Here is a 288,358-nt window from a genome sequence, read left to right on the forward strand (position 1 = left end):
GGAAAAGATATCCCCATGTGTTTTTTGTAAATACATGACTATTTAAAATGTATAGCTTCAATTTTTCCTGCATTGCCTAAAATGGAAAAAAACTATTTTTGCAGATTTCCATCAAAAGGTGTGTGCACTGTTTTTTTTTTTACAATATTTAAACTACAAACAGTATAAAAGTCCACAGATTAAAAGTCATATGTCAGTGTTGAAATCTTTTTATTCAGCCAATATTTGCCATTGGACTTGTTTGCCCCCAGATAGGGAGGGTAATAGTGGGAGGTATTGGTTCTTTCCATGTCTGTCATTACTATAAAAATGGATCAATTTCCCAGACTCATTGAAGGTGACGTGTCCCAACATGCAGCTTCTCCTGGTGTCCATCTGCCTGGCCATCTGCAGCTCAACACTTGTATCAGCCACAGATCCGTAAGACAATTACTATGGCAATTAATCTTTGCTATTTTAAAGCAAAACTTTAGGGATCTATTTTTAAAGCAGTAAATGTGATATGCACCAATCTGTAAGTGTAGGTAAATCCGGTGCACGTGTTTTCAGTTACAAAGATTACCCTGTAGTAAATTTAAATGGCACATGTGCTGCTTCATAAATATGCCCTATAGTCTTTATTAACTGTTTATGTAGTGTGTGTGTGTGTGTGTATATATATATATATATATATATATATATATATATATATATATATATATATATATATATATATATATATATATATATATATATATATATATAGTTCCAAGGGTAGCCACGGCTGTTAATAAAGCACATACAAATAATGTATATATTCTGTATGCGTGTCTATGTGTGTGTATATATATAATATATATATATATATATATATATATATATATATATATATATATATATATATATATATATATATATACAGACACACATACAGAATATATACAGTATTTTTATGTGCTTTATTAACAGGAAAAGGCCTTTGGTAATGCAATGAAATACTGCAATAGACCATAAACAGACAAGTCCAAAAAAGCACAGTGTGAGAAACAGGCATAGATTAATGGCAACTGTAGGGCCTATCTGGAATGCAGAAGTCCTATCTAATAGTATTGAAGGCCCTACCTAAACATATGGCCAGTGTAGTTACAAGTCTACCAGGGTTGGAGCCTTTGGGTTTCACATCAGAGTGTTCAACCCCCAACTAGGAGTATTTGTAATTAGCCCGTGGTTCGAGTCAAACGTAAGTTTGACGCGAACATCGGGTGTTCGCTCGTTCGCCGAATTCCGAACATTGTGGGGCATTCGCGGAAAACTTGAGCACCGCGGAACTACCCCTTAATGCACTGCGTGATCACAGTGCATTGATGTCACTAGATTGGCCAAAGCATGCACCTGACCTGCATGCTTTAGCCAATCACAGCTTAGTAGCATGCAGGCAGTGTATTTGAGATATATATATATATATATATATATATATATATATATTTATATAGCGTAGTACTACTACTCTGCATTTGGTGTAGATTAGATATTCAGTGTAGAATCTATATTCAGGCAATGTAGTATAAAATAATATAGTTTATTGAAGTGTTTAAGGGGAACCCTGCGCCAATTTTTATTTTTAAAATGGCGTGGGGGTCCGCCCAAAATCCATACCATGCCCTTCAGGTCTGGTATGGATTTTAAGGGGAACCCCGTGCCAAAATGTTTAAAAAAATGGCGTGGGGTTCCCCCCAAAATCCACACCAGGCCCTTCATCTGATAATGATGTGAATATACAGTATAAAATTTCCTGTAATATATTGCTCAGCAGTTTTCTTCTGTATTGATAAGGCAAACGTAGATATAAAGCACTTTTATCTAAATTCAGTTTGATGCTTAGGCTGACGAATAACCGACTGCTTTTACTTGTCCCCATTACATAATAATATGTAAAAATAAAAACTGACATTATAAACTTGGATAAATATTGGTAGTTTAAATAGCCCACCAGCTAGTTATGATTCTTGAGGCATAGAGCACTTTGCCTATTTAGTAGAGCTACATGATTCTGGCTAAAATGAGACTTACAATTTTTTTGCTTAAAGGATAGATCACGATTCTCTCACGATTTTCGCGGCATAACATCATCTTTCACCTTAAAACAAAAAAAATTGCGCTAACTTTACTGTTTCTTTGTTTTTTATTTATTGAAGTGCAGCAATTGCCATTTTATTCCCTAGGGTCTCTGCTAAAAAAAAAAATATATATATATTATAATATATATATATATATATATATATATATATATATATATATATATATATATATATATATATATAAATACTCTTATGTTTGGGGGTTCCAAGTAATTTTTTTTAGCAAAAAATATTGATTTTAACTTAAGAGAGAAGTGTCAGAAAAAGATTTAGACTTTAAGGCCCCTTTCACACTGGGGCGGTGGGGGCGTCGGCAGTACAACAGCGCTATTTTTAGCGCTGCTGTACCGTCGTTCTTGCAGCGGTATTCGGCCGCTAGCGGTTCGGTTTTAACCCCCGCTGGCGGCCGAAAAAGGGTTAAATCCGCTCGTACAGCGCGGCTATAGCCGCGGTATTACCGCGGTATAGCCGCGCTGTCCCATTGATTTCAATGGGCAGGAGCGGTTTAGGAGCGGTGAATACACCGCTCCTTCCCCGCTCCAAAGAAGCGGCTCGCAGGACTTTTTTTACCGTCCTGCGAGCGCACCGCTTCAGTGTGAAAGCCCTCGGGCTTTCACACTGAACAAACAGCGGAGGCTGTTTAGGGGCGGTTTTCAGGCGGTATTTTTAGCCCAATACCGCCTGAAAACCGCTCCAGTGTGAAAGGGGCCTAAGTGGTTAAACTTCCTGCATTTACAGGTTGTTTAAAGCTTGGCAGATTGCCCAGGTTATTTGTTTACACAGAGAAGTTTATCCCTTTGATCTAAGAAAGAAGTTAGATACAATGTTTCAAGTTCTAAACTTGGCAGACTGCCTGGATGTTTTCTTTTGACAGCTGAGTGAGCAGATAATCTCTCCACTTGTTTATATGAAAGAATCCTCAAACTCAGCAGGAGAGATCGTCAGGGGAGGTGAATCGAGATCACGATTTTTTAACGATTAATTGTGCAGCTCTACTATTTAGTTCCCAAAATATGGACTTGGATAGATTGAGCATTGAAAGAAAAAAAAAAGTACAAAGCAGCTTTCCTGTAAAATTTACAATAATTCTGTGATTGGCCTTTCTGTCTACCTACAGCCACTATGTGATCTTTATACCTCAAACGTTAGAGGAGGGATCTCAGGAGAAAGCTTGCGTCACCATTCAAGGTCTAGAAAATGGGCTTCATCTTAAATTAGAATTGCGGGAAGGTGATCACATCCATGAAATAGCCGAGCAAGATATAAAAACAGCTGAGTTTAGCCACTGCTACTCTTTCCTGGTAAGTAGAAATATGATAGTAATGGACATTAACTACTCTAATAAACTCTAAAGCACATTGTTTAGTGTGTGTGTACCTGGTAAAGTTTCTAAATCACAATAGTTTATCGCCCATCTAAATAAACAACTTTTTTGAACTTTGGTTAGTTATGGATGGAATATGCATAGTTACATTTATCCAAGCTGGACCAATGCAACTATGTAAAAGTATACCATGCCTGGAATTCTGCTTTAAGGGCAAAATGATTTTGTGACCGCCACCAGTTTGCATCCGATTCCATGACCAGACTGCATTTCTGTCTTTGCTTTGCTATTCAAATATCACTCATGATATATTGTATATATTGCATGGAAACTGGTGGCGGGCACAAAATCATTTTGCCCTTAAAGTGGAAGTCCAGTCAAAAATGAAATTTTTTCTTTTAATTATATGTAAAATACCTTTATCTTTGACATTATTCATTTTCTGTATAGCTGAGAAAGTCTAATCAAAGCCAGACAATCAGCTTCTTCCTGTTCTTCAGGGACAACGTTATTTCTGAATTCTGCCTCTCACTTCCTGAAAATGTTGTGCTTCACTTCTACACAGGCATGCCTACTGTTCATTCTACCGCCCCCACTTGCCAGAGCCCCGCCCACATCTCTCCTATCCTTTTTAGACAGACATGCCTAGACCTGCCCAGCCCCGCCCTGCCCCCATGCCTTCTCTCCTTCTCAGATCTCCTCCTGTCTTCATAGCCTTGTTTTGGATAGCAGTTTCTCCTGAGAGAGAGAGAGGGGGGAAGGGCAGGCTGTGAAAGTATGTTATGTTTGTTAGAAACTGTAATATAGATTACAATCCAACATGCTACAGATTTTCTACAGTGTACAACCACGTGGTTGTTTCTGCATGGAACTGTGTACATGGTGTGGCACACGCCCAGCTGAGGGAGTTACACGTGAGTAATGAGTTTAAGGCTCCGTTTCCACTAGTGAGACTTGTCATGCGACTTTGGACACATAAAGTCACATGACAAGTCACACTCCATTGATTTCAAAGGCAAACGTTCCCATCTATGCAACTTTGAAAAGGTGCCTGCACTACCTAAGGCTAGAGTGTGACTTTGGAGTGTGACTTTGATGCAACTTTGAGTGCAGCTTTGATCCAACTTTACACTCTCTGGATCAAAAGTCGCATCAAAGCATTGCAGATACCTTTTCAAAGTTGCTGATTTTCAAAGTTGCGTAGATGGGAACGGGTGCCATTGAAATGAATGGGCTGTGACTTGTCATGTGACTTTATGTGTCCAAAGTTGCATGACAATTCATACTAGTGGAAATGGAGCCTTAGTCTACATTTCCACTATTGCAACCCCAAAGTTGCACAATCTAGTGCAACTTTGATGCGACTTTTAGTGCAGCTTTGATACAATTTTACGCTCTCTGGATCAAAGTTTTATCAAAGCATTGCGGGTACCTTTTGAAAAATAAATGTGAATACTCCGCGCCACAAAAAAAAAAAAAAAAAAATAGAATATAATATGTAATTATTAAAATAAGCTGCTCCCCTAATTTGATAAATGGCGATCAAAGAACAATTAAGTGGTGTGTAGAGGGCGCTAAATGGTGTCTGATGTTAACATAAACACATGGTGTCAACTATCATACAATAATCGTGCATATAAAACCAATCAAGTGTGAAAAACTCAACAATGAAAAATTAGAAGTTTCTCATATACATCTCCAGTCCATCCATCTGAGCAGGCTAGTACTATCCTGCATAAGTGTCCTTGACTTTCTTTGTAACAAAAGAAGTCAATTACATCTGGTAAGCAGATCTAATATCCAGCACATGTTGGGTGTCGCATTTATCATCTTTGGTGAGGGATCCTCACTATTTCTCTAGAAGATTTTCTACACAGAAGATTTTTTCTGTTCACGATAGAACTGTGTTTTTTTTTTTTTCCTTGGGACTTTACATATCAATGTTTACCACGAGTCACTTTGATCGAATTTATAATTTTTCATTGTTGAGTTTTTCACAATTGATTGGTTTTATATGCATGATTATTGTATGATAGTTGACACCATGTGTTTATGTTAACATTAGTCACCATTTAGCTACACACCACTTAAAGGTACCTTTTCAAAGTCGCATAGATGGGAACTGTACCATTAAAATCGATGGGCTGTGACTTGTCATGTGGCTTTGGACACAAAGGATGCAAGACAAGTCACGTTTCCACTATTGCGACCACAAAGTTGCACAATTTAGAGTGCAACTTTGATGTGACTTTTAGTGCAGCTTTGATCCAACTTAACGCTCTCTGGATCAAAGTCACATCAAAGCATTGCAGGTACCTTTTCAAAGCCGCTGCTTTTCAAAGTCGCATAGATGGGAACAGGTGCCATTGAAATCAATGGGCTGTGACTTGTCATGCGACTTTATGTGTCCAAAGTCGCATGACAAGTTGCACTAGTGGAAACAGAGCCTTAGTGTGGTTGCCTGTACTATAGTGATCATTGTAGACTGTGAGCTGAGACCCCAGAACATTTCCAGCTACACTGACAGTTCCCCACCCCTTCTGTGTCCAGCTCCCTTCTTGTGTGCACAGCTATACTGTATATGTGCACTGCACCCCCCCCCCCCGTGTCCTGTGTGGATGGGGCATTTTATTTCTTCATTTTCTCATGAATTAGGATGTACAGTGCATCCCTATTTATGAGAGAACACTGGGCGAGAACCCATGGTCAGCTCCTCCCATCCTGTAAACGCCCACTGGCTACACAGGAACAATGTCCCTCCCAGGAAGTGATATCACTAGCTTTTAGTAACCACACCCCCTGGCTGATTATAGTCTCAGAAGGAAGTAGAATTTAAGTCATGTGACGGCACTAGATTCTGCAAAATAATGGTAGAAAAACTGGAATTTTTTCATTTTGAGACATAAGGCTGAACTTAACTCGCATTAATGATTGCAGTGGAGAATTTAAGTGTTAGGGTGGACTTCCACTTTAAAGCAGAATTCCAAGCAAAGTATACTTTTACATAGTTACATTGGTCCAGCTGGGATAAATTTAACTATGCATATTCCATGTCTGGCCAAGGCCCCTGGAAACTAAAAAATCAAGGACATAGACAGCACTACTTCAGTGATCTCCACTTGCTTCTGGGTCCAGTGCTGAGTGGCCAGCCTGATACACTAAGAATACAGGAGGTCGGCTACTTGGCACAGGCACCATTCAGAGAAAGCTGTGCACTTTCTGAATAAAAGCAAAGCATGCTTTGATTGGACAAGAAGGAGATTGTGACATCACCCCACCTTTCCACCTTGTCCACCAGCTGGACCATTGTAACTATGTAAAAATATACCATGCTTTGAATTCTTCTTTAGAGCATATATAAAATCAGATTTTTTTTAAATGATTATTTTAGTTTAATTTAGAGTAGGAAATAGTGAAGAACCTGATCTGTTTTATTTATTTTGGGGTTGAAATCCATCCTCTCCCAGAGGCACAGCAGAAAGTAAGAGGAGATCTCTTCAAAGTGAGTAGATGTCACCAGACCTGTTTGATCTTTAAAACTTGACAGAGGTTCTAACTCTTAAATCTAAAACTGGAGAACATATTTCTAGTTTATTATAATAATACGGAAACCATTTAGAGATACTTTAACCGTTTGCCAACCACATCACTTAGAAGTATGTTGGCAAAGTGGCTGATACGTGATCCAGGAATTCCAGGCATCCACAAACGTACCTGCTGCGCCCCCCCCCGGCTGAGCCATGATTAGTCACAGCACAAGCCGATCAGTGGGTGCCAGCCAATGATTGACCACCGGCACCCGCTGATCGTCTCCGTCATTCAGGGAAGGGAGCTCTGTGATGTAAACAACACAGAGCTCCAAATAGTGACAGGGCGATCTTGCTGTTTTTTTATTCCCTGCAAAGCAGGGAAAAAAACAGTAAGATCACTTAGTAAAAGCACCACATAACACACACATTACACATTGTTAGGCACATATTTAACCCCTTGATCACCCCTAGATGTTAACCTATTCCCAGCCAGTGTGATTAGTACAGTGATAGTGTATCGTATTATCACTAATCACTGTATTAGTGTCACTTTTGATGTCAGTTAGTGTCAGCTTGCCCACCATATTATCGTAGTCCCACTATAGGTCACTGATCACTGCCATTACTAGTATAAAAAAAGAAATAAACTTTAATAAAATTAACTTTAACGCAAACCAAATATTATACACTTATTGTGATTCATTTTTATTTTTTTTTACCAAAGTCATGTAGCAGAATACATTTTAGCCTAAATTCATGAAGAAATTAGATTTTTAAAACATTTTTATTAGATACAGTGGGGACGGAAAGTATTCAGACCCCCTTACATTTTTCACTCTTTGTTATATTGCAGCCATTTGCTAAAATAATTTCAGTTCATTTTTTTCCCTCATTAATGTACACACAGCACCCCATATTGATATTGACAGAAAAACACAGAAATCACATGGTCCTAAGTATTCAGACCCTTTGCTCAGTATTTTTAAGAAGCACCCTTTTGATCTAATACAGCCATGAGTCTTTTTGGGAAAGATGCAATAAGTTTTTCACACCTGGATTTGGGGATCCTCTGCCATTCCTCCTTGCAGATCCTCTCCAGTTCTGTCAGGTTGGATGGTAAACGTTGGTGGACAGCCATTTTTAGGTCTCTCCAGAGATGCTCAATTGGGTTTAAGTCAAGGCTCTGGCTGGGCCATTCAAGAACAGTCACGGAGTTGTTGTGAAGCCACTCCTTCGTTATTTTAGCTGTGTGCTTAGGGTCATTGTCTTGTTGGAAGGTAAACCTTCGGCCCAGTCTGAGGTTCTGAGCACTCTGGAGAAGGTTTTTGTCCAGGATATCCCTGTATTTGGCCGCATTCATCTTTCCCTCGATTGCAACCAGTCGTCCTGTCCCTGCAGCTGAAAAACACCCCCACAGCATGATGCTGCCACCGCCATGCTTCACTGTTGGGACTGTATTGGACAGGTGATGAGCAGTGCCTGGTTTTTCTTTTTTTTAATAAATCTGCAAAAATGTCAACAATTCTGTGTTTTTCTGTCAATATGGGGTGCTGTGTGTATATTAATGAGGAAAAAAAATGAACTTAAATGATTTTAGCAAATGGCTGCAATATAACAAAGAGTGAAAAATGTAAGGGGGTCTGAATACTTTCCATCCCCACTGTATGTTTTATATCTGAAAATAAAAATATTGGGTTTTTCCAAAAGTTTTTTGTCTTTTCTCATTAATATCACACAAAATAGAAAACCCAATGGTGATCACATACCACCAAAAGAAAGCTCTATTTGTGTGAAAAAAAATTATATAAATATAATTTGCGCACAGTGGGGCATGACCACGCAATTACCAGTTAAATTAGCACAGTGTTGAAAAGCAAAAAAATGCTCTGGTCATGAAGGGGGTAAAATCTTCTGGAGGACAAGAGGTTAAAGGAAAACCTAAAACGTACTAAACACACAAAAACTGAAATTGACCTGTAATATGTAATGTATCTCTTTGATGTTCTCAAGAGCACCGAGAGCTATATTTGCATATGTTCAAAGGGGATTTTAAATGATGTGTTTTTGATAGGCCTCCAGGAGTTGGTCACAGGTGCTTCTTGTCGTGGCCTTCCTTTTGGGTTCAATCTGTTAGGCAACTTGAATAGCTGGTCCTGATGTTGTCACTCCTGCACAGGCGCACAAGAGTCGCGTCATCACATCAGACAGCAGTGCCACAAATGTACGTGGAGCTAGCAGGGATGAAGCATTTATGACAGAAGAGCCCAAAAGAGTATTTTTATGTGACAGGTTTATGTTTACCAGCATCTGTGCTAGGATTCTCTACAGCATCATTTGCTGTGACTTCAGTGTTTGAGTGTAGGAATGCAAAATTAGATATTCAGAGAAAATTTTAACTCACAAGTACAGTATGCTAGAACTCTAGGGGTCTGGTAAGACTGAAGCTTGGCAGGCTCATAGAGCAGAGACCTGGGTTAGGTGGTATCCATTAATGGTAAACAGAAGGTGCTAATGAAGAATCATCAGCCACTGTACTAGACATTTTTCTTCTAAAAGGTGTGCTATAAATCATGGCAGATACATTTAGAATAGGGACAGTAAGGAGTACAAGAAGGGCAAGGGGAGAAACAGCACACAACAAATAGTGTAGTTTGACTCGGTGAACTTTAATAAAAGCAATGTAAGCTACTCACAATGAAAGCATATGAAGCCCATATGGATTAAGGCTGCATCACACGGGAGTGCCAGAACACAGGATGGATAATAGCCAAGGCACAGCGCCCAGGTCACTGTGAAGCCAGCCAGTGGAATAGGAGAGCACATAGGCTACCCAACCAATAGTCCCATTCCTCGGATCCGGCGTGTTTCAAGAATTCCTGATCTTCCTCAGCTTAGCCTCAATCCTTATGGGCTTCATATGCTTCGGATCCGGCGTGTTTCAAGAATTCCTGATCTTCCTCAGCTTAGCCTCAATCCTTATGGGCTTCATATGCTTCCATGCTTACCCTTGGGATTAGCTTACATTGCTTTTAATAAAGTTCACTGAGTCAACTACATTATTTGTTGTGTGCTGTTTCTCCTCCTTGCCCTTCTTGTATTTTGACAGGTGGAGTTACTCCCCATATTTAATAGCAGCACACAGCGTTAGTGCTCGTTTAATTCGTTACAAGGCTACCTGATTTATAAAATTCCTTGATTTAGATTTTGTATGTTCCATAATGTTTTTACCTCATTTCAATGTAATGATTATTAGATTTTTTTTAACTTTTTGCGTTGACCATTTATTGTGAGTTAAGTGCCATGTTCCAAGCGTCAATATTGGCATGAGGCTTTTTTCTATTGACAGTAAGCAATACAGCATGTAACTACCATTTATGTCCTCAATAACCATAAACAGTGGCTTGGAGACCTACATTACAAAGTCTCATGCTGAAAATAACAACAAAATCTGTTCTGTTTTTTTGGAATAGGTCCCTTCAGTGGAGCACAGTAACAAAGACTGGTCATTCCATGTCTCTGGGCAAGGAGAGGACCTGAAAATCGATGAGACCAGGAAGGTTAATATAGCCAAGAGACATTATTCCTGTGTCATGCAGACAGACAAATCTACATACAAGCCCAATGATATAGGTAAGAGTGATATTAATGCAAATTATTTCTGTCCCATGCAGTCCTGTCTTTGAAAGGGCCTCCTATAAATACAGCTCAAGCGGTTATCCTAGGCAGACATTTTTTCTGTGTGGCCAGCCATTGCTTCTTTTACTGCTGTGTATGACACTTGGAATAATTTGGATCAAGTTCATTATATTTTAAGTTTATTATTGTTTAAGCTATTGTTTTTATATTTTTTTTACTATTTATATATATAAAACAATATTTTTACAAATAAACATTTAATGCAGCGTGCACTTACGAGACTGGTGGTGAAAAAATATTTCCTAATGAAAGAAGCCAGCAGAAGCTGTTTGCCTTGAGACTCTTTTTACTAAAGCTCCATATAGACATTCTGAACAAAAAAGGAGGAGGAAAGGAGAGAAGTGACTTCTCTCACTTTTAGTTGTTGTGCACAAATGTAGAGAGCTAATTACAATGTTTGTAAAGCTTAACAGGGCTGTAAAGTCTCAAGATTTTTCACCTTAAGGCATGCAATGCCTTAAGGTGAAAAACCTTTTTTTTGCTGCAGCTATCCCCAGAGCCCCCCTTTTACTTACCTGAGTCTGATCTGTTGCAGCTATGGCGCACGAGCCCTGCAGCTTCAGCCGCTGTCTCTCTCATCATTGGACGGGTTGATAGCAGCAGGAGCCATATTGGCTCCTGCTGCTGTCAATCAAAACCAGTGACACAGAAGCGGGGGGGGGGACCGAGTCCTGCTGTCTGTGCCAATAGATGCAGCAGTGGGATTTGGGACTGTGGGGGCACTCGATGGAGGGGAGGGGCCTGGAGCGCCAGCGGGGCACCCCAGAAGAGGAGGATTGGGGCTGCTCTGTGCAAAACCCTTGCGCAGAGCAGGCAAGTATAACATGTTTGTTATTTTTATGCAAAAAAACGGGAACCTTTACAGCCCCTTTAACCTTTTTTTTAAGTATGAAACTTCCTGTCCTGGAGGTGCAAAAAGAAGAAATTTCTCCAAAGTGAATAAAACATTTATCCTAGAGTTTTCACAGGAACATTTGTCTCTTTAAGAGGGCTTTGCTTCACCGCTTATTCTGGTACAACTCAATCTTTTTTTGATTTCTCCTAACTTTAGGCAGTTATCCACAGTTTTACTGTGACCACCCAGCTAAATTCAAGTATTGCTGCTGAATGGACTGTATACATGTTGACATATTGGACTCGGCTTGCAGAGTTTGACAGGTGGCACCACCTGTCAAACATACCCATTAAAGGATTAACCAGAACACACTGTAACCGCGATCCAAACTTTTTGGCTTGTGGTTGTCATGCAGTATTTTAATAAAATCCCCCTTGGAAAAAAAAAAAACACATTCAGGAGGTGGCACATGTTGCTCAAACGCCTTCTGAAAAGTGGTTTACCATAAGTCATTTTCTAGAGAGTGGTAGCTACTGCTTTCTGTCTGAAAATGCCCTTACTGTCTTAGTAGCAATGGTCACCAATAAAAACTTGAGAAAGGGTCTACCCCATGCCCACTCAAAAGTAAAATGCCTTTACTTACATCTTTTAACAGACCAGTTAAGTATAGATAGGTAAAAGGGAAAATTAGTGTACAGCTCTGCCTGTTGATTGGAAATCATAAATCTGAAATTTTCATCTGCAATTTTTCATATAAATGGCATGAAAAATATTTTAAAATAGATATTTAGCCCTCAAGAAAACAAATGCCAAAACAGTGTACGTTCACTTTAAGCCCACTAATCGCTCACTCTGCCTGAGTGCGGACGTTTCCATTTTGGATCTGATGCTAAACAAAAGATGTGCAGGCATAGACAGAAGCTTGCTATTATTTTCAGTTGCTTTGTATGGTTAGAAAACACATTCATTTACAAAATTCAAGAAATTCAAAGTGTTAGGTTTCAGTAATTATAATGATAATTTATTTCATTATTTCAGTGAGGTTGCGACTGGTGTCACTTGACCACGATTTCCACATTTCAAATGAAAATGTAAGTCATTATTTTACAGAGAGTAGAAACTGATAAAATTATGTAGAAACATTATATTTCTGTTGATTATGAATATACAAGTAGAGAAGGCAAAAAAGGTGTTTCCAATCAGGTAGGCAGTTGCTCTGTATACCTGTGGGTAAATCTAATAGGGATTGTACAATCAGCCAATAAAATGTGTGGCCAGCTTTAAATGAAATATAGTTAACATGCTCAAACCAAGATACCACCAACTTTATAAATGTGAGGACCAAGACTATGAAGAGCAATCCATAATTAGAGTCCTCTTTGGGCACTGGACAAATGTGTTATACTTTAAAAGGAAACAGTATATTGTTAGGTAGTAGTTGGCCTGGGCTTATATATAGTATAAAGTCCATTATTCAGAAGGCAGAAGATGGATGCATGACAGTCCATTGTCATTTCAAATTACAGATAGTTCAAGCAAGAGTCATGATGTCACTTTGATGTTCTTAGCAAACTTGACAGCCATTTTAAAGGGTTAGTTCACCTTTACTAAAAAAACTGTCTATGTAGATAAGGGGCATCTGTAGATAAAAGCAAACTGTGCAGCTTTGGATAAAGGTGAATAATGCACTTACTATAGGTATATACAAAGCAAGCTCTCATACCTGTATACCTCCTGTGGACCACAGCAATTTTTACATTTCTATCATGGGCCTGTTTATTTGGCCTTATTACTTCAAGTGGAACTTTTTTGCATCACCCCCCCACTGCCACATTTGGCACTTTTTGTGGGGGAACGGGTACCTGGTTTTGACAGGTACCCACTCCCAATTCTGGCCAGATGCAATGCGGTGATCTGAGACGGAAGCTCGCCCCCCATCCCCTGCAGCCTTCTGGGACACATTACAGGTCCCAGAAGACTACGGGAACCATTCACAAAGTGCAAAGGGGAGAATAGCTCAAGGGGAGAAGTGAACAACTTTTCTTACTTCATCCTCCACTCCCCAGGCAGTGATACTCCCCCATGATCCAGTGGAGGACTGTTCTTCAGCATCCTCATGTCCATTGCAGGGCTAGGAACCCTGCTCTGGTCTTGATGATGTCAGGTTGATGGGTGGGTAGAGTGCAGACACTGTGGGAGCTGTTCTAGCTTGTTCTCTTAGACCTAAATGAACAATTAGGGCTTGTAGTGCAAGGGATGATTAAAAATGTTCCTAGGTTGGGCTTCAAGTAAGGACAAAGTTGTTCCCAAATAAACAAGCACATAGATTTTTTTTAGTGGCTGGGGTTGGACTTTAAGATAATAAGGGTCCACAAACTATATATTTTTTAATACAAACAAAGCTTTTGATTATATTAAGTGAAACTGATTTTTCATTTTTTTTTTGTCTATGCAATCCATAGACAAAAAAAAAAATGAAAACTAAAAAAAGCACCTTTTCTGCTTTGATAAGCATCAGTTTAAATAATAATTATTGTTACTAAATAAAAAGTGTTTAAAAAAAATATATATATATTTAATGCTCAGATGGCATGATTAAGATAGGATTTATTTGTTTTGGTTTTATTTGTAATTTTGGTTTGTATCATTCCCTGGGATCACATACATGGAGTTTGAGTAACAGGATTTTCATGGCATTTTATATCACAGGAGATCTATTGACAATTGTCATTTTTAATTGTGCTCTGAGAAGGAAGGGGTTTTTCATTGTAGGTAGCACAACCCATCAGATTAGATGGTTATATGGAGCGATGTAGCTGATGCCTTTTTTTCTTTTTTTTATAGTTTAGAGTATATTTAATTTTTTTTTTTCACTTTTGCATTTTAGTATGAAAAAATCTTGCTGCTGGTAAGTACTTTTAAAAATATGTTACAGAATTATTATTTGTATCTTGCAGCTAATGTTTTTCTTGTTAGTGTAGTCAAATAGGGTACAGCCCTATTCTCTAATAAACTATATTAAAATACAGAAATGGTGTTAATATGTCATTTACATTAGCAGGTGACACTGTAATGCCTCTTCCAAGTGGACCTGCCTGTTCATTGCTGATCCCCGCTGAGCAGGCGGAGGACAGCTCAATGCCGCTCCGCTATACAGAGTGGACATGGACACAGCTTGCTGTTCTCTATGGTTCGGTCTGATGGAGACTGCCTGTCCGTTTCCATCTGATTGTCATCCAATCCGCCAGACAGATGGGGAATAGATCTGTATTTAGTGGATCGGATGCCGGCGGGTAACAGTAGACACATGTCTGCTGACATCGGCTGCCCCAACAATGGGTGGTCCGATCAGGTCCACCTGAAAATTGGACAGACGGGCCTAATCGGTCCTCTGGTGTAAAAGGAGTCTAAAACATGCTAGTTAGCAATGGTACTTTAAAGAATCAGGTACAAGAAAGTTTATGACCTGTTATAAATGTACAGTTTAAAAAAAAAAAAATTTACTTCCTTTTTAGCTTTATTTAGTTTGTTGAGGATGACACTTGGCGCTAGAGTCTTGCATTTTAGCCCAGAGTGACATTGACTCTGGAAAGGGCTCCCCTGGACCTCCTTATGCTTACTTTACCTGTGCTCCCTCACAGCCTTTTTGCATCTCTTCAGATGTTGAATGTAGCCAGCACATCTAGGCATAAGGGAGCATGTGACAGTGCCCAGTCCTAGTAACCAATCTTTAGGCTGAGCACGGTCAAATGCCTGGGGGAGGGACATCCTTTCTCCCCCAGGTCACCAACACAGCTGACTTCAATGCCATCTTTGAAGATGCAGAGATGGTGAGGGAGTGTAGGAAAGGTGAGTAAAAGTTGATTAGGGAACTCCTGTTGCTGGGACACAGAATATAGGCCTGGAGCTAGATTGGCAGCATAGGCGGAAGGCCTGATATGACTGGGTTGGCAGGACAGGCTAGAGTAATGTAGGATTTAAAAATTAGCTTTTGTTTAAAAGTTAACGTGTTCCATCTGATTGCAGTATACAAGAGTGGGGCAGGGTGAAGCTTTGGTGGAGTGGTTAGGTGGTGCCTGTTCCTCAGAGTCAGTCGGAGCTGGTACAGTGTAGAACAAGCTTCTTCTGCCCTCCCTCCCATAAAAAGTTTTTGCTCTTGGTTCTCAGTTTTTCCTTTCAGCTATTTGCCTTTACTTTTATTCTTGTCGCTCAGGAAGTTAACTAAAGGGGGGATTGCTTTGTGGCGCTACTATGTGATTTTGGGGGATTGTCTGTTTTACCTGGGATGTGTCGTAGCAGTTGTCAGGGGTCTCAGGGTCTTGGAAAGCAGTGACGGTTTAAAAGTTTGGAGAATGAGGGGTTGGGCCCATCTCAGGTATGGGTCTACCTAACCTAGTAAATTTAAGGCAGTAATGGATTAAGAGTCATTTGGCTGTATCAAGGGTATCTTAATAGTAAATTGTCCTTGAGTCTGTGTATTTGCGGCTGGGGCCCTTGAAGTCTATTTCGGTGGTAGATACAGCCAGTCGGTCGAATACAAATTGCCTTCTAAGACCCTAGACTTTAATGAGGTTAGTCACTGTACTCATGTTGTGGTCATTGATAGTCAGGTTTTTAAAAAAGAAAAGATGTATTTTTGATAATAAAGTTGTATTTTATTGTTTAATAAATGGCTGCTATGGCCTTTTCAACTCCAAAAGAAAGACTGTAATCATCTGTTGATTGTGGGATCACAAGTAGATGGTTGGGCTTTTAAAAGGTTAAGGCCATAATATCTGCAATCCCTCAGTCATGTCGCTTTGTCATGCATGAGCAACGTGGCAATGTCCACAGAAGAAACAGATTTGGGGGTACTCAAATGATTACAAAATGAGCAAACAGTGTGGCCAGGCAGTGGGAGAAGCAGAATTCTAGGATGCATCGCTAGAGGGATCACTAGCAGGAGGTCCTGATTCTCCTATATGGATCTTTAGTGAAACCTCATTTAGAATACTGTGTCCAGTTCTGGAGACCTCAAATACAAAAAGATATTGATAAGATAAAAGGTCCAGAGACAGGTAACAAAAATGGTAAAAAGTCTGGGGGATAAAACATATCGGGAGCGACTTCAGAAACTTAAGCCGGGTACACACTGACAGTTTTTTTTTCGTGCAACCCAAAAAAACCTGACAGCTCCGATCAGAGCCTCTGTACTAACCATGCAAGGTTTGTTCAGCGATATCCCCTTCTGTGCTATTGTGTTCTGACAGTGGGACAGCCCCCTGCCAGAACACTCTGATCAGCTCTCTCTGCCATTGGCTGAGAGCGCTTATCAGGAGTCGTCATCTGCTGGTTTTCCAACAGCGGGCTACTGTCGGACAGACCGACATAAGCACGGGATGAATGTCGTCCTTTTTTTTGAACCGGCCGTTGTCTCCCGACATTTGGCCCGTTTGTACGGGGCTTTAATATTTACAGTCTGGAGGACAGAAGGGAAAGGGGAGACATGACTGAAACTTTTAAATACATCAAGGGGGTTAATAAGATTCAGGAGTGCAGTTTTTTCATTATGAAATCAAAATCAAGAACACAGGAACATGACCTCAAACTAACTGGAGGAAAGTTTAAAACTAATCTTACAAATTATTTTTCTACTGAAAGGGTAGTTGATGCTTGAAATAAACTTCCAGCAGCGGTAGAGACAAACAGATCTATACTCAGACAACAACGTTAACAGAAAAAAATGCAAAACATGTATAAAAAAAAAAAATAAATAAAAAATGGGCAGACTCGATGGCCTACTCTGTCAATTTTCTGCCGTCACTTTTCTATGTCTCTTGGATACTTTTTGATATTCTAAAATCTTCACTGTCTTTCAAAGTGAAACTGCCAGCAAGATGTGAATGAAGAATTCCCAGAATGGAAAGCTCAGTCTTTTCTGTTGCAGGGAATTTTTTTTTTTTAATTCTGAATTCTTTAACAAAGTCCCATTAACAGCATCAAACATGGAGTGGTGTAGTTATTTACATTCTTTACTACTGAGATTCATTATGAGACACTGGGGTTGGTTTACTAAAACTGTAGAGTGCAAAATTTGGTGCGGCTCTGCATGGAAACCAATCAGCTTCCAGTTTTGTTTTTTTTTTGTCAAAGTTTAATTGAACAAGCTAAAGTTAGAAGCTAACTGCCTACCACGCACAGCTGCACCAGATTTTGCTCTCTTTAGTTTTAGTTAATCAACCCCAGTGTTCTGAACATTCAGGAGACTGACTGTGTATTCAACATGGAGTCAAGAAGATTGAAGCTCAATACATGTGATGACCTCTCACACTGGGCCCAAAATCATCCTCAGACAGAGAAGATTAGGGTAAATCAGAACAGGCATTTTTGGGATTCTAAGAGTGGGAACACAGAGGAACCATGCATTTTGATTCAATTAATGAACAGAGCAAAATACATGAAATGGAAAACAAATAGATTTCAAAAGGATGTGCTTCTACAATGCACTGTGTTGAAGTACCTTATGAAAAAGTCCTGTATGCAGATCTGTATTCAGCCGTGTCATGTAACAGCATGTCATCATAGTCGTCATATTATGCAGAGTCTGACAAGTAGCTCTGTGTGGGACAGCTATGGTTAACCTAACCTTGCAGACAATGTAAGGTATATCAAGAATCCTTATACATTATCCAATGGCAGTGTGGTAGATTTCAAGGGAAGCTTGGGGGGGCATGCACCAGCTGCCCAGAAATAAAGTGAGACTTTGCTGTAAAGAAAATTGTGAGCAGGAAGGCTTTTCATTGCAGAAGAGATATACTACAGGGGTGGTTTTTATAAAGCTAAATAAGATGTTTATTCTGCATAAGAATTTTTTCTTAGCTTAGTGAACGAGGTGAAGCTCTGTTAACTTCCATCATCCAATCATGTGCAAAATAATTATTTCTTTATTTTCCTTGCATATGGTTGGGGTTATTTATTTTTTTTAAGTGAATTTTTTCGCCAATTTTTGCGAAGAGAAAATTCCCTTGCAAAGTAAACAGCCAATTTGCCTTTAGTAAATAAACCCCTACGTCTCTTTTCCAATAAAACCACTTTCCTTTAATTTTGGGTATAGATTTGTGTTATACCTAATCAGTTCTCATGCACATGTGTGGTTTTACATCATCCTGGAATGGCCAAACCTGAAAGAAGACCAGGAAAACGCGTCGGCGCCAGAGAGAGCTTGCAGATGTTGCGTCACTGGAGGGGAAGAGAGTATTGTGGACTGCAATTCCACTCCAAAAAAGCATAGACAAACCAGACCCTCTACCATGACCCTGTCTATAAGGATCAAAATACTATGCTGCTAAACGTCTTTCAGTGAACTCCTCTAAAGTGTCTGTTTCACTGTCAAGTGATTTAAATCAGTAAGCTAAAGATAATCTTAGGACTGGAGTACTCTGTTCTTTACATAATGGTTCATGACGGTGAGCCTGCTAAATAAGAAGGCATATACGAATCCTTCATTGTGAACCATCTGCGTATTGTGGTGCACTAAAAAAAAAAAAAAAAAAAAAAAAAGGTACAGGTACCTTTTTAGGTCTATTGAGGTGTGTTGCAGTCAAAATCAATTGCAACACATTTTACCATGCATATAATAATGCATTGTAAATATGGGAACCTAGCCTAAAGGACTTTCCTTGTCCAATACATTTTATTGTTCTACAAATGCCAGTTTGAAACATATCTACAAAGGATTAGGTTTGGGATCCTAATCTTTGTGTGTTATTAGTTTTATTAGTTTAAGCAGACTGTGATTGTCTATTGTTGTGACTTAGATGAAGATCAGATCACATTTTATGACCAATTTGTGCAAAAATCCATATCATTCCAAAAGGGTTCACATACTTTTTATTGCAACTGTATATTGGTAAGATTATTACTATCAAGCTAATTTCTAATATATGCTTACCCTAAAAAAAACACTGAAGAGAATGTTCATTCCTGCTAAGCCATTTTTACAGTTTAAGAATTTGTCTTTTTTTCAGGATCCCAATGGACACTACATTGGACAATGGTTGAATGTGACTACTGATCACGGGTTCGCTGATTTGACTTACCATTTGGCAAAAGAATTAAATCTTGGAGACTACACATTTTCAGTACCTAATAAATGCAAACAAACCTTTACTGTGGCTGAATATGGTGAGTTATGGTAATCTGTGATATACATATAAATAACAAATAAATACAGTGCTACAAACTATCCAAACTAAGTAGTTCCACAAAATAACTTTGTTATATCTAACGTGCAAAATAAATCATATTGTTCATCAAAGCTGAATTTCAGCCTTACCACTAGTCTTGTTTAGTTGTAAAGGCTACTCTCCTGTACTGAAGTTACTTACTCTGATTTCACTGCACACTGTGAGCTTCTGTGTGATGATGGGGGCGCTCTTGGACCCCTGAAATGGCTAGTTTTTGGATTGTCTCCCTTATTTTTACTGGAATAATGTTTTATCTGGACCTCTTGGCAGTGGTGTGGCGCTTCATTTTACATTTTTTTTACATTACACTACAAGCCAAGGAGCCCATGGAGATCCTTTAAAGTATACAAGCTGCCTGCTTGGGAACCAGATCATTTACATCAACATCAATAATTTAAGATGCCAATAACATTGAGATAACCCTATGGGTCCAGCACTATTTTTTCCACTTTCCTTAATTGAAGGATTGATGGCCACTGTCCACTGACTTTGGTAAGTTAGAACTTGTGGGCCCAGGCTCATGGATAACTAAAATAAAAAGGGTGGCAATAAAAGTATAAATAAAGTAATGTGATTTAATCATAATGCGCATGATGAGAGAGCCAGGATTTCATCAACATTATGTATTTGTTCTTACATCAGGGGGCCTGAGGTAACTTGTTCAAAATGCAATTTTCAATCTGAAGTTTGTATGTACAGTCAAAACTTTTTTCCCTAGATTTGGATAGAGTAAACCCGATCAGGTTTTTATTGCCATCCGGGGATCCATTGGAAAGATTTTCCTTCACTTTCTGTCCTGTTCCAGGAAGGAAGCGAGGGGAACTTTCCAACAGCAACATAGTCCGAAATAAAAATGTAGTGCTAGAACCCTTGACAAATGTTAATTTCCTTCTGTGTTCTTGTTGCAGATTTTTTTTCTCACTTCCAGTACCATGAAGCTTGTCAGCAGAACAGGAAATGAGGGCAATGAATAGGGTCCCAGGCACCAGTAAAAACCTTAGAGGAGTTATAATCCTTTCCCTCTCTATCTTGAAGCTAAAAAATAGTTTTTGCCCTGATATAAACTTTAATAAAAGCGAATTAGGGTTAACTGAGAGTTAATGAGTTTTTTTGTTTTTTTTTTACAATTTATACATAACATTAATTTATAAATGAAGATTGCAATTACAAATAAATGAAGAACATGACTGGGCTGTCATACACTGGCTGCTGCTATAGAATACTGGTAAGGGGTCATTTTGGACCACTTACTTGACCACCTCCATGCAAGCAAGATTAAAATAAAAATAAAAAAAACAGACTTGCCACAATGATTGATGAAAAAGAAAATCATATAATGGCAATGGAGCTGTGGGAATCTTCCATAATTCCACTTTCCAGTTACAAACTCTTTGGCAGGTAAAACAGTTCCAATGGATTTACAAACCTATTTAGCAGTTTCATCAAGGCTAAGGAATTAACCCCCAATTAGCTTCACATCAGTTTTTTCATTAAAAATGAGACCTGTTGTAGGATGAGTGTCACATACTTGGTAGTGAGCCTGGCCTGAAGAGGAAGTCCTCTCGTACAGCTTCTGCTGGGGGGTCACTCACTGGTAGTAAGACAGCAGCTACAGGAGCACAGTGGGCTATGACTACCTGAGATCAGCCTAATAGTCTGTGTGGGTAACAGTAGTCAGCAGGCGGATGTGGCAGCAGAACAGGCTGGTGGCCGATGATCTGGCATGGAGCTTTGGCTGGCGGTAGACTGTGGATGTGCAGCAGGGAGCTGGAGCCACATGTGAACTTGCTGGAGCTGTAGCAGGCTGGATGAGCAGGATGCAGGGTCAGACAAGCTGGGTTGGTAACTGTTGGTCATATTAACTGCATGCCGACCAGCCACCGCAGTTGTAACCGCGCGCCCCCTGCTCGCCCACGGAGCCGATGCGAGTGCCCGGTGGTCGCGATCACTGCCAGGCTCCCATGATCGCTCGGGGCACACCAAGAATCGGGATCTGTTTCCGGTTCTCTGAGGGGAGAACAGAAAGATCTGTCATCTCCCCTGTACTGTCCACTCCTCCTTCAGTTAGAACACAAATTAGAATACATTTAACCCCTTCACTGCCCCTTTTGGTTAACCCCTTCACTGCCAGTGACATTTTCAGAGTAATCAATGCAATTTTATAGCACTGATCACTGTAAAAATGCAAATGGTCCCTAAAATGTGTCAAAATTGTCCGACGTGTCTGCCATAATGTGGCAGTCCCGATAAAAATCGCAGATGGCCACCATTATTAGTAAAAAAAAAAATTAATAATAACAATGCTATAAATCTATCCCCTGTTTTGTAGACACTATAACTTTTGCGCAAACCAATGAATATACGCTTATTGTGATTTTTTTTTTTACCAAAAATATGTAGAAGAATACATATCGGCCTAAACTGAGGAAAAAAAAATGTTTTTTTATATATTTTTTGGGGATATTTATTACAGCAAAAAGTAAAAAATATTGCTTTTTTTCAAAATTGTCGCTCTTTTTTTGTTTATAGCGCAAAAAATAAAAACCGCAGAGGCGATCAAATACCACCAAAAGATAGCTCTATTTGTGGGGAAAAAAGGACGTTATATTTTGTTTTGGAGCCACAACCGCACAATTGTCAGTTAAAGCGATGCAGTGCCGAATCGCAAAAAACGCTCTGGTCTTTGGCCAGCCAAATGGTCCGGGGCATAAGTGGTTAAGCATAAACGGCTGTCAGCGGGAAAGTCGGGTCACAAGCCAGTGTCAACAGTGGTGAAGATCAGGCAAGAACAGGATGCAGAAGCAGAATCCAGGGGCAAGCCGAAGGCAGGGCAGATAGCAGACATGCGTGGTCAGAAGCAAGCTAGGTCAGGAATCAGGATCAGAGGTCAAACAGGTAGCAGGAACAAAGCACACAGAAGCTGTAAGACCAAACAGCGACGTGCCAAAGCTGCAGCCTTGTTTAAATAGTGACAGGTGCACAGTCCTGGTTGAGCACGTTCGCACACCTATGCCCGTGTCTGTGCCCATCTGCTTGGCCCATTGCCGGCCTAAGCATGCGCATATGCATATGTATGCGCCTGGAAATTTAATTTGTGCTATGGGCAAGCCTTCCCTGACAATGAGGAAAATTGTTGGGTGAAGAAGATAGAGATGGAAAATTAAATACATGCCCCCTCTTCCATATCCTACATCTTACATTTCCTAATATTTCTTCAGTGGCAAGGGTGATCACCCATTACAGTTACAGTAAGTTTCCCTCTGAATTGTGTCTGGTGCCAGTTTTGTAAAACACTGCATTAACTTAGGAGCTAACATTTTTTTATTCATGCAGGTCATGCTTTAGCTAGTAGTAAGTCACACTGAACTAGGCTTGTTCTACAAGGAACTTGTTCTGAAGTTGTTTTAGCTCTTGTCCAAGCAGATTCCTTAGGACAACTTTGAATGCTGAATGTAAATGTGACTAACACTAGCTATAACAGCATAGTTCCTCTTTGTGTAAAGTTGTTATTAAATAAAACATTCTTTTCCTACGTGTACTTTATATTGTGTTATTTTTTCAGTTCTAAAGAGGTTTGAGGTACACAACAACTTGCCAACCACTGTGGCTTCTACAGCAAAATCCTTTAATCTGGAAGTTTGCAGCAGGTAAGATCAATGGCAGCACAGGTTTTGATCCCCGAATCCCAAGGCCCTTGCTGCATGCTGCACTTACAGTCCTATTTCTGGCAGCTAGCAATCCAGACCTGCAACCAATAAAGTACAGCCGTGACAAAAGTTTTGAGAATTACACAAATATTAATTTTCACAAAGTCTGCTTCTTCAGTGTTTTTAGATCTTTTTGTCAGATGTTACTATGGTTTACTGAAAAATAATTACAGGCATTTCATAAGTGTCAAAGGCTTTCATTGACAATTAATTTAAGTTTATGCAAAGAGTCAATATTTGCAGTGTTGACCTCTGCAATGCTTTATTCATGTCTTTGTTCTTAGGCAAAATTGTGAGTGAGGCCATTCCCTTTGCTGAGAAGCATCCCCACACATAAATAGTCTCAGGATGCTTTACTGTTGACATAACACAGGTCTGATGGTAGCGCTCACCTTTTCTTCTCCGGACAAGGTTTTTTGCAGATGCCCCAAACAATCGTAAAGATAATTCATCAGAGAAAATTACTTTACCCCAGTCATCAGCAGTCCAATCCCTTTACCTTTTACAGAATATCAGTTTGTCACTGATGTTTTTATTGGAGATAAGTGGCTTCTTTGCTGCCCTTCTTGACACCAGGCCATCCTCCAAAGATCTTCTGCTCACTGTGCGTGCCGATGTACTCACACCTGCCTACTGCCATTCCTGAGCAAGCTCTGCACTGGTGGTGCCCCAATACCACAGCTGAATCAACTGTAGGAGACGGTCTTGGCGCTTGCTGGACTTTCTTGGGCACCCTGAAGACTTCTTTACAAATGCAGTGGAAACGTTTTTTTATGGGATTAAGTTCATTTTCATGGCAAAGAGGGACTTTGCTATTATTATTAATATTATTATTTATTATACAAGATTTGTATAGTGCCAACAGTTTGCGCAGCGATTTACAACATGAGGGCAAACAGTACAGTTACAATACAATTCAATACAGGAGGAATTAATTAATTGCAATTCGTCTGATCACTCTTCATAACATTCTGGAGTATATGCAAATTGCCATCATAAAAACTGAGGCAGAAGACCTTGTGAAAATACATTTTTGGGTCATTCTCGAAACTTTTGACCACAGCTGTAGGTTGCATGCACTCACAAAATGGTGATGGAAATTGTGATTGCAGAAAGAAAGTGAGATTTCTATTCAGCCTTCCTTTGCTGATCTAGACCAAGTAAAATAGGCAGGACTTAAAAATATTTTTAAAAAGTATTTCTGATTCAGCATGCAAACCAAAGGCTGACAGGCTCACATGCCTGAAGAATCAACATAGAGAAATTGCGTTTCCTAAAGGATAACTGCACTTTAAGTGTACCTTGGCTTTTCTACATCTACCCCTCACCCCAAATCTTAATAGGCTTTTTTCTCTCCAAGTCAATTTTTTTTTTTTTTTATATATTACAAAGTAGAGTGAGTAAGGAAAAGTACCACATTATGGCCACTAGATAGAGCTGATGATACATTTTTGTTGTCTATGATCATCAGCTCCATCTATTGGCCATAATGCAGCATTCTCCTGATTCATTGTATTCTGTGTACATGGATAGCCTTCCAACATTCATTTTTGCTCCATTCTCACAGAACAAATGAAAATTCAATTTCACAGGATGAATAGCTCTGCTTTTTAATACACCCTATTGGAAGATAAATCTCTCAAATTGGGCACCAAATGTAAAAAAAAAAAAAAAAAAAAAACTTGACCAACTGGACAAAATTACAGCCATTCTGATTTGTCAGAACAGCGGTACTAAAGATGAATGTCCCACTAAGGTACCTGTATGTTTTTTAGACTCTTCCATTACTTTTGCCCAAGGTTTTTCCCCTCACTACAAAGGACTTTCCAGGTGTTTTTCTGCAATAATGGCACTCCCTGAATTAGCCTTACACACCTATCTGTACCCAAATATAAGGGGAGGTTTTGGCCTCTCAGACTTGAAAAAAATACTTCAGGGCATATCACCTCATGAGCAATAATACAATGCAACTTTCACTGTGCAGAGGATTGGGTGGACCTGGAACATGCAACAACTGCTAGATTCCAAACTGTGGCTGGCCTATAAACATATCGACAGGATAAACCTTACCCATTGACACATAGATGGTACGCTAACAAGGTTTTATGCAGCTTGTACATCCTGTGCATTCCTGTGTCATCCTCACCAGGCCTCGTCTCTCCCATGAAACTGGATTTCAAACCAGGGATGTCATGGTTTCAAACCAGGGATGTCATTGAATTTCCTCAAAAAAGCAATGGCCCTACCATCAACCCTGAGCTCACTTTTCAGATAAGATTAATTTTGTGACAGAATGACATTGGCCAGGGACACCTTTGTGGGTGACTGTGCTTCACATTACTACCTCTGTGTTGGGCAACTCTAAATTTCACACCAGTCCAATACCGCCTACATTACTCCTCCACAGCCCAGAAACATTACAGGTAATCTCTGACTAAGTGTATGATAAATGCTTCCAGGCAGCCCATTCCCATTTACTGGCAGTCACACTGACCCCCAACCCTGAAAAAATGGTTCATCGGATAAAACAAAACTTCAGACGTGGAATTTCTCATCCATATCTCATGACCACTTTGAGAAATGTACTCAAACATGAGCATGCTGGATGTACTAGAAGACTACTGACGCTTACAGATAATGTCTTCTGGTATATGATTTAGTAACAGGGTAGATGCACAAGATGATCAGACTGGATTAGGAATACTTGAGACCCCCATTCTTGACCACAATAGTATCTTTACTCCGGAAATTGAAGCCACTTCCAGATTGCCTCTCCTCTCTCTAATTCCATGAGTACAGTGGAGCACTTGTCCAGCTCCCTTCTTCTCCTATAGTATCTCCAAGTATGCCTCCCCCTAAAATCACCCCACCATTTTTTCTTTTCCTGGGCCTTTTCTGAACTTAATCCTACAGTATATATACTGTATCCCCATGTTTGATCCTTCTACACTCTAGGTACTTTGCCTATACCACTTCATGTCACCACTCCATAAATGTTCCTTTCCATTTATTTCTTATCCTACCCTGCCACTTTAGATTTCCCTCAAACTGAAACACATTTCTTTAAACTCCCCCATTACTGCTTCCAGGTACATGCCAGCACCCTACAATGAGGGTCACCCAAACCCCATACTTCAGCTGATATTCGTTGTAAAAAGATTTACTAGGTGACAATTGCCACTAATTTCCTAACTAACCCTTTCACTGCCAGATCAATTTTTGGCATTTTTTGCACATGTGTTTAAAAAAATTATTTTAGGCCTGAAGATTACATAAAATCCCCAAACATTATATCTTTTCGGATAGCAGACATCCTAGACAATAAAATAGTGGTAGTTTCAGATTTTTAGCGTTACAGTTTAGGAGACACTGGCTTCAGTTATTTCTTCATTAGTTCCATGGAACATGTAGAGTCAGGGAATTCTGACACTTTTCTAACAATCACTAATAAAATCAGATACAGCAAGGCAACTAGCATATCAGAAGGAGGTCAGAAATCTCAGTCACCATTTTTCTTTCGTGCTTTTAATTTCTGCATTAGTTAGACATAGCAGATTTATTTATGTAAAAAGTACATAAACACAGCCTATTTCTCATGTTTAATTTCCAGTTACACCTACGGAAAGCCGGTACAAGGTAACCTAGACATTGAAATCTGTCCAGAAATTCGTCCTGTGTGTCTTTCATATTACGGATGTTGCGGTCTATATGATCATGATGAGCACGATTCAGAAAAATGTATAAAAATAACACATGCTAAGGTAAATGGCTTCTCTTCTACAATTAGAAAAAGATACTCCTAAAATGAAAACTCCATGTTTTGGGAGGAGTGAAGCAAGATGTGGTTCTCAGTCAAATTCTTTATTTCTTTCTGTGACCCCTGCTGGGATATCTCCCTTCACCTTTGGCATACAGTAGCTATGAAAATCCAAGGTTGGCTTTTTAGTTGAATTACCCCAGTTACCAGCCTTACATAATTGTACAGGGGGGTCTTCAAAAAGTTTCTGCATTTTTATATTTTTTATGGAAACGGTGAGGGTGGGAGGAGTAGTAATTGATCGTGTCTGAGAGTGTCATGTGACTAGTCTGTCGGGCAAGCCGGCTGACCTTGTATAAGAGTTGTCAAGCCGTGGTGAAGATGCCTGCAAAACTTATTAAAAAAGTGCGACAACTTTTTGAAGAATCCTCCTATATATTACTGTGGAACATCCCCTTGGGAGTCCACAAAAGCAACCATGCTGAATTACCAGCACTAATACCTATGGGTTGTTCATATGTATATAAAGAGATCTTGGGTACGTGACAATTGAGGCTTGACTGAAATGTTAAGCTTGGCCTATGATATCTAAAAGGATTTAGACACTTTTTTTATATTTGTAATTGTGAATGGATACAGTATGAAGTTTATATCTATATGATAAAGTCTGTAAGCTTATTTCCTCTTCCTTTCCCTTTCATTTCTCCTGCATTCCTCTCTGAAATGTTGCACCTTATCTTTTTCAAATGCATTTTTCTATAGTTAAATTGGCCCATTACTTTATACACTATTGACACTTTCAGCATATCCTTTCCTTTAGACTGACAGTAAGGGGTGTCTATCCAGGGAGATCGACCTTCATGCTTTCAACTTCTCAGGTGAAGATCAAAACAAGCAAATACAGATTGTATCTAAACTGACAGAAGATGGTACAGGTAAGAATTTAGAAAATAACTATTAGCTTAAAAATGTACTAGCAGAGAATGTGACAGTAAATCTGTGTCTTCCAGGCCACACGGAGGAAGCAACAGCTGAGCTCCAACTCCGTAGCTATCAGAAAATTAAATTTGAGAATACTGGAATTGTTTACCAAAGAGGAGTTCCATTCAGTGGCAAGGTATATAGAGAAAATTAAAATCAGGGAAGAAATACAGAGGTGTTATCTTGTAAAATCTTTATACCACATGTGTAACTACTGTTGATTAGGAAAATATGCAAATCATTATTATGTGATTGTGTGCGTTACTGCAAGTTTAACGCCATATAGTTTTGCGTGCGTTACTGCCAGTTTAACGCCATATAGTTCTGTGTGCGTTATTGCCAGTTTAAACTGGCAGTAACGCACACAGAACTATATGGTGTTAAACTGGCAGTAACGCACTCAGATCTATATGGCGTAAACTGGCAGTAACGCACGCAAAACTATATGGCGTTAAACTGGCAGTAAGGCACACAGAATAAATTGGCATAATACTGGCAGTAACGCACAAAACAATATGGTGTTAACCACTTCAATAGCAGGCATATTCTGGCACTTCTCTCCTTCATGTAAAAATCATCATTTCTTTGCTAGAAAATTACTCAGAACCCCCAAACATTATACATGTTTTTTTTAGCAGACAACCTAGGGAATAAAATGGCGGTCATTGCAACGTTTTATCTCACATGGTATTTGCTCTGTATACTATATACAGAGCAAATACAGAGAGTACTATATAGTTCTGTGTGCATTACTGCCAGTTTAATGCCATATAGTTCTGTGCATCACTGTACGTTTGGCGCATTATATTGCAGTATAATATAGTGTATCCGTGGAGTGTGTCTGTGTAGTGTGAGTACTCAAATTAAAGTGCACCAAACACCTCTTTACATTGATTAAAGTGCATCTACGTACAGATTTCAACTTCTTCTTTACATTTGGTTATAAGCACTGCCCCATCCCTCCAATAATGTCTGGAAGGACAACAAGGAGAGGCAGACGTTCCCTTGGCACTCTAAGGGGGCCAGCAACAAATGTGTCCACAGGCAAAGTTGGACGTGGTGGTCAGTCCTCAGGCAGGGCATCATTTCCTCTGTTTAGTGAGTTTGCCCGTGCTATCCAACGTGCTTTCAGAACTGGCATACAGTGCTGCAGGAGGTTTTGTTAATGTCACTGATTAAGTCTTTTTGGGATGTGAAATCTCTGCAGGACTTCGAGGCTGTCTAGCTTTGAGGGTGTTCAATCATTTCATCTGGAAGAATGTTTTTGGTATACGTTTCATGGGCGCAATTAACACCCAAAGACCAATTTTTCAGCACCTGTTTGACAGGTGCACATCATTGCAATTTTTTACATCAAGGCCAATTCTTGCTTTCATCAAGAGTACCTCTATAGGGTTACGGTGGGAAGGCGCCACCGACAACCAAAGACCAATTTTTGTGCACCCGTTACTTCTATTCAAAGTCAAAGTGACACCAGAATGTATCCAAAAAATCTCTAATCTTGTTCCCAGTGCACTACATTGTGGCCTCATCACACACACTGGCTCCCCAGCTGTTGCTGAGCAAAATAAAGGCAGCTTGCAGGGGAAATTTCATTTTTTTTGGCTTTATAAATGCAATTATTGCTACAGCAGATTCTAGACATGGTACAGATCTGCCACTTTACAGGTAGACTAAGGGGACCCCCCCCCAGGCACTATATTGGAGGGAATTTTTCATTTTTATGCTTTCACTTTAAAAATCTAAAAATCACTGCTCATTTAAAAATGATGTTTTTCACAAATAGTTTTTTTTTATTGATACATATCCCCTAGGGCAGGACCTGGACCCCTATAACCATTGTATGCCCAATTACTTGCATATAAGCCTTCAAAATGGGCACTTTTGATTTTTGATGTTCAGGTCCAATTGATTTTAATGGGGTTCGTTATTCGGGTCCGAACTTTTGCGATGTTCGAAAGTTCTGGTGCGAAACGAACAGGGGTCTGTTAGGCCCATCCCTAGTGAAGGAGCCTCCCCAGAGGGAGATCTTTCATAAGGCTCTACAATCATTTGTAAAGCAAGCCAAGAAGACACAGAAATAGAATCCAGTGCAGTATTGTATCATTTTACTGCATGATTGGCTGAAACTAGACTGCCCGGCAGCAAGGTACATGAAGGATGTCATAGCTAGAACTAGACTATAGCTGCAAAAGACAGGGGTGCACAATAAAACATACCATTATTATTATTCAAAAAACTATTTGACAATCCAATATAGCCTCTGCAGTGCCTTACTTTTCATTGAAAGAATATCTTCTGATTGCAGCACTCTCCCTCTCTCTACTACAATAACAAACCAAGCCCAAATATACTATAAGGCTGCCAACACACTAAGCCAGAGAGGTACATGTGTGCACTAGAAAAGACAGAGACCAAAGCCTGTGAGCCAGAGAAGCAAGGGGCTGCTAGCTGTATAGACAAAGTTTGTCTGTGAGAGGACAGTGTGTAGGAAACAGACAAGAGCCTGAAGAGTAAGGGGAGAACCACAGAGCTATGGAGGCTCAATGTAATTTTGTTTGGATGGAAGAGCAAAGCTTAATACCCCTGTGAGGGAAACTCATGTTCTGTTTTTGAACTTTCTTTTAAATAAAAGTGGGCCAACAAGCACTGAAATGACAAATTCTGGCATGGACTGTACTCACTGGGGAGTGCTACACTTTAATTAGATAACCTCGAACTTCAAAGTGGTCAAACCTAAACACTTTCATTTTTTTGCAATCAGGCAGACCCACTACATAGTTGATGGTAAATCTAATGCCGCGTACACACGGTCGGACTTTTCGTCTCCAAAAGTCCGACGGACTAAAGCCGGCTGACAATCCGATCGTGTGTGGGCTTCCCCGGACTTTCAGCGGACTTTTCCAGCCGCAAATCTGACGGACTTTAGATTTGAAACATGCTTCAAATCTTTACGTCGTAACTCTGCCGGACCCAGAAATCCGCTCGTCTGTATGCTAGGGGCAGCTATTGGCTACTGGCTATCAAACTTCCTTATTTTAGTCCGGTGTACGTCATCACATACAAATCCGTCTGACTTTTGTGTAATCGTATGTAGGCAAGTTCGTTTGTTAGAAAGTCTGCCGCAAGTCCGCCAAAAGTCCGCCAAATGTCCGTCGAAAGTCTGTCGGACGGGCTGTCGGACTTTTGTAGCCGAAAATCCGACCGTGTGTACGCGGCATAAAGGAAATTAAAGAAGAACATTGTATAATGTATGGTCAGCTTTAGCTTTTCTTGACAGTAGTTTTGTAGGCGCATACAGAATTACATTGCTCATCATGCTAGCCATTGCACTGTTTGCATACCCTGTGGCCTCCTCATATGTTCGTGCTTAACAGAACCATGGTTATCCTGGACAATTGGTGGAATGTACATATGTCAGACCAAAAACTGTTGTTTTAGACAGAGAAAGGATTAGAATCCTTGTCATGTTTTCACTGCTATCCAGACCCCGGTTACAGAAATCATTTCTCATTTTACTAATTTTCTGTCACTCCAACAATCATTTTATTAGAGGAAGTGAGAAACATTCTGCAACAATGATACAGACAGAAAAAAAGTTTAAAAGGGGTTTCTGCCTTCCTCTACTCTATAATATTTCTGTCTGTATTGCTGTTGGAAAAATCCCTTCATTTCCTGTCTATTAAAATGTCAGTAGGACAGGAAGTGAGGGAAAACCTCTGTAACAGTGTCTCAGATAGCTGTAAAAACATGAGAGGTTTTAACCCTTCCCTACTCAATTTAAAACTGAGAAAAGGTTTGGCTCCAGATGAAGTCTGGAGCAAAGAAACGGTTACAAAATATTGTATGAGTAAGTCTGGATGTTTATGTCAACTTTCTGATCAAAAATGTCCTTCTCTCTTCCACAGATTAAAGTGACTGATCACGATAATAAACCCTTGGCTAATGTGGCTGTGGCAATAATATCGCATGAAGATTTTAAAAAGCTTGCAACACTAGAGACCGACAAAGATGGACTGGCTCATTTTGCACTTAACACTGATTCATGGGGTGAAAGCTTTGGATTAACTGTAAGTTACTACTACAGTCATGCACATTTTTACAGTTTACAGTATATTGTATTCCTAAGCAGATCTATAGGCTGCATTCACGGAGTGATTTTTAGGCATTTTACTTGAAGTGTATACAAAAATCTTAGAAGCGTAATACCAGCATGTATTCAAGCATTTTTGTTTAGCCTATGGAACTAGAGATAAAAGACCAGTTCTTACAACCAAAAAAAACCCTGCAATATGCCTGTGAACACAGTTAATTTCATAACTTATAGGTGTTTCTATTAAAATCTATCGGGCCAAAAACAAATCTGGGCCAAATCTGCCTCAAAATAGTTCATGTAGCTCTTGGAGTGTTAGGTGTTGAGCTAGAGGCATCTCAGTCTTCATATGTAAACAGCCATCTTTGAAATATATGGGATTTAGGATGTTTGAGCTACAAAATGTCCAGATGTGAATGGGTACCTAGTCGAGCTAACTTCCAAAGTTTCTGCATGGAGCAGGAGCCAGATGCTGGCTCTGGGACACAGGCTGGATCCATGGGATGTTGGGATTGTGTTTAACCTCTAAAGTACCAGCCTGTAATACCCCTTCATGACCAGGCTAGTTTCAATTTCCAGTGCTGTGATACTTTGACTGACAATTACTTGGTCATGCAACATGGTACCCAATGTTTTAATCTTTTTTTGAGACAGATGGAGCTTTATTTTGGTGATATTTAGTAATTACTTTGAAATTTTTCACTTTATAAAGGAAAAAAGACCAAACATTTTGAAAAAAAAAGTTTCCTTTACTTTCTGTTAAAATAAAAATGCTAGGACAGTACGAACACTCCAAAATGTATGATTTCTATAACTGATCCAGTTGTAGTAAGATAGCTTAACTTATAGTCTAGTGGCTTGGCAGGCAGTGCCTCGATCCAAATGACAGTGACAATGACAATGTAGAAAGCTTTTTTTTTTTATATATATATTCAATTTTCATATAAAGGTACAAGATTTGTTGAAGCAGGAGTAGTCTGCCAGCAAAGGCAACAAAGTAAAAGACATAATACTGCATAGCAAACAGGTTAAAACTGCGTGGTTTGGAGCCTACAAACATTAACAAGATAACTAAAAACAAAGCATCTGGTCCAGCAAAAGTAACTTACTGGTGGTTCTGCCAAAGTGGTGGCCAAAAGAGTGGAATCAATCCCTAGGGGAGGGGATATGAGGGGTTAAGGTGTTGGAGGTGTCCTGGATCCTAAGTTTACCCAGCGTATTAGCAAGGTCTGCACGCAGGTACCAGTCCGTATAGTGGAAGGGAGTCATGTGAAAAGAGAATTCTTCTGGAGAGAAAGAGTGTCCCATGAAGCAACACCATCTTGCTATAAAGCGTTTCAGTGATGTAGAATGTTGGGCGATAGTGTCTAATTTATCAATGTGAAATAGGGTTAAGGGTGCTTGTTTTACCGATACAATTTGAGTCGGGGAAGGGTGGATACAAGCTTGCATTATTGCCCCGTGAGCTGTCAGAAGGCAGATATGGACCCATTGAGGAGGAGAGTCACAGGTAGGCGTTGACAAGGAAGCCTGTGAGGTATCGCAGCTGAAAAGGCATAACACAGGGTCCTTAGGTAGAAGTAATTGCTAAGACTTATCAATGTATTTCAACACCTGGTCCCAAAATGTGGAGATTGCTTGACAGGTCCATAATCTGTGGAAAAGGGATGGTCAGGGAGTAGTGCACCAAGGGCATGTGGAGAGAGAGGAGTCAATTTTGCTGTTTTGAAACGGGAGTTAAACCCGATGGGCGATTTTGAACTGGGTTTCTCGCCACGTTTTGCAGATCACCAGAGAGCGGATTTTTTGATACCCCGCAAGGATCTTTTCTGGTGCATCTTGGTTGCCAAGGATAGAGATCCAGGGTTTGAAGGGAACAATGTGGTATTTTGAAGCCTGATGGGTGAGGAGGTTGGAGTATATCTCTGATATGGAGTACTCTTCCCGATCTATTAGGGCATCAATAAAAGAGCATTGACAAGGGTTTTGGCGTGGGCTGAAGCAGAGTACTGTTTAGTCTGTTCCAAAAAGGGTCTAAAAGTACCTTGGGCAGGATGGATGACTTTAGAGAAGGTTGTTAGGCCGGAGGATGACCATTGAGCAAAGGCCTTGTGAGTAGAAAGCTTTTTAATCCAAAACTTGTGCAGATCATAACAGATGAATATTTTTTTTTTTAACATAAAGTTTTTTTATTTAATAAAAACAAATACAAAAAACATACAGTTGATACATTGTGCAGTGGTTACAGTACAAGGTGTACAGATGTTTAACAGTAGATGTTACATAGCGAGTCCTAAATCACATATATAAGCACCAGAAGTAGGTCAATAGGAACAATGATGGGGGGGGGGGGGGGTATATATGAGTTGAGAGTAATGTGGTTACATCCCTTCTAGGACCTCCTCATCTTTTCCTTAATAGTAGACTAGTGACTTCAGCTTCGTGTACAGTATAGCTATATACTATATAGGGATAGGGGGGCTCCCTTAATTCACAGATGACCCATCGTGGAGATCAGCAAAGTAGAAATAGCTTGCATAGATCAGAGTCAACATGCCCACTGCGCATGAGGAGGAGTGTCGCATCTGCGGTTCAACTCTCTATTCTAAGTCTAGGTGTTCCGCACATATCCAAGGATCCCAGATTTTCCCAAATTTTTTTGGGCAGTTACGGCCTAGATACGTTAAATTATATATATCGGTAGTGCCTTATTAATGAGATTTTTCCAAAGACCTATCGATGGGGGGTCAGATCCCTTCCAGTGTAACAAGATCGCCTTTCTGGCGTAGAAAGCTGCGTAAAATATAAAGAGTTTTTTAGCTCGGGAAGCATCTAATGTGTCAACTATTCCAAGCAGTAAGGGTATTGGGTCGCAGGGAACTATTAATTTGCCAATTCGATTTATCGTATTAACCACCCCTCTCCAGAACCTCTGTATATAGCGGCAAGACCAAACCACATGGAAGAAGGAACCCTCCTCTGCTGCGCTTTTGGTACAAACCGGGTTGTTAGTGGGGTATATTTTGGCTAGACGCTGAGGAGAGAAGTAGGCTCTGTGCAAAAATTTTAGCTGGATGAATCTGTCTCTGGCAGAGACCATCAGGGGCAAATATTGCTGGATACCCTCTTCCCAATCGTCATCGGCCAGCGAAGGTATATCCTTCTGCCAGACCAAATACAACTGTGATACTTTAGAGGTGTCCAGGCTCGCCAGGGCCGTGTATAGATTTGATAGGACCTTTCCCTCACCCTCCTCGCCCAGCAGTCGCTCAAGCCCAGTAGTTATGAGTTTCGGGGGTGTGAGAAATTGGGAGTGGTAGGCGTGCCTGAGCTGTAGGTATCTGAAGAACATGTTGTTGGGTAGTCCTTTTTGTTGTTTTAGGATGTCAAAGGGAAGCAGGCCATCTCGTGATACTATGTCCGCCACGGTGGTTATTCCGTAACGGGCCCATAGCACTGGGTCCGGGATGGTCTGGAAGTGCGGTAACCGCGGATTCCCCCACAAAGGTGTGTGGGGGGACCAACTGTCCGCTCCTCTAATCTTGCCCCTAACAGTCTCCCAAACCTTCAGAGTGGTTTTCATTGAGGTAGTAACACCAGGGCTAGATCTGGGCCCTCTGTGTATCAGGTTTCTCAGTTCTGAGTATGAGCCCAGCAAAGCCGCCTCCAAAGTGGAAGCAGGATTTGCTGGTTCCTCAGACAGCCACCAACGGAGGATAACCAACACCGCCGCCCAATAATACTTTTGGAAACACGGTAGAGCAAGTCCCCCTAGTGACAGAGGGAGTTGTAGAGTAGATTTAGAGATTCTAGGTATGTTACCGTTCCATATAAACGCAGTGATCACGGTGTCAATTTTTTTAAAGAAGGTATTCGGTATGTGTACAGGTGTCTGTCTAAAGATATAAAGAAATTTAGGCAGTATGGACATTTTTATCAATTTCACCCTGCCTACTGGGGTCAGAGGCAGTGTTTTCCAAATGGTGCATTTTTGGGTCAGAGTAGACATTATAGGAGATAGGTTAAGGGGAATAAACTGTGCGAAGTCTCTGTGTATTTCTACTCCCAGATACCTAAATTGAGAGACTTTTTTGAGGGGAGTGTTTGCAGGTATCGAGGCTTCCCCCGGATGTAATGCAAAAATTACAGATTTGGTCCAGTCAACACAGACGCCAGAGAACCCACCAAAAGTATTAATAAGTGACAAGGCAGCACCTAGGGAATCACTGGTATTCCTAAGGTACAACAGGGTGTCATCCGCATATAGGGATATCTTTTCGTGTACCGTGCCAATCACAATACCGGTAACTAAAGGGGAGGATCGAAGGAGGATTGCCATTGGTTCTATGGCCAGGGCAAACAGGGCAGGGGAAAGTGGGCAGCCCTGCCTGGTACCCCTATGCAGATAGAAGGGTGGCGAGATTGTCGTTCCCGTACGAACCCTAGCCCGTGGAGAGGTATAAAGGGTTTGCACCCAGGATATGAATTTAGGACCAAGGCTGAATCGACGCAGGACCTCCCATAGATAACACCACTCTACTGAGTCGAATGCTTTCTCAGCATCCAGGGAGGCCACTGCGTCGGATTCTGTCAAATATTCCCTGGCACCCATAACCGTGTATAATCTACGAAGGTTAATGTCTGTCCCCTTACCCGGCATGAAGCCAGTTTGATCTTCAAGAACCAAATTATGTATAACTCCATTGAGTCTTTTGGCTAGGATCTTGGCAAGTATCTTGGCTTCTGCGTTAAGTAGAGATATGGGGCGGTAGGAGGTACAAAGCTCAGGATCTTTACCCGGCTTAGGTATGACCACTATTATTGCCTCTGTCATGGATGGCGGAAGTGTAGAGTCTTTCAGGGTCCCCACAATCATCTCGTGCACTTTGGGTATCATTTGCTCCCCGTGTTGTTTATAAAATTCAGGAGGGAGGCCAATCCGAGCCCGGAGTCTTCCCTACCTGAAGTTCGCCTATGGCCTGTTTCACCTCCTCCAAGGAAATGGGTGCGTCTAAACAGTTTTGGGTCTCTTCGGTAAGTGTAGGAAAGGCGAGTCGACTAAGGAAGGAGTCCAGCTCCCCCGCAGAGTAGGCCACCCTAGAAGAATATAGGGATTTATAGTATGTGGCAAAACAAGCGTTGATAGTAACTGGATCGGTCACCAAATTCCCATCATCAGTTCTAATACGGGCTATGGTAGACGCAGGCTGTTGTTCCCTCGCCAACCAAGCCAGCAGGTGTCCTGTTTTTTCACCCTGTTAAAATATACGTTGTGTCTGTGTCAATTGTTGTTTTTTAGCTCCCGCTACTCGGAGGAGCATCACCTCATGATGCGCAGCTTGCATATCAGACAGGGTAATTGGGTTTTGAGTCTGAACGTATCGGGACTCAAGGTCTTGTGCCCTATTCTCAGCCTCCTCAATAGAGACCCTGGCGTCACGTCTGGCAAGGGAAATCGCAGTCTGATAGCCTCCCCGAGTATATGCCTTAAAGGCGTCCCACCTAATAGGCAACACCGAGGAGTTAGCATTAGAGGTCCAGAAATCTGCTATAGATGTGTCTTTACTTGTCGCAATACTTTCCTCTGAGATCCAATAGCGGGACAGCCTCCATAGTCTCTCCGAGGGAGGGGTCTGTGTTTGCAGAGTAAGAAGCATAGGGGAGTGGTCTGATATGCCCCTAGGTAGCATTTTCACCTCTATTACGCGAGAGAGCAGCCCCCCAGTGATGTAAATCAAGTCTATCCTGGATAATGTACGATATGAGCCAGACTGGCAAGTGAATGCTCTATCGCGTGGATATTTCCACCTCCATACATCCATTAATATATATAAGGTAGCCCACTTACTGAGGGGAGAGTCAGAACCCATCCCTGGATTCAATCTATCCACGGACGGGTTCGGAGCCATATTGAAGTCCCCAACTATAATAAGGTTGTCCGTGGAATATGAAGCAAGTATAGGAGTCAGGAATTTAAGGAGAGACACAGTAGCCGGAGGGGGCACGTACAAACCCACAATTAGCATCTCAACAGTATCTATCACAGCATGTAATAGAACAAATCTGCCCTCCGGATCAGTCCTGACGGCAAGCAAGGTAAAGGACAGGGATTTGTGTATTAACACGCTAACTCCCCTGGCATAACCTGAGTATAACGAGTGATAGGAGTGCCCTATCCATGGTTTTTTAAGACCAAGAACTTTTCTGCCCACCAGGTGGGTCTCCTGAAGTATACATATGTGCGGGCTATATTTTTTTAAATACGTCATGACCAGGGTTCTCTTTATTTTGTCATTTAATCCCCTAACGTTCCACGATATAAGTCTCAGAGGCGCCATAACCTTAGAAATAGCAATGCTTTAGGATGGGAATATCGACAGGACTGATCCGGAGTAAGGCATACACCCTTCAGTATACAGGAATTCATCTGTAACATCTTGATCAGCAGGCCCCAGGTTAAGCCAGGGGCCAAAAAAGATGACCCAAGTAGACCACTGCTTAAATTCGTATCAACCTGAATAAAACCAGAGCAAAAAGGAAAACAAAGGAAAAAAACAACAAAAAAAGGGAGCAACCGCAACCCAAGAGCCCAACCCCCCCTCCCCGCACGTCCGTTAGGGAACTCGGAGTGCTTGTATCCCAAACTAATCCATTATATTGTAGGAAAGTCTCCTGTGAGAGCAATGGAGAGGCAGGTGGCCTTCCCTTACACAAGCGTAACTACTTCCCACAAGATTGGAGATCTCCGCTCACACGCCTACAGCATAGCAGCATATAAACGAAAAAATTAACTAGAAAATAAAGGAAAACAAACTCTTGCAAAATATTATAGCAACATTTGAACTTGTCTAATGCATAATTTGCAAGGCAAAGTTGGGCTTGAAAATAAAAAAACACCTAGTATGAACTAGGGGCACATACTTTATTATTTAACCAGTTTAACATCCGCAGATATAAGGAGAACAGTTTATCCCCCTAGTAGTGTCACTGGCATGCAAATCCCTCAAAGGAAAGAAACTTTTGCAAATTAATATAGCAGCATTTAAACTTGTCTAATGCATAATTTGCAAGGCAAAGTTGGGCTTGAAAATAAAAAAAACACCTAGTATAAACAGGGGGCACATACTTCATTATTTAACCAGTTTAACCTTCGCAGATATAAGGGAGAATAGTTCATCCCTTTAGCAGTGTCACGGGCATGCAATTCCCTCAAAGAAAACACACTCTTGCAGAGTAATATAACAGCATTTAAACTTGTCTAATGCAAATTTGCAAGGCAAAGTTAGGCTTAAAAATAAAAAAACACCTAGTATGAACTAGGGGCACATACTTCATTATTTAACCAGTTTAACATCTACAGATATAAGGAGAACAGTTTATCCCCCTAGTAGTGTCACTGGCATGCAAATCCCTCAAAGGAAAGAACTTTTTGCAAATTAATATAGCAGCATTTAAACTTGTCGAATGTATAGTTTGCAAGGCAAAGTTGGACTTGAAAATAAAAAAACACCTAGTATGAACTAGGGGCACACACTTCATTACTGAGCCAGTTCAACCTTCACAGATATAGGGAGAACAGTTTATCCCTCTAGCAGTGGCACGGGCATGCAAGTCCCTTAGAGCTGCTTTGTAGTGATCCAGCAGATTCTGGTCCTGTTCATGGATTTCCCCTCCCCCCCACATATTGGAAAGATCAACCGTATGAGAAGAGCAGTATTTCCTCATAGCACTACCGAATGTATGAGTTGACCACATAGCAGCCTTGCAGTAGTGTAATATGTAGGAGGTTAACTACATCAGAGCAACAAAATATTGTCCTGTCCCAGCCGTTCAGGTAGAGATTGGAAAAGAAAATTGTATAGCAAAAGAAGAGAGCATGGAAACAAGCATCTAGTGTGATCCAAAGTCGCTCACTTCGGTACTAGCCAGCGTAGCTGTTCCAGATAGGAAAAGGGCACAGTATTTCCTCACAGCACTACCCCAGGGGAGAATTTTCCACATAGCTGCCTCAGATAGGGTATTAGGGAGGGGGTTAACTACATCATCCCAGCGAGATATCTTCCTGCGTGTGAATGTCTCCGCCTGAATATAATAGCAGGGAGTATGATGTAAGTTACAGACACAATCCTCCAGCGTGTAGGTAGATTCGGGTGGTTGCCATCTGACTCGTCCTGAGGGGGAAGGTCAGTCAGCAGGCAGAAGAGAAACCCCCCCCCTGTCAGCAGGCAAAGACTATGATCAAAGTATTCCTTTTCCCTCCCATGCGAGAAAGCAAGGGGAGATGGAGGGTAGCTGGGGAGGGAGGACAGGAAAAGCCAGTCTGTACCGGATCAATGGTGAAGCTTATACGTTACCGGGCACGGGGAAGGCCATCCAGCCACTGAGAGGCATCCTCTGGGGAGGTGAAGTAGCGGGTAGATTCGCCGTCAATAACCCAAAGGCGGGCCGGAAAAAGCATGCTATACTTGAGCCCTTTTATGCAAAGCTGTGCTTTAACATGGTCAAAAGTCCTTCTGAGTCGTTGCGTATCAATAGAATAGTCCGGGAATAGCATTAGCTTCGTGTTATCAAAGCGCGATTCAGGAACTTTGCGGGCTTCACGTAGTGCCAGGTCCCGGTCCCGGAAATTCAAGAGTCTAAATATGAATGTACGCGGAGGGGATCCCGGGAGGCCTCGCACAGGAATCATTCGATGAGCTCTCTCACGAAGTGCGGGGAGAACTGGGCCTGCGGAAGCAGGGTGCGGAGTAGATGCTCAGTGAAGGCCGCGGGGTCCTGGCCCTCAGCTCCTTCTGGTAGCCCCACGAACCGCAAGTTATTCCATCGGCTCCTATTCTCGCCATCTTCCGCCCTAGACTCCAAGGCCTTCACCTTGACCTGCAGGGTGTGAATGGAGGCCCTCTGATCCCTAATGGAATCCTCCGTCTCACCAACCCTACACTCAGCTTCTCCCATTTGTCCTCTCATCTTATCCATGTCTCTCCGTAGCAGCCCAAACTCTGTCTGGAGGGTGTCGATTTTTGCTGTTAGGGTCGTCTGGCATCCAGTGATCGCCTGCATTAAGGCCTGAAAGCGGTCTTCCTCTGCCGTCGCTGGATCCGCCATGTTGGTTTGAGATGCCACGTGTGCGCAGTCTATGGCGGGCCGTTGTTGCTGCTGCTGGGATGGTTTAGGGGCTTGCTTAGCCTTCCTACCCGGACCCGATTTGCTTCTTCTTATGCCCTAGCAACCTCCGGTGTCTGTTAGTCAAATGAAGGATTAATTTTCAGATATTTTAGGCAGGTGGGAGCGGAGCTCCTCTCACACACGTCCTTTCAGGCCGCCAGCTCAGCCCAGCCCTAACAGATGAATATTTAATTGAGAAGAATATCAGCATTTCTGTCAAGAGCTGGTATGTAGTCAGCTATGCCCCTCAAGTGAAAGTGGCGGTGAGAGGCAGCTGCAGGAGTAGGGATCACCTCTCTGTTGGGTGGAATCTGGTTGCATTCAATGGGAATGAGCAATGGTATTTCTACACTGACATTCAAGGGAGCTACTACTAGACCAATGGCTCTCATGCCTGAAATTTCTGTAATGCCAGCAGAGGTATCCAGGGTGTATGGTAAGACATTTTCTTTTATGTTGGTGAAAAAGCTTTGATTATGCAAGAGATTATACTCTTGCAAGAGACCTGTTTATTATGATCATCTGGAATGGCATATAGTCTTATAGCTTTCTCTGGTTGACCCTTGCTAGGAACTAACCATATTTTGTCACAGGATTTGTCCTTCTCCACAGACATCTGTACAAGTAGAGAAAACTGGATTATGAGGAACTGTTTGGTGTGTGCTTTGCCCACCATGCTTTGCCTCAGGAGGATGTAGACAGTGGGACTGTCTAGAAATAAGTGAAGCACTTGCACATGATCATCACTGTTGCATTCTATGCCCTTACAGTTTTTGGTATGGTCTTCTGTGGAAGCCCAGCATTTGAAGAAAATCCCAATTTTTTAAAAAAGCTCTTTGTATACTTACAAGGGTTTCTTTGTGAAGCTGATATACGTCAGGTGTTATGTATGGGACTTGATTTTGGGATTTGGGTTCTTGATTTTATAGTTCTGATCAATTCTGATCAATTTTCAGGAACAGTAGGTGTGGGTAGAGTATCTACCCACACCTCTGGGTTTTTTATTTTTTGCATTATAAATGAAAAAAGTGAAAAGTTTGAAAAAAAATGCATTTTTCTTAGTTTCTATGAAAAAATTTTGCAGATTAGTAATTTTTCTTCATAAATTTTGGCCACAATTTATACTGATACATATCTTTGGTAAAAATAACCCAAATTGGTGGATATTATGTGGTCTGTGTGAAAGTTATAGAGTCTACAAGCTATGGTACAAATCATTAAAAATTGATCACATCTGATGTATCTCATTTCTTGAGACCCTAACAAGCCAGGAAAGTACAAATGCCCCCCAAATGACCCCTTGTTGGAAGTTGAAGTTGGCATTTTTTCCCACAATTCTTTGCAAAATTAAGATTTTTTTTTTCTTTTTTAACACAATCACGCCAAACGCGTAGTAAATGGCCGATGTGATTGGCCATTTACCGCGATCTGTGATTGGCTGTGTCCAAGGGACATGGCCAGCACAGATTTTCCCCGATGCTCGCTCGCGAGGGCGCGCGGGGAGTGAGGAAAGGGGAGGACGTCTATTGATGGCCTCCCAGAAATGTAGGTCCACGCTGTAGCCATCATTCGGCTATAGCGTGGACGGGAACTGGTTAAAGTGTCGCCAATGGAGATTTGTAGGTACCGTAGTTTGGCATTCCACGAGTGTACGCATTTTTAAAGTGTGACATGTTAGGTATCTATTTACTTGGTGTAACATCATATTTTATATTTTAGCAAAATTGGGTATTATATTGAGTTTTTGTGCATTAAAATTCATTAAAGCATATTTTTTTTTAAATTTGCATTTAAAAAAAAAGCTCAGCAAGTATCGGGTGACATATAAAAATATGCAACACCCACAATTTTATTCTCTAGAGCAGGGATATGCAATTAGCGGACCTCCAGCTGTTGCAAAACTACAGGTCCCATCATGCTTCTGCCTCTGGGTGTCATGCTTGTGGCTGTCAGAGTCTTGCTATGCCTCATGGGACTTGTAGTTCTGCAACAGCTGGAGGTCCACTAATTGCATATCCCTGCTCTAGAGCCTCTGCTTAAAAAAATATATAATATTTGTGGATTCTAAGTAGTTTTCTTACAAAAAAAAATGTTTTTTTACATGTAGGAGAAGGATGTCAAAATTGCCCCCGGAATAGAAGTAGGGTAGCTGGTTTACATGTTTCAATAGCTCTTCATTTGTATATCGTTTGCTTTTAAATTAGTGAAGATGTTATTGCTGGGCCTCTGTGCTTCTCTGTACAATGCAGGCAGATCATGGCTGCTGAGAGACGTCAGCAGGGTGCATACATACCTTCCTGAAAACAAGCAGTAGGCTGGCTCTTGAGTTATGTAAATATCAAAATGTCTTGATGGGAGAATGTCATTCTGGAGGAATTGGATTCGCTCATCCCTACTAAAAATCACAGGTGTCTGCCCCGTGTCCAAGTATGCAGATTATTAACATTATTATTGCCGGGAGAGAGGGAGAGAGTACAGTCCTTTACTGTCCTCCTAGTTCTTTCCTCCTTGGCCTCATGTCACCCATTCAGTTAAGCCACCTCTGATCGAAAAAGGGACAAATGACTGACCATACATGATGTGTAAATCATATTGATTGTCTTCCGTCATTGGGAAAATGCCAGAAAGTTCCCAGGTCTGATAAACATTTCAAATACTTTACCCTGGTTACTGATTCAAAGCCTAAATCCATGTATTTCCTATCATAGGCAATATTTCTAACGAAAGAAGATGTTGATGCAGACCTGGATATCGGATACCTAATGTTTTCAGATGCTACGATATGGGTTCATTCCCACTACTCAGAAAGTCAAAGCTTCCTGAATTTGGAAACTAGAGGAAGAGACCAACTGCCATGTGACTCTGATCTGTCAGTGAATGTGGATTATCACATCAATAAGGATCAGCTGGATAGTAAAACAGACCACATCTCATTCTTCTACTTTGTAAGTTGCATTTTTCTTGTAGCATTTCGTATGTAAAGACATTATTTTATACAGCTGATAAAAGTATATCCATGTACAGAGACTGGTGAACCTTCTGTGCATGTCGGTTTTCATATAAACAGCCATACTGAAATGTATTTATTATTCATTTCAGGTACTTATATAGCACTGTCAATTTACACAGCACTCTACATATACATTATACATTCACATCAGTCCCTACCCTCAAGGAACTTACAACCTAAGGTCCCTAATACACGTTCATACATATACTAGGGACAGGATCTGATTAACCTACCAGCATGTCTTTAAAGTGTGGGAGGAAACTGGAGTACCTGGAGGAAACCCACGCAGGCACAGGGAGAACATGCAAACTTCAGGCAGATGGTGTCATGGTCAGGATTTGAACCAGTGACCCTTTTTGCTGCTAGGTGAAGGTGCTATCCACTACACCACTGTGCTGCCCAAATATGGCGAGACCATTTTTTGTGAATTTCCTTTATTTTTTATTTTTCCCTTACAACTTTTGGTTTGTAAACCAAACTATACATTTTCTGAAAGCAAAGTACTGGTAGAATGCAAAGAAGGGGCGACTGGTTTTGTTCGGTTCCACGATAGTTGTGGAAATGTTTCTCAAAGTGATATTTTCGCTAAAAAACACATAGAATCAAACACAGCAAAACGTACAAAATTCTGGCGAAATCCACCGGCAAGAAAAATTTTGCCCAGGGTCCAATCAATATTAAAGACGGCCCTGGTTACGTGCATATAGGGATTTATGAGAAGCACAATTTGCATCCAGAAAGTGAAATTACATGTGTACAGCTGCAGTATCTCTTAGCCTGTCATTGACTTGCACATGCTGGTGTTGCCTGTGGCTGTACACAAACACTTGTGACTCGTCTGATCAGAAATGTGCTCTGTATGTAATTAAGGTCTTGGGGCTCCATCACATGGGTGCTGTAGCCTGTACATCATAATGGGTGGGTTTTTTATGCAGCTGGAGCTGCACACAGACAGCCGATATTATTCTTTTGGAATAAAAAAACAGAAAGAAAAAATATGAATATTTTTCCTAAAATAACCAAAATAAAATCCAATATTACGTAAACAAAAGTCCACAGTGTAAGTCTATAAGTGCCGATTCACACAGGAGAGGCTTGCCCGACTCTCGTCCAACTCTGAAGCCGCCCCGTACAGCGCAACTTCAGCATGGCCTACAAAGCAACTTCTGTATGGAAGTCAATGCAAGCCGCTCCGCAGTCACCCCAAAGTAGTACAGAAACCGTTTTCTAAGTCGGAGCGACTTGAATCGCTCCTATTAGAAAGGTTCCATTGCAATGCATGGAGCGCGACTTGTCAGACGGCTAACCGGAACCAGAGAGGGGAGAAGAACCGACAGAGGCAGAAGACAACAGCAGAGGAGGCAGGGCTGCCTTAATAAATTACTTTAACATCCTGTGTGCTGTGTTTTATTTTTGACACTTTTTTTTAGGTGAATGGGTAGGGGTACAATGTACCACATACTCATTCACATGGTTGGGGGGGCCTGGATCTGGGGGCCCCCTTGTTAAAAGGGGCTTCCAGATTCCGATAAACCCCCTGCCCACAGACCCTGACAACCAACTGCCAGGGTTGTCGGGAAGAGGCCCTTGTCCTCATCAACATGGGGAGGGCATGTGGCCTGGTATGGTTCAGGAGGGAGGGGGCCCTAGGCCTGGTTCACACTGGTACGACAAACGCTCCGACATTAGGAACTCATGTCGCATGTGAAAATCAATGTTTCCCTATGAGAGCCGTCTTAACTGGTCCGACTCAAGTCGGTCTGACTTTGAAAATGCTCCCTGCACTACTTTGGTTTGACTTTGGTCCTACTTCAGCCCATTGAATATCACTGAAGTCGGATCAAAGTAGGACCCTTGTCCTAACCATCCGACTTGTGACATCCGACATGGTGATTACAGCAGCAGTAAAAAGAATTTATGTCACTCTGGGATTGTTTTGATTGGTCAAAGGACAAGTCATACTATCACAAAGTTGGATGGAAGTAGGACCGATGTAGGGCAGATATAGCAGGGCAAAGTAGGATGAAAGTCGTACACCAGTCGTATCGTACCAGTGTGAAGGGGCATGTGATGGGCACATTTTATGTTAAGGGGCACGCTGATGGGCACACCAAAATGTGCCCATCAGCATGCCCCTTAACGTAAAATGTACCCATCAGAGTGCCCCCTAACATAAAATAAGGGTCATGCTGATGGGCACATTTTATTTTAAGGGGGCACACTGATGGGCACATATTATGTTAGTGGGGGTATGCTGATGGGCAAATATTATGTTAAGGGGACACTCTGATGGGGACACCTGAAGTGATGGGGACTCCTGATGTAAGGGGGCATTCTGATGGGAATACCTAATGTAAAGGGACACTCTGATGGGGACACCTGATGTAAGGGGGCACTCTGATGGGGACACCTGATGTAAGGTGGCACTGTGATTGGAACACCTAATGTAAACGGGCACTCTGATGGGGACCCCGATGTAATGTGGCATTCTCATGGAGACCCCTGATGTAAAGGGGCACACTGATGGGCACACCTAATGTAAAGGAACACTCAGATGGGGACACCTGATGTAAAGGGGCACTCTGATGATGGCACCTACTGTAAGGGGACACTCTGATGGGGACAAATAATTTAAGGGAGCCATCTGATGAAGAAACCTGATGGGAATACCTGATATAAGGGGGTACCCTGACGGTGGCAACTGATTTATAGGGGTAGTCTGATAGGGACTACCTGTCCCCATCAGACTGACTATTTAATTGTGTGACGTCACACTGCCATGGTCGTGGACCGCGGCAGCATTTTACATGTGAGTCACCGTTTTTTATACTTCTGTTTATGAGCGGTTTATGTATTATACAGCATTTGCTTTGTTTGTTGTGAATCTTGACAAACAAAATATTCTGTGTCTCTGTATGCCTTACATCCATGGCATGGAAAGGGTTAAAGGCTATGTTCACGTTTGGCACACCTTTTCGGACAAGAGTCCCTCATGGGTAAAACAAACTGATGCATGTTTAAAAATATTGATTACTGAAGTTGCCACATCTGTAGGCCATTTTCTGTCACCCTAAGCCCAGGTTCACACTGACAGCGGGAATGAAATTGTGCGAGTTCAGCTGAACTCGCACAATTTCATTCCCGCGTGTCAGCCCCAACTTCAGGGGTGATTTCAGAGACATCTGTGCAATTGCCACCGATTTGGCATGCAATTTGACATGCCAAATCACATGCCAATTCGCTCCAATGTGAACCAGGGCTGAAGGAAAGCTAAAATATTCTCATCTTTGTGTACATTCCCATCGTGGAAAGTTTCTGGGATGCTGTAGACGCTGGACACTCACCTCCACTATTACAGGAGTGAGCATCTCCCTGTTTTAAAGCCAAACGCAAAATGTACAGCCTATTTGTCTTAGGTACATCAACCCATAGGTCTGATTGCTATATTGAAACATGCTTGTGTAATGACTAGACAGGACAAACAGATCTCGCTTCAAACAATTAGCTAAACAACCTGTCCATCTTCCATCCCAATACAGTTTCAGGCAGCCAGTTACAGAATTTACAGAAAACAAAATATATTTATTGATGGATCCCCAACTTCCATGTTTTCTGTCCTGGTCTGCAGACTTGAGCATAGTCTCCATAATATCAGATCAGCTGCTTGTCTGGCATTCTGGCATTCAGCTTTAAATAGATCCAAGAAGAAAAGTCAGATCTCCTTGTTAAATGCTTACCAGCATTAGCTACAGCATGGACATTGTGTCTTCATTAGGCTGAGCATATAAAATGTTACTTCACTTTTTTCAAATTTTACAAAAAAAATCAGGACAGTAATCCAGTAATCTATTGATAATACTGATATTAATATTATTTTCTATCCTGTTTTATAGACAGCCAACGAAGATGGAATTTATTCTCATGAAGAACATAAAGTGGATATCACAGAGCAATCAAGCGGTTCAAGTAGGTATAGCAGCTAAGATATAACATAAACAGGATTGAATTTAGTCCTTTATATTATAAATGGCCCTTAGCATGGAATAAATGGACAGAGAAACTTTGGTTTAATTTAAGAGCAAAACATTATTTTAGACTAAGGCAGCCCTTAAATTTGGCCACTTGTTGCAAAATCACGTACCTGTACGTGATTTTGCTCAAGTGGCTGTACCAGGGTGATGCGTGCATCACCCCGGTATCTGTTTTTAGAGCCGACGGTCGGCTAATCAGCCGCACAGCTGTTATGACAAGCAGCGGGAGGGGACGCCCCCCTCCTGCCGCCTTCTGTTGCTCGCCCGGGCTTTCCCATTCCACAGGGAGACCCGAGCCACCGGGTGAGACCTGAGGCGCGTCTGTCGGCTGGCCGGAAACCCGAACAAAGCCATGACTGTCTTTAATCAGTTCCGGACCGCCACCGCAGTTGTACTGCGGCAGGTTGGCTCGGCTGGGCAAAGCAACGTTACCCTATGTCGACCGCGACGATCGGATTTGCTTCTGAACCATTCAGTCTCCAGGCCAATGATTTCTGGCCTGGACCTGGTGATCGGTTCTGGTGAATGAAGTCCTTCCCCTGCCTGTGCTTACACTTACACAGGCAGGGGAAGTGATGTACCATAGTTTGTAGACGCTATAACTTTTGCGCAAACCAATAAATATACGCTTATTGACATTTTTTTTTACCAAAGACATGTGGCTGAATACATTTTGGCCTAAATGTATGACTAAAATTTACTTTATTGGATTTATTTTATAACAATAATTACAAAATATCATTTTTTTTTTTAAAAACGGTCTTTTTTTCATTTATATTGCAAAAAATACAAATCGCAGAGGCAATCAAATACCGTCAAAAGAAAGCTCTATTTGTGGGAAAATAAGGACGCAAATTTAATTTGGGTACAGCATTGCATGACCGCGCAATTACCAGTTAAAGCAGCGCAGTGCCAAATTGTAAAAAGTGTTCTAGTCATTGAGGCACCAATTCTTCCGGGGCTCAAGTGGTTAAAGAAGAAGTATCATTATTTGTTTTATTATTCTGTCCCCTATGGGACAATGTACATGTAGTATTTTGTCTCCTGTTATGAGATGTAAGTAGATGTTAATCATTTTCCCTAATTAACAATATGTATTTTTTCTCTCTAGCTCTCCAAGGATCTTTCTCTATAAAGGTTCATCTAGATGCCAAGTTATCCCCACATTTTACTTTGTCTGTCTATACTCTTCTGCCAAAAGGCGAAACCCTCAGTGGCATCACCTTTTTTGAAGTCTCGGCATGCTTTGGAAACAAGGTGAGTAAAATTGTGTCATATTTAATGCAATAAAATGCAATTACTGTAAATAACCTGTGTCAGATACACAGGGCTGGTGCAAGGATTTTTGACACCCTAGGCGAAACCTCATTTTGCCCCCCCCCCTTAGCCCCATCACCTTTGCCCTGGCCATGTATACCCCACCTTTTTAATAAAGCGCCCATCAAATGCAGCCCACCAGCGTCCATCAATGAATGTTTGCTTGCTTCCATTCATTCGGGAGTCGATATTAGGGATGAGCCAGACACCCCCTGTTCGGTTCGCACCAGAACATGCGAACAGGCAAAAAATTTGTTTGAACACACGAACACCGTTAAAGTCTATGGGACTCGAACATGAATAATCAAAAGTGCTAATTTTAAAGGCTTATATGCAAGTTATTGTCATAAAAAGTGTTTGGGGACCCAGGTCCTGCCCCAGGGGACATGGATCAATGCAAAAAAAAGTTTTAAAAATGGCCGTTTTTTCGGGAGCGGTGATTTTAATAATGCTTAAAGTGAAACAATAAAAGTGTAATATTCCTTTAAATTTTTTACCTGGGGGGTGTCTATAGTATGCCTGTAAAGTGGCGCATGTTTCCCGTGTTTAGAACAGTCTGACAGCAAAATGGCATTTCAAAGGAAAAAAAGTCATTTAAAACTACTTGCGGCTATTAACCACTTCAGGCCCGGAAGGATTTACCCCCTTCCTGACCAGAGCACTTTTTACAATTTGGCACTGCGTCGCTTTAACTGCTAATTGCGCGGTCATGCAATGCTTTACCCAAACGAAATTTGCGTGCTTTTCTTCCCACAAATAGATCTTTCTTTTGATGGTATTTGATCACCTCAGGGTTTTTTATTTTTTGCGCTATAAATGAAAAAAGACTGAAAAGTTTTTAAAAAATTGCATTTTTCTTAGTTTCTGTGATAAAATTTTGCAAATTGTTAATTTTTCTTCTTAAATTTTGGCCACTATTTATACTGATACATATCTTTCATAAAAATAACCCAAATTGGTGGATATTATGTGGTCTGTGTGAAAGTTATAGAGTCTACAAGCTATGGTACAAATCATTAAAAATCACCTCTGTGGTTTTTATTTTTTGCGCTATAAACGGAAAAAGACCGAACATTTTGAAAAAAAAATGATTTTTTCAACTTTTTGTTATAAAAAAAATCCAATAAACTCAATTTTAGTCATACATTTAGGCCAAAATGTATTCGGCCACATGTCCTTGCTAAAAAAAATGTAAATACGCGTATATTTATTGGTTTGCGCAAAAGTTATAGCGTTTACAAACTAGGGTACGTTTTCTGGAATTTACACAGCTTTTAGTTTATGACTGCCTATCTCATTTCTTGAGGTGCTAAAATGGCAGGGCAGTACAAAACCCCCCCAAATGACCCCATTTTGGAAAGTAGACACCCCAAGGAAATTGCTGAGAGGCATGTTAAGCGCATTAAATATTACATTTTTTGTCCCAAGTGATTGAATAATGATAAAAAAATAAACAAATTTTTACAAAAAGTTGTCACTAAATGATATATTGCTCACACATGCCATGGTTATATGTGGAATTGCACCCCAAAAGACATTTAGCTGCTTCTCCTGAGTATGGGGATACCACATGTGTGGGACTTTTTGGGAGTCTAGCCACATACGGGGCCCCGAAAACCAAGCACCGCCTTCAGGATTTCGAAGGGTGTAAATTTTTGATTTCACTCCTCACTACCTATCACAGTTTTGAAGGCCATACAATGCCAAGATGGCACAACCCCCCCCCCCCCAAATGACCCCATTTTGGAAAGTAGACACCCCAAGCTATTTGCTGAGAGGCATGTTGAGTCCATGGAATATTTTATATTTTGACATAAGTTGCGGGAAAATTAAAAACTTTTTTTTTTTCTTTTATTGCACAAAATTGTCACTAAATGATATATTGCTCAAACATGCCATGAGCATATGTGGAATTACACCCCAAAATACATTCTGCTGCTTCTCCTGAGTATGGGGATACCACATGTGTGGGACTTTTTGGGGGCCTAGCTGCATACGGAGCCCCGAAAACCAATCCCTGCCTTCAGGATTTTTAAGGGCGTAAATTTTTGAATTCACTCCTCACTACCTATCAGTTTCGTAGGCCATAAAATACCAAGATAGCACAAAACCCCCCCAAATGACCCCATTTTGGAACTTAGACACCGCAAGCTATTTGCTGAGAGGCATGGTGAGTATTTTGCAGCTCTCATTTGTTTTCGAAAGTGAAGAAAGACCAGAAAAATTTTTTTTTTTTTTTTTTCTTTTTTCAATTTTCAAAACTTTATGACAAAAAGTGAGGTCTGCAAAATACTCGCCATACCTCTCAGCAAATAGCTTGGGGTGTCTACTTTCCAAAATGGGGTCATTGGGGGGAGGGGTTGTGCCATTTGGGCATTCCATGACCTCCGAAACTGTGATAGGAAGTGAAGAGTGAAATAAAAAATTTACACCCTTAGAAAGCCTGAAGGCGGTGCTTGGTTTTTGGGGTCCCATACGCAGCTAGGCTCCCAAAAAGTCTCACACATGTGGTATCCCCGAACTCAGGAGAAGCAACAGAATGTATTTTGGGGTGTAATTTCACATATTCCCATGGCATGTTTGAGCAATATATCATTTAGTGACAACTTTGTGCAAAAAAAAAAAAAAAAATTCTCTTTTTCCCGCAACTTGTGTCACATAATAAATATTCCATGGACTCGACATGCCTCTCAGCAAATAGCTTGGGGTGTCTACTTTCCAAAATAGGGTCATTTGGGGGGGGTTGAACTGCCCTGGCATTTTATGCACAACATTTAGAAGCTTATGTCACACATCACCCACTCTTCTAACCACTTGAAGACAAAGCCCTTTCTGACACTTTTTGTTTACATGAAAAAATATTTTTTTTTTGCAAGAAAATTACATTGAACCCTCAAACATTATATATTTTTTTTTAAGCAAAGGCCCTACGGATTAAAATGGTGGGTGTTTAATTTTTTTTTTCACACAGTATTTGCGCAGCGATTTTTCAAACGCATTTTTTTGGGAAAAAACACACTTTTTAAAATTTGAATGCACTAAAACACACTATATTTCCCAAATGTTTGATGAAATAAAAAAGATGATCTTAGGCCGAGTACATGGATACCAAACACGACATGCTTTAAAATTGCGCACAAACGTGCAGTGGCGACAAACTAAATAAATTTTTAAAAGCCTTTAAAAGCCTTTACAGGTTACCACTTTAGATTTACAGAGGAGGTCTACTGCTAAAATTACTGCCCTTGATCTGACCTTCGCAGTGATACCTCACATGCATGGTGCAATTGCTGTTTACATTTGACGCCAGACCGACGCTTGCGTTCGCCTTTGCGTGAGAGCAGGGGGGACAGGGGTGCTTTTTTTTTTTTTTCCTTCTTTCTTATTTTTTTTGCTTTTTTATCTTATTTTTAAACTGTTCCTTTCATTTTTTTTTTTTTTTAAGCATTTTTATTGTTATCTCAGTTATCTCTATGTAAATATCCCCTATGGTAGCAATAGGTAGTGACAGGTACTCTTTTTTGAAAAAATTGGGGTTTATTAGACCCTAGATCTCTCCTCTGCCCTCAAAGCATCTGACCATACCAAGTTCGGTGTGATAAAATGCTTTCCCAATTTCCCAATGGCGCTGTTTACATCAGGCGAAATCTAAGTCATAAAATGCTCGTAGCTTCAGGTTTCTTAGGCCATAGAGATGATTGGAGCCATTCTGGTCTCTGATCAGCTCTATGGTCAGCTGGCCGAATCAACGGCTGCATTCTTAGGTTCCCTGTTGGGAACATGGAAGATGGGGGGGGGGGGCATTCCCTCCTACTGCTTGTAAAAGCAATATAGAGGCTAATTAGCTGCTAGGATTGCTTTTACATGAAAGCCGACCGCTGGCTGAAAAGAATGATACCAAGATGATACCTAAACCTGCAGGCATCATTCTGGTATAACCACTTAAAGTCCAGCAACATACCAGTACCTTACTGGTCCTTGTTGGACATATATTGTAAACTTTTTTTTCATTCAGCCTGTGGGCTGAAAGAAAAAAAGATATTGATCGGTGGGTATGCCCACCATTAGAATACCTCCCTTCATCCACCCACTTCTAATGATGGGCATATATGCACCGTTTATATATGCCGAAGCATGGGGGCATCCTCCCGCAAAAGGTAGGAGCAAATTGCTCCTCCGCCCACTGCTGCCCCCACGCTTCAGCATATATGCTGAAGTATGTAACTGTGGTGGTGAAATCACCTCCGACAGCGCTGGAGTCACGGCTTTATGTATCGTGGGAGCAAACGCTGTTGCTGTCAAGATATATAAATCTGCGCTGCAACTGAATGGCGTACCTGCTAAGCAAATGATGGTTAACAATAAAACAAAATAACATTACAGTATAACAGTAATGCCCCGTACACACGGTCGGATTTTCCGATGGAAAATGTGTGATAGGACCTTGTTGTCGGAAATTCCGACCGTGTGTAGGCTCCATCACACATTTTCCATCGGATTTTCCGACACACAAAGTTTGAGAGCAGGATATAAAATTTTCCGACAACAAAATCCGTTGTCGGAAATTCCGATCGTGTGTACACAAATCCGATGGACAAAGTGCCACGCATGCTCAGAATAAATAAAGAGATGAAAGCTATTGGCCACTGCCCCGTTTATAGTCCCGATGTACGTGTTTTACATCACCGCGTTTAGAACGATCGGATTTTCCGACAACTTTGTGTGACCGTGTGTATGCAAGACAAGTTTGAGCCAACATCCGTCGGAAAAAATCCTAGGATTTTGTTGTCGGAATGTCCGAACAAAGTCCGACCGTGTGTACGGGGCATATGACTTACCATACCTGCAAAGCAAATACAAAAAAAACATAGTAAAAAATAAAACATTTAACGCAACCTGTGCCTAAAATATATATATGCCGAAGCATGAGGGCATCCTCCCGCAAAAGGCAGGAGCAAATCGCTCCTCCACCCACTGCTGCCCCCACGCTTCGGCATATATGCTGAAGTATGCAACTGTGGTGGTGAAATCACATCCGACAGCGCTGGAGTCACGGCTTTATGTATCGTGGGAGCAAACGCTGTTGCTGTCAAGTTAAATAAATGCACGCTGCAGCTGAATGGCGTACCTGAAAACAAAAAAATGGTTAAAACACAGTAAACTATAAAAAAATTACATACCTGAAAAGCAAACATGATAAAACATAACAACAATAAAACATTGCAGAATAGAATACAGTAAAAAAGAGCAGAACAATAGAGAGAGAATAGAGAGAGAGAGAACAATAAAACGACAACTATTTTTGTTTTTTTTATTTTATATTTTTTTTGTGTATTTTTTTTTTTTTTTTACTTTTTTTTTATAACTGTAACTTTTAAAACTGTAACGGTTCCAGGTTTGGGTCTCTCAAAATGCGATGGCATCTTGGGAGACCCTGTGAAAGTGTGCCCTAGTCTGTGCAATGCTGTACCCTACGCTAAAACTCAGCTAGTGTATGGTAGCGCTCAAAACATTCACCAATGCAAAGACCAGGATTGCCAGGACAGGAGGGACAATAATACCGGGTGTTACGCCTAAATCCGTGCTTTCTGCAGACACAACATTTTCTTTGGGGGGCCCGTTGGGTAGGGGTACTCAGGAGGACATAAGAAAAAATGCCTCCCATGCAGCCGGCTTACTGCATCTGGTTGGGGAAGGTGAGGTGGAGCACCATCTGGATACAGAAGGGCTCTGACGATCCCTTCCTGGAATTTAAGGAAGAATCCAGTCTGTCCTGAAGCTCTATATAGCAAAACCAATTTAAATAAGTATACAGACACTTTTTTGTACCAGCGTCTGGCCTTACGGGCAACTAGATACGGCGCCAACAATTGGTCGTTGAGGTCCACCCCTTCCATATTTTGGTTATATTCTTGGACACAGAGGGGTTTCTCCACAACACCAGTCACCTAAGTAATTTGGACCGTCGTGTCTGCATGAAGGGAGGTAAGAACGAAAACATTCTTATTGTCCCTCCACTTCATAGCGAGCAAATTATTACACTGCAAGCAGGCTCTCTCCCCCAGCCTAAGACGGGAATCTACAAGCCGCTGGGGAAAGCCCCGTGGATTAGGTCACACGGTGCCACATGCTCCAATTTGATGATCAAAAAGGTGAGTAAAAAGTGGCACGCTCGTGTAATAATTGTCCACATATAAATGGTACCCCTTTCCGAATAAGGGTGACACCAAGTCCCACAATATCTTGCCAGCGCTTCCTGTGTAGTCAGGGCAGTTTATCGGCTCTACGTGACTATCTTTACCCTCGTAAACCATAAAACTACATGTATAGCCTGTGGCCCTGTCACAGAGCTTATACATCTTGACCCCGTATCTGGCACGCTTGCTGGGAAGGTACTGTTTGAATGACAAGCGGCCAGAAAATGTAATCAGGGACTCATCAACGCAGACAACTTGATGGGGAGTAAACAAGTCTGCAAAACGTTGGTTGAAGTGGTTTACGAGGGGCCGAATTTTGTAGAGCCGATCGTATTCGGGGTCTCCACGAGGACGACAGAGTTCATTGTCATTGAAGTGCATGAACCGCAAAATCTGCTCGTATCGTGCCCTGGTCATGGAGGCAGAGAACAAGGGCATATGGTGAATTGGGTCAGTGGACCAATATGTCCGCAACTCACTCTTTTTAGTTATGCCCATGTTGAGGGAAAGGCCCAGAAAGCTCTTAAATTCGGAGACCGTAATTGGTCTCCAATCTCTGGCAAGGGAGGACTGGGGAATAGTGGCGATGTGTTGACCAGCGTATAAATTGCTTTGGTCCACAATAGAGCTATAGAGATCTTCAGTGAAAAACGGTGAATAAAAATCCAGTGGCGTAAAATCATCTGTTTCCACCTGAATTCCGGGTTGGCCAGTGAATGGGAGAAGTACGGGTGCTGCAGAAGTGGTGGGTTCCCAATTCAGATTGGCGAATGCAGCAGGAAGGGCACTATGGGCACGACGGGCCTGTGTTCGTCTTCTTGGTGGCAGCGGGACACTACTAGTGCTTGCCACCTCACCAGCTTAAACTGCACTTATGGGACTCGCCACGTCACCACGTGATACTGCAGTGCTGGATGTACGACCAGGGTGTACTAGGCCGCTGGTGCTTGCCAGTTCACCAGAAGGAATAGCGGCGCTAGTACTGCTCTGCTCCATACGAGGGACCTGTGGTTCTTGCACTTCAAGGACAGAAGAAGAAGTTCGGGGTCTGGTACGCCTGACCTTGGCAGGGACCACAACTCCGTCGTCAGAGCTATCTGTCATGGAGCCGCTGTCCTCCACAGGATCGTATTCTGAGCCTGAATCTGACAGATGAGTGACTTCCTCTTCACTATCTGTCATGCTCAGAAACTTGTAGGCCTCTTCACTAGTGTACCTTCGATTTGCCATTTTGGGCTCTAAATTTAGGGGTACACTAGTGAGACTCACAGGCAAAAAAGCTCCTGATTGTCAGCGACTGTATCAAAATGCTACCAAAAAACTGTTAGCGATCGCAGGGATCAGGCCTGACTCTGCGAACGCTGCAGTTATGGGTGCTTAGTGTTTTGTAAGTGTCAGTGATCGATCGATACTGCACTTGGGTGGGCTGGGCCGAGGGGCAAAACGCAGGTACTAGCAGGTATCTGGGCTGATCCCGCTACCACTGCGTTTTTGGGGACCCTAAACTGCTGGGGATGCTAGTATAGATCTGATCGGATCAGATATTGATCCGTTCAGATACTATAGCACTAAGGGAGGTGTATGCTGCGTGCGTGTGTTTTAGCGGTACTGGAGCTAACCTGACACTGCCTGGGGCGACGCAGACCTTATCTGACCCTAAAAACGTAACTTATATCACCGCCGGGCGATCAGGGGTTTAAACCTTTATAAGGTAATAAACGGCGGGTGCCCTAAAACTATCATAAACTATAAAAAACAAACTAACTAACCAGCGTCACCCGTAACAATTATATGGTGATTACTGGTGAAAGGGTTAACTAGGGGGCAATCAGGGGGTTAAAACCTTTATTAGGTAGTATATGGGGGTCCCTGTCACTATAAAACACTGATGGCGAACCTATATACTTACCTCCCTAACTAGCGTCACCTGTGTCACTAATACAGCGATCAAAAAAACGATTGCTTAGTGACACTGGCGACAGGGGGTGATCACGGGTTTAAAACTTTATTAAGGGGGGGTTAGGGAGTACCCTAGACCTAAAGGGGGGTACCCCAGACCTAAAGGGGGCTAACCCTAACTGCCCTACCACTTATAACTGTCACAAAGTGACACCAATGCAATAATCAGAAAAAAAAAACTGCTTTTGGTGTCAGTGTGACAGGTGGTACAGGGGGATGATCAGGGGATGACTGGGGGGTGATGGGGGGGTAAAAAGTGTGCCTGCGTGTTCTACTGGAAGTGTAGTGTGTGCAAACTTACTTGGATGTCTTCTCTCCTCGGCGCCGGAACGAAAAGACCGTCTCGAGGAGAGATGACATCACTTCCTCCGCTTCTGTTTACATTACAGAAGCCGAGGAAGCCTGTCATTCACCAGGAGCGATCGCGAGGGGGGAGCCACAAATGAGTGGCCTCACCCTCACCTTTGATCACCCCTGACCTGAATCCGACCACCGCAGGCACCGGGGGGGGGGGGTCCGATCGGACCCCCTGCCCGCGGGAAGGCAAGGACGTACCTGTAAGTCCTTTTGCCTGCCCGTGCCATTCTGCCGTACATCGTCGTGCGGCGGTCGGCAAGTGGTTAATGAATTGTCGGTCCGACAATACACATAAAAGGGGAACCCCAAACCAAAATTTTTTTAAAAATGGCATGGGGATCCCCCTAAATTCCATACCAGGCCCTTCAGGTCTGGTATGGATATTAAGGGGAACCCCACACCAAAATTAAAAAAAAAAGTGTGTGGGGGGTCCCCCTCAAAATCCATACCAGACCCTTCAGGTCCATATTTTTTTTATTTATTTTTTTATGAAATTCAAGAGATTTAGATTACATTTTGGCAAAATACATTGGAGTCAACAGGAAAGGTGAAATGAAAGTGTTTTTTTTAATGGGTTTTATAAGGGTACAGTGGGTGTTGAATAGTTTCTGAGGGTTACAGAGGCATCTTTCAGCTATTCTAGATCTATTCTTGTAACAAACAAATTGCCCCATTATTAGTCCCTATTATTTTTCTTTTTACAAAAAAGAAAATACACAGAATACATAGGGTTTAATTTATAAATGTTTTCACACATTTTTCTGATTCAGTTGTAAAAATATATGAATCCTGGGTTAAAGTTTTGTGCATCTTGTGTGCATTTTTAATACTTAATATAATCATACTTATGAATTGACCCCTAGATAAAATAAATAAATTGCCTTAAATATCCCCCCTCCCCTCCGAATATATATATAAAGTGAGAGTTTCTCTAAAGATAGAATCAGTAAATTTGTGACAAAACCAATTTCTCCAAAATAAAAATCTGCTCATCCCAATGGCGACAGTCACCCTTTGTATATTATTAGCATAAAAAATCATAAGATGCAACCCTAGTGTAAAGCCTGTTTTGCCCATATATGCCTGTAAATTAATGTATAATGTTTTTGCAATTAATGAAAGATTGTTTAGTGTTTTTTTCACTTCAAATTTTACATCTTAGTCCATGTCAAAGATGTTGGAAGAACAACAATATGTAATAGTACTGTGAACTATATATAGTGTATGCATTATACCCATCTACCCAGTAGGTGGCACTGTAATGTGTATCTATGGTAATGTACTTAGAGGAAGTGTTATCTCTCTAAGAGCCCTTTCACACTGGTTGTCAGCTGCATTAGTGGTAAAGCGCCGCTAGTTTTAGCGGCGCTTTACCCTCATTTTATGGGGGCTTTTCGGACGCTAGCAGGGCGCTTCGGCAGCGCTGCCCATTCATTTCAATGGGCAGGGGCGGTGGAGGTGAGCATAGTTGCCAACATTGCAAAAAAAAAATGTGGGACACTTTTTTGGCTGTAGGCGGAGCCGTACAATAATTAGGGGGAGGGGCATTCGTTTGTAGGCGTGGTTTCGCAAAAATAATACAAGTGTGGCGTGGCAAAAAATGGGCGTGGTTTACGTGAAATAGTGGGCATGGCTTAAATGGGCGTGGCTCAAGAGGGCTTGGTTAGAGTCTGAGAGAAAGGGGGAGAGGGGGAAAGGGGGAGAGGGGGAAAGGGGGAGGGGGGAATGACGGGACAGCAGCCCCAGATCCTACACAATAAAAATATGTGTATTCTAGAAAGTTTAACAATCAGCAGATAAAGATACTTCAAATATCTGGTGTTAGCACTTCAACCATCCCGGCACCATGGTTGTTATGGTGTCAGGATGATTGAATCGCATTATTTCTATTATTACATTGTAATATAAAATTAAATCATTCAACTCACCATAATGCCGAATCAGTGGGATCCCTGAGCGTGTCACTAGCCACGTCCCCTGCCACCAGCAGAGTCTGTCCTTGCATCAGGTGCCCCGGCAGAGTCCCTCCTTGCATCAGGTGCCCCCAGCAGAGTCTGTCCTCGTATCAGGTGCCCCGGCAGAGTCCCTCCTTGCATCAGGTGCCCCCAGCAGAGTCTGTCCTCGCATCAGGTGCCCCCAGCAGAGTCAGTATAGACCCCCTCAGTGCAGACCCCTTCAGTGCAGACCCCCTCCATCAGTGCAGACCCCCTCCATCAGTGCAGACCCTCCCTCCATCAGTGCAGACCCTCCCTCCATCAGTGCAGCCCCCCCTCAATTAGTGCAGCCCCCCTCAGTGCAGCCCCCCCTCCATTAGTGCAGCCCCCCTCAGTGCAGCCCCCCCTCTATTAGTGCAGACCCCCCTCTATTAGTGCAGACCCTCCTCCCATCCAGGAGCGGCCGGTGTTCTGCCGAGAAAGTTCCCCTCGGCAAGTAAGGACCCCCTGTACTGCGCAGCGCTTGCGCAGTACGAGCCGGCGGAAACAGCCGAGCTGGGGAACTTTTCGGCAAGACACCGGTGCCGTGTGTTCAGTGGAGAGGGGAGGGGCCGATCCGTGCAGCTAAAGAAGCCGATTCATTGGCTGCACAGATCGAGCCCCCTTCCTCTCTCCACTGAACACTTGGGGGAAGATCGAGCGGCGGGGCTGGCGGCCATTTTACTGGAGCCAGCTGCTCCACAAATTTAAAAAAACAACATTCCCGATTTTCCTGAAATCCCGATTTGGGACAGCCTCCAATCGGGACGAGGGTCCTAAAATCGGGATTGTCCTGGGAAAATCGGGACTGTTGGCAACTATGGGTGCGGTGTATACACCGCTCCTCCACCACCCCAAAGATGCTGCTTGCACTCGGGCTCTCACACTGGGGCTGCAGGGGAGGTGTATTTCAGGCGCTTTAGGGGTGCTTTTTTTGAGCCCAAAAGAGCCTGAAAAATGCCCCAGTGTGAAAGGGGTCTTAGTGTATGTAGTTGTATGCTCTTTGTTCCTGTTTCTGTCTACATGATGTAAAGCCATGATAAAGATATCCTCCACAAAAGTAAAGGTGTTCTGCTGTATACAAGAAGCTTCCAGCCCATGATTTCAATACTCTGCACAAAAAAAGGAGGTTTTAAGCTGGTGACGTACTACTTATCACCAGTGGAGGGGAAATCAGAAAATGTAGACTTCTGTTCTGCAACTTTTTTATGAAATTTTTTTATACAGGTTCAGCTCAAATTCTCTGAGGAACAAGTCCATCCTGGAGGGAAGGTGAATCTGGACGTGTCGGCAGAGGCTGGGTCACTATGCAGTGTGCGCTCTGTGGATAAAGGATACCTACTTCAATATCCACATGATGATGTCTCATTTGCAGCTCAAGTTGTAAGTGTAAATATATGTTTGGCCTGTATGGACAACTGTCACTTTAAGTCTGATGAATAAATGACATTTTATGTGAGTCCCACAGTTGTACCTGATACTACATAAGTGGCTACCGATCAATTCAATGCTACATTGAGCTCAGAGAGGGCCTCCAGAAATATCACAGGATATCTTGTGGATTTGGAGTGCAAAAAGGTCTTAGTGACAATCTGGGGAATTCATTAAGGATGTCTATAACACTCTTTAGAATTCCATTGTGCCTAATGCTGCATGAAAAATGTCAGTGGAGGTGACCGATTCATGTACCTGTTGAAACAGCTGCATTCATTTGGGGCAAGCACCACATGCATAGGCGCACTGAGACCAGCTTGTACACAAGGAATCTCCATCCTCTGTGCAACTGAGCTCCATTTCTGTTCTGCAGCTGTCACACAAATAGGAGTTTTGTAGCGGAGTGGGCAGAGCCTTATGGGGTTTCAGAGACACTAGTTCCCTATCAGGTCCACTCTCCTTGTGATTAAGAGCAGGTAGTGGGTGGATTTCTAAGCCAGTAGACAGCCTGCAGATTACATTCAGCTCGTTGGGTATCCTCAGTTCTGTGGCTGGCACTGATTTGTTATTGCGAACTGTTAGCTGTTGATTTAAAGTCACCAAAAATGTGACCTTCTAACCACAATCATGCAGTACTTTTATCTGGGTGGGTAACGAGCAAAGTGTGTTTTGTTGGGATGGATGTAGTTGATAATGCTTATGCTTTTCAACACTAACCTACAGCTGCTACTCTATTATCAAGAAAGCCATCATCCAGTTTGGCATGTACCTATCAATGTCTTCTTGAGTATCCTCTGATAGCTTCTTGTTGGCCCCCAAAACTATCCATCACTATTTAGGGTGAAAGTTTTTCAGGTGGGAGCTACTGTAAGATCATCAGTTGCCAGGGACTATTTCAAAGAAAAAAAAAAATCAGGCCTATGAATAAACACATCTAGTTATTCATACACCCATTAGCAGTATTTCCTGGATCCTATCAGAAGTTTCCTTTCTGAGTTTACTTTCTAACTGGAACTGCAAGTACTTATATATTGTAATCTGCTTTATGTTACTTCAGCAAAACAGTCTATCAAGGCCCTATGGATATTATAGGGATGGTTTTGAACAGGAAGATCACCAATGCCCTGAAAATCAGACAGTCGCCCGTAGATGGGAGCCTGTGTTTGATACTTCATTCCTGTTTCAGGTATGTCTATTTAAACACATGCATTTTTTTTTCATTTGAATTATAAAGGTTCATCTGTAATTTATGCTGTGTACAGTATATGTTAATTTTATGTATATAAATTCCACGTGTAGTGCTCACCCCTGGAGGGCCGCTGAGAATATACCCGGGTCTCCCTTGCTTCCAGTCAAAAGCACAGTTCCATGCACTCTGACAATTCAGGCTCAGTTTAAAATCTATTGCTGAATAACTAGTACAGGAAAGGGGTTTGGGGTCACAGGATGCTCCAAAATGTTAATAACAATCAATGAGAGAACAGATTTTTTTAGTAGAAAATCATTACAGGAGCAGCACACACTACTGTACCAAACCAGGTCATACTCACAATGTCTCAAGAGTTGTCTGTCACACAGAAACCACAGTTAGATCTTCAGTGGGGAATTTGAAGATCCTTCTCCAGACTAGGACTTCAGGACAGTGCCCTTGCAAAACGTCTAATAGCAATCTCCTCTAGGCCCAGTTCCCACTGAGGCCCAGATGGTTCTCTTGCCTCAGTAACTCCCTCCTAAGCAGCATCCCCAAGAGAACTGGAACCCTCCCTAGAGAGGAGAGAACACACTACTCAGGCCTCCTAAAGATTTTTGTCACATCCCCAGCCACCTTTTGAATCACTCCCTCTGGGGCATGATAAATATCCATACCAGGTATCGGGATATACCAGGTACCAGGTATCTGGATATATGCCACGGGAGACTCAATCTGCCAAATGAGCTGTCAGATGTCCAGGATGCTGTGGCCAATCAAGGCCGATGAAGAAGGTGTGATTTGGCCTTTGATTGGAATTCACAGCATCTTCTCCAGCGGTTCTAGTGGGGACTGAACTTTGGACAGGGGGCTCCACACTGAGCTTGTTTTATCATCGATGTCTGTGGGTGAAATACTGTTTCATTTTAGCCCTTTTATTGAATAAATATTGCTAAACTATTGGCGGCCTGGCCCCACTCTCTCCCCCTCCCTCTCCTCTCTTGCAGAACAGGAAACCACATGTGATTCGGACAGGAGTCACACTGCATTGCTGTTCAAATCACATAATTCCTTCCAGTGCATTCATTTTGTATAGACTCAAATCGCACCATAAAGGTATCAGTTTTGGGTATCAGAGCATTTGAACGAGTACAAGTACTCGTGCAAATGTTTAGTATCAGTATCTGTGCAACCCTACTGTCTGTGCCTTCATTAGGGAGATTCCCCCTCTCTATTTGTCCAGTTTACCTTTATCACCAACAGTGCAAGTAAAAGAAGATCCCAAATTTAGAGTTGTCACCAGAACAGGAATATAGAGGAGATCTTCCAGTAGGAACACTGTGGGAACTTGGTGAAACTAGAGATTTCCTCACTTTGGTGGGATTTCCTATCACTTCCCGTTTTGGAAATGGAACAGAGTGAAGGCAAATTTCATCAATGGGACGCAGATGTTAAAAAAAAACTGACAGGGGTTATAACCTTCTCTTAATCAAAAAAACCTGACTCAATTCAAAATGCAAAGCATGGCATTTAGTTCTACTTTAATGAACTTCAGGCAAAAAAAAAATACTGACAATGTGCTGGGTAACAGCTAGTTCAGTTCCATGAGATGTATACCATCTCAAGGATCACTGCCATTTCTGCATCATTTAGTTTCACCCATAGAAGAATATATAGCTATCATAATACTTTGCAGCAACAGGAGAGGTCCCATACACAGAAGCTGCAGTGTCCACCCCTCCTCTCCCCTTGTCCATTCACAGAATTCTTTGTATTTTGTGGACAGTTCATAAAATACAAAGCATTCTGTGAATTAGAGGCCGGCCGATATATCGGCCGATATTTGGCTTTTTTTACTTAATTGGCATCAGCCGATTGTGCTGATAAAAAAAGCCGATTATAACTTCAGCGGGACTTGCAAATGACTTCTGTAATAGAAGTCAATGCAAGTTGTCTGAAGTTTTCTTCTCTCCTCCTCTGGGCAGCCTGCCAAGTCTGATAAGAAGATACATTGTATCTCTTTCAGGTTCTTTTATCAATAGACTGAACTCCGTGGAGAAGTTCTCAGTTTAACCATTTAAAGACTAAATCTTTTCTGACACTTATTGCTTACAAGTAAAAATACTGTATTTTCTGCTAGAAAATCACTTAGAACCCCCAAACATTATATATATTTTTTCTAGCAGAGACCCTAGGGAATAAAATAGCGGTTGTTGTAATATTTTATGTCACACGGTATTTGCGCAGCGGTCTTTCAAACGCAATTTTTTTTTTAAAAATACACTAATGAAATTAAAAAAAAAAAAAAAAAAAGCAGTAAAGTTAGCCCATTTTTTTCGTCCAAAAGTTTTGATTACCTGTTTTTGTGTATTTAATATTTAAGATAGTTATTTTTTTTATAATCTAAATTATACATACAAGTGAACTGATTGGAGGTTTGTTTTGTTTAATAAATGTTTAAATATAAAAAATTTTCTGCATCACTTATTACTTATGGCCTCTTTCACACGGGGCAGATCAGTCATGATCCGCCCCGTGAACATCCGCTTGCTCAGCGGGGATCGCTCCGCCGATCCCCGCTGAGCAGGAAGATGGCAGGTGCATCGCTGCACGCTGTGCAGCGACGGACCTGTCAGAGCGCCGCTCTCCCCTATGGGGGGATCGGATGATGACGGTCCGTAGTGTCCGTCGTCATCCGATCCGAAAACGGAGGGAAAAGTAGGTTTTTCCTCCGTTACACTTTTCGGATCGGAGCGGGGTCGGATGTCAGCGGACATGTCACCGCTGACATCCGACGCTCCATAGGGATGAATGTATGTCCGTTTTTCATCCGAAAACGGAAGGATGAAAAACGGACATACGGATCCCCCGTGTGAAAGAGGCCTAAGGCTGCTTTCACACTGGAGCGGGCAGGCGTTGACGGTAAAACGCTGTTAGTTTTAGTGACGCTTTACCGTCTTTTTAGCGGCGCTATTCGGCAGCTAGCGGGGCGCTTATAACCCAGCTAGCGGCCAAAGAAGGGGTTAAATGCGCCCCTGAAGCGCTGCTGCCGAAACGCTTTGCAGGCGCTTCGGCAGCGGTGCGCATTCATTTCAATGGGCAGGAGTGGTGGAGGAGCGGTATACACCGCTCCGAAGATGCCGCTTGCAGGACTTTTTTTTAACATCCTGCCAGCGCATCGCCTCAGTGTGAAAGCACTCGAGCTTTCACATAGACTGCAGGGGAGCCGTTTTACAGGCGCTATTTTTAGCCCAAAAGCGCCTGAAAAACGCCCCAGTGTGAAAGGGGTCTAACTGTTAGATTTTATGCGATGAAGGGAAAAAAAAAAAAAAGAAATCGGCCTAATATATCGGCCCAAAAAAATCGGCATCATATATCGGCCATCGGCCACTGCGATTTCTAAATATCGGCTTTGGCATCGGCCAGAGAAAAACCCATATCGGTGGACCTCTACTGTGAATAGGCAAGGGGAGAGGGGCACGGACAAATGACAGTGTTGCTTCTGTCTATGAGAGGCACTGTCTAGCTTCTGTCTATGAGAGTATATTAATAGCTATTCTATCTGACATCAGTGAATCCTTAAATACACAATGACACTGATGCTGGAGGTGAAATACACCTCGTGGGATTTAACCAGTTGTTATCCAGCACATTTTAAGAAAAAAGAGTTCTGCTTTAGGGCCGTCTCAGTTTCACTTTCCTGCAAAAACAGTTATGCCTACAATACTGAATTTCTTCAGAATGTGCTAGTTCTCTGGTTCTCCCTGATGCCAATTATGCAGTTTATGGTTCCCGGTCTCCTAATCTGCAAACTTGCTCCGCATCGGTCGCTCACCAAGTAGTAAAGCTGAGGAACTAGCAACCTATAGATAAAGTTACCAATCGACTGTGCACTTTGCAAAGTGCAGTTGCACTCTGCAAGAGCAGTTGCTCCAGAGCTTAGTAAATGAGCAGAAGCTCTGCTGACTTCCATCATCCAATCATGTGCAAGCAAAAATGCTGTTTTAATTTTCCTTGCACGTGATTGGGTATTCTTTGCAAAGTTAAGGTTTACCTCATTTACTAAGCTCTGGAGCAACTGCACTTTGCAAAGTGCACAGTCAATTTGTCTTTATTAAATCAACCTCTATGTATTCCACCCCTTTTAACCCAGTTATTAAAGCGGAGTTCCACACAAAAATTGAACTTCCGCTTTTCGGAACCCTCCCCCCCTCTGGTGTCACATTTGGCACCTTTCAGGGGGGAGGGGGGTGCAGATACCTGTCTAAGACAGGTATCTGCACCCACTTCCGGCATAGACTCCCATGGGAGTCTATGCCTCTTCCCGTCCCGACCGCACTGTCTGCTGGGAACACACAGCTCCCAGGAGAGAGCGGGGACCACTAGGGACGCGCAGCGCGACTCGCGCATGCGCAGTAGGGAACCGGGAAGTGAAGCCGCAACGCTTCACTTCCTGATTCCCTCACCTAGGATGGCGGCGGCAGCTGCCGAGAACCGAGGGGGTTCTCGGCGTCCCCTGCCGACATCGCTGGACCCTGGGACAGGTAAGTGGCCATGTATTAAAAGTCAGCAGCTGCAGTATTTGTAGCTGCTGGCTTTTAATATTCTTTTTTTTTGGCGGTGTGGGTGGACCCCCCGCTTTAAAACTTTATTTGACCAGGTTCTTTATAAATGTATAATGCAGTGGGAAATGAATCTCTGTTGTAATGTATCTTAACAGTGCTATTCTCTATGAAGATCCCAGAATGTAGATTCAGAATACGTTTGCTGAAGCCCTTGCAATAAGTGTATAGGAGATGTTTTTTAAAATAAAACAAGAGGTTCACCTGAACAGAACCTATTATTTATGAGGAAGTAAACTCTAATTGTTTTTTTTTTTTTTTCTTCCCTGAAAAGTAAAGGCATACGCGATGCAAACTAGCACATTATGTGACAGTTACCTGCAAACGAAGCCTGCATCATCCCCGCTGGAGGCCACATCCATCTTCGCATGTCTTCCTTCCGGGACCGCGGACTCCGGCTGTGTGACTGGCCGGAGCCGCGGAGTCTCCGGTCACGGCACACACTTCTGAAGAAACAGCACGGGCGGCCGTTCCTTTAGAGCGCATGCGCAATATACAGTAAATGTCTCCTAAATGGCGTATGTTAAGGAGATGTTTACAGTACCTATAGGTAAGCCTTATTCTCGGCTTACCTATAGGTACAAAGTATACAGGAAGGTTTACTTCCTCTTTAAATGACAAACTGGAACAATCTATGTGTAATTCTTTTGTTTTTCATAGTTATTCATGAAACTTAATAACTACCTTTGACTACCTAGGTAAGCCAACTGAGGTTAATCACCAACACTCATGTCAAGAAGCCAGTGGAATGTGTTGATAATGATTTGGTCGCTCCTCGTTATACATCCAAGAAAAAACATGACCAGAAAGGTACTTTAGGTCCTCTACTTCATGTTAACTTAAAATGTAAGCTACAGCATAAATAATGTACATTATTCAGGTAATTCCTACCAGGGTTTTTTTTCTTAGAGAATAGGTGCAGAAACTCACCCTCCCCAGCCAACTCTCTTCCCCCAACCCCGCCGTTCCATGGGAAGAGAAGTAAAGCGGTGCCAAGTCTGCATATTGCTCAAGGCCCAAAAAGGCACAGAGTACCGCACTTAGGAGTGCAGAACACAGAGCTCAGGAAAGTGTGGTGAGGTGTGTGTGTCACACACGATACAGAGAAAAAAATCAGCACCAGGGACAGTACTTGCATATCTCCCCCAATGTAACCATCCATTGCTCACCTCTCTGCCCCCCATTCACATTTCACCTCTGCAACCCTTGTCCACAGCTCACCTATGCTCCCTATTCACAGTTCATCTCTTTTCTATTCCCCATCCACAGCTACTCACCCCCCCCCCCCAACCCCCCACCACCATCCGCAGCTTACTACTTCTCTCCACCGTCTGCAGCACACCACTACTTTCCACTGTCTGCAGCATGACACTTCTTTCCCCCCTCCGCAGCACACCACTTCTTTCCCCCCTCCACAGCACACCACTTCTTTCCCCCCTCCACAGCACACCACTTCTTTCCACCGTCTGCAGCACACCACTTCTTTCCACCGTCTGCAGCACACCACTTTTTTCCACCGTCTGCAGCACACCACTTCTTTCCACCCTCCGCAGCTAACTACTTCTTTCCCCACCCGCAGCATACCACTTCCTTCCACCGTCTGCAGCTTACCACTTCTTTCCTCCCTCCGCAGCACACACCTTTTTCGCCTGTCCGCAGCACACCACTTCTTTCCCCCGTCTGCAGCATACCACTTCTTTCGCCTATCCGAAGCACACCACTTCTTCCCCCCCCCCGCGCAGCACACACCTTGTTCGCCCGTCCTCAACACTGCACTTCTTTCCTCCCTCCGCAACACACCACTTCTTTCATCCCTCCGCAGCACACCACTTCTTTCATCCCTCCGCAGCACACCACTTCTTTCATCCCTCCGCAGCACACCACTTCTTTCCCCCCTCCGCGGCTTACCAATTCTTTCCTTCATCCGCAGCATACCACTTTTTTCCCTCATCCACAGCTTACTACTTCTTTCCCCCGTCCGCAGCACACAACTTTTTTAGCCTGTTCGCAGCACACCACTTCTTTCCCCCCTCCGCAGCACACCTCTTTTTCTCCCCATCTGCAACACACCTCTGTATCTCTGCCCAGAGCTCAATTCTACACCTTTGTCCACGGTTCATCTTAGTACCCCCACAACTCAACTTTGGTACCCCCTGTCAACAACTCAACTCTGCATTCCCCCACCTGCCCCCCCCACCCCATCTACAGCTTTTACCCCAAGTCCACAAGTACAGCTTGTCTCTACCCCCCTTCCACATTTCACTTCTGCACCCCAATTCACAGCTCTCATCTCTTCAACTCTCCAACTTTCACCTCTTCACCCCCTGCTACCTCTAAACAACCTGCCAACTCTTGGTGTGATTGGTGCTGCTGTACCACATGTCCCCCACCTTTCCCACTACTCAGCTCTCACTTTGCACAATCCCTTCCCCTTTCCCGCTCTCACCTCTTCTTACAAATTCACCCCCACTGCGGTTCACAGCTGTCACCCCTCACCGATGCCTCTGTGTACAACCACTCACCCCTTCCCTTCTCCCTCTCCCTCCATAGCTTTTCGCTTTTATTGCTCCGCTGTCTAAAAAGGCATCATTTTTTAAAAAGTCTCCTAAGAGCTGAAAACTAGATAAAAAAAAAAGCTAATACACAGTTGAAATACTTTTACGGGAGTTGTTTTCCAACTAAAGAAAAACAACTATCCATCCAGTCCTGAGAATTAGAAAGCACTGCCACCAAAGGCATAATTAGAACCTTCAGGGACCCGGTGCAAGGAACCATTAAGGGCCCTCCTGACTTTTGGTCCCGAGACCTTTTTCAATGATCCTGGGGTCCTTTTCTCCCATCACGGGGCCCTTGATTATGGTCCTGCAGCAGGACCCCTTCCTGACGTCTTGGGTAGGGTTGCACCTTTTCTTCAAGCCAAATCCGAAGACTTTAACAGAACACAGCAAATTCTTTTTTGTAGTATACACTACACATATATTTTGTGATTAAATAACAATTCTAATTGTATATATTTAATCACAAGAGTCCCCCTTACATCAGAGTCCATAGAGTTCCGCTTTACATCTGAATGCGCAGAGTTTCACATTTACATCTGAACTTGCAGAGTTTTATTAAATAAAAAAAATAAAAAACACTGTTGATCATGCCAGGAATCTATTAAGAAGAAATAGGAAAGACCATCCACTTATGGGGAAGGGGAGATGATAGTAGTCCTAACACTTATTTTGTCTGCTCCTCTATAGATATACAGTAGTATGACTAGTGAACCATGTCACCCTAAGACAAAAAGTGTGTTACTATCAGGACTAGGGTTGCCAGTTGCCACCTTTTCTTCAAGCAAAACCTGAACACTTTAGTGGCCTGGAACATCTTTCTGTGCCCCAAAGAGAGTAGTAATGCGGTGCGCATAGCGTGCCGGAGCAAACAGTGGGTGTGGCCAAATTGCTCTTGATGACATCATCGCCCTTCCCACAGTGATGCCAAACCTGCCCCAAGACAGCCACCTGCAGGTCCCAGAAGGCAACAGATTTGTGTGTGACTATCTTGGTTACTTGGGGAGCCACAGCTCGATCTTAATAATGTGTCCGGGTTTCAGTCTACCTGAAACCCGGACACATGGTTCAAAACCTGGACTGTCCGGATGAATCCTGGACAGGTGGAATGTCTAATCAGGACCCCAAGTGAAAATTGAAGTGGAACTGCAGAACTTAACCACTGAATGAATGACCCCCCCCCCCCCCCCCAAATTCCTCTTCTACATATCCTATTTACAAAATATGTTGCATGCGCCCATGCACTGACAGCCTTTTCCAGGTCTTTGGAATCTGGATCTGCTCACACTTGGGACATTTCTAATGCATGCACACAAATACTTTGACTTCATACAAGAGAGCATTATAGCATAGCACTGGTGGCATTTGCATGTGTGGGCAGAAATCTCCTACATGTGTGCATATTCACTGCAAAGTTGTAGCTTGACTTACTGGGGTTGATTTACTAAAGGCAAATCGACTGTGCACTTTGCAAAGTGCAGTTGCACTCTGCAAGAGCAGTTGCTCAAGAGCTTAGTAAATGAGCAAAAGCTTTGATGACTTCCCCTATCCAATCATGTGCAAGCAAGAATGCTGTTTTTTTTTTCCTCGCAAAGTGAAGCGCTACCTCATTTACTAAGCTCTGGAGCAACTGCACTTTGCAAAGTGCACAGTCTTTTTTCCTTCAGTAAATAAACCTCACTGTTTCCTGAGATGTAGCAATCCCAGGAGGCCAGAAACCAGGAAGTGCTACCTTGGTGTGCAAAAGTGAACAGAAAGGTAAACCTTACAAAAAAAATGTACTATTTGTGTAAGAGGCAAGGTGAGGGACAAAATAAGAAAATGTTACTGTAGTGTGTTGAAGCTGGACTAAACCTTCCTATCCTTTACAACCATGGAAGCTGCCATCTTAGTCTATGTTTGATCTGCAGTCGCCATGGTCAGCTTTATATATGTAGCTTTAGCAGCAGCTCCTTTCCCTCCTGCACGGTTATCTCTATCATAGAGCGCTGGGAGGAAGTGATGTTACTTTACAGCAGCGGTCTCCGACCTTTTTGCCATGGGGACTAGTTTTGTGGAAAAAAATTTGGGGGGAATGTAGTCTCGGGTACACTGGGAATTCAGTGGCGGGTGATTTGTAGGGTGAATGGCTGGCGTTGGCACTTGAATCATCCTGACACCATGCTTGTTATAGTGTCAGGATGATCAAATCACATTATTTCTATTACTACATTGTAATATATAATCAAATAGTTCAACTGACCATATTGCAGAATCAGTGGGAACTCTGAGCTTGTCACTTGCCACCAGATGCAGTGTGCCACTGTCACCTGCCACCAGGTGCAGCTTGTCACCTGCCACTGTCACCTGCCACCAGATGCAATGTGCCACTTGCCACCCGCAGCCTGCCCAGATGCAGTGTCACTTGCCACCCATAGCCTGCTCAGATGCAGTGCCCCTTGCCACCCGCAGCCTGCCACCAGATGCAGTGTGCCAATTGCCACCCATAGCCTGCAACCAGATGCAGTGTGCCACTTGCCACCCATGTGCCACTTGCTACCCATAGCCTGCCACCAGATGCAGTGTGCCACTTGCCACCCATAGCCTGCAACCAGATGCAGTGTGCCACTTGCCACCCATAGTCTGCCATCAGGTGCAGTGTTGCCACCCACAGCCTGCCACCAGATGCAGTGTACCACTTGACACTCTTAGCCTGCCTCCCGATGCAGTGTCACTTGCCACCTGCAGCCTGCCCAGATGCGGTATCACTTGCCACCCATAGCCTGCCCAGATGTAGTGGGAAGGCTGTCCACAAGGTTTAAGAGTGTGTCTATAGGAATGTTTGACCATTCTTTCAGAAGCGCATTTGTGAGGTCAGGCACTGATGTGGATGAGAAGGACTGGCTCGCAGTCTCTGCTCTAATTCATCCCAAAGATGTTTTATCGGGTTGAGGTCAGAACTCTGCAGGCTAGTCAAGTTCCTCTACCCCAAACTCGCTCATCCATGTCTTCATGGACCTTGCTTTGTGCACTTGTCCAAATCATTTGGTGGAGAGGGGATTATGGTGTGGGGTTGTTTTTCAGGGGTTGGGCTTGGCCCCTTAGTTCCAGTGAAGGGAACTCTTAAGGCATCAGCATACCAAGACATTTTGGACAATTTCATGCTCCCGACTTTGTGGGAACAGTTTGGGGATGGTCCCTTCCCGTTCCAACATGACTGTGTACCAGTGCAAAAGCAAGGTCCATAAAGACATGGGTGAGAGAGTTTGGGGTGGAGGAACTTGACTGGCCTGCACAGAGTCCTGATCTCAATCCGATAGAACACCTTTGGGATGAATTAGAGCGGAGACTGCGAGCCAGACCTTTTCGTTCAACATCAGTGCCTGACCTCACAAATGCGTTTCTGGAAGAATGGTCAAACATTCCCATAGACACACCCCTAAACCTTGTGGACAGCCTTCCCAGAAGGGTTGAAGCTGTTATAGCTGCAAAGAGTGGGATAGCTCAATATTGAAACCTACGGACGAAGACGGGGATGCCATTAAAGTTCATGTGCGTGTAAAGGCAGGTGTCCCAATACTTTTGACAATATAGTGTATGTGTTACATGAGCGGCAAGAGGTTTTAGCTGTTTTAACAGTGAATTGTAATGAGGTGTATATTGAGAAAAGTACGAGATGTTTTACTATGATGCCGCGTACACACGGTCGGACTTTCCGGCAGGAAAAGTCCGATGGAATCTTTTCATCGGACGTTCCGATCGTGTGTGGGCCTCATCGGACTTTTTTTTTCGAAAATTCTGATGGACCTAGAAATAGAACATGTTTTAAATCTTTCCGACGGAATCAGTTCCTATCGGGAAAACCGCTCATCTGTATGCTGTTCCGACGGACCAAAAACGACGCATGCCCTGAAGCAAGTACGAGACGGTAGCTATTGGCTACTCGCTATTGAATTTCCTTTTTCTAGTCCCGTCATACGTCGTATGTCACTGCGTTCTAGACGGTCGGACTTTGGTGTGATCGTGTGTAGGCAAGACAGTTTCAGCGGAACTCCTTCGGAAAAACCTTCAGAGTTTATTCCGACGGAAAAAACGGTCGCGTGTACGCGGCATGAGATAAAATACAGATTCTTGATAAAATAAAGCTTTGAATAGATAAATTCCCATTTCAGTCAACAAATTTAGATTCCATACCCAAGTTATATTTACATTTGTGAATATTTTAGAGAAAAATTCTGAGATAACATAGCATATGGAGGTAAAAGTACCCCAGTATTAAAGTGAATTGATCCTATAGTATAGAAAATGCATAAATCATTCCATTATCTTTGGCTTTATATGATGAGAAAGGCACAAGGCTGAGTAGTAGCACTGAAGAGAAGTAAAGAGCATTCAAGGTGGGAACTGATCATGTGATCCTTTTGTTATGGCCCCACCCTCTTTAGTTACATCCCCAGCAAGAAAATAACTTTATCAGTTTTATTGGTGTAGCGGTGTGTTGCCACTAGTTACTAACATCCACGCATATTCACCCTGCTGCCAGACATCCATACAACACACTTGTAGACAATGAAAAGTCTTTTGCTTTGTTTTGTTGTTTTATTTGGGGGATTGAACTTGGTTAGGGGAAAGGGGTATGGGATGCCCATAGAACAAATTGGTATTAGCAATTATATATTGGTTATGCTTTACATTTCCTGGAATAGAACAAAAAAACAGCAAAAAACCAACGTTACTCCAGTCCATACTCCTCCTCTGCACTCTCCCTGCAGACTTCTACCTCCAGGACACTTCTCCTCCTGCAAAACACTTTCCTGTCACAGCATTAGACACCCTGTCCCGCCATCTTGGGCTGACTAGGCCTCCCTCTGAATAAGTCCTAGGATTAGGCCCTGAACCTTTAGTTGAAAAGATATTTGATGAAGGACTACTGATCCCAGTAGACCTGACTTGCAAATCCTGTGCCCTCCGGCTGCAACAATTTGACACAAAACCCCACAGTCTCTCCTCTGGCTCTACACCCAGCTCCCTGGGCATGCCTCTTCCAGATCTCCACTGTGCCTCACTTACCAACTCCTGCCTTGAGTCCCTCCTGCAGGATTTTCCCAGACCATGTGGATCGACTGCTTCTCCCTCTCCTGTTCCAGGACACCTCCCCATGACTGTGTAAGGAGAGCTCCCTCCCAGCTCCCAAGCTCTTCCACCTCCTGAGTCGAACCCCCCCCCCCCCGGATGGGGGGTGCTCCTCCTGCATGCAGCCTAGCACTCCATCCTTCAGTTCACCCGGCCAACAACTCCTCCCCCAGCAGGCTTACCGTGAGTATATGTAGGAGGCCTGCCCCCTGCCAATCCTGGTTGGGGATCGGTCAGGGCTGCACACATGTACTCCATTGCCCCTCTTCCAGAACATTCTCACAGAAAGCAGTAGAGGCACCCAAAAGCTGAAGTACATGTCAGTCACACCCACTGCTACACTAACCACTCCCTGCCCCCAGATTAAAAACAAACAGGCCTAGCTCACAGCACAGGCCTGCTTAAGTTTACCTGTACTGACAGAACCTACAACACCACACCTCTAGCACCTACCTATGGTAGAGGGTGCTACATTGGTCATTTCTATTTAGAGTGGGTAAAGCACAAGCTATTACAAAATATCTGGTGGTGACATCTCTCTTACTATCCCCTACTTAAAGTGCTGGGAAAAGAATCGCAACCTCAAAGTTAACTGGTGCAGTGGTCATCTGTACTCCCCCAATCAGTACTCACCACAAATCCCTCGCATTGATCTTATACCCCGATAACAAACCACACTTACAGTTTGTGAATGATATATATTTTATGTAAATGTATATATTGGCCACAGCTTTAACGTGGTTGTTAACCCACAGGGTTAAATTGACACTGACAAATTGACATTATCCTCTCGGTTGATTCATGTAATGTCCCCCTGTGACTGTGCTTTATATAAAAAAAGCAGCTATATACCTGTTTACAGAGTGCAGATTGCTTACGTGACCCGCCGGCTCTCTCCTCTTTTGGCCTGACAACTGCAACAGGTGGGGGCCGAGGATCCCCCGCTGACATCAGTCAGGAGGAGAGGAGGAGAGAGGCGGCCCCGTCCGCTGCAGCTTTCATGTGAGAGAGGAGAGAGATGGCAGGTCACGTGAGCGCCGATCACCACTCTGTAAACAGGTATATAGCTTCCCTTTTATATAAAGCACAGTCACAGGGGGACATTACATGAACCAACTGAGAGGATAATGTCAATTTAACCCTAATTTGAGCAGCAGGAGGGGAGGGGGCAGGCACAGACATGGAGCAGACAGGCAGGGAAGGGAGGGGGAGAGGACAGAGGAGAGACAGGAGACACAGTGGATGATAGAGGCATGCAAACTGACCACGGTGTCAGTTCTCAGCAGCCATGATATACCTTGGTCAGTTTACAAAGGGGAGGGCATAACTAGGCAGGATCAGCCAGGTATTTCAGGTGATACTGGGGGCAAAATTACACAGAACATGCACTGTGCTGTATAAAATGCTTTAAAGCAGTGGTCATCAACCCTGTCCTCAGGGCCCACTAACAGGCCAGGTTTTATGTATTACCTTGGGGAGATGCAGACTAGAATACTGCAATCACTGAGCAGCAAATGATATCACCTGTGATGTAATTTAGTTATCTTGCAAACCTGGCCTGTTAGTGGGACAGGGTTGATGACCACTGCTTTAAAGGAACAGAATCTTTTTTTTTTTTTTTTTTAGGTTAACAAACACTTAAAAGATAACACACCATAACAAATATATAAAACACCCCAAATCAACTTATTTATGCCTGAAGCCAATACTGCCCCAAACTGCTTTTTCCAGTTCGGGAGCTTTACCATTCCAAAAACCAGCAATAATTGTTAAAACATAACTGAAAACATTTTTCATTCCCCTTGGTGGTAGTGGGACTGATAAGCTGACCTGTTTTTGCAATTCTAGACCTCATTAACCACTTGCTTACTGGGCACCTAAACCCCCCTCCTGCCCAGACCAATTTTCAGCTTTTAGCGCTGTAACTCTTTGAACGACAATTGCGCGGTCATACAACACTGTACCCAAATGAAATTTTTATCATTTTTTTTCCCACAATTAGAGCTTTCTTTTGGTAGAATTTGATCACCTCTGGGTTTCTCATTTTTTGTTAAAAAAAAAAAAAGATTAAAAAAAAAAAAAATACCTAACTGTTTTATATTTTGTTAATAAATTTTGCAAACAGGTATTTTTTCTCCTTCATTGATGTACGCTGATGAGGCTGCACTGATGGGCACTGATAGGCTGCACTGGTGGGAACTGATAGGTGGCACTGGTGGGCACTGATGGGTGGCATTGGTGGGCACTGATGGGTGGCATTGATAGTTGGCACTGAAGGGTGTTGATAGGTGGCACTGAAGAGCACTAATAGGTGGCACTGATGGGCACTGATGGGTGGCAGTGATAGGCACTGATCGGCACCACTGCTAGGTGGCACTGATGAGGCACTGATTGGCACCACTGATGGGCATTGATAGGTGGCACTTGTGGGCACTGATAGGTGGCACTGATGTACTGTGGGCACTGATTTGTGGCACTGATTGCTGGCATTGGCAGGTGGTACTGGTGGGCACAGAGGCTCTTCCTCTTCGGGACCAATGTCCCTTTAAACAGAAGTCGGCGATCTGCTTTTTTTCTTCTCACGATTACTGATCCTCTGTTTACATCACGTGATCAGCTGTCATTGGCTGACAGCTAATCACGTGGTAAGGGGCCGTGATCACAGCGTGCGCCCCCTTCAGGGGGCGTGGCCAGCTTTGAAAGGGGAGGAGGTCAGTAGACGTACTCCCGGAGTACGCGCTGTAGCCGTCATTCAGCTATAGCGCGGATCTGAACAAGTTAATAATCTCCAAGCTGCACCATTCCACCAGCCTTTTTTGCTGCCCTCTCAGTCGGCCAAGGGACACTGCTTGCTGTGACAGTAATACCTACTACAGAAAAAAATACAATCTAGTGCAAATATAGGAAAAACCAAGAGCATACAAACACATTTGAAAATCAGAAGATAAATAGAAAGGCAAAATTGTTTGTTTATTTGTTTTTGTTTGTTTTTTTGTTTTTTTGAATGAAAACAACTCAGAATCAATTAGAAAACATGTACACCCACACATGCATATACATGAGTGAATGACAAAGCAAACAGAACAGGTGAAGAAAAAAAAAGGGGGGGGGGGCTGTAGTTGGGTATCTTTTTCTCACTGTTCCAAATGTGGACTGAAGCAATATCTGTTGCTTTTGGTGGGATTACAGCTGTGACCAGCCCCGTTCCTCTCTCTCCATAGGACACATTGGGCCATCTGTTCCCTACCCAGTCATGTCACAATGTGCTTAAAGGCACAGCATGATCCTGCACTTGTGAATGTCCCATAGGCTTACAAAGGAGCACAATGCAGAAAAAGGGGAATGGCCCCTAGTAGCTTATAAGTATCTGTTTTAAATTTCACTGCATGAAACACTTACTGCACTGGAGTTATGGACAAAAAAAAACAGTTCATTGAACAGGCATTGTTATATTGCACTGGCAATCTGTATGCGATTAATCAGTGCGTTTACAGTGCTGAAGTTGTGGGCACAAATACAATATTGGGATTTTGTATTAATTGTAAGATTAATGTATGTACACTGTTATTTTCTACACCTAATGTGCACCTTGTTATTGCATATAAGTACTGTATTTATTGGCGTATAACACTCACTTTTTCACCATGAAAATCGGGTGCAAATAGCGTGTGCGTGTTATACGCCAATACTTCAATTTCAGCTGCCTCGGAGGCAACGGGGGGGGGGGGGGGGACAAGTGCCATCAGATTACATACAGTGAGAATCTCCTGTTTACTTGGCGGCCTCTGTAATAGGAAGTCAATAGATGGCAATGGCGAGGCTGCTGCATTGATGCCAATGGTGAGGCTGCTGCATTGATGGCAATGGTGAGGCTGCTGCATTGATGGCAATGTTGAGGCTGCTGCATTGATGGCAATGGCGAGGCTGTATTGATGTGGACTAATAAGGCTGCATTGATGGCACTTGTGAGGCTGCAGGTGGGCATTAATCAGGCTGCATTGATGGCAATAGTGAGACTGCAGATGGGCACTGACCCTTATTTTGCTTCAAAGTTCCTTATTTAAAATTTTAGTTTTTTCCTGAAACTTCACTCTTAAAATGAATGTGCATGTTATATGCCTGTGCGTGTAATATGCCGATAAATACGGGTATATGAATTTGTTTACTTATATATAATTTTATATGGTGATATACAAGTATGCACTTTGGCGTGTTTATTGTAATATTTTATTGCTTTGTTCGTTTTTTAGATCGCAGGCAGTGTCATGTCATTTTAATTTCATTTTGTGGGACACAAGTTGATATTGGCGGAAGCAGCCGAGGATTCACAGTGTGATTTATATACAGTATTTATTGGTTGATTAGTGCGGGAGTACTTACACATTTTCATCATTCTTCTGAAGTTTGAATGTAAGAGAAAATTAGATTGTTGTTTTCACCATAAAATCCTTTTCTCTGGGTTCATTGAAGGACACAGCACCCACCCTGTTTACTGAGTTCAGTCTTGGTATTATACGTCTCTATACTGCTGCTTACAAACTGAATATGTGTGTTCTACAAGGAAGATTTGGGCACCAGCAGGAGCCGCCTGTCCTAGGTGGTGCAATACCCTATGGCTATTCTAATAATCTGTCTGTGTCCTTAACCCAGAGAAAAAGATTTTACAATGAGTACAAACATCTAATTTTTACTTTGCAAAAGAATTTTCCAAAACATTTACTTTGTAAAGAATACCCAATCACATGCAAGGAAATTTAAAAAAAAAATCAGTACTTTTGCTTGCACATGATTAAATAATACAATTCATTATAACTCCACCTCAATTACTAAACTAAGAGAAAATTCCTTGGCAAAGTTAATGGCCTATTTGTCTTTAGTTAATCAATCCCAATGTGTACGCCTTCTATATTTTGTTTTCTGACAGATTTTATTTCATTCCATAGCAGCTTCTTGTACCGTATCACTATTACTTTATGATTCTATTTTGTATCCTAAAGCCAAAGAAGACGAGGTCAAGCAGCGTTCCCCAAGAACTTCCTTCCCAGATACCTGGCTGTTTGAATTAGTGGTGGTGGGGTAAGTACATTATTGCTCAGTAGTGATGAGCGAAGTGATTTCTGCAAGTTGTCACCAAAGTGACATCTCACTCAATGAGCTGCTTGGGTGAAATTTGCTTGAAAGAAAACATCCTTATTTTACTTCCTAATTTAGACAGTGTTTTGTGGGAGGGAGGGATGTATTTAGGGTAGTTTGGTTTAGTTTGTTTTACAAAATGTTATTTGTATTTGCATTTTTTTCAGAGTTGCTTCGCTGCCATGGCAGTTTTGCATTTTTTTGTGTAAATGTTTTAAAAATCATTTTAGGCCTGAATATTACATAAGACCCCAACACATTATATATTTTTTGAAAGCAGGTAAGTAAAAAGGTAGTTCCAATTTTTTATGCCCGACAAGGTTAGCGCAACGGTTTATGAAGCGCAAACATTCAGTAAAAAATACACTAATGTAAATTTTAGGGCACACAAATGCAATAAATTGCCAATTAAAAAAATAAATAAAATATAAGGTTGCCCTGATTAAATAGATACTAAATATGTCAAACCTTAAAATTGTATGCATCCATGAAAAAGAGACAAGCTTTAGCGCCCTATATTTTCCATAGCCCCAAAAAAGCCCCTGCAGGTCATCAGTTTAGAGTTGAAGGAGTTGTAAAGTCTCAAGGTTTTTCACCTTAATGCATTCTATGCATATGCCCCCCAGAGCCCCCCTTTTTCTTACCTGAACCTGATTGTTCCAGCGACGAGCACGAGCCCAGCAGCTCCGGCCGCTGTCTCGGGTCCTGATTGGCTCCCGCTGCTGTCAATCAAATCCAGTGACGGGAAGCTGGGGCAGGGCCGAGTCCTCTGTCTGTGTCAATGGACGCAGCAGCAGGACTCAGGAGCACGCCCGAGCGGCTGTCCGTGGGGGCACTCGATGAGGAGGAGGAACCAGGAGGGCCACCTGAGAACCCTAGAAGAGGAGGATTGGGGCCGCTCTGTGCAAAACCCTTGCACAGAGGAGGTAAGCGACATGGTTTTTTTGTTTGTTTTTTTTTAAACAAATCTTTCCAATCACTTTAACTATGAATAATGGACCTAGAATTATTGCTCTGACTGTGGCGTGTGTGATGATATGTAATGTGTATCGCATATGGGGGGATTTTTATAAGTGCTTGGGTGTAATTTACACTTTTTAAAATTTTTGTACTATACTTTTTTAATCACAGAGCACAAAAATCCCTCTATGTGATGTATTTTTAGTGACGGGTTCTCTTTAATAAAACATCAAGGGTCTAAAAGCCCACTGATGTCTCACCTGTCCTCCAATGAATGTAATGGAGTATAGATCACAGTCTATTACATTGTTTCCCAGCCATACTGGTGAGGGACATTGACACCAAGACCCAGAAGTGACTTTTTATATGAATAGATGGAACCAGCAACTCTGTATTCCGAAATGCAAATTTTACTACATAAGAGTGATAATAAAATAAGCAATCTGGAGGCTGTGCATCCACTGGACCACTTCCACGTACCCCCATTACTCCTGGTCCCCCCGTGTGGGCCCCTGCCATGTTTCCCAGGCTCTGCATGCCCATTGGTGGACCTGGGATGAGCAAAGCAGGTTCCTCCAGGTAGAGGGGAGGGAGACCAGAGAAGTCAATTTGCTGATCTCCACTTCCTTTGACTGACCTAAAAGCAATGTATAAAAAGTCAAAGAAAGTCTAGTAGGTGCAGCGCTCACTGCGAGGTAAAGCCTGATTCAAATGCAAGATCCACACACAGGTGCCCAGGCTCAGTGTCCTCACACACCAGAACAGGATAAACGAATAGGCAACCCTGTATTCCAAATTGCTAATTTTATTGACTACATAAGAGTGGTAATAAAATAAAAACTGACGCATTTCGGCGAGAGCCTTAGTCATGGTTTTTAGACATTGCTTCCAGGTCAGTCAAAGGAAGTGGAGATCAGCAAATTGACTTCTCTGGTCTCCCTCCCCTCTACCTGGATAGATTTATCAGGCATAGGGATTTACATTGCATTACCTCTGAAGCACCCGCTGTCATTTGAAAAGAGCTTAGCTGTTCGGGGCTTCACCCACACAGCTGCATCAGTTTCCTGTGAAGCACTGGCAGATGGCTTGTAGTTCTGTGGGTGATGGCACTGTAGTTCATTCACAATCCCTGCAGTTTTCAAACTGACAACCTGTATGGAGGTACGGCTGAAAGCTGCAGTGCTTGTCTGCAGAAGCCTGATATTGCACTCGTGATCTACTGATCGCGGGTGCTGTGCTTTCCAGGCTCCTGAAGGTAAAAGAAATAAGTGCACAGTTTTTCCTGCAAAAATATGTGCATTTTTTTCTAGAAAGATGAGCTTTTCCTTAAGACCTGGTTCACACCTATGCAAGTTGCAGATTGCATATCCCAGGTGCATTTTGCAATTTTCAATACACATTTTTGATCCATTGAAGTCTATGGAACCAAAAACACAACCTACTGGTCCCTGGCCCTTTCTATAAAATGCACAGATGTGAACGTGACCCATAGGAAACCATATTAAATGGACTGTAGTATGTTTCTGCAAAGCTGAAAACGCACTAAAAAATGCATAGGTGTGAACCAGGCCTTAAACAGGTGGACGAAAAAATGCAAAAATGTCTCTGGCAGTGAAAGGATTCAACAAACAAAAAGTTATTTGCAGACAGGTGTAACTTTCGGTACCAAAAGTGTTGTGCCTACAGGCTCCATGGGTGGAAATCCATCACTAATGTGGCCATCATATGTTCAATATATCTCAACTTGCAGAAAGAAGACCTTAGTGGCAGCAACTGCAAACTTGCAAATTATGAAAGATGTTGTCACCCTCTTTGTAGCACAGCAGGTGTAGGTGGATCATACAAGTATTTATGCAACTTTAGTCATTTATTGGCAGATAAAACAGTTCCAAATAAAATTGTTTCAGTTATGTGTTAAGCAGTTTGGCTTCATCAGCCCCTTATTTTCCCTCACAGCCCAGAAGGCCACACTGTGCTAAACCTGAATACACCAGACAGTATCACCAAATGGGAGACGGATGCTGTGTGCTTGGGAAAATCTGGTATTGGGGAGATCCGAAATGTTGGGCTCGTCGCCTTCCAGCCTTATTTCATTGACCTAGTTATACCTTACTCTGTGGTGCAAGGAGAGAAATTTAAAATTGATGCCCAGATCTTCAGCTATGAGAAGAAATGTATTTTGGTAAGACCAATTAGTCAGTAGCTCCATCGAATCACATACTATAATAAGTAGTATCTTGCAGTAACCCATAGCAATCAAGCAAAAATATTATTTTAGCAGTTTAGAAAAGAGGTACCATGGAACATCTGCTTTGTTGTTAATGTTTACTTTGGGTTTTGAGTAGCACTTTGCACAAATACAACATTAGTAATGTAAAAGTGCTTCATGTATAGAAACTTACAGTTAAATCATAGTTTTTATTCAAACTTCAAGCCTAGTAAGCATGGGCCTCAATCAAACAGCTTTGAGATGTGCCAGAAGAGCTTGTATGTCTCAGAATACAGAGAAAGTAAGGCTGGTATAAGCTCCTGTGGGGAGTTGAGCCCTGAAAAATTTTTGTAGCCTGCATACATTCTACACTTGACCTTCAGTTCCATACCAAATTATCAGTAAAGGCAATGAGAAAATACACAGATGATACAGGTGTATTTTATACTTCAGGGGTCAATATTTTAACTCCAGTCCAGAGCTTTAAAAGACATAACATGAACAAATAAGTGTACATAAAGACAAAATGTTTTTGCTTTTAAATGTGTGTAGAGTAGGGGGTGGTTAAGACTCCTTTCCTTTTTTATTTTTCTCCTTATGCCCATAAAAGGTTTCCCCTCACCACCTGTCCCAGTGCAGAGAGAGCTGGAAGCTAGAGGAGATCTCTGCAAAGTGAGAGGATATCCCCTCTTAGAGAGTTCTCACAAGGACAAGTTTGCTCATTGAAAGATTTTCCTTCACTTACTGTTCCTGTAACAACTCAGTGGTGTGTAGTCAACAACATAATTTGTAACTCAAGCTGGCCATAGAGAGTGCAATTTTCTTTCCTGCAATCGCTCGATTTGCCCATCAGCACAGTCAGTGTTGATGGGGGAATCCCTCCCATGAAGCTATTGTGTTTTCCCAGCTATAACAGCTGGCAATATTTGCATGAAAAATCCAACAGGCTGATGTACCCAAGTTGATTGATCGATCAACTCGGGTACAAATAGCCTGCCCATTGAAGGTTCGAATAGCAGCCGAAGTCCCTGCTGAACTTGTCGAGATTCTAACCATCTATGGCCGGCTTCAGTTTCAACAGCCTACAGTGAGAAGATAATTTTTTTGATGCTGCTATTTGAATCAATAAATTTAAATTAAACAATTCCACATAGATACTGTAAGTTTGTCAAATCTCTCTTTTTAAAGTGCTATCTCATTCTAACAGGTGGCAGTGTCTCTATCTGAAGTTGATGGTATCCATACAGTCCAAGGAAAAGACCAAGCCCGATGTGTCTGTGATAGTCATGTCAGCCACTTCAGCTGGGATGCCACAGCTACAAAACTAAGTACTGTTCAAATTTATTACAATATGTTTGCCTTTTTCCTAGGAAGGGAATGTTGGCTGCTCTGCCTGCATGCTGTAATTCATTGATTTATAGCTCTCATCTACTTTTGACTAAAGCTGTACTAGGTAAAATTGGATGATGGAGTAGATCCTAACATATATACTAATAGTATTGTATAGGTATTCGTGAAAGAAACTCAGGAGGGCTAATTTTATATAAAGGCTCAGAATTCATGTGGTCAGCTTTAGCATGAAACTTAAAGCCTAAGTTCACCTTTCTGAACATGTTATATGTTACACCCATATTTGGGGTGTGACATGTAACATGTTCAGCATGCACCTCTGGTGACAGGGGTCAGGGGATCTTCTTCCCGCACCCACTGTCAGAATTTGAAATCGGCATGGCCGTGTGGGCCTCCGCCCGCTCGGCCACATTATTCATTCACAGTTTCCTGTTAATGAATAGACTGCAAGTCAGCCATTGTGGCTGAAGGTTTGTAGTTCTCAATGAAATGCGAGGGCACTGGTGATCTTCCTTCTCTCAAGTAACTTTTTGTCTGTAAGGGAGGTACGGGCAGACAGCTGTCCTGAGAGTCTGCAAGAGCCTGACATTACACCCCTGATCTGCTGCTCACAGGTGTAATGCTCTACAGGCTCCTTAGAAACATGCAAAAAAAATGTGCAGTTATTATTTTTTTTCAAAAGTTGAACTTATCCTTTAAGGAGATGAGGGCTGAGAATCCCTGAGTTTCCTCGGTAAGTAAGCTAAAGACTAAAATCTGAAACCTAAAATACAGACCTATATCTGTGCAAGACATGAATGCCATGTGGTTGATATACTTAAGGAATAGAGTACCTTCACTTGTCATGATAATTTATCCTTAGCTTAGTAAATGTGGTAAGAATTAACTTTGCAAAGAATACCCAAACACATGCAATAAAAATGAAGCAACATATTTTTTGCTTGAATATGAATGGATGATATAAGTCATCAGAGCTTCACTTTATGCACTAAGCCAAGGGAAAATGTCATTGCAATGTGAACATTTACTGTGCTAAGTGAATAGCCTAATTGCCTTTAGTAAATCAACCCGAATGACTTGTATGTGTTTAGAATGCAATGATTATCCTGCATATATCGGAGTTCTGGATAAAAAGTTCACCAACAGAAAAGGTGTGCATAGCTCCGCCCACTATACTTAACTCAAAGTCAGTAAAAAGAGTCAGTAAAGAACGTTTTTGTCTTTTGGGTTGCAATGAACTGAATCTGCAAGTCTGCTACTGTGAATCTTCTTGTACAATTTTCCTTTTAGATTTTTTTATAAACCATATAATATGGAGGTCAAACCTAAACACTTTCAATTTGTATGCTATCAGACAGGCCCTTGTACTATATAGTTGAAGGTAAATCTAAAGGAAATTGAATAAGAAAATTGTAAAACGTATGGCCAGCTTTAAGCTCAGTTAGCATGAATTTAAAATAGAGCATTCAAAATATATTCCCTAATGCTTCGAAGCACTTCCTGACACCCGAGAAGGAAAATGTTTTCCTGTGGGCTGTAAGCAAAAAAGCAAAACATATGTACTGTTTATACCTATGTCATTTTTTAAGAAGTCGTTATTTTATATGGTTTACTTGGAAAAAATAGGCTGCCAGACTGTGCTGTGCCTCGTATGTTGCTGACCCCCCCCCCCCCAATCCATTCACATGATCTGATATAGCTTTAGCTACGAACAATAACAATGAAATTACTATTCACTGATGCTGTGTGATTAAAAAGTAATAGCCACAAATATAAAAATAATTAAGATACTGTATTTGTATTTAATAATGAGGGATCTGGTTGGATGATAAAGCCATCCTATTTTATTTTTCAGATGAAATCAAGATTCATATAGAAAGTGGATCTCTGGAAATTGAAGGGGACTGCAAGGAAGACCATCTTCTGATAACAAAGGAACACAGAGTGGATTCCATTGAAAAAACCATAGTGGTCAAGGTGAGAACTATAGGCAAAGACTGGTTTTATAAAACAGGAAGTCAGAACAAGTCTCCCCAAAGTGAAGGAATTCCTGATTGTCACCAGGGTTACCAGAACTAGTATCCCCTTTGGATGATTTCCCCTCTATTACTGTTCTGGAGACAACTCACAATTAGAGATTTTCAACCAAAATTACAGACTTTCTTTTACTTTCACTTTTTTTTAAATAGATTTTTATTATTTTCAAGGAGTAACAAAACAGGAAAAACACACAATTGTGACCACATGCTTAGTGTCGGAACTCAGGATAGTACACATAAGCAAGATATGCAAGATTAGGAGTAAGTAGTGACTGTATTAACAACAATGTCAGCGAGATATGATGCTTATGTATATGGGCTCAAACAATTTTCAGTCCATGATTTCCAATACTTGTCAAAGGACGAGTATGAAAGGGAGTATTTAGCTATTAGTCTTTCAAAGGGGTAGTTTCGTTAGACTAGTATTTTTATATCTGAGATATTGATAGATTTAGTACCCTTCCAATTTTGGAGCACTAGTGTGCGAGCGGCTAGTAATACGTGAGAGATCACAGGTTTGAAATTTGGTGGGAATCTCTTTGTGCCTATATGAAGAAGTGCGAGTCCGGGAATGCTTTGGAGATTTCCTTGAAGGCTGATTTTCACTGATCAGCTGTAAACTTAAAATTTAGATCTGATTCCTATTTAGTAAGAGTTCTTTTACTTTCACTTTTAATGATATTAGCAAACAGGACAAATAAAGAGGTTGAATCTCTCTAACAGGGATACAGACACCAATGAAAAAATAATCCCTCTGCACTTTGTCCAAAGCAAAAAAAGGTTCACCTTTAGTTGTATATTAAAGTATATGTGAATGAACAAGTGTATAGCTCAGAGCAGGCAATTGATTGATGTGTGCCACATACTATAATTTGAGACAGAAAATTTGGAATGGAAGGCTTGGACTTTTTAGGCACGACCGCATGGGTATTTAATATATAAAAATGTATTTATTACACATAGAAAATGCATTAAAAAAGTAACAGCAATAGGAAAAAGTCAATATAACAGGGTTAAACAGTATATACTGTACATAGCCAAAGGAAATAGCATAAATAACTTGGAGGTGAATAACCACTCATTCCATAGTCAAGTTTTTGTATTCCAAATGTAGGCTATGTAACAGATTAAGATGGTAATAATATCCTGGGCTCTACATGTTACACACCTTGCGCTTCTTCAAGAGCATCAAAAGACTTACTAGATAAAAGACAAAATATACAGTAAGATCAAACATAATACATATAGAACATAAGAATATACATTAAAAGGCTGTCTGTTTTTGCTGAACCTTGGCTGCCCATGTAAACAAAGCCAAAGATAGCGTCAGTGAGCCCAGAGAGAGGCAGCTAGCATTTTCTTATGTAGCACTACCCCTGAAAGAGTCGCTTGGTAATTTTGTGTCCTCTGTCCTGCACCTCGACTCCAAGAACAACCTCAGCACCTCTGACACACCTGGTTGAATAAAATGACTGCGAGCACAAGTAACATCACAAGTGTAAAATACCTCTCGCCTGGCTGTGGGGTATTGCCAATAAATTACACACTCCCGTTTAGTGGTATACACACTTAATATATTGATACGAATTAGCATAAATGTCAGTTTAAACAGAATTTAACACACAGCAGGCAAGTAAGGACACAGGCTACATAAAAGGGTAAAATAAGTATACCCAAGTAGAGAAGAAAGAAGTATGATTCTATATCATTAACCGGAATCAATATATCAATTAGCAAGTTAGCAATAAACAATGTATACAAACTCTAACTGCAGCAAGGATAATTTTAATCCAACACAGGGCTTTCAATGCACTCAAATGAATGGACAGAGGTAGGGAAACTCTTTAACTAGCAGATGGGCTAGGGCTTTGGAACAGCTATGATTAAGAGGGCAGTCTTTAATCTGAAGTCTTCACTAGCTAAACGTTGGTGCTCATTGGCGCATGTTGTGGCTCAATAAAGCCTACACACAATAGTACTGCTATAGGATAGCAGGTTAGGCAGTTCCTAATGGCTCAGTCTTTAGCAGTGGTAACAAGTAATGAGCACAAGGCCCTTTCACCAGACCCAGCCACACAATAGTGGCAATGTTTCCCCACTGGGCATCAGCTCCTTCAGGGTTTTCGGGTGACTCCAGTTTGTGGTGCAACACCCCTGTACCTTGGCAGTGGATCCACCACTCAGTTTTCTGATGGTGCTGGGGCAGCATGGCTTTCTCTCTCCTGGTGTCTGTCAGCAACCTCTCCTCTCTCTCTAGGATGGTGCTAGGCAGTGTGGCTTTCTCTCTCCTCCCTTAGGTGTAGTTCTACAACACAGTCCTCTCACCTTTCAGAATAATAGGCTCACTCTGCCATAGCCAGCTGGGAGCTGTAGTCCATCCTTTGTCATCCTTTATGGGCTGCCTGTCTCTGAGAACTACATGTCCCACAATGCTTCTCTCTGCCTTTGCTGATTGCTTGTCCTCTCTGCTCCTGTTGATTGGTCCTCCTCTCTACCTTTCCGGGGGGGGGGGGGGGAGAGATGGGCGGCAAGCAGGAATTATACAGAGCTCGCAGCCATCTTCTATTGGCTGTAAATAAAGGAAAGCCGGCAGCTCGATCTTCTGCAATTAATAAATGTATTAATACAGCTGTGGTGCAAAATAATAAAGGGCTTACGCGTTTCGGCATGAAGCCTTAGTCATAGCCAATGGCTATAACTAAGGCTACATGCCAAAACTCGTAAACCCTGTATTATTTTGTACCACAACTGGATTAATACATTTATTAATTTCGGAAGATCGAGCTGTAGGCTTTCCTTTATCTACATGTTTGCTCAAGTGCTAGGAGGACACTACAAGACCGCTCACCACCTCGGGTAATTACTACGGGTGTTTTCTCCTATATTTTATCCTTTTTTGACCCTCATCTCCCCACTGTTGGTAGAAGGAGGGGGAGAAAGACACAGAGCAGCGTCCAGAGTATACAAAGCTGCTACCACACCTTTCCTTGACACAGCTGCTCCATCTCTCTAGTGCAGTGGCCGTGGTGGCTTGGGCAGGGAAGAAAAGGAAAGGGAGGAAAGGCATGGTCCTTCCTCCCCGAGTCCGCTCCTGTCATTCTCCCAGTGGTGAAGCTAGCAGGAGGGAATCCGCGACACTTAGAAGGGGACCATAAATGGCATTTTAAATGTTTAGTGATCCACACAAAAGATTTATTTTTCACTGCATGTTTTGTCACTGGAATAGGAATAAGAAAAATATCTTCAACAAGAACACAATTAGTAAAACAGGCTTTTGTATTACTATAGTAGGACAGGAATTGGTGCAAAATCTACATCACTGGCACACAAACAGCAATAAAGATGTAAGAGTGGTACCAACCTTTCCCACTCTATCAAAATGTTTTTTTAAATGTCAAATTCTCTTACGTTCCACATTACTATTAAACTCCAGGCTGATATATAATCTCACCATTGAATGTAGTATTAGGTGCATAAAAATCACAATTGCCTTTTTTTACATACAATTGGCCAAATTACATGTTTCTGTCTCAGTATCAGCCTTCAGTAATCATATCACCTCAACACTTTAATCATGTTTTTTCTTTTCAGCCCATGGGATATGAAGAGCAAATCACAGAGACGCATCTTCTATATGCTAAAGGTAAAGGAAAGATAGTGGGCACAGGATATTCATGAACAGAGCTAAATATATATACATAGGAGACAAGTTCTTTCTTTTCTGAATGATCAGACTCTGACGACATTTCTTACTTATGTGCTATTTGCTGCATGGGTCACTGGTTTATTCCTAGCCAACCACAAAACAAATGACTACTGTATGCTTTTTCACCCATTGGATCTACTATGTGATATCCGCCTTCTGAATCAAGGTTATCTATCTCTATAGTTCCTTAGGCATGGTTGGTGAAACTGTCACATGATTACAAGCTCTGTTCTGTGTCTCTGTTTGACAATCGGTGGGTGCCGGCGGATATCCAGTACCCGCCACAAAGAAGAGCAGCTAATGCTGTGAGTAATCACAGCAAAAGTGACCCACTGGCAGCATGCAGAATAAATATATATATATGCGTGTATATATACACATAATTCTCCACAAGAGGGCTGCCCTGTAGCAGTAAATCTGCTGTAGGGCGGTCCTTAACTGGTTAACCACTTCTGGACCGCCCATCGCACATTCACTGCGGCAGGGCAGCCTGGCTGCGCTAAACAACGTAACCGTAAGTTGTTGTCTCTTCCTGTGATTGGACACAGTGGGAGCTAATCAGCAGGTCTGGAGGACACAGTGTCCACTGGGACCTGCCGATTGTTGACAGGAGAGGCAGAATGGCGATCTGCCTATGTAAACAGGGCAGACTGCCATTCTGTCAGAGATGAAAATAGAGGTCTTGTGTTTCTGCTAAACAGGAACACAGATCTCTTTCTTCTTCCAGTTAGGCCATCCCCCCACACAGTTAGAAAGCACTCCCTAGGAGCACACTTAACCCTTTCATTGCCCCTGATGTTAACCCCTTCCCTGCCAGTGTCATTAGTACAGTGAGTGCATTTTTTTTAGCACTGATCACTGTATTAGTGTCACTGGTCCCCAAAAGTGTCACTTAATGTCCGATTTGTCCACTGAAATGTCGCAGTCCCACTAAAATTCGCCGATCGCCGCCATTACTAGTAAAAATAAAAATGCCATACAAAATATCCAATAGTTTGTAGATGTGATAACTTTTGCGCAAACCAATCAATATACGCTTATTGAGAATTTTTTTTACCAAAAATATGTAGCAGATTACATATTGGCTGAAATTGATGAAGAAATTAGATTTTGTGCATTTTTTAGATTTTGTTTGGATACAGCGTGGCACAACCACACAATTGTCAGTTAAAGCAACGCAGTGCCGTATCGCAAAATATGGCCTGGGTATGAAGGGGGAGAAACCTTCTGGGGCTGAAGTGGTTAATGAGCTTTTTTAAATTATGGCAAAGACAAAAGAATGCTTAAACTGATTGTAAAGGCTTGTTTTTTTTAAATTTAAAATAACAAACATGTCATACCTCCACTGTGCAGCTCGTTTTGCACAGAGTGGCCCCAAACCTCATCATCTGGGGTCCCTCGGTGGCTCTTGCGACTCCTCCCCGCATCAGATAACCCCCTAGGAGAAGCGCTCTCCTGGGGGGGTTTCCTTGCGGGCGTGCTCCCGAGTCCAGCATTCGGCGTCCATAGACAGGAATGCCAGACTCGGCCCCACCCCCCAGCGCCCGCGTCATTGGATTTGATTGACAGCAGCGGGAGCCAATGGCTGCGCTGCTATTAATCTATCCAATCAAGATCCAGGACCCCTGCAGAGAGGGACAGCGCGTTTCCACCGAGGGAAATACAGGGCTTAGGTAAGTAAAACAGGGGGCTGGGGGGCCGGTGACTGCCAGAATTTTTTTTACCTTAATGCATAGGATGCATTAAGGTGAAAAAACACTAGGGTTTACAACCCCTTTTAATAAATAACAATACAAATATAATTATTCCAAGGCTACAAACAGTCCTGCAGTGACCTTCAATTCTATTACAGACAAAAAGCATTCAGTAATCATTCAGAAGGTACAGTATATTGGATATTTTGTTAATCTTCGAGGAGGAACCTACTGTGGAACTAAACTGTATCTGAGTGCCCCAAACTGAAAACGCAATGTAATTCATTTTTAATATTCAAAGCAAACCCTCCCATCTCTCCATGTCTCCATGCTTTATTTTGTTGAGTAATCACTTTGAAAAACACCCTCCTAGCCAGGAAGCAACTGAAGAAAAGTAAAAAATGAAGTTTAAAACTAGTAAATATACTATACATCCCTATCTATTTACCAATGCAAGCAGCATAGGGGTAAACATAGCTAATATAGTTTGAAAGATTTTAGTTCCGCGTTAACAATAAAATTAATTTTTTTTTTAAAGTGGCATCCACTATTCTCATAAAACAAGGTAGGAAAATATTTACCAAAACCACACACTCTGATATTGCTGAATCAACTGAAAACTTCCATGTAAATGCCAGTAATTTGTGAGTACAAAGGAAGAAAAAACCTTGAGGGGAGCCACCAACCAATCCCATATTGCTCAACTTCCAATTTTTTGGCAAAGCTAAAGTGGAAATAAAGTGGACTGATGACCTCAATGAATAGATTTCTGAACATTTCCAAAAGAAATCTAAAATTTGCCTCAATATCTATGACTTTTAAAGCCAGAATCTGTAGGTAGCTTGGTTGTATAGGTATAAAATAAATACAATGTATGCATTGAGTCTGTATTGGTTTACCGCTAGAAAGTTTTATTATACCAGCAAATAATCTTTTTCCCCTCTTTCCTACCATAATTTGACAGGAAAGGTCTATAATGCCTTACTTATCAAGAGGGGAGGCTTTGTGTTCAATTGTAGGGAGTAATCAAAGAAAGTTAGCTTAAAGTCCCTGTATGTACCATAGCTTTTTTTTATAGGAGTATTGGAATAAGTCACCTCCCTAAACCTGATTGTTCTCCTGTAGCATACCATAATCTTCAAGTGAGTCCATCGTTTTTTAAATCCTAAAGGGGTTGTAAACCCTTGCCGTTTTTCACCTTAATGCATTCTATCCATCAAGGTGAAAAACATTTTTTAATGCAGCAGCGCCCCCAAACCCCCCATACTTACTTGAGCCCCGAAATTTGCGCAATGGGAACGACTACATCAGCTACGGCCGGTGTCTTGTGTCCTGATTGGATAGATTGATTGCAGCGCAGCCATTGGCTCCCGCTGCTGTCAATCAAATCCAATGATGCGGGCGCCAGGGGGCAGGGCCGAGTAATACATTTGGCGGCTATGAATGCCTAATAATGGACTCGGGAGCGCGCCGCAAGGTAACCCCCCTGGGAGAGCACTTCTCCTAGGGGGTTATCTGATGTGGGAATGAGCCGCCTGGGGACCCCAGAAGACGGGGTTCGGGGGCCAAAAACTAGCTGCACAGTGGAGGTAAGTATGATATGTTTGTTGTTTAAAAAAAACAAAAAAAAAACAAACCCTTACAATCACTTTAACATCAAAGACATCCCTGCAATAAAAATAAATGATATGTACTCCTCCCAGTTGCTAATTATCACTGTATTTACCCACTACAAATGTTCAGCATGTAACACTTCCTGGCGTGTCAGATGCCTAGTCCACACTGCATGCTGTGATTCTATCCTGTGACCCCTGCATCACTACAGGACACAGAGCGCAGCAGAGGACCACTCATCCAGAACACCTGGAGGGGTTCCAATTATGAGGCTGTTTCAGCCAGCTCATGAAGAGATTGTTGCATGGAAGGGATATTTATTAGCCCTTTAATTTGCAAAGATGTATTTGATTGTGATAAAAAATACACTAACTTTTTTTGAGGCACAGACACAATATATTACCCTTTTAACATAAAAGATTAGGCTGTATCAACTTAATAGCTATCCAACATGTCCAACTTTAAAACTGCATGCGCCTGTGGAATGGGGACAAACCTCTGTACCAAAAATTTTCCATAGGAGATGCTTTAAAAGCCCTTACAGGTCTTCAGTTTAAAGTTAACCATGAATAATGGCCCTAGAATGACTGTTCTCACTCCAGCTTGTGTGAAGATCTGTAACATACTGTATGTAGTTTGTAGCGTATTTGTAGGTTAAGTAGGCACTCTGAGGATTGTGTTTATGTTCATATATATGTGGGGGGCTCAACATTTGTGGGGGGTATAAGTGCTTGAGTGTAACCAAAAGTCTCCTACACTATAGCATTTTGTTATGACAGGTTATCTATTAGACTCCAAATGTCTCACTTGCCTTCCACTGAAGCTACTAGAGCACAGATCATGCTCCATTAGCTTCTTCCCCAGCCGCAGGGGCAAGGTAAAGTGACAGCCGAACCTGGAAGTAACATAATGCACATATCATCTATGTTCATTCTAGATAGGGGAGATCAGCAAATGGATGTTGACTGGTTTCTGGGACAGCAGAACATGGGAATCATAGTGGGGGGTGCACTACCTGGGGTCAATGGAAGTGCTTTGTAGTATCCAAGCATATGTGTAAAACCCACCACTCCTGCTGACGTATGGCACACACCAGTGGCAGTGAAAGGGTTAAACTATGTCTGTTTTGGATAGAGTAGAATACAGTCAACTTTTTGCTGTCTGTGCCCTATTGGGGAGATTTTTATTCATTTCCTATCTGAAGACACAACAGGAAATGAAAGGACAGTGAAATCCTTGATTAGTTGTCATTGGAACAAGTATTCCCAATGGAAGCTTTCCCTTTGTTGAAATTTTATGAAGATGTATTTGATATGTATTGTCATAGTGTCTCCCACTGTTAGTTCTCCTGCAACCCGCTCTAAAGAGCTGACTGGGGCAGACTGACCCTGGTTGAGATCCGTTTGGTAGTGAAAAGCTCCTTGGGGATGTAGCGAAGTGTTTGCAGAGTGGGGATATGTCCGCCAGTGCCCCTGTGCGATGCACAGAACGATCATTTGGGGGGGATGTGTTCGCTCTGCAAAGACATTATCGGTTTAGCGGATATACGCTCGTGTCACCCCTGTGTGCCTGATCAACACATTTGGGGGGGCCGTGGCGTGCACCTGCAGATAATCTCCCATCCACACTGGTATAATCCGGGTATGTGTTGTTCTCTGAACAACGCAGAATAAGTATTCACGCCAACGATAAAAACGGGAGTTTTTGAATTGGTCGGGGGCAGCGTTGATGATCTCAAGCTTCCTTTGTCTAGCTGAAGATAGCTTACAGGGACAGGGGGCAGGAGATCGTACACACTGCCCCCACCCAGACACACCCATAGGACTCCCCTAGTCATTGTTCATTGGTTGTTGTATAACCCCCTCCTGTTTGGAATGGCTGTGCTTGATTGGTCGATTTGTGAAACCATCAGGCTATATGAATAAAATTTGCTCAGAGGTTCAGGTCAGTTGGTTTGAGCAATGGAGCTAAGAACATCAGGAAGATGACCATGTCTATTCCGGACCAAGCGAGCATTCAAAATTTTAGATTTTCTTCTCACTCTCAATTCCAGTGATAATGGTTACAGGACAAACAGAGAGTGTGAATCTTTGCAGTAGGACAGAGACAGCAGCAGAAACTAGACAACATCCTAAACCTACCCTACTCTTATCCAGGAAAATAAATATGTATATAGTACTGTATGCTTTCAATGCTGGATTAAACCTAGTGGACTTGTTTAGGGATTTAGAGAGGTTCAATTAAATTAAGCAAGCAGTGTCTTATTCAAAGTGGCTATGGATGCTTCCGGAGCTGTCCAAGCATTATCTGTCAGTGGATATACCCATTAGTGAATTTATTCAGTTGTGAATGTAGCATTTACCCCCAAAGGAGCCACTGGTGCATCTGTCCCCTGATTCCAGAAGACAACAACCCTTGTGGCAGTGCCACATCCTGTAACACACCAAGGCTAAAGAAAGAGGTTTTTTAGGGAAATACCCCCCAGTCTCTATCTCTCTTGCACCACGACAAACACTACAACACTACAACAGACAGCCCTTAATAATAAAATAATAAGATATTTGTTCATGATATTGATGTAATCTAAAGTACCATGGTAACATTGAGCCAATGTTTTGTTTTCAGTTCCAAAGCATGCCAATTAATTTGCTTTTGTTTTCTTATATACATTGGCCAAAAATAGGCACAGACATAGCAAGGGCCCCGACCCCTAGAGGCCTAATGGTGACCTCCAGAGTCAGGGAGAGCTGACATGCTTCTTTGTAAAGTGGGTTACCAGGCATGGTGGGTGTGATTGCAAGAAGAAATGCTGGGCACCAGTCACTTTTTGAATGCGAACAGGAGATTTATTGTCTCTTAACAGAACTGTGGGAGAGAGGGTTAGGGCCAGGACATCCTTGAGTAGATGCAATGCTAATTGGCAGACTCCGAGACTTCTATAGGTAGACAGCTATACAGTGGATGGCCTCCAGCCGGATTACACATCTGTATAGGTAGGACTGTTGTCTCCTATGGCAACTAATCTTGCAAAGGTCAATAAAAGGTAGTTGTACATATCTCTTGGTAACACAGAACAGTCCGGTTCTTATCTCACAGTATCTCACTGTAGATCTTCACTCACTGAGCTCCCAGTCCTCACTGGATCCCCCTGAGCTCTTCCACAGCTATCCCGCTGTATACTCCTCAAGCATCACCCCCGCTATCCTGCTGGGTCCCTGGCTTGGCACTTGCTGAAGCTTTCCCACTTATTCACTGTCCAGGTGGTGAGAAGAGTGCTCTGGTACTTGCTCAAGCTTTCTCACTGTAGTCTCTGGTAGTAAGATGGATGGTCCCTTAGTGGCGACAGCTTCCCTTCTACCTCCGACCACAGCTGGTTCCCCGTCCGGCTGAATCTTCTCAACTTGGTTGGACTCCAATCCTGCAGTCCCAACCCTATGCCGCTTCTCCTGCTCCTGGATAGGCCTCAGGCAGCCTAGCAGCCAGGTGTCCCCAGGACAGGCCTCGGGCTTCCAGCCTAGCAGGCCGGGGCGACATAACACACGTCCACCCAGACAGCCATCCAGGTGGCACAAAACCCTGATCACCTGACTCCAGCCAAATAAATAGGCTCTCCCAGCAGACCAAGGGACCAAAGAAACCCCTGCCAATTGGCTGAGACACCCCATCCATTCATACTCTGACCTTGCGAAGCCCCTTGTCACCAGCAGTGCCACCTAGTGACAGGAGAGAAAAGGTGCAGCAATTCCAAAATTAGAGGGGAATGAATTGATCTTCTATCAATTAGCCAGGAAAATTACCACCTGGCAAACTAAATTTATTAGCAACCCTGCCTAAACAGTGGGGTGCTACAGACATTAAATAGTAGTCTTCTTGTAAGCATCACCTCAGTATTAAAAAAAACTTTTTGTGTCACAGATATGTATGTATATAGCACAACCTAGAAAGCTATGCAGGGAGTAGAAACTCTCTTGCACCAGTTTACCGAATTGTACTCTATTTTGAAGGATATAAAAAAGACTGATTGTGACAATCTAACACCATAAATTGACTCTTGGTAGGGGGACACAGCTCTAAATTTATTAATTCATTAATACATAGTTACATGTATTTTGTTAAATGCTACTTGGCATTACTGTCTTAAAATTTCTGTGCAGCAGAGCTTGTGTTGGGAAAGGTAGAAGCAGAACAAGGAGCCATTCGGGTGTGCTGCAGTGCTTATTTGTTAACAAGGAACATGCTGATAGGAGGAAAATGAAGTGATGGAGAGATGAGCTCAACAGTGTGCTGCTTTTCCTTTCCTTGTCCCATAACAAGTTGGGGGGAGGAAAAAACCCTGTAGGTGTTAGTGAACTTCAATGAATAAAACAGCTCCTATATATACATTTCATCTGTGTACTGTAATTAGCTATTTGTCTGACGTTTACTTTTAACATATATTGTCTGCTCTTATATAGTGTTAGACATCAATGTTATTTTCTAGATGTGTTTGTAACTCAAAATCGCCAATCTGTCTGCTTTCAAAATGTCTTCTAGTGTTTTGTTGTTTTCTTTTTTCACCCTATTTTCCTTTCTCTCATTTCATACCAGATGACACCCAAAAAGTATCATATACCTTAAATATTCCAGACAGGCTGATTCCAGGAACTGAACGTGCCCACATCATTGTTGTAGGTGAGAACCAAATACTGTAATATCATTTTGCAAGGACATTTTTTAATTTTATTTTCTCTCACTAATACAATCCTGTTTTGGCAGGTGATATCATGGGCAACATCCTCGTTAATTTGGAGAATATAATTCATTTACCAGATGGATGTGGGGAGCAGAGCGTATCCAAACTTTCCAGATATTGCTATTCCCTTGAATATCTGCAGAGTGTCAATGAACTCACACGTGAAACCAAGGAGAAGTTTTTGGAGCACATAGTTGAAGGTAAGTTGGACTTGAAAAAAAAAGGACTGCAAAACACTGGAAAGCCAAAAGAACACCTTCATAAGGACTATAGTAAATCACAATACAATTGCCTTTATCCTTGTTGGTAGGTGTTTGTGCCCCTTTAGTTTTGCCCTTCCTGTAGTGATATCATGGGTGGAGCTAGTTCCCATATTAATGACATCTGTAGGTGGAGCCCAGTAGAATGGAGTATGGGAACTGGTCACTCTTAACTGCATGATGTAGCTCAGTGTCTAGTAAGTGAGAATCAGAGTGCCTGGACAGGATTTTTGAAAGGGATTCCTAAATAATTTCAAAAGAATGCAGCTTGTGGACCTTGCCAACCCTGACTCTCTATTGTTGATTTGTGGCATGGTCCATCAAGGCCTCAGAGCCTGAACCATAGGATCTCTCTTGTGAATGCTTTCATTAAGAAGGTACCTGGTATGTGACAAAGGGGTAGATGGCTGTAATAAAAATATGGTGTTCTGCATTTAAAGAGTCACTTTTTAGAAGTTCTTATCAAGTCAAAGTGTTCTGCACAGTGGTCCTCTTATGCCCCGTACGCACTATAAGATTTTCCGACTGAAAATGTTCTATGGGAGCTTGTTGTTGGAAATTCCGACCGTGTGTAGGCTCCATCTGACATTTTCCATCTGAATTTCCGTCACACAAAATTTGAGAGCTGGTTCTCAAATTTTCCGACAACAAAATCCGTTGTCGGAAATTCTGATCGTGTGTACACAATTCCTGACGCACAAAGTTCCAATCAAGCAGAAGAGCCGCACTGGCTATTGAACTTCATTTTTCTCGGCTCGCCGTACGTCACCGCGTTCTTGGCGTTTGGAATTTCCAACAAGATTTGTGTGCCCGTGTGTATGCAAGACAAGTTTGAGCCAACATCGGTCGGAAAAAAAACATGGATTTTGTTGTCGGAAAATCCTATCATGTGTACAGGGCATTACAGTGAGCAATGTACTGTTGTGTACTGAGTAATGCCTGTAACTTTAAGAACTGTGCTGGAGTGGAGTAAAGCAGTGCTGAAAATGCAATAATCTGGACATTCCTTTATTTAATATGGCCTCAGGCCTGGGATATAGTTTGCGGGCTTCAGGCCAGGAGAAATATTACACGACATGGCAGATCCAAGATGGCAGAGAAGGTTCTTCAAAAGACAGACATGTGAGTGTCCTATCCAAGATGATTGAGGCAGAGCACAAAGATAGATAGCGCAAACCTCACACCCAATTCAGGAGAAAAAGGCCAAATGGTCAAATATCAAGTGTAGCTATACCTCCGAAGGAACCACTGATGTATTTGGGTCCTCTACTCTTTCCTTGGCCCTAAGAAGAGCCCCATGCCTGCTGACACCCCCAGAATACCTTGGCTGGGGGGTCTCCCGGCAGTCACACAAGAAGGATACATACCAGCTGTGATAGAATAAACAGTTTATATTGGTAGAAATGGAATGGTAAGTCAATGCAACAGTTGTTAAACACAGTGAGTCAGCACAGTAACAATACAATACAGTCAAATACCCTTTAAAGTGTGGCCACCTATGCACCGCAGGACCAAGAGCATAGACAATAGCCCTCTAACTGGGAGATCACTCCCCAAGTGGGATGTATATGAATAGCAAGGAAACAATTGTCTTGCTCACTTTTAGGCCCTCAGTCAAGAGAGTCTAGGTTTAAGCCTGAAAATCTGTTAGACCTCCTGCACACAAGTATTGCTAGAAGGATAAACCCTGGGGGTACATTTAAGATAATAACTGAATGAGACAGATCCCTTCAAGAGACAAAGTTACTGGCACAGGTCCCTTTAAGAAATTAAGTTGTTGGCACAGTTTACTTTAGGAGATGAAGTTGTACTTGGGTAGCAGAAACACCCTCATCAGTGGCCTGGTCTAAAATAGATGCAGCTAAGGCCCCTTTCACACATGCGGACTGTTCATTTCATTCATTCAGTCACATCAAAAAACGGATAAGGTATTCATCAGTTTTTCATAAGTTTTTTTTTACATTCACTACCAATGCAAAAACGGATGAAAAACTGACCATTTGTCAGTTTACATCCATTTTTCGTCCGATCCGTTTTTTTAACGGAAGAAAAATAGAGCTTTGATCAGTTTCAAAAAACGGATGATGATGGATGTGGATGTAAACTGATGTAAATGGATGATATTTACGTCTGTTTTTCCATAGAGATGCATTGATATCCGTTTTTCATCCATCATCGGATAGATAAAAAACGGACAAACGAACAGCATGTGTGAAAGGGGCCTGAAGAAAAAGATCTGCCAAGCAGAAATCAAAGTGTGGATTCAGTTTAGAAAGCTGCAGGCAGGGGCCCCAATGCAAACCCCCCCCCCCCAAAAAAAAATGGAAGCTTGCAGCAATAAAAGGCAATGGGATGTTTACCTCTGATGTTATACATCCCAGGAGTCTTCAGGAGGGGAGGAGGGGTTTTCTCAGCTAACCTCACCCTCCTGCCTACCAGTGTTAATTTTCACTTAAAATTTTGATTTCGTTTTAGGCCGGGTTCACACATATGCGGTTTCAGTGTAGCAGGCCAGTGCGGTTCTGTTCACCGGTTCAGATGCAAATTTTTACCTGAGACAGAACTGCCCCGCACATGTGTGAACTGATCTTATTGAAAGCCAGTCCAATTCACATGCTATGCGAATTGGATGCGGTTAAAAACACATCCAATTCGCATATGTGTGAACCCAGCCTTATTCATAGTCTTTTGACTAAAATTACATTTCAGTTGTATTTTAGTCATCTGAATTGTTTTAGTTTTAGTCGTATTTTAGTCAACTTAAATCTCCAGTATATTTTATTTGAGTAAAATCGAATGGGTTTAGGTAAATTGTAATGCATTATTTAACTACTTAAAGCAAAACTCCGGAATCGGCAAAAAATCCCCCATTAGTACACTCCCCCACACACAAAACACTAAACAGTTATTACATTTTGTGAAATTCCTTACCAATCAAGAGAAACGTTGAATTGAATTTTCAGGAGGTCAACCCTGTAGTTCAAAAAATGCAGCATGTATTCTGCCAAGGAGGAAGTGTTAGAACAGTGATTACATCATATCCTGTCCCCTCTCTTTACACTGTCATTAAACTACATTTCCCTTCATGCTTTGCAAATTGTAATGAATGTGGGAGGTACACTAGGCCTGTACATGTAAATGTGAACAAGCCCACTTCAACATAAATCACACCTCTCATTCTGCAGCCAGCCACATTACTGAGCACAACACAGACAGTGAGGGGAAATTCTTATAAGTGTAAAGCATGTATGTGCTCTCCCCTCCAGCCACAGCAGCAGATAAACATATTGCCCTTACATGCTTGATGTACTCATTACTGGACTGTAGACACATCCCATAATGATATATTATAATATTATACACACTGTACTCTGCTGTAATTCAGTAGTCGAACTATTCCTCCTCATGCAGCTTTGAGATCTTTCTAATAATAATCAGTGCTGGTATATGAGAACATCCCTAGCTGCAATGCAGAAAAAAAGAGACGGGCAATGCCACTTTACATCAGCGTGTGACACAAATAAATGTCGGCATGAGGAAAAAACAAAAAAGTGCAGTGCTAACTTACTAATCAATAACACAATAATGGTGGAACCCTCTAATGTATATCAATCTCAGTAAGCTTCAATATCACCACAATACCGGTCTCTGTGATGTGTAATGTCACATATAATACACATCACACTGAAAATAAGAAAAAATGATGGCAAACTTTGCAGGGATGGTGGAAACCTCTTGTACAGATATTTGGCAGTGGACAGTGTCAGTAAAGCAGTGGAGGGTGTCCACTGCTTATCAGTGCAGCCTCATCAGTGCCCATATGTGTAACCTCATCAGTGCAGCATATCAGTGCCCATAAGTGCAGCCTTATTGCCCATTAGTACAGTTTATCAGTGCAGCCTCATCAGTGCCCATCAGTGCAGCTTATCAGTGCGGTCTCATCAGGGCAGCTTATCAGTGCCTATCAGTGCAGTCTCACCAGTGCAGCTTATCAGTGCCCATTAGTGCGATCTCACCAATGCAGCTAATCAGTGCTCATCAGTGCAGATGTTGTATGTGAGAACGCCGCTCGCCGTACAGCCCCGCTTCCCTGTACCGGCATTGGAACAGTGCCCTCTGTGCTGTCTATCACAATGCCGGTACAGGGAGGCGGGGCTGTACGGCGAGTGGTGTTCCCACATACAACACCTGTTAGCCTGAGATCCGCTCTGTCATCCGGATTATCTGTAACTATCCCCGCTCTGCACTGAGAGAGATGGCGGGGGGGGGGCAGAGTGCTTGCAGGGAGGATGGAGCAGAGGAGGAGGTCCCCACCTCTATCGGTGGCACAGCCCGGGGGCTCTGAGACCCCCCTCTTCTCACTACAGCAAGCAGGGCAGAAGTCCCTGCTTGCTTTCAAAGAACTACAGGTGGGCGTTCCAAGACCGCTGGCTGAGGATACAGGAGAAACAGCAGCCAACCGTCTTACAAACTGGAAATCACCAGGCAATAACGTTTTTTCAGCAAGATCAGTAGGCTATTGCAGAGGAACTACAGAGCTCAGAAGAACATGGATGACATAATTGGTGAAGGTAGGAGATCAGCAACAAGAACATGGAAAAAAGTTTTTTCCTGGAGTTCTGCTTTAAGGGCCAGGCCTATTTTTCAGACTTGGTGTTTAGTTTTTTTTTGCTAGAAAATTACTTAGAACCCCCAAACATTATATATATATATTTTTCCAGACACCCTAGAGAATTAAATGGCGGTCATTGCAATACTTTATGTCACACCGTATTTGCGCAGCAGACTTACAAGCGCAATTTTTTGGGAAAAAAAAAACACTTTTTTAATTAAAGAATAAGACAACAGTAAAGTTAGCCCAAATTTGTTTTTATATTGTGAAAGATAATGTTATGCCGAGTAAATTGAAACCCAACATTTCACAGTTCAAAATTGCGCCCGCTCATGGAATGGCGACAAACTTTGACCCTTAAAAATCTCCAAAGGGGACATTTAAAAATTTCTACAGGTTACCAGTTTTGAGTTACATGTGTGATAAATGTGTGATTTGAACACCGTTTTCATATGCGGGCGGGACTTACATATGCGTTTGCTTCTGCGCGCAAGCTCGGCAGGACGGGGTGCTTTAAATTTATTTTTCTTATTTTACTTTTTATTTTAACATTGTTCTTTTAAAAAAAAAAAAAACGTGGGTCACTTTTATTCGTATTACAAGGAATGTAACATCCCTTGTAATAGAAAAAAAGCATGACAGAGATCTGGGGTCAAAAAGACCTCAGACTCACATGTACACAAAAATGCAATAAACAAAAAAATAAAAAAAAATAAATGTTTTTTTTTTTTTTTTTTACAAAAAAAAATTCCCCTTATAAGACCATTGGTCTTAACAGTACTTAACAGTAAACTCAATTGGCTGTAATGCCATTGCAAATATTACATTAATATACATCCAACATGAATGTTAAGAAAAAAAAAAAATAAGAAAAGCCTTTTTTTTTCTTTTTTTTTCTTTCAGCAGCTTTGTAGATGCCTCCTATTTATTCTTATGTGGTAGTGCAGTACTAATATTGACATCAAATTTAGATTTCGTTTTAGTCATAGTCTTTTGACTAAAATGCCATTTTAGTTTTAGTCGTATTTTAGTCATCTGAATTGTTTTTGTCGACTAAAATCATTGGAATTTAGTCAATGAAAATATTTTCATCGATAAATTTGCCACCACTGCCTACATGCCTGAGCTAAGGTTAGATACATTCCAGGAAGTAAAGGTTACATGAAATACATGAATCATCTTCTTTTATTCAAGATGGTCACAGCCTGAAATGATAAGGGGGTATTTTTTAAAGTGATTTTTCAGCAAATTAAAGCATTGAGACATGGATGGGATGGGTGTGTTTGCTTTGAATATTAACAATGAATTAAATAGCTTTTTTGGTTTTTAATGTTCAGATGCAGTGTAGTTCTGCTTTAAAGTGTTTAACCCATTTTTATAAGTCTATGCCAGCCCCTCTATTAGAGGCTTACATAGCACACTATGTAAGTCATTAAAAAAAAAAAACAAGCGTTGTAAATACCGATATTGAGCTGTCTTCAGGCTGGTCATGTGACTTGCGGCCGCTTTACAGCTCTGATGAATGGTTTCTGCGGGAGTGGCCGCGATCTCCCTCTGACGTCAGCCGGGGAGATCACGTGCCCGCTCAGCTCCTCCCGCAGAAGACATCCATCGGAGCTGTAAAGCGGCCGCGAGTCACGTGACCTGCCTGAAGACATCTCAATATCGGTATTTACAACACTCGTTTTTTAAAATGACTTACATAGTGTGCTATGCCAGGGGCTGGCAGTGGTGATTTTTTTTTTCAATAATAGCGGCGGGGAGGGGGGGTCGGAGATGGACACAGAGATGGAGCTGACAGGCAGGAAGGAGGGGGAGAGAAGAGAGCAGAGGGGACAGCAGTGTATGACGGAGAGACGTACTCTGACCACGGTGGTCAGGGCTCAGCAGCCCTGATTTTCGTGGTCAGTATAGAGAGGATACAGGAAGTGGCAGGTTCAGAGAGGTGTTTTTTTTACAGTTTAGAGGGGGGCAGATTACACAGCAGAAGCACTGTGCTGTTTATCCGCTTTAAGGGACCAGGATCTGTATTTTTATTTTTTGGGTTAACAAACACTTTAATGAATACTAGGAGAAACACTTTGTCTTTTTAAATATATATATATAGATATATATATATACAGTATATAAATATATATATATATATATATATATATATATATATATATATATATATATATATATAGTCAGGGCTTCACTCCAAGTGTAGTGCTTTAAGGGCACCAACACTCGCTTTTATCCGTTTCAGGGCTGGTTTTGCCCACTTTTATTTAAAAGAAAGTTCAAAACAAACACAGAAGATTCCCTCGCCGGGGTATTCAGTATTTCAGTCCTGCTACCAAAGTGAACGATTTTCAGCCCTCCTGGCTTGTAAACGCAGCTCTCCAGCTCAGGCCTTACACTTTAGGGCCTTGGTCTGTCTCCCACAGACCAGACGGTCAGCACCTTGAATAATAATAATTGAATAATTAAAATCAGGGGAAAATCGTGGGTGCGTGTTATACGACGATCCCCGCTAATTGTGATCGATCTGAGCGATCGCCGCCAACATACACATAGTGTGTAGATTTAAATATGGCGCCACGGAGTTTGCAGGGACTCGGCGGAGCGGAATGAGTGGCGCTGAGATACACATAACCGAGTGTTCTTGGCTCTTCTCGGTGCCGCTCACAGTCATGCCCAGTCCCGCCATTGGACCTGTGTTATGTCCATCATAGGGCGGGACTGGGCGTGACTGAGCGGCGCCGAGAAGATCCGAGAACACTCGGCTATGTGTATCTTGGCTCCGCCCAGTCACTGTGATCTCGGCGACGCTCATTCAGCTCCGCCGAGTCCCTGCGAACTCCATGGCACCATATTTAAATCTACACGCTATGTTATGTCGGCGGCGCTCTGTCCAAGCCTGTAATGGACACTGGGGGCAAGGCTGAAATGACAAGGCTGCACTGACCACTGGGGCAAAGCTGCACTGACAAGGCTGCACTGGGGCAAAGCTGCACTGACAAGGCTGCAATGGACACTGGGGCAAGGCTGCACTGACAAGGCTGCAATGGACACTGGGGCAAGGCTGCACTGACAAGGCTGCAATGGACACTGGGGCAAGGCTGCACTGACATTGAAAAGGCTGCAATGACATTGACAAGGCTGCAGATGGACACGATAAGGCTGCATGGGCATTTTAATGTAAGTTTTTTTCCTTAAACTTCCCTCCTAAAAGTTTTTTTCCTTAAAATTCCCTCATAAACTTGTGGTGCGTGTTATACGTCGATAAATACGGTGTGTGTGTGTGTATATATATATATATATATATATATATATATATATATAATTTTTTTTTTTTTTTTTTTTTTCTAAATCAGCTCTGTGATAAAAAATTTTGAACATAAAATAGTGACACTTGCAAAAAAAGGTGTATAGAAATGTGAGCAGGATCTAGATTAAGTTGTCAGTTCAAGCTTGTGGCTTAAAGTATAACTAAATGCATAACTTTCTGGCTTTTGGAAAGAGTGGAGAGGGATTAGAACCCCTGTCAGGGTTGAATTGCTGTCTATGCCCTCATTAGGGAGATTCTCTCTCTATTTGTCCTGTTACCGTTATCACTAGGAGTGAAAGTGAATGAAAATCCCACATTTTGGCTTGTCTCAAAACAGGAATAGAGGGGAAATCTCCAAATGGGGACACTAGTTCTGCAACATAGATGGCAAAAAAACAAAACAAAAAAAAAACAAAAAAAAAAAAAAACATGGATATTATAACCCTCCCTTACTTTATCCAAAATGCAAAAAAAAATGTTTTCAGTTTGTGATACAAGGAGGAATATGCGCGTTAAGGATTTGATGGTGTGCTGTATGACTTGTCAACATAAAATTTTGTATAGACTACAATATAAACATATCACTTTCTCTCTGCAGGTTACCAAAAACAACTAACATTCAAAAATGAGAGTGGGGGGGGATATGCTACCTTTCCTGGCGGTTCTTCTGACCAATGGTATGTATTTATAGAGCAACTAAAGACAGAAATTGTATCTTTTGTTCTATTTTGAAGAAGAATACATACAGTGCCTTGCAAAAGTATTCAACCCCCCTTGGCATTTTTCGTGTTTTGTTGCCTCACAACCTGGAATTAACTTGGATTGTTTGATTTGCATCATTTAATTTACAGAACATGCCCACAACTTTGAAGATTTTTTTTTTATTGTGAAGCAAACAACAAATAGGACAAAATAACAGAAAAAGTCAATGTGCATAACTATTCACCCCCCTAAAGTCAATACTTTGTAGAGCCACCTTTTGCAGCTATCACAGCTCCAAGTCGTTTTGGATAAGTCTCAATGAGCTTGCCACATCTTACCACTGGGATTTTTGCCCATTCCTCCTTGCAAAACTGCTCCAGCTCCTTCAAGTTGGATGGTTTGCGCTTGTGAACAGCAATATTTAAGTCTGACCACAGATTTTCTATTGGATTGAGGTCTGGGCTTTAACTAGGCCATTCCAACACATTTACACGTTCCCCCTTAAACCACTCAAGTGTTGCTTTTAGCAGTGTGTTTGGGGTCATTGTCATGCTGGAAGGTGAACCTCCATCCTAGCCTCAAATCACACACAGAGTGGTACAGGTTTTGCTCAAGAATATACCTATATTTAGCACCATCCATCTTTCCCTCAACTCTGACCATTTTCCCAGTCCCGACTGCTGAAAAACATCCCCACAGCATGATGCTGCCACCACCATGTTTCACTGTGGGGATGGTGTTCTTTGGGTGATGTGTTGGGTTTGCGCCAGACATAGCGTTTTCTTTGATGGCCAAAAATTTAAATTTTAGTCTCATCAGACCAGAGCACCTTCCTCCATACATTTTGGGAGTCACCCACATGCCTTTTCGCAAACTCAAAACGTGCCATTTTGTTTTTTGCTGAAAGTAATGGCTTTCTTCTGGCCACTCTGCCATAAAGCCCAACTCTATGGAGCGTACGGCTTATTGTCGTCCTATGTACAGATGCTCCAGTCTCTGCTGTGGAGCTCTACAGCTCCTCCAGGGTTACCTTAGGTCTCTGTGCTGCCTCTCTGATTAACGCCCTCCTTGCCCGGTCCGTGAGTTTTGGTGTGCGGCCGTCTCTTGGCAGGTTTGTTGTTGTGCCATGCTCTTTCCATTTGGTTATGATAGATTTGATGGTGCTCCTAGGACTCATTAAAGATCTGGATATTTTTTTATAACCTAACCCTGACTTGTACTTCTCAACAACATTATCCCTTACATGTTTGGAGAGTTCCTTGGTCTTTATGACAGTGTTTGGTTAGTGGTGCCTCTTGCTTAGGTTTTGCAGCCTCTGGAGCCTTTCAAAAAGGTGTGTATATGTAATGACAGATCATGTTACACTTAGATTGCACACAGGTGGACATCATTTCACTAATTATGTGACTTCTGAAGGTAATTGGTTGCACAGGAGCTTTTTATGGGCTTCATAACAAAGGGGGTGAATACATACGCACATGCCAATTATCAGTTTTTCATTATTAAAGGTGGCTTCCAGATTTAAAAAAAAAAAAAAAAAAAAAAACCCACCTGCAAACCTCCACAACCACTGGTCTGGGTTGTGAGGAAGAGGCCTTTGTCCTCCTTAACATGGCACTCCCCCATGAATGAATGAATGAATGATTTGAAAAGCGCTGCAAAGGCGAACTGAATTGCCTCAAGGCGCTAATGCGTTTTGTGCTGTCATCTTCTTAGAAGAGGAAGGTCTTGAGTTTTTTCCTGAAGGCCAGATGGTTTTCTTCCATGCGGATGTGGGTCGGAAGTGCGTTCCATTGCCTAGGTCCCTGGACTGCGAATCTTCGTTCTCCCCTTGCTTTGTAGCGGTATTTGGGAATGAGGAGGAGGTTTTGGCTAGATAATCGCAGATTGCGATTGGGTGTGTAGTGTTTTATTTTCTCTCCGAGGTATTGAGGGGCGTTACCTTGTCTGCATTTGTGGGTGAGGCAGAGGGTCTTAAATGTGATCCGATTCTTTACGGTTAGCCAATGTAGGCTCCTCAGGGATGGGGAGATGGAATCCCAGGGTTTTTTTTCCTGTTAGCAGTCTTGCCGCCGCGTTTTGGATGGCCTGTAGGCGCACAAGTTGATTTTGGGGTAATCCTATGTAGAGCGAGTTTGCGTAGTCGAGTCGGGAATTGATGATTGTTCCAACTACTGCTGCTTTGTCCTCTTCTGGGATGAAGGGGATGAGTCTGCATAGCAGGCGGAGGAGATGGTCAGATCCGCTAACTACTGATCCTATTTGTGCATCCATTGTCATTTCTGAGTCAAAGATAACTCCGAGACTCTTGGCTTTGGTGCTCGGAGAGATGGTCTGTCCAAAGATGGTGGGCAGTGTCCATGGAGTCTTGGTTTTGGGATTTTGGTTAGCGTGTAGGAGAAGAAGTTCTGTTTTTGACCCGTTGAGTTTGATGGTCATCCAGTCATCTATCAAAGTGAGGCATTTCTCTAATTGTTGATGGTGGTCTTTTTGTCCGGTGATGCGGAAGTAGATTTGGGTGTCGTCAGCGCATGAGTGGAAGCAGAGGTCTGATTTTTTTTAATGATTTTGAGGAGTGGGCGGATGTAGATGTTGAATAGCACTGGCGACAAGGGTGAACCCTGAGGGACTGCACAGGAGATTGTTCGGGTTTCAGAGGTGAATGCTCCTAGTTTCACTGTCTGAGAGCGATTCTCTAAGAAGTATGCAAACCATTTTAGACTAGAATCTGTGGCTCCTGCTACTTCTGAGGCGGACAAGTAGAGTATTGTGGTCCACTGTATCAAAGGCTGCACTGAGGTCTAACAGTACCAGGAGGCATGATACTCCGTCATCTGCTGCTTCGAGGGCATCATCCCATATTTTTAGAAGTGCAGTTTCTGTGCCATGGCCTGGGCGGAAGCCTGATTGTAGAGTGTCCAGAAGTTGATGCGTGTCCAGGTGGCACTGTAGCTGTTGTACTACCGCTTTCTCCATAATCTTGGAGACGGTGTTAAGGCTTGTTATCGGTCTGCGGTAGTTAGGGTCCTTAGGGTCGAGATTGGGTTTCTTTAGCAGGGGTTTGACGATGCCTTGCTTGAGGGCGGTTGGCACAATCCCTTCTTTGAACGACTGATTTATGAGGTGTGTTATAGTGGGAGCCAGGATGTCGGAGCATTCTTTAAGGAGTTTCGTGGGAATGATGTCGCTTGGTGATGTGCTGTCTCGAAGGCTTCTCATAATGTCGTGTCAGTGGTGATTGGGGTCAGGAAGAAGTCCGGCGGTTGTGTGATGTTCGTGTTGATATCCTCTTTTTGCTTTTGTTGGGTAAGGTTGGTTGTTTTTTTCTGTTGAATTGATTTCCGAATGTTGTCGATTTTGTCAATGAAGAAATTTGATAACTCATTGCAGAATTCTTGAGTATTGTTTGCTGGGGGCTCTAAGCAGGTTGGGTTCATTGACTGGGCGACTATTTTGAAAAGTTCCCGTGGCCGGTTTAAGGCAGTTGAGATGGTGTTCGAGAAATGTTCTTTTTTGGCTTTGAAGATTGCTTTGTGGTATCTCACAGTGAGTACTTTGTAGTTTGTATGGTTTTCCTTGGTAGGATTTCTTCTCCACGCTCTTTCAGCTCTTCTACGTTCTTGCTTGAGTAGGGTGAGAGTGCCATTAAACCATCTCGAGTTTTTTTTGCGGATGAGTGTTCTGCGTTTTGGCGCTACTGAGTCTGCTGTTTGTAGTAATGCCTTATTTAGGGAGTTGAGTGTTTGTTCCGTTGAGAGGTTTAAGTTTAGTGATTGTATTTTGTTTGATAATGTGGTTTTGAAGAGTTCAGAGTGCAGTTTCTTCTGAGATCTGTTCCAGTGTGTTGTTGTTGCATGTTTCTGTTTTTGGAGGGTGGTGTTAGTGGTGATGTTAAGGGCATAAGGACAGATATGGTTTAGGAAGGAGAGTACATTCTTATCCCCACTTTCCTGGCCAGCCAGGCTGCATGCTCTGATTAAGGGTCTGGACTTTTAGGGGATCTCACTTTTTTTGTGTGTGTGTGAGGTGCCCTCCTAAAATCAAGCAGGAGCAGAAGATTGAAGCTGATTGGCTACCATGTACAGCTGCACCAGATTTTGCCCTCTCCATTCGTAGTAAATCAACCCCTATGTGTCCATGCAAAGCACCCTTCAGTTTCGTAATACAAGTCCCATCCACATTCCCAAAAGAATTGTTCAGCCAGTGGAAGACACGTGGGCTCCACACAGGTAAAAACTCACCAGAGCTTGAGACTGTTAAACAAATCCGGGTCATTAAACACTTAAGAGTAAATGGATCTTTCCTTTTGGAATGAGTTTTTTTTACATATATATATATACTTTTTTTTTTCACCCACCTCTTGAGGATTGACCACAAGTTCTCAATTGGATTAAGGTCTGGGGAGTTTCCTGGCCATAGACCCAAAATGTCGATGTTTTGTTTCCCAAGCCACTTAGTTATCACTTTTGCCTTATGGTAAGGTGCTCCATCATGCTGGAAAATGCATTGTTCCTCACCAAACAGTTTTTGGATGGTTGGGAGAAGTTGCTCTCAGAAGATGTTTTTGTACCATTTTTTATTCAGGGCTGTGTTCTTAGGCAAAACACATGAATGGTTCTCAGGATGCTTTACTTTTGGCATGACACAGGACTGATGATAGCCTTTTCTTCTCCGGACAAGGTTTTTTCCGGATGCCCCAAACAATTGGAAAGGGGATTCATCAGAGAAAATTACTTTACCAGAAGTCCTCAGCTGCCCAATCCTTGTACCTTTTGCAGAATATCAGTTTGTCCCTGATATTTTTCCTGGAGGGAAGTGGCTTCTTTATTGCCCTTGTTGATACCAGGCCATCCTCCAAAAGTCTTCTCCACACTGTGCGTGCAGATTTACTCACACATGCCTGCTGCCATTCCTGAGCAAGCTTTGCACTGGTGGTGCCCCGATGATGCAGCTGAATCAACTGTAGGAAATGGTCCTGGAGCTTGTTGGACTTTCTTGGGCGCCCTGAAGCCTTCTTCACAAATGCAATGGAAATGCTTTTTTATGGGATTACGTTCTTTTTTTTGGCAAAGAGGGAGTTTGCAATTACCTGCAATTAAACTGATCACTCTTCATAACATTCTGGAGTATATGCAAATTGCAATAATAAAAACTGAGGCAGCAGACTTTGTGAAAATTAATATTTGTGTCATTCTCAAAATTTTTGGCCATGGCTGTATATGTTCTATGGCAAGCATTGGAACAAGCTTTTCTTTGGAGCAGTGAAGCCAGGAGGGGATGGGTTGAGGCCAATAAAATGGACTAATTGCACCTCATTTAAACAGTTACGTTTTGCTTTCTTACTAAACTTTCCAGAGAAATAGTTTTGTTGACAGCATAGACTGCTTATGTCAATGTAAAGCCTTAAGTCAGTTGCGGAAATCTGTCTCTAACTTAGTTCACTTACATCTACATGTCACCAATTGTTCTCAGTGCCTGGGCCTGCTTACTGTATGTGCCATTCAGACCAAAATGTCATAGTGGTAGTCAGACTTTGAAGATGACAACAGGAGTGGAACTTCTTGTTAGTGAGTCTAAAGGTTCATTTTTTTTTATTATTGTAAATAACAAACATGTTTATACTTACCTGCTCCGTGCAATGGTTTTGCACAGAGCAGCCCTGATCCTTTTCTTTTTGGGTCCCCTACCGGTGGTCCTGGCTCCTCACTCCTGCTGAGTTCCCCCAGTAGGAAGCCTCTTGCTATGTGGGGAATCGAGCAGGCTCGCTTCAGATCGGCCCTGCCCCCGCTATCTCCTCATTGGCTCACTGGCTGTGATTGACAAAAACAGGAGCCAATGGCTCCCGTTGCTGTGTGAGCCAACGAGGAGAGAGACACCCAGGAGATCCGCTGCTCTCATGCACATCACTGGATTGAGATCAAGCTCAGGTAAGTATAAGGGGAGACTGGGGAGGGCGCTGCACCCAGAAGGTTTTTTACCTTAATGCATTAGGATAAAACCTTCTGCCTTTAGAATCACTTTAATGATGCAGAGAAGAAGGACATACACTGAAAATTATTATTACAGTCACAAAGAAATATGTTTTAAAAAAATGCCTGAAAGTGAATCTCAGACCTTGGCAATAAAGGTTATTGATAAGATTAAAAATGTACTGTCAGCGACTAATGATTTAAGGATCTGAACAAAGGCGGGCTGTGGGAGGAGAAAGGATCAAGTAGGGTAGGGGATGATGCAGCTCCCCAATAGATAGGTCCTGAGTAACCTATGTGTAGGATGAGAAAAGGGACAGAAGGGGTGCACCCATCTAATCAGGGGAGGAGTTTGTTGCCTCAAAACACATAACCATGCCCCCTATGTCCTGACGTCATCACTGAATGCTCCCAAAGATTGCCGAGGGCTCCAGGAAGCTGCTCCACGCAGAGGGTAGCTTGCACTCCATACCAGCCTGACAGTTTGCACACATTCTGGCCCAGCACTCTAGCTTCCCTGACAATCTCTGCAGTGACTACAGTGGCACATCATACGATCCCTGCACCAAGGCCATCTGCTGCCTGACAGACTCTGCATAGCGAGGCTAGAGCACCAGACCTGCTCCTTATCACTGATGTACCTTTAATCCTAATCGTGCAGTAAGTGCATTTTATACAATTTTTATTGCTTTCCTTCATTAAACAGTTTGCATTTAGATGGGTGGGCCCCCTCTGTCTCTTTTCTCGAATACGTTTAGTGCCCTGGCAAAACCAAGTTTTGGCTATGGAAATTTTAACTGTTTTTTAGAAATTATTTTATTTTTAAATTGAACCTCTCTTAATCATTATTCTCCTGCAGGATCACAGCCTTGGTAGTTAAGGCTCTTAATTGTGCCAAGCAGTTTATCCATGTAGATGACCAGGACATTCAGAAAGCTATCCAGTGGCTAGAAAGTATACAGTTGTCCAATGGATGTTTTAATGATTCTGATTCCTATTTCTACAATGACCTAGAGGTGAGTAATTCTATACTAATATATTGACACATACTGTACCTTATAAATCTGTAATTCTCTCACCATTTGGGAAATATGTATGCTCTTACAGCCAATCGCTACCATTTGCCTGGCTGTCTCTGGTGTCTAAAAACAATTCCTTTCACTGATAAGGAATAAATATGCAACCAGCAAAGTCAAACCCAGAGCACCTAATTCCCATACTTTTTTAAAGTCATGAAGTACTGAACCCAATAGACTGACATTGAAACAATTAGGCTTAGGCTTTAGGAGTAGAAATTAGTGATAGCAGTCTCCATATTTCTGTCATTAGTTTTTTTTTAATTCTTTCATGCCTGCAATATGTATATTAAAGGGCTTGTAAACCCTCAAGGTTTTTCATCTTAATGGATTCTATGCATTAAGGGGAAAAACCTTCTGTAGTGCAGCAGCCTCCCCAGAGCCCCCCTTTTACTTACCTGAACCCAATCGTTCCAGCGATGGGGATGAGCAGAGCAGCTCCAGCTCCTGTCTCGGGTCCTCATTGGCTGGATTGATAGCAGCAGGAGCATTGGCTCCCGCTGCTGTCAATCAAAGCCAGTGACAAGGAAGCCGGGGGGCGGGGCTGTGTCCAATGGATGCAGTAACAAGATTTGGGCCCGCATGAGTGCCCCCAGGGAATGCGGGTCTCTGTGGGGGCACTGGAGAAGAGGAGGAGCCAGCAGCACCATTGGGGACCCCAGAAGAGGAGGATCGGGCCACTCTGTGCAAAAAAAAAACAACCCCTTTAATTTTCTGTTAGTAAATGTCAGTGATCTGCTAGAAGATGTGAGAAGCAAGTTAGTACTATGAAGGCATAGCTCCCAATTGTCCCTGATTTGGAACAAAGTCCCTCTGTCCCTCTTCCCTCCTCATGTGTCCCTCATTTTGGTCTGATCTATATAGTTAAATATAAAATGCAACATTTATCTTTCAAAAAGAGTTTCCCAGTGCCAAACCTTTCACCCAGTTTCTAAATTCCTGCATTGGTAAATTTTACAAGCCAGTATAAAGGAATACAGGCAGTCCCCGAGTTACATGCATCCGACTTACATAAGACTCATACTTACAAACAGAGGGAACACTACAGGAAGTGAGAGGAAATCTACCCCTAGGAAGGGAAATTCACTCCTGTATTATCGTGGGAAAAAGGTGTCTCCACTGATGCTTTATCACCAATTCTTGTTTCCACGACAACCCAAAATTTTCAAAACCCAATTGTTACAGGGACAGAGAGTGAGGATAAATACTCTGAACTGGGGCACAGAACGCAAAACAAACATTACAGTGGTGTTACCCCTTCCTTATGCTATCCAAAAAACATAAAAAAAAAAAAAATTTGGCTGGAGTTACACCTAAAAAATGTACCTGTTCCAACTTACATACAAATTCAACTTAAGAACAAACCTACAGAACCTTGTAACCCAGCAGGGGGTGTGTCCTACGCCCACATACTTTTTCTAATAGGTGTCCCTTGTTCTGGCTGGGAATTTTGATGGGGAGATCCCACCTTTAGAGACCCATGAAATGTGGGGATCTCCTGTCTCCATAACTGTTACATCACTGTTGAAATGCTGACCCTTTAAATGTATTTTTTTCAGGATGATGAGCTCACACAGACTGCTTTTATTCTCATCTCTCTACTGGAACACCAGACTTTCCATGATGTAAGTTCTTTGATCTCATCAGTCTTCATATTTTCTTGACAAATCAGACAACCAAAAACAGCACAAAAAGTGACATAAAAGAAAATCTTAAAGCGGGAATAAACTCCCATCCATGACTTTTACCTATAGGTAAGTCTATAGTAAGGCTTATCTATAGGTACAGTAAATATCTCCTAAATGTGCACCGTTTATGAGATATTTACTTTTGATGCAGCCGGTGACGTCACAAAATTCCGTTCCTTCAGAGCGCATGCACCGGTGAAAAGTAAATATCTCATAAACGGTGCATATTTGGGAGATATTTACCTGAGTCCTGATGCGCAGTCCATGCGAGGGAGTGATGTCATCGCAGCTCCAGCCACTTACACAGCTGGAGTCCGCGAACCCAGAAGGAAGACCAGGTGAAGATGGAAGCGTCTTCTAGTGGTGACAGTGTGTCGCTGGAGGGCTTCGTTTTAAGGTAAGTTTCAAATAATGTGCTAGTATGCGATGCAAAAAACAAAAAACAGCGGTTTACTACTGCTTTAATTCTTAATTCTGTTTAGGACTAAAAAAATGGATTACACAAATGTCTTAGATCTGGTTCACACCAGGAATCACACAGGAACGTACTCACGATCCTGTGTGATTCCTGTGTGATTTGAGTTCAGTGCATTTTCAGCCAATTCATTTGAATTGCCTGAAATTGCACTGCTTTGCAACAAAAGTAGTGCATGCACTATTTTTAGAAACGCACTACAACTGAATTGCATGGTACTATGGTACCATGAGATCCGGTGCAGGCAAATGCCCTACGTTTGCTATCTGCAATTAGGGTGTCATTAACTTTACACTAACACCAGCTGCAGATTTCAGACACAGAGCGGCTAGGTGCAGCTGCCAGCCCCATTCACCATAATGGCAAGTTGCTGGCGGTTGCAGCTATTCCCGGCTCTCCGCACAATCAGCGAACTGCGATGATCGCTGCTGGATGCATACACAGTGCACCCAGCAACGATCACAGCAAATAGTCACTGGCTGTGCAGAGAGATGCGAATAACTGTGGCTGCTGGCCACCTGTCATTACTGTAAACAGAAAATTCCTGCTACTAAATTTCACACTGGCCTTAATCACTGGTGGTAATATAGCCTAAGTCATGTCTTTTCTGTTAAAAAAAAATAAAATAGATGGGCAGAAATACCAATAATTTGGCAGTTAAAACAACTTTCATGTGTGTATTTCATCTGTGTATTTAGCTATGTGCTGGTGTTCAGCTTTAAGGCCTCATGCACACTAGACAATTTTACAGCTGCTGTTTATGCCTTTACGAGTTTTTGTAATCCTATGTGTCCATGCACACATAGGCTGTTATCAGCATTTTTTGGCAGGAGCGTTTTCTTGCTGGAAAAAAAACACCCAGAACTAGTGGGTTTTAAGAGTTTTTCAGCTGTAAAAATGCTCTAATTCTGATAAAAGCTTAAAAATACTGAAAAATGCAGGCATTCAGCATTTATCAGCATTTTTGAGCCATAAGCTTTTGTGGGAGTATAGTTTTGTTAAAAATAAAAGCTAAAAAAAAGCTACAGCTAAAAAATGCTTAAAAAACGCTAGTGCAAAAACGCTGCAAAACCCATGCTACAGCTAACGCTACTGGAGTTTTTATAAAGTCCAGTGTGCAAAAGGCCTAAAAGTTTTGGAGCAGTTTAAAACTATCCTAATTCTGACAAACCCCCACCTTGATTTACTATACCACCTGAAGTATTCTGCAGATATGAGACTTTATACTCCAGTTTTACCTAGGATTTTTTAAAAATTAATTCTATTGCTTATGGCCCACTTTTTGTGTCTAGAAAAGTATTGTGGAGAAAGCCAAATCCTGCATTACGAAAGGAGCAGATACTGCAAAATCACCACATGTATTGGCTATCCTGGCATATGCCTTCACCTTGTTAGGAGACAGTGAGATGAGAGCACTCATGCTAAAACGTCTGGATGAACATGCTACGATAGAGGGTAAGTAGTACTGAGTGAAGTGTATATAAGTGAAATTACTGTGTTACCAAAAAGGAAGAAAGAGCTGCTAACACTGCAATGTGACTAAATTGGGTAGATATTGAAGATGAAAAGTGTAGCGCTGTATGAAAGGACAAATGTACTAATGACAATCCTACAAAGGATGATTGATAGAATGGTGGGTGTCAATATGTGAAGTGACACCATGGCGGTTATTTACGAAAGGCAAATCCACTTTACACTGCAAGTGCACTGAGAGTGCACTTGGAAGTGCAGTCGCTCTAAATCTAAGGGGTAGATCTGAAATGAGTGGAAGCTCTGCTGATTTTATCATTCAATCATGTGCAAGCTAAAATGCTGTTTTTTATTTTCCTTGCATGTCCCCCTCGGATCTACAGCGACTTTACTTCCAAGTGCACTTTCAGTGCTTTTTCAAGTGCACTTGCAGTGCAAAATGGATTTTCCTGTAGTAAATAACCCCCATGTGAACAAAGATAATGAAGATAATAAATGTACACAAATTAAAAATAATGTTAGTGAACAATAATGACGTGCCAGCATGCTGGTACTACATGTTGAATGACCAAATTGTATACAAAAATCAGTTATGAAAACAATATATGGATCAAAATATGTGTCAATATGACAATAAAAATCTGTGTATATGTGACAATGAAAATTTTTATCAGCATCCAAGCATGGTATTACACCCCGCTGGGGTGAAAAAAAATGGGTGTCTAAGATAATGAGTCTATGTGTGAGGACAGTTGTGGATCATCATCTGTTAGAAGATCACCAAAGATCACCATCACCCAGGGAGGGGGGTAGATACTCTTACCAGAAAGTGTGGACTCTAATTCCAGCGGCAGAGAGTCAAACACGCATGGAAGCCAGAAATTCACGTGGCAGTCATGGAAACATCAAACTCAGATACTCCAAGCAGAGGAACGAGCGTGAAAGCCAGAACTCCGATCGACCATCACTGGAACTCCAAGATGATATACCAACGTGTCAATCACTATGTTTGTTCATGGAATGATTTAAAAAAGGAAAGGCTCTCCATAGTATAGATAAAAATTGACTGGATATTTATTTAAAATAAGTGCAAACACCAATGCTGATGTGTTCAAAGTATGTAATAATAAAATCGATGTGATCACATGAATGAATACAAAAGCACAATGTGTGGCAAGCTGACCCGCTAAAACCGACACATTTTGTCCAATGAGACTTCAACTGGGGTATGGGCCAGCTCATATGTATATACATTTCATACCAATCATTTTACAGATGGTATAATTTGTTTTTCACTGGTGTATTTCCAGCGCTGAGTCAGATCACTTATGGCCGTTGTGTTCAGCACTGGAAAACAGGCCGAATACCTAAAATGTGACATCACATGTGCAGCCCAAGCCTCGATATCATCGGGCTCATAGGTGCACATGTTGTCTCTGGGATGTTAACCAAACCTTGTTGTGAATTTACGGACGTGATCTCGCGATAACGCGGCTGCAATAATGATCGTCTATGGGATAATAACCAAGCCTCATTGTGAGTGCATTGTTTACCCTACGGCCGCGATCTCGCAATAACATGGCCGATCAGACCGCTAAAGGATGTGTAAAAATCACAATAATCAATCAATGCTGTGGGCTCAAACAAACAAGTACCAACCCAATGTGAATATGAATTCTCAAAGGGCGATATACTCCTCTGAGGCTGGAATCTCCTCTCCAATAGGGAACAAATTTGTCAATAATCTGAAACTGGGTACCAAACAGATTTTTATTATGGTATCGTAAATAGTGTTTAGGGACACTATGGTTAGTCCGCCTTTCTTTATGCTTGCTATATGTTCATTAATGCTGACTGAAAACTGTTGTATGGTACACCGTACATATTGCTTTTTGCAAGGACGGATTTCTGGCTTCCATGCATGTTTGACTCTCTGCCGCTGGCATTAGAGTCCACACATTCCGGTAAGAGTTTCTACCCCCCCTTCCTGGGTGATGGACACACGTCTTTGGTGATCTTCTAACAGATGATGATCCACAACTGTCTTCACATATAGACTCATTATCTTAGACATCCATATTTTCACCCCAGCGGGGTGTAATACCATGCTTGGATGCTGATGAACTTTTTCATTGTCACATATATACATATTTTTTATTGTCTCCTATTTTGATATATATATTGTTTTCATAAGTGATTTTTGTACGCAATTTGGTCATTCAACACGTAGTATAACCATTCTGGCACTTCATTACTGTTCACTTACATTATTTCTCATTTGTGTACATTTATTATCTTCATTATCTTTGTTCACATGGTGTCACTTCACATATTGACACCCACCATTTTATCAATCACCCTTTGTAGAATTGTCATTGGTACATTTGTCCTTTCAAACAGCGCTACACTTTTCATTTTCAGTATTGAGCGAAGAACAGAATTTAAACTGCACAAGTTATTAAAGCCCAGCAATAGCCAACCCTTTTCCGTTTGTGTTTGATAGAGGAGGGAAGAGTTAAAATATATGTGTGTCTGAATATCTGTTGGGCAGATAGCTCCTAAGTATTTGAAGGGTGTCAGACAAAAAAGTAAGAGAGGGGAATTCACCCAATGATAGAGATAAAGAGAGAGATAAGATTTTACTCCACACATTATTCATACATCACAATTATTAACCATGCATTTACCACGGAGGATTTAATTATACCAAAAATATAAAAAGTGTCCCCATATTAAAAATTAGACAAGACAATAAAATAAGACTATGTGACCTCTTTGATTTCATTCCTGCATTGGTAGCCTTAATAGCCCTGGGAAAGCTCTCTTTATAAATCTATTTGTCCTTGTTTTAATCACCCTAAATTGTCTCCCAGATGGCAATAATTCAAAGAAATGACAACCAGGATGAGTCTGGCCTCTCACTATGTTTCCTGCTTTACAAAGGCAACGAGTCTCATGTATTTCTTCTAGAGAAACAAGTTCACACCCTACAATTTTCTGCGCTGTTCGAACCACTCCCTTTAGAGCATTTTTATCTGCCTGCGTACAACTAGGATACCAAACTAGAATACAATACATTAATGTACTCTCAATGGCAGAACAATAGAAGGTCTCTAGTACCTTCCTTCCCAAGCCATTCTTCCTAAGGAGTCGCAAAAAATATAAACATTGTTACGATTTCTTAATAATGGCTTTGACATTGATTGTCCATAAGTTTTCAGAAATGCATGTTCCCAAAAACTTAAAGGTAGAGACCTGCTCCACGCATACTCTACGCATAATAAAAAGTGGTGCTGGTTCAGGCCTGTTCCTTCTAAAATCTACAATCAGTTCCTTTGTTTTTCGTGTGTTTAAAGTGGAGTTCCAGGCTTTTTTTCATTTATTAAAAGTCAGCAGCTACAAAAAGTGTAGCTCCTGACTTTTATAAGACAGACACTCACCTGTCCTAAGGTCCAGCGATGCGGCCGCATGGAGCCTCTCTCCTCTTCCCTTTCCTCTCCGCTGTGCCTCCATTGAAATTGTGGGCACCCTGCTGTGGCAGGCAGCTTGCAGCTTCGCGGCTGGACGTGCACTGCGCATTTGCAAGTCGCGCTATGCTCTCTGAGTGCACAGGCAATCTTCTGCAATGGCATCCCTAGGGGGGGTCAGAGGGGGCCCTGACCCCCCCCCCCAACTTTATGCTGTGCCCCACCATGTGCCCCCCAATTAAAAAAAAAATATATATATATATATATATATTTTTTTTTTTTACAAAAAGGCAATGTCTTTTTGTTTGCATTCGTAGCGGATGCACCCCATCTTACTCGGGCTGCCGCTGGAGTAACACAGTCTCTATTGAGACGGAGAGCATCCCCAGTCAGCTCCTGCGGGTGATTCCTCCACCCTTCCTCTGCTCGCTGACACTGCATAATGCGAGCGCTCAAACAACCATGGCCGCCCGATCTGCTCCTTCCCCTGCATCCTCATTGGCAGGGAGAAGAGCGAGTTGCAGGAAGGACTCCACCAGGACTCTGTTACTGAAAAAACAGACTGATTTCTCCCGTCCTTAGGGCAGGAGAACCAGCCTGTAAATTCCAAGAGATGCCAGACCAGTGCTGTTAATAGCAGGGGCAGGACAGCAAGAGGAGGCTGGAGAACCCCACAGTGGCAGAACACCAGGGTCCGGTGGCAAGACAACCTTTGCAACCCTGATAGTTCTCCCACTGCTTTGGATATTTTCTTGGTATGCTGGTGACATATATCTCTTGTTTTCTGCCAGTCTGGGGGGCACCAATACAGTAGGAAGGGAGCTCACTGCAGAACATCTGAAAGGGCCCGTTGTGGGATCGTAGTAAAGGGCCCCAGGATATATATCTATAAATGCATTTTATAGTTGCCCCCCTACTTTTGTCCTTGTCCCCCCATGTGCCCCCCCTAAATATCGATCAAGGGGTTAATATGGCGCACAATGGAGGTAGCCGAGTACATATAACTAAAAATGGTGGGGGGAAGGGGGTGGGTTGGGGGTTCCTGAGAGGGGGAACTTGATGGTGGTAGTTAATGTTTCACAACAAGTTCGGGTATTAGTCCATGTAAGGATAAAATGATGCTGAATAAATGGAAGGCAGCCAGTCTATAAAAGCTAGAAGAAGTTCTGGAACAAATAAAAAAGAAAGAAGGACGGCGCCCTCTAAGTGCAGCATGTATGTTAAAAATATTTATTACAATAGATAAAAACACTCACATTTGAGTTGCTAAAAACCAGCATGTAAAGTAGTTTCATCCGCGTGCTCTCGGGGGATGTGGGTGTCACGGGCCAGTTCAGGGGTTCCTGGGATGTGAGTCCTGTAACCTGGGTCCTGGTAGCTGTTCCGGTGGTGCCAAGGGTCCTCAGAGCCTCCGGGCGGCCAGGATATCGGTCATGGATCCTCCGTGGAGCGCCGTGCTGACCTGCGTCTTCACTTCCGGGAGCGGGGTGAGGCGGGCGGTGCTTCGCGTTCGGAGCATGCGTGCTCCTTCATCAGGCTATGCATAGCCTGATGAAGGAGCACGCATGCTCCGAACGCGAAGCACCGCCCGCCTCACCCCGCTCCCGGAAGTGAAGACGCAGGTCAGCACGGCGCTCCACGGAGGATCCATGACCGATATCCTGGCCGCCCGGAGGCTCTGAGGACCCTTGGCACCACCGGAACAGCTACCAGGACCCAGGTTACAGGACTCACATCCCAGGAACCCCTGAACTGGCCCGTGACACCCACATCCCCCGAGAGCACGCGGATGAAACTACTTTACATGCTGGTTTTTAGCAACTCAAATGTGAGTGTTTTTATCTATTGTAATAAATATTTTTAACATACATGCTGCACTTAGAGGGCGCCGTCCTTCTTTCTTTTTTATTTGCCCCCCCTAAATATGAAAGCTGGAGACGCCACTGATCTTCTGGGACCTGTGACGTGTCCCAGAAGATTGGTGAGAGGGAGGGGCCGCCTAGGGGGAGAGGAGGAGTCGCCTAGACAGCCCGTAGTCGGAGGTAGGAAGTGGGACAGGAAGTCCCACTAAAAACTAGTGGCCCACCCCCCCCCCCCCCAAAAAAAAAAATTACATGCCAAATGTGGCATGTAAGGGGGTCGAGGAGTGCTTAAAGCGGAAGTTCCACTTTTTGGTGGAACTCCACTTTAAGATCAGGTTATTCGCTGTACACCATTTCACTATCCTATCAACCTCTCTCATCATCTCCAGTGATATAAACGATTACGGTAGTGTCATCTGCAAACTTAATTATACTATTGGTCTCATATTAGGGGGTGCAAACATATGTGTGCAGCGCATAAAGAAAGGGACTTAACACACAACCCTGTGGTGCTCCAGTACTTAGTTCTCACTTGGAAGAAACAAACGTATCCAGGTTGACCCAAAAATCCCTTATCCAGAAACAAATAAAGGGAGGCAGATCCAATTTTCACATTTTTTCAACCAACCGATCTGGAATGATGGTATTAAAGGCAGAGCTGTAATCTATAAAAAACATCTATATGTAGTCTCCCGAATGCTTCAGATGACTAAGTGCCCCATCCAGCGCTAAAGCTATTGCATCTTCTGTGCTTCCATTTGCCCTATATGCAAACTGATAAGGATCCAAACTACCTGGTAATCTAGTTTTGATATATTTCAAAACCAACCTCTCAAAGTACTTCATTAGTGCTGAGGTCAGTGCTATTGGTTTATAATCGTCTAAACTTCCCACAGTTTACTTTTTTGGAAGTGGAATAATAGTGGCTGACTTAAACATCCTGAAACAAAAGTAGATGATAGTGATCGATTAAAGATCTTGGCAAATACCCCAACTAATTAATCAGAACAAGCCTTAACTACTCCCCCCGGGATTCCGTCCGGACCTGGTGATTTCCACGTATTTATATCTATAGCCTTAAATGCCTGCCTCACTTCATATTGCTGTACAGTGAGTTTACAGTTTCCTGGACCTAAAGAACACCCCATATCCTGGTTTGGTAACACAACCTCAAACCGTGTGAAGAACCTATTTAATTCTTCAACCAGAGAAGCACTAGAGTTCCCTTCCATTTTTGTGGTTCCTCTATATTGTGTCAAGTACTGTATACCCCTCCAGCCCGCCCTTGCATCTTTTTTCATTAAAATAGTCCTCAATTTTCTACAATGATACAGAGAGAGAGCAAGCACTTCATAAATCTTAATGTGCCTTAGAAACCATTAGAAACATATCCAAACAAAAATATAGACATCAATAAAAACTTCACAAGTTCCAACCATTTTCCCATTCTATTTAAACGTAAAGCCAAAAAGTTTTGCATATAACACATTTTAAGCCAAACCTTTTCTTTCTATTTATCAATCCAGAATACAGGTACAATTACCTTATACTGCTGCCTACAGGAGGTTTGTAATTTGGCATACATAAAAATTGTAAACTGGCCCTTGTATAGCCCCTCCTCTATTCAGCATGCCTCATTTGCTAGTGTCCTAGGAGACTGGACACTTTTTTCCTCAGCTCTGTTAGAAAAATCTAACAATTTTTGGTGGCTTTCTTTTCATAATGGATTTTTTCCTCTGCGTCTTCAATCAACTTTCCTTGCTGCACAGTGATTGAGCTGGTCTCTAAATTGCACCTATTTGGATTGACCTTCAGGCACTGGGGATATATGTAAATCAGCACCATAGAGAGCCAGTCAAAATCTACTGCTATTGTGGATTGGATATAGTTATATTATAGTTAGGTTCCAAGACTCTGTTGAACATCACCTACACCAGTAGGTGTTGCAATAGTTTTGCATATGAAAAGGTGTGAGAGTCCTACATGTGACCGGATGAGCAGCCTGGTCTCTGCATTGGAAAACCCTAAGCATTTCATTGTCATTAAGCTCTCCTCCACCGGTGGTTTCCACACTTCCAAACAGGTTGGGTCCTTGCTGAAGGTACCCACCTTTGGGGATAGAGTGCATCCACAGAGCCCTTCTGTCAGGACCAGATCTGAATCCAGGACCTCTGCTATGTCTGGCAATAGCTTCCCATTTAAGTTATGCCTTTGCACAGATTATTGTACTCTTCTCCAGACAATATCTTGCTCCTTACCCTCCTGCTGCCATCCACATCTTCATTACCATTCATTACTGACCTTTGGCTTATTCCTAGACTATGCTTCTGCTTGATCCCAACCTGCAACCACCTGGTACCGACCTTTGGCTTATTTATGGACTACACTTCTGCTTGATACCTACCTGGTGCATCTGCTACTGCACTACAGTTTGCTCACTTCCTGGTGAGGCAATCTTGAGGACCATGACCTAACACTATTACACAGCGAAACATATCTCCATGATCAGGAGATCTGGTAAAAAACAGTTAATGCTTAGACCCCACGTCTTAGGTAAGCCCACATTACCTGCCAAGAGAATCTGCATGTGTATTTATCCTGCTGGTTTCTGTGTGATCCTTTCCACTGCTATAGCCACTGGCCTCCAAACCTAACCCCTGATTGTGACACCTTCTTCGAAACTGATCACCCAGGGAAAGGACCTCCTTCTGTGGCTGATCCACAGTCTCTTGAGGAAGATTCTCTGGATGCCTCCCCTGTTCTGCCCTTTATTCATGGGAATGTTCTTAGCAGTCAGGCTAAGTTCCTTTCACTTGATTAATGGCCGTGAATGCTTCATTGGATGGATGCAGGATGCAGGAGATTCCTAGAACCATGTTCTGTGCTCAAAAAAAACAGGTTTTGTAGAATTCCTCTGTCAGGTCCAAGAGACACCTCTGTGTGCTAAAAGTGGATGGTTTTGTTCATCCTCATTTTCTTCTGGTGCCCTCTTGCCCCAGTCTGGGGTTGCAGTATACCGTTCATCACTGCTTATCCTTGTAGATGCGTCTCTCATTCACTCTATCCCTTTTGGTCAGGCTGACTTGGATTTGTAATATAAATGTATGTGCCCATGATCGTTTATCTCTAACCAAACACAGCAGCTGTTTCTGATAGATAACTGATATCTGAAATAGGTCTAATAATATACAGTGCTAAAAAAATCAATAAACTCTTATAAGAACCTTTTTTTTTAATGAAACTGTACAAATATATTATTACCGCTAATGTGCAGGATAAGCCTAAAACATGTAACATTCCCTTTAAAAATTATGCAAACATTTCTATAATATCCAGTGTATATAACATACCAATTGTGCATACATGTGCATATACATAAATAAACCACATTATTGTATAAATCGTGTGAATCGGTTAAAAAAGCAAGCCCCGACTGTATATAAAAACAGTCCAAAAACTCTACGTGTTGTTCATTCCTCCACTTTGTGCAATTGTCAGCTCATGCTGTGAAACTTCCACCTAATTTTCAGAGAACTCACCAGACCATGAGACCCCTAGTTGAGAGGATCTATAGCGCTTTTTTAAAGGATAGCTTCACCTTTTGGAGCATGTTACATATTACACCCATATTTCCCCTGTGACAGCAAAAGGGGGATCTTCTCCCTCCACCCCACTGTCACTTTTCAAACACAGCCTGGCTCTGCGGGGCTCCGCATGGAGGTACGGACAGGCAAGCTGGAGGCAGTGTCTGTAGGAGCCTGACATTGTACTCATGATCTACTGATTGCGTGTGCAATGCTCTGCATGCTTATCAGAAAAAAGAAGTAAATTCACATTTTTTTCTGCAAAAATAATTGCATTCTTTTTTTCTTAATGGTAAACATATATCCTTTAAAACAAAGGTCCCCAACCCCCAGGCCACCGATCGGTACCAATCAGTGGTCAGTTGGTAATAGGGCCGCACAGCAGTAGGTGAGCGGCGACTGGAGTCCGGACAGGACTATTCCGGACCACAGATGCTGCTCACCTCCTCCTGTGTGGCCATGCCACTTAACCTGTGTGGCCTCCCGGGTCTCCCATCCCGACAATGATGTCATCCTATCAACAGGGCAGGGTGCAAGAGGAGCTGGAGATCTGGACAGAGAGAGGGAGTCTTTTCATCTTAACAATAGGTAATAACCTTAAAATTATAAGTTGGGCAGCTCCCACCCTCCATCCTGCCCTGCTGATAGGACGACATTGTCAGCGGGGCAGAAGGCCTGGAAGAGGACACAATGACTGATAACATCCTCTGCCCTGCCAAAGGTAGCACTGTTCAGGGGAAGCAGAGATTGAAAAGGGGACAGTGATGTAAGAGCAGAAAGGGGGCATAACTGCAAGGGGCACTGTAATGTAAGGGGGACTGCGCTATAAAGGGGCACTGTGAGGCAAAGGGGACTGCAAAAATATGTGCATTTATCATTTTTTTTTAAAAGTGAATGATCCTTTAAAACACACCAATAACAGAGAAGAAGAAGACAGGATATTCCATGGTGTAAAACCTTTTGTTATTAAAATCAGCACAACAAAACAACTCGTTCAACTCACATTTGTTTGTTGCTAGTCGCGGCACTAGGATAAAATCAGTGTAATCTCCCCTCAGGGGCCGGCTCTAACAGTGTTCTGCTTGGTGTGAGCGGGCACTCCCATAGCTTTTCTGAATGTTTTTTCATGGAATTTTCCTGAATACTAAGGTTTGGGAGTGCAAGCCTTTCAGGGTAGACCAGTTTGTCTTCTCTTGGGGATCTGTTTTTCTGGGGGCTTGTCCCAATGTTTTTTCTCTGTTGAGCAAATCATATTGCAGGTCTTTTTCCTAAACATGTAGTTTTTTTGTTCCGTGTTTTCTGGAAGGCTTTTGTTTTCACAGCCTCTCTGCCTCAGGCTCAGTGTTCCTTTCAGTTGACTGTTGAGCAAATCATATTGCAGGTCTTTTTCTTAAACATGTAGTTTTGTTGTTCCGTGTTTTCTGGAAGGTTTTTGTTTTCACAGCCTCTGCCTCAGGCTCAGTGTTCCTTTCAGTTGACTCATTTCCTCCTGATGGTGACCTATTTTATCCTGGTCTTACATCAGGTTGATCCATTTTGAACCCCCCTTGGTTGTTCACCAGCTTATCCTGTCTTGCAGGGGGTTTCATCTCACCTAGTTCAAATTTGGATATTGGCCCTTCAAGTGGTTCAGGGTTGGAGACCATCCTTAATCCCTTCTTGTGGACCTGTCCGTGGTTGTTGTTCATCCCTCAGCTGGTCTTCTTTTAGACATCCAGATTGTTTCTGAATGCCTGTGTCCATCAACGGACAAGAAAGAAAATAAGATTTCTGTACGTAAAAATCTATAACATTTATTTCTTGGAGTCCATTGTGGGACACAGGTCCCACCCCTCTGTGTTTTTTTACATTTGCCCTTGGTACTGATTTTCCACACAACTGAGTAATGCTGGGTAGACAAGGGGTTATACAGGGACTTGCCTACAATTTTTCTATTTGCCAGTGTCCTGTCCTCTGGTAGGAAACAGTATATTCTGATTATTTGAATTTCTCTGTCCCACAGTAGACTGAAAGAAATAGATTGCTTTTCAGTTTTGCACACAGTGGACAGAGGTTAGAGCCTGGGTCTGGTTATTTTGCTGCTTTTTTTCACAACAAAAAGATTTTTTTTCCTCACTTTCCATCATGGTGACAGGGGTCACAAGAGAAGGGAGTGATGGGATATCTCTGATAGGGAAAGAAACCACAATATAAGCACATTTATCTAGCAGAGTGGGGAGGAGTTAGAATATCTGTCAGATTATTTTTATTACTCTCTGTTTTTCACTGTCCTGGTGACACCAGAGTCATCTCATTTTCACCCAGACAGAAATTGAGTGGAAATATCCCCAATGATGACACAAACAGGTGTTCTAAGGGCATATCCAAAAAGTAAAACAAAAATAAAAAAATATTTGGCTCTGGTTGGACTTTAAGGAATGTGCAGGAATCATAACAATACTATTTTATGCCTGGTCATAAAAATGTATAGGGCTGTCATTGCAGATCTCCTTCTAAAAAAAAAAAAAAAAAAAAAAAATCAGTGTCTGACTGTTTAGCGTTATAAACTGTAAGTCACAGATCTAGAACAAACATGCTGTAAGTTAAAGTTAGAACTTTTTATGCCCCAGGCAAGGCAAGTATTGCACATACTAACCTGTGGACCATTAGTCCCTTCCACCAGAATATATAAGATATGTCTAGTCTTCATTGACTGAGAAGTACAGTGCCTTGAAGAAGTATTTATACCCCTTGAAATTTTTAACATTTTGTCATGTTACAACCAAAAACCTAAATGTATTTTATTGGGATTTTATGTGATAGATCCACATAATTGTGAAGTGGAAGAAAAATGATAAATGGTTTTCAGCATTTTTTACAAATAAACATCTGAAAAGTGTGGCGTGTATTTGTATTCAGCCCCCCTCAGTGAATACTTTGTAGAACCTTTCACTGCAATTACAGCTTCAAGTATTTTTGGGGATGTCTCTACCAGCTTTGCACATCTAAAGTTTGAAATTTTTGCCCATTCTTCTTTGCAAAATAGCTAAAGCTCTGTCAGATTGGATGGAGAGTGTCCGTGAACAGGAATTTTCAAGTCTTGCCACAGATTCTCAATTGGATTTAGGTCTGGGCTTTGACTGGGCCATTCTTAGACATGAATATGCTTTAATCTAAACCATTCCATTGTAGCTCTGGCTGTATGTTTAGGGTCGTTGTCCTGTTGGAAGGTGAACCTCCACCCCAGTCACAAGTCTTTTGCAGAATTTAACAGATTTTCTTCTAAGACTGCCCTGAATTTGGCTCCATCCATCTTCCCAACTCTGACTAGCTTCCCTGTCCCTGCTGAAGAAAAGCATCCCCACAACATGATGCTGCCACCACAATGTTTCACGGTGGGGATGATGTGTTCAGGGTGATGTGCAGTGTTAATTTTCCGCCTCACATAGTGTTTTACTTTTAGGCCAAAAAGTTCAATTTTGGTCTCATCTGACCAGAGCATCTTTTTCCACATGTTTGCTGTGTCCCCCATATGGCTTCTCGCAAACTGCAAACGAGATTTCTTATGACTTTCTTTTAACAATGGCTTTCTTTTTGCCACTCTTCCATTAAGGCCAGATTTGTGGAGTGCACGACTTAGGCTCGGTTCACACAGGGACGACATGTCAGGCGCCTGACAAGTCGCCTCCGTTCTGTGCTATGGAACCGTTCTAAGGGGAGCGACGCAAGTCGCTCCGACTTAGAAAAAGGTTCCTGTACGACTTTGGGGGCGACTTGGGGCGACTTGCATAGACTTCTATACAGAAGTCGTTTTGCAAGTCGCCCGGGCAGTCATGTGCAGGTCGCCTCGGTGAGGCGACCTGCAAGTCGTGCCGCCTCTGGTGTGAACCGAGGCTTATAGTTGTCCTGTGGACAGATTCTCCCACCTGAGCTGTGGATCTCTGCAGCTCCTCCAGAGTTACCATGGGCCTCTTGGCTGCTTCTCTGATTAATGCTCTCCTTGCCCAGCCTGTCAGTTTAGGTGGACGGCCATGTTTAGGTAGGTTTGCAGTTGTACCATACTCTTTCCATTTTCGGATGATGGATTGATCAGTATTCGGTGAGATATTCAAAACTGGGGATTTTTTTATAACCTACTGTAATCCTTTAAACTTCTCCACAACTTTGTCCCTGACCTGTCTGGTGTGTTCCCTGGCCTTCATGATGCTGTTTGTTCACTAAGATTCTCTAACAAAAATCTGAGGGCTTCACAGAACAGCTGTATTTATACTGAGATTAAATTACACACAGGTGGACTCTATTTACTAATTAGGTGACTTCTGAAGGCAATTGGTTCCACAAAATTTTAGTTAGGGGTATCAGAGTAAAGGGGGCTGAATACAAATGCACGCCACACTTTTCAGATATTTATTTGTAAAAAGAATTGAAAACGAATTATCATTTTCCTTCTACTTCACAATTATGTGCCACTTTGTGTTGGTCTATCACATAAAATCCTAATAAAAAACATTTACATTTTTGGTTGTAACATGACAAAATGTGGAAAATTTCGAGTGATATGAATACTTTTCCAAGGCACTGTATATGAATGGAGAAAGATTTGGATATGGTACAGTGACACTGAGGAATTCCTCACTTAGTTCCTGTCATTCATGGGACACACATAGTGCAGTGCAAGCAGCCAGAGAGTGGCAGAAAGTGTGTGTCTATGGGTGCATGCTTTGATGAAGAAGGTGACAACACCAGCTCCTACCCCTCCACTATTTCCTCATTCTCAGGACACAGCTCTATCAATCGTCATCATTCTGTGTCCAATAATCACTGCTGGTCTGGGGAAATTTTGCACCCCTAAGAATTTTTCACCCAGGACAACTGCCCTTGTGATCCACCCATGCTATGCCACTATACATGTTTCAGATGAGTGAATCAGAATATTTTGTGGCCAGACTATTGGAATGACAGGCAGAGAACTAGCATTCATAAGCAGAGAGGTCAGCAATGGCAGCCTATACGTGTCTCTGATAACATATGTATGTTAATGTATTGCTTGAAGCAGATATTTTAATTTGTACTGTACATTTTAATTTAGGTGAAACCAAGCACTGGCAGGGTACTAGCTATCGTCATGGAAATATCGAAATATCCTCATACGCCATCTTGGCTCTGCTTTCTGACAAGATAATCACCCACAAAGATCTTGAACAAAGTGCTTATTCTATCCACTGGCTTGCATCACAACAAAATCCATGGGGTGGCTTCTCCTCTTCTCAGGTTATATATTTGCTTTACAATTCTCTAGTTCTTCTGATTATAACTGTTACTTTAGCACATAAGTGCACCTTGAGGATCTCAGATCAATTAAGAAATCTTTCTCCCTGTTAGAGCAGAACTTAAAGGGGTTGTAAAGGTTCATGTTTTTTTCACCTTAATGCATCCTATGCATTAAGGTGAAAAAAAAAATCTGATGATTACCAGCCCCGCAGCCCCCCCGGTTTACTTACCTGAGCCCTCGAAAGTCCCGCGCTTGATCGTTGCCTGGGCTTCTCGGCTCTTAATTGGATAGATTGAAAGCAGCGCAGCCATTGGCTCGCACTGCTGTCAATCATATCCAATGGCGCGGGGGGCGGGGCCAAGTCCTGCACTCGGCGGCTATGGACGCTGAATGCAGGACTCGGGAGCGCGCCCGCAAGGTAACCCCCCGGGAGAGCGCTTCTCCCAGGGGGTTATCTGAGACGGGGAGGAGCTAGGAGAGCCGCCGGGGGGACCGCAGAAAATGCCATTCGGGGCCACTCTGTGCAAAACAAGCTGCACAGTAGAGGTAAATATGACATGTTTGTTATTTAAAAAAAATAAAAATCGAACCTTTAGTGTCACTTTAACTATATCTGAGCACCATAATCTGAAAATGCTGTGTAGTTCATGTTTAATATTCAAAGCAAGCTCACCCATCCATCCATGTTTCCTTGCTTTGATGTGTTGAGAAATTACTTGAAAAAAACACCCCCTAGCATTTCTAGCCACATCCTTCTAGTAAGGGCAGAAGATTCATGTAGCATTTACTTCCTGAATCCATCTACCCTTAGCTCAGGCATGCAAGCAGAAGGTTGTACTTAGCTGAGAAAGTGCCTGCTCCCCTCTAGATGAAAGAAAAAAATGCCCATGAAGACTCCTAGGATGCATGACATCATTTGACTTATGCCACAAACCAGGAAACTACTAATGAAATGTAAAATAATAATGTAACAAAATAGTAATTTAAATAAAATATACCTTCCTATCTATTTACTAAGGCTAGCAGCATAAAGATTTAAATAGTTAATGCTGATTCATAAGAGTTTATTTCCTTTTTAAGCATGCCTTATTCTCTAACAAAACACATTAGTAAGTACTTGGCAACACTTTTGGCTGTAAAAAACATCATTGTCCACCTGCCATTCTACATTTCACTGCTGTGAATAGAAAGGAACCCCCATTGGGCTGCAGGAATTTGATGAGTATTAAAGTGTCACTAAAACCAAATCATGAAAAATGAAATAAATGGTGTATTACATGCTGTTCATATTCACTCAGTTACCGTGACTTCATTTTCTGTATTCTGCAAAAGACATGGTTGATCCTGCTGCTTGCTAACTCCACCTTCTGTCCATGTCCCCAATTCAGCTAGGGATTTTGCAGCTGTGGTGGCAACTCTGCACATGCTCAGTTTTCCCTGAGTTTCTATGCTGAGCATTCCCTCACTATCATCTGAGCAGCCCATGTGACTATAAAGTCACACAGGTGGGTGTATAGATAGTGGTAAATGACCACTGAGTCCCTCCCTCCTCTTCCATGCCCACTGTCCAGATAAACACAATGGGGGTGGGATATTACATTTAGATTAATGGAGGCTTCACCTCTCTCTTATTTTAAGACAGAGGCTGGAGGGGTGTGACACAGCCTGTGACTGGCAGAATTTCACCCATACTATGTTATTGCCAAAAATTATTAAAGACTTGATTTCAAATATATATTTCTTTCTCGAACATCACGGGACACAGAGCCACAGTAATTACTGATGGGTTATATAGGGTATCACTGGTGATTGGACACTGGCACACCCTATCAGGAAGTTCAACCCCCTATATAATCCCTCCCCTTGCAGAGATACCTCAGTTTTTTCGCCATAGTCTTAGGTGATGGATGTGTAAAGGTGTCCTGTGCTGAGCTCCAAAGGGAATATCCTATATCCTATACTGGGGCAAGCCAGGCAGACCGGATCCATTCAAAGTGTCCTTTCTAGGCCGAATTGGATGGTACCCGGGCCTCGTGTCCGAAGAAACAAGGTTTTACCTATAACGCTTCTCTTTTTAGAGAGCTGGACCCCGCAGATCAGAAAATGGCTTTAAACCTCCTAATTTCTGGCCGGGTGCTTTACAGGCCCAGAACTTTAGGATCCCCCTATTCGTAGGGGGCCCCAGTCTCTGACGGTTTTTTCAAACGGAGCCCACCGTGAGAGGTGAAGATTGGGTCTGTGCAAACTGAACCCTGTGGCTGGATAAGGTAAGAGGAGATCCCACAGAATTTTCTAATTCTAGTAGGTTTCTCCTTTAAGGTAAATGCATGCTCTGCCTATTGTGATCACCGGGGGCTGCCAAGAGCACAAACCTTCACATGCTAACGTCTGCAAGCTTCAGCGTCTCAGACCGGCTCCACGGTAGGATGGATGGGGGGATTTCTCATTTTTGAATGTTCCCCCAGGCTAGAGAGAGGCCACAGGGGTCTAGAAAGCGGTTATACCGCACCGGCACCGCTGCCTCGGCCGCCATTACCGACCATTGCCGTTTTTTAGGCAGGTCTTCACTACCAGCTTCTCTCCCTCCTCCCCCTCCACCAGCCTTCCTCCATGGTATTTCAGGAGGTTCGGCTAGCGCGGGAAGCGCTTGTTTTTTCGAAATTCGAGGGGGGGGGGCGGTAGAGGGGGGGGCGGGACTTAGACTCCCACTCAGGCCAGCTGCAGGCTATTAAAGCACTCTGTACAGGTGCACACAGCCTTTGGAGAGACACAGAGCTGACAGTCGCATGTAAGGTGGGACACAAGCATTCTCCTAGGCAGCATTTACTGAAGTAACACCAGACTGAGCATTGGGTAGCAAGGCTTTTAGCCAGACTACATCGCTCAGCAGGCAGTGTTCATTTGTATACCTCACACCTTGTTGCTTTGCACTATGGGTAGAAGAGGTTCAAGCACCCCAAGAACCAGAGACACTAAGGGATCTCGTTCAGGTTCTGAGGGGCCCCTGTCTGCAGCATCCTCCCCTCCTGAAGGGCCAGGGACGGCTAGCCAGGGAGAGACATCGGGGTCAGGCGCTACACCTGCTTCTGGCACTTCAGCCCCTGTATATATTACACAAGAGGTTTTTTCCTCAACCATTAATGATTTAGAGGAAAGATTAATGGCCGTGATTACAGCTTCACTCAGTAGAATAAAACGTACTAGGCCTTCCTCTGTTCTCCAAGACCCTCAGGAAGAGGAGCTCTGGGATTAGGGAAACGAATCCCCTTCAGAGGATCAGGATGGGACGGATGATTCCTCTTCGGAGGAATCAGGTGGAGAGGGACCCTCTGCGACTTCCCAAGAGGAGAAAGTCTTAGTGCAGATCCTTACTGGATTGGTCCGCTCCACATTTAAGTTGCCCCTACCTGAAACTGTTAAAGAATCCTCTGCTTTGGGGTCACTGAAACCTTTTCGAGCAGCACAGGCTTTTCCTGTTCATAATTTACTTGAAAAGCTCATTTATTCTGAGTGGGATCACCCAGACAAACATTTTCTTCCGCCGAGAAAGTTTTCAACACTTTATCCGATGGAAGAAAAGTTTATTAAAATGTGGGGAATACCGGCCACTGATGCCGCCATTTCCTCTGTAAATAATAGTCTGACTTGTCCTGTAGACAATGCTCAGATGCTCAGGGATCCTGTAGATAAAAAGATGGAATCCCTATTTAAAGGATGTTTTCTCCTTAGCAGGTTCTGTGGCCCAACCTGCAGTAGCAGCAATTGGAGTCTGTCAGTACTTAAGAGACCATGTTAAGCAGGTCATCAAAGTATTACCTCAACAGCAGGCCCAGGGGATTGCTAACCTTCCTGCGGCCTTATGCTACGTTGTTGACGCCATTAGAGATTCTATCGTGCAAACCTCTCGTCTTTCACTGGGGTTAGTGCATATACGTAGAATCTATGGTTGGTCAGCCGAAGCACCATGTAAGAAACTCATGGCGGGGTTTCCATTTCGTGGTGAAAGGTTGTTTGGAGAGGACTTGGATAACTATATCAAGAGAATCTCTTGTGGGAAAAGCACTCTCTTACCTGTTAAGAAGAAGAGTAAGTGTACCTCTTTCAAACGGACTCTTTCCCCAGCGCCGGGGGCTTCAGCCTCCAGGCAGTCTCGACGGCCTCCTCCATCTGGGTCCAGAGAAAGGGTCAACCCCAGGGACAAAAGAAGTCCTGGGGGAAGAAGCCTACTAGGCAAAACACTAAGACCTCTGCATGAGGGGGCGCCCCCGCTCACTCTAGTGGGGGGAAGACTGCGACAGTTCTCAGGGCTCTGGCAGGAGGATTTCCAGGACAGATGGGTAATATCCACGGTAACCTTAGGGTACAAGCTGGAGTTTCAGGAATTTCCCTCTCCTCGGTTCCTCAGATCAGGTGTTCCCAGAGACCCAGAAAGGAAGTAGTCGCTCCTTCTAGCGTTAGAGCGACTTTTGTCGCAGGAGGTCATTATGATGGTTCCCGCAAAGGACCAGGGATTGGGCTTCTATTCCAACCTTTTTACGGTCCACAGGGTTGTCCGGTCAGGATCCAGTCCGACAATGCCACAGCAGTGGCTTATGTCAATCATCAGGGAGGCCGAGCTGCTCAGAAGGAGGTGAACCAGATCTTAGTCTGGGCAGAGATGCATGTGCCATGCATATCGTCAGTTTTCATCCCGGGAATAGAGAACTGGCAGGCGGACTATCTAAGTCGCCAGCAGTTACTTCCAGGGGAATGGTCTCTGCATCCCAACGTCTTTTGGGCCATATGCTAAATATTCAACAAATAGATAGACAGATTTGTGGCAAGGATAAAAGATCCTCTTGCATGCGGGACGGATGCGTTGGTGATTCCGTGGCATCAGTTCTCACTGATTTACGCATTCCCGCCTATTCTGCTACTGCCACGACTCCTTCACAGGATCAGGCAGGAAAGGAAGTCAGTACTTCTGGTGGCCCCTGCTTGGCCCAGAAGGACTTGGTATGCAGAAATAGTAAGGCTGACGGTGGGTTCCCCGTGGACCCTACCAGTACGCCCAGACCGGTTATCTCAAGGTCCAGTGTTCCATCTTGCCTTACAAATGCTAAATTTGATGGTTTGGCTATTGAGACCCACGTTCTGAAGAGTCGTGGGCTCTCAGGTCCTGTCATATCTACCTTGATTAATGCAAGGAAGCCATCTTCCAGGATGATTTATCATAGAGTCTGGAAAGCTTATGTATCCTGGTGTGAATCCAGAGGTTGGCATCCCAGGAAATATGTCATAGGTAGAATTCTTGATTTTCTACAATTAGGATTAGAGATGAAGCTGGCCTTGAGTACCATCAAGGGCCAGGTCTCTGCTTTATCAGTATTATTTCAGCGGCCACTTGCTTCGCATTCTTTGGTCTGAAGCTTTATGCAGGGGGTGATGCGTCTTAATCCTCCGGTTAAAGCGTCCCTAAACACCTGGGACTTGAACTTGGTCCTGGCTGTGTTACAGAAACAGCCTTTTGAACCAATAAGTCAGATTCCTTTGGTCTTGTTGACAAGGAATTTAATTTTTCTGGTGACCATCTCTTCGGCTAGAAGAGTTTCAGAATTAGCAGCCCTTTCCTGTAAGGAGCCTTATTTGATTATACACAAGGATAGAGTGGTACTGCGCCCTCATCCTAGTTTTTTACCGAAGGTGGTTTCTGATTTTCATTTAAACCAAGACATTGTTCTGCCTTCCTTTTTTCCAGATCCCTGTTCTCCGGAAGAGAGATCTCTACATTCATTGGATGTAGTAAGAGCAGTTAAGGCCTATCTCGGAGCAACTGCTTAGATCCGCAAGACGGATGTTTTGTTTGTGCTGCCAGAGGGTCCCAATAGAGGACAGGCAGCGTCAAAAGCTACCATTTCTAAATGGATTCAACAATTGATCATTCAAGCTCACGGTTTGAAACAGAAGATTCCTCCGTTTCAGATCAGGGCACATTCCACAAGGGCTATTGGTGCTTTTTGGGCAGTGCATCACCAGGCCTCTATGGCTCAGATCTGCAAGGCCGCAACCTGGTCTTCAGTTCATACATTCACCAGATTTTATCAGGTGGATGTGAGAAGGCATGAGGATATCGCCTTTGGGCGTAGTGTGCTGCAGGCAGCGGTACAGGGTCCTCAGGTCTGATTGCACCCTACTTGGTCGTGGCCCCCCCCCCTCAGGTAGCATTGCTCTGGGACATCCCATCAGTAATTACTGTGGCTCTGTGTCCCGTGATGTTCGAGAAAGAAAAAAGTTTTTTATAAAACAGCTTACCTGTAAAATCCTTTTCTTTCGAAGGACATCACGGGACACAGAGGTCCCGCCCCTCTTCTAATACACTATATTGCTTGGCTACAAAACTGAGGCATCTCTGCAAAGGGAGGGATTATATAGGGGGTTGAACTTCCTGATAGGGTGTGCCAGTGTCCAATCACCAGTGATACCCTATATAGCCCATCAGTAATTACTGTGGCTCTGTGTCCCGTGATGTCCTTCGAAAGAAAAGGATTTTACAGGTAAGCTGTTTAAAAAAATCCTATTTTGTATGATGATTTAAAACAGTTAATTGATATTAACCACCTCAATACAGGGCACTTTCACCCCCTTCCTGCCCAAGCCATTTTTCAGTTTTCAGCACTGTCGCACTTTGAATGACAATTGCGCGGTCATGTTACACTGACCCTAATGACATTTTTATCATTTTTTCCCCACAAATAGAGCTTTCTTTTGGTGGTATTTGATCACCTCTGCGTTTTTTATTTATTGCGCTATAAACAAAAGAAGAGGGACAATTTTGAAAAAACACAATATTTTTTACTTTTTGCTATAATAAATATCCAATTTTTTTTTAACAAATTTTTTCCTCAGTTTAGGCCAATATGTATTCTTCTACATATTTTTGGTAAAAATAAATCGTCTACAATTATAGCGTCTACAAAATAGGGGATAGATTTATAGCATTTTTATTTATTTATTTATTTTTTACTAGTAATGGCGGCGATCTGCGATTTTTATTGTGACTGCGATATTGCGGCGGACATATCGGACACTTTTGACACATTTTTTGGACCATTCACATTTATACAGCGATCCATGCTATAAAATTGCATTGATTACTGTGTAAATGTGACTGGCAGGGAAGGGGTTAACCACTAGGGGGCGATCGAGGGGTTAATGTATGACCTAGGGAGGTGATTCTAACTGTGGGGGGAGGGGACTGACTGGGGGGAGGTGAGCGATCGCTGTCCCTATGTACAAGGGACACGCCATCGATCTCCTCTCCTGTCTGACAGGACGTGGATCTGTGTTTACATGCACAGATCCACGGTCCTGCTCTGTTACCCGGCAATCGCGGGTGCCCGGCAGACATCGCGGCTGCCGGGCACGCGCACCGGGTCCCGAGCGACGCAGCGGGCACGCGCGCGCGCCCCCTAGTGGCTTGGGAGGGCGATCACGTCATATGACGTCCGCCCAGAACAAGAGAAGCCTCATCCCGCCGTCATGACGGTGGGCGGTGGCTTAGTGGTTAAGCATTTATTTTTACTCTATATTCCAAAGTCTATTTTTTTTCAGCATGTGACCAGCAGCTGAGGACTAGAAGCTCCTCCTGCTTATGTTTCCCTGCCAACAGGCTGGGAAAGAACTGAGTCACGTGACAGATGTACGTATATCAATTAGGAAAAAGGTGCTTAGATTTTTTTTATTAAAATAATTGCATCCACATGCAAAAAGAGAAGAGACAATGTAAATTAAACAGTGTGTTTAGTATCACTTTAAATATCCAAGTATTAGTGTGCTTAAAAATGCAGGAAGCATGTTTGTGTTCACTCTTGGGGTGCACAATTATTTAAGCTGAAGTTTAGCTAAAAATATTTTTTTTCTTCGGGGGGGGGGGGGGGCGTGGCCTGGACCGGCATGGTGTGAGGAGCGTAACTCGGGAGCTATGCTGGAGAACTATCCATTTCCTGTGGCTATCCTAAACTTTTCTACCCACCCTACGCTGCCTGGATCTTCCCCCACTTCACTGCCCCATGTCTCCGCCAAAAAAAGTTGACTGACACTATTGTAAAGCTGGATAAATACTGGCTCAAAGAGAAGGAGACCCTGGGGGAAAATGGTGCCACCACGTCCTCCTCCACAGACTCCGCTGCAGCTGATACGGCTAAAGTACTGGAAGCGATATCGGACTGCAAGAGCACACTGACCAGCAAGATTGAGGAGGTGAAGATTGATGTATCACTGATTCGGCAGGACCTGCAGAAGCTAAGAGAACATGTCGATGACCTGCCGCAATTACAGGTTACCACCGAGAGGCTCCAGCACCAACTGAATGCAGTGCTCTCCAAACAGGACGACATGGAGAATAGGCTCTGTAGGTGTAACCTTAAATTTGTGGGGCTGCCTGAGGGTGTGGAAGGCTGAGATCGTCCCTCGTACCTCGAGAATTTGCTCATCTCCACTTTTGGTAGGCCTGCATTCTCTACATACTTTGTAGTAGAGAGGGCCCATCAATTGGCAGCCAGACCACCACCGCAAGACGCGCCTCCGCAAACCTTCATCGTAAAATTACTGAATTATAGAGACCGGAATACCATCCTCTGCCTCATTAGAGCAAAAGGTAATATCCCCTTTAACAATGTCAAAATAATGGTGTTCCTGGATTTTTCTGCAGAAAAATTTTGTCCAGAAAAAGAGGGTGCACTTCAGAGGCAAAAAGACAACTCCGGATTCAACACATCTCATATGCTATGTTGTTTCCAGCTAGACTACGATTCATGAGAGAAAATAAGGCCTACTTCTTTGACACCCTGGATGCTGTCTTTGCCTGGCTTGAGGACCGGGATGCACCCGACCAGGTCCCCGCATGAGTGCCAAACGCAACATCAACATCTGCCGCCATCGATCTCAGGGCTGTGAGTAAGGAGAATGTGCTAGTTGGGTGAAATACTTTACCCACATGGACTACCATTCACAAAAGGTATTATGTGTCATGATTCTAGCCCACTCTCCCCTCACTAACTCGCTGTCTCACTCGTTGCCTACTGATTTTTACGTGCACCATTTTCCCCATGTCCACGTACCCTTTCCCATTCCCTTCTCCCTTCCTCCTGCTATGTGACACCAGCGGTAGAAAAGACAAATGTATGGACGGTATCTCCCCTGGTTATGATTTTTCTATTGTCAGTTATATCATTTGGTTATCTCAAGTTGCTCCCTGCCCTGATGTCCAGTTAATGGGTACTGTGACAGGAGTCAATTTGGGTGGGTGGTTTGTAGAATTCAGCTTACCTGAGAGAGCTCTGGAAACTCTGTGTCCAGCTTCCCCGGACCCTCTTATGTGTAAAGAACCCTGTGTCCATTAGGGGCACAGGATGCCTGAGAATCCCACTATGATCTGTACTATTTAGACACACTGTACAGCCACACTGGAATGTTGTATATATGTATATATTGTGTGTTGTCTCATGCTGTTGTGGACTCTTTGCTGTGATCGTTTGGGGTGAGGTTGTCTTCCAATGTTCTATTGTGTCTGTCTGCCTTGGATATTATGGGATGTGTATTTAAATTAGCAGTGAGATTGTTGGGGGTGAATTCCTCCAACAGCTCTCCCTGCTGATAAGACTGTTTACTGATCAGAAATTTGAATACACCTGAACTGTGTGTCTATTGTGATTGGGCAGTTTACCCTGCCCTGAATCCAAGGGAGGGGGAGTGTCTCTGAGTTGTATATCTGTTGTAACATGTGCTTGAATAAAGGTGTTTGATGTTGTTCACCCTACACTGAGTTGCGGCTGGTGACTGGGTGGGCTAAAGGGTCTTGGATAGTGCTGGTACTGGACAAAGGAAGCATTTACGGCGGACATAGACCTGTTGAGAACAGGGTTTTGTCACAGGAACACTTGTCTTTATCCTTCTATACCCCCTCAGCCCATTGTTTTCTACACCCTATACCGGGGATCATGGTCCTTGTACTGCTGTACGTTCTTCAGTGAATGTTCGTCCCCCTAGATGTGGGAGCACTACCAGCTTCTTATGTTCGTTATTGGAATGTGTTTAAAGTAAATCAAGTATTGTTTCCCTGGCCTGTCTGGGTACACCTGTTAGCTACTGGGAAGTGCTCCAGTCGGTATTCGCCCAGCCAGGCCAGTATATGCTTTCAAGTATGCTTAAAGTTTTGTTCTTGGTTAATTACAATGCAATCTCAGGATAGGTTGAAGAAGAGTAGATATGTATGTATAGATACACATAATACATGTAAGCATGAATTGGACTCTCAATCTGATTGTAAAACTCCCTTACCTATACAATGTACCCCCGTGTATTCTGTTATTACCAGTCAAATTTACTTACACAATGCCTCCCGCTCGCATAGTGGTGCTATGGTCCCATTTGGTTGCCTGCCGCTGTGGATCGGGTTAGGTGCCAATAACCAATGTTCGTTACCACGGCTACTATAAAATGTCTAACGTTGAACGCCGCGGCCTCCGGGCCAAACCTAAGCAAACTGCTGCCCTCCCTTACCTCAAGGCACAGCGAGCAGATGTGTTGGTGGAGACCCACCTTATGGGACAGCTGCAGCTGTCCCTTAAAAAGCCCTGGGTAGGATGGATATATCAGGCCCCTTATACTGCAAATTCCAGGGGTGTTGCAATACTGATTTCTAAAACTGCACAGTTCTCCCTTTTGATGCTGAGAGCTGATCCCCAGGGCAGGTTCATATTTCTGCACGCTATGTTGAATGTGCTAGAAATTTTATTGCTGGCTTACTATGTACTACCTCCATTTCAATTTAATATCCTGACAGAGGGATTAGAGTTTATGTCGCAATTCTCAACTGTACCGGCTATATGGCTAGGGGATTTTAATACTGTAGTTGACCCCAGTCTGGATAGACTTGCCTCTGTGCCACCAACCACTCCTACACCTTCCCACACAAGACAAGTGAATTCGCACTGGTAGATACCTGGAGACATGGACACCCAGATGACAGAACCTTCTACTGCTTTTCAGCAACACATAATACTATGTCCCGCATAGATTTAATTATTTTATCCAAATCCCTGCTACCAAACCTGAGCGACGCAGGCCTTATTGGATAGTACTTAAAATGAGTTCCCCTCCCCCCTCATATATGTGGAAACTCAACCCCTTTTGGTTGACAGTTGTTCCAGATATGGAGAGAGTACGGGATGAATATGATTTTTTTTTCCAAGTCAATCGCGACTTTGCTTAATTAGAGACAGTATGGGATTCCTTTAAGTCCCATGCTCAGATGGTCCTCTCCCAGCAAATCTCTAGATACAGGAAGTCCTCTGCACAGATAGTCCAACAATCCTTTAAAAATAACCCCTCACCGGTCACGGATGATCAGGTTAAACTACAGGCCTCCACTTTGAAAGAGCAGAAAGGAAAATATTCTTCAATAGTCAGAGGGTATACGAGTGTGGGGAACGTGCAGGGCGCCTGCTTGCCTTGGAGCACAAACCGCCCACGGTGGTCTCTCTGCACGATGCGACTGGCCAACTCATGTGTGATCTGGATCTAGTGGGCAGAGAATTTTGCTCCTTCTTTGCATCCCTATACTCGTCTACCACTAACAACTCCCCAGCTGACCTGACTAATTTCCTCTTTACTGTTACGTTTCATACGCTAACCTCCTCGCAGGTTGAGATGTTAGAGGCTCCCATTTCCACTGATGACATCGAAGAGGTGATGTCCCATCTTGCCCCTTCCAAGGCCCCAGGCTCAGACGGCCTTCCCCTTGAATTTTATACAAGTATTAGTGAGACATTAGTTTCCAAACTACATGAGCTATTTTCACATATCTTTATCCTCCTCCATACCCAAATCCATGGGTGAAGCCTTAATTGTACTCATACCCAAGCTGGGCAAGGACCCAGAACCCCCCTAATCTTATCGACCAATTTCCCTCCTCCAGCTTGATAATAAAATATTGGCCAAGGTCCTGGCATTAAGGTTAAACAAAGTGATCCTGAGTCTTATACATCCCAGATAAAATGTGTTTATGCTTGCTTAAAACTCAGCATTTATCCTACGTAGACTCTTTATGAACATACAAGCTGAACACAACCTGATCGGCTCCAGAGTGGTAGTGTCCCTGGTTGCTGCCAAGGCATTCGACTCAGTGGAATGGGACTATCTTTGGGAATGCCTTGCCCGGTTTGGGTTTGGATGAAATTTCATTAAGTAGATTAAGCTTCTCTATCAGGCTCCAGTTGCCAGGATCTTGGTCAATGGCAAGATCTCAGATGTTTTCCCTCTAGCCAGGGGCACACACCAAGAGTGTCCACCATCCCCTTTATTATATGCCCTCACGGTGGAACCTCTAGCAAAGTCGCTCCGAACGCATCCTGGGATTAAGGGCCTGCGCAGTGGTCATTTAGTGGAGATGGTCAGCTTGTATGCGGATGACATTTGGAGGATGCCAGCCCCTCTTTAACAGCAGCACTAAATGTAACAGAACAATTCGGACGTTACTCAGGTCTCAAGATCAATTGGGACAAATCCCAGATCCTTCCCTTGGATATAGGGGCCCCAACTGATATGCAATCCTCCTCCCCTTAGTTCATGTCAGCTCCATTAAATGCCTTGGCATAATAGTTACCCGTTCTCCAGAAGCCTATGTCAAATTTAATTTTTTAACCTTTATTTGCAATTTTAAAAGCTAAAACGCAGACGTGGACCAGACTTCTTTTGGGCCTTATGGGCCGTGTAAACCTAATTAAAATGGTTCTGTTGCCTAAATTTCTGTACGTCCTATAGCACACTCAAACATATATACCATGCAGATCTTTAAATCTTTGGAAGCCATTCTGAACTCCTTTGTGTGGGGGAACACCCACCACAAATTGTCCTGGCAAGCACTGAAAAACCCCACAGATCTAGGGGGCACTGTGCTTCCTGACTTTAACTTGTACTACCTGGCAGCACAACTGTCCCATTTTTTCTATTTAGACAAGGGGGATAGGGCGTGCTATCTGAAACTGGTGTGCTCCCCCTTTTCCCAAATTAAAACACATCCTTTTCATCTCCTCTTTTGAGACCCTGGTGGTGACCCATGGACTCTGGGAAATCGAACGGATTGTTGTATCATCATTGTAAGGTGTGGAAAGTGGTGAGGCACAGACTCAGGACTCCCTACACCCATAGTCATACACCCCTGTTGGACAATTCCTGTCTGGTCTCCTACAGATACCTGACCGTAGTCTATGGATTACTAGGGGAGTTGTATATTTAATGGATGTCTACTGTGGGAGGGTCCTGAAATGGTTCCAGTTACTTAAGGACAATTCAAATATGTCTGGTTTCTTATTTATATTCATTTTGTTTACTTTATTTTTTCTTCCAAATCTGTACAATACTTGCAATATAATTGTGATTATCTTGTAAGCATACACTCTTCTCAAATAAAGAATGTTGTTTGTAAATGTATTATTTATTATTATTATTATTGTTTTTTCTATACAACTTTAGTTGCATTACTGATTGCGAATGCATATGATATACAAAGTTGTGTAAATGGAAAAATATGGAATTAAGTGACATTGTTTATTATTGATTTTATATGTTACAGGACACTACATTAGCTCTTCATGCTCTTGCTAAATATGCCAAGGCCACCAACCACAAGAAGGGAGACTCAACTGTTGTTATTGAAGATGATTCAGGATTTCACAGAGAGGTTCAAGTAACCAAGCAGAACAGTCTCCTTGTCCAAACAATTGATCTGCCTAAAGTCCCAGGAACTTACACCGCCTCTATCAAAGGAGATGGCTGTGTTTACACACAAGTGAGTAGAATGCTGTTATTTCATCTGCCTTGAGCTGTCTGTTTCCAGAATGTGCAGATGGTAGATCTTGTTGCACCTTTTAGGGGGGCAGAAAGATCACCTATAAACCTGTGGCTCCCTAAATCCGAGTAAAGAGACAAAAAGGAAAAATAAGTTGACATTATACTACTTGAACTAAACTATACTACTTAAACGCTAAGTTTGCCTTTTTTTTTCTTCTGATTTTCAGCTCCCCGATGTACCAATGAAACATTAACCACTTGACCTCTAGAAGATTTACTTTAACTAACAATTGCCCGTTCGTGCGACACTGTACCCAAATAAAATTTATGTCTCTTATTTCCCACAAATAGAGCTTTCTTTTGGTGGTATTTGATCACCTCTGCGTTTTTTGGGTTTTTTTGCGCTACAAACAAAAAAAAAACAATAATTTTGAAAAAAAAAATTGTTTTACTTTCTGCTATAAGACATATCCAATAAAAAAAATTTAAAAACATCACATTTCTTCATCAATTTAGGTAAAAAAAAAATATCAATAAGCGTATATTGATTGGTTTGTGCAAAAGTTATAGCGTCTGCAAACTATGGGATATTTTTATTTATTTATTTTACTAGTAGTTGCAGCGATCAGCAACTTATAGTGAGACTGCGATATTGCAGTGGACATTCTGACACTTTTTGGGAACCAGTGACACCAATACAGTGATCAGTGCTTAAAATATGCACTGTCACTGTACTAATGACACTGACTGGGTAGGGGTTAACATCAGGGTTAACTGTGTGCCTAGCTGGTGTTTTATTACAGTGTGAGAGGTGCTTTTACTAGGGAAAAACATGGCTCCTTGTCCCTACTTTGCAGAGACACAGGATCCATGCCTTCCCTCCTATCAGAAGGGCAATCTGCCTTGTTTACATAGGCAGATTGCAGTTCACTCTCTGTGGCTGATGATCGGTGGATGCCAGCGGACATCAAGTCCACGGTACCCGCCAATCACAGCGGGAGTGAGCTACCAGTGGTGGCACATTTGCGCCCCCTACTCAGAAGTGCAGGATCAAGTATATATACGAGATCTTTCGCACAGCAGCTGTCCTGTATCAGTAAAACTGTTATAGGGCGGTCGGCAAGTGGTTAATGTACTTAAGTTAAAGAAAAAATAAAGCTTTCTTTGTATTTTAGGAAAACCTTACCTGTCCAGTTTCCTCCCCAGAAAAGTTCATGACTTTCTGGTATGTAGATTGGGGACATGAAAACGGTTAAGACCTAGGCAGGCAGGCCTGTTCTCCTCCTCCAGGAAATTGTTCCCACCTACTTCTGTACTCACATGCAGGGTGTAGTATTGAAAACAGGAGAAGTTTACTGAGTAAGTGTGGCTGAGATCGTGTGCCTCAAAACTCCCAACTGTCCCTGATTTTGAGGGACTGTTCATGATTTGGATGTCCTACCAGGATCAGCCTCGTGCGTGCTCCACAGGTCATGCTTCGGCGTGATCTGTCCCTTGCTGTGTGCACCGGAGACGTCCGATGACAGATCACTGTACCAGCAGCAGGCCATGTGATCGCTGTGGCCAGTCACAGCAGATCACATGACAGTTGTACACAATGAAAGGGTTTGATTCATGCCTTTTATTGTGTACTTTTGTGATGAGCTCTTTGGTCACACTGATTACATGGTACAGACTGAGCCAATCACAGCCCATCTGTACCATGTGATTACCAGTGACCAGTAAATACACAGCTGTATTTACTGGTATTTTACACAGCTGTAAATACACAGCTAATCACAGCTGTAAACACTGAATGAATAGTTTTCATTCAGAAAAAGTAGTTGTTTATAACTGTAAAATACACAGTTATAAACAATCATAGTGTATATAAAAAAAAACTCTTGATCACCTCCCCAGAGTAGTACAGTGTTACTATGGTACATTGCTCTGATCACTGTATGTATGAGAAAAATGTAAAAAAAATAAATGTATCCACTTCAATGCCTAGCACTTTTAGCACATTCCTGCCCAAGCCAAATTTCAGCTTTCAGCGCTGTCACACTTTGACAATTGCGCGATCATGCAAAACACTATACCCATAAAAAAATGGTATCTTTTTTTTTCACGCATTCTTTTGGTGGTATATAATTACCACTGAGATTTTTATTTTTTTGCAAAAAATAAAAATAACGAAAATTTGGAAAAAAAGAAAAAACATTTCTTTCTTTGTTTCTATTATAAAATTTTGCAAATAAATAATTTTTCTTCATAAATCTAGGTCCAAATGTAATCTGCTACATTTCTTAAAAATAACTCAAATCCGTGTTTATTTAGTCTGTAGGAAAGTTAAGGAGTCCACAAACGATGGTATACACAGATCAGCTATAACATTATGACCACCCACCTAATATTGAGTATGGCCCCCTTTTGATAAAACAACCCTGACTCATTGAAACATGGACACCAAAGTAACATCCACATGAATGGCAGGACCCAAGGCTTACCAGCAAAACATTGACCAAAACATCACACTACCTCTGCCAATTTGCCTTCTTATACCATATCCTGGTGCCTTCTTATACCGCATCCTGGTGCCATCTCTTCCTCAGGTAAGGTACGCACACGCACCCGGCAAACCACATGATATAAAAGAAGATGTGATTCATCAGACCAGGCCAACTTCTTCCATTGCTCCGTAGTCCAGTTCTGATGTGACCATTGTAGAAGCTTTTGGCTGTGAACACGGGTCACCATGGACTTCACAGCCCTATACACAACAAACTGCGATGCCCATTTTTTTCTGCTTTCAACACATTAACTTCATGGACAACATGTTCTCTTCCTGCCTAATATGTCCCACCAATTTTCAGATTCCATTGTAATGAGATATTCCCTTTTACCTGTCAGTGGTCATAATGTTATGGCTGATCGGTGTATACAGTGGCTGTAGAAAATAATCACCCAACATTTTGTTGCTTTGCAGCTTGAAATGAAGACGGACACAGTTTTTGTTTTATCCAGCTGTATTTACTCAGTGCAACTTATAACATCCAAGTGAAATGTATAACATCAACATGTCAGAAAAAAATAAACAAAAATTAAAAACAGAATCACTGAGTTGGAAAAACTTTCACCCCCACCTCCTAAAATGACTTGTAAACTCATTCAGGTGTAGCTAATCACCTTCTCAATGGTACACAAAGCCATTTGACTTTCAACTGTGACCAGCTGTGGTCATTTTGATTAGCTCAGCAAGAAAAGAGCTTTCCCTGAGCTTTTCAGTCCCTAATAGTGCAACTGAAGCAAACAATCAACTATGTGTGGCAAGGCACTGTCAAAAGATCTCTGGGATAAAGTTGTGGACAGGCACAAGTCATGAAATGGATACAAAAAATTGGAAAGCCTTTAAGTGGAAGGTATTTGGTACAACACAGACCCTCCCTGGATCAGAACATTGCTCCAAACTGGCTGAAAGAGCCAGGAGGAAACTGGTTAGAGAGGCTCGCCGAGAGGCCTACAGCAACTCTGAAGCAGTTACAGGAATTTATGACAAAGAGTGGTCATTGTGTGCATGTGACAACAATATTACAAATTCTTCACAAATGTGGCTTGTATGGGAGGGTTGCAAGAAAAAAGCCACTCCAGAAAGGCCACATGCAGTCACAACTGAGCTTTGCCAAAATGTACCTTGAAGATTCTGAGGCCACATGGAAAAAGGTGTTATGGTCAGTTGGGGCTAAAATTTAATTATTTAGCCTCAACACCAAACAATATGTCTGGTGGAAATCCAATACAGCTCACCATCCAAATAACACCATTCCTACAGTAAAGCATGGGGGTGTTTCTCTGCAGCAGGGACTGGAGCACTTGACAGGATAGAAGGAAAAATGAATGTGGCATAATGCCATCACATTCTGCTGTCCTCTTCCAGAAAGTTGTCCATGGGAAGAAGGTTTACATTCCAACGTGACAATGACCCAAAGCACACAGCAAAAATAACCGCAAAGTGGTTTAAGGAGAAAAGGATCAATGTCCTTGCATGGCTTAGTCCAGACTTAAACCCATTGAAAATCTGGGGAATAACTTGAAGACTGCAATCCACAAACAGTCACCATCAAATTTTACTGAACCTGAGCAGTTCTGCAAAGAAAAGTGGGCAAATACTGCAAAGTCTAGATGTGCAACGTTAGTAGAGATATATCCCAACAGACTAAAGGCTGCAATTAAAGCAAAATGTGGTTCAACAAAATCCTGACATAAGGGAGGGGGGTTATCCAACTCAGTAATTCTGTTGTTCTGACATGTTGGTGTTAAATCTTTTACTTGGATGTTATAAGTAGCACTGAGTAAAAACAGATGGATGCAACAAAAATTGTGTCTGTCTTAATTTTAGGCTTGAAAGACACAAAATTATTATTATTTTAAAGGGGGTGATTCTTTTGTACACCCACTGTATATCTGAAAATCGATCAGTCCTGATGTACTGACAGCCTATGTAATTTCTTGAGGACCGAAAACTCCAGGACAATACAAATACCCCCAAATTACCCCTTTTTGGAAAATAGACAGTCCAAGGTATTTAGTAAGAGGAATGGCGAGTCTTTTGAAGTTGTAATCGTTTTTTTTTTCACATTTTTTTGGAAATTGAAAAATTAAAAAAAAAATGCAAAATGTTATAACAGAAACTTAGAAAAACTTGTTTTTTTTCAAACTTTTCTGTCTTTTTTTTGTTTTTTTAGCAAAAGAAAGCTCTATTTGTTTGAAAAAAATGATAAATGTAATAAAAAACACACAAATGTGAATGTCTTGATCGCATATCTCTCTGTAGGCACATCTACATTATTCTGAGGTTCCTGATGAACATGAAGTTCACTTTGCTGTTAATGTAACCACCGAGCCAGCTGTCTGCACCCGGGATGCACAGACAAAGTTTGATGTCCACATAGAAGCCAGGTGAGTTCAAACATCCCATGTCCCTCTGGAGTTCCTTTGATCCTAAGCCCAGGCTTTACGTGGGGCTTTGAAATGCTTCTAAGTCAGGCTTATGCCAGGTATCCTGACAGGAAGCCCTACACCTTTCACTTAGCTGTCCAAAAGCCAAATCCCCAGTAGGCTGTGGGGACTTTGCCATTTTAATGATGGGGCATAGCATTTGGAAGAGGTAGGCTTTATTATCAACTTGTAGGGAAGGAAAGGCCCTGAGTACAGCCTGGGCCAAGGACCCAAGGGTCTCAACAACTGTAGTTTAGCTATTTTTTAGTTCGGGTCAAGATCAGTTTAGTACTATTTAGAACTGTTGCACTTATGTAACCATATAAAACAATATTTTTTAATTATTGCTGCTGTAACAGATTTGGGTCCCAAACCGAGTTCAGCCAGCTTTGGCAAACTAAGATTTCTAACCAGTTTGACAAATTTTACTTTCTAAATACATTTTTTTGTAGAGTTTCAAATGAGGACATTGCAAAGCCCTTTTAAGACTTGTAGTGTTAATTTAGGTACATGAGCAGTTGATGGGAAAAACATCATCCCTTTTGTTTTTATATCACCAAAGATCATGTTGATTTTTTTTCAAATATAATTTTTATTGAATCCCAGAAAGGGCAGAACCAAGTCATTACATCCATAATGTGTAAACATTGCACACTTCAGTCATATAACTTGCATGTCCAGCAAACAAACAGTTTTATGAGGTACATAGGGTAAAATAAAAAAGGGTGGAGGGGGGGGGGGGGGGGGGAGATGTTTGAGATGACGATGGTTCAGGATAACAAAGGTAGTCAGTCAATAGGGCTTGTCAGGGTCATGTTGATTTTTAACTGAAAGAACTATTTTTCTTCTTTTAGGAGTCTTTTAGATCCCCAAGGTGCATGTAAGGTTCTCTACAGCTTCACAGCCTTAGTTTCTTGGTATGCTTCTGTTGTAAGCCTGGCTCCAAATACCTCCCACTCCTTTTTAAAATGGCCCAAGTTTAAATATTTCATAGCAAACTCAGAACATAAAAATAGTCTCTAACCACATTACTACCCCTGTTTGTTTTGAAATGATGGAGTGGTGGACATGTATTTCGAGAGTGCCTTTAATAAACTGCACTTCAGAAAACACACAGGCTCCCAGTGTGCCTGTAAATGGCTGTGATCTGAGTCATCATCAGACATCTCACACCACAGACACAATAGGGTAGATTTATGATAGGAAAATACTTTGCAAGGTTATTTTTCTAGCTTACTTAATATGGCCAATTTTCGCTTTGCAAAGAATACTCAATCACAAGGAAAAAATAAAATAGCATTTTTGCTTGCACGATGAAAGTCTTCAGAGCTTCACTTCTTTTACTACGCTCAGGGGAACATTTTCTTTGAAGTGCAACTTCTGTTGCAAGTGAACACTCTTTTTGCCTTTAGTAAATCAATAACAATGCAAAGACCTGATCAGAGTGGCTTGCACCTTGTGACAATGATTACACATATAAACACATTCACTTGGAGGAAGAGGAGAAAGTAGCATTTAGCCCCCCGTTCACATCGGGCCAATTTGACATGTGATTTGACATGTCCTGTAAAAAATAAATTTGATATGTTCTGTAAAAAATAAAAAAAAAACATTGGTTGTCTGTCATGCTATCACAGCACTGAAAATGGCCTGGCAATGAAGGGGTATTACAGGGGGCGTGACCGGACCTCGCAGTGACAGGACGTATAGATTGATAGCTCCACAGAGAATTTTACAATCTAACGCCATCCGGCGTATTCTACCAATAGGGGAGCCTCGAAACTTCACCCAACGGTCACTGGGCACCTCTTCTACAAACCCCGAGGGAAATTTCGAAGTTTACCTGACCGATCAGGTCTTTCCTGGGCTCCGGCCGGCTCCCCCTCACGAGTGACTCGCCACCATCTTGCGGCCTGCAATCCCTCATCATCCTCAAGCTCAAGTGCTGTAAACGGCTGATCACGGAGAAGCCACACTGCCACCATCTACTACTGTTACAGCGGGGGAGGATCGGGCGCTGTGTGGGCACTGTGAAAGCTTATAAACTCCGGGTGCCTGGCTCCGAACGCTCGCGGCCCGCCGCCATCTTGAGGCCTGTGGAGCCTCCAGCATCCCCGAGCTGGAGTACCGCAATCGGCGGTACGAGCGTTACCGAATCTGGCCCATCTTCCGGCGGACGCCTCTGGAAGGTAGGCGCTTCAACATACAGACCCTGAGAGCCGGTAGCATTACAGGAAAGGCCGATCTCGGACACCCGCGGCCTGCCTCATACCTTTCAGGTTACAGCCCAGGAAAATAGGAGGCTCTGGCCTACCTGTGAAAGACGGCCGCCATCGTGTCCCCCCAGGATCACCTCAACTAATTTCCCTTCTGAGGGGCGTCGCCTGCCCTGACATGGCAACGGACGCCTAAACCCTGAGCTCCGTCCACCACGGGAGAAACACTACGCAGCCGGGAGGTATTCTCACACTTTACTACCCGTGAATAATGGGCACTGCTTCCCGATCCTCCTCTGCCTCCCGGCAGGGAACTAACCGGATCACAAAGCCGCCATATACCGGAGATGTTCAGAGCCGGCAGAGGCAATATGGCGCCTATCCCTCACGGCCCACCACCCTCAGGAACACAGCCTCTGCCTCCAACCATCCCAAACACTTCTGACTCTAGTCAGAACAGATCCAATGCTGTTGGAGACGGGATTGTACTCACCCCCCAGCCTCAGATCAACATCCAGGACCTAAGACTGATTGCTGAAGACATTAAGGACACTTTATCCGCCGCCATAGCGGAGCTACGGCTGGATTTTCGTGCCTTAAACGAGCGAGTCCAGAGAGTGGAGACAGTGACTGAATGCCACGACACCGCCATTCACTTAGTCACTGATTGCATTGACTCCCACACACTGCAGATGCGTGACATGCAGCGACACTTGGAGGACCTCGACAACAGGGGTCGGAGGCATAATCTCCGTGTCAGAGGCCTTCCGGAGGCCTTCGAGGGGGAACAGGTCTCTCAAGAAGTAGTTAGCCTTTTCAACGGCCTTCTCCACAGACCCCCACAAACCCCCATCCAAATGGAGAGGATACATCGCGCACTGCGCCCCAAGGGACGGGAGACAGATCCCCCACGGGACATAATATGCTGCATAGTCGATTACAAACTAAAAGAAGACATCCTCAAACAAGCCAGGGGCAGCCAGCAAATCATACACGCGGGCGCCCATATCCAAATTTACCAAGACCTATCTGGGATCACACTTCAACATAGAAGGGACCTGAGGCCACTCCTGGATGTCTTAAGGGAGAAACGTATTCTCTACAAATGGAAATTTCCCTTCTGCCTCTCAGCTTCCAATAACGGCCGCACAGCACTACTCAAAGTACCAGAGGATTTGCCTCATTTCTGCGCCACACTTGGAATTGCCACAGTCCCAGTGCCTAATTGGTATGCCGCCTTTCGCAGGGTCCCATCACACCTTGATCAACCTAGAGAGGAACCCATGGAGGCTCAAGAGTCCAGACACCGCAGAAGACGCTCGCCTTCCACCCATAGGAACCAGCCCAACTTTCGGAGCGGTCCTGGAGCTGACTACATTACCACCTCTCCACGGTCCAGGCGGAGGCGCAGGGACCGCTAATAGCGGGGCATAGGGATTCTTCCTCTCTGTTACACGTTTATTTTTCTGTTTATTTTTGTTGAGTTTTGTTCCGTGCCTTATCTGAAGACCTTTCGCTCTGGGACCCACTTTTTGACTCCCACATGTCACTACAGATGTGAGGACACTAATGGCTGCAGGCTGTCTCTTCAATTACATTCGTTCATGCCCGCTGGGTTGTAAGATCTCCACAGGACACCCATGCTCCTTGTCACGCCTTTATGTCTGTTTACAGATCAACATGCAGCTGGCTGCCCACTCCATCGCTCAGAACTCCTTGGCTACGGCCTCAGGACACAATACGGAACTACTCCTTACCTAGTACTACAATTCCCACAAGTCTGAGCGCCCGCAGACGCCGCCTGGCAACACTAGCGGAGTCTCCTACACCGCGCATCTTGCTGCGGACACACTGGGATCTTTTGACCACGCAGACGCCAGCATTACACTCCCACTCGAAGGGATTAGATCCGCTCCTCTTCACTCTACAACATTGCTTGTGCCGTGCTGAACTCAGAACTCCCTCTCTGACCGCCTACCCTGCCTTAGGCTCCGGATGCCTCGTCCTCAAAGGCACTGACCGGCTGGTACACTGCGACGGACACCCACCTACTTAAATCGGCAAGTTGTTTACGGACTCACGCCTACACTGTCCCGGTAACATCACAGCCGTTCATACATGTTTCTAAGTACGAGTTTTATCTTTTGGTTTTTCGTTTTTACTTTATATCTTCCTTTTCAGCACAGCGGACTGTTGGCTACATAGCTGACCTGCACCAGTTTGTCTTCCTAGCAGCTCAGTGTAAAGTAAGAGTTTTTAGAGGTTAATTATGCTGTTAAGATAGTTAAAGTATATGCTGACATACACCTAGTCACCTCCCTAAGACTAGACAAATCTCCCTATTGAGTGTCTTTGGGGATTGCAGAGCTTAATTTTTGTCGGATGCCGCCGCCCCTTCCCCACCTTCACAGAACCCGAGATGGGTGTGGGGGGTGGGGAAGGGTCGGTTTGGCGCCCTCTCCCCTGAATGGGGTGCTTTACAGACATATACACCTCCCTACTGCTAACCCGCACGATACCCATAGCCATGGTCACCTCTCACCGCCACACTTAAATCGGGGCACCGTCCTGTTACTGCATTACCCACTGGGATGTTAATCCACCCACAATGGGTGCTCCATTAGGTATACCTACCCCTCTCACGCTACAAACCATCCCGTGGTGGCGGCTCACATTCCGTTCATTGAACGTCACCCGCATTTCGTCCATCACTGCCAGGATTCTCGGCCAACCCCCACACGGACTCGGCTAGGGATATTGTCCACCTGTCAGGACTCTCTCCCTACCCGTGTTCCGCTCTACACCGATTGCTACCCACGAGGTTGTTGGATAAGGAATTCCACACCTCTTCGGATATTCTCCGGGTACACACTCACCCGACTCACTTCCACCCTCAGTTCCCCGGATTTCCCCCCTCCCCCCTAACTATCCTCTTCTTACCCCCTCCCTCCACCTATGGCGGGCACACAGGACACCAACTCTTCTACGGACACAACTTCACAACAACTACACTCACTCAAACTATACTCCATAAACATTCGGGGCCTCAACGTTCCGGAAAAGCGATCTAAACTTCTCCATTCTCTACAACAAGCACACGCCCACATCGCACTCATACAGGAGACCCACTTTCGGTCGGATTCTATCCCTAAACTTAAAAATCATTACTTCCCCACAGCCTTCCATTCCTCCAACCCGGAAGCTAAATCGAAGGGGGTCACCATCCTCATCTCCAAAAATTGCCCACTCCAAGTAACGGAAGTACAAACGGACCCAATGGGACGTTTTCTTTTTCTTAAAGGCACCCTGAATCAAATACCTCTCACCATTGCGAATATTTACGCGCCTAATACTGGCCAGGTAACCTTCTTCCGTAATACTCTACAGCAACTTTCCAGCTTCCACTCAGGATCCCTCATCGTGGGCGGCGACCTTAACGTTTCTTTATCCCCCTCCATTGATACTTCCAATGGAACCTCCTCCCTTTCCTATAGGGCCCTAAAGTCGATCAAGCAACAATTTCATAACCTTCTACTCCATGACACATGGCGCACGCTACACCCCAAGGAAAAAGACTATACCTTTTTCTCTCCCCCACACAACAAGTACTCACGACTTGACCACTTCTTTCTCTCTCAGACAGATCTCTCCCACCTGGCCAATGCAACCATTGACCCAGCCATCCTCTCGGACCACAATCCCATCTCCATGACTTTACGGCTGCAATCACCCACCAGGAAACCACGTATTTGGCGCCTAGACAGCTCCCTATTAACAGACGAGATATACGCTCAGAGGCTGACCACTTGCCTCTCCAACTTTTTTCGGGATAACTCGTCCCCAGACGTGGCTCCCACGGTTACATGGGCGGCTCATAAATGTGTCGTTCGCGGGGAATTGATGAATATAGCTGCACACCGTAACAAACTCAAACACTCTCGCCTGGCGGAGTTGATGGCTCGCATTCGTACACTAGAGCAGGCACACAAGGCCTCCCTCGCCAAGTCCACACTTGCTGAACTCTCTCAAGCTAGGGAAGAACTCTTGGACACACTGACGACAGCAGTCAAACGCAAGTATACCTTATCACATAAGCTATATTACGAATTCGGCAATAAAGCCGGTAAACTATTGGCAAGAGCTCTTCAGTCCAAAAAAGCCTCTCATACCATTCATAAGCTTACTTCCCCCAAGGGAGAGGCAGTGGTCACCAACGAGGGCATCTCTGCGCAATTTGTACAATACTTCACCAAGCTATATAACCTCCCGAATGCCCAAAGTACTGATGCAGCAACTAACCGTAGGAAGACCCTAACTGATTTTTTAGCACGATTTGGCCCCACACCACTTACCCCAGAGGACTCACAGACTCTAGACCTCCCAATAACGTCGGACGAAATCCTCCTTGCTCTCAAACATATGAAGGCTGGTAAAAGCCCGGGACCAGACGGCCTCACAGCAGCATATTACAAATCGTTCCCGAAAATTCTCCTACCACATTTAACCAAAGCACTTAACGACCTTACCATAACCTCGGTAGCCCATAGAGACCTATTGGAAGCTCACATTACCCTCATCCCGAAACAGGGTAAGGACCCCTCCTTGGTACCCAACTATCGTCCCATATCGCTCCTTAATGTCGATCTGAAACTGTACGCGAAAGTTTTGGCCAATCGTATCGTCCCCTTCGTCCCATCCCTGGTTTCTCTAGATCAGGTCGGTTTTGTCCCGGGACGTGAGGCCAGGGATAACACCACTAAGGCCCTCAACATTCATCATTGGCTCACTAAAACTGCCACACCAGGATTCTTTCTCTCGCTGGATGCAGAGAAGGCGTTCGACCGGGTCGCTTGGGACTACATGGAGGCTACTTTACAGGCAGCGGGCTTACCACCGCGCATGCTAAGCATGATTTTAACACTATATGCCTCCCCGACCGCTAGACTCCGGATCAATGGTGGCTTGTCGGACGCCTTCTCTATATCTAATGGGACGCGACAGGGGTGCCCTCTGTCACCCCTTATTTTCATTCTGACGTTAGAACCCCTACTCCGTAAAATAAGAGCAAATTCGGCTATCAAGGGAATTAACATCCAACAAAAACAATATAAGCTAGCAGCATACGCTGACGACATTCTACTCTTCTTGACAGACCCTATCACGACTATACCTAACCTTCTAGCGGACTTTACCCTTTTCAAGACTTTATCCAATCTCCAAATTAATTTTAGTAAATCCAAAGCTCTTAATATCACTTTACCAAGAGAGACGGTGAAGCTCTGTCGTAGTAATTTCCCATTCGTTTGGGAGAAATCCGAAATACTATATCTAGGGATCAAAATCACTACTGACCTAAAAGACCTCTACGCCAAAAATTTCCTCCCCTTACTCCGCTCCATCCAAGGCGACCTGCAGAAATGGAATCTAGGTTCCTTTTCCTGGTTGGGTAGAATAGCAATATTAAAAATGAACATTCTACCCAGAATCCTCTACCTCCTTCAAGCCCTCCCGATCTCGCTACCTGCTTCCTTCTTTGCCTCCTATAAACTGCTTTCTCGAACCTTTGTGTGGGCCTCCAAAACTCCGCGTATTGGCTGGGACAGACTTGTTCTCCCTAAAAGATTGGGGGGTCTGGGTCTCCCAGATCTCCGTAAATATCACTGGGCCTGCCACCTGACAAGACTGGTGGATTGGCATATACATCGTCCCTCCAAGGACTGGATTGCACTAGAAGCATCGTTCGCACACCTGCCCTTAGCCAACACACCGTGGATGACCCATACCAATGTTCCCAAGGAATTCACTACTCACCCCCTCATCGGGACCACACTTTCATTGTTCAAAAGAGCATGCAAAATACTAGCCCTCACACCCTCACCAGGCCCCATGACCCCTCTGGACGATAATCCAGCCTTTCCCCCGGGTCTTTTCCTAAAAGATCCTACCCCGGATACCCTCAGTTCTCCAGCTAGAGCACAGAAATTCTTCCTACATGGGTCTTTTCTCTCTTTCCCTGCACTTGTAACCACTCTACCTAACTACGACATACCCTTTTACAAATACTTGCAAATAAGACATTTCCTCCAACCCTCCATCCAACACTCTCACTGGCACAGAGATCTCACGCCGTTTGAATTTCTTTGTTCCTCAACGGAACCGCAAGGCCATCTCATTTCCTCAAATTATGCCCTACTGTTCACAGGCCACAAGATCAAAGATGACACCCTTACACAACAATGGGAAAAGGACCTAGCCCTAGATCTCACCCCCACAGAGTGGGAACACATATTTACCCTCATGCACAAGGGGTCCATTAATGTCACGACGCAGGAGAACAGATACAAAATTTTCTCGAAATGGTACCGGACCCCCGACAAAATACACCACTTTCACCCTTCTGTCCCCTCTATCTGCTGGAGATGTAATAACGCTAGAGGTACTCTACTTCACATCTGGTGGGAATGCCCCCTTATCCAACCCTTCTGGTCAACCGTCCATGAACTAATTTCCCAAATCACCACATATACTCCAGACTTCTCCCCCGCCAGATATTTACTGCACCACAGACAAGGGTCCCCCACCTCATACAAAAAAACCCTAACTATTCATCTGATCAATGCAGCCAACCTCTGCATCCCTGCACGTTGGAGAAACCCCTCCCCCCCCACAGTTCAAGACTGGACTCGCAGGGTAGACCGAATAGCGGAAATGGAGCAACTCATTTCCCAAGCAACGGACACTCCTACCAAATTTCAGGCCACTTGGACCTGTTGGACTCATTATAGAAGCTCACAATCGCGACAGGCCTTGACCCAACCACTCCCTCAGACTCCCTGAGGAGCCCACGCGACATGTTCACTTGTGTCCACCATTGTTAACGCACCTGCCCCTCCTGTCCCCCCTCTCCCCATACCTCCCCCCACTAATGACACAGACCTGATATTTTCAGGAAACCTAAAGCTTGCCGTATCCATGCATATCACACATGCCTTCACTCAATATCGGCCTTATATAGTCCCCCTCTGAGCGACCGACTCACCCTCGGTCCGCCCTACACTTTGGACGACTTCACTTCTTTGTACAAGTTCTAAATTTCAGTCGCCATGCCGCTATATTACATACTACATATGTCTTATCAGATATCCCGTTCTCGTTCACAGCTAAGATCCCGTCGGGGGTGAGCGGGAATGGGATTGCTTATAACGCGGTTTGACCCTGCTCCGCGAACCACACCCGCCCTCTCTGAACCTGCATCCATAGCTGTAGGCGGCGATACCTACCTTATTATACTGTTGAACCTCATGCATGACTACATATGCCTATATTTGCTCATGTTCATACTCTGCTGATCAATATGTGCATATTGCCCATTGATTGTTTATTTCGATACGATGTATGGCAAACATTACATGTTAACCTGTAAAATTTCAATAAAATCTTTTGAAAAAAAAAAAAATGAAGGGGTATTACAGGCTGGTACACAAATGGGTAAACTAAGTCATATATGATTGCCATGCATCAGATCTACATACTGTACATTGCTCAAAAAGAAGTAAGCTACAAAAATAACTAATAAAAAATTGTAATGACACCTGTAATGTGGTTGAGTTATATTATTGTTTGTTGTTTCTGATTAAAAGAATGTTAAATAAGAACCTAGAGCTGATTCATATTAAATTAATTTGTTCTTTTGTAGATACTTAGGAAAACGATCTAAAACCAACATGATTATGATTGAAGCAGAACTTTTATCAGGATTTGTTCCAGTAGCTAACAGCATTAGGAAGGTAGGTGCCATATACTCCTAGAAGGATTGATGTAAGGAGTCTTCACCTGAAGTATTTCATAGATGAGAAGCATGCCATGATCAAGGTGGGCAATCATTATGATTTAATGAATGGCAAACCTAGTGCGCAAAAAACCACACCCTTTAACTAACCACGGGAAGCTGCCAACATAAAGGAGTATACTCACAAAACTCAAACAGAATCTATAAATGAATAGGTATGTGGTGCTACCTCATCTAGAAAAAATAGTAATAATAATGATAGTAATAATGATAACCGATAGGATAATGTACAAAAGGTCCAAAATAAAATAAGAAAAACCCAGGCTAAAAATCGTCGAAAGTGACCTCAGGATAAGTATATGCACAATACTAATAAAAACGGGACCTCACTATCATAAGTGCAACAGTGCATAGAATAAACAAACAGATGCCCAAGACCGGATTGGATTGGTGATCGGATACGAGCCGCTGTAGTATTCCATTCATTGCACCTGCACTTTCATTCATCTGCTTTAAAAGACTGTCACTTGCACTTTCGTTATTGTCTGTGGAAGATCTTTACCACATTGATACCGGGAATTGCACGCAATCTATCTATTGCATTATTTTGTACTTGGACATCTGTTTGTTTATATATTTTCAATTCTTTATTTTTATTCATCTGGATTATATATTACTATTTTTTGCACATTTTATTTTTTCAATCTATTGAATGTTTTGCACTTGCACTTTCTTGTCACTTTTTGGGGTTTATTTCCTCTGAATTGACACTTAGTGTTTTCTTCTTGGAATACTTATTAATTATATGATATCACTATTAGGAGTTCACATATTGCCCCCTTTATTTAATATTATTATCAATCATTGTATAAAGTCCACTTGTGATAATTTACTTTTTGCTCTTATGCATTATGCACTTGTATTTATGAGTTCACGCTATTATGCTTTTGCACATTTATTTATGATATCACCATTGAGTTGATTATTTCATGATTTATTGTTTATTCTATGCACTGTTGCACTTATGATAGTGAGGTCCCGTTTTTATTAGTATTGTGCATATACTTTTCCTGAGGTCACTTTCGACGATTTTTAGCCTGGGTTTTTCTTATTTTATTTTGGACCTTTTGTACATTATCCTATCGGTTATCATTATTACTATCATTATTATTATTATTTTTTCTAGATGAGGTAGCGCCACATACCTCTTCATTTATAAATCATTATGATTTGTTGGTAGACCAAGGTCAGGAAAAGGATATAAACATTGTCTTTTGTACATAGGGAAGAGAAGATGTTCTACTGGGGTGACTGTAAAATACAGTATACCTTATATGCATCTGGTTTACATACAGCTTGAGATGTTAAAGAGGGACTTCACTATTTCAAAGCAAAAACTTTTTTTTATTCCTTGGTAATTGTTCCTGTATGTAAATGAAATAATAGATGCTTACTGGTTCTTGGTGTCCAGCGTTGTCTTCTTCCAACCCAAAGTTCTCCTGTAGTGCCCTGCACCAATGCCACCATTTTGTATCCATATTCTGAGCATGTATCAGACCTGGCAGAGACATAATCCTGCTAAATGATGGGCATGAAGAGATATATTATGGTCTCTGACATTCTATGGGCCTTAAAAGACTTGATGAGTGTCTGTGCATGTTCAAGGAAGTTACTGTAGCTGGTTTAGTAAATGCGCAGACATGCCACTGGCCTCTGCTAGGTCCTTTGGACCCATAGAATGTCTGCACATGCATGAGATATCCGCAGATATTGCACAGCATATGTCATCCTCACCCTGGCAGAAGTAAAAGCTATACAAATAAAAAAGCGTCAGAGGGCAAGAAATTATTTCCATGGGTGAAGGTCCACTTAAAGCTCTTAATATGTTTGTGGTATATACTTCCTAATATTTGCTTTTTCCCCATTCATCTTTCAGGACAGCACCATAGAGAGACACCGGCTCCTCCCCTCTTAGGAAACACCGCCTTCCAATTCAGTATTTAAATCTCATCATCCCACCAGCCCCTCAGTTCAGGTGTTTCCTCCGGTGGGGAGACACTGCTTGGGAGCCGTGGCTGATCAGTCAGGGAGGCTGAAGCCAAAAAATCTTTTTGAGGAAGAGAGGGAGTTGGGTCTCTCTATCTCTTTCCCTCTACCATTTTCTTTCAGTCAGGTAAAGGCTGGGGAAGCCACGCTTACCTGTTTAAAACTGTGTTTGGCGCGCCTCAGCTTCTCTTGGGGAAAGAAGACAGCTGAGGAGGTCAGCGTTATTCTGCCCAGGGGGGCGCTGTGGGAAGTGTCGGATTCTCTCCTGCTTGTTCAAGCAGCCAGCATAAGAAGCTCTGTGGCCGGGTCGGATGATGGGCGACGTCAGTTCCGGCGAGGGCGGGCACTTCCGACGATTCCGCGTCTTCCAGTTCCGGAAGCAGGGAAAGAAAACGGACCGAGTGTTCGGCTGGTGCGACTCCTTTGCTTTGCTGTAGAGTCAGCTGTCGGGGGAACGATCGATCACCATCCTCAGCGGACATGTCGGAGGTAGAGGTCTCTCGAACTGCTCCAGGAGACAATAGCACCAGCCATGCTAAGGTAAGTGGAACCCTGGGGTGGTGTTCCCTTACCTAATCCCGATAGCTTCACGGGTGTTCTCCCCTCACTGGTGGTCGGGGGGAAGGGGAGTGTGTCTGGGACCCTGGTGGTGATTGGTCCTGAGGGGGGCACTCCTGGTGGTCCTCTGTAAAGCACTGGTGGGATTGGGCATTTATGGCGACTCTCTCTCTCTCTTTTTCAGAAAGCCACAGAGAAAAGCAAGTCGCCTCATGGTTCAAAGAAAAAATGCCCCTCTTGTAGAGTTAGTATGGGGGAATCCTGGACCAAGGCACTTTGCAAGAGTGCATTGATGGATTAGTAAAGGAGCAGGCAGCAGAACAGGGTACAGATCTTGCTGCATCCGTCAAGGAGCTTTCTAGCACCTTTCAGTCCTTTAAAGCACTCTTTTCTAGCTTCCAGTTGCCACAAGCCCAGAGCATTCCTTTACCAGTGCAGCAGAGTGTTTGTCAGAGTCCTGGATGTGAGGACGGATTGCAGAGGGGGCGCCCCTTGCGGCTAAGTGCAGCGTAACCCTGGGAGTGAGACAGGGAGTACGGTGCCCAAAGGTGCATGGGTTGCCAGAGCGCTGTTGCTGAGTAGCAGATAGCAGGGAGCTGCTGGGGTGCGCTGGTAAGGTTAAAGGGCAACCGTGCAAGGAGGGATTCCAGGTATGGAGCCATGGAGCAACCAGGAGCGGAGTCAGAGCCAGGCCAATGGTCATTCAGCACAGGAATCAGTCCAAGGTGAGGTACAGCAGGATAATCAGGAACAGAGAAGGTAGTCGAGCCGGGGGTCAAACACAGGAGGACGATCAAGGTACAGATGCGGAGCCGAAGAATAGTCAGGTCCAAGCCGGGGTCAATGCAGGCGGAATACTGGAGCAGTCAGGCAAGCCGAGTAGTAACAGGAAACAGATATCACAACAGGAACAAGGAACACAGGAAGCTGATGATAATCCAGCAACCAGCATGCACCAGCAGCAGGCTTAAATAGGCAGAAGGGCGCCACCATGAGGAATACTGGCAGAATTACCCGTCCTACGGTTATCACCCTGAGAGTGTTGCACCTAGCCCAGTGGATACTCCCTCTGTTAGTGGAGAGAGACTCCAGGGGGCTCCAGAGTGGAAATTGAGGAGGAGCCAGACAGCACCGCTTCAGATTCCCAAAGGGAATCAGATGCGGAGGAGGTGGATGGGGAATCCACAAAAACCTCTCGCTATAAGCTTTCCCTGGACGAAGTGGAGGATCTCTTGGGAGCTATCCACACCACTTTGGGAACTCAGGAAGAAAAGAAGGTGTTATCGCTCCATGACAAGATGTACAAAGGTCTTGGGGAACAAAAAAGGAGGGATTTCCCAGTCCCTGATGTCTTGGTCGAGGCCATAAAGAATGAATGGAAAGATCCTGAGAGGAAACCTTTCTTTTCAAGGGCTTTGAAGCGAAGGTTTCCTTTTGCAGAAGGGGAGTCTCTAGTCTGGAATAAATCCCCTAGACTGGATGCTGCCTTTTCTCAGGTTTCCAGGCACACGGATCTGGCCTTCGAGGACATGGGGGTTCTTGCAGACCCTATAGACAGAAGGATGGACTCTCTCTTGAAGAAGTCCTGGGATTCATCGCAGGGAAACCTTAAGCCTGCCATGGCAGTCACAGTAGTGGTCCGCAACATAGAATATTGGCTTACTCAAATTAAAGCACACATTGAGGCAGGAACGCCAAAAGAAACTATTTTGTCTTCCTTCCCCATGCTACTTAAGGGTGTAGCATATATTGCGGACGCTTCTGCTGAATCAGTGCGCATGTCTGCAAGGTCTTCAGCCCTCACTAATTCAGCTCGAAGGGCCTTATGGCTTAAGACGTGGCAAGGAGACAGCGCGTCTAAAGTTAAACTCTGTGGAATTTCACTCACAGGGGATCTTTTGTTTGGTCCAGGGTTAGAGGCCGTTTTGGATCGGACGGCCGATAGGAAAAAGGCCTTTCCCATTAAAAAGAAGTTTGGGGATCAGGCTAAAAGAAAGTCTCGCCCTCAGAGAAAGTTTGAAGCCCCAAAAGCAGAGTGGCAGAAAAAGGCTTGGGGGCAGAAGGGCAAGGGGCAGGGAGGGGCGATTTTTCGCCCTCCTGAACAGCCCAAGAAAACCTAATGACGGGGTAACCACGGTAGGAAGATTGGGGGCCTTCCTTCCACAGTGGGAGATGATCACCTCCAACCAGTTTGTGTTAGGGATCATAAGAAGAGGTTACCAGCTAGAGTTCTCAAAACCTCCTCAGCACAGACTTCTTGTCACTGAGCTTCCAAAGTGTGCAGAAAAATCATCAGCTCTTCTATCCTCCCTACAGGAGTTGGAGGAACAAGAGGTGGTGGTGAGGGTTCCTGTAGAGGAGACAGGCAGAGGCTTTTACTCCCACATCTTTGTGGTCCGCAAGCCTTCGGGAAAATTCAGGCTTATCATGAACCTGAAGCCTCTGAATGTCTCAATTACCTACAGGAAATTCCGGATGGATTCTATCTATTCGGTGAAGGCGCTTCTTCCTCTGAATTCAATAGACTTGAAGGACGCTTATCTGCACATTCCAATCGCAGAAAGTTACCAGAGGTTTCTCAGATTAGCGGTAAAAACCGGGGAAGGAACGTTTCATCTACAGTTCAAAGCATTCCCCTTTGGACTATCCTCTTCCCCCCGCATCTTCACCAAAGTGATGGTGGAGTTCCTGGCTTTCTTGCGGCACAGAGGCATCTCTGTAGTCGCATACCTAGACGATTTACTTCTGTTTGCCCCTTCCCCAAAGCAGTTGTCCCAGGATCTTCAGGTAGCAAGAGACAGCTTAGAAAATTTGGGGTGGCTCTTGAACCTGGAAAAATCCAGTTTGGTTCCGTCCCAAAGGATCACCTTCATGGGCTATGTGTTGGATTCGACAAAACAAAAAGTGTTCCTTCCAGTAGAAAAGATCCAGAAGGTGGACAGAGCAATGTTACTGCTCCAGGGCAGCCGTCAGATCTCAGTAAGAAAAGCGATGTCAGCATTATGCTTACTGACTTCCATGCTTCCGGCAGTTCGGTGGGCAGGGCTGCATTTTCGCCCTCTACAACTGTTTATCCTGAGTGTCTGGGACCACAGTCCAGGGTCTCTGGACTCCTTTATATCCATGCTGAGTCAGGTCAAGAGGTCCCTCTTGTGGTGGAGGAAAGGGTCCAATCTCTCACAGGGCCTGGAGTGGGTTCTTCCAGTTTCCAGGATGGTTACGACCGATGCGAGCGGCACAGGTTGGGGAGCACACCTGGATTCCAGGATGATGCAAGGCACCTGGGGGAGAGAAGACGCAAAGAAGTCCTCGAACTGGAGGGAACTGAGAGCAATAGAGTTGGCTTTTCAGAGAGAACTCCTGGGACAGCACATGAGGGTCCGTTCGGACAACTCATCGGCAGTGGCCTACATCAACAGGCAAGGGGGTACCAGGAGCAGATCCTTGTGGGTTCTGGCAGAATCCATCCTCAAGTGGGCCGAAGGGAGCATTCTCTCTCTTTCGGCAATACATTTGAAAGGGGAACAAAACCAAGTAGCAGATTTTCTCAGCAGAAAAATGCTGAAGGAAGGTGACTGGGTCTTGAACCAGGACATCTTCGAGATGATCACTCGGAAGTGGGGGGGGTTCCTTCTGTGGACCTCTTCGCCTCGAAGGTGAATACAAAAGCTCGTCTGTTCTTTTTCTTAAACAGATGGGACGGAGCAGCCGGGGTGGATGCACTAGCTCAGAGCTGGCGTTTCTCAAAGTGTTATGCCTTCCCCCCTCCTGTACTGATTCCAGCAGTTCTGAGAAAATTTCAGTCGGAAGACACAACCCTCATTCTGATCGCACCACACTGGCCAAGGAGGCCGCGGTTCTCCATCTTGAAGGGTCTCACGGTGGAACCTCCATGGGGTCCTGCCTATCCAGGAGGATCTTCTTTCTCAGGGTCCAATCTGTTGCCCTCAGGTGGAGCGATGGAACCTCGCAGCGTGGCTACTGAGGAAGAATTGCTAAAGGGCAAGGGTTTCTCGGATCGGCTAGTGACAACTCTCCTAAATTGCAGCAAAAGAGAGACACAAGCCATCTACCTAAAGGTGTGGAAACGCTTTAATAGTTGGTGCACAGAAAGCTCCTTCGATGTACGAAGTTCTGTAGCAGTATTAGAGTTTCTGCAGGCAGGAGCGGACAAAGGATTAGCCCTTAGCACCTTGAAAGGACAGGTGTCGGCACTAAGTGTGTTCCTGGAAAAGCCCCTAGCTATAGCTCCCTGGGTAGCTAGGTTTTTCCGAGCCTTAGGCAGACAGAGGCCAGTTAGAATTTCCTCATTCCCAGTGTGGGATATTTCTTTAGTTTTCCAGGCTCTTACAGGGGATCCTTTTGAGCCATTGGAATCCTGTACTTTGAGGTTGATCACCCTCAAAACGGTGTTTTTGGTGGCGATCACCACAGCAAGGAGAGTGAGTGAACTTGAAGCCCTTTCTATTAGGGCACCTTTTTTTCAGGTTTTCCCGGACCGTTTGATTTTTAAAACGGATCCGGCCTTTTTGCCAAAAGTGGCCTCTAGTTTTCATAGAGGGCAAGAAATTATTTTACCTACCTTCTGTTCGAATCCTGTGAGGGAACAGGAGCATATTTTCCATAAATTGGACATTAGAAGATGTGTCCAGTACAAAACAGTTTAGGAAATCCGATTCTTTTTTTGTGTTATTTTCAGGGGCTAGGAAAGGGTCCAAAGCCTGTAAACGATCAATAGCCAGATGGTTAAAGTTGGCCATTAGCCAGGCCTATGTAACTGGTGGATTGGAGCCCCCAGAGGGTATTAAATCACATTCCACCAGGGCAGTGGCGACTTCTCAAGCAGAGTGGGCTGGTGCTTCTCCGGAGCAGAGCTGTAGATCTGTAGAACAGCAATGTGGTCCAGTTTTTCCACGTTTGTGAAGCACTACAGATTGGACCTGCTGTCAGCCAAAGACCAAGCTTTTGGGCGTAAAGTGCTGCAGGCAGTAGTCCCTCCCTAAGGTAAGCTGCTCGCTTATCCTCTCTATAGTGCTGTCCTGAAAGATGAATGGGGAAAAACGGAGTTACTTACCGGTAACATCCTTTTCCAGGAATCTTTCAGGACAGCACTGGTACCCACCCAAATTATTGGTCATCTATGAGAACTCATCGCATGAGAGCGTCAGGTAAGATAAAGATTTGTATGACGTATTCTTGTGTCTCCCCAGCTGGGGAAGAGGAACTCTTGAAGAACTGAGGGGCTGGTGGGATGATGAGATTTAAATACTGAATTGGAAGGCGGTGTTTCCTAAGAGGGGAGGAGTTGGTGTCTCTCTATGGTGCTGTCCTGAAAGATTTGTGGAAAAGGATGTTACCGGTAAGTAACTCCGTTTTTTGTGTCTGTATGTTTTCTGCACTTGACTCTTGTTTAGGCCATTTACAGCTGCAGCAAATTAAAAAAAAAGCAATAGATGTGCTTTCTTTCTCATCCAGAGGGACACAGGAAATCCTATACATGCAGGTTCTACTGCCACTTACAGAAGAATTGGATTTCAGCACACAAAAAATGTAGACCACTCTAGGGTATAATGCCTCCTGTTACCACCATGTCTCAGTTCTTAAGAACACGGATGTCTTTTCATCAGCTATGCTGTTTTAAAGACTGTTGTGATGATGTGATGTTTCTTCTTCACTTTTTTTCCATTAAGGCTGTTCTCTACACTACTTTTGGATGGTTTGTCCTCTGATTTGCCACACTCCTCTGTGGTTGTCCTCAGCCTGGCTTTGAACCTTAATTCATCCAGACACTGATGGGTTGGAGATTGCAGGGTGAGCCTGGAAGTGACCCCTGGGCACTGGGTTCCATGTAGAACATTTTCCAGGTCCAGAAATGTTGGCATTGCCCCATGCTATCTCTCTCTGAATATTTGCTTAGTGAGTAGACTGGATGGTGCTTGCTTTGCTACAAAACTGAAGCATGCTGGTAGCAGGAGAGGTTTTACCCTTGGATGGCCTACAGTTTTTTTTACCAGCCTCCAAATCTATTATAGATGGCAGTATAACAGAAAGGTTATTTGTCCCTCAATGAATTTAAAGATTTTTAGTGAGTACAAAAAGCCTATCTCAATGTTTAAAGATTTATAACTATCTATTTAGTAATACTATGTTGGTCACTGTCAAGGCATGGGTTATGTTATCAAACGGAGTGTGCAGCGACGCCTGGCAATTTTTTCTAATATTGTTCTCAAGTTTCACAAAATAATACATATTCTGTAGGTAATTTCCCCTTTGCACTGCTGAAGTAGTGTCCAAGTAATGCAGTTTATGTAGCTATGTGGATTTATGCAAAACATGAAATGTTGATGGGGTTTGAGGATAGGTTTGAAAAAACTTAGACTATGTTACGTGTAAGCTAAGCAGACAGAACACTGTTTGCTAACACCTTCTTGCAGAATGAATACTTCATGCAGAGTTATGTCGCGTACACACAGTTGGATTTTCCGACGGGACTTGGATGTGAGCTTATCGGAAAGTTCGACCGTGTGTATACTCCATCAAACATTTGCTGTCAGACTTTCCGCCAACAAATGTTTGATAGCAGGTTCTCAAATTTTCCGCCAACAAAACTTTGATGTCGGAAAGTCTGATCATGTGTACACAAGTCCGTCGCACAAAAGTTCACACATGCTCGGAATCAAGCAGAAGGAGCCGCACAGGCTATTGAACTTCCTTTTTCTCGGCTCGTCGTACGTCTTGTACGTCACCGCACTCCCACGTTCATAATTGTTGGCCGACATTTGTGTGACCGTGTGTATGCGTTTGAGCCAACAACCTTCCAACAAAAATCCACGGTTTTGTTGGCGGAAAGAACAAGGAGAAGGAGACGCCTCTGGGTGCAGACGTTTAAAACAATTTATTAAAACAAAGCAACAAGGTCGCATATCGTGTGACGTCATCATCCCTCGACTGGATCGGCTGCCATTCACGCCTCGCTCTGGTGCCTGTCTCTACTGCTCGGCCGAGTACATCCAGTGCCTTGAGACTGCCCAGACCCCTACATCTACCAGCAGAGATGAGATGACTCCACGAACCCCCTGGATTGATCTGGGACATTTTTATGCCTAATATTGACCACGCAAATGTGAGTGTAATACCACTTGTTGCTTTGTTTTAATAAATTGTTTTAAACGTCTGCACCCAGAGGCGCCTCCTTCTTCTTGTTTTTTGCAGTACTTTTGGGATAATGGCTTTCACCCCCACTGGAAGGCTGCCTTAGATGTGGACTCTACACACAACTTCTGCCCCCTCCACTTACAGTGTTACATCACGGATTCAGTTCTCATGCTAAACTTATGAGATATATATATATATATATATATATATATATATATATATATATATATATATATTTTAAAACTCATCTTTGTACATTACTGTCATCTGGATACAGCTGTCATTATTTGCGCCGATTACTTGTTACATTGTTGGCGGAAAGTCCGATCGTGTGTACGCGACATAAATCTTCTAACCTCCTCCAACATCTCTGCATCATTTGATGTCCCTCTTCAGAGCAATGGGTAGAGACTACGAACAGTGTTCCTGAGGCTCGGTTTACACTATGAACCGCGTGTGAACCACACGGGAACCACAGCGCATTCCTGTTTAATTCACCTTGTGCGATTCAGTGCGGTGCAATTTGAGCCCATTCATTTTGAATGGACTCAAATCGCACTGCATTGCACCAAAGCCTTGCATGCAGCAATTTTGGCACCTCACTGCAAATGGATTGTATGGTTGTTCTGTACCATGCGATCTAGTGCTGGCAAACACACTGTGTTTGCGACCTGCATTTGGGGTGGTGTTTAGATTGCACTGACACCCGCTGCAGATCACAAGGGCAGTGCAATTTGAATATGGTGCCAGAAACACACACAGATCGCAGCATTTCCTGCACCGCCTTAGTGTGCTAATTCAGAGGAGGTTTGTATCAGTAGCACAGGGGCACCCAACGGCCTCACTCAAAACATGTGATGAATATATTATTTAATTTTAGTTCTACAGTATATTTCACCTTACTGATTCTTTAAGTGGGTAAGGCTAGGAAGCTGCCAACCACAATGTAGGCTTACGTTATGAAAGAGTCAGAAGGAAGAATTGTTTTTAACAGCCATTCAGATTCTAAATTTCATGTTTATAAAGCAGTACAGTATTAGAGAATGAAAGTAAGTATCTGATTGGTTACTATGAGCAATTGGAACTGCTCTTCCATTAGACTTTAATTAAAAGATGCCCTCTAGGTCACAATTGCTCTTACAGATCTTTTACAGGAACTCATGCTTGTAATATGCTTTTTATTCTAGCTGAATAGACGTTATGATGTTAGAAGAGTAGATGTCTTACCTGGAGAGGTCCAAATCTACTTGGATCATGTAAGAGCTATATCAGTTTTTTTTTTTATATGTATGTTATATTGTCGTCACAATACCTGCCCATTTCATTATTTTTAATGTGTATGTTTGTTTTTTCTACTAAAGTTCTTCTGCGCCTCCAAATATTTTGAAACCATTTCATCTTTTTCTCTGTCTGGCTCTGCTAATTTGGCAGGGGGGCTGGCAGTAGAGAGAGCTGCGGGCATCATTCGGATATCTTCTTTGTCTGCCGGTGATTCCCTGTCATGTTAAAACAATCACAGCGACTGTTCAGCCACTTGATTGTTTATAGAGGTACAGGCAGGGAAGTTCATAGTGATCAAAAAAAAAAAAAAAAAAAAAATGAAAGGTAAAGTGGCAAAATAAAAAAAATAAGTGAGGTATCGCTGCGAATGTTACAGCGAGAGTAATAATTCTAGCCCAAGTACTCCACTAACTCTAAACTGTAAACTGTAAAAGATGTTAAAATATTGCCTTTGGAGATTTTTAAGTACCGAAGTCTGGTGCCATTCCATGAGTGTGCACAATTTTAAAGCATGACATGTTAGGTATCTATTTACTCGGAGTAAAATCAGGCTAACGCTAGTGTTTTTTTTTAATTCATGAAATAGTTTTTTTCTTAAACGCGTTTGAATAATTGCTGCGCAAATACCGCATAGAAAATAGAATAGAAAAAAAAGATGATTTTTACATGTAGGCGAGGAGTGCCAGAATAGGCTTGGGCTGGAAGTGGTTAAAATGTGTCTTTACACTTACTTATAAACACACATGCGTGTGTATGTGTGTATATATCTATCTATATCTAGATATACAGTATCTCACAAAAGTGAGTACACCCCTCACATTTTTGTAAATATTTTATTATATCTTTTCATGTGACAACACTGAAGAAATGACACTTTGCTACAATGTAAAGTATTGAGTGTACAGCTTGTATAACAGTGTAAATTTGCTGTCCCCTCAAATAACTGTAGCCAAGACACAATTGTCTTTGTACTCCTCACCTGGTTGCCACCACACACACCATCTGAACCAAATACATTTATCTTGGTTTTATTAGACCACAGGACATGGTTCATGTAATCCATGTGCTTAGTCTGCTTGTCTTCAGCAAACTGTTTGCAGGCTTCCTTGTGCATCATCTTTATAAGAGGCTTCCTTCTGGGACGACAGCCATGCAGATCAATTTGATGCATTGTGTGGCGTATGGTCTGAGCACTGACAGGCTGACCCCCCCCCCCTTCAACCTCTGCAGCAATGCTGGCAGCACTCATATGTCTATTTACCAAAGTTGACCTCTGGATATGACGCTGAGCACGTGCACTCAACTCTTTTGGTCAACCATGGCGAGGCCTATTCTGAGTGGAACCTGTCCTGTTAAACCGCTGTATGGTCTTGGCCGCCGTGCTGCAGCTCAGTTTCAGGGTCTTGGCAATCTTCTTATAGCCTAGGCCATCTTTATTTAGCGCACCAATTCTTTTTTCCAGATCCTCTGAGAGTTCTTTGCCATGAGGTGCCATGTTGAACTTCCAGTGATCAGTATGAGAGAGTGAGAGCGATAACACCAAATTTAACACACCTACTCCCAATTCACACGTGAGACCATGTAACACTGAGTCGCATGACACCGGGGAGGGAAAATGGCTATATCTATCTATCTATCTATCTATCTATCTATAGATATCTATCTACAGATATCTATCTATATATATATATATATATATATATATATATATATATATATATATATATATATATATATTTTTTTTTTTTTAATTTCAGGTACTTATATAGCGCCTTCAATTTACGCAGCGTTTTACATATACATTGTACATTCACATCAGTCCCTACCCTCAAGGAGCTTACAATCTAAGGTCCCTAATGTAAAGTCCCCTACAATGTAAAGTATTGAGTGTACAGCTTGTATAACAGTGTAAATTTGCCGTCCCCTCAAAATAACTCAAAACACAGCCATTAATGTCTAAACCACTGGCAACAAAAGTGAGTACACCCCTAAGTGAAAATGTCCAAATTGGGCCCAAAGTGTCAATATTTTGTGTGACCACCATTATTTTCCAGCACTGCCTTAACCCTCTTGGGCATGGAGTTCACCAGAGCTTCACAGGTTGCCACTGGAGTCCTCCACTCCTAAATGACGATATCACAGAGATGGTGAATGTTAGAGACCTTGCGCTCCTCCACCTTCCATTTGAGGATGCCCCACAGATGCTCAATAGGGTTTAGGTCTGGAGACATGCTTGGCCAGTCCATCGCATTTACCATTCAGCTTCTTTACCAAGGCAGTGGTCATCTTGGAGGTGTGTTTGGGGTCATTATCATGTTGGAATACTGCCCTACGGCTCAGTTTTCAAAGAGAGGGGATCATGCTCTGCTTCAGTATTTCACAGTACATGTTGACATTCATGGTTCCCTCAATGAACTGTAGCTCCCCAGTGCTGATAGCACTCATGCAGCCCCAGACCATGACACTGACACCACCATGCTTGACTGTAGGCAAGACACACTTGTCTTTGTACTCCTCACCTGGTTGGCGCCACACACACTTGACACCATCTGAACAAAAGAAGTTTATCTTGGTGTCATCAGACCACAGGACATGGTTCCAGTAGTCCATGTCCTTAGTCTGCTTGTCCAAAGATGACCTCTGGATATGATGCTGAGCACGTGCATTCAACTCTTTTGGTCGACCATGGCGAGGCCTGTTCTGAGTGGAACCTGTCCTGTTAAACCGCTGTATGGTCTTGGCTATCGTGCTGCAGCTCAGTTTCAGGGTCTTGGCAATCTTCTTATAGCCTAGGCCATCTTTATGTAGAGCAACAATTTTTTTTTTTTCAAATTCTCAGAGAGTTCTTTTCCATGAGGTGCCATGTTGAAATTCCAGTGATCAGTATGAGAGAATGAGAGTGATAACACCAAATTTAACACACCTGCTTCCCATTCACACCTGAAACCTTGTAACACTAACGAGTCACATGACACTGGGGAGGGAAAATGGCCATTTGCGCCCAATTTGTACATTTTCACTTAGGGGTGTACTCACTTTTGTAGCCAGCGATTTAGACATTAATGGCTGTGTGTTGAGTTATTTTGAGGGGACAGCAAATGTACACTGTTATACAAGCTGTACACTCACTACTTTACATTGTAGCAAAATGTCATTTCTTCAGTGTTGTCACATGAAAAGTTATAATAAAATATTTACAAAAATGTGAGGGGTGTACTCACTTTTGTGAGATACTGTTTGTGTATATATATATATATATATATATATATATATATATATATATATATAAACACACACACACGCATGTATGTTTGAGCTTCGGGGTGCACACCCTAATGCAAAAGACTGCGCACATCAGTGCTGTCAGAAAACTTCAAAAGGAAAGGTCAGTTGTGGGAGCCTTTATACTTTCCCAAAACAATTTAAAGAAGGGACCTTCACACCTTTGGGGAGTGTTCTGGTGCATTTCTACATGCATGTTAATGTCCTTTGCATTAATTCAAACCATAATTTTCAATGGGCTGCCAGTGGACTTCAGCACAACTAAAACCAGAAATTACCTTTTTTGACCACTCAGTGTTGGGGTGCTCTTCAGAATGAGTGGCACCACAAGGCTATAATGAGTACATACTGTTACCAAAATGCAAAGGTGTGAAGGGACCCTTAATGTATAGATAACTGGATTGAATTTCAAAATATTTGCATGATGTTTCACTTTAAGAACTCAGCCTGCTCCCAATACCCCCCTTGCATCTGTACTTGTATTTCTTAGTTAAGTGTTCTTGCATAGCAAGACCACTTACTGTTATCTCACATATATATTATTCTTATTATTATAGCCAAATTTACCACCCTAACTCCTCCCACAGTTTTTACACTACATAGACAAGTAATATACTGAAACGTGCGGATTGTTCCCGAATGGTGTGCTATTACTTTGTGGAACGTTTCGCCGAATGGTTCACGAAATATCGTCGTTTTTGCGGCGAAATTGGTCCCATAGGAATGAATGGGGAAACTAGAGTGGGAGATGACAAAAGCTGGAAAATCAGAACATGATTTCTAAACTGCCGCCACTCCCTCATTTTCAAGCCCACCTACACAAATCTTATATCAAAACGTTCAGCTATCCCTGCTGCCACTAAACATGTCCACGGCTAAGCCATAGTCCTGATAGTTTTCACAATATGACCATTTGTTTGCAACTCACGCCGTCCATTGACATTCATTGAAACTACACTCTAGCCCCCTCCAAATTTGAAGGGCAATTTCTAAACTGCGACTGTGCCTTCATTTTTAATATTTCAGAGACATACTATACATCAAAATCTAGGTCTGGGTCTTGTGATTCTCACAATATAAAGATCTTTGCTGTAGGATGTATAGTTTTTAAAATACGGCCATTTGTTTAGAGGTCATTTCAGGAAATTTTAGCCATTAATCAGAGTGTACTGTTAGTGTTTGTTTTGTTGCCATGGTTACCAAAGCTTCTGTTATACACAGGGGGGAAGGTGGCTGGAGCATCTCAGCTGATTACAGAGCCTGGGGGAGGGGACAGACACACCATGTACTGATTTATAATAGAGGAATATGATGGGGCAGTTTTGATGGGGTAATTCTGATGGGGCAGTTTTGATGAAGCAGTATTTGGGAAGCATAAACAGGGCATGAGCGTTGCTAGGAAACAGTGGTTGTAAACACAAGATGCTGAGACACTCCAAATGCATGTGACTTCATCTGCTAGACTTGATAATGCTTGTAGACTCCTCCCACAGTTTTCACACTACAGAGACAAATAATATACCGAAACGAGCGGATTGTTCCCGATTGGTGTGTTATTACTTTGTGGAATGTTTTGCCGAATGGTCCACGAAATGACGTTTTTGCAGCGAAATTGGTCCCATAGGAATGAATGGCGAAATGTTCAAAACTAGAGTGGGAAGTGACAAAAGCTGACAACCCCATGATCAGCCAAAACATTATGACCACCCCATGATCAGCCAAAACATTATGACCGCCCCATGTAAAAAAAAAATATTTTTGAAAAAAAAAAAAAATTTTTTGAAAAAAGTAAAAAAATAATTTTTGAAAAAAAAAAAATATTTTTGAAAAAAAAAAATATTTTTGAAAAAAAAAATATTTTTGAAAAAAAAATTTCTTTTAAAAAAAAATTATTTTTGAAAAAAATATATATTTGAAAAAAAAAAATATTTTTGAAAAAAAAAAATTATTTTTGAAAAAAAAATTACTTTAAAAAAAATAATAATTTCGAAAAAAAAATTATTTTTGAAAAAAAAAATTACCTTTGAAAAAAAAAATTACTTTTGAAAAAAAAAATCATTTTTGAAGAAAAAAAAATCATTTTTGATTTAAAAAAATTCATTTTTGAAAAAAAAAATTACTTTTGAAAAAAATGTTCAGCTCTTTCAGCGAATGATGGAACTTTTTTACTACTATTTATACTTTTTAAAATATTAAGCTTTTTAACACTTTTCACAGTTACTCAAGCCACTCCACCCCACCCAGTTACTCCGCCCACTCCAGTTGTAGAGGCAAGAACACTTTCACAATTTCCCCAGAAATTGTACCTTTTCTAGTTATAGATACTGATGCTGACCACAGGTTGTTACTTTATTCTTAATCACTGTCACTATTGTTTCTCCTAAAGCTTGATCATGATACCACCGAGTTTGTTTTCACTATTGAACAAGAAACACATGTGGAGAACCTGCATCCTGCCAATGTTGCAGTGTTGGATTACTATGTTCCAGGTATGTGAAAATATATAGGAAAATGTTATCCGGTCATAAATGATTATTTACAGGAATATTGCTGCGTTCATCGTGAAGACATATACACAAAAGCTAGCATGGTGTCCAAGTGCCCTCATACTAAACCTATTGTTGCTGTACTGATAAGTACAACATTTTATCATAACCAATATTTAGTATCTAACTGGTATAAAGTATTTATGGAACAAAATTTTTTTGCACAAGATCAAAGTTTAGGTTTTAGGCTAGAGATGTCTGCATTGGTCATTAGTGTCTACTTGTATATTGTTGCACAGCTTTGTCAGTCACCTCGTATTCTTTTAGTCTTACCATGGGAAAAAAAACAGTTATAAAGTTCTTTAAGCTGAAGCTTAGCTAAAACTCTCTCTATATTTCGGTCAGGGCTCCATAATGTTTTCTTTCATATCCTTGGCATTATGCTGGAACTCATTGTCAGATAAAAACACAATTGCAACTCTATACCCATTATAAATTTGAAAGGAAACCTGTCATAATAGAAATATAAGGGCTTCAATACTCTCCAAAATATTCATCATTAATGTGATTGTATATCCCTTAATATTTACCCCCCCCCCCTTTTCTTTCCCTGCTATTCCCATTATCTCCATTTTACTGGTCACTTATCATGGCTCATTTCCTTCCCTTCTTCCCCCACTGCTTCACTTCCCTCCTCCTCATATAGTTATATGCCTACCTCCCAACCCACCTACTCTTTCTTATTACTCCTTGCCCACTCTTCACCTCACTACCACCCTCTAACAGTTTTAAAATCTGGGTATTTTTACGAGGAAAGGTTGGCTATCAGAAATGTCAATGTTTACCATGTTACTCCTGTTGCCCTAATCTAATGTTCTTCTTTTCCCCCAGTGATCAAAACTCATGCTACATATAATGCCCCTTGCAGTCAAGGTAAGGAGGTTTTTTTTTCTTCTTTTGTCTGTGTTAGTCCGATCTGCATAGTGGTCACAGCTAAATCTTCATATAATATTGACCTTTAGGAGATCCCAACCTTAACCTTGTTGGTGACCAATACATTTTTCTCTCTGTTAATAGCTCACTGTAATGTACGTGCCTCTGAGAGGAGGGACTGTGGTAAACCAGGAATCACCAAGGAAGAGTGCGAGCAGAACAATTGCTGCTATGATACCAGCGTTGTGAATGCCAAATGGTGCTTCTTCCATGGTGAGTATAATCAGTAAATATTCCAATATTTCCTATTACCTAAAGCTGAATCCCAGCCTTACCTGCAGTCTTGCTCAGTTGTAGAGGCTCCTCTCCTGTACTGAAATTATTGATTTTACTGCACACTGGGAGCTTTTCATTAGAGCAAGCCAATAGAGCCTGTTTAATCTCTTGGCTGGAAGACACCAAGCACTATCTAGCACTTTCCTCCCAAGCCTGATTGAGATGAATGATATCTATCATTTTATTCCTTGGATTTCAGTCATTTCAAATGTGGAGGCTCAGTGTTACTCAGAGCAGCCTCCATGTAAATGCAGCCTTCCTAAGAAAAGCCCACTACTCCAGACCGACATTCAGTCCATAGTTGCATAAGTCCCCCCTAGAGCCAGCCTATGGCTTGCATCAGGGCTAAAGGTCCTTGGAAGGTGTAATAAAGCAGGGTGCTGCAATGCGTTCAGGAAGATATGTGTAGAACCCTGCTCTCCACTTCCACCAGTCATGATCTGCCAGAGAAGCACAGAAACCTGATGATGTCACTGGATCTAAATTAATGTATGTAAAGAAAATGGAAGGGTTTTATTTAAAATTGTCATTAGCATATAAATGAGGGGGGAGAAGGAACCAGAGAAGACATATATACGCAGATTGCATTTCAGCTTTAATACAAATACAATTTGAGTAATAATGTTTTATCTGGTGATTATTGGCTTCACCAAACCTGAAAAATATAATAATGGCTCTTAATTTGGTTGTCACTTTTTGACAGTACTTGACAAATCGTGTATCTGGTATTTAGGACTGAACTTTTAAATTAGATTAAAAAAATCTACATATAGAGCTAACAAATGTCTTATTTTTCCAAAGTTATAAAGAAAAATATAAATTCATGTGAAATTAAAGTGGTTCTAAAGGCTCAAGGTTTTTTACCTCCATGCGTACTATGCATGAAGTAAAAAAAAAAAACTTTCTCTGTGCAGCAGCCCCCCAACACTTACCTGAGCCTGATCTTCCTCCAGCACTGTGCACGAGAACCTCGTCTAAACATTTTAAAGGAATGGTCCCTGCTATAACTTTCAGTAAGGAATACCTCCTCCTATGAGGGCAGTTGAAGTCAGGGCAGTTAAACTCTCTGTTTAAAAATGAAGCCGAATCTGAGGGGCACAAAGAAAGATTTCCGGCTCGCAGAAAATAATAGACATTTTCTAGAGCAAGTTTTAAGAACTTTAAACATTTTAAAAATGGCTGACATGTTTGCTGTAAGCTTTCAGTTAGTAGGTAGAAAATATACTTTTCTCAATAAGCACATTTGCTGATTTACTTGGTGTCTTACTTTACTTCTATTAAGGTTCTTTGCGGTACGAACAAGGATGCGTAGAAATCTCTGTAGTGTATTATTTTGGTTCACTAAACAAAAATGCTGTACATACAAACAATTACAATTATAGGAATAAATTATAAGACTGACAGATATTACAAAATATGCCTACAATGTACACACGCCCAACCTATCTATCCTTCCCACCAATTAGCATGGCAAAGTATGCAATACGTATACCACTATTTAACTTGTTTTTTCCTTTTGATGGAGTCGCCTTCCAGGATCTTCCAAACTGCTTGCTTCTCCAAAGTCATCCAGAGAAGCTGTTTCTAGTGCTCTTTTGTTGTGATCAAATGGATTGTTCAAGTCTTTTTCCCTCCCCTATATACTGTAGCACAATTTCCAGCCCTGAGCTTCATGAACCAGTTCATTAGCATTTAAGTAGGGGAGGCCATAAAAACCTGGATTTAATCTGGTGTGGAGGTATTTAGGTGGCCTGTACAGTGTCCTGAAATCAACCCACTTAATGCCTTTGGAATGAAATGGAGTGTAATTTTCACGTTAGGTCTCTTCATCCAATATCAGTACCTGACCTCACATATTTTCTTTTGGCTGAATGAGCACAAATTCTCGCATACACACCACTCTAGGGCAAAGAGTGGCGGCTGTTATAGCTGCATCCTGAAGCCCATGGTTTTGGAAAGGGATGTCCAAAAAGCTCATATACTGTAGATGTGTAAACATTTGGCCATGTAATGTACCACACAGGAAGAGTGGCAAAGAGAGGCAGACAGAATGAATACCAGTTGTACAGTATCTCACAAAAGTGAGTACACCCCTCACATTTTTGTAAATATTTTATTATATCTTTTTATGTGACAGCACTGAAGAAGTTACACTTTGCTACAATGTAAAGTAGTGAGTGTACAGCTTGTATAACAGTGTAAATTTCTTCAGTGTTGTCACATGAAAAGATATAATAAAATATTTACAAAAATGTGAGGGGTGTACTCACTTTTGTGAGATACTGTATACCTGCCTTTAAAGTGTTTGGATGGATATCTTTTCTGTTAGTGGCTAATTTATTACTTTTCATTTATCAGGTTTCACTAGCTTACCAATTAAACTCTTAACAATATCCAATGCACATTCTCTTTTTTTCAACAGATTACAATACCATAGAGGCCAAAGAAGATCACGATAGCCATGAAACCCAGCAAACACAAGAAGCTCACTAATCACAGAATAGTGTCTATAAAGAACATACAGCACAAGAATTCAATTTTCTTGACATCTTTGTCAGTAGAAAACAGTGAGGAAAATCTTAAACAAGCTTCTAATATTTGAATTCTGTTTCTTATCTGTAATGGGAATCTTAATAAAACTATAGACACTCTACCTAGAGGTTGAATATTCATTTGGAGGTCATTAACACATCTCGTCTCAGTTTACCTTTACCTTTGCCCTTGTGTGGTTATCTTTGCCAATAATTCACTAGTGTGTGTTAAACTGGTTCCTTGAGTATTGCCTGTGGTATTATGAATGAGATTTCCAGTGAAAAAACTTGAGAGGTATAGCCATGCTCCCGTAGGGGTTGCTGAATGTGGTGGTACACCTGTCACCCTGCCCAGTCAGACATCCATCTCTCAGTCACTCAGAGACATAAACCAGTCCATAGCTTTGTTTTGTTATTTTATTTGGGGGGAATTAAACTTGGATGGGACTTTAAGAATTATGGGATGCCCCAGGAATTTTCAGTGCAAACTTGCTTAGGACTCCTATATACAAACTAGTATATACAGTCAGGTCCATAAATATTGGAACATTGACACAATTCTAATATTTTTGGTTTTATTTACCACCACAATGGATTTGAAATGAAACGGACAAGATGTGCATTAACTGCAGACTTTCAGCTTTCATTTGAGGGTACACGTCAATCTTCTCTCCAGCACAAACACTTGCTGCACACCGTTCTTCCTCCAACACTTCACTTGCTGCAGACTGTTACTCCACCAGCACTTCCCTTGCTGCAGACTATTCCTCCTCTAGACTAGCTAGCACCGCATGGGTAGGCCTGACACTGCTTCAGCCAGACCTCAAAGAACTGCCTTTTGCGGGCAGGGACCTTGGGCCCCTGTGGTGTAGAAATAGTTCAGGTGCTAGCTGTCCTCTATTCAGCTACCACTCCCAGATAGCTCTCTTCAGGTCCTGCCAGCCTGGCTGCAATGACCTCTTTCCACTGCCCTTCTCATAATCCTCACTCCTGGTTCTGCACCCATCTCAAACTGCAATCTCCCAGTTCTCTTAGGCATGCCTCCCCAGTCCTCTCGACTGTGCTCACTCACCAGCCCTCCTGGCTGCGACCAGTTGTCCTCCCTGGAGACTATTAGAAGTGTTCTCTCCCGCTGTCCTCTACTTGCTCTCTCATGCATGCCTCTCCTTCCAGGATCTCGTCACTCCTCCTGGATGCACCTGAGCCCCAGCCCAGGGTCACCCCCCACCCCCCCAGACTGGGGAGCTCCCTGTGGGCCCTGACAGCCTCCACACTCTCTCATTCCTGCTCGACTTGACAACTCCTCCCCAGCTGGGCTGACCCCAGGTATTTAAGGAGGCCTGCCCCCTGCCAATCCAAGTTGGGGATTGGTAAAGGCTCCTTAAGATACCCCAGGCAGCCCTACCTTTCTTCCCCTCCTCTCCTTCTAGAAGGAAGAGGGAGGAGACAGTGAAGTGATGCGGCCTATGAGTCACCAGCTTCTACACTGAGCTACTCCCAGCCCAGAATGAAAACAAACAGGCCTAGCAACCAGCCAGCCTGCCTAAATTTACCTACTCTGCCAACAAAAATCCTCACTTTAGCACCTACCTAACTAGAGGGTGCTACACTCACCCCCCACCAAAATCCAGTCAGTCCCTTGACTGGGGAAATTTAGAAAAAAAAAAACATGAAGAGTCCTGCAAAACAGACAAACCTCCTATCCTACCGCTACCTGTACACTTTACAACATTTCTGTCAAAAGGGGGTTATAAATCCTGCTGACAGAAATAACAACAACACACAGGTCCTTTTCAAAGTACATTTCACCTGTAGTTCTGTCAGGAGGAGGTTATAACCTGCTGACAGAAAGTCAAAGGGGAAAACACAACATGTGTTTTTTTCAAAGGTAACATTCTTCTTGGAATTCCTGGTGGGAAGGGCACCCTGGGCAAACAGGTTCCTTAAAGAGTTAGTTCCAAGAACAGACCCTACCCTGAGTGTCCTTACAACGGGATACGTCTCATCCATTGGGCACCCAGGGTGGCAGGCCAGTCTGTTCCTGCAAAGTCAGGGAGAAATGAAGGACACACTCACTCTGCGCCTCCTGAGCAGTCCATGTGGCACTTTATAGCACTGTACTCCAATAGTCCCTCTCATGCATAAAAGTGAGGGTCAGGGAATCTCTTCCTGTCACCCCCTTCCTCCCTGATGGAGACAGAGTGACTCTTTGTAGGCCGTCCCATCCTGGCAACCATCACTCAGTCCTTGTAGATAGACCTCCCCAGCCGCCATTCCTTTTGAATGCCCACAAAATGGGCCCTCAAACTCTGGCACCCATACCAGCTTAGGAATGTGCAGAAACTCCCAAATCAGGTCATCCTCCCACTCTCCCGGGGAATCCTCAACGATGTCCATGACTTCGGGAGGGACATAGGGGAAGTCCAGACCTCACTCCAAAGCAACCCTTCTTTCCACCTCCCGCTTGAACCGGGAAAGCCTGACCAGCTCTCTAGGTTTTCCTTTTCTGGACAGGACGCAGGCATCCATTGCCTGTAGGGGGGCGCTCTGGTCTGGGTGGTGGGGGGGCTTCAGACAAAAAGTTGTCTGCTACAGATAGGGGTTCCTGTAGCTCCTCTGGTCTCCCCAGCAAAATCTGGCTCCTCTCCTTCCTCAGATGGCACATCCAGGACCTTGGAACCTCCTGTCTCCCATTCCTCCTCTGAGCAGCTTTCAGGAGATGACCATTCCGCTAGTTTCTCTAGGGACCCGAACTCCACTATCAGTCTGGGGGATCCCCAATCTATGGCTTTCCCCCTGCACTCCCCTTCCAGCTCAGCTTAAGGCAGACTCCCCTCCAATACTGGCTCCTTCCAGTTAGGAATAGCAAGGGGCATCTGACTCCTGCAGGGCAGTACTTACAGTTGTCGGGTCCCCGACCAGGCTGGAAACAATAGCAGACTCCACTCCTCCTATGTTCTTAACAGGGCAATCACTAGGCTCAGACTTGACCCCACCTTTCTGGGGTGACTCCAGGCCCGCTCAGGCCTTCCGGGATATCCTTGGCTGTAGTGTGCAGAGTCCTGAATGCAGGTCCACTTGGTAGTATCGCGAATCCTGCTGGCTGGATGCAAGCCAGGTGAGCGGTTCGCCACTATGACCGCACCGGATCCAGGAACTCACCACTGCTGTTGGTATCTGGCACTCTGGGAACAGCCATTCCATCCCCTCCATCATCCCCAGGGCGAATCCCCCCGCAATGATCCAGCCAGACACCGGTGTCTACCAGCGTCCGTTCCTGCATATCAGGCAACCAGATCAGTACGGGCATCATGGGTCCGCTCTCCACTATCTTGCTCCTCTGGCTCATGGTGTCTGCTGCTAACAGGAAATGCTGGGTCTCCTCTAGGGTGCGGTGCCACAGCCTCACTTCCAGACACGCTGGCGTCTGAAGAACTGATAGGCAGGCCCCTCCCTGAGCACGCTGTTGTAACCCCTTGATGGCAAAGCTGAAGGTTGCAGGCATGCTGTAACTGGCAGAACTTGTCAAGGCATGTCGATTGGCACTGACTGTGCCCAAGCAACTAAAAGCAGATGTACACTGACCTTACTGGTGGTTGCCAGTAGCAACAATAAAGTTTGTAACCCATGCCTCACTGAAGGGAACACATTTAGCACAGTCCCACCTGCAGGCACCCAATTACCCCGGGCAACAGCAGACAGTCCCAGGCACACTTTACTGTTTAAAGCAGGAATTTGGAGCAAAAGTTCAGACTGTCCAGCAACAGCAGATCACTGGTGTAATCCACATTAGGATGCCCAGCCATAGCAGAACGTTGGGCGTGGTTGCCACGGGTAACAGCACATGGTAACAGTTAACATTTGGCACATTCAATGAGACACAATGTAAAAATGGTGCATTTAATGTGACACAATGTAAAAGTGAAACATTTTAGAACAATCTGGATTTGGTGCACGAGCCGCTGTAAGAACCAAAAGCATTGAAAATCCTTTATAAATTTGGTGCAATACATTAACAAGGGAGATTAATGCCATAAAAGTGGCACAGCAGCTTGTTTGAATTCCCTGTTTTCCATGCAAAGTCCACTTTACGATGCTAAATTCTAGCTGTCCTGCTGATATCCTAAAACACTCTGTCAATGCCTTTAGCCACTGATCCCAAACAAGGATCTGGATATTTGTTTATTTTAATCAGATGCAGTGTGTAACAAAGTCAACTTATTTGCATAGATTGGTTTGTGAGTTCCTGTGTCGCCACAAGGGGTAGGACATGAGGCTGCCCTCAGTAAGAAGCGCATACATAATTGTATCCTGCTTGAGGATAGAGGCAGACGCTTTGGCACAGGGAGGTGTGTGGCTGAATTCAAAGTACCCTAGAAAACAATGAAGGGGGGCAGGTTGTAAAGAGCTTACTTCCTTGATAGGCGGAGGAGCTCAAGGCTGCAAGTCTACTTAGGAGACAAGAAAATGCTTGGAACTGCTGAGACAAACTTTGCTTTCTGCACTGCTGGGCCTTGTAGTTCTGTGTGACTTTCTGGACACTGGGACTCTCTGCTCTTCCTTCACCTGCCACTTGTGTGGCCCTGAAGCTGAGGCCAGGACACACAGCCTTCCTTGGACCCGCAATGGGTTTGTGAAGGACATCTGCCCTCTGGACCTCCTTTTCCTTGCCACTCTGCCTGAACTTTCTCCGCTGAGGCCGCTGTTGACTGGTGAGTCCCTGAACCTTGCTGTTCCTATTGCTGGCTGTCCCTCATTGTGCCTGGATTGTGGTTCTGGACTCTGCTGTACCAGATTGTGGCCGGCTACTCACTGTGCCTGGATCATTGTCCTGTGACTCTGGACTATGTTTCTGCTGTACCCAATTGCTGCCCTGTGTGCCATACTCTGCTCTGCCCGTGTGCCCAGGACTTGAACCCCTGCTGTGCCAACACTGCTCTGCCATGTGTGCCAAGGACTTAAGCCCCGCTGTGCCTTCTTTTTGCCCTATGGACTATCTCCCCTTTGCTGTCCCATATTTCCATCTTGAGTATCACTCTTTGTTGCTGTGCCTTCTGTTTGCCCTGTGAACTATCTGCCCTTTGCTGTCCCATAATGTCATGCGGAGGATCACTCTTTGTTGCTGTGCCTTCTGTTTGCCCTGTGGACTATTCCTCCTACCGCCATCATTCCTGTACCCCAAATTCCCCAATAAACGCCCACCAGTAGGGTTTTGTGTGATCTGTGCACTCTCTCTCTCTCTCTGCACTCCTATCTAGCCACAGACACAAATCATTAAATTTACTGACAGAGCAACATTTTTTACTGACACTTCAAAAAAAGTACATAACATGACTGTTTTCAATGCAAAACAGTTCACATATCTCTAGATATAAATATATATATTGAAAGGTAGAAGTATAGGCAAAACTTTTTTTTTTTTTCATTTTGGATAGAGCAAGGGAGGGTCATAACCCCTGTCAGATTTTTTTTTTCACCATCCGTGTCCCATTGGGGAGATTTCCTTACACTTCTTGTCCCAAAGCCAAACAGGAAGTGAGAGGAAATCCCTGCAAATTAAGGGAATTCCTTAGGAACCCCCAGGTCACCAGAACTAGTGTCCCCATTGTAAGATTTGCACTGTATTACTTTTCTGGGGACAACCCAAAATTTGGGATTTACTTTTACTTTAACTTTCATTGTAATGGTAAACAGTACAATTAGAGAGGGTGAATCTCTATAACGGAGGCACAGACAGCAATAAAAACTGACAAGCTTATTAATCTCTCACCATTCTATCGAAAATTAAAAGAAAGTTTTGACTTTAGTTACTGTATAACAAAAAGGCAAAAAACATATTCCTCCTTCTACATGAATGTCAGGTTAATGTAACCCAGCACTGAGTTCCCCCTTGCTGCTTTACAGTGCAAGGGGGAACTCTGCAGACCCTGATGTAAAAAGGGAACACTGGACTGCGATGTACTTGTAAAAGAGAAATCTGTGAAGTCTGATGTAATGGGGAATGCTGTGGACTAGGGATGCACCGATGCCACTTTTTTGACACCGAGTACGAGTACCAATACTTGACATCATTTACTCGCTGATACCAATTACTGATACCTGATTTTGGTCATGTGACCATTTTTTTTTTTTTTTTAAATAATGAAAAATTACACATTTTCGCCATAATATGAGGAATTGAAATGCAGTCAAAAGACATTATGAAAGAAAACATGTTTATTTGCTGGTCACAAAGCTGTTAAAGCGCAAATTGCACAGAACATGTTATATAAAAAATAATGTTAATGTCATCAATGACATGTACATTGCAAGTTCACAATGTTTAGGCATGAGGAGAAGCAAGAACAGTACAGTACCTCAGTAAACTCACAACACAAGACATTATTTATAAAATTTCAAAAACCAAAAAAAAAACCAAAACACAACGTGTTTGTTTCCAGTTCAACTTACACATGTGTAAGAGAAACGCATTTCACAGACAGAACATTCCTGGATGGCAAGGATGTGTGTTAGGTTGGCATGTAGGCTGAAGTAAGGCCTCATGCATAGCTCAAAGCAGCTGCTTCTCCAGGTTTTTTAGCTCTTTTGAGCTTTTTTTTTCTCTACCCTTTACCTCTTCCCCTCCATGTTAGCCTATGTGTTCATTCATGGCCATTGGCCAAGGAACACTGTGCGGTTTCAGAAGTTTAGTGGCAGGGCAGCTTACAGGCAGCAGGCAGAAAAAAAAATCCAAAGAAATTGGAAATGAAAATCTTTGTTTTTTTTTTCTGCCTTTCCTGAACTTTCCTGCCACTAAACTCCTAAAACTAGTATGCAATAGGCTGACATGGAGGGGAGGCATTAACAGGCAGGAAAAAAGCTTAAACTCCTTGAGGAGCAGATGCTTTTAGCTGCATTGTACAGGCATTATGCCTTGAAAATGAAAAGCTCAACTGTCACATAGAACATGAAATATCATCATTGTTGATGATGCCACGTATAAAACAAACATCACAAGTTCACATCATCACATCAACCAACCCAAGTGCAATATAGTTAAATAATGTTAGGCCTGAGGAGGAGCAACTGAATAGTACCTCAAAACTAACATTATTTTGTAAACATTTTTTAAATAATAAGAAAAAGTGCTAGCTTCTAGTTCAACTTCTTATGAAACTCATGTAAAAACATTTTTCACAGACCAAAATTAGGGTCATTTCAGGATGGCAAGGCCAAGGAGCCAAGGACTTAGCAGCAGTAAGGCCACATGCACAATAAAGCTCAAAGTAGCTGCTCCTACAGGCGTTTGAGCCTTTTGTTTACCTGTAGTGTTAACTCTATGCCGCTCCATATTAGGCTATGTGTCCCCCATGCATTGCACGTTGAATCACCTATAGAGAAAAGCCCGTAGCAACAGCATGTAATGCATAGTGGAGGGCATACATGACTGTGGTAACAGGGGAGTTAATAGTTTAGGGGTGGGTATTAAATAACTGAGGGGGAGGTATCAAGCAGGGCTTTATAGGTTAACCCCGCCCAGGGGGGAGTAATAGTAGCTGAGGAAAGTTCTTAGAAGATGGAGCTGGATAGCCTGATGGAGCAGCTTAGGGAGGAGGCCACAGTTCGTGGGGCAGCATGGCTGCAAGAAACCATAGCAGCAGCATTGCAGAGCAGTCAGCCAGAGGTTTTGGGGAGATCGAGCGGCACCAGAACTCGGCGGTCCCGCCCGCCTGAGAGGTTCTCCCCCGACCAGCTTGTGACTGGACAGCGGCAGCCCGGGACTCCTACGGGTCCCGTGGTGGGCCCGCCGCCAAAACGGATGGCTGGAGGGAGAGCCAGCGCAGACAGGGCACGGCAGGGAGATCGTATGGACGGTAATGGAGCAGCGGTGCGGCCTGGCAGAGCGGGCAGAGTGAGGAGCGAGAGCCCCGCCCCCCTGGAGAAGAGAGCCAGAAACGAGGGGAGAGGACACATGCAGCGAGCCCTGGGCCATCCGGTTCCACAGCAGGGGCACACAGGAGGATTGAGAGGGGTTGGCCTAGCAGAGCATCACAGGTACCATGCGGCAGGACTGAGGTCATACACACCGGTCCGGGCAAAGCAACAAGCAAGTCAGCAGGTGGAAGAGACACGCGGAGGCGGGGGCGTCCGGCCACAGTCCCAGCGGCAACTTTGGCGGCCAGGCCGGGTGGGCCTTCATCAGAAGAAGAAGGAGGAAGAGGTTGCGATCGAGCAGGGGGATGGTCCGGGTCAGAGGAAGAATCGGCCCCCCACCAAAGGAGAACAGCAGCGATGGAGATCCCTGGTCCGGCTGATGAGGCTACGCCTGTGCAGCCTGGTGAGTCCAATGTTTTACTCTTTGATTCTAGTCAGGCTAGAGTGGGGGTGCAGTTGGGGGCACGGTTAGCAGTGGGTCTGGGGCATCAGGGAGCGGGGGTGCTTCAGGATTAGGGGGATTTTTAGCGGGCATTAAGGAGCTACTTCAGCGCTTTGAGGAAGCGGGGACGGTTCCCCCGGGCCCAGCAACATCGTGGGTTCCGCCGACAGGGGGTCCCGGAGCAGTAGTGCCCACGGGGGAAAAACAGTAGTACCAACGGTTACGGCAGCAGTGGCCACGCCTTCACTGGTGGCGTCTGGGAGTGCAGTGGCGCAGGGGACGGACAAGACAACGGAGACCACAAGCAGGCAGGACATAACCAGATTGGCGGATGCAGCCAAGTGTGAGGTTTATGTGTGCTATGAGGGACCGTTAGGGTAGCACTTGAAACAGGAAGTGCGCGAGAAACTGTGGAAGGGTGAGTATGTTGAGATATTTTCCCTACTGCCTTTAGAAAAATTCAACCTGGATAGGGTGAAACCGGACGATTCGAAGAAGGAGGACGAAGAGAAGAGGAGGTACAGGCTAATCCCTAGAACATTTGCAAACTGGTTGCAGGCTTTTGCGATCATGGCAAGTGTGATAGGTGAGAAGCAACCCGAGCATTGCTCGGTGCTATTTTGTTATCAAGATGCTATTGGGGAGGCGTACAGAGTATATGGGGGCACGGCGTGGCTGAGGTATGATGAGCAGTTCCGTCAATGGAGGGCGATTAGACCGGCGCTGCGTTGGGATCACAAGGACATCAGCCTGTGGATGAGATTGATGACGACGGCGAGGGCCCCCAACCAGTTTTTTCCAGGGGTTGGACCGGTGGACCTTCCACCCAGGGACATACGGTCGGAATCAAAAAGGGGGTTTGTTGGCAATACAACACCGGGACCTGCAGGTTTGGAGCCACATGTAAGTATAAACACGAGTGTTCCGGATGTGGGGGATCCCACCCGGGGTCAAGGTGTTTCAAACAAGGAAAGGGTAGGCAAGGAGAAACTGCAAACAAAAGGGAGGACCCCGGTGAGAGTGGAAAAGATGCGGCCGTTTCTAGGTAGGTACCCAGACAAAAAAGCAGCGCAATTGTTGGATGAAGGTTTCTCAGTGGGCCTTTAGGATACCGTGCAATCTGTCAGTTATCCCACCAGTGTCGCCTAATTTAAGGTCAGCTATGCAACACCCGGAAGTAGTTTCCGAGAAACTAAGGAAGGAGGTTGCATTGGGTCGGATGGGCGGTCCGTTTTCAGTGGCTCCGTTGGATAATTTGGTGGTGTCACCACTGGGGGTGGTCCCAAAGAAGGAGCCAGGAAAATTTAGGCTAATCCATCATTTATCCTTCCCGAAAGGGGGGTCGGTCAATGATGCTAAAGACCAGGGTGAGTGTTCCGTGACCTATACATCATTTGATGCGGCAGTGGGTTGGGTGCAACGGTATGGAAAAGGGGCTCTCATGGCAAAGGCGGATGTGGAATCAACTTTCCGACTGCTGCCGGTACACCCGGACAGCTTTCGGTTATTGGGGTGTCATTGGATCAACGAATTTTACGTTGACCAATGCTTACCAATGGGCTGCTCTATATCGTGCGCGATATTTGAGCAGTTCAGCTCATTTGTGGAATGGGTTGTCAGGGAGGTGTCGGTGTGAATTCTAGAATTCAGTACCTGGATGATTTTCTCTGCATGGGCCCAGCTGATTCGAGGATCTGCGCGGTGCTTATGGCTACGTTGGAACACATCGCAGACAAATTTGGCATTCCATTGGCGGCTGACAAAACGGAGGGACCGTGTACGGTCATCACGTTCTTGGGTATTGTGCTGGACACGGAGGCAATGGAATGCCGGTTGCCGGACGATAAACTGGAGGACCTGAAGAGTGAAATTGCGGGGATAATGGGTTTGCGGAAAGTGCAGCTAAGAACGCTACAATTGGTATTGGGCAAGCTTAATTTTGCATGCCGCATATTACCGATGAGAAGGGTTTTTTGTCGAAGGTTGTCGGCTAGCACGAGCGGTGTCAAATCGCCCAAGACATTTTGTGCGGTTGAGAGAAACACATAGAGCGGACTTAAGGGTGTGGCACACCTTTTTGGAAGCTTTTAATGGTAGGGCTTTCTGGATGGCTGGTCCGGTCAGCAATTTTGACTTGGAACTATTCCCTGACGCCGCCGGTTCAACAGGGTTCGGGGCCTTTTTTCAGGGGCAGTGGAGCGCTGGGCCTTGGCCTCAGTCGTGGGTGGACGCAGGATTTACAAAGAACCTGGTGCTGCTGGAGTTGTTTCCGGTAGTGCTGGCGGTGGAGTTATAGGGAGCATCATTCAGGGATTTGAAGGTGCGTTTCCACGGGGACAATCTAGGTGTGGTACAAGTAAGTAATAGGAGTACGGCATTGTCTCCGTCAGTGAATAGGTTATTGCAACACCTGGTACTACGTTGTTTGCAATTGAATGTTTTCATTCACGCTGTCCATTTACCAGGGGTGGAAAATGTTATAGCTGATGCGTTGTCTCGCTTCCAGTGGGAAAGGTTCCGGGAGTTGGCGCCGGAGGCGGAGCAACACGGGGTTCCTTGTCCTGACTGGCTGTGGGAGATAGCATTGGCCTCATCGCTGGATGGATAAAGAACTCGGTAAGTGGGTCCACGTGGGCGGCTTACACGAGGGTATGGCAAGAATGGATGGAGTTTGTGCAGAATATTGGGGAAGAGCCGGTTGGTAGAGAGGTGAGATTGCTGTTGATATACTACATTGCCAGGAAAATGGAGGAGGGTGTATCCGCGTCAGTAGTGAATAGGAATGTAACTGGGTTGGCCTTTCTGTTTAAGTTGCAAGGTCAGGTGGATTATACGAAAGACTTTTGGGTACGGCAGGCAATGAAGGGTTACAGAAAGGCGATGGTTAGGCGGGATGCGAGAAGGCCGGTGACATTTGAGATTTTGCAGGGTGTTATAGCGCAGCTGGAGAGGGTGTGCTCCTCAGGTTACGAAGTGATGTTGTTTAAGGTAGCCTTTTTGTTAGCGTTTTTTGGGGCTTTTAGAATAGGGGAATTGGTTAGACCTTCTAAGAGGGTACAAGGAGGGCTGAGTTATCAGGATGTGAAGTATGAGGTGGAAGTTTTGCAGTTGTATTTGAGAAAATCAAAGACTGATCAACTGGGAAGAGGCAGAATCGTGCGGGTGTATCCGGTTATGGGTTCACAGTTGTGCCCAGTTGGGGTGGTTCGGGAGTTTTTGGGTTTTCGCCCGGTGGGAATGGGCCCCTTTTTGGTACATTCAGGAGGTGAATTTTTATCCAGGTTCCAATTTAGGGCGGTTTTTGCAAAATGTATACGGGGATTGGGGCTGACAGAGAAGGATTTCTCGTCACATTCCTTCAGGATAGGAGCAGCCACTGAAGCAGCCAGGAATGGATTGGGGGAGGAGACTGTGAAGAGGATTGGTAGATGGGAATCCAAGAGGTTTCAATCTTATGTGCGGCCCAATCTGGTGATAAGCTTGTAGGTAAAGTATTTCAGGTGTAATAGAGATATGGGTGATGGGGTGTGTAAAGTGTTAATGGGATTGTTTTTATAGTATGGTTTTTCTGTGTTTTCTTCTATTTTAGATTCGCTGCTGGGGATGGTCTGGATCATGGGCCATTCCTATGTGGCATGGGGGGCTCGGAGAGGGGACGCCCGTTATGAGGGTAGGCAATTGGGCTTTAGCAGGAGGGAAGCGTACATAAAGTGGTTGGGGATCCCAGGCATGTTGTGGGGCAGATTGGTGTCGGAGGTGCATCGTTATGTGCAGCGTGATAGGCCGCCGGATGTATTGGTAATACACGCTGGCGGCAATGACCTGGGCATTAGAGCCATGGTGGACCTGAAGCGTGACATTATTATTATTATTATTATTCAGGATTTATATAGCGCCAACAGTTTACGCAGCGCTTTACAATATAAAAGGGAGACAATACAGTTATAATACAATACAATACAATAGGATTAAGAGGGCCCTGCTCAGAAGAGCTTACAATCTAATAATCAAGTTGGATGTTTGGCGGTTAAGAGAAGCTTTTCCGAAAATGGTTATCGTCTGGTCAGACATGGTGGCCCGGACATCATGGAGGATGGCTAGATCAGTTGACGGGGTCAACAGGGCACGTAAAAAAATAAATAGGGAAGTGAGCAAGTTTGTAGTGAATAATGGTGGGCTGGCGGTTAGGCATTTGGAACTCGAGTTTGAGACATGGAGGTATTTACGAGCGGATGGAGTACATTTGAACGAGGTTGGAATTGATTTGTGGGCCATGGGGTACAAGATGGAATACAGAGAGCACTTCGGGTGTGGAGGGGCACCCAAGATTAAGGTATTATTCTTGGGCGCTGTGGCGGGCGTTGGTCTGGGCAAAAAGAAGGTAGATGGCAAAAAGTAATGCCGCGTACACACGGTCGGACTTTTCGTCTACAAAAGTCCAACGGACGCCGACGGACTAAAGCTGGCTGGTAATCCGATCGTGTGTGGGCTTCTCCGGACTTTCAGCAGACTTTTTCAGCCTCAAATCCGACGGACTTTAGATTTGAAACATGCTTCAAATCTTTACGTCGTAACTACGACGGACCCCGAAATCCGCTCGTCTGTGTGCTAGTCCGACGGACAAAAACCCATGCTAGGGCAGCTATTGGCTACTGGCTATGAACTTCCTTATTTTAGTCCGGTGTACGTCATCACGTACGAATCCGTCGGACTTTTGTGTGGTCGTGTGTAGGCAAGTCCGTTCGTTAGAAAGTCTGCTGCAAGTCCGCCGAAAGTCCGCAGGAAGTCTGTCGGACAGGCTGTCGGACTTTTGTAGACGAAAAGTCCGACCGTGTGTACGCGGCATAAGAGTCTTTTTGGGAGCTAGCGTTGATATGGCTCATGATGGTGGTTCCCGGTTAACTGAGGTTAGCTGGGAAGTGATAATGGGGCACTGCAGTCATTGCTAGTCTCTGAGCCAGCTTGTCGGCTTGAGGCCTATTTGATAGATTTGATGGGACCGCAGTGCTAGTCCTGTTATGGACACAGAGGATTATTAAGATATTGCTCAGACCAACGCTTGATGATTAAACAGGTTGTTTTAACAGATGTTGTTGTTTTTTTGTTGTTGATGTTTTTCTATTTATGATAGATAATGTTTATATGTTATATTTTTATATTTAAGATTATTTGTTAAATAAATTAGGCCGCTACGGCCTTTTATACTCCAAGCTCGGTGTGGTTTGAGTTATTGGGGAAAAAAGTGTAAGTGGGGTGGTATTAGGGGTAAAATGACATCTGTATCCTTCAGTCATGTGCAATGTGCACATCATAGGTGATTCACTTTTTCACTTAAGGAAAAAGGTTGTGGCACGGAGTTAAAAAGGCATATTTTATTTTTTTTTTAAAGGCCAATATGGAGGGGAGTTAACAGGCAGAGGAAACTCTAAAAAAAAACTCTCAAATGCCAGGTGGAGCAGTTGCTTTGAGCTGCAGCGTGCAACTGTGCATGATGCCTTACAGTTGGACAGTAACAGGCGGTAGATTACTTTTCCAATTCAAATGCAAGTGGCAAGTTTTTTTTAAGAAACAGAAGAATCTCTGCATGTTCAGTTAGAAGTCAGTTTCTGGTGTCAGTCAGAATGTGTGACGCTGCACTGAACAATCTCTCACTTTCCACACTACTTGCAAGGAGCTGAAAGATATTTTTGTGCCATTTGGGCTAGAGTGGGAAATCGCAGTTTATTGACTGCCCAATACTCAAGAGGTTTGTCCAAACGAGGCACAGTGACCTCTCCAAGATATGCTTCTAGTTGTATGGTAGCAGCTGTGGGAGCACTGTTCTCAAATGTAGATGAATAAGCAATTTCTTGGAAAACACTGTCCACAGTTACACCGATACCTGGCTGTTGCTCAGTGCGAGGCCTTTTGGTAGCTGGTTTCTCAAGCACCTTAGGTGTAGCTACCTGTGCCTGTAGTATCTGTACAGAAGATATTTGTTGCATTTCCAGCACAAGCATCTCTTTGGCCTGCCTGCCAGCATCTGCATTTGAGAAAAACCGATCTTTATACCTAGAAGAAGAAAAATACAAGACATTAGACATTGTCATGCAAGCAAAGCAAAAACTGTGGAAGCTTGCTGTGGGGGCACTGCAAAAACAGTTGTCTGGCTTGCTCTGTGCAAAACCATTACACAGAGGCAGAGCAGGTAAGTGTGTTTGTCACTATCGATTTTGTTTTGTGTTTTTTTATGCAGGTGAGATTTACAGTGTTATCACTTGCATTACAAGCATTTTTTTTAATGCAAGCAAGTGATAATAACACTGTAAAATATCACCTTCATCCAAAAAACAAAAAACAAAATCATATCATCAATATTCAAATAAAAACAATGCAAAATAGCAGCCAGCAATAAATAATTGATTATTTTGGATCGAGTAAGGTAGCGATGCAGTAAAGTGGATTTTGCTCCTTGTCAGAGAACCGTTTCTGCAAAGCACCAAGCAATGTGTTCTTCATCGTTTTAACACCGTGGTCCTCATCCACTTCTTTAGATAATAATCGCTGTAGCACAGTCACTGCAGGAATTACATCTGAGGCAAAAGAATCTGAACAACTCACATGCCGAGTCAACTCTTCAAAGGGAGCCAAGATGTTGATCATCTTCTCCATGAGATTCCACTGATTTGCAGTGATCGTTGCAGGCGGCTCATGTTCTGACACATATACTCCAATGGCCCATTTTTGCTCTATCAGAGACTGCAGCATGTAAAAAGTGCTGTTCCAGCGAGTCTGAACATCTTGTTGAAGTCTTTTAATGGGTTGACCAAGCTGGATCTGAATATCTTGCAGTCGAGAATATGCCAGGTTTGAATGTTTAAAGTGCCCAACTATTTTGCGCCCAACTCCCACAGCCTCCGTAATGTTGCGCTGTGATAAAAGTCCCTCTGAGACAGCCAGCTGCAGTGTATGTGCCACACATGAAAGACTCTGAAGACCAGCATTTTGTACACCTTTTATCATATTTCTGCCATTATCACAGACTACCACATGGACAGAACTTTTGGGAATCTCCCAAGTGTCAAGCATTTCTTCTAGTATGCTTCTTATAACTTGGCCTGTGTGAGAGCCTTGAAATTTCTTTGCGTGCAGCATGACTTGGTGCAGAGTGAAATTGGCATCAATCCACTGTGCAGTTAAGCTAATTGCAGACACGTGTAATTGTTGGTGTTGTTGTGTAATTGTGGCAACATGACATCTGTGACATGATGGCGGCTGGGAATTTCGTACTTTGGCTCTAAAAGATTCATAAGTCACAGAAAACCCACATTGTGAACTATTGATAGTGGCTGATCATCAAGAACGATGAATTGGGTAACTACTCCTGGCAAGGATTCGCTGCAGTGTCAGCTGCTGAGTGCAAGAGCTAGTGACAGCTGTAAATTCATGCTCAGTCTTGTGTTTCATGAGTCTTGGAGTTTTATGAGATTACTGGTATTATAAGAACTAACTTTTGAACCTCCTCTGGATTTTTTGGTAGAACAGAGTTTGCAGTCTGCAATGCGTTTCTTGGTTTCATCAATTTAAAAAACTTCCAGACAGCTGACATTTTGCTGGCAGTGGCATCCGTTTGCATTGCACTTAAAGCCAGAAATAAGTAAGTCTCTCCACCTTAAGGGGGAAAAAATTTTGAGCCCAAATGTTTTGTTTTCGGATTTTTTCACACATGATGACACCTACTATTTTTAGAATAATGAAGCTGCTCTCACCGGTGCTTGTTGTTTGTTCCTGCTGCATCCAGCATCTTGGAATGGCCAAGTAAACCATCGGGGATGATGACATCCATCTGTCGGTTACAAAAATTTGGTCCCGATTACTGGTGAAACACCCAAAATGGTTGGCACCACATCCCTGAAGAAAATTAAGTAACAGTAGGGAAGAGCGAGGGATTTTAATGGTGCAAAAAGATCCACAGAAAGGAATAGTAATAAGTAAAAATATAATTTTTAATGTACATTCAAGGTTAAAAAACATATGAAAAACACATATTTCACAGGTATCGCAGTGTTTTTACAATTACGGTGGTCAGACAGAGCGCAGATATATTTTTCAGATAATATGGCCGCATACTAGCCTGACATGTTTCGCTGAGTTGCTTTCTAAAGGGATATGCAGGCCAAGGATTAATATCATCAAACACTCTACAATTCCCACAGTAATCCTATCTCAGGTCAATCACCGCATAACCAACAACTGGCACTGAGACCCTGACAAGGTCATATTGGTGCAGTCACAGAGGACAGAAAGGTAAAATTTTAGACTATTAATTAACAAAGCAAGTGGTGGGAGGAACACTTCAGAAGGCCTGCTGATGATGATTGCAGGAAAACATTCTGGTGGCAGTCACTGACACTGCCTGTGTAGAGTCCTACCCTCCGGCTCTGACTACTGTAGATCTTCACTCACTGAGCTCCTGGTCTCTCACTAGACTTCAAGATCGCAGACATCACTGGATCCTTTTTGCTCTTCCACAGCTAACCCGCTGTATTTTCTCCTCAAGTGTCACCCCTGCTAACCTGCTGGGTCCCTGGCTTGACACTCTGCTGAAGCTTTACCACTTGTTCACCATCCCCAGCTAGTGAATAAGTGGCCTCACTTGCTTCTGGTAACAGGAGTGGTCATCCCTCACCGCTGACAACAATGCGGTTCACCGTCCGGCGGAACCTCTGCAACTTGGTTGGGCTTCTGGCCGAAAGCCACAACACAGCGCTGCTTCTCTCAAACCTGGATAGGCCACAGATATCCTAGCAGCCAGGTGGTCCCAGGATAGGCCTCAGGCCTCTGGCCTAGCAACCCGGAGCCTTGTAACACACGTTCACCCAGACAGTCATCCAGGTGGCACAGAACCCCGATCACCTGACTCCTCCCAAATAAATAGGCTCTCCCAGCAGGCCGAGGGACTAAAAAAGCCCCTGCCAAATGGCTGAGACAACCCATCCAATCCTAGTCTGTGCCCTGGTCATTATAATGCCACAGGCAACAATGCCACCTAGTGACAGAAGAGAGAGGTGCATCAAATCAAGAGTTAGGGAAAAGCCAGTGAATCCCCTATGAATCAGCCAGCCTAGTTACCACCTAGCAAGCTAAATTTGTTAGCAACTCTGCTTACTACCAGGGTGCTACAACCTCCCCCTGCCAAGGGAAACTACGTCTCGTAGTTTGCAAAAAAAAAAGAAAAAATATTCTCTATCCTGAGAATGAATGTCCTGGCAAAACTTGGATGGGTAGGGGAACAGGGGAGAATGAAAAAATGGTAACACCACATGTGGCATACCACGTGGAATGATTAAACTTAGCTTATGTACAAAGGCAGGTGGCAGTTCACTAAGTCAGTATTTACAGTTTTACATGTGGCGGACCACCCGAACAAATGAGGGAAAAATGCAATAACAGTAACCTTATATCCTATCTATCTAGTATATACAAAATAGAAAATAGAAAAATTTGAATTAGTATGCAAGTCATGGATTATGTCTCTCCTTAGTCAAGGAAGACGCAAAGAGTGCTGGAACACCTGAAAGAGAAGAAATAGACAACATAGAAACACATCCTAGTCCTACCGCAATATGGTGCAATAAGTACATAAGTGAAGTTTGTTAACTCTCAGCCGAGGGCAACAAATAGTGCAAAAAATGAACACAGTGGTATATGTCAACCTACATATATACTTTTCGCAATGACTATATCTAGACATATCTACAGTTGAAAATGGGCCCCACCCCCTTGAGGGTGCCACCCCTTTTCCATAACAATTCTCAAAAAATATTTCACTTAGCAATCTATTCAGAAACTTTAGCAAAAATGAACTTAGGACTCACTCAGGCTGGCATTCCACCTGGTGGACTGTATCACAGAACAGTCTTTGTGTAATATTTCAGTTCAATAATCCACTTTAAGGTAAGAACTTTCCCTTTTTGCCACAGCACATTCTACCTAACTAACTAAACACCCCATTGTCCTTGGAGCCCCAAAGTTCAATGATCATTCCACTTGAGGTGCAACAACTTGGTCAACAACTTTAGTTTCCCAGCAGCTTCCCTTCTTCACAGGGACAACTCCAGGGACAGGTGCATGGCCATTTACAGGCAACATGTTTAGCCCTGCCAACATGCAAGGGATCGAAATTATTGAAGAACTGTCCATTCTCCTGGTTAACAAAGTCACCTTGTGTTTTAAGTATTTTTCAGACTGCCCTTGACACATCCGGGAACTGAGATCAATTTTCCTCATTAATGAAGAAACAAACATGCTGAAATTCCACAACATCAGATCAGCATGTCACTTTTCAGAAGGAGGCATGCTGTTAATTCCAGGGCACAGGCCATCGTGACTTTTAGGACACTTCCTGCAACTGCTGGGATTCAGGAACACAGTCAAGCAGTACAGCACAGGCAGGAATGTCCACGCATCAAACTTTTCCAAGTTTGGAGCAGCTTTCGACAAAGTCAACACAACTCCACCAACAATTTTGTAATCCACTCTGGTTAGGATGAACTTGTTACAGTCCAAAGACAGCACCAATAATATCTGGGCTTAGGCAATTGCAAAGGCTTTTCACTTGATCCAGTCGTGGAAATATAGTGTTGTATGTCCTTTTGGTTAGGCCGATGAATAATTACACAGTCAAAATAGATGCGGCGACCATAATCCCAGGTCTGTAGGATGTTTGCATACTTATCAGCATGTTGTGGAGACATCTTTTTCAATTCACCACAAAGAGGAATATTAATAATAAGTAATAATAAGTAATTCCGGATAGCAGCATCGATCCATTGCAATCTCTTTTCTTGAATCTGATTTTCCATACAGCTTATAGATAGCCATATTTTTTGGCTACCTTCTTTATGACAAGTCTCTGTAGCTTGGACAGCCTAGGCAGTGCTTTGGGATCTCCACAACCAGGTAGAAACCTGCATGTCTGCTGCACTTTTAACCCGATGCCCAGCAAGGGTATCAGGTTTACAGGGTAGTCCGACTGACTGAAATGGCTTAGATTTAGCAGTTTTAGGAATTCAGGCCTGGTTGGTCCACCGCTGTTCCTCAAAGGAGTTCACAAGGCACAGGTGCGGTACTACATCAGTAGACACTTCAATTTTGACACTGGAGGCCTTAACTGAGAGGATCTCATCCTCTTCCAAATGACAAGGCTGTTCCTCATCACTATCAGTCCAATTTTCAGGCCGGGACAAAGTGCTGAGACATTTCCCAATCTGTGCAGCCGCAGATCAGAAAATGTTTCCAGGACCACTTTTCATGTACATATGGTGTAATGGATGCGATTAAGGTATCGCAGGTAAGATGCTAAAATGCCTATTTCAGTATGTAATAAATATGTTACTGCTTAGCTTTTCAACCTTAACTTCACTCAAAGATGATCCTGCTGCAAGCTCACCCCTCCCTCGCTGTGGAACTGAATTACAAAGAGTTAATGAAGAAATTGCACCTCGAGACATGACATCAACACATTTTGGAAGGAAACTACCTGAAATAGCTATGATCGGCTGCTACCCCCCCCCCCCCCCCCCCATATGGAAGTCAGCTAAATCAGCAAAAAAACTTGTCACTATAATAATATATTTTTAGCATATGCCTTGTCTTGCTTGTCTGACATGAATGTCTAGCTGCTATTATATAAACTGCAAAAAGAGGAAAAAAAACAGAAGTAACTTTACACTGAACTGTGCGTGTCAGAGTGAATTACTGCAGAAGTGTACACTTCATATATCGAAATCAATTTGGCCAAGTGGCAGATATAAATATCTCAGACGATTTCAGTCCGGTCCAAAACATTTGGTGACCCAGATGGGACTATTGTGGCTCTGAGCTAAAGGACAGCCGATCTAGAAGGGACCGAGATGGACTAACACGGACGGGACGGAGACTGATCACCTCTGAGAAAACGGTAAGACACTTTTAATATCTTGTCTACCGTTTGTCCCGTACCCATTAGTTAGTTAGTTAGTTAGTTAGTTAGTCTCTGTGTCTGTATCGGCTTCCCACAGTCAGCAAAGACAGTTATATATCTTGCCCGAAGTCCATTGAACCTGTATTAATTATATCTGCCACCTGTATCCTTGTATATTTTGCTTGTCTTGTTTTGCTGACCTTGTGTCTTGTGACGGCTGTTGGGAATGAGGATTGATTATATAGTCACGGATGAAGATAATTGATGTGGTTAAACTTCTCCTGGGGGAATAAATAATTGTATTGTGCGGTAAAGCACAGGTAACCAGGAGGAGGCGTCAGGAATACACCCAGCGGCGTGGGGATCCCGTGAGGATCTGAGTAATCCTGTACTTCAATGCGGTCGTCACATATCGGCTCTATGTCATGTCCTAAGTGTGTTTGTGGACTGTTGTTTGGTATACATGAAGGAGGCTGGGGGTTGGTTAAAGTAGTAGAGCCAGGATATAAGAGGTAATGTCTTGGTTATAAAACCTTGTTAGCGGAGATCACAGATGTGTTGGTATTCAGATTAAATGTGCATTACCCAGTTCAACTTGAGGTTGGCAAGCCACCACAGGCTATAGAAAGTGAAGTCAGAAGGAGGGGACACACAGCCGAAAGGTGTCCATTAAAACCTCAACAACCAGAACAGTTTGAAGAGGAAGAAAAAGATAGAGTGAGGAATTTGGGCAATGGTTTTGAGAAATGTAAATGACATTTGAAGTGGTACATTGAACTTCTTTTTATTTGTTATGTCTTTTTGAGAGTAATAAGTGGTCACATATTACTCGCCTCCCCTACTTGCGGCCACCTCGGGTGGGTAAGTCCGTGACTAGTCTACGTTTTGGAAAGACGCATACAAAGAGGAGGCTTACGTGGTAGTCGAACACAGTAGACGTTCCTTTCTCTCTCTCTATCCATTTTGTCCTGTTTAACTTGACAATAATTAATACAAATCCTGAGCCCGGACACATAAACTCTCCAGTAGCTAACGATGGGGCAGAAGTTAGAGAGACACAAAGAGGGTAGTTTGGCTTGTGACTTAGTACTGGAACGAGAAGGAGAAGATGCTGTCAAAAAAGGGAAGAAATTGGCAAAAGTGTGTGGGGTCACTATGTATTTGGGTGGACGGCTAGAGCCAGATGAATGGCATACTCTTTTGAAAAGAAAAAGGGGTTTGTTGTTGGACCACAGGCTGCTGCGAACAGCAGATGCTTGGTTCAAAGTTGCGAAAGCCATTCATGAAGAAGGGTGGACAGAACAGGAAACGCATCAAAATGGTTGTATTGTATAAAAAGCCAGAAAAGGGGTCAAAATCCAAAACAACCAGCCAGCCACCACCCTATGATGTTGTCCGGTCCTCAGGAATTGGGTACCACCCCTCTGGCACCGCCCCTTCCCCTGTGCACAGTGACACCTCCCCTCTGACACCTCCACCTTATCCTCCCGCACCTCCACCATGCTTGGATGGAGGCAAGGCACACTTGTCTTTGTACTCTACATCTGGTTGCCACCACACACGCCTGACACCATCTGAACCCCCAATACCAAAACCCACCCACATGTATCCGGTGATAGACCAATCCTCTGGAACATATTATAAGGCCCAACCTACCCTGTTAATGATGGGCGCTTTCTCTGATGGGGATAGCCAGGAAGGCGAGGCGACCTCACAGAGCCCTAATCACGAAACACGTGAGACTCAGGCAACCGGTCCTGCACAGGCAAGTGAGACTCAGCCCGGAGCCTCCCATCAAAGCCCCAACCAGAGTTGTGCCAACCCTGTCGTGGTGCCCAGAGCCCTGCGCATGCCAGGACAACTACGATCCCACCCCAATGGAATGTCACATTCCAGCAGTATGACTCACAAGCTGGGGGAATAACGGATTCCTTCGCGTCAATGTTCAGCAACCCATTTGGTAGACCCCTCCTATGCCCCTCACAGTTCGAAAAACACACACCCAACAGCCATCGCCCAGTACTCTGTACCACCCAGGACCGAGAGTCCATCAAGACCTCAGACACGCACCACAGCACACGGGGGGAGCAATACAGGCACCTAAGGGAATAACTGCGGCACAAGGGGCTCCCCTGATGTACATAACTTTCACCCCCTCTCAGGCTGCATCTCTTGTCACGAGCCTACCAGACCCTGAAAAGCAACCCATGCCATTTTACAGAAAGATCGCCCAAATCCAAAAGACATACGTGGACACGTGGCGGGATTTAGTGAGCCTGTGCGAGATAAAAGGAGGGGATGCTTACTGGCCAGTGATGGAGAAATGTTTTGATGAATATTAGAGTGACAATAGCTATGACTCAGGATGTGACTTCTTGGCCCAATTAAAAAAATGGGCTCAAGAACGCTTGACTAGTATACAAGAGGTTACACAGGACAAAGGCGAATCTGTTGAGAAATTCCACACTAGAATAACACAAATTTTTACCGATTTGGGTTTCAGCAAGCTGAACAAAGCACACACACACATACTGGCTGTCACATTTGTCTCAGAGAACCAATCCGGAAGGGTCTGCTCCTTTCGCGCCCAGAGTACAGAGTATTGTCCCTTGAAACGTTGTTACTAGTGGCAAAAGGCCTAGAATCTGCACAAAGCAACAAAAAGGTAGCTCCTCTCATGATGGCCTCTGACACACCATATCCGCCCCCCACTAACACAAAATCCGCATGTCTGCTACAACTGCGGAAGACCCGGCCACTTCAGGAGGGAATGCCAAAGTCCTCAGAAGTTCACCCACAGGCAACCAGGCCCCAACTGTGGTCCACACAAAAACGCCAAATATCGGAGACATGACACTCCTCCTCCACCCCCTCCAGACCACATAGACCTTCTCCGCTAGGATTTCGGCAATCCTGTGACACCTACTCCTACCATGGTATCCTCTGGAGACTCAGGAGGCCCTCTTGCAAAAATAACCCTCCCCATCGAGGGCCATCCTACCACTTTCCTGCCCTGTCAGATCCGTGATTAGGGCAGAAGAACTACCTGATACCTCGTTCCTATCAGATATTGATATAACATGCGTGGGGGTGGATGGAATACCCAGGAAAAACCCCCTTACCCGCCCTTTACAAGTTGGCAATTTTCCTGATCTATTAGCAAGATTTGTGGTCTAGTCCACATGCCCCTTCAATCTGTTAGGGGCTGATGTCTTGTCCAGACTCCAGGCTTCTATTTCTTTCCAACCCGATGGTGGTGTTCTGGTCTCCTCACCGCTAACCATCGATGATGCCTCAGCACTGTGTTCCGTCCCCCTTTTATTATCCTTGGATGCACAGGGTGAGGCTGAAATCCCATAGGAAGTCTTGGATCGAGTCCCTACATGCCTGTGGTCCACAGGGCCTGAAGATATCGGACATCTAAAAGTGCCACCAATCATGGTGCAACTAAAGCCTAGGGCCCCCTTGCCCAGAAGGCTACAGTACCCCTTGAAGCCAGCTCAAGCCGCATCTATTTCAAAGCCAGTCGAAGCCCTTCTGTCAAATGGAGCTCTGGTACCCTGCACATCCCCGTGCAACACGCCACTGTTCCCAGTGAAGAAACAAACCACGAAAGGAGAGCCAGAAAAATACAGAATGGTACAAGACCTCAGGGCCATGAACAAAGCTACTGTACTGGAAACACCTATCGTGGCCAACCCACACACCTTGCTAGCAGGAATACCACCCACAGCAAAATACTTTACAGTAGTAGACCTAGCGAATTCTTTCTTTAGTGTCCCCCTTGACCCCCATTGTCAGTTCCTGTTCGCTTTCACCCACAAGGTGCGGGGCTACACCTGGACTGTTATGCCACAAGGGGCCCAGAACTCCCCCTCTCAATTCGCCAGAGCAATGGCTCTCATTCTGGACACCTGGATAAAATTACACCCTGACATTGTACTCCTCCTCTGTGCATATACCCTTGAAGACGCCTCAATCTTCTCCGAAAGTCTCCTCCACTACCTGGCCGAGCAAGGATGCAAGGCCTCAAAGCAAAATGTCCAGTGGTGCAAAGAGAAGGTGGTTTTTCTAGGTCACTGCATTTCTCAAGGCACTCGACATCTCACTGAAGAAAGAGTTGCTGCAATCAAAGCCATCCCCTTGCCTCAAGGTCAAAAGCCCCTACATGCTTTCCTAGGCTTGATCTCCTATTGCCGCTCCTGGATCCCGGGAGCCTCCCTCTTGATGCAACCTCTCTATGATGCCCTGAAATCTGATCCTTTCCTGCTTTCCCCAGAGGCAATGAACAATTTTGAAGTTCTGAAGGAGATCCTCTCCATGGCCCCCGCTTTGGGCCTCCCAGACTAGGGAAAGACTTTCAAACTTTTTGTCTCAGAGAGACAAGCACATGACACAGGAGTTTTAGCTCAAGCCCATGGCAACAGGCTCAGACCCATTGGTTATTACTCCTGCCAATTGGACTCAGTGGCTAAGGGGGGACCCTCCTGTCTCAGAGCCATCTTTGCAGCCCAAGCTCTTTTGGACAAGACCGCTGACCTCGTGTTGGGCCACCCTCTGATCCTCCTTGCCCCTCAGGACATAACTGCCATACTGAACCAAACACAGCCCAAGCACCTGTCTTCAGCAAGAAACCTCAGACTCCAGTGTGCCTTGCTTCTCCCCAATAACATCACTCTCCTCCGATGTGATACCCTCAACCCATCCACTCTCCTCTAACTTCTCGAGGGGGGAGCCTCTTTGGAGAATGAAGACCCACATCTCACTGCTCATGACTGCTTCGAAGTGATGAAAATGGAAACAACACATCTACCGACAGTCAGTGAAACAGCCCTGACTTGACAATTTTTGTAGATGGTTCCAGGTATGCATGCAGTCCTGGACAGTACCTCACAGGATATGCAGTCACCACTGAAGATACAGTTCTTCAGGCTTCAGCATTACCCTCCTCAATGTCTGCCCAGGAAGCTCCAGGCCCTAAAGCATGCAAATTGGCAGAAGGAAAAAGAGTCAACATCCATACAGATTCAAGATACGCCTGGGCGTTGCCTGCGATTTCAGGGCCATCTGGAAAACCAGGGGGTTCCTAACAGCAGCAGGTACACCTGTAAAACATAGTTCAGCTATCAAGGACCTAATGGATGCCCTACTCCTCCCAGCACAGGTGGCTATACTTAAGGTGAAGGCACACAGCAAACTGAATTCCCAAGAAGCATGAGGCAATCACCTGGCAGATACCGCTGCAAAACAAGCTGCAAATGGAACGCGAGAAGTGGTCAGCGGAGTGAATGCACCCATCCTAGATGATCCACTGGACACCCCTGAAGAAACTGTACAGACCACAACGATTCTACAAAACCCTCCTGTGAGCAGGACCCATCTCAAGGAGCAACAAGAAGCAGCTGGCAAAGAAGAGAAAGAAGCGTGGATCAAGAAAGGAGCTACAGAAACTGAAGGGATCATGGATCTAAACAAGAGGCCATGTCTACCACGATCAATGTTTCCTGCAGTGGTACAGTGGGCCCACGGTGCCTCTCACCTGTCAAAAAACTTGATGAACTCTCTGATCAACAAATACTACTTGGCTCCAGGAATTACCCCACTTACCAACAACCTCTGCAAGTCATGTACCATCTGTGCTAAATGCAACCCGGGAAGAACGGAGAAGGTACCTCTGAAGCATCTAGCAAAGGCTCAGTACCCCTTCCAAAGGATACAGATCGACCACATCCAGATGCCAAAGAGTGGCCGATATGAATATGCATTGATTATCATTTGCATGTTCTCCGGATGGCCTGAAGGCTATCCCGTTACCTACATGACGGCAAAGACCACGGCACAAAGACTTCTAACAGAAATAGTGTACAGATATGGCATCCCAGAGGTTATAGAGAGTGACCAGGGCCCAGCTTTCACGGCCTCAGTGACCAAAGAAATATGGACAGCTTTGGGAGTCACACTAGCTTTCCACCCATACCAACCTCAGAGTGGGAAAGTGGAAAGATTGAATGGCACAATAAAGTCTAGAATGCTAAAAATGTCTCAGAAAACAGGAATGAGTTGGCCAGATAGCCTGCCCATTGCCTTATTCAGTGTTAGGTACACTCAAAGGGGAAACCATGGTCTGTCACCCTATGAGATATTGTTTGGCTCAGCCCCCAGATTAGGTTGTTACTTCCCACAACAGTTACAGCTCCAGTCTGATGTGTTGACCGATTATGTGACTGCTTTATCTCAAGAATTCACAGGTATTTTCTTCCATTCCAGATCCTGAGCTAGATACAGGAACACACAAGCTGGTCCCCTGTGACTGGGTCCTGATAAAGAAGTTTGTGAGAAAACACCCTTGAACCCAGGTATGATGGTCCTTTCCAGTTTCTCCTAACAGCCGCCACATCAGTCAAGGTGGCTGGGAAGAACTCGTGGATACACGCCTCCCACTGCAAGAAGGTCCCTGTACCCGAGGAAGAGGCCAAGGGGACCAAACTATGATCCTGTATATCCTTTCCATTATGATTATTGTTCAGGCACAGGAGGTAGCCATCAGGCAGAAAGATGGTATAACATAATTCTTATATAACTCTAACACACATGTAGCTGCCTTTGTATTTGACTACTGCATTTTAGTCTCCTGCCCTCAAGTTTTCTGGCAATGTCACATGTATCGGGACACCGTCCACATTGTAGGTCCAGATCCACATACATATGCAACGGGCAGCATACTGGAGCCGGCCGGCTTATGTTTTTAACAACGCTTTTATCTACAATCTAACTGTAAGTGCATTACTTTTTATATAATAAACTCTGTTAAACGTATTACGCTATGGAAGCCTTTTTTATATATCCTTTTATGGGGGATGAGTGCCTATCTGCTTCATAGAAGATTCCCTGTGGGGAGAACCATAAGGAGCCATCCAGATTTAAAGACCCGAGGCTGGGGTAGAAAGCCACAGGCATGCATGATCTCCTTTAAAAAGAGATCTTAGGAGCTGGTAAGCAGCAGTATTTTCACTGGTGGAGGAACCCTTCTGTCATCACGTTCTTCTGGGTGTTGCAGTTGCACGATTTACATCGTCTGGATGTTTGTTAAACCAGCACTTGGAGAACTGTTCTGCTAGTGAACCTTCTTCCTTTAATCCTTTGGAGTGGACAGATTTCATTTATTTATCCATGTTTTTTATTATGTAATTTTCTACATGTTGTCACTGGTGGTCACGTCACAGTGGGTGTATAATTATTTATTTTATTTAGATGTGATTGAATTGTTTTATTTACATCTCATATTCAATTTATATAGCGCAGCTATTTTTTGCTTGAACCACATACATATGTGTCACGGATGACTACTGGGGCGACAACTGTGACTACTGGGGATCCGTGGGATGGAATACAGGAGATGAATGGGGGTATAGGCCACAGAGTGCTCTGGACAAGAAAGATAAAAATGGGAAATCCCTACTTAACAGAATGACTTTACTAAAGACAGGTACATGTTTGAATAGTGGGAGGGCAGAACACAGCATGAAATTCACCCTGACCATAGAAAATCCCAGCGCTACAGATGCTGGTACATATATCCTGGGAACATGGTTGGTGTGGAGCAGAGCAGGAACGACAGGGAAGTTTCAACTTAAAGACATGTATAATTCACCAGACTGGCAGCCTCCTCGGCCCATAGCTAACCCCCTGAGGCCCTATATACAGAAGTAAGGGGACATGGTGGCCATAGCAGACCCTACCTTCGAGGACACTATGGCCGCAGAGACCGGGTTCTCAGATGTCAACCTGTTGCTCGAGTGGATGAGGTACAGTGCAGGGAAACACAATGAAACCAATTGTTATGTGTGTGGGGGGCTAGACCTCATTTGGGAACAGTACCCCTAAACATACCCCCAGAACATGAGACATGTTTTCTCAGCCTATTTACCAATTCAACCACTAACCCCTCCCTGTGTGAACAATGGAAGAGGGAGTATCCTATAGTCACAGAGACTCCCAAGCCAGTAGAAGGTATCACCATATATCCTGGCAATTACACATATTATGGACGGTACCAGGGAGTGGGGAAACCTCTTGGGAATTTTACCACAGGTTACTGTGGATCTTATAGTGAGGTGTCTGCAGATCTGGTGCAAAATCTAACCCAGTCTCTGGGAGACATGTATTGGGTCTGCGGAGGCATGAAAATTGAGAGTAGGATGACAAGACAGTGGACTGGGGAATGTGCACTGGCTAAGGCCATAATGCCTCTGCATATTTTCTCATAGACCCCAGAACCAGAAACAAACAGCACACCTAGGCCTAACAGGAGGCGTAGGAGTGCGCCAGCGGGAAGCTTTGACCCTCATGTATACATAGATGCTATAGGAGTCCCAAGGGGAGTCCCAGAAGTGTTCAAAGCAAGAAACCAAGTAGCAGTGTGATTTGAGTCTCTAATCCTCATCGTCACCGTAAACAAGAATGTAGATTGGATAAATTACATCTAATATTACCAACAAAGGTTTGTAAACTACACCGGAGATGCACTTCAAGGTTTAGCTGAGCAACTAGAGGCCACTTCACAGATGACCGTATGGCCTTGGATATGATCCTAGCTGAGAAGGGGGGTGTGTGTAAGATGTTACCTGAGACAAGTACATGATGTACCTATATCCCAGACAACACTGGCCCAAATGGTAAAGTGACCTTGGCCATCAGGAAACTTGAGGACTTGTCCGAACAATTAAAAAATAATTCAGGGCTCATCAACCCCTGAGATCAGTATTTCACCTGGATCAAGGGGGGGTGGGGGTGGCAGGGATTATTAATAGAGATAGGAATAACCATCCTAATAATTTTGGTGACCTTGGCTGTCCTGGTCTGCTATATTCTCCCCTATCTTAAAAAGTGTGTAGAAAAAGCTGTTGACCAATCTACTCCCACATTTGTGAACCAGGAAATACCAGATGATGATTATAAAATGCACTCCATTACAGACACTCCCTCCCCGGGATGCAACATCATAGGGTTATAGGGACAGATAGCACCTGACTGCCCTTCTCCAGGCTGTATCGAGGGGGGTAGTGAGTTAGTTGCTGCCTTTCTCTATATGCAGTCGAAAAGAGTTGCTGAAGAGAATGAGCCAGGTGAGTAGGAATTTTAGTGTAAGGGACAGATTGAAATAGACATTTAAAGGGGGAGCTGTAATGGATGTGATTAAGGTATCGCAGGTAAGATGCTAAAATGCCTATTTCAGTATGTAATAAATATGTTACTGCTTAGCTTTTCAACCTTAACTTTACTCAAAGATGATCCTACTGCAAGCTCACCCCTCCCTCGCTGTGATACTGAATTACAAAGAGTTAATGAAGAAATTGCACCTCCTTTCCGAGAAATACATTCAAGACATGACATCAACACATTTTGGAAGGTAGCTACCCGAAATAGCTATGATCAGCTGCTAACCCCAATAATAATATATTTTTAGCATATGCCTTTTCTTGCTTGTCTGACATGAATGTCTAGCTGCTATTATATAAACTGCAAAAAGAGGAAATAAAAACAGAAGTAACTTTACACTGAACTGTGCCTGTCAAGAGTGAATTACTGCAGAAGTGTACACTTCATATATTGAAATCAATTTGGCCAAATGGCAGATATAAGTATCTCGGACGGTTTCGGTCCGATATCCAAAACAGTGGATTATGTTACAGTGGAATAGACGGATATAGGGGGAGTGAGAGAGAGACAGGGCGGAAGAGAGAGAGAGTGGGAGGGTGAGGTGGAGATATAGAGACTTATTACAGTTATGTTCTTCTAATCTAACTTTACATTTTTGTTTTTGGACAAATCCTCCAAAATGACCACAATGTACATGTGGGTTAAAGATAAAGGGGAAGAGACAGATATATGAGGAGGGAGAGAGAGGGAGGAAGAGAGTGAGAGAGGGAGGAAGAGAGGGAGGGAGGAAGACAGAGAGGTAAAAAGACAGAGAGGGATGGGGCGTGGCTTGGCGCGCGACGAGGATGGCCGCACACTAACAGAGCTCCTCAGCACACTCAGCCGCTAGCAACCTAATACCCGACCAAGAGCTACCAGATGCCGGGCAAGAAGTTATATTCCACACCCCAATCTTGCCTGAGACGTGGATCAGTGTCCCATACGGCTTCAAAAATAGCGGATATCTTTAAAACTAAACAGCTTGCCAGCGGCAGCAAGACGAGACCCAAGATGGCGCCGGCTCATAACGAGGAGGAGTATAGCGAGGACTCCCATTGGCTCCGGAGGACTCAGGCAGGGGTAGTCCAGGCCAGACCACCCCTTAACATATGCAGACATGTCAATGATAGCTGCAGACATCAAAGCCACATTTTCAGCTGCTATCACTGATTTGAAGACTAGCATGCTGGTAATCAATGAGAACATGATGGCGGTTGAAGCTGCAGGAAGACACAGGGACAAGGCCATATGCAGACTGGAGAGGGCCTCACTGACGCAGTCCCAACATCTAATAGCCATGAATAGACACATCGAAGACCTCGATAACAGGGGCAGAAGGTGCAATATTAGGGTGAGGGGGATCCCAGAAACCGTCGAACACGATCAAATAACTCCAGCCCTCCAGAGGGTTTTCAATAGCCTACTAGACAGACCCGAGGACATGGAAATTGACTTTGCCAGAGCACATAGAGCCCTTAGACCAAAAGGCCTGGACGCAGCCCCACCGAGGGATGTTATATGTTGCCTGCAAAGTTTTGTACTAAAAGAAGAGATAATGCAAAAAGCAAGAAGAAATGACAGAATTGTCTTTAATGGAGCAACGATCATGTTATTTCAAGACTTATCTCAGATTACTCTGCAAAATCGACGCGCTATGCGCCCTCTGCTGGAGAAGCTAAGGGAAAAAGATCTCAGATACTCATGGCGATTCCCTTTTGCTCTGATGGTCTCATATAATGGTCACCAGCACACCCTGCGCACGCCTGCTGACCTCCTAGAATTTTGTAATGCACTGGATATGGACCAGATTGACTTACCAGAGTGGTACGCAGATTTCCTACAGACACCAATGGAAAGAAGCCCACCGAGGTCACCTCTCTCCACACCCGACAAGAGGCTGTCCAAGAAATCTAAATATGGCAGAAGTGGAAACCCCAAACTGGGAACACCGAGGAGACAGGTGGATAATGCCAGAAACCAGGAGGCTGAATAACTCGCTACTTATACTTCAATTCGTTTTTAGTTCATGCCAGCGTTGTCATTGATCTCTAAAACACGTGCACTTTGCAGACCTTCTGCACTCCACAGACCCTCCATGGAATGGACATGATTGCTTTGAACAATTCCTTCCACCCACAAAAACTGAAGCCTTCTACACCGATGTGCAGCTCTACAGTATTCCAGTTTGGTCTGCTTTAACTGCTCACGCTAAGTAATTAGTTACGGTTGGATGCCTATACAAGATATGGAGATTGACTTTCCGTGACAGTGGGCAGTGCCCTTGGAGCGCCACCTGAAATTGTTTGTCTGTTCATGGGGGGCCCTAGCACAGAAATTAATAACTGTGCCCTGCTCTTGCTATGTGGCCTCATACTATTTTTGCCTGGACTTACGATTCCTAATTGGGTCGGGTATACAATTGTTCAGTTTTTTTTTTTGTTTTTATTGCGTTAAATTCATTAAGGCTGTGTGTGACTCAACTGAGTTTTCTCTATTACCCAGTTTTAAACACTTACATAATTAATTAGTGTGTCCCCGTCTGGTCGTTGACGACTCCCTCTTCCCCCACAGAGTGACCCTTCTTTTTCTTTCTTCCTCTCTCTCTCTCTCTCTCTCTCTCTCTCTCTCTCTCTCTCCCTCTCTCCACCCCTTGCCTAGATCTCCCAAGGTTCACTCCAACTGAGCTTAGGAATAGGACTCTTTGCTACTAGCAAGTTGTTTAATCAACCTTTTGTAGCTGCTTCCTTACAGAGTACTCCTGGGATCACCTCCTCCTGACTCCTCAACATGACCTACTCCTCGCTGGGGAAAAATCCTCTGGTGATCTCTCACAACATCAGAGGACTGAATATTCCTGAACGACGCACCTCCCTGTTGAGGGAACTCCAAAAAGGTAGGCCGCAATTTGTTTATTTGCAGGAAACGCACTTTAAGACACATCATGTCCCTAAACTTACGAATTCACATTTTACGAGGGCGTTTCATGCTACTAATAACGAATCCAGGTCTAAGGGAGTTTCAATACTAATCAGCAAAAATACACCTTTCGAATTGACTGATCAACTTTCTGACCCCGAAGGCAGGTTCATTTTCCTAAAGGGATCATTAGGAGGCACCCCAGTGACCTTGGCAAACGTGTACTTCCCGAATAGGGCACATGTCACGTTCTGCCAACAAATTGTACGGGAACTGCAGGGATTTGCCATGGGTTGTTTGATTTTAGGTGGGGACTTTAATGTCCCGCTTAACCCCCTAGCAGATACTTCTAACGGGAAAACCTGTATTACATATAGAATACTCAAAAAACTCAAAGCCCTTCTCCAATCCCTCCAGTTGGTTGACACTTGGCGCTTTCTCCACCCAGAGGACAGGGATTTCACCTTTTTTCTACTCCACATACCAGATATGCGAGAATAGATTATCTGTTCATTTCACAGAGAGATCTCCCCCTGATAAAGGGAGCCCATATAGGTAACCAGACGATCTCTGACCACTCCCCTATTTCCCTGTCGTTGGACTTACTAAACCCACCACGAAAGCAACCGACTTGGAGATTAAATGCCTCTCTCCTAACAGACCCATCGCTCCTCCCCTCACTCACTACTACACTGACTGAGTTTTTCAAATTGAACAACACACCAAACACAGATCCTCTCATGATTTGGGAGGCCCACAAGTGTACGATTAGAGGAGAGTTGATCAAAATGGGCTCCAAACGGAAAAAGGAAAGGGAACTTGCTATTAAAAATCTGATCATACAAATTAATGCCCTGGAGTCCCTGCATAAACAGTCTCTCTCTACAGTCTCAGCAAAACAACTATTAGAAGCGAGGAAGAACCTCCAACAAATACTGGATTCCAGAGCTAAAAGAATTTTATTCTTTAGATAGAAACTGTATTATGAGTCGGGAAATAAAACGGGCAAACTTCTAGCGAGAGCAATAAGGGAACACACAGCTGCCAATAACATCCCTGGTATTAGGGGGGCTAATGGTAAAATTGAGGTAACATCAAAAGCAATAGCCAATCATTTCCATGAATATTACACAAAACTTTATCATCTACCACCACAGCACAGACAACCTACAATGACTAAAGCAAAAAAGAAAAAGAAATTGCGCTCGGTGCTCAATGTAAATGATAAAAAACTAAAATAAAGAACCGTGAAGGAAATCCTGCAGCTAAAACACAATAACCCCAATACAAGGGCACATAGAATAAACAATATAAAGAACAGTGTAGCGCTGGACTAGTAAAGAAAAACGCATATGTTGGTATATGCGAATATGCCAGGACCCACAAAATTATCATGGGTCAGTAAGTAATATAAAACAATAAGTCAGTGTGACACTAATTTAAAGTAATCAAGTGCACATATATGTGTTAAGAACGATAAGTAATATAAAAGAATAAATCAGTGTAGCACTAGTTTAAAGTGATAAGGTGCACATATATGTAATAAGAACACATGTGAACTATTCATCCAAAACTTATAGAAGTTATATAAGTTTTGGATGAATAGTTCACATGTGTTCTTATTACATATATGTGCACCTTATCACTTTAAATTAGTGTCACACTGACTTATTGTTTTATATTACTTACTGACCCATGATAATTTTGTGGGTCCTGGCATATTCGCATATACCAACATATGCGTTTTTCTTTACTAGTCCAGCGCTACACTGTTCTTTATATTGTTTAACCTACAATGACTGACAACAGAACCCAAATCATCAAAGATTACTTATCTAAAAGTGGTCTCCCGACCTTACAAGACTCTGACTCTACCTTACTGGAAGACCCAATCACCCCCATAGAAATTATCCAAGCCATCAAACACTTAAAATCTGGCAAAAGCCCAGGACCTGACTGTTACTCCGCCATCTACTATAAAACCTTTTTTTTTTTGGCCCACATTACGGTGATACCGAAGGCAGGAAAAGACCTTATGGAATGTACTAGTTATAGGCCCATCTCCCTCTTAAATCTGGATGTCAAATTATTCTCTAAGATTCTTGCTACGAGACTGAGTCCACTTCTGCCGGATTTGATTGACCTGGAACAAGTGGGCTTCGTGCCTGGAAGAGACACTAAAGACAATGTCACTAAGGCGCTCCTTCTAATACACGCGGCACAGACACGGGACATCGAGGGCTTTCTCCTGTCCACGGACGCGGAGAAAGCCTTCGACAGAGTAGCGTGGGATTTTATGGAGGCAGTGTGTTGCCATGTGGGCCTGGGCCCACACATGCTTTCATGGATATCAGCGTTATATCAGAAACCCAAGGCGCAATTAAAAATCAATGGCATGTTATCTAAACCAGTACACATAGCGAATGCCCATTGTCACCCCTGCTATTCATCCTAACATTGGAACCATTCATTAGAATGATTAAGCGAAACTCCGCAATATCCGGATTCCGGATCGGGGACAGGGAGTTCAAGCTGGCAGCTTAATCAGATGATCTTTTATTTTTTCTTACAAACCCTACAGTTTCCTTGCCTAACTTAATGAAGGAATTCAACATTTATGGGTACATTTCTAACTTAAAAATAAATTATTCGAAATCAGAGGCATTTAATATTACACTTCCAGACGGCCTACTCCGTTTAACCACATCTAACTCTCAGTTTAGATGGGTTTCCAATGCGCTTAAATATCTTGGCACCTGGCTTACTCCCCAACTACAGAACACATTCGAAAAGAACTTCCCCCCACTCCTAAAAAGCTGTGAAAAGGATCTTAAGAGCTGGCACTTGGACTTTCTGTCTTGGTTTGGACGTGCAGCTATCATTAAAATGGTAATACTGCCCAGGTTTCTATACCTAATGCGCACTTTGCCAGTCAGAATCCCCCCCGCTTTTTTCAGGTCACTATATTCTATCCTTCTGCGATTCCTTTGGAACCAAAAGAAACCTAGAATTAGATTACTGTGGCTAACAAGACCCAAAGACTCAGGTGGGATTAACCTGCCTAACTTTAAACATTATTATTATGCTTCACATTTAGCCAGAGTGATAGATTGGCATTGTCATGGCCACATGAAGGATTGGGTCTTCTTAGAGGGTGAATTAAATTCCCTGACGTTACATTACTCCCCGTGGATACCCTGGACTAGATGCCCACCGAACGTACACAACAACAAACACCCTCTCACCAGCATCACGCTGGAGATTTTACATTCACTAGCCAACCGCTGAACTATCACTACGGATGTGAGCCCATTAACACCATTAAAAGATAACCCAGACTTTGAACCAGGGTTTCAGAATAAAATGTTCCAATCCACAATACAGAACGCCCCCCCCCCCTTATTAGCAGGTGACTGTTTCACTGGTGGCAGACTTAAAGACTGGGCAGTATTAAAGTCCGAAAATAACCTACCCCACCTACGGCAATGGTCTTGTTTCCAGTTACGAAGTTATCTGAACAAGCACAGACAACGGGGGGACTTCTTTAGGCCTCTTACAGACCTGGAGTCGGTATGCCATAGCAGGACTCCTCTGAACGGAGCCACCTCATTTGCATACGCCTGGCTACAACACCCCAAGAGCACAGAGGATGATGGTCACAGGAGGAGGTGGTCGAGGGAGTTGGGAGAGGAAATTTCAGACAAACAATGGAGGTATGCGTGTATTTTTGCCCACAAAGGTTCCATAAACACTAAATCGCAGGAGACGAGCTACAAATTGTTGATGCACTGGTATAACACACCGGATAAACTACATAGGTGGAATCCTCAGAAGTCAGAATTATGCTGGAGATGTCAGGGGTAGATAGGTACTTTGGCTCATGTCTGGTGGCACTGTCCCTCCATCGCAAACTACTGGTCTAAAATCAGGGATCTGATTAAAAATTTACAGAAACTAGAATAAACCTGACTGCAGCATGCTGCCTTTTACATGTAACGAATCTTTCGTTCAAACAGTATAAGCACTCTTTGACTAAACATCTTCTTAATGCAGCCAAATCATTGATCCCACTGCATTGGAACTCCACAAGAGTTCCTTCCACAGCGGACTGGCTGCATAAAGTGGGAGATATTTGCGAAATGGAGGACACGCTGGCACAGGACAGGGGCCATGTTGAAAGGTTCCATAGGACCTGGCAACCATGGTTCACCTTTAAATATTCACAGGATTTCAATGCCGCCATGTCACAGGATTCCGTTTGACACCCTTTTGTCGCTTTACCTCTAGGGGCCCTGCTCTAATGTCCATCGGAGCTCGGTTGGGACCAAGGGACATAAGTATACTTCCTCAACCTCCCCCCCCCCCCTTCTTTCTTTCTCTTCTTTCTCCCATTCTTCTTTTTTCCTCTTTTCTAAATTCTTTTCTTTCTCCTTTCTTTCATGTGTTTACTTTTTTTTCTCTTTTTTTTCTTTTCTCTTCTTTTTCTTTCTGCTCTTTCCATTAAGATGAAAGCGATGTTCATACAAGATGACAAAATAAGTTATCCATTGAAGACTGTTAAAATGTTTGCTTCTTAGTTTTTGGAGCGCTGTAATTCATTATACCTAAGCTATAGCACTTGATCCTATGTTTGTCTTATGACTAACGCCAGGATTGACAATGCTCAGTTAACTTTTAATTTAGTTCTTGAGAATCTATACCTTAAGTAGACGGGCTCTGATAATAATTGTCTATCATTTGCTGCAATATCATCTATTGCTATAATTGCATACTTATACCTATAACTTAATTGTTAAGCAATGTGCTTTTATTGCTATGTATGTTCATTCTTTCATTCTCAATAAAACGAAATGTTTAAAAAAAAAAAAGACAGAGAGGGTGGAAGAGAGAGAGATGGAGGAAGAGCATGAAGAGTGAGAGAGAAAGGGAAAGATAGGAGAGAAATTGTCTCCTTATAACGTTGTTCTTGTTATGTAAGAATTTAGAATAAGTACATAAGTACATGCAGATTACAAGTTTATAAAACAAACAAAAAAAACCTTAAAAAAATAATAATAAATACTTTTTGTGAAGTCAACTTTGGAGCGATATCTGTCTGCAGTCACTGTATTGCTTACTATGGTGCAAAAGATGAAATTTCACAAAGTATATCGATGAAATTTACCTTAAAGTGAAAGTAAACCCACCACTCATGATTATCAATTATTGCCATCATACGCATGTATATATGTATACACGCCTCCCTACCTGTTAAAAGTCACCCCCTTCTGCACACGGAGCCCTGCCAATCTCCGGAAACAATGGGCGGGTCTATGGTCCGGCGCTCAGTGGGTGGAGTCCTGATGTCACTAGACTCCCCGCCCACCTCTACACTCCCCTTGGCCAGACAGCATCACGAGGACGAATCTTGCGCTTGTTATGTGAGAAGTGCACGCACAGGGGACACAGCGCGTTCTGGGAAAAAGCAGCGTGCGCTCATGGCCCCCTGTGTCTCCTGCACATGTGCTACACTGTTAGAACACAGGCTGTAGTGGAGATTTTGGGATAGCTGTGGTAGTAGCTGTGAGATGCTGTAAGAGGCTGAGTGATAATCATTTTAACCCAAGAGCAGCCAATCCTGTCAGAGCTGGAGATGAAAGGAGGGGGAATGTGAAGCTGGGTCTGCTTGTGCATGAGATAAGGAAATGAGCTGTCACTCACAGCACAGGGGAACACATTTATCCATGTGTTGTTTTTAACCTTACTGAAAAAAAGGATTGCTCAGAGCTGGATTAACTCTTCGTGGCAAGACTGGGCATAGATGACATGACATCCTCTACTGTACCAGGTAGAAGCCTTAATTTAAAAAAAAAATTGGGTTTACATCCACTTTAATGTAACAAACAATCTTTCAGCTGGCTCCACACCATTCCAGAAGGTGGTGTTCTGATGCTCCAAACGGGTACCAAGTAGTCCAAGTAAATCATCAAAAATAAGAAATAAAAACACAAACATAAGTGGCAGGCAAAAGGCTGTGGGGGCAGGGGGGAGGGGGGTGTTCAAAGAATGAGAGTAGTGAAAATAAAGGCGGAGAGAGAGGAGGAAAGATAAAAGAGAGGGAAGGAGGATGATGATGAGAAGGAGGTGGAGAGGGAAGGATGAGAAGGAAGATGGGTACAGGCAGGGAGGATGAGGGGGAGAAAGAAAGACTCCCTTTCACATACTAACCTATTCACTGACATCCGGGAATAGTTGAAGAACTTCTCTTCATGTTGACAGAGATCATTATAGAGGATCCTGAACTGGCCTCTCTTCCCTATTTGAAATTATTGGATGGACCCAATATCTTCGGCTTCTTGTCAGTCTCCTCCTCCTCCTGGCTTTGTCCTTCTCGATCAGGAGTGCAGCAGTAGCAGTAACAACTGTTGCCATGACCAAGGGCGTATGCAAACAACACCACGCCACACAACACAAACCACACTCCTCACCGACCGTACTCTCGCCACAAAAAAAACAGATAGTGCACAGGAAGGTAAACCCATTTTTTGCATGCCATTCGATTAACCTGAGCACAAATCACATCTGAACCTAATAAAAATGGAAAATGCATTCAATTTGCATTACAATTGTGGTGTTATTAACCAAAAACGCAATGCATACTCACACTCACAAAAAGCAAAAATTCGCATTGCACAAGTGTGAACCGAGCCTCAGACAGGTTTTTTCAGTTACAGGCCATACTTGTGCTGCATCTTTTTGTTAGCATTCACTGCTACAAATTGCTCTCCTCCAATGACATATAGGTGTCCTTTTATGAAAGTGCGGTAAAATACCGCTTTTCAGTTCTCAGGCATTCTCAGAGGAGATCGCTCTCCTCTGAGTGCCTGTTTATGAAAGTGTGTAGATCGCTTCTCATGTTGAGTTGAGGAGCGATCTACAAACGCCGGGAACTCCTGAGAACGGCTCCTCTCACTGTAATCTCGCGTGATATAGCGGGATTACAGTATGAGGAACCATAAAATACAAAGTTTAACACAAATCAGCACACATTATTCCCCAACATATTAATAAAATAATAAAGTTAAATTCCCCCTACACAATATACATTAACCTAATTATAAAAAAAAACATTGTTTTTATCAATATTTAAAGATCATACATGTCCCTATTTAAATGTGAATGGTGTATAGTAAATGAATGTAATGTAGCTATACACCATTCATATAAATGCAAAATACATTTATAATCATTAAAAAAATAATTTTAATAAAGTATACAAGTATAAATATTTATTAATAAATTAAAATAAAATATATTTCATAATTGATAAACATAAAAATTGATAAACTGGTGCAATGCGAGAACACTGCGAATCCACTGCGGGTTCCCGCATCGCACCGACTCACATGTCAGTTCACACTGCCATATGCGAATCGCTGGGGAGTGTCAATACATTGTTAAGGACACCCCCAGTTCAGCTTGCATATCGCACTGCGAACTGACAGTCCGGACATGCGATCCGATTCTGGTCCGAACAGAAAAAAGGGTCCTGTGCGTGTTTGCACGGAATGCGGTGCGATATCAGCCATACTACCTGTACGGCTGATATCGCAACGCACAGACATCGCATGTAATGTGAATGGCAGTGTGCTGCGAATTACATGCGATGCCTGTGCGATGTCCGGCATCGCACAAGTGTGAACTGGGCCTAAAAGTTAACACCCCCAAATCAGTTCGCATATCGCAGTGTGATCTGCAAACTCGGACAGTAATCGAATCGCATGGGTGTGAACACCCATGCGATCCGATTCTGCTGTGGACCAAAAAAAGGGTCCTGTAAGAGTTTTGTCCGAGTGCAATGCAAATTTAGCAATACTATCTGTATGGCTGAAATCGCATTGCACAGAGATCGGATGTGATTTTGCACTGCAGTGCGGTGCGAATCACATCCGATCTCGGACACCGCAGCAGTGGGAACTGGCCCTAAATCATATTGCATTTGCACCAAAATGGTACAGGACCCTTTATTTGGTCCGCACTGGAATCGGATCGCATGGGTGTGAACACCCATGCGATCCGATTCCTGCACCATTACATAGTTCGCACTGCGATCTGTGAAATGATCTGGGGGTGTCATTAACTTTACATTGACACCCGCAGTGGTGCGCAGATGTCAATGTAGGTGCGATGTGAAAACCCACTTAGGAATCACGCTGGTTCACGCATTGCACAAGTGTGAACCCAGCCAGAGACGTGAACATCTAAAAAAAAATATATACATATATCTATATATATCTATATATATATATATATAATATATAATATATATATAATAGATATATAATATATATATCTATTATATATATATACATATATATATATATATATATATATATATATATATGTAAAAATATATATAATAGATGTATCTATCTATAGATATATCTATAGATAGATATAGTCTATATATATCAATAAATATCTATCTATCTATCTATCTATATATATATATATATCTATACGTATATATATATATATATATATACGTATAGATCTATAGATATATCTATATATATATATAGATATATATATATAGATATATATATATATATATCTATATATATATATATCTATATATATATATATCTATATATATATATATATATATATATATATATATATATAGATACATATATATCTATATATATAGATATATATATATAGATATATATATATATCTATATATATATATAGATATATATATCTATATATATATACACACTATAAATTTCACCAGTTTCATGCTTCTCACTCTGATTCTCCACTTCTGAAATGGTGAATCAGAAAGTGAGAATTCTGTCACAGATCGCCAGTGAGGTGCTGAGATCGCACCTTCATAAACTGGCCGTTTCTGTGAAGTCAGTTACAAATTCTCACTGTGCTGAGATAATCAGCGGAGAACGTGTTCTCCACTGATTATCTCAGTTTCATAAACTGGTTATGAGCTGAGATCAGCGGTGAGACTTGGGATCGCTGCTGATCTCAGTTTCATAAAAGGACACCATAGTGCCTTGAAAAAGTATTCACACCCCTTGAAATTTTCCACATTTTTTCACAACCAAAAATGTAAATGTATTTTATTGGGAGTTTATGTGATAGACCAACACAAAGTGGCACATAATTGTGAAGTGGTAGGAAAATTATAAATGGTTTTCAAATTTTTTTACAAAATATATCTGAAAAGTGTTGCGTGCATTTGTATTCATCCCCCTTTACCCTGATACCCCTAACTAAAATCTAGTGTAACCAATTGCCTTTAGAAGTCACCTAATTAGTAAATAGAGTCCACATGTGTGTAATTTAATCTCAGTATAAATACAGCTGTTCTGTGAAGCCCTCGGAGGTTTGTTAGACACCCTTAGTGAACAAACAGCATCATGAAGGCCAAGGAACACACCAGGTCAGGGATAAAGTTGTGGAGACGTTTAAAGCAGAGTTAGGTTATAAAAAAAAAATCCCTAGCTTTGAACATAACATGGAGCACTGTTCAATCCACCATGGAAAGAGTATGGCACAACTGCAAACCTACCAAGACATGGCCATCCACCTAAGCTGACAAGCCAGGCAAGGAGTGCATTAATCAGAAAAGCAGCAAAGAGGCCCATCGTAGCTCTGGAGGAGCTGCAGAGATCCACAGCTCAGGTGGGAAAATCTGTCCACAGGACAACTATTAGTCGTGCATTCCACAAATCTGGCCTTTATGGAAGAGTGGTAAAAGGAAGCCACTGTTGAAAGAAAGCCATAAAAAGTCCTGTTTGCAGTTTGCGGGAAGCCATGTGGGGGACACAGCAAACATGTGGAAGAAGGTGCTCTGGTCAGATGAGACCAAAATTGAACTTTTTGGCCTAAAAGCAAAATGCTATGTGTGATGGAAAGCTAACACTGCACATCACCCTGAACACACCATCCCCACTGTGAAACATGGTGGTGGCAGCATCATGTTGTGGGGATGATTTTTTTCAGCCGGGACAGGGAAGCTGGTCAGAGTTGATGTGAAGATGGGTGGAGCCAAATACAGGGCAATCTTAGAAGAAAACCTGTTACAGTCTGTAAAAGACTTGAGACTGGGGCGGAGGTTCACCTTCCAGCAGGACAATGACCCTAAACATACAGCCAGAGCTACAATGGAATAGTTTAGATGAAAGCATATTCATGTGTTAGAATGGCCCAGTCAAAGTCCAGACATAAATCCAATTGAGAATATGTGGAAAGACTTGAAAAATGCTGTTCACAGACACTCTCCATCCAATCTGACAAAGCTTGAGCTATTTTGAAAAAAATAATTGGCAAAAATTTCACTTTCTAGATGTGCAAAGCTGGTGGAGACTTCCCCAAAAAGACTGCAGCTGTAATTGCAGCGAAAGGTGGTTCTACAAAGTATTGACTCACTGGAGCTGAATACAAATGCACGCAACACTTTTCATATATTTACAGCTGTGCTCAAAAGTTTGCATACCCTGACAGAAATTGTTAAATTCTGGCATTAATATTGAAAATATGACTGATCATGCCAAAAAACTGTCTTTTATATAAGGATAGCAATCACATGAAGCCATTTATTATCACATTGTTTTTTGGATCCTTTTGAAATCATAATGATAACATAAATCACCCAAATGGCCCTGGAATGTTTCGCCATGGTACAGACACAGAAGGTGGCACACACAGGTTAAAAAGGCAATTAAAGGTTAATTTCCCACATTTGTGGCTTTTTAAATCACAATTAGTGTCTGTGTATATGAGTGTATATGAGTGTATATATCAATGAGTGTGTTAGCTCTCACATGGATGAACTAAGCAGGCTAGACACTGAGCCACGAGGAGGTAGTTCTTTGTCTACCTGACCTTGGCTTGGTATCAAAAGAGCCCCTTATCACTTATTAGTAAGTGATTAAACAGTACTGACTGGCACATTCAAGGCTTTGGATATCTTTTTATATCCTTTTCCATCTTTGTAAAGTTTCATTACCTTGTTACGCAGGTCTTTTGACTGTTCTTTTCTACCTCCTCTTGGCTCAGTGTCTAGCCTGCTTAGTGCATCCGTGTGAGAGCTAACAAACTCATTGACTATTAATACACAGACACTAATTGTGATTCAAAAAGCCACAAATGTGGGAAATTAACCTTTAATTGCCATTTTAACCCGTGTGTGCCACCTTCTGTGTCTGTACCAAGGCCAAACATTCCAGGGTATGCAAACTTTTTATCAGGGCCATTTGGGTGATTTCTGTTATTATGATTTAAAAAGGATCCAGCTGATCTAACGGACTTTATCAATAGAGACTGGTACGTCCTCATTCTAGAGGAAAGTACCCATGAATTCAATAATGACTATGACAGGATTGTTAATAGCGCTTACACAAATGGAATTATTGATAAGGAGATTTGAGGCTTTGAAAGCACCTTACCCAAGAATTCCATAACTTTATTTTCTACCAAAAGCCCACAAAAATATGGTAAAGCCACCAGGGCGTCCAATTATCAGCATGCACAGCTATTGTCAACAAAATGCTAGGCCCAAAAGCAGCAAAAGAAATTGCAAAAGATCCACTGTCTGACAGTACGATTGGAAGGCGAATCAATGACATGTCTGTAGATATTGAAAACCTTGTTTTTGAAAAAAATCAGATCTACTGAGAAATTTTCCTTACAAGTTGATGAATTCACTTACATAAGTGGGCATGCTCAGCTCTTGGCAAATGTTCGATTCATAGATGAGGACCATATCAGGGAAACAAGTGGAGAGGAGATTTATCATGCTACAACGGAGTATCTTGAACAGGGAGGTGTAAGCTGGTAGAACTGTATCACTGTGTCTGTATCTGCACTGATGGCGATGCTGCCAGGAGGGGTAGTGCCAAGGGCTTCATCAGCAGAGTCAGAGTTCAGAACCCAAGTGTGCAAAACACTCACTGCTTTCTTCACAGGGAGGCACTAGTTGCAAAGACCCTGCCAAAAGAACTGTCAAAAGTACTGGATGGAGCAGTGAACATTGTAAATTATATCAAAATGCGGCCCTTAAGGACACGTCTGTTTTCAATTCTGTGCGCAGAAATGGCAGTAAAGCATCATAGCTTGTTGTTACACACTGCAGTCCGCTGGCTTTCACAGGGAAAAGTCTTGGACACAGTATACGAGTTAAGAGAAGAAATCAGAACATTTCTAATAGGACAGAGCTCTGCATATGCAGAATTGATGGAAGACACGCAATGGTGTGTGAAACTTGCATACCTGGCCGACATTTTTTCACGATTAATATTACACCTTTTAATCCACTCCAGAAGGGAAGCTTTATTGTCCTTATTCAGAGAAGTTATCCAAACCTCATTTTCAGCATCCATTAGGTAGTGGTCCATCATTAGAGATCTGCTCTCCCCGGGCCATAGTCAGTGGGTAAGAGGCTTGCTCCTCGTCCTCTCCAAATGCCTCTAACTTGGTTAGGTCTGTCACATTTCTCCCCCCATCAAAAGTCAACTAACAAGGTCCCAGACCTCAACCTGATTTCCATTCTTGGCCGCAGAGAAGGGTTACCGTCAGTAGCTGTGGGACAGAGGTCATTGACTCTGTCTGGCCACCAGCGCTTCAGCTGGGTGGTCTTTACCATTCCATGGTTCAGTCTGTTGTTGGGCAGAGGGGCTGACTGCCTCAGTTCCCTGAAGCTGTGGAGACACTGTAGGTGCTAGGCAAAGGCCAGCGGCGCTCTGCCCTGTTGCCAGCACTTCTGATGGGAGTAGAAGCTTCACTACCTCAGCTTGTCGTTGGGGAGAGGGACCGACTACCCCAGCTCCCTGGAACTCTGTAGTTGTTGCCGGTACTGGGCAGAGGTTGGTAGCACTTTGCCCTGATGCCAGCACTTCTGCTGGGGTCCTCACATAATCTTCTCTGGCTAACTGTTGGGGAGGGAGGCCAGCTTCCTCCCCTTTTAGACTATGTATCTGCCGCTAAGGAGGGAAGACAGTTTCCTCCGCTCTGGCTGACTACTGGGGAGGGAGGATGAGAACCTCCTCTCACTTCTCCCCCTGGATCTTGATCTGCTGCTGGGAAGCGACCGCCACCTTCTTACCCTGAGCCTCCGAAACTACTGCAGGTGTGGGGCAAAGGCCTTGGACCCCCTGTCCAGTTGTCAGCACTTCAGCTGGAGAAGTTTCTTGTAACTCCACAGATGCTGCTGGCAGGAAATCCCATGTCCCTGTCAGTGGTGCAGGAGAAATGTCATCTGCCTTTTCTCTCAGGGAGGCTGAAGCTGCTGTTGGTGCTGGACAGAGCTCAGAGATGTTAGGCCCTGATGCCAGCTCTTCTGTTGGAGGTTCACTAGGTGGTTCCTCCTCTACAGAAAAGTCTATTATCCGGCCATTGGACAGACGCATTTCTCCACCTACGCTCGTCCTATGCAGAAACAGGTTAGTCAAGGTCAGTCAACACTTGCTGCATCTGCCATAAGAGTTCTGCTTCCATAGCTGCAGATGGTGGTGGGAAAAGCACACTGTTACTTTGCCCCATTGCTGACACTTCAGCCAGAATTTCAGAGCTATTAGCTTGTACTTACTAATAGTCCAGGCAAAGGGAGCCCCACCCTGCTGCTGAGCAGAATCTAGCAGCCATCTGTAGACGATCTCCAGCTCCCATTCCCGAACGGCCAGAAACTCTGTATCTTCCAGTGCCCAGAGCACTTTCAAGATGTTCAGCATCTCTTGTCTGTAAACCATTATTTCTTCCAACCGCCCCTCCAGATCACTTTCAAAGTCAGTCTCAGGCCGCCGTAGCCAAAGCCTTCCGTTGGGCTGTCATGCGTTATCCAAGGGCATGCTTGGGATACATGCCACCCGGGGGCTCTGTACCTCTCGTCCATCCACATCTCTGCCCAGACCAGCCTGCTTAAATCAGCTGCCTGCTCCTTGTGCAGTTTTTCTTCCAAAAACAGCACCCGCAATCCATACTACAACCAGTACCTCTTCTGGATGGAGGGGAGAATTTTTCCCTGGTGGTGCTGCTCACGGGCTAGCATTTTCTTCCAGAGTTCATAGCGGACAGAATCATACCATTGTGCATTGGCACTGGACCTCTCTGCTGTATTTACATCTCTCTAAACCTCCTTCCGAATTCCTCTTCCATGGCGGCTGGTATCTGTATCTCTCCTCCTATGCTATCTGGACCTTGAATCCTGGTGAAGGTTTGGATGTCCCAGACTGCAGGAAGCATCCCACTGCTTGCCACCAATGTCACGGAACTGCTTCCCACACTCCGCTTGAGTGCTTCTGTCAGTACACTGCTTCCTTCAACCAAGAACCAGGGGAGACTAGCTCAGTTACAAAACTGGAACACACTTTATTTGAAACTCAGACATATACTTTTATATGCCACAGGAGGACATCCCCTTCTGATCATATATTACCCTAACAATACAAACTGTAACCAGAAACCCAATTACAACAACCCACATATACTATAAAAATTACATTAATTAGCCACCTGGATGTCTCAAAGGTCTCATTGCAGGTCAGACTTACCGACTTCAAGCTCAGAAGGTACAATACACATTAACATAAATATAAACACAGAACACCTGCAGACAATAGCAGGAGACCCCAGTAGCAGACTGTCCGGCTCCTACCTACAATAGTTGATGAGGCAAAGCTCATACAATGTTTCATATCAATCTGATACAGTGGGATTAACGTACCATAGGTTTCTTGAGGGATATTGTGGATAAATATACTGTCCCATGATTAATATTACACCTTTCAATACACTCCAGAAGGGAAGCTTTATTGTCCTTATTCAGAGAAGTAATCCAAACCTCAGTCTCAGCATCCATTAAGTGGTGGTCCATCATTAGAGAATGATCTGCTTTCTCCCTGGGCCATAGTCAGTGGGTAAGAGGCTTGCTCCTAGTCCTCTTCAAAAGCCCCTATTTTGGTTAGGTCTGTCACACCTGGCATTCATCCAGCACTATGCTGCCTCCAGCTCTCCAGTAAACATGAGAGCGGCAGAGGCTGGGGAGAGGCAGAGCTGTGTTCACAATCCATCTGTCGGCTCTCTACGGTCGACCGGTCGATCGCAATCCTGCCCCTGTCCACACGTCTCAGCAAATTTATCTATTTCATTGGCTTTGAGGTTGACAGCCAAGATTCATTTTCAATATACCCCAGTTCCTAAGATGTTACTATTTGTACAACCCCTGGCAAAAATTAAGGAATCACCAGTCCCTGAGGATGTTCCTTCAGTTGTTTATTGTTGTAGAAAAAAAGCAGATCACAGACATGGCCAAAAACTAAAGGCATTTCAAATTTTCTGGCTTTAAGAAACACTAAAAGAAATCAAGAAAAATAATTGTGGTGGCCAGGAACAGTTAGATTTATAGAACAAGCACAGGGAATAAATTATGGAATCACTCAACTCTGAGGAAAAAATTATAGAATCACCCTGTAAATTTTCATTACAAACACTAACACCTGCATCAGATTAAATCTGCTTGTTAGTATGTAGGTAAAAAGGAGTGATCACACCTTGGAGAGCTGTTGCAACAAGTGGACTGACATGAAGCATGGCTCCAACACCAGAGATGTCAATTGAAAAAAGGAGAGGATTATCAAACTCCTTAAAGAGGGTAAATCATCACGCAGTGTTGCACAAGATGTTGGTTGTTCACAGTCGGCTGTGTCTAAAACATGGACCAAATACCTTGTATGATATGGGGCTGCATGTCAGGTAAAGGCACTGGGGAGATAGCTGTCATTAAATCTTCAATAAATGCACAGGTCATTGAAATTTTGGACACTTTTCTTATCCCATCTATTGAAAGGATGTTTGGGATGATGAAATCATTTATCAAGATGATAATGCATCTTGCCATAGAGCAAAAACTGTGAAAAAATTCCTTGAAGAAAGACACATAAGGTCAATGTCATGGCCTGCAAACAGTCCGCATCTCAATCCAATTGAAAATCTGTGGTGGAAGTTAAAGAAGATGGTCCATGACAAGGCTCCAACCTGCAAAGATGATTTGGCAACAGCAATCAGAGAAGGCTGGAGCCAGATTTATGAAAAGTACTGTTTATCACTCATTAAGTCAATGCCTTTAGAGACTGCAAGCCGTTATAAAAGCCAGAGGTGGTGCAACAAAGTACTAGTGATGTGTTGGAGTGTTATTTTGTTTGTTAGTTTTTCATGATTCCATATTTTTTTCCTCAGAGTTGAGTGATTCCATAATTTATTCCCTGTGCTTGTTCTATAAATCTAACTGTTACTGGCCACCACAGTTATTTTTCTTGATTTCTTTTGGTGTTTCTTAAAGCCAGAAAGTTGCCATTTGAAATGCCTTTAGTTTTTGGCCATGCCTTTGATCTGCTTTTTTTCTACAACAATAAACAACTGAAGGAACATCCTCAGGGACTGGTGATTCCATCATTTTTGCCAGGGGTTGTATTATTGAATCATTTAATTGCCAGGATACAGAAGTTGTTTTGGGAGCCTGGCCACACCATTGCAGCCAAATTAAATGTAAATTTTCAGTTTTTTAAATAACAAACATTTTGCACAGAGCAGCATTGAACCTCCTCTTCTGGGGTCCCCTGCCGCCACTCTTTGCTTCTCCTCTTCAGTGTCTTCTCCCATGTCAAGTGCTTAATATGGGGGCTGATGGGCAGGCTCACTGCCGAGCCACCTCTGTGTGTCCATAAACACACACAGTTTGGTTTGGTCCCACCCCCACACTCACACTCACACTCACACTCTGCCCACGAATCGATCCTGGGACCTTGGTGTTCTTTGGAAGGTTCCCTACTGCCAGAGCCACTGGGGAACTACCATCAGTGTAGAGACCTTGTTATTCCATGCTACTTGATTATTGACCCTGGCTCCACCCAGTGGCCAGCTGTAGGCAGTGACCTGATCCAGTGACCTATAAATCATCACTTCCCCTTCCTGTCCTTCTCCCAGTATAGGTTCTGTTTTAAGCTGTTGGTGTTTAACATACTGTATTCTTGGTTGCTGACTTCTGCTTTTTCCTGACTTCTCCTCTTGGACTACTCCTTTGGATTTCGCTGATCGTTGTTACCGACTCTGTCTGTTCCTGACTTTGCCTTTTGGACCACTCCTTTGGATTACGCTGATCTTTGTTGCTGACTTTGTTTGTCTGTTCTCGACGCCACCTCCTGGTATACCCCATGGACCGCTGCCTTAGTTCACTGACTTGGATTGTTTTTGGATAGCCCTTCCTTCTGCCTGGCTCCTGATCTCACCACGACTAACTGTGAGTTGCTTGTTGTTGTTCCTTGATATAGCCTGTTTGCACTTTCTATTGTGGTCCCATATTTCTGGCTGCAGGATCTCTACTGTCCCTCCATCTGATACTGGAATAAGAAGACTACCGGTCAGGAAAACGGAGGGACAGTTAGTCTCCTGGCAGACCTGACACTGATTGGCTTTGACTGACAGCAGCAGGAGCCAATGGCTCTCGCTGCTATCTCTGAGCCTATGAGGATAGAGAGCAATCAGCGCTGCTGCTCTCTGGAACAGTGCTGGATTGAGATTCAGCTAAGGTAACTATTTAGGGGGGCTGGGGGGGGTGCACATGAAAGGTTTTTTACCTTAAAGCGGAGTTCCACCCTAAAGTGGAACTTCCGCTCATCGGATTCCTCCCCTCCTCCGGTGTCACAATTGGCACCTTTCAGGGGGGAGGGGGGTGCAGATACCTGTATAATACAGGTATCTGCACCTACTTCCGGGTATAGCTAGCCGCAGCTAGCCGCAGACTCCCCGCCCACCCCCGTTGTGTTGTGGGAAATACACAGTTCCCACAACACAACGGGGACCAGTGTAGACGCGCAGCGCGACTCGCGCATGCGCAGTAGGGAACCGGGCAGTGAAGCCGCAACGCTTCACTTCCCGATTCCCTCAGTGAGAATGGCGGCGGCAGCACCCGAGGATCGAGGGACGGCTCGGTCTGGGGTGCCGACATCGCTGGACCCCGGGACAGGTAAGTGTCCTTATTTTAAAAGTCAGCAGCTGCAGTATTTGCAGCTGCTGACATCTAATTTTTTTTTTTTTAGTGAAACTCCGCTTTAATACAGAGAATGCATTAAAAACCTATAACCTTTGCAACCATTTTAAAGTTGTAGCCACACAATCACACGGTGTCATTATTCCACACTACTTTGCCAGTTACAAGGGTGGTATATAAATAATGATGAGTGAATCAAGGCCTTAAGGTTTGCTAAAGCAACATTTCTCCTACATATATATATTTGAGTGCATAAACATAGTAGCCCAGGCCAAAATGCAGCAATATCCTGTTATATACTGTTGACAACTCGCATATCCCAAGCAATGACATCTCTGATAGGATACAGTACTTCTGCTGAATCTTTCTCCTGTGGTTTAGATAGCAAAAGGACTGCAATCAGTGATATGGCGATCAATGACCTCTCCCAAGCCCACACTGTCAATATCTTTCCCAACTTATTCAAGGCAAAAGTCAGGTTTGCAGTAGAACTAGGTAAGTGAAGCAAGATTGCAGAGGTCAGTTTTAGCGATTACAATTGATGTTGCAGCTGGGTCTCTTTAATGGACCACCATACCCAGGGCTGCCAATGGGGGGGGTACCACCTGTCCTCCCAACACACAGGAGGGCCTGGACAGGGAGAGATCGGTGCAGCAGTTTATTACAGAAAAATGCACTGTGTGGCTCTCTGTAGCAGCTGAAAGTCAACTCTCTCTCTTTCTCTCTTTCAGCTGCTGGAAAAAGAGACACACAGGGCATTGTTCCTGTAATTACCCAATAAAAGAAAAAAAGGCGCCTCTAAGTGCAGAATTAAAACTTTTAATACCCCCAAACAAGATTAAAAACACTTACAGAATCAAGAATAAGAGGCATAACATGGATGTATGAAGCAGGTGATCTGGCATCAGAAGGTCCCAGTGTATCACAGCTTTCCAGGGATAACGATATGCAGCAGCAGAAGGTCCTAGGATAACCAGCAGGTGAAAACCCCAGGCTCTGGGAACACTGGTGAAGCAATTGCATCGTCTAAGTCAGCATGGAGCATGAATCCCGGAAATGACGTCAGAGGGAGGGGACAACAACCAGCATGGACCGCAAACAGGTTTTGACATAAGTTTTATCTGGATTCCTGTAATTACCCTCCTACTGTGTGCAGTGTACAGATAGCCCATATACAAATCCTGCCGGCATTTGTATGTAAAAGGGTCGGCGTTCATATGTAAATCACCTACTATTTATATGTAAATCTCACTGGCATTTGTATGTAAATTTTGGTCGCGTTTAAAAACCTGCCAGGATTCATATGCAAGCCACAGCACAGTAGGTGATCTGCACCAATCACTCCTGTGTCCATTATTAACTAAAGTATAGTAATAAACGGTGTTTACTATGCTTCAGTTTATGAATGAACAGGGACCTCTGTCTCCTGTTCATTCATCTTAAAGTGATTGTAAAGTCTCATTTTTTTTCTTTCTAACAATAACAAACATGTTATACTTACCTGCTCTGTGAAATAGTTTTACACAGGGCAGCCTCCCTCTTGTCCAGTGCCCCCACAGCAAGCAGCTTGCTATGGGGACACCCGAGCTGAGTCACAGCTCCATGTCTCCATTCAGACACGGAGCCCCATTTCGGCCCTGCCCCCTCTTTCTCCTGATTTGTTAATTAACTTTAATTGATGGCAGCAGAAGGTGCCGCTGCTGTGTCTCAGCCAATCAGTAGGAGAATCGTGGACGACCAAGGCACTCGTGGACATCGCTGGATAGAGATGGGGCTCGGGTAAGTATTAGGGGGGCTGCTACACACAGAAGGTTTTTTTACCTTAATGCATAGAAGCTCAAGGACTGTTCACTGTGTCTGGATGAAAGTAGAAGTTGTTGTTACACAGTAGGTGAGGTTGAAAAAAGACACAAGTCCATCAAGTCCAACCTATGTGTGATTATGTGTCAGTATTACATTGTATATCCCTGTATGTTGCGGTCATTCAGGTGCTTATCTAATAGTTTCTTGAAGCTATCGATGCTCCCCACTGAGACCACCGCCTGTGGAAGGGAATTCCACATCCTTGCCGCTCTTACAGTAAAGAACCCTCTACGTAGTTTAAGGTTAAACCTCTTTTCTTCAAATTTTTTAATGAGTGGCCACAAGTCTTGTTAAACTCTCTTCTGCGAAAAAGTTTTATTCCTATTGTGGGGTCACCAGTACGGTATTTGTATATGGAAATCATATCCCCTCTCAAGCGTCTCTTCTCCAGAGAGAATAAGTTCAGTGCTCGCAACCTTTCCTCATAACTAAGATCCTCCAGACCCTTTATTAGCTTTGTTGCTCTTCTTTGTACTTGCTCCATTTCCATTACATCCTTCCTGAGGACTGGTGCCCAGAACTGGACAGCATACTCTAGGTGCGGCCGGACCAGAGTCTTGTAGAGCGGGAGAATTATCGTTTTATCTCTGGAGTGGATCCCTTTTTATGCATGCCAATATTCTGTTTGCTTTGTTAGCAGCAGCTTGCTGAGCCTATCATCTACTAGGACCCCCAGGTCCTTTTCCATCCTAGATTCCCCCAGAGGTCCTCCCCCCAGTGTATAGATTGCATTCATATTTTTGCCACCCAAATGCATTATTTTACATTTTTCTACATTGAACCTCATTTGCCATGTAGTTGCCCACCCCATTAATTTGTTCAGATCTTTTTGCAAGGTTTCCACATCCTTCGGAGAAGTTAATGCCCTGCTTAGCTTAGTATGGTCTGCAAATATAGAGATTGAACTGTTTATCCCATCCTCCAGGTCATTTATGAACAAATTAACTAGGATTGGTCCCAGCACAGAACCTTGGGGGAACCCACTACCCACCCCTGACCATTCCGCGTACTCCCCATTTATCACCACCTTCTGAACTCGCCCTTGTAGCCAGTTTTCAATCCATGTACTCACCCTATGGTCTATGCCAACGGACCTTATTTTGTACATTAAACGTTTATGGGGAACTGTGTCAAATGCTTTTACAAAATCCAGATACACCACGTCTACGGGCCTTCCTTTATGTAGCTGGCAACTCACCTCCTCATAGAAGGTTAGTAGATTGGTTTGGCAAGAACGATTCTTCATGAATCCATGCTGATTACTGCTAATAATACCGTTCTCATTACTAAAATCTTGTATATAGTCCCTTATCATCCCCTCCAAGAGTTTACATACTATCGATGTTAGGCTAACTGGTCTGTAATTCCCAGGGATGTATTTTGGGCCCCTTTTAAATATTGGTGCTACATTGGCTTTTCTCCAATCAGCTGATACCATTCCAGTCAGTAGACTGTCTGTAAAAATTAGGAACAACGGTCTGGCAATCACTTGACTGAGTTCCCTAAGTACCCTCAGATGCAAGCCATCTGGTCCCGGTGATTTATTAATGTTAAGTTTCTTAAGTCTAATTTTAATTCTGTCCTCTGTTAACCATGGAGGTGCTTCCTGTGATGTGTCATGAGGATAAACACTGCAGTTTTGGTTACTGAATCCCCCGATTCCCTCGTGAAGACTGAGGAGAAGAATAAATTCAATACCTTCACCATCTCCCCATCCTTTGTAACCAGATCTCCTTCCTCATTCTTTATGGGGCAAATCTGGTCTGTCTTCCCTTTTTTACTGTTTACATACTTAAAGAATTTCTTGGGATTTTTTTGTTCTCCTCTCCTCCTAGTATTTTTTGAAGGCCTTCTCCTTTGCTTTTATATGTATTTTTACATTGGAGTTAAGCTATCCAGGACTTTTGTTCGCTCTTTTAAATTTATTACCCAATGGGATGCATTGGCTAATGCCTTTTTTTAATATGCTCTTAAAGCAAACCCATCTCTCCTCCGTGTTCTTTGTTCCTAATATTTTATCCCAATTTATGCCTTTTTAGCAAGGTTTGTAGTTTAGGGAAGTTGGCTCTTTTGAAATTCAGTGTCTTTGTATTCCCTTTATGTTACCTATTTGTGTGATTTATACTGAAACTAATTGACCTGTGATCGCTGTTACCTAAATTGCCCCGTATTTCCACACCCGTGATCAGGTCTGTATTGTTGGTAATCAGTATATCCAGTAATGCTTTATTTCTAGTTGGTGCGTCTACCATCTGACCCATAAAATTGTCCTGCAAAACATTAAGGAACTGGCGAGCCTTAAATGAATGCGTGGTTCCCTCCACCCAGTCTATGTCTGGATAATTAAAATCCCCCATTATGATAACACTTCCCATCCTTGCTGCTAATCCAGATTGTGATAGGAGATCTGTCTCCACTTCCTTCCTCAGGTTAGGGGGCCTATAGCATACTCCCAGTAATATTTTCCCCTTAGCTTCATCCCTTTGGAGCTCTACCCATAAGGATTCCACCTCCTCCCTAGCTCCCTCAGTGATGTCATCTCTCACATTCACTTGTACATTGTTCTTGATATATAGGCATACCCCTCCCCCTTTTTTACCCTCTCTATCCTTGCGGTAAAGGGTATACCCTTGAATGTTTGCCAGCCAATCATGAAAGCTGTTGAACCAGGTCTCTGAAATTCCCACAAAATCCAAATCCTCCTCCTACAACAGTATCTCTAGTTCACCCATCTTGTCTGCCATGCTCCTGGCATTGGTAAACATGACATGTAGTTTAGACTGGTCGCATATTGTCCTCGTATTGGGTGTTCCGAGATTGCAACTAGGACTTGCTACTATATTTACCTTGGCTTTTTGTGCTTTGGTCAACCTACCACTAATGCCCCCAATACTGCCCTCTGGAATATGTTCCGTGTTGACTATCTCTACCTCTGGACCCTCCCCCCTTTACCTAGTTTAAAAACCCCTCTAACTTTTTGGCCATCTTCATTCCCAGCTGATCTGCACCCTCCTCATTTAGGTGCAGTCCGTCCCTTCTATAGTACCAGTTATCGACTGAGAAGTCGGCCCAGTCCTCCAGGAACCCAAACCCCTCCTTACTACACCGGCTCTTCAGTCACTTGTTTACTTCCCTAATCTCCCTCTGCCTTTCTGGTGTGGCTCGATGTACCGGTAGTATTCCTGGGAATACTACCTTGGAGGTCCTTTTCCTCAATTTAGCTCCCAAGTCCCTAAAATCGTTCTTTAGGGCACTCCATTTGCCTCTGACATTGTCATTGGTGCCAACGTGCACCTTGACAGCTGGGTCTTCCCCAGCCCCTCCCAGTAATCTGTCCACCAGATCTGTGATGTGCCAAACCCGAGCGTCCGGTAGACAACATACTGTTCGGTGCTTCAGGTCTTTGTTACAGATTGCCCTCTCTGTCCTTCTAAGAATTGAGTCCCCTACCACCAGAATCTCTTTCCTTTCCCTTCGCTTCCCCCCCACTCTCACTGGAGGAGTTCTTTCACTGGCAGCTAGGAGAGTCCCTCAGCTTCAGCAGTGCTGGTACCTGACTGGTTTCACCAATGTCACTTAATGGAGCATACTTATTGGGATCCTCCAGTCCTGGATCGGCCTCCCTGGCACTTTCCCCTGTACCCTTCCTGACTGTCACCCATCTACTCTTTGCTAGTGCCTGCACCTCTTTGTCTCCGCACACCTCTGTGCTGGCCCCTGCCGTGTATGTTCTTGGCTCTCCATTAGTATGGAGGGACTTCTCAGTGCTGACAGTTGCTTCCCCAGATTCAGAACCTGGGCTTCCAGGGAAACAATGTGCTTACATTTTGCACAGCAGTACTTGCCCTCGATCGGATGATCAAGGAACGCATACATGCCGCAAGATGTACAAAGAGTACACAAGTTGTGTGCCTGGCTGCGCAGCAGTCGGGAACCATGTGTCATCTGCAACACCTATGGTGGTAGTGCTACATACACACAGAACTTTATTTATTAACTCAATGCAATAATGCAGTTTTATCTTTTAGATTTAGCAGAAATGTAAGTTATGTTTGTGTCTGCTAATAATGTATGTTTAGTGGAAAATGTTTTGATATTTTCGGGGGGGGGGGGGGAGCTGTCATTTCCAACAGCAGCCCTGACCATACCAAAAAATGAATTATGAAGATTATGTGAAACAACCACTAAAATCTATGTTGCTTTAGCGTACTCAAATCTGTACATAAATTACCTCCCCCCAGCACACACTTTCAATATCTTTCCCAACTTTGTCCAGGCCAAAGTGAGATTTGCAATAGAACTAGAAAAGTGAAACAAAATTGCAGAGGTCATTTTTGGAGATTACAATTAAAGTGTCAGCCGGTGGCGGGCTAGTGACAATCTGCTCTGGTGGCAGATGGCGTGGCATGTGACAATCCACATTTATTGGCAAGTGATGTGACAATCCGCATCTGGTAGCAGACGAAGGGTGGTAAGTGACAATCCGCATCTAGTGGCAGCAAATGTGGAATGTGACAAGCTGCATCTGGTAGCAGGTGATGTGGCAAGTGACAATCCACATCTGGTGGCAGGTAACGTGGCAAGTGACAATCCGCATCTAGTGGCAGGCAACGTAGCAAGTGACAAGCTGCATCTGGTGGCGTGACAAGCTGCATCTGGTGGCAGGTGACGTGATAAGCAGCATCCAAAGGCAGGTGACATGACAAGCTGCATCTGGTGGCAAGCGACACACTCAGGGCTTCCACTGATTCTACATTATGGTGAGTTGAACTATTTAATTTTAGATTACAATGTAATAATAGAAAAAATGCGCTTCAATTAATCTGACACCATATCAACCATGGCACTGTGATAATTGAAGCGCCAACAGCAGCCATTGGCCCCGACACATTGCCTGGAAAAAAATGTATCCCCCCCCCCTCAAGGGCCTTGCCATAATCTTCTTCCACGCAGCCAGTACCTGGTGCCAAAAAGGTTGGGGACTGCTACTATTTTATGTACCGCATGCTAGCACATTATGATGGACTTACCTGTCAAACGCAGCCATCCAGTTCTAAACTGTTACTTCTCCCAGCACTTCCATCTTTGCCCAGTCTTCCTTCTAGGTTCTGGCCTTTTGAATTTCTGAACCGTTATGACATCACTTACTGTTTACCAGATGTGAATATCTGGTAAACGGTGCATGTTTAGTAGATATTCATGGCACCTACAGGCAGGCCTGGACTGGCCATAGCTGAGCTGCCCCTTAAGTCTGTGCTGCTCACTCAACCTTTCCGTGGCCGATCACCCATTAAGTTCACGTGACCCGAGGGCGGAAACTTGAGATCAGCTGACCCCTGACTATGAAGGGGGGGGCTGGAGGAGGTCCTCTCCTGATCTTGGGACAGGTGTTACAGTGACACAAACTTTCGCTGCTGCTAACTGACATGTGGGAGGGTGCAGGAGAGAAAGTGCCAGTGATATTATATATCCCGCAAGGTAAGAACTTGTCAGGTGGGGGAAGGACTGGTAATGGGGGAACTGGGGTCGATGATGGGGATGAAGGTTTCCATAGGAGGACCAGATCTTATCACTGGTGTGTGACCCCTCCACCTGGCTGCATCTGTGACGGACTGGGGTATATATGGTCACATAAGAGACAAAACAGACACCCCATAGTCCACATTCATTTTTTATTTTTTTTTCTAAGCAAAGAAAATGGAATTGCTATCCTGCTATTCTATTTACAACCAGTAGATGGCAAAGAAAGCACGCGAACAGAGTCTATATAAGGCCACACACCATGTGACTGAAAGCGAAACCACTTCAGCCATAAAAGTGATTGGTCATATCTTCTCCTGTTTGTGTCTTTCTTTGCAGGTATGTACATTAAATCAATTGCTAAAAAGTATATAACAATTGCTAAAAATACAGAACTGTGCAGAAAAAATTCAATATAGTAAAACCCAAAAAAGTGCCAATACAACACAAATCCGTATAATAAATGCAGTCCTTATGTGAAAGTATACTATAAAGTGCAACATGCAAAAAAAACAATATATGCATATGACTATAAATATAAAATCCAGGTGCTAATTGTGTAACAATCGAGTGTCCACATCCAAAAATCATCTCATTGATAACAAAACGTAAAGTGCAAATATATAATGTCCATAAAAATAGTGTCCATCATGCTCCCCCTTAATGGTGTTCACAATAAAGCATGCTTCAGTGCTCTCCTGTGACCCCCCAATCGTGCTTGCGCTCACCTCTAAGCATGTGACACGGTAATTAAACGGTGTCTAAACACGCATTGGAGCCACTCCTGGGCTCATACAGGATATGCTGATATAAACTCCAACCCTCTCGGTTGACATCAATGGTTTCACATAAAAGAAAGAAAAAGCTCCCTAGTGTGATATAGCCAAGGATTTATTAAAAGTATAAAAATTCCCACCAGGAGGGTACTCAGAATATACAGGTGCGTGAGTGCACCAGCCTTTCCAGAGTGTAGTATACAAAACAAACGCTCGTATGGCGTGCGGTGGGGTGTGCTTCCTCTGCTCCTTAGCTGACAGCTCCGTCCTACCCCTCCCCCCTGGACACTACATATTTGCACTTTACGTTTTGTTATCAATGAGTTGATTTTTTGATGTGGACACTCGATTTTTACACAATTAGCACCTGGATTTTTTCAGCACAGTTCTGTATTTTTAGCAATTGTTATATACTTTTTAGCAATTGATTTAAAGTACATACCTGCAAAGAAAGACACAAACAGGAGAAGATATGACCAATCACTTTTATGGCTGAAGTGGTTTAGCTTTCAGTCACATGGTGTGTGGCCTTATATAGACTCTGTTCGTGTGCCTTCTCTGCCATCTACTGGTTGTAAATAGAATAGACCTTTACATAATGTACTTTAAATCGTTTCTAATCCTTGCTAAACTGTGATAGAAAGATTCCTAAACATCTCGAGCAGATGCAGGAAAAGTTTCAGCAGATTTTATGCAATAGTTTTGCTGTAATTAGAGGTTCAGAACAAGGGCGCCAAAATCATAAAACTACTGTGCTAGTCAGAGCAAATGTCTATTGTAAGCACTAAACTGTTATACATAGGTATATTTAAACCTGGTTTATGCGAAGTTACATAAAATTAGAAGCCACATGTTTAAAAACTATATTAAATGGTTAAGAATCTATTGTACTGGAAAGGTTATACATTGCTTCGTACAGACATGCGATGTGCACCACCTAGTGGTCAAAAGAGAGAACTACTGAAGGATATCTGCATTAAACAGTATTAAAGCAATACAATGCAGTTATCAATATGGCACAGCTAAAGTGTACCAGAGAGATAAAGATAATTATCTATAACCCTGAATAAAAGGAAAATATATGTTTACTAATATATAATAATGTTCATTGTTGTAACTATGTTTTAAAGTATTTCAGTCAAAATCTGTACTATTATTATTAACAGTTATGAACATGTGACTATAAGAAATGTAAAATATGTATGTAAAAGCGAACCACTTTAGTCATAAAAGTGATTGGTCATATCTTCTCCTGTTCGCGTCTTTCTTTGTAGTACCCGCCGAGATGATCACTTTACCTCATCACGTCTACAATCATTGGCTCTCTTAATTTATATTTTGAGACCAGTAACATTTTGGGGACTCGTCTGGGATTTGTTGTGTTACCAGTGAGAGGGAAGAGCGAGACAAGCGTGAGCCTACTGCAGAGCTACAAGGAGAGTCGTGAGTTTCATCTGCCTTGGGAGTGCAAGTATTCAGAGTACAACAGATATGGCGTCTCCTCGTCGTGCGCTGATGTGGGATATCCGGAAACAAATTCATCTGCTTAATAAAGAACAGCTGCATAGCCTCCCTATTACGCTGGAAGATGAAAGATCTTGACGTTCCATCAGTGACTGGTGCCAACAAAATGGAACTTGTTGAATTTATTGAAGACTACGTGAGAAGTGATCAGCTGGCAAAGTTAGAAGACCAAGGTATGTCTTACCTACTCATCATCAAAGACAAGATCGATTAACTAAAACTCAACAAGGAAAGTACACCAACTGTGGACATTGCAACCGCTGCAAAAAAAATAAGTAGTGGGAATGCAAGGACTGAACAGGTATCGGAGGTGGTGAGATTAACTGATGTTGTTGCATTATTACCATGTAGAGAATTCAAAATGCATGGTGGTGTAATTTCAGATCATGGTTCGGACATGAGTTACAGTAGCGCGTGCAGACAAATTGACGAGGGTCTAACAGAAAAATGCCTTGAATCTGAAATTATACGCACAGTGTTGAGAATAATCAAATTTTAAAGATATGTTGACTGACAAAGATGATCTTACTGTTGCTGAATTGAAAAGGTTTTTGAGGTCACATATGAAAGAACGAAGTGGTACTGAGTTACAGGCTAGTGGGGTTAAAACAGAAAGTCCTTTCTATATCACAACATGATAAGCTAGAGCTTAACTATGACGAAAAACTGGTGCAAGGTGTATTACTTCATACACTGTATCCAAAACCGTGACCGATCAGACAGCACCAGCACCAGTCCGGTCGAAAAGTCCGCTCGTGTGTACGCGGCATTACTGTTCATTCATCACAGACACCAGGGAATAGTGAAAAAGACACACTGCAAAAGAATTGAGGGCGATAGTAGAGCAAATCACACTGCATTAACGGAACTAACAACACAGGTTTCTGCTCTCACGAAGAACTTTGAAAAGATAATGAAGCAAACTCCTGTTGTTGGAAACCAAATGACTAAGCCACTAACCAATGTTCAAGTTCCAGATACAGCTCACTGCAAGCCCAGGTGTGATGATTGCATCAAACGTAGAGTCAACTGCTGCCATTGTTTCTACTGTGGTTGGACAGAACACAGAGCGGTTGATTGCTTGAAGAAAAGAAGGCAGTCAGGAAATGACAGATGGTCACTGGGAAAGAGACAACCAGTGACCACCTCAAATGATCTGTCCCATGCGAAGGTAAAAAGGGTATTCAACCACTGGTCAACTAGAACACTCCCAAAAGAGAATGGATTCTCCAAACAACGCGTAGCACAATTAATTGGAGGAAAATGCCTACTGTCCATGTCGGATGAATGGTGTGGTGGTTGACATGTTGATGGACACAGGAGCTCAGGTCAGCATTGTCGGGAAGGCATGGTTAGAAAAGTTTCTTCCCAGTGTCTTCATTAGGCACATACAAGATTTACTTTGTGACGATAACTTATCCATTACAGCTGCAAAAGGTTCTATCATTCCATTCATTGGATCGATTGAAGTCCTCCTGGAATTCGAAAGTAGTGGACATGAAAACTCGGCCATCTATGTGCCAATGCTGGTGAGCGACTGCTGTAATGACAATCCACTTCTTGGGTTTAATGTTATCGAAGAATTGATCAGAGAAAACCGTGACCGATCAGACAGCACCCACAACCTGACTATCTTGCTGGGTGAAGCTCAGAAAGTGAGACAGAGTGTAGCAAATAACATTGTCAACGCTGTCAGTCAAGCAACTGACCCAGGAGAAATATCCGATAGTCGTGTGGTCAAAGTGGGGAAGAAGGGACTCCAGATTAAAAGACGCAAGCTCTGTGAAGTCAAATTCAGAATTAGAGCATGGCCGAAAGGAGGAATCATGCCATTTGAACCACTTCTAGAATATCCAGTTGAAGAAGGACTTGAAGTATTTCCTTCAGAGGTAGATGTGCCAAACAGGTTCTCTAAACTGTTGAAGATACCTATACTGAACCGTGCTCAACATGATATCTACCTTTCGCCCAGAACAGTATTGGGTACTATTTCTCCAGCAGCTGAGATTCTACCGTTTTCTCCAAACAAAGACGATGGAAAGGGAACTGACCAGAAGAAAAGGGTGTTTCATGTAAACCAGTTGAATCAAATGGACACTGGAAACCAGCTACCCACTAACAAGTCTGTTAAGTGACACCCACCTGTCAATTTGGAAGATCTCTCAGAAGAACAGGAGTTAGCGAGACAAATGTTATATGATGAATCAGATGTCTTTGCTCAAGATGAGGGAGACATAGGATGCATTCCTAACCTGAAACTAAGGATAAATCTGAAAAATGAAACTCCTGTCCAGAAAAGCTACAATTCGATACCGAAACTTCTATACAAGGAAGTGAAAGAATATGTCCAAAACCTTCTTGACCAAGGTCAGATAAAGAAATCTTCTTTCACATACTCATCACCAGTTGTCTGTGTTCGAAAGGACAGTAGCCTACGACTATGTGTTGACTTTAGGGAGTTAAACCGAAAGACTATCCCAGTGTCACGGAATTTAGTAGACAAGACTGTGTGGACTGCACAAAGGAAACCAGAAACACATGTAAGTGAAAAATAAGGGTGTTTATTAAATAGGTGACAAATAAGTGAAATATAAACAGTGCAAAACCAACCACAGACCCACAAACTAGAAATAATATATACAAATAACTGGAGATACCGGAATCGTAAACAAGCCAGGCCGAGGTCATACACAGGGAGGTCAGCAGATGGGTAAGGATGGGAAACCAACAGGACAGGGAGAGGATGGATGGATAGGCTGCAGGGCAGGGATACAAGGAGAACAGGGCACAGGAGGGACAGGTCCAGGATGGGTTCGGGATAGGGATCGGATCAGATCAGGAACAGGTTCAAAGTCAGGATACAAGCAGCGAGGTCAGAGCACAAGGAGAAAGATACCAAGGCAAGCATGTGAGGGCTTGCCGGGTATTTATAAGGCTGCAGTAATTGACCTCACGTTACACCTGAGCGCAGAGGGTGCTGTCTGCTCCACACTGCCGGAATACACCCGCTGGTGGACACCAGTACTACGGCCCAAGGATGCAACAGTGCCACCAGCAGGTGAGTCCTCTTATTACAGGTCCTAGGTGTTGAAAGACACCCGCTGGTGGACACTGGTACTGCGATCCAAGAGACCGATAGCGCCACCAACGGGTAAACCTTTTCATGACACCCAGATAGACATCCCAACCTAGAACACAAGATTTGCTGGATAGCTTAGGAGGATTTACATGGTTCTCAATCCTGGACCAGGGTAGTACGTATCATCAAGGCTTTTTGCATGAAGACTCCAGACATCTGACGGCTTTCAGCACCCCCTGGGGACTCCTGGAGTGGAATCGTATTCCGTTTGGATTAACTAACGCCTAAGCAGCTTTTCAGAGATGCATGGAGGATGTATTAGAGGGCATCAGAGACAAATATTGTTCTCCATACCTAGATGATGTACTTTTCTACTCCAAAACTTTTCAGGAACGAGTCAATGATATTAGGCAAGTTCTTAGTCGAATGCGCAAGCATGGTATCAAACTTAGACCGAAGAAGTGTGAACTCTTTAAATGACAGATTTGATACCTTGGACGAATGGTGTCAGAAGAAGGCATAAAAATTGACCCAAAAGATTTTGAAGCGGTATTACAGTTGAAAAGGAAAGAACCAAAAACAGTAGGAGGAGTCAGATCCTTGTTAGGATTCCTGAGCTACTACAGGTCCTTCATTCAAGATTTCTCACGACTTGCTAAAACACTGTATGAACTTTTGCAGAACACTGAGACAGAATCTGCTACACCCATCACCAAAAACAATCGAGGGAACCTACAAAGAAAAACGGACACAAAGCACAAGTGCCATCTAAAATACAGATTCAATGCACACCCAAACATCAAGCTGTAGTATGTAGATTGGTGGACATGCTAATCAATCCACCAATACTAGCATACCCTGATTTTGACTTACCCTTCATCTTACACACTGATGCTTCCAATGAATGCCTAGGTGCTGTACTGTACCAACGACAATAAGGAAAATTTTGTGTTATTGGATTTGACTCCAGCAAAGCGCAATTACCATCTTCACTCTGGTAAACTTGAGTTTTTAGCTCTCAAGTGGGCAGTCTGTGACAAATTCAGAGATTACTTGTATTATGCTCCAACATTCACAGTCTACACAGACAGCAATCCATTGACATATGTATTGAGTACTGCCAGACTGAATGCTGTGGGTCATCGCTGGGTTGGCGAGTTGGCCAATTTCCACTTCGATATCAAGAATAGGCCAGGTAAACAGAATGCAGATACACTGTCACGATTTCTGGTGAAACTCACGAAGAATCTGAGTGAGTACACAGAGCTTGTACCATCTGAGGTTGTGTCAGCTTTGTGGCAAGGGAGCAAAGCTGTCGACGAAGAAGAGGCACCATGGGTGGCTTCATTGACTCTTCATTCAGAAAGTGATGTGACAGAAGAATTGCTGAAAGGACAGACAATCTGCCCAATGACTCAGGAGAATATCAGAGCATTACAACAAGACGATACCAACATTAGAGAAGTGGTCTGGCTTAAGGAGAACGATTGGATCCCAAACCACAAAGAAAAGGAGAGTATGACCAGTAAAACAAGACGTTTGATACACGAATGGAACAAACTCGGAGTTGAGGAAGGAATCCTCTACCGGCACTCTGGAACCCGAAAACAGCTAGTTCTACCAGAAAAGCTAAAACCATTGGTCTTAAAAAATCTTCATGATGACATGGGTCACATTGGCACTGACAAGGTAACCCACCTAGCACGTGAATGATTTTATTGGCCATTTATGCAAAGAGACATTGATGAATATGTGCTGAAGAAGTGCAACTGCATCCAACAAAAGCGTCCAATTATCCCTGAAAGGGCACCTATGGGTTTGATTACTATCAGTTCACCTTTGGAGTTAGTATCCATTGATTATCTTCATTTGGAGAGAAGAAAAAGAGGGTATGAGTGTATACTTGTAATAGTAGACCATTTCACATGTTTTGCACAAGCATATCCAATTAAGAACAAATCTGGAAAAATGGCAGCAGAAAAGATCTTTCAAGATTTCATACCACATTTTGGATATCCAGAGAAATTCCACCATGACCAAGGAAGAGAATTTGAAAACAACTTGTTTCAGACATTGCAACGATTGGCAGGTATTTCTCATTCAAGAACTACTCCATATTATCCACAGGGTAACCCAGTGGAGAGACTGAACTGTACTTTGTTACAGATGCTTCGCACCTTAGAGGGAGAGAAAGTCTGATTGGAAAGTACATCTTCCACATATGGTTCATGCATACAATTGCACCAGGCATGAAGCCACTGGATACTTGCCATTCTTTCTATCATACGGGAGATCTCCTCATTTGCCAATTGACCTAATGCTCAACCTCAATTTGGAAAAAGAATCAGAAAGTCAACCAACATTTACTCAGAAATGAGCATCCAGAATGCAAGAAGCTTACAAAATTGCATCTGAGAATAGCACAAAATCATCTGCTAAAGGGAAGAAGTACTATGACAAGAAGATAAAAGGAGCACCTCTTCAACCGGGTGATCGGGTTTTAGTACGAAATCTCTCCAAAAGAGGAGGTTCTGGTAAACTTCGTTCATACTGGGAAGAATCAGTACACAAAGTGGTAAAAAGAATCAAAGATTGGCCTGTGTACAAAATTCAGCCTGAAAGTGGTAAAAAGACTATTCGAGTACTGCACAGAAATCTCTTACTACCAGTAAATGACCAATTAAAGGACACATTTCAAAAGTACCAATGAACCAAACACAATCAAGTAACAGAAAGAAGACCAGAATGGATCTGGACCAGGAGGAGGAATGTTCAGATGAAAAAGATGGTATTATTCTTATATACCAGAGACTACAGAAAGTCATGATCGTGTTGTGCCTTAACAAAACTCACAAATCGTCCAGAAACCCCCATAAGGAGTTTCTGCTGAAGAGTTCTATCCTACAGCTACCACACCCAATCTTGAACAAGAACAAAATGATGGAACAGTAGTTGGCGACCAAATTTGGGCTACAGACATGGTGGACTAGACACTACAGAATTACCCCCATTAAGTCAAGAGCTGCCTGTGAGCCAAGATATGCAACTGGAGAATGATGTTGATGGAAAAGACTCAACTCCTGTCAGAAGATCTACTAGACAAGCTAAGCCTAAAGATATCTTTACATATGACACGCTAGGTCAGCCAATGTACATACCAAATCAGATTCACACCGTACAAACTCCTACAATGCTAGCTATCCCCATGACATACAAGGTAGTTAACATAGCTCCTTGGTGGCAACAAGTACCTATCTGGGTTGCTTAAATCACTAAATAGAGTTTAGCTAACAATTGAGTGTAATGTCGGGAGCCATTAACTAAAGGAGGGGAGAGTGTGACGGACTGAGGTATATATGGTCACATAAGAGACAAAAGAGATACCCCATAGTCCACATTCATTTTTTTTATTTTTATTTTTTCTAAGCAAAGAAAATGGAATTGCTATCCTGCTATTCTATTTACAATCAGTATATAGCAGAGAAGGCACACGAACAGAGTCTATATAAGACCACACACCATGTGACTGAAAGCGAAACCACTTCAATCATAAAAGTGATTGGTCATATCTTCTCCTGTTCGCATCTTTCTTTGCAGGTTTGTACTCTAAATCGTTTCTAATCCTTGCTAAACTGTGATAGATTCCTAAACATCTTGAGCAGATGCAGGAAAAGTTTCAGTAGATTTTATGCAATAGTTTTGCTGTAATTAGAGGTTCAGAACAACATGTGTTAGGAGCAGTAAAAAGAGCACCAAAATCATAAAAACTACTGCACTAGTCAGAGCAAACGTCTATTGTAAGCACTAAACTGTTAAACATAGGTATATTTAAACCTGGTTTATGCGAAGTTACATAAAATTAGAAACCACATGTTTAAAAACTATATTAAATGGTTAAGAAGCTATTGTATTGGAAAGGTTATACATTGCTTTGTACAGACATGCAATGTGCACCATCTAGTGGTTAAAAGAGAACTACTGAAGGATATCTGCATTAAACAGTATTAAGGTAATACAATGCAATTATCATTATGGCACAGCTAAAGTGTACTAGAGAGATAAAGATAATTATCTATAACACTGAATAAAAGGAAAATATATGTTTACTAAAATATAATAATGTTCATTGTTGTAACTATGTTTTAAAGTATTTCAGTCAAAATCTGTACTATTATTATTGTTAACGGTTATGCTGCGTACACACGAGTGGAATGTCTGACAGAAAAAGTCAGACGGAAGCTTTTCATTGTATATTTTGATCGTGTGTATGCCTCATCGGACTTTTTTTTTTTTTTTTTTTTTAGAAAATTCTGACAGACCTAGAAATAGAACATGTTTTAAATATTTCCGATGGAACCAATTCCTATCAGGAAAACCACTCGTCAGTATGCTGCTCCGACAGACCAAAAACGACGCATGCTCTGAAGCAAGTACGAGACGGAAGCTATTGGCTACTGGCTATTGAACTTCCTTTTTCTAGCCCCGTTGTACATCACCGCGTTCTTGACGGCCGGACTTTGGTCAGACTTTGGTTTGACCGTGTGTAGGCAAGACCGCTTGAATGGAAATCCGGAGTTCCGTCGGAGAAACGTTCGGAGTTTATTCTGACGGCAAAACCAGTCGTGTGTACAGGACATTATAAACATATGATTATAAAAAATGTAAAATATGTATGGTTATGTAAAAGCGAAACCACTTCAGTTATAAGTGATTGGTCATATCTTCTACTGTTCGTGTCTTTCTTTGCAGTACCCGCTGAGATGATCACATTACCTCATCATGTCTACGATGAGGTAATCTTAATTTATATTTTGAGACCGGTAACACATCCCCCTCCTCTCCTCTGTCCACCTGGCTGCATCCTCCCTCTCCTCTGTCGACCTGGCTCCATCCCTCTTTCACCTGGCTGCATCCCACCTTTCTTTGGTCCACCTAGCTCCATCCTCCCCTCCACCTGGCTACATTCCCCCCTCTCCTGTGTCCACCTGGCTCCTTCCTCCCCTCCACCTGGCTACATTCCCCCCTTTCCTCTGTCCACCTGGCTCCTTCCTCCCCTCCACCTGGCTACATTTCCCCCTCTCCTCTGTCCACCTGGCTCCTTCCTCCCCTCCACCTGGCTACATTCCCCCCTCTCCTCTGTCCACCTGGCTACATCCCCCCCTCCTCTGTCCACCTGGCTCCATCCTCCCCTCCACCTGGCTGCATCCCCCTCTCATCTGTCCACCTGGCTTCTTCCTCCCCTCCACCTGACTACATCCCCCCTCTCCTCTGTCCACCTGGTTCCTTCCTTTCCTTTCACCTGGCTGCGCCCCTTCTCCTCTGTCCACTTGACTCCCTCCTCCCTTTCACCTGGCTGCAGAGGCGGCTCTTTAATCAGGCAAATGAGGCAGTCACCTAAGGCCTCATGCTCACAGGGGCCTCGTGGCTGTCTAGTTTGCCTAATTAAAGCAGGGATCCCCCTGCCATCAGCACAGTGCCAAGTCCCAGTGGTCTGTAAGCTATTCAATCCAGGGCTTCGAGACGGGAGTTCACTGACAGCTCCAGATCACAGCCAGAGAGAGAACCAGCACTGACAGTTCCCCCTCCCTCACAGACGGGAGAGGAGAGAGAGCTGCTTCTGCTCCATCTCCTCCCGTCCTCTCCTGTGTCTGCCTCTTCCACACTCCCTGACAGTGTTCTGGCTAAGAGAAAGGGATGTGTGGGCGGGAAGTTTCAAGCACAGCAGCCAGAAGAGGAGAAATGCAGCCTGATCCATCCATCCATCCATGCGCTCTCTCTCTCCTGCCTCCTAGTGAGTACTCTGATGTAAGGGGCACTCTTCCTTCCTCCATCCCTCTCTCTGTCTCTTTCTTTCTCTCTTCCCCCATTTTTTCAGGGGAAGAACCCTGAGCCGGAGCATCTTATTACCACTGCTGCTTGTGTGGGTGAGATGTGTATTCCGCCAATCCCTGCTGACCCTCCTCTCCTATTCATCCCATGTGATTGGCGCAGTACACATCCCACCCACACAAGCAGCAGTAGTAATAAGATGCTCCGCCTCGGGGTTCTTTCTTAACCCCTGCAAAAGGCGTGAGTGGGGCCTCATGTCTAAATTTTGCCTAAGGCCTCACAAAGCCTAGAGCCACCTCAGCCTGGCTGCATACCCCCTCTCCTCTCGTCACCTGGCTGCATCCACTCTCTCCTCTGTCCACCTAGCTACATACCCCCTCTCCTCTGTCCACCTGGCTGCATCCCCCTCTCCTCTGTCCACCGAGGACCATATCCACCCCATACCTGACTACGCCCCCCCTCCACTGTACACCTGGCTCTGTCCTCTCCTTCACCTGGCTGCATCCTTCCCTCCACCTGGCTGCATCCCAGGAGTCTTCAGGCACAGGGAGGAGGGTTTTTTCAGCTAAGCACACTCTTATACCTACATGCTTGAGCTAAGGGTAGATGGATTCCAGGAAGTAAACACTACATGAATCATCTGCCCTTACTCAAAATGGCCATGGCTAGAAATGCTAGGTGTTTTTCAAAATGATTTCTCAAAATAAAGCATTGGAACATGGATGGATGGGTGAGTTTGCTATGAATATTAAAAATGAATTAGACTTCTGGTTCTAGTGCCACATGTAAGGGAGCAGTAGACAGTGGCTCCTGCTGGGCTTGATTAAAAAATCTAGCATACAACATCCAGGGATGACACTGCAATCCACCTGCCCTCACCTCAGCGATCCCCCTGCAGTCGACAGCATGAACACTGGATGTGTTGGGGACAACACACAGCTCACAAAGCTCCTGCCTGCTGCTGCTGAAGACACGTGGTAAGATAGCACAGGCTATTGCCGCTCTTATGTCCCCTACCATTACAGCAGCAGTAGTCAGAGCGGTTTCGGCTGGTATAGATCAGTTAAAGTGATTGTAAACGATCACCTTGTAAACCAACCTATTCAGTTTACAATAGAAATGAAAGGCAAAACATTTGTGTACACATATAAAAACATTATAAATACTGTACCTTTTTTTCCCTTTTTTAAAAGTGATCACATGCCCTCTGTTCTCAGCTGCATAAGTGGTGGGGGGAGGAGAGGCAACAGCACACTGAGCTTCCCAGTGAAGGGCTGTGCAGTGGGGGGTGTCAGGACAAGTCTGATCATAGGAGGATCCCAGCACAGCTAGAGAACTAAGTACGCTGTGCTCTCCTGCCTAGTGTGGTCAGTTTTTAATAGGAAAGCAGAGGGACTGGCAGGATCAGCAGGGATTTGTTCAATAAGTTTTTATTGGAAAATAAAAGACAAGTTACAATGAAATGTAATGGTAGTATGTGTCCCTTGGTGGCACACTAAACAAACACAAAATGTCACCTGACGTAGGGAACACTCAACATAATATTAGTCATAGGTAAGGTGTCAATAGGAGCTTAGATCCATTCAGTAACCATAAGCCAGTATGACACGTTGTCATATTGAAAAATGTAAATATAAAATACCATTATAGGACAGAACATGCCTCGTATAGAGGAGATTGGAAACTGTATATGATAATAAAGAAGACCTAAGTAGAGGTAGAGAGATGGAAAAAAGGAGAGGGGGAGGGGGGAGGTGTCCTGCCTCAGCCAGATACACATGTATACAATGAATGACTATGAATCAACTTATATTGATTGAGACATAATGTCCGCATAGGCAGAAGAGTATTTAAAGGCAAACCAGCAGGACCATATTTTCTTGGATAATTCAGGTTTTTTTCTAAGGGTATAGGTGAGATCTTCCATATAGTACGTATTATCTACTTCCAGTAGTCACTGGCATAGAGTTGGGATAGATGCTTGTTTTCAAAGCCTAGGGATTAGCGCTTTTGCCACATTCAAAAGATGAGGCGTTATAGATTTTTTATAGGTTCCTACTGATTTGCCTGTACAGTTGAGCAATATAACCCATGGGTCACTGGGAACTTCAGAGCCTCGGATCTTTTTGATCCAGTGAAGTATAGTCAACCAGCATGGGCAAATTCACGGACACGACCACCACACATGTGCCTGGGTGGCCTGCTTTCCGCATCCTCTCCAACATAGTGCTGAAATAGATGGAAAGACTTTATTTAGCACCACTGGGTGTAGTGCCACCTAATCAGAAATTTATCATTTACCTCTGCAGTTTTGGAAGAAATCGAAGAGGTGTGTGTCAGTTGGAGAATCGTAGATCCTTGAGCATCCGCTTTTGTAGGTCTTGTTCCCAATTGGTTAAAAAGGGCGGCCAGTCCTTTGAGGATAGTACCAATAATGCTTAGTAGAAGTAGGAGATGGGTTTCTCATGCGGTTGATCATCCACAAGGGAGGTTTCTACCGGTGTTAGGTCTGCTAGAATGCTCAATGGTTTTGGAAGTGATTTTTATGAATTTGAAAAGCTGTTGGTATCTCCACTGGTCCATAAATAACCACTGTGGAAGATGGTAGGAGCGTAGAGAGAGGTAAGATACTGGTAGCGGATGTTACTTGGTGGAGTAGGGTTGGAGTCCCAAAGTTCCAAGTGTGAGACTTGGGGTCAAGATTTCCTGGGGGGGAAATAGGCATGTCCTAATAATTGCATTAGGGGAGAGTTATACAGCCATTTGTGTGCTTTGCATATTGAGTCCAGTTCGCAAGAGGGGACCAGGTAAGTGGTGAGGTCGTCGTGGGCAATGTCCAAAATTGCCTGGGTATCCATATTTGAGGGAATAGGTCTACACCGCTGAGGTCTAATTCAATTTGTACCCATAGCTTAGAGTCTTTATGGTATTTCCAGTCCGATACCCTATTCAAAACTATCGCTAAGAAGTAACTCTTAAAGTCTGGTAAAGCTAGACCCCCTTCTCTTTTAGATCTGATAAGTAGGTTTCTAGCAATTCTGGGTCGTTTGCGATTCCAGACATATTTGCAGACAATCACTTTCAACACAGTAAAGAATACCAGGGGGATCTTATATGAGATCATTTGGAACATGAATAGCAGCCTGGGTAATATGTTCATCTTCACAACGCTAATCCTCCCCAACCATGAGTGTGCTAGCTGGGTCCATTTATGTAGGTCCGATCTAATAGTTTTTAGCAGTGGAATAAAGTTTACACGAAATAGAGAGGCTGGGCGTGAGAAATATGCTAAGGTACTTTGTCGAGCGTGGTTGCCAACTGAAGGAAAAGGATGGATTCAATTGAGCTACAGTTTTCTGTGGGATTGAAATGTTTAATATTTCGGATTTGGACAGGTTAAAGTTAAAGTTGGAGATGGTTCCGAATTTTGTAAAAGCCGACATCAGATTACGGAGAGAGATAAGGGGCTGTTGAAAATAGAATAATATATCATCTGCGTAAGCTGCATATTTATGCTCTATGTTGCCTACTTTATTTCTGTGGATGTTAGGGTTGTCGTATTGTCAAAAAGTAAAGGTTCTAGTGAGAGGGCGAATAAAATGGGAGAGAGGGGACAGCCTTGACGAGTGAAAGGTTTGCTTAAGGTACCATTAATTCGTAGTTGTGCAGTGGAAAAATTATAAAGTGCTGAGATCTGGGATAGCAGGGATGGGCCAATGCCCAGGTGGGTTAATGTCGCCATCAGATATTCCCAGTCCACCCTATCGCACGCTTTTTAGCATCTGTGGATAGAAGGTGGGCTGGGAAGATCCACGAACGTGAGTTATCAGGGCTAGGGTTATTAGGGAGTTATCACAAGCCTCCCTCCCTGGGATGAATCTGCTTTGATCTCTAGATACTCATTGAGGTATTAGGGGAAGGAGCCTATTTGTGATGGCGTTAGCATATAGTTTGGCGTCTAAGTTCAATAGAGAAATTGGTCTATAACTACCATAGTTACTGGCGTCCTTACCAGGTTTAGGGAGAATAGTAATGTGAGCGTGAAGAGTTTCTGGTCAGAGAACACTACCTGCAGAGACCGAGTTAGCATATGAAGTTAAACAAGGGAGTAATATATCCGCAAAGGCGCGATATTAGGCTGTGGTTAGGCCATCTGGTCCTCGAGCTGTGCCATTAGCCATGGCCTTGAGCGCCACTCTTAATTCTGAGGCAGTGAATTCCCCTTTCAGAGCTTCAAGAGTGGAAGTGGATAGTTTTGGTATGTTAGCTTGTGCAAGATACTCTTGGATGAGGGCATCCCTAGTTTCCCTATCCGCTGTAGTGTGCTGCACATGATAGAGTCGCTGATAGAAGGAACTAAATTATTGCTATGGCAGAGGTCTCATGTACCAGAGTGTCTAAAGGAGTCTTATTTTTAGCTATAAATGATGCTGATTTTTTCTGTTGTAACGAATGAGCAAGAAGTCACCTGGGCTTATTATCCCATCCATACAAGCGTTGGGAGAATATGCGAAATCGCCTTTTCTGTTCTGACTGGAAGATGGCCTTTAACTCTTCTCTCTTCAAAGTCAGTGAGTGAAATAGTATCTGGGATTGTAAAGTTTTATGTCTTCTCTCCAAGGAACTTATAACACGAAGTTGGAGGTTGCGAGATGACATCCAGACCCTGTCCCCAACCTGGTAGGAAGGCGCAGGCAGGTGTCTGTGGTCAGCATGGAGTCTGTATCATTAACATGTCGCAAAGCCTCCTGGATTTGTGCCCAAGTGGAACGAAGACCAGGGAGATCCTCCTCAGGAATACTCTATAGAACAAATGAGTCAGACAACATGGAAGGTTGGAAACCATAGTTCGCCATAAACGGGGACAATCGGGAAGCAGAATTCCAGACACTATTGTGAGCAAACTCTGCCTACGGTATTAGGTTTGACCAGTTGTAATGATGGTCAGAAATATAGCAAGGTAGGGATTGCTCCAAGGACTGATTGGCTCGTTCTGCGGCCGCATTAGACTGCAGGTGATACACAGGGGAAAAGGCAAGCTGAATTCCCAACTGTGCACAAAAGGCTCGCCAGAACCGGGACACAAACTGACTACCCCTGTCCGAGACAATCACCTTGGGTAGCCCCTGTCCCCAACCTGGTAGGAAGGCGCAGGCAGGTGTCTGTGGTCAGAATGGAGTCTGTATCATTAACATGTCGCAAAGCCTCCTGGATTTGTGCCCAAGTGGAACGAAGACCAGGGAGATGCTCCTCAGGAATACTCTATAGAACAAATGAGTCAGACAACATGGAAGGTTGGAAACCATAGTTCGCCATAAACGGGGACAATCAGGAAGCAGAATTCCAGACACTATTGTGAGCAAACTCTGCCTACGGTATTAGGTCTGACCAGTTGTTATGATGGTCAGAAATATAGCAAGGTAGGGATTGCTCCAAGGACTGATTGGCTCATTCTGCGGCCCCATTAGACTGCAGGTGATACACAGAGGAAAAGGCAAGCTGAATTCCCAACTGTGCACAAAAGGCTCGTCAGAACCGGGACACAAACTGACTACCCCTATCCGAGACAATCACCTTGGGTAGCCCATGTAAGCAAAAAATCTCCCGAGCAAATATGGAAGCCAGTTCTTTAGAAGTGGGCAACTTCTTAAGTGGAATACAATGAGACATTTTTGAGAACCGGTCAACCAAGGATAACTGTGTTGCCCTGGGAGTTGGGTAACTCCACAATGAAATCCATACAAGATGTCGTGGAGTCTTACTCTGAGCACACACGGAACAGGCAGCTACGAAGGAGGTTACATCAGCACGTAGACTAGGCCCCCAAAATTGTTGGGAAACGGCCCAATAGAGTTGATTCTTCCCAGGGTGGCCAGCATCCTTGGGAGAATGGTCTGGAGCATGGCAGTACGGAGACTCTGGGACAAAGCAGCGGTCACAAGGTTTCTCAGGAGGAGCATGGACCTGAGCAGCAAGAAAAAGTGAAACTGATGCGAACCGTAGCCAGAATACGATCAGGAGGAATCACAGGAACCGGAACTGACTCCATCTTGGAAGTGGAGGAAAATTCTTAGTACCGGGTAAGAATGAGGCAATGTAATTGAAACTTGACAAGAATAGATCCCATTGCGCCCTTCTGGGAGAGAGGCGTTTAGCCTTGGACAAGAATGAGAGATTCTTATGGTCAGTAAGAATGAAAACCGGCACAGTGGTACCTTCGAGGAGATGTCTCTATTTTTTTCAGGGCTAAAAGGCCAATCTCGTAATTGCACTCTGCAGGAACAATGTCTTGAAAAAGTAGCCACAAGGATGCATAGCGCTCTCAGAGGTAGGACGTTGAGACAGAAGGGCACCAACACCAGTCTCAGAAGCTCAAGGATAAAAGGTAACGTAAGATCAGGATGTGCCAACACAGGAGCAGAAACAAAGGCAGCCTTGAGACTCTCAAAGGCCTTAATGGACTCCGGAGACCAACTCTGTGGGTTACCGTCCTTTCTGGTAATATCAGTCAGGGACTTGACCAGAGACGAGAAGTTATGAATAAACTTCCAATAATAGTTGGCAAAGCCCAGGAAACAGTGCAGAGGACGTAAACCCACGGGTTGGGGCCACTGTAAAACTGACGAAAGTTTCTCTGGGTCCATCGAAAAACCAGAAGTGGAAATGACATAACCCAGGAATTTAACCCATTCACGATGGAACTCACACTTCTCCAGTTTACAATAGAGATTGTTCTCTCTTAGTTTCTGAAGCACACGACAGACATCTGTGTGGTGGCTCTCCAGTGACTTGGAAAATATGAGGATATCATCGACATAAACCACCACACATAACTGCAACAAATCTCGGAGGACATTGTTAATAAATTCCTGGAAAACTGGTAAACTCTGCCCCCTTTCGTGAATTTGTGGAATGTGCTGTTACTTGGCAGGTTCCAAAACGCCATTTCTTTACACGGAAGGCCATTTCAGCTATCTACCGGCATGTGGAAGGCAATGTTTTGGCCTCGTTGGACAGGGCGGTCAGCAGTAAGGTGCTTATTACCGCTGACTCATGGTCTAGCAGGCATGGGTAGGGACGTTGCCTTTCCTTCACGGTGCACTGGGTAACTCTGCTGGCAGCTGGGAAGAATGCAGAACAGGGTTCAGTATTTGCAGGAGCTTGTTCTGCCACCACGCCACGAATGCTAGTGGTGATTCTGCCACAGCTCTCTCCTCCACCCCCTCCTCTTCTTCTTCCTCTATGGCCTGTTCTGCAGATTTGTCCTCTGAACCAGCGGTACTCCGCAAGCATTCAAGGGCCTACGCAAGCACTCAGGCAAAAAGATGCCATGTTGTGCTTGAGTTGGTCTGCTTAAGGGGACAGGAGCCACACTGGGGCAGAGATTATGTCAGCTCTGCAGGGGCAGGCTCAGAGGTGGTTGATGCCACACCAGCTTCAGCCAGGAATGGTTGTATGTGACAATGGCACCAACCTTCTCTCCACCCTCCGACAGGGACACTTGACCCATGTCCCATGTTTGGCACACGTCCTCAATTTGGTGGTGCAGCGGTTCTTGAGCAGGTACCCAGGCTTACAGGGTCTTCTGAGGCAGGCCAGAAAAGTCTGTGGTCATTTCCGCCGGTCATACAATGCCAGTGCTCAGCTGGCTGACATTCAAAGGGAATGCAACCTGCCCACCAACCGCCTCATTTGTGACATGCCCACCAGGTGGAACTCCAACGTTGGCAATGCACTCGCAGCAAAGGTCCATCAGCGAGTACCTGTGTGAGTATGGAACCAGGACAGGGTCAGGGGAGCTTGGCTTTTTTTTGCCTACTGATGATTGGCTACTGATCAAGGATGCATGCACTGTCCTGCCATCATTTGAGGAGGCTATGAGGATGGTGAGCAGCGACAATGCATGCTCTTGAGGCAGAACAGCGGAAAGAAGAGGAGGACTTCCTTACCTCTCAAGGCCCCCTTTATCCATATAGTATTCCTGCGGCCCACCAAACACACAGGAAGAAGAGGAGGCGGAGGATTGTGTCAGCATGGAAGTGGAGGATAACACTCAGCAGCAGTCTTCAAAGGATGGTTTTCAGTCCCCAGAAACCCAAGGAGTTGTATGTGGCTGGGAGGAGGTTGTTACGGATCATGTAATCCTTTGTGACCCAGAGGATTCAGAATCGAATGCCTCTGCAAACTTATGCTGCGTGGCCTCCCTGATTCTGCAAAGTCTGCGAAAGGACCCTAGGATTCGTGGTATCAAGGAGAGGGATCATTACTGGCTGGCAACCCTTCTTGATCCACGTTACAAGGGTAAGGTTGCAGAACTCATCCTGCCTTCGCAGAGGGAGCAGAGGATGAAACATCTTCAGGAGGCCTTGAAGAAAAGTTTGTGCAATGCGTTTCCAGACCCTGGGAGGTTACAATTTCCTTATGATGGACAACGTGTTGCTGAGGCTTCGTTCAGTCAGAGGAAGAGCGGATGAGAAGGTGGCCGGCTGACTTACGCCTTTAGACAATTTTTCAGTCCTCAGCGGCAAGGTCTGATTGGTTCAAGCAACCATCTCCAGCATCTGCATTACATAGTGCAGGAATATCTAGGGGCAAGAGCAGACTTGGAGACCTTTCCAACAGACCATCCACTAGGTTACTGGGTCTTGAGGATGGACCACTGGCCAGAACTTGCTCAATATGCAATTGAGCTACTGGCCTGTCCTGCATCGAGCGTTCTTTCTGAATGTACATTAAGTGCTGCTGGAGGGTTTGTAACGGATCATAGAGTGCGCCTGTCCACAGACTCCATTGATAAGCTCACATTCATAAAAATGAATCAGTCTTGGGTCAGCAGCAGCTATCAAGCACCTGATGCTGATGTAACTGATTGATTTTTCTATGGATGTGGGATGATTTTTCTATGGATGTGGGATCCCTTGAAGATTGCCTATGCTGAGTGACTATGCTATTCTTCCTCAATCTTGATGATGCTAGCTTCCAACAATATTTTTGGTTTAGGGCAGCACTACCACCACTGCCTAAGGCCCAATTTTTCTGCCCCTGTTTAACAGGAGCATGTAATTGCAATTTTTGATCAAATATTTCACAGCAGGGCCCATTCCTGAGCCCAAAAAGAGTATCTATTAGGAGTTAGTGTTGTGGCACCACCACCACCCAAGGCCCAATTTTTCTGTCCCTGTTTAACAGGGACATGTAATTAAAAATGTTAAAATAATATTTAACAGCAGGGCCTGTTCCTGCACCCAACAAGAGTAACTGTGAGGGGTTACAGTGTTCTGGCACCACCAACACCTAAGGCTCAATTTTCTGCAGAGTATATAGGGCAGGCCATATAGTGTATATATACTTCTGTTCAGAGTATATAGTGCCTGGGGGGGGGGGGGCACGCCATTTTTTTTTTTAAATTAGGTGCGGGGTTCCCCTTAATAGCCATACAAGACCCAAAGTACCTGGTAATAGGCAGGGGGAACCCATGCTGTTTTTTTCTCAATGATTTTCATCTATATTGCCGGAACCCGACAATACATTACAGCCGCAAGCAGTGTTAAATAACTTTTTTTCCTTTTAAAAATGTAATTTTGCTGTGGTATTGTTCTAAACAGGGGGAAAACTGCGCCACTTTACAGGCATACTATAGACACACCCCAGGCATGATATTTAAAGGAATATTTAGTTTCACTTTAAGCATTCTTAAAATCACTGCTCCTGAAAAAACTTTTTTTTTTTTAAACTTTTTTTTGCATTGATACATGTCCCCTGGGACAGGACCCGGGTCCCCAAACACTTTTTATGACAATAACTTGCATATAAGCCTTTAAAATTAGCACTTTTAATTTTTCACGTTTGTGTCCCATAGACTTTAACGGTGTTCGAACAAACTTTTTACATGTTCGCATGTTCTGCTGCGAACCGAACTGGGGGGTGTTCAGCTCATCCCTACTCATAATGGCCTGTTCTGGTATTAAACTCAGTTCCCCACTCGTCGCCCTCCTTAATCCTCAGGAGACTGTATGCCCCTGTCAAATCAAGCTTTGTGAAAACCGTTGCTCCCTTGAGACGGTCAAATAACTCCGTAATCAACGGAATCAGATAGGCATTCTTAATCGTGAAACGATTGAGACCCCTATAATCAATACAAGGTCTCAGTTCACCACTCTTCTTCTTCACAAAGAAGAAACCAGCACCAGCAGGGGACAAGGATTTGTGGCTTAAACCTCGAGAGAGTGCGTCTGCAACATACTCCTCCATGGCCTTATCCTCCAAGACCGACAAAGGGTAAACCCAGCCACGAGGGGTTATGGCACCAGGTTGAAGGTCAATTGTGCAATCATACGGCTGGTGTGGAGGCAAACTACCTGCTTGACCTTTGTCAAAAACATCACTAAAATTGCGGTACTCCTCCAGCAGGGAGGAGAGTGAAGAGGTGCACAGGACCTTTTGGCTACCTTCTGGAAGCATGTCTCACTGCATTGTGGTGACCAGGAGAGAACCTCAGCATGGAGCCAATCAAAAGAGAGGTTGTGCCTCTGTAACCAAGGATCACCAATAACCAGCGGAAACTTAGATGAGGAAATAACTTGGAATTGGATTATCACATTGGGAAGAGCCCCTACGGCCATGGACATGGAACCATCTCATGAGTGACATGGATAGGCTGTAGAAGTCTCCCATCAAGAGCCTCAATGGCAAGCGGAGTGTCACGCAGCTGCAGAGAAATCGAGTGCTTCGATACAAAGGCAGCATCAATAAACAGGCCTGCAGCACCAGAGTAGATTAGAGCCTGTATCTCGATGGATGACTCAGCCCAAGAAAGGGTGAGTGAAACCAGGGGCTTATCCTTCTGGATAACTGGGGTCTGTCCGTGACAGGACCTTAAGGTTCGGGCGTTCACTGGAAAGGTAGGACAAGACTTCAAAAAGTGACCTGCTTGGCCACAAAGGCATAATCTCTCCCTCCTCCTATAGGTTCTCTCATCCGCAGAGAGACGCGATAAACCCAAGTGCATGGGTTCACCTTCACTGACCGACTCAGTACCAGGAGGCATGGGAGGTGAGGGAGGCACGGGTGGGACTGCAAAGCTCGGAGACAAATGTACAGGAGGCTTCTGCAAGTGCTCCTTAAAAGAGTCTTTCTCTGAGTCTGAAGTCAATGAGGATGGCAAACGTGATCAACTTCTCCAGCTCAGTGGGTATATCTCAGGCTGCTATCTCATCCTTGATGGTATCCGAGAGATCATGAGAAAAAGCAGCCACGAGGGTCAAATTGTTCCACGCAACCTCTGCTGCCAGAGTACGGAATTCAATGGCGTAGTCGGCAACAGTTCTCGTACTCTGTTCGATGGACATGAGGCACTTGGCAGCAGAAGCGGAGCGTGCGGGAACGTTATATTTAAACGAAGCCACAAACTCAGGGTAGCTCAAGAAAACAGGTTCAATTCAATTCAAGATTTTTCTTACACATAGCATGTACATAGCAAAAATTACACCCCAAAATACATTCTGATACTCATCCCGAGTATGGCGATACCACATGTGTGAGACTTTTACACAGCCTGGCCACATACAGAGGCCCAACATGCAGGGGGCACCATCAGGCGTTCAAGGAGCATAAATTACTCCTCAAAAGTGTGATAGGTAGGAATGAAATTAGAAGGTCCTGGAGCACCAGGACAGTGAAGTTACACACAAAATGACCCCATTTTGGAAAGCAAACACCCCAAGGTATATTCTATGAGACATGGACTGCAGGTAGGTGCTCAGGTACTAACAGAATGTAAACAGGCCACGGTAACTAGCTGTTACCGCATTCATCTCCTCACACACGATCGGTGTGTGAGATGGAGTACCCGGTAACAGCTAGTTACCGTGGCCTGTTTACATTCTGTGACCGGCTGTGATTGGACACCGCTGGTCAAGTGGTAAAGACATTTTTATTTGCTCTTTACCCTGATTGGGGATGGGCTGTGTCCCTATGCCTCATCCCTGATCGCCATGTTGCGCGCTCGGGGCATGCGAGAGCAGGCGGGCGTCTTATGACAGAGTGTTCCTGCCGGTGTAATTTTACTATAGCCCGGTATGGAAGTGGTTAAGTGGCCTGCACAATGTCCTGACCTCAACCCCACTTATCACCTTTGGAAAGGGGCACGGATTCCCACATACACACCGAACTCCTGGGGAAAGAGTGTCGGCTGTTATAGCTGCATCCTTAAGCCCATGGTTTTGGAGAGGGATGTCCAGGAAGCTCATATACTCTAGGTGTGTTAACATTTGGCCATATAATGTACCGCACAGGAAGAGTGGCAAAAGGAGGCTGAGAGAATGAATTGCAGATGTATACCTGTCTTCAAAGCATTGGATACATATCTCTTCTGTTAGTGGCTAATCTGTTACTCTTCATTTATCAGGTTTCACTAGATTGAAAGGAAAGGGGAAGAGGTTTCTAGGAACCCCCCTTTCCTCATGGGATTACTACAGGAGGCAGTTTCAAGGCTCCCCCTTGTGTGCCTAAGGCACACAGGGGCCTTCTTTAGGTTAGTGAGGTGAGGTCACATGGCCTATAGGGGTTTGGTCATGTGAGTCTTGACAGGGTTTATACAGGCAGGAAGAAAGCCAGGCTAGGATTGGCTGATTTGAGGTAGGGACACATGGCAGACTAGGGTTAGTCCATGTGAATCTTACCTCAGAAAGTTCCAGAAACCCATGAGCCTGCCTATAAAAAGAGGGTTCCGTGAAGGGGAGCTCATTCACCTCAGAAGGCACAGCTGTGGTGGTCTAGGAATTCTATTCATTGGGCAAGCGGCGCTTTCTGAGGCGGAAGAATGAACCTTCTGAGGTGGCTTATCGAGAGGACGGGCGCCGCTGTCTGGACCTGCCAAGATCTCCGGGTCAAGAAGCTCCAGGTGAAGGGGATCCCGCCACCATCACCGCCGGGGGAAGATCGCGGACCAGAGAGGGAGAATGGTATATCTCAGCGCGGCAAGAGGAAGTGGAGGAAGACCCTCGGCAAGCAGATCTGGAGCGCGGGAAGCAAGACAGCGTAATCTCCGGAGCTGAAGGGCCGGCGAAGAGGAGGCGCATCCTGCACAGAAGACACTCCTCGTCCCTGCCTCGCAGGTCAGCGGAGGGAAGAGCTGAGAGGTCAGCAATGCCTGAAGATGCCAGCATAAGCAGCAAAACGGTCGCTGGTCCATCCAGACCCCTGCTTACTGCGGCACCCACAGCACAAGAGGATCGGCGAGAGGGTCACCGTATTCCTGTAGTCTGTGCCCATCCACAACAACAGGCTGATGTACCTGTGGATCTAGGAGCTGGTGAGTAAACCTCTGTGCAATTGGTAACTAACTTAACTAGTTTAGTAACCAGACTTGCTCAGGATTTAGGTAAAAGACACAAAGCTAATGAGGATTTAAGAGGTAACTTAGGCTGCTTTCACACTGAAGCGCTTTACAGGTGCTATAGCGCTAAAAATGGTGCCTGTAAACAGCCTCTGCTCTCACTCCAGTGTGAAAGCCCAAGTACTTTCACACTGGAGCAGTGCGCTGGCAGGACGGTAAAAAAGTTCTGCAAGTAGCATCTTTGCAGAGCTGTAGGAGCGGTGTATACTCATTGAAAGCACCCCTGCCCATTGAAATCAATGGGCAGCGCCACAGAACAGCAGCGCTGCAGCAGTGCTTTGTGGGCAGTTTTAACTTTTTCAGCTACTAGCGGGGGTTAAAAGCGTCCCGCTAGCAGCCGAAAACCCCGCTAAAAGTAGCTGCTCTTTACCGCCAACGCCCCGGTGTGAAAGTAGCCTTAAATCCAGATAATTCTATTGCTTCTGTTTAGGCACCACCTACTGTTCCTGTAGTTAATTGCACCCAATCATCTTTATTAAGATCTGAATTAGTTTGTTCAGCCTTACCCACTAATATAGACAATGCTAGAGTACAAAATTTACCGGAAACGTGTCTTAAAGAATCATTGCCTTGTGAAGTATCTACGCTGGGCTATTACCTTGCTCTCAGCATTAAAGAAAAAAAATTGGAGAGGGGAGTTTATAGATGTTTTAACTCTTTTACCATCTTTTAAGGAATTTTTGTCTAAAGCTGAGAAAAGGGATGATAGAGCAGAGGAGGACAGGAGATGACCAGTAGCTAGATCTTTTAATAATTGGTTACAGGCTTTTTGTATTTATAGCAGTGTGTTATGCGAAAAATGCCCAGAAAAAAAGCCCTGGTCTTTTCCTGCACATTGAAATAATCTTAGAAGCATATAAGAGCTTTGGTGGGACAGCGTGGTTTTCGTATGACGAGTCCTTCTGTCAAAAACTCACTGTCCATCCTACTTTGAAATGGGGGACAAAAGATCAGCTTATGGCTGAACATTTTTCTCCTCCAAAGAGCACCTTTCGTTAAACAACTAATGTGGTACCCTCTTACTTTAACGAAGGGCATTGCAAATGGCCGAATTCTTGCAAATTCCGGCACAAATGTGCCTTCTATCCAGTTAGCAAGTGTTTCAAGAAAATGTCCTCATCCAACACCCAGCATGGCAGCAAGGCATTTCACAAAAGCAGTCACCCCAGTGAAATTGCCAAAAAAAAAAAAATCTTCCTTGTCTTCTGGTTTATCCGGACAGGCAGAAGGCCAACATGCTAATTAATGGTTTTAAGGATGGTTTTACTTTGCCAACATTTTTGGGGGAACAGTGTACATTGGTTAAAAAATTTCCACCGGGTGTCCGTGATCCTGTCACGGAGAGGTAGAATGGGCAGATGCCTTTGTAAACAAAGCCTTTCCCCGTTCTGCCTAGTGTCATGACAGAGATCACTGCTCTCTGTTATCGAGAGCAGTGATCGCTGTCAGTGAGTTGAAGCCCATCCCCCCTACAGTTAGAATCACTCCCTAGGACACACTTAACCCCTTCATCGCCCCCTAGTGGTTAACCCCTTCACTGCCAGTGTCATTTACACAGTAATCAGTGCATTTTTATAGCACTGATCGCTGTATAAATGACAATTGTCCCAAAATAGCGTCAAATGTCCAATGTGTCCGCCATAATATCGCAGTCACGATAAAAATCGCAGATCGCCGCCATTACTAATAAAAAATAAATAAATAAAAATGCCATAAAACTATCCCCTAGTTTGTAAACGCTATAAATTTTGCGCAAACCAATCAATATACGCTTATTTTTTATTTATTTATTTATTTTAATCAAAAATTTGTAGAAGAATACATATCGGCCTAAACTGAGGAAAAAATTGTTTACATATTTTTGGGGGATATTTATTATAGCAAAAAGTAAAAAAATATTGCATTTTTTTTCAAAATTGTCTCTCTTTTTTGTGTATAGCGCAAAAAAATAAAAACCGTAGAGGCAGTCAAATACCACCAAAAGAAAGCTCTATTTGTGGGGACAGAAGGACGTCAATTTTATTTGGGTACAACGTCGCATGACCGCGCGATTGTCAGTTAAAACAACGCAGTGCCGAGTCGCAAAAAGTGCTCTGGTCAGGAAGGGGGCAAATCCTTCCGGGGCTGAAGTGGTTAATGATTCATTACTTGGGTGATATTTTATTTTTAGGACCACCTAGTACTTCTGATTGTCTTTTCCTATTAAAATAATTTTTTGAGGTTTGTAACCAATTCGGAGTTCCGTTAGCAGTGTAAAAAAGACTTCTTGGCCTTCTACTTGCCTAGATTTTTTTAGGTATAACATAAGATACAGCGAGAATGGAATTCAGGTTGCCAGAGTCAACGATAGAACGAATTAAAATATTGTTATATTTAATTATTTGAAAAAAGGTTTGTTTGAAAGACATGCAATCCCTTTTTAGGCTTATTAGCCTTTGCTACACGGGTTATGCCAGTGGGTAGGATTTTCTCCAGATTATATATGCCAATCTCCATTTTAAAATCCCCGTTTTCAGAGTCATACATGACATGAGGGAAGACCTTTTAGTATGGGTACGGGGCGGCGCTTAGGGAGGTACTTGGGCGTTTCCCCACGCCCAGTGCCTCCATGATGCCACTCCGGCGAGCATGCGCTGTTCGCCGGGGTGGCACTTCCGTGCCGGTGGGGCGGGTGTGCGCGACGCTACTCCAAACGCCGTGACGTTGCGCATGCGCTGTTGGGGCGGCGCCGCGCATCCTCGCCTCGGGGGGTCAGTATAGAGCGTCTCTGCTTACGCTCTTCATACACAGCTGTGCCTCATTCTGATGCCAGCTGATTAGATTTCTCACACTATAATATCCAGCCTCACTCACTCCCTGCCAAGGCGCCACATACGCCGGACGCTTGGCTGTGAGGTGGTCTCTGTGTATACTTGCTTCTACTCAAGGTATGTTACTTTAGTCATTTCATCTTACTCCATTGGGTATTCCAGCACTCTAGTGTGAAGTTTGGCTATTATTATTATTATTATTATTTTTTTCCCCCCCTTAGCCTTATAGCTACACTTTATTACTCCCTGGCCGGCTTTCACTCTGGTCCCTGCAGGCTTTTGGGAGTATGTTTGTAGGGGTTCTGCTACATTGTATCTGCTCTCCATACATTTCAGACTTAAACTCTGTGTTGTACTTGACTATACCATTCCAGCTGCTACTTAATATACTATATGGAATCCTCTACTACTCATGCACACTATATATCTACCATTAGGTATGCAACTACATTTTTACCTCCACACTATGCTTAACCCTTAAATTAACATCCCCATATGCATACATATATACATTGCTATTTGCATACAATGTAAGCTGGAATTCATTTATTTGTTGGCCCCTACTTGGTGCACTCTGGTTTTCATATTTTGCTTTGCATATACAGCTTCCCCAACATCCTCTTGATTACTAATCTCCTTTTTATTAGTGTATTTATTTACACATTACTACATTCACCTACTACCCCCCCAACTTACCTATGTTGGACCCTCTCCTAAGGTCCCCTTTATATTTTTTTTATTTTTTAGGGACGCTCTTCTGTGACCTCAGCACGCTGCTCTGGCTCGCACGCGCCCGGGTCGGGCGAGACGGGAGTACTGTCACACCTCTCCACAGTGATTGCAGGCCACCAACCTGCATCTCTCACCATTTAACCATCTAAGTATCAACATCTACATTGGTTATATCACCATTGTTTACTCGCATACTTGGCCCTTTTCCCTGTGGCCCTCCTTGCTTTTAGCATAAACCTACTTTTCACAAGCAAATAAGTATATATTTTCAGGTAGGTGATCTATTGATCATTATAACCTTTTACTAGATATCCACATGAAAGTCGTACCAATACTTGACCCTCCTCCCCTTCATTTTTTTTTTTTTTTTCCAATTAGCTCAGATGAACCCCTCTCTCAACTATGCCCCTGAAGAAGGACCTCACAAATATTAAATACCCGAAACGCGTCGGGCTTGAGAAGAGTTCTTTATCACGATCTACTATGTGTTGTTCATCATGAATATTATGTAGCCCTACTATGTTATCTTATATATCTAGTGCTTGTTTTTAACAATTGTATTTTTCAAATAAAATTACACATTTTTTATTATACATAAACACTCTTTATTTTGTATAAACCTTGATTGTCTATGCAAGTGCCGGAAAGTCCATTTAGGGGAACCCTTTGTTTTTTGTGTTTATATAATATTGGACGTGGCACGGCTCCCTCCCCTAAACTAGTTGTTCACCCCCCTTTTTTGTTTTAGTATGGGTACAGCCATCTGACAAAATCACTGGTGCGCAGGCAGTTGGAATTGTCAATGGCAGGTAAGAGGTTACTTGAAGAACATAGTCTTATTAGAGCTTTTTCCTATAGTTGTTGTCCTTGAGGTCTGGGGCTATGCATTTAGGAACAGAAGAATTCTGGTCAGTACAGATAATAGTGGAGTAGTGTACGCTATTAATTGCTTGTCATCCAAGTCTCCGCCTGTCATGAATCAGGTGTGACCAGAACTTGGAGAGCAACAGAGGAAACCAAACGCATGTAAAGTGAAAATATTGTGATTTATTACGATAAGTGAAAATATAAATGCAAACACCTCCAATATAACACAGTGCACAACAAACTAACTACCAGACAGAGACCCACAAATAATAATAGTCCGACAGGTATATACAATAAATGGGGAATACCGGGATTGTAAACATAGCCAGGCCAGGGTCATAAATGGGAGATCAGCAGATGGGGGCAGGGAGCAAACAGGACAGGGAGTGGATGGACGGATCAGGCTGCAGGGCAAAGGTAACAGGGTCACAGGAGGGACAGGTTCAGGTACAGGGCACAGGGTTCAGGTACCAGGTACAGAGACAAGGTCAGGTTCCGAGATAAAAGGTTCAGGTCAGGGCGCAAGGAAGATACCAAGGCAAGTGTGTTTGCCGGGTATTAATACACATCTCCTGCAATCAGGCTCAGGTGACGCCTGACCACAGAAGATAAAGTCGAGTCCACACTACATAGAATGAATAGTAATAGTTACCACCGCTCCGGACAAGCCGAGCTGAAATCTCTTTTCCTCCACAGCACAGAAAAGGAGAGAGCCCCAGGTGCTGGCGATTGCTGGTACAATTGTATTCGTGTGGAAAGATCTGGACGGCCGCATACCGGGATAGGCAGATAAAATCTTCTTTATTCAAAACATGGAATAGTACAGTACATGACACCGCTGGAGTGATACAGCTAAGCCGCTGACGCGTTTCACGCTCGTACAGAGCGCTTACTCATAGCTGGCTTACATAAAAGTGATTACCACATTTATACTTAAAATACACAACATGTGACCTAACATAAATGAGATAATGCCGAGCAGCTGGAAGCTAGCCACATGAGATCTCAGCACTCATTTGCTGGGTGAATAGCATGAAGTGGAAACACCTTTGATATAATATAAAATGGAAAGAACGGACAAAAAGAAAAAAAGGGAAAAAGTAAAACAAAGTGAATAGAAATGAACTGAAATAAAATAAAATAAAATGAATTCAATACCTACAATGAAGAAAAATAAAAAATAAAAATAAAAGTGATGGAAATAAGTGAACTGTGTAATTTATCTATTTATTGAATTGAGTTGAAACAAATATTAAAAATGTAAAATAATGAACTAAAAAGGAGAGGTATGAAAAAAGTGCAAAGGACAATGAACGTGAAACCAAAATATCCATAGGGTATTGTATAAGGTAAATGTGAAAATATGGATGAGGTTTAGGGCAAAGTGTATGGATCTATATAAGACACCAATATCATTGGTGAAAATGAAAAAATAAAATAAAAAGTATCAATTAGGTTTGGGTTTCGGCCAAATGTACAAATATTATGATAATAACAAAAAACCTTGTTCATATTTTCTTCAAAGATATTGATTTGTGTTATACCCATGTCTTCATTTTAGACTCTAGGACAAGTGATCAAGGACCACACACTTCCGAAGGGATTATTCAATACTTATGTGTGTACTGGTTGCTTGGGATCTCGGCACTGTTTGTGGGGCTTTACTACGACAGTCTAAATTATATTCATATTGTCTTTTTTACTATGTCCCTTGCATAATAGTTTCCTGTGACAATATTCTAGCAATAACGGTCCAGCTATTGCACATACGACATGTGTGTCCGTCTCCTTTGCACTTTATTCCTTGTCCATATTTTCTTTTATTTAAAACTTAGCACATTTCATGAACACTTCACATATTTATTTTGTAAGGTTTAAAATTGTTATTATACACACATATATTTTTTTCAAAATTTTTTATTTTATTTTTTCATTTTCACCAATGATATTGGTGTCTTATCTAGATCCATACACTTTGCCCTAAACCTCATCCATATTTTCACATTTACCTTATACAATACCCTATGGATATTTTGGTTTCACGTTCATTGTCCTTTGTACTTTTTTCATACCTCTCCTTTTTGATTCATTATTTTACATTTTTAATATTTATTTCAACTCAATTCAATAAATAGATAAATTACACAGTTCACTTATTTCCATCACTTTTATTTTTATTTTTTTATTTTTATTCATTGTAGGTATTGAATTCATTTTATTTTATTTTATTTCAGTTAATTTCTATTCACTTTGTTTGACTTTTTCCCTTTTTTCTTTTTGTCCGTTCTTTCCATTTTATATTATATCAAAGGTGTTTCCACTTCATGCTATTCACCCAGCAAATGAGTGCTGAGATCTCATGTGGCTAGCTTCCAGCTGCTCGGCATTATCTCATTTATGTTAGGTCACATGTTGTGTATTTTAAGTATAAATGTGGTAATCACTTTTATGTAAGCCAGCTATGAGTAAGCGCTCTGTATGAGCGTGAAACATGTCAGCGGCTTAGCTGTATCACTCCAGCGGTGTCATGTACTGTACTATTCCATGTTTTGAATAAAGAAGATTTTATCTGCCTATCCCGGAGTGCGGCCATCCAGATCTTTCCACACGAATACAGTCGAGTCCACACTGCCGGGAACCACCTGCTGGTGGACACCAGTACTGCGGCCCAAGGATCAGACCGTGCCACCAGCAGGTGAAACCTTTCCTGACAGTTCCAGACTGCCAGGAGACACCCGCTGGTGGACATCAGTACTGCAAGCCAAATGTCCGACAGCACCACCAGCAAGCGGAACCTTTCCTGACACCGCTTGTCATTATTTTTCTTCGCCACTTAATCTTTACGTGTTTAAGCTTCAACATATGGATCAAGGCTAAACATGTGGCGGGGAAAAATAATGGTTTGGCGGATTCATTACTTGTCACTGCAAATGGCACTTTCAAAAGACTTCCATTGCAATGGCTAATACCATTCATAAAATAGGAGTGACCTTAAGTAGAGCACGCATACTGTATTGGAAGAATTGCACTAATGACACAGCTGACAGATAGAAATATAGAATGTTGTTAAGTTATCAGCAAATGTACAGAGCGTGGAGCAAAGCGCAACTTTTAGAATGCATTTCAGATTTTCACAATCTGCCTGAGCCAGTTTTTCTCTCTGTACGCCACAAGAGAGTTGGCCTTAATTAGCTCCACGTTTACATTTGGCGCATGCAATACGACACAATGTAAAAGTGGCGCCTTTTGGAACTCTCTGAATTTGGTGCACAAGCCTCTGTAAAAACCAAAAGAGTTGCAAATCCTTTAAAAATTCCCTGTTTTCATGCAAAGGCCACTTTACAATGCTAAATTCTAGCTGTCTCACATGCTCACTCAGTGGCATCTAGCACCCCCAGCGACTAGTACAGTGAAGTTGGCATTGTTCTCGCATGCGCATTCCAGTCTACTCTCTTTGGCTGCCAGGTTATATCGATGTTGCGCAAACCATTCTCATTATATTAACAATAGATTGACAGGCCTCATATTTTAAATCTGTGAAGAATCATTAGATTTGATTGTTACATGTATAGACCTCAAACTTACATTAAACTACTCTGTATAGGTTCCCCTGACATGACTAAGCGATGTGCATATTACTGAGGCTACTGTTTTCTCCACTATCAACCCTTCTAAATTCTTACCAACCATTGACCAGACGACACATTTTTTGGAGTCAAATGGCCATAGCAGCCTCTTTATTACAACAAAATAGAATACAAAATTCACAAAAAACATACAACGTAATGCATATAATACATTTTTACATAAACCTTAAACCAAATACAAATCAGTTTAAACCTGCCTGATCTAGAAGGGCAAATTATTTCTCAACCAAATAGTTGTATCATTACACCCCATAAAGGCCCCACGCCGTGTATTACGCAAGCTCAGGGACAACCAGTTACTTCCTTCCAGATACAACCAACTACACACCATGGTTACCATTGTATTGTTGTTAATGGAGGGGACACCCATACCTCCAGATGGGCCCAACCCCCCCTAAACCTCCATTATTTTTTCAAAAACCCCATAGACCTCCCGCCACAGCACACGAACGTGACACCTTATGTAAGTGTCGCCCTCCAGACTCGGAAAGCCCGCTGTACCCCATCCTGCAAACCGAGCTGCCACAGATCAATACCGATAGCATTTAGGTGAACCCCATCTGAACGTAGAAAACGCCACGTTTCCTCCTCCAAATCCCGATGACGTACAGCCAAACCCCCATTGCGTACAAAAAACTTGGCTACCGCCTTGTTGACCTTGACCCTAGCTCTGTTAATACCTGCAACAGAACGAGCCAAATGCCAAGCAGTCCTGGCCACTATATCAGACCAGACAAAAATGGTATCCTGGAAAAAAGACTGTCGTTGCAACAAATTAAACTTAATGTCCCTGATCAGCTCCCATGCGCAACGCAAACCAAGGTCATTACCCCCCACATGTAGTAGAACCACATCAGGGGGCGATCCAATCGAGCATACCTATGCTTTTCAGACACAACTCTGGACCATAGCATGCCTGGAATCCCAAGCCAACGTACTATGCCCTCCTCCCCAGAAAAACCCAACACCCTGCCTCCCTTCCTGACATCCGCCCTCCTGGCACCCCAATACACATAGGAGTGTCCCAGGATCCACACCAGGCAGGCTTCTGAATCTGAAAGAAAAAGAAAACACAGGGGGGGAAGGAAACATATAACCCCCAAACCAAATCAATGAACAACAGGAACAAACAACATGAATAAGTGAGGAATTAGTAGAGAGAGAGGAGCCACAAGCAAACCCCCCCCCCCGAAGACTTACAATAAATGAGGGCGGATATACGATCTGAATCGAGCAGACTCCCAGCACCCAATACTTTGCACCACCTTCTCATCCAATCCCCAGCGGACCGCCTCCGTAGCCGCTCCAGTGCGGAAAGAATGGGAAGAATAATTATCCGCCCTCAACCCCGCCGCTACCAAACATTTTTTAAACACCGCCTGAAATTGGAAGCGAGACAAAGCCGTCCCATCTTCATGCTTGAAGAAAACCCCCTGGCCTTGAGGCCTAATTCGACAGAAATCCCCAACAGCCGCAACTGGACATATTGGAGAGCAAGGGACCGCCTTCAACTCTACCGGGGCACCTCTACCCAACTGATCGGTCTTAGATCGCCTCAGAAACACCCCCAAAGTATCACCCCGTACCCACACATCCTGGACTCCCAGGCCACCTTCACCCTTCCTGTTCTGACTAACCAGTTCGCCCACCCGAAAAGCCCCAAAGAAGGCCAATACAAAAACAGCCCGGAACAAAACCCTCTCATACCCTGACACACAAACCTTACCCAACTGACCTACCCTGACACCCAGGACTATGAAAGAAACAGGGCGTCTTGTGTCGGCTGCCACGCGACCAACGCAGTATCCCCGCATAGCACGCCAAACCATAAAAGCCGTGGTCGCATTCCGTTGCCCCGTCAACTGGAACATAAAAACCAGCCCAGCTAATTTCCATATACAAGGCCGAGACCCCGCCCTCAAAATTCCTGACAATAAAATAAAGCAACAAATGAACACTACCCTCATCGTGAGAGCATTCCCCAACCTCCCTTACCAAGTCCCCCGATTCCTGCCATACCTTGCTGTACGCTGTCCAAGTAGCCGCAGAGACCGACTTACGAATCAAAAACTGGGCAGTGGCAATGCGATGCTCCATAACCGCTCGGGGCAGGGAATCCCGTGCAGCTCCGCTTCCAGCGCCAATTCTCTGTCCCACTGGAAACGAGACAATGCATCAGCCACTGAATTATCAATCCCCGGAACATGCACAGCAGACACAAAACAATTGATACGCAAACAAGTAAGAACCAGATGCCGCAGTAAGCGCACAACTGGAGGGGAAGAAGCAGTGTTATTATTAATGGCCTGCACCACCCCCAGGTTATCACAGTAAAAACGTACACGGCGATTCCTGAAATCCTCCCCCCCAGAGCTCAACAGCCAGCACGATGGGAAACAATTCCAATGCTGCCAGATTGCGTACCAAACCAACCTCCCTCCATGCTGCCGGCCAATCCCCGGCGCTCCATCGACCCTGGCAAAAAGCCCCAAACCTACCTGAACCTGCCGCGTCGGTGAAAAGTTCCATGTCAAAATTAGAAACCACCCTTCCCAACCAAAGAGATTGGACATTATAGGAAGCCAAAAAGGAGTCCTACACCTTCAAATCCTCCCTATGATCCTGCACCAATCTAATGTAATGATGCGGTAACCTGGCACCGGCCGTGGCCGCTGCCAGTCGCCTGCAAAAAACGCGCCCCATAGGAATAATGCGGCAGGCAAAATTTAACTTGCCCAAAAGAGATTGTAGGGCCCAAAGCTGAATTTTCTTGCCTTGTAAGGCCCCAGCCACCTCCTTCCTCAAATCCTCAAGTTTGTCCAAAGGTAAGCGGCACTCCATAGCCAAGGTATCTATGATGATACCCAAGAAACGTAGTTCTGTGGCCGGACCTTCTGTCTTGTCGGTGGCCAAAGGAATCCCAAAGGATTCAAAAACTTGAACTGTGGCCAACAGGGAGGCACAGACCAAACTCTCTGCGGGCCCTATACACAGAAAGTCATCCAGGTAGTGAATGACGGATGACAGGCCTGAATCATCCTGCACCACCCATTCCAGATTGGAACAAAACTGCTCAAACAAGGAACATGAAATAGCACACCCCATGGGTAAACATCAGTCAACAAAAAACTTACCCTGCCACTGACAGCCCAACAGATAGCAGCCATCTGGATGGACCGGCAAGGTCCGGGTCAATGGAATCGTTAACGGACCCCCCACGCGGATTGGACAAATGATGAATGAGCCGAAACTTGTTCAGCTCCTTTTTGGGGACAACACCCAAAGGGGAGAAAACCAGATTAGACACCGGCGGCAACTCAAAAGGGCCAGCCATGCAACCCAACAAAATTTCCTTGAACAATTTTTCCGTAACGACCTCTGGATGCTCTCTAGCCGACTTCAAAATGTCAGCCATAGGCAGAACCACCCATAGATGACTGTTTAACTTGAAACCCTCAGTAAAACCCAACTCCTGTAACTCGGCCGCTTCCCGATTAAGATAACGCCTTAGAAAGGGAGCCATCCTTCTTACCCTCACCAGCGTCTTCCCTTTTTCCAGAATCACCCCCTTTTCCGCGTCCCTGCTTAAAACACTGAGACTGCGGGTGAAATCCCCCACAGGGTCAACACTCATGCCGGAAGCGACACTTGGACCCGAATTTGCAAGTACCGGCATTAAATTGCCAGCAGAACCCCATGCGACTCCTGGCCGGTTGCCCAGCAGAGGCCGAACCCCCCGGCCCCACCCTGAAAGGGGGGCAACAAACTTCTGGGAGAGGACATCAGCTTCATCCAAAGACTAATGTCCTTATGGTCCCACCGCAAAGAAGGGCGGACCGCCTTCCGTTGGCGGAATTGAGCAACCAAGCAGTCCCCCCATACACATGTTGCGCCTCCCCAATGGAATCAAGGTAGCAAAAAAAAGAGGCAAGCAGTTTTCCGGGGCCTTCTCCCCTACAACGCTCGCCAAAATCGCAAACGCCTGCAACCAGTTTGCTTTTCCTCTTCTTCTTTCTTGCTCTCGTCTGGCTTAACTTTGTCCAAGTTAAACTTCTCCAAGGGCAACAAAGAGAAAATTTCAACGTATTCCCCCTTCCAGATGTGCTCCTTCACCTCCGACTTTAAATGAGCACCCAAAGGACCCTCAAAACATACATAGACTTCACATTTGGCGGCATCCGCCAAACGCACCCCATCTGCCCCCACCGTACTTTTTCCAGCCGCCGCGGTATCTACTACCACCGCCGATGTGCTGGCTGCCACCGCCGCTGTCATCAGCAGAACTATGGGATTGCTCGCCCCTGACCCACCATTAGTCGGGCCTCCCACCGCCCCTGAATCTTCGGCTGGCGTGACCTGGCCGGGCACCGACAGGGTAGAGCCCTGAGCTGTGGAAGTGCGGTCTGCTGCCCACACCACCACCGGGGAAGCGTCCGCCACCGGCCGTGTACCAGCTTTGCAGTGCGCCGTCACCTCCCGCAAGCCAGCCAACAAGGTGTGCACCCCCCCACTTCTTGCGCCGCTGCTACCCCCAGGGGAGGGTAACCGGCACCACTACCCAAACTACCTGTGCCACTCTTCTGAACCATAGACCTCCCTGCACCCCCCCACCCCACTCACTGAGCCCCCCAGGCTAAGAACAGGAGAGGACAAAGAAAGGACAGAGGATACATTCTTACCTGGCTGCCGCTGTCCCTCAGGATATCCAGCCGCAAGTCCCCCTCCATGTGCCGCCTCCTGGATCTCGCCCTCCTCCAAATCAGCGATCTCCCCCTCCAACATGCTGTCCTGCAAGTTCTCAGCCTCCCTTCGGTCTGCACGAGTAGGCCGCAGCGATGAGTTCTTGGTAACTGCCGGGCGCCTTGCAGTGACGTTATCACTGCGCGCCGTGCCGGTACTCACATCCCGCTCCACGCGGCCTCCATGCTGAGCTCTGGGCCGGGCAGGGGAAGCCCGCCTAGCCGCCGACCTGGGCCGCTCCTCCGCAAGGCCCCCATCATGGAGATGTGCTGCCGCTGACGCTCCTCTCTGCCCAAGCCTGCACGAACTAGAGGCATCAGGCCGGCACCCGCCAACTCTTCTCTCCCCCGCCGAGCCGCCCTCTGAATGGGTGGGGAGCCCACGGAGGTGGCCGCGCTTGATCTGCTGTGAGTAGAGGGGGGGTGAGAGCAGGCCTAGCAACATCGCCCCCACCCCGGGTCCGCCGTGGGTGGGGATTCCTTCCGACCACCATGCTGGGCGAAGCAGGTGTCCGCTTGGCCAGTGGCGCCGAAGGGTCCTGGGTAGGGCTCCCAAAACAGTCACGGACGCCTCTCGTTGCCTCCGGGCTAAAACGCTCAGGAGGCCTGGACCTCCTAGCATGTGGGCGACCAGAAGGAGGGGGGCCTGCGGGTGCGCTGGAGGAGGCCTGGCTGGGACCCTGAATGAAGCTGGAAACTGTGGCCTGTAGCCAGTCAGCGCCTCTGGCTGCCGCCTCCTCTCAGAGCTGGGACAACAAGGCCTCCCCCATGATAACAATGTTCCAATGTCTTCTAGGGGCCAGGCAAGGATCGAAGAAAAGACGTATAGCTTCTGCGTCCCCCAGGCTCCAACTGACCACTGCCAGCTGCCACCGCCCCTCAGCTTCCTTGGGAACAACCCCCACGTCAAGGCCCACCAATCCCAGGTAAGTGCCTTTTACTTGCTGGCATGCTGGCCCTCCTCCCAGTTCCACTTCTGCTCCGGGCCATTATTTTCTGCAGAGTATCGTGGTACATTACCTTACACATGGTAATGTACATGTAGGCAGTTGATGTTGTGGTATGTCTTTCAACCTGAAGACACTGGGGTTTATTTACTAAAGCTGGAGAGTGCAAAATCAGTTACACTTCTGCAGAGAAACCAATCAGCTTCTAGCCTGATCTTGTTTAATTAAGCTTTGGCAATAAAACCTGGAAGCTGATTGGTTTCTCTGCAGAAGTGTGACTCATTTTGCACTCTCTAGCTTTAGTAAATAAACCCCACTGTGTTGCTTCAGGCTGGCAGGAATTACTAGATGAGTAAAGTTGTCCCCTGTCAGGAATTCCAAACAGCCGTCTTTTTGGGAGGCCAGAATCTCTCATTAGATACCTGCAAGATTAAATGGCACATTCTGCTTCATTTGGCGTACCCACAGTGTGAAATAAGTTTGCAGACAGATACATAAATGTCTCTGTGTCTGCACTGAGGATTGCATGGACTCACTCCACTCTCCACTCTCTCTCCCTCCCTAGACACTGCACCTATAAAACTGGCAAGTGTCTGGCTGAGAACTTTTATAGTATGGATTGGTGGAGCCTGATGGCGAATTTTGAGACTAGTTCCCCATCAGGTCTGCTCCAATATGGATTGACAGCACACAGGAGTAGGTAGATCCAGAGCCGCTATTGAGTCCAATAGTAGTTTTCAAATCCACCCACTGCTGTGCACTGTCACTCATACGTGAAGCAAATCTGATAGGGAACTAGTCTCAAAGTTCCCCTATCAGGTTCCACCCACTCAGTGACAATTTCCCAAATATAGGCATTACCTATATTTGGGTAATGACATCAGCTGTATCCCCAGCCCCTCTGCTTACTGGGGATTCTCCTGCCTGACAGCTAAATGGGCCCAGGGATGCAGCACTATGTGGGAAGCTCTCATATACAGAACGGCTTCCCAGCAAAGGCACGGCCCAGTCTGAGCCCTGGTATACCTCTATACACCAAATAGTTTTTATCTATAACGTGTCTGATGTATGTGAATCACACGTGCAATAAAATAGTGGCGCTTCCTAAAAAAAAAAAAGAGTTTACACCCTTACAGTGACTAATTTACTCTACTAAAAAACACCTATTACAGTGTACATCAATCATAGAAAAAAAGTGTTATATATATTATATAAATGGTGAACACCAAGTGATAAAAAATCTAATAACAAGTTGTAACAAAGTAACGACACAGCAAAAAATACAAAAAATAAATTTTTTAAAAAATTATTGTTTTGTGTACTTTAGCACTTACATAAGCAAGGATGTGACCCAATAGCAGGGAAAAGTTCGTTTGATATTCGTGACAAAGTCCTCAAAAAAAATGTGTGATATCTTCTTTCCAACTTCCACCACACCTGGGTGTTCAGTGAGCCCACTCCCAATGAAAAACTCACTCACCAGCTCCAATTGCCCCCACTTGCGTGTAAGGCTGCAAAGCTTAATGATTCCAAACAACCGGGATTAAACCAACGATTCATCCATCCGTGTGTAAGTGCAAAATTCGTTCCATATGTGAATGAGAAAAAATGCTCCAATAGTGTGATACGTACAACCAGTTTAATAACACACACTTAAAACAAATCTCCAATGGTTAAACTCACACTTATAAAATATAAAACTTGCACAGCAAACCTCCACAGCACACTGCATTAACAATGCACAGCACAACAACTTGTAAAAACTCATAAAGGGTTTGCGGTCACGGCGGACCCGAGATATGCAGGCGTCTAACTCGATTCTCTCACCCGCTCCTCGCTCGCCCAGCCGCTTTGACAGGTCTCTTCCCTTGGTAGGCTACACCGCGACGCTCGTCTCTCTACACGTCACTCGTATCTGGTGTCCACCACTGCACGGCCATGCCCCGACATGTTTCGTCACACCTGTGACTTATTCATGGGATAGGCCGCCCGGAATGTCCGTCATTACTTATATACCCTCCCATCAACAACTGATAGGAGATCGCTCAGTACGCTTGCGCCCTGTATGTACGCCGCGCCTGCGCACTATTCGCGTCCCCGTGAGCGCAAAACCCCCATTGCTAGGGAGCGCTGCTTGGTGAATACATGAAGTAAAAAACTATAACGCTTGGTTATCAACTTTACACATATTATTATACACTTCCTAAGTATCGAATATCTTCAAATTAAAATTAATAACAGCGTATTATATTACTTCACTAATTCTTAGTTTATATATTGGACCCTAAATGTTAAAACCTGCGTGCTGGTTGCTTCAGCAATATTACTCAAAAGTGATAAAATATCACCTAGCAACCGCCCACTCACAAATGATCATAAAAAGTTTAAAAAAAACACTCATTTTTAAAATTGCAAAATTATGCATATTTATTTATACATAAAATCAATATTTAAAATAAATTAATATTTAAAATAAATTAGCAGTTTATCTCCACAAAAACATATATGGGTAGCTAAAATATAGTGATCCTAAATAATCTGGACTATTTAATTCATGGGCAGGTGGTTACCTATACGTGTATCCCAAACGGTATATTCTCGTCTAAGCATATACCACATCCACCCTACCCCACAATTGATGTATGGTACTATATATACATTGGGGTGCAAAATCCACTGAGGCTTACTCCCAACAACCACTGGTAGGTATCGGCCAAAGCCATATCATTAACTCCCCCTCGGTATGAACCTACATCGATCAAGCCTATAGTCTCTATATTCAGATAATTCCCCTCTCTATTTTATAACAATGCATACTCTTCTCAGGTGATGCCACATCATGCGACGGCGTGTACCTACCACCAAGTGGGTGCTCACCTTTTCATTACCATATGCATGCCAAGTATAGAAATCTAAGAAAACCAGCATATGATTACACCTCACAGGGGTTCAGACTCCATACAGGTATGCTACCTCGATCTTCTCCAGTAGCATATATACTACCCCCAAATAAAGTGACAGTGCTATACCAGTGTCTTCTAAACTATCTCATCTGTAGGTAGGAGCTACAAGAATCAAACAATTGTTATTAAAATACTTATATAATTAAAAATCATTAATAAAACAGTTCAAATCTAGTTCGATATTGAGTCCTCTAGGGGTCAAAAAGAGAAATATCCATTCCGTTTCCCTCCGTGATAGATCCCTTATCCTATTGGATCCTCTCCAAGAAGGGTGCACCACATCAATGCCACAAAACTGTAGCAAGGACGGGTCCTGTTGGTGTTTTTCCTTAAAGTGCAAAGACACGCTATGGTATTTATATCCATTTTTGATATTAGTCAGATGTTCACTTATACGAATCTTCAATTGTCTCTTGGTTCTCCCCACATAAAATAGACCGCATGGGCACCACATCAAGTACACCACATGCGTGGTAGTACATGTACTGAACTCCTTGACTTCAAATGTCTCTCCATCTCTATTGGTGACACTTGTTATGCCCCTATTGCTGATTCTCACTGCTTTACAGCATACACATTTCCTACAGCAATAGAAGCCCCTAAAATCTAATCTCAGGGATCTTTAGTCCGGAGGGTCCAAGATTTTCTTGACTATTTGGTCACCTATATTTGGGGCTTTCCTGTAGATGAACTTAGGTTGTGTTGGTAATATTTCACCTAAGTGTCTATCTTTACAAAGAATATACCAGTATTTCCTGTAAATATTTTCTATTTCCCTATACTGGCAATGGAACCCTGAAATAAAACTCAGTTGATGCTGAGTATCACCTGTTTGAGGTTCTTTCTTCTTCAGGCATTGTTCCCTAGGGATTTCCGCCACCTCCTGAATTATTTCCGTAAGTTTCTCATTGCTATATCCCTTCTGCATAAATTTCTCCTTCAAGACATTTGCTTGCACTAAGTAATCATCCAACTTTGTACAATTCTGACGGATCCGCAGTATCTGTCCTTTCGGAATATTCCTTATCCAGGACGGATGATGGCCGCTTCTAATGGATAAATAACTATTGCGGTCCGTCGGTTTAAAGTATACCTTAGTCTTCAATACATTGCACTCTTTCTCTATAGTAACATCCAAGAAGTTGATGGTTTTCTCGCTGACTTGATACTCTAATCTAATATTGTTCGTGTTTTTATTTAAGTGTTCTAAAAATTCCTCAACAGACTCTTTCGATCCCTCCCAAATGAACAAAATATCATCGATGAACCTGCGGTAAAATCTTAACTGGGGCCTATTGATATTGAACACCTGTCTATCTTCCCACTCAGACATAAACAGGTTGGCTAGACTGGGGGCATATTTCGCCCCCATCGCCACGCCAACCTGTTGAGAGAAGAACTGCCAATTAAACCAAAAATAATTGTGGGACATACAAAATTCCAATGCATGTCCCACAAACCTCTTCTGTACATCTGGGATATCATCCCTTCTACTTAATGCCCAATTTAGGGCCAGAGATGCATCCTCATGCTGTATAATTGTATATAAGGAGGCTACATCAGCCGTTACCAGGTATGATACTGATGATGAATCCAATTTTATTTGTTACAATAAATGTAAAAGGTCCGAAGTATCCTTTAAATAGGCTCTCGTTTCCTTTACACTGGGCTGAAGAAATTTGTCCAAATATTCCCCTAACCTTGCGGTCACCAACCCGATGCCATTAACTATTGGTCGAGGAGGTGGGTGCTGAGTGTTCTTATGAACTTTAGGCAACGTATAGATTACAGGTATTTGGCATGCGCTTGACACAAGGTATCTTTTCTCTTTGGGATTTAGGGAATTCATCCCAAACCCCCAATCTATCAACGCTGCCAACTGAATGCTGTATGACTCTGTGGGGTCAGATTTTAATCTTTTATATGTGGCCTGATCACTCATCAGTTCCACCAATTGAGCATGGTAGAAAGACTTATCCATGACTACTACCCCCCCTCCCTTTTCAGCTGGTCGAATTATTAAATTTTTTCTATTTTCAAGGGATTTTATACCCTCTCTGATATAATAAGGGTTGACCCCTTTCTTTGGTGCCAGATCCTCAATATCATTTAATACCAACTTTTTGAACACCTCTATAAAATGGTTACTTGGATTTTGGGGATTAAAGATCGACCTATTTCTTAAGCCACTATCTATTTTATTAAATGGCTTAAGAAGTACTTCTTTATGTTCATAGATCTAATGAACTTATGTGTGTCTATGTAAGTTCAGGATATTCAATTCTTTATGATTTAATTCCACCCCACTCAAATTGTAGATGCCCGTATTTATGCATCTCTCAATCGTTTTTTTGGGTTGCTTGGATTTTCCTGCCCTGCATCCCCTCCTTCTCTAGGTGGGGGCAAGGTGTCCATGTTTTGGGCTTGTGGGGGTCCATTTCTTCCTCCACCTTTTTGATGCATTGTTCGAGGGTTCCCTCTCAGTGTACCCCGTTTCCCTCCCCTCCCCCGTTGTCCTAAAAAAGAATTATTATACGGTTGTTGATTATAGTAATTTTCATTTTCCAATACTGAGTATCTATTATACAACGGGACATTATTACCTATTTCTGGATATCGATTAGGTGGGGGGTACTGTCTCCACTGTTGGTGATCAAGTGGAGGATTATAGTAACGTGGGATATCCCCTCTGTATGCTCCAGGTGATTGGTAGTTATATCCTCCTCTTCCTTGTGGGGTGTTCCCGCTATATGGTCTTGGTGTTTGATAATTATATCCTCCCCTTCCTTGTTGTGTTGGTCTAGGGGAATAATAATTTCCACTATTTTGATTTATACCTCTTTTCTGGTTATCACCGTTCCACACCGTATCCGCAGGTCCCTGTCCTCCTTTGTTCCCCAGATTCTTCTGTCCTGTTTTCTTTTGGGCAGGTTTAGGGGGAGGATTATTCATGGTTGATTCTAACTCCTGACTAGGCCCTTCGTCAGGTTTCTCCTGGTTATTAACACTAGTATAATCCTCCCCCTAAACCTGTCCAAAAGACAACGGGGGAGGGGAGGGAAACGGGGTACACCGAGAGGGAACCCTCGAACAATGCATCAAAAAGGTGGAGGAAGAAATGGACCCCCACAAACCCAAAACATGGACACCTTGCCCCCACCAAGAGAAGGAGGGGATGCAGGGCAGGAAAATCAAAGCAACCCAAAAAAACGATTGAGAGATGCATAAATATGGGCATCTACAATTTGAGTGGGGTGGAATTAAATCATAAAGAATTGAATATCCTGAACTTGGGCCTAAAGTGTGCACCAAAGAAGACAATGAACAAATTCCAGGTGTACATAGACACACATAAGTTCATTAGATCTATGAACATAAAGAAATACTTCTTAAGCCATCTTCTTAAGGTGGAATCAGGATCAAGAGCTTCTGTGTTGTCTAATAAAATAGATAGTGGCTTAAGAAATAGGTCGATCTTTAATCCCCAAAATCCAAGTAACCATTTTATAGAGGTGTTCAAAAAGTTGGTATTAAATGATATTGAGGATCTGGCACCAAAGAAAGGGGTCAACCCTTATTATATCAGAGAGGGTATAAAATCCCTTGAAAATAGAAAACATTTAATAATTCGACCAGCTGATAAGGGACGGGGGGTAGTAGTCATGGATAAGTCTTTCTACCATGATCAATTGGTGGAACTGGTGAGTGATCAGACCACATACAAAAGATTAAAATCTGACCCCACAGAGTCATAGAGCATTCAGTTGGCAGCGTTGATAGATTGGGGGTTTGGGATGAATTCCCTAAATCCCAAAGAGAAAAGATAACTTGTGCCAAGCGCATGCCAAATACCTGTAATCTATACGTTGCCTAAAGTTCATAAGAACACTCAGCACCCACCTCCTCGACCAATAGTTAATGGCATCGGGTCGGTGACCGCAAGGTTAGGGGAATATTTGGACAAATTTCTTCAGCCTAGCGTAAAGGAAACGAGAGCCTATTTAAAGGATACTTTTACATTTATTGGAACAAGTAAAATTGGATTCATCATCAGTATCATACCTGGTAACGGCTGATGTAGCCTCCTTATATACAATTATACAGCATGAGGATGCATCTCTGGCCCTAAATTGGGCATTAAGTAGAAGGGATGATATCCCAGATGTACAGAAGAGGTTTGTGGGACATGCATTGGAATTTTTTATGTCCCACAATTATTTTTGGTTTAATTGGCAGTTCTTCTCTCAACAGGTTGGCCTGGCGATGGGGGCGAAATATGCCCCCAGTCTCGCCAACCTGTTTATGTCTGAGTGGGAAGATAGACAGGTGTTCAATATCAATAGGCCCCAGTTAAGATTTTACCGCAGGTTCATCGATGATATTTTGTTCATTTGGGAGGGATCGAAAGAGTCTGTTGAGGAATTTTTAGAACACTTAAATAAAAACACGAACAATATTAGATTAGAGTATCAAGTCAGCGAGAAAACCATCAACTTCTTGGATGTTACTATAGAGAAAGAGTGCAATGTATTGAAGACTAAGGTATACTTTAAACCGACGGACCGCAATAGTTATTTATCCATTAGAAATGACCATCATCCGTCCTGGATAAGGAATATTCCGAAAGGACAGATACTGCGGATCCGTCGGAATTGTACAAAGTTGGATGATTACTTAGTGCAAGCAAATGTCTTGAAGGAGAAATTTATGCAGAAGGGATATAGCAATGAGAAACTTACGGAAATAATTCAGGAGGTGGCGGAAATCCCTAGGGAACAATGCCTGAAGAAGAAAGAACCTCAAACAGGTGATACTCAGCATCAACTGAGTTTTATTTCAGGGTTCCATTGCCAGTATAGGGAAATAGAAAATATTTACAGGAAATACTGGTATATCCTTTGTAAAGATAGACACTTAGGTGAAATATTACCAACACAGCCTAAGTTCATATACAGGAAAGCCCCAAATATAGATGACCAAATAGTCAAGAAAATATTGGACCCACCAGACCAAAGATCCCTGAGATTAGATTTTAGGGGCTTCTATTGCTGTAGAAGCCCCTAAATAGAGATGGAGAGACATTTGAAGTCAAGGAGTTCAGTACATGTACTACCAAGCATGTGGTGTACTTGATGTGGTGCCCATGCAGTCTATTTTATGTAGGGAGAACCAAGAGACAATTGACGATTCGTATAAGTGAACATCTGACTAATATCAAAAATGGATATAAATACCATAGCGTGTCTTTGCACTTTAAGGAAAAACACCAACAGGACCCGTCCTTGCTACAGTTTTGTGGCATTGATGTGGTGCACCCTTCTTGGAGAGGATCCAATAGGATAAGGGATCTATCACGGAGGGAAATGGAATGGATATTTCTCTTTAAAAGTTTGACCCCTAGAGGACTCAATATCGAACTAGATTTGAACTGTGTTATTAATGATTTTTAATTAGATAAGTATTTTAATAACAATTGTTTGATTCTTGTAGCTCCTACCCACAGATGAGATAGTTTAGAAGACACTGGTATAGCACTGTCACTTTATTTGGGGGTAGTATATATGCTGCTGGAGAAGATCGAGGTAGCATACCTGTATAGAGTCTGAACCCCTGTGAGGTGTAATCATATGCTGGTGTTCTTAGATTTCTATACTTGGCATGCATATGGTAATGAAAAGGTGAGCACCCACTTAGTGGTAGGTACACGCAATCTCATGATGTGGCATCACCTGAGAAGAGTATGCATTGTTATAAAATAGAGAGGAGAATTATCTGTATATAGAGACTATAGGCTTGATCGATGTAGGTTCATACCGAGGGGAAGTTAATGATATTGCTTTGGTGGATACCTACCAGTGGTTGTTGGGAGTAAGCCTCAGTGGATTTTGCACCCCAAAGTATATATAGTACCATACATCAATTGTGGGGTAGGGTGGATGTGGTATATGCTTAGACGAGAATATACCGTTTGGGATACACGTATAAGTACCCACCTGCCCATGAATTAAATAGTTCAGATTATTTAGGATCACTATATTTTAGCTACCCATATATGTCTTTGTGGAGATAAACTGCTAATTTATTTTAAATATTAATTTATTTTAAATATTGATTTTATGTATAAATAAATATGCATAATTTTGCAGTTTTAAAAATGATGTTTTTTTAACACTTTTTATGATCATTTGTGAGTGGGCGGTTGCTAGGTGATATTTGATCACTTTTGAGTAATATTGCTGAAGCAACCAGCACGCAGATTTTAACATTTAGGGTCCAATATATAAACTAAGAATTAGTGAAGTAATATAATACGCTGTTATTAATTTTAATTTGAAGATATTCAATACTTAGGAAGTGTATAATAATATGTGTAAAGTTGATAACCAAGCGTTATAGTTTTTTACTTCATGTATTCACCAAGCAGCGCTCCCTAGCAATGGGGGTTTTGCGCTCACGGGGACACGAATAGTGCGCAGGCGCGGCGTACATACGGGGCGCAAGCGTACTGAGCGATCTCCTATCAGTTGTTGATGGGAGGGTATATAAGTAATGACGGACATTCCGAGCGGCCTATCCCATGAATAAGTCACAGGTGTGACGAAACATGTCGGGGCGTGGCCGCGCAGTGGTGGACACCAGATACGAGTGACGTGTAGAGAGACGAGCGTCGCTGTGTAGCCTACCAAGGGAAGAGACCTGTCAAAGCGGCTGGGCGAGCGAGGAGCGGGTGAGAGAATCGAGTTAGACGCCTGCATATCTCGGGTCCGCCGTGACCGCAAACCCTCATGAGTTTTTACAAGTTGTTGTGCTGTGCCTTGTTAATGCAGTGTGCTGTGGAAGTTTGCTGTGCAAGTTTTATATTTTATAAGTGTGAGTTTAACCATTGGAGATTTGTTTTAAGCGTGTGTTATTAAACTGGTTGTACGTATCACACTACTGGAGCATTTTTTCTCATTCACATATGGAACGAATTTTGCACTTACACTCGGATGGATGAATTGTTGGTTTAATCCCGGTTGTTTGGAATCATTAAGCTTTGCAGCCTTACACGCAAGTGGGGGCAATTGGAGCTGGTGAGTGAGTTTTTCATTGGGAGTGGGCTCACTGAACACCAGGGTGTGGTGGAAGTTGGAAAGAAGATATCACACATTTTTTTTGAGGACTTTGTCATGAATATCAAACTAACTTTTCCCTGCTATTGGGTCACATCCTTGCTTATATAATTAATAATTTCTTTTTTGTATTTTTTGCTGTGTCGTTACTTTGTTACAACTTGTTATTAGATTTTTTTATCACTTGGTTTTCACCATTTATATAATATATATAACACTTTTTTTCTATGATTGATGTACACTGTAATAGGTGTTTTTTAGTAGAGTAAATTAGTCACTGTAAGGGTGTAAACTCTTTTTTTTTTTTTTAGGAAGCGCCACTATTTTATTG

General features: G+C 43.4%; 1 protein-coding gene across 1 annotated transcript; it reads left to right on the top strand.

Annotated features, from left to right (window-relative positions):
• The first annotated feature begins 265 nt into the window (after positions 1–265).
• LOC141105855 (alpha-2-macroglobulin-like protein 1) lies at positions 266–181,891 on the top strand. Its single transcript, XM_073595998.1, has 37 exons — positions 266–420; positions 3,235–3,418; positions 10,442–10,601; positions 12,541–12,593; positions 14,390–14,410; positions 19,509–19,665; positions 23,290–23,374; positions 27,045–27,195; positions 28,012–28,126; positions 28,202–28,308; positions 32,081–32,242; positions 44,139–44,375; positions 48,334–48,406; positions 49,583–49,728; positions 61,502–61,657; positions 62,766–62,894; positions 68,218–68,329; positions 80,184–80,262; positions 83,236–83,461; positions 84,696–84,816; positions 86,694–86,815; positions 90,469–90,520; positions 98,479–98,562; positions 98,647–98,823; positions 107,407–107,485; positions 114,339–114,495; positions 116,115–116,180; positions 118,011–118,173; positions 132,170–132,351; positions 145,965–146,180; positions 150,993–151,117; positions 161,069–161,159; positions 172,108–172,176; positions 177,870–177,972; positions 178,861–178,902; positions 179,047–179,175; positions 181,661–181,891. Exons 1-37 carry the CDS (start codon positions 353–355, stop codon positions 181,729–181,731), a joined length of 4,470 nt encoding a protein of 1,489 aa, XP_073452099.1. The 5' UTR covers positions 266–352; the 3' UTR covers positions 181,732–181,891.
• Positions 181,892–288,358: the final 106,467 nt, after the last annotated feature.

This window comes from Aquarana catesbeiana, linkage group LG08, assembly GCF_042186555.1.
Source record: "Aquarana catesbeiana isolate 2022-GZ linkage group LG08, ASM4218655v1, whole genome shotgun sequence".
Taxonomy (NCBI): domain Eukaryota; kingdom Metazoa; phylum Chordata; class Amphibia; order Anura; family Ranidae; genus Aquarana; species Aquarana catesbeiana.

Coding starts and splice junctions, on each gene's coding strand:
- LOC141105855 (XM_073595998.1), top strand. CDS start 353: ATGCAGCTTCTCCTGGTGTCCATCTGCCTGGCCATCTGCAGCTCAACA. Junction 19,666..23,289: donor CTTTACTGTGGCTGAATATG/GTGAGTTATGGT, acceptor TTATTTTTTCAG/TTCTAAAGAGGTTTGAGGTA. Junction 44,376..48,333: donor ACATCTCATTCTTCTACTTT/GTAAGTTGCATT, acceptor CCTGTTTTATAG/ACAGCCAACGAAGATGGAAT.